Below are 224,328 nucleotides of genomic sequence, written 5' to 3' on the forward strand. Positions count from 1 at the left end.
TTTGGTATTCATAGAACTATGTGGAGGAAATCATTATGAATATATTTTAAGAAAGAGGCATGTAGAAATGAAATAAGAAAATAGAAAATATTAATACTCTTTTGTAGAAATTCCTAAAAGAAAACTGGAAAGGAAGCAAATTCTTTTGTGATGAAAATGTTGAAAAATCAGGAGTATTTAAGACCTTAATTTCTTACATTTTTAGAGCAATCTGCTTCTTATCTCCAAATGATTATTTCATGCTGTTGGTTCCATGAATTGTGCTTTTAGCAGAATATATAATTTCCCCCCACCATTTTAGTGTTTATACATTAATCACTTATAAGAAAAGAAGAAATTAGTGAATAAAAGTCTGAGAAACTGGGTTTATTACCATTTTCCAATAGCACTAATGTATAGTCCCTTTAACCTTCCATACGGTGCTTTGTGTGATGAGAATATAAAACATTTATATATGTTCTTAGTGCCTTATTTTTTTCACTTGACTTTATTTCTTATCTAAAGAGCCATATATTTTTTGTGAGTGTTCTTTTGTCCTTCTATTTAAAGTGCTGATGAGACAGTGTATCTCTAGGAATATATATATAGGCTGCATTTGCTACTTTCATTCACTGTATTATCTCTAGAACAGCAGGTTAGCCAATATATTTTTCTTAAATTCATTGTTCATTTTTAAGCTAAAGTATTTTAAAAAGGATCTTAAACACCATAACTTGAAGCCATTATAATTGAAATGTATTTTTAAACCACCAAAAAGAATGCTGATTATTAAAGTTTAAAACAGGAGTTGGAATGGTTATCAGTCTTTATCTATAGCTCCAATTAGGGCAAAATTACTTTACAAAAAACATTAAAAATAAAAGTAATTATATGGTACTTCAGGAATTCGACCAGTTCACTACCACTTGTCTTTGGTAATATTTCGTCTGTAATCTACTTCCACACAGATGCTGAAGAATGATGGTGTTTGCTATTTACACAGAGTTATAAACTCACAGTGGGCTTTATCGACATCAAGACATTTTGTACAATATATTATCTTGCTCTTCTTGGTCTTTGCCTTTTGTGTTATACAAAAAGCTGGTTTTGTTGTATTCTTTATGTACTATAGTAAGTAATTCAACTTTTCCTGATGAATGTATAGTGAATAATTAGATAAATCATGTGCTTAGAAAAGACAAAGACACAGGTTGTATACGCAAATATGTGTAAATATTTGACAAAGAAAAAAAGAGGAAAAGAATCTTCCTGCCAACAGATATGTCCTGCTGGACAGGACATGGAAATTAACAGATTTTTTTTTTTAAGGAATGAGTTTTAAAAATCTATTACCTCAAGAATTTTCAGTGGATATATATCAGTGTAATGAACCTTCTTCATAAATACAATCTCACTTGCTGCTGGCGGTAAAAGCAACCCAAGTGTCAGATCACACAAATTTTAGGGGCTACCCTAAAATTTAGGGGCTAGTCTTTCAAAAGATTGATACTTTGTGAAATTTTGGAGTCCAATTTTGGACTTTCAGTAACACCCCTATGGCTTTTTGTTGTGGTTGGGCTTCTATTTTTTGTTTGTTTGTTTGTTTTTGGTTGATTGTTTTAGAATGGAAGGGTAATCTTAATTGTGAGATCAGATCTCATGGAGGGGTGTAACGACATTCACTCTACTTGGATGCAAACTATAATGGGAATCAACTACTTTGATTGTCACTGTATGAACTGTTGTATGGATTCCTGTGGAGTGCTGTTTACTCGCATGATGTGTGCAAGACATCGTGCAGCGTCATCTAGCAATGCCTAATAAAAGTTTTTAAAAGAGAAGACTCTTGAGGTTTTTTTCCAATAGATTTGGAATTTAAAGAAATTAAAAGATAAAATTTGGCAGTGCCAAAATTACATGTACATAAGTAAATTTGGAAAGTTATTGAAGTCATTTCTGCGCTAGATTCTAAGAATGGAGAAGCAGGAATGCATAGAAATTCATGAGTGTGTATTTTGGAAGGTGGATTGTGTTGTGTTGCTGTGGCATGTTTTGAGGAAAGCGCAGAGAACAGTGACGATCATTCTGCATGGGGTGTGATAAAGAAGCAAATACTGTGAAATTAAGAATTTGGCTTAGGGTGGTGACTGCTCTTTAGACAAAAGAGGCTGGACAGGAGTGGGGAAAGTAGAAACCAGTAAACAATTAGAGCTAAATATATATGCCTTCTCTTTAACCTAGCAATTCTTTCCCTAGATCTATAATTAGGGAAACAAGGGCATTTGTTGACCAAAGGACATGTATAAGGATTCCCATCAAGAGTAATGTGGATAAGTATACTGGGGTAGATTTATACCATGGAATACTACAGAGCAACAACAATGAAAAAATAATAATTTCTTAAAAATCTACAGAGCAGTGCACAAAAATATGGTTGAATCTCACAGACCTGTTGAGCAAATGAAGCCAGACACAAAAGGGGATATATTTATATGATGATAAAACTAATCGATGGTGACAGAGTCACAACACTAGTTACCTTAGGGGTGCGGGTTATTGACTAGGAAGGGATGATAAAAATATTGTATCACTTCATATGGGTGTTAGACAAGGTACTATTAGGAACTTAATATAAAATAACTAGATTATTAGAAATGAAACTTACAATAGGCCAGGTTTTAATCCTCAGATCGCAATTGAGGTAGGTTTGCAAAGAGGTTAAGACCATAGCTGGGTGGCTAGGCTGCTGTATTCAAACCCCAACTCTGCCTCTTGCAGGGTGTGTAACCTTGGCCAAGTCACTTAACTTCTCTGTGGCTCAGTTTTCTCTTCTGTAATGGGGAGGGCAGCACATGCCTCCAAGTGAGCTGTGAGGGTTCACTGAGTTTTAAAAACACCATGTAAAGCACTTAAAATAGTGCCTTGATCTTAACAAGCTTTCAATAAACGTTAGCTCTTATTATTATGGACACATTGGCCCATACAATATGATTCATTGATATCACTCACAAGTACTGGAATATGCTAGCTTGGTATCATTCCTAGACATCGTGTTTTGCCAAAAGGCAAATTATTTTAATGGATAACGCTTGACATGAACCTGTTATGTGTTCATACAGGATCTCTGTCCATCCAGTATGTTCAAATGTATTGTTATGATAATCCTTACAGCCACCCTGTGGTGTTATATTATCCCCATTTTATAAGTTTTACAAAAGAAACAAAACTAAAAATACCAAAAGTTCAGTGATCTGTTTGAAGTCATGCAGCAAAGCCTTCATTCAAACTGCAAGTAGGTAGTTCCTTCCCCTGGGAAAATTCTGATATCTTTTGGGAAGAAAGAAGGAAAGGAAGAAAGGAAAGAAGGGAGGGAGAGAGAAGAAAAGGAAAGAGAAAAGAAAAGAGGGCAGGAAGGAAGGGAAGGGAAGGGGGAAGGGAAGGGGGAAGGGAAGGGAAGGGAAGGGGGAAGGGAAGGGAAGGGGGAAGGGAAGGGGGAAGGGAAGGGGAGGGAAGGGGAGGGAAGGGGAGGGAAGGGAGAGGGAAATACCATTTCACAGTTTCAACATCCTTCTCCCCAATCCGCAACAAAAACAAACTGGGGTTGCCTTTGTCCAAAGCAGAAAGGGCGTCTCCGGACAGGAGCTTACACTCAGAGACCCGCTCCGCGCATCCTCTCCCAGCGCAGGCCGGGACCAGGTACACCCGGTCCAGTGGGAGGCGCCCCAAGGACCACTACAGTCCTGGGATCCAGGGGTTGCAAAAGCCTTCCTTCGGGGGAGGCGGAGCCAGTGCCCACGAGCATCTTGGTCCCCAGCAACCCCCGCACGAGGCCGCCGGCTGCCCTGAGCAAGGCAGTCGGACTGGCTGCGGGCGGTGACCGCCTTGCCTCCGGGCGTCTGGCGGGGACAGGGGTGGGGCGCTTGCGGCCCGGGCGCTGCTCGCCGCCTCCCTCCCCCCGCCCACCTCCGCTGTTGCCCGCTCCTCTGGACAGGGGTTCTGGGAGAAGCGAGTCTCCTCCGCGAGCACAAGGGGAGGGACAGCGAGGCTGCGACGTCTGTGCGCCAGCAACACATCCCATTCCTGCATGTTTAAAGGAAGAAAGTTGTTTTGTTTGTTTTTTAATTGAGGTGAATTTTTAAATTAAATTAAACTAATTTTATGGGGAGGCTAGAAGACAGTTGCCTGCAGTGTTCTGATCGCAGCTTCCATTTGCCAGATCACTTCTCATAAACCTGGCTGATAAAGTTTCTACATCTCATTTAAAAACGTTACCCAAAAGAAAAGGAACAGAAGGAGAACGGGATGAAAGGGAGAAGGGAAAGGAAAGAGGAAAGAAAGGGACATTTAAGAAGCTAGAGGGCTTCCCTGGTGGCGCAGTGGTTGAGAGTCCGCCTGCCAATGCAGGGGACGCGGGTTCGTGCCCCAGTCCGGGAGGATCCCACATGCCGCGGAGCGGCTGGGCCCGTGAGCCATGGCCGCTGAGCCTGCGCGTCCGGAGCCTGTGCTCCGCAACGGGAGAAGCCACAACAGTGAGAGGCCCGCGTAACGCAAAAAAAAAAAAAAAAAAAAGGAAGCTAGAATAGTTAAAAGGAGCCAAAGAAGTGAAGTCAAGACAGTTGCAAACCCCATCTGATTTCAATCCCAAAGCCAATTTTCTTTCCTCTACATTAGCGTGTCCTGGTTCCCCCCAAACATTAGAATTACCACTGTTACATTATTTGTTAGCATTGACTGAGTCTAAATAACTTGCCCCGTCATACAGCCTGTCAGGGACAGAGCTGAGATTTGAGCCACAGCAGTGGATTGCTTCTCCATCTCCTCTTATTAGCCAGGGAATCCGAGGCAAGTTACCCAAGCAGTCTTTTAACATCTGCAATTTTTTACAAAGGAACATTGGAAAATAGGGAATAATCACCATAGAGAGCTGAGGCTCCCATCAAATGAGACAGCATGTCTGTGAGCATACAGAATACCGCCAATTATTTTCTCTTTGATTTAATCATTTGTTGAAAATCTGTTTGATACTTTTTATTCAGTTAATTATTTTTTTGGTAAACATGTATTGAGCTCCTCCTATGTTATAAGAAATATAGCGTATATGCATTTAGGAGAAGGCCAGGCCCCAACACTGGTCTAGTGGAGACAGTGCTAAGCAAAGGTTCAAGGTGTACAGCATAATGTTTTGATTTACATATCAGTACATCAGGAAATGATTATCACAATAAGTTTAGTGAACACCCATCACCTCATATAGATACAAAATTTTTAAAAATAGAAAAAACTATTTTTCTTTGTGATGAGAACTTTAAGATTTAGATTTTAACAACTTTCATATATAACATGCAGCAGTGTTCATTATATTTATCATATTGTACATGACATCCCTAGTGCTTATTTATCTTATAACTGGAAGTCTGTACCTTTTTACTGACTTCATCCAATCCCCCCTCCCCCCCCACCCCCCCACCCCCTGCCTCTGTCGATCACAAATCTGATCTCTTTTTCTATGAGGTTGTTTGTTTTTGAAGTATAATTGGCCTAGAACACTGTTAGTTCCTGTTACTCAACATAGTAATTCCATACTTCTATACATTTCAAAGTGATCACCATAGTAAGTCTAGTTACCATATGTTAACAAACATATTCCATAGTTATTGACTATATACGCCATACTGCATTTCGTACCTGTGACTCATTTAGTTTGCAACTAGAAGTTCTCAAAGCGGTATAAACTTCCAGGTGACTTGCGTTTGTTTTGTTTTTTTTTTTTTTTTTACACAGGCCTCTCACTCCGCTCTCCCGTTACGGAGCACAGGCTCCGGACACGCAGGCTCCGGACGCGCAGGCTCAGCGGCCATGGCTCACGGGCCCAGCCGCTCCGCGGCATGTGGGATCTTCCCGGACCGGGGCACGAACCCGCGTCCCCTGCATCGGCAGGCGGACTCTCAACCACTGCGTCACCAGGGAAGCCCCTGACTTGCGTTCTTAACCAAGAAACTTAGATCACATGAATAAGGTGGTCTGGGGTAGTGAAAACAGCATGACTTGAGTCCAAAGGCCTGGCTTCTACTGCCTGCTCATGGGTGCCTGGCCTTGGAGGAGACGTTCCATCTTTCTGTAGCCAAGTTCCCTTCCTTGAATGTGGGGGGACCAGATCACTAACACACATATTATATGAACAGTAATATGTAATGAACTTAAACTACAACAGTTAAAAACCTCTTTCACAATTGTATAAAGTTAAATTTTGCTTTAACAACTGCACAATGCGAATAAACATACTGTGGATACTGTTCAAGCAGGAGGTTCAAAGTAGTGTTCAATGAATGGAATCTCCCTTCCTTCGAGTAAATCACACTTGACCCAGAGAATGTCCTTAACAATCGCTGGGTTGTAATAGTGACCCCAAATTAATACGCTTCCTACCCTGGTCATTAATTCAACCTTGAATTAACATATTGGCTTGCCAAGTTAGACATCATTGCATACTGTAAGATACTTTAACACTTGTTTCTCTTAGCCGATCTACTATTTAAATTGGGTACAGGAAGTGCCTGCATGAGGACAGCCCGAGAAATCATCCAGGCATTCCGTGAGGGAGGTTGGATGATTCCCCTCCACACACACACACCCCTGCAACCAGCAGCACAGAGGCCCTTTCAACATCCAGAAATAGATCTCCTATTGAGCCTCTGTTTATCTCCTCTGACCATAAAAAGCAGCTGGCCTTGCAGGGAAGACTGGCAGCTGCAATTAACTCCAGGAGGCCATAAGCCCAGTCCCAAGCAGCATGAATAAAGGCTGCTCAAAGAACTTTTGGAGTCAAGTTGCTAGCTCATTGCTAGAACCATTTGGTCCTCTGAGGAGGAAATCTGTGAGCTAAACACCACACACATCACTGCAGCATTTCCTGTAACCACCAGAGGCACTCAGAATCATTCCATTATTCTTGGAGTTGCTTCAGAATGACGAGCAAATATCTACAATATGACTGAATGCTGATGGTGTTTTGTTCAATGAAAAGCATTTAAAAGAGGATTGCATGATCCCACAGTTTTTATCTTCCATGACTTTGTATTCGAACTTTGCTCAGTTTTAGACTAAGAGTAATTGTGAAGAGAAAGCTGAATCATTGTTTGAAGCCTGGAGGCAGTAAGAGGTTTGTATTGGAACACTTTCACATCATTGCTAAACAATTACCAGGTCATTAGGAAACAGTGTCAAACATCTCTCATATCTTTGCTAAGAGCCCTTAAGAACACTATTCTTGTTGCTTATTTTCTATACAAATGAATTAATAAGGGCCTGGAAAATTGCAATAATCTAATTCATTAGGCATGGGACCAGGAGCAGAACCGGGAAGTATCAAGTACAATACAATAACCATCTGAAACTTATTTCAACTATGTTAACTTGGTATTATTACTATTAAATAAGCCAAAAAAAGGCTCCAAGTCTTTATCCCCAAAATGTCTTTGGGGCTGAACAAATGTGTTTAAAACTACAGGTAGCCATTTTTTATTATAAAAGTCTAGCTCTTTGCTTTTATTTCATCTAAAATTTGTTTTATAAAATAAAAATAAATGTTTCTGGGGAGCATTTGTTCTGCTATGGTGCTATAAACCCCCTATAGCTGACCCTTTCTTGTGAGTACAACAAAAACAAAAAACGTGTACCAGAAAAGGTTAAAATAAACAAGAACAGGCAGGTTGTGGTGGAAAATCAAATGTGGAGAAGCCACCCCCATGGTGGGATGGTCTCTGTTGTTTACCTCTAATGTTTTGCTCCAAAGGCATGATTGTAGAGGACACAGCTGCTAAAATTCCAGTAGAACCCTCTGTTACCTTTACCTGCCTTCAGAACCACAGAAAGAAGACAGGGCCGGAGGGGAGTTGTGGAGGGGAGAGAGTGGAGAAGGAGAAATGAATGAAAAGAGGAAAGCTCAGCAGAGAAATAGAAACTATATTAAAAAGAATCAAATGAGGGCTTCCCTGGTGGCGCAGTGGTTGAGAGTCTGCCTGCCGATGCAGGGGCACGAACGTCTGGGAACATCCCACATGCCACAGAGCGGCTGGGCCCGTGAGCCATGGCCTCTGAGCCTGCACATCCGGAGCCGGTGCTCCGCAACGGGAGAGGCCACAACCGTGAGAGGCCCGCGTACCACAAAAAAAAAAAAAAAAAAAAAAAAAAGGAATCAAATGAAATTTTTTAAACTTGAAAAATGCAATATCTGGAAAAATTCCCTGGATGAGTTCAAAAGTATAATGGAGATAGCAGAGTAAAGAGTCAGTAAACTTGAAGCTAGATCAGTAAAAATTATTCTATCTGAAGAACAGAAAGGAAAAGATTGAAGAAAAATGAATAAAATCTTAAGAATCTGGGGGACAATATCAGAAGTTCTCATGCATGTGCACTTGGACTCCTAGACAGAGAGAAGAAAGAGATTGGAGGATAGATTACAATTGGACACAAGAAAACTTTTTGGAAAATGTTCATTAACTTGATTGTGGTAATGACTTATACCCATGTGGGAGCTCATTCAATTGTACACTTTAAATTTAAATATAGAAGCTTAATGTCAATTGTACATCAAAGAAATGGTTTTTAAAAATTTTAATTACAGGGCTTCCCTGGTGGCGCAGTGGTTGGGAGTCCGCCTGCCGATGCAGGGGACGCGGGTTCGTGCCCCGGTCCGGGAAGATCCCACATGCCGCAGAGCGGCTGGGCCCGTGAGCCATGGCCGCTGAGCCTGCATGTCCAGAGCCTGTGCTCCGCAACGGGAGACGCCACAACAGTGGGAGGCCTGCATACCGCAAAAAAAAAAAAAAAAAAAAAAAAAAAAAAAAAAAATTTTAATTACATACACACACCAAAAAAAAAAAAGGAAGAAAAGAAAATGAAATATTCTTACACTCAAATAAGGTTTTTGGTTTTCTTTTCATAGTCTTTTTTGTATTTTCTAAATTCTCATTATATACACGTCTTTCTTTTGTGTGCAAGTTCTATGTTTTAAAATAGGGAAAAATTAAAATTATTTGTTTCTAAATAAGTAGCTTAGGTAAAATATAGTATTACTCATCTGGTTGTGTATTTGGGTACTTTCTATTAAAGATTTAAAGAAAATTTAAGTTTTATATATGTCTTATCTTTTGCATATGTTGTGTGTTTAGAGTGTTTCTTCTTTCATTTTATTTGAATGAGAATGCCTCCTATTAAGTTTTGATTTGTGGTTATTTGAAAGAGAAGGAAAACACAGAAATGTATAAATCAAAAATAGCTGTCTTACCATACTTAAATGTTTTAAACCTAAGCCAAAAATAGTATAACCCAATTTATAACACAGAATGTGTAGAGGTTAAAATTACCTTCTGAGTTCATTATTAATTTTTTTACTTACTGATGTGAAAATCAGCATAGTCACCATGTTTTGCTATTATATTATGACAATGGCTTCCATAACCATTTTAAACCCTGCATAAGAATTTTGTGTGCTCTTAAACATATTACTTCTAGTATATGACTATAAGAACTCATATTTTGTGAATGTGGGCAGGAGAAATAGATAGTTTACTGAGTAAATGTATATTTCTTTGTCTTTGATAGTTTGCTGACATATAAACCTTAAAGAGAAGAAGCCCAAGGCAATTTTGTAAACCATTGTATTGCAAGTATTTTCTCCTTTTTATAAGGCCATTTGGGTTTTATCACATAACTGTCTTTTTTTTTAATTAGAAGTTACAGTCTAAGCCAAATGATCTTAATTTGAAGTTAAACTAAGGAGAAAGCAAATTAAGTGTTTTGTAGACAAAAATTTAACTAATAACCTATTCGGTGTTGCTGGTGGTGATTACATTTCATCAGGTCATTCTCATCATATAGCCTTAGCAATAAGCCTAGAGTCTCAGGCTGTGCCCTCCAAAAAAGCAGAGCCCAAGATTAGATCTTGCTTGAAGGTAATAGCTTAATTTGGGATGTGAACCCAAGAAACATTGAACCCAAGTGAACAGCTGGGAGAATGAAACAGGAAAGGACTGTAGGCTTATCTAAGGATGCATTATCAAGGCACAGTTGTCTCTGTGGGCACTGTACCTCAATCAATCCTCGAGGTCCCTCAGAAGAGCCATGTAATCTGTTTCTCAGAATTGCCCACCCCAAAGACAGAAGAGGTCAAGTTTATCCACCTGCTCTGATGCCCATTAGTTGAGGTTGCTCCGTGGAACAATAACTCCCTCATGCTTCCATGTACATGAATCTCAAGGGCTCAGAAGTCTGCACAGGACATCCAGTGAAGTAGAGGCAGAGAGCTCCCAAGATGGAAATCTGAGGAAGGTGCTGCCAGGTTACCTTTGCCAGCAACTGATTGCCTCTGTGCGGCCAAAGTAAAAGCCTGGGCTGAGGAGACGTGAGAGTATAAGCGGTAGCAATGCAGCGTTGTAGGGATAAATACACCAACAAAGAAGATAAATAAGACAATTTGTTAGGCTAATCACATTAGCCTCTGATACACACACACACACACATGTGCATGCACGCATGTCTTGACACTGGCTTCCATCAGATTTCAAGAATCAATTATGTTCATCTCTTCCAGACTCTATGTTCAGTAATGTCAAGTTAGTAGTTTCAAATCAGCAAAGATGTGAGTGTTTACACTACAGAAATTGGCAGTCTCTACACACCAGAGCATTTTTGTTTGTTTGTTTGGTGGGAGTGGGGCAGAGAGCTGGTTTGCCAGCACATGACTACTACATGTATGTGTCCATATATATGTGTGGGTGCCTCTACAGAGACACACATGGCAAAGGTTTAACTTATTTGTAAATTGTATTTTGGTGAAATAATAAAAATAAATTAAATTTAAAAATAGTACTGTCTTGATTCCAAAATAGAAACTATCATAGGAGCCTTTCTATGAAGGACTAAACTTGAAAGCATGAGCAAAATGTTAATGCCACCACCTACCAACCCACAGGTTAAATGCAGAAGAAAGAAAAGACCTCTAGCTGAGATAGTAGCCATATGACAATCTGTTATGACCTGACCAGCATATGCATTAAATTTATCAGACATTCAAGAACAGGGCCACGTAAAACGAGTAGCCCTCCAATCCTTTCAAAGTCCCTTAAAAAACAAGTGTGTTTTAAAATTCAAACACAGCCATTTGGGGCCTAAATTCAAACTATTGATCTCATCATATTGCTTATAACTTCTTGTGGTTTGAAAGATCTTACTTATAACTTAGGATCCACAAGCTTCAACCAATTTAGAGGACAATCTGGTGACCAAAGGTAACAAAGCTTGTCACAGAAAAGTATTTGTTCAGAGGACCAGAACATACAAAAGGGGAAAACTTCTGCGAAAGCCAAGCCTTCAGTTCTGTGATTATCTTTGCTGTCAGGAACCAGGGCTATTCTATTTACGTTTATCCCAGGTGATTTATTACTAGAGTAAATATTCTAATGTAGGACTACTCCTGCACTTTTAAAAAAAAAATTTATTTATTTATTTATGTATTTATGGCTGCACTGGGTCTTCGTTGCTGCGTGCGGGCTTTCTCTAGTTGCGGTGAGCGGGGGCTACCCTTCATTGCAGTGTGCAGGCTTCTCATTGTGGTGGCTTCTCTAGAGCATGGGCTCTAGGGCACACGGGCTTCAGTAGTTGTGGTGCACGGGCTCAGTAGTTGTGGCTTGTGGACTCTAGAATGCAGGCTCAGTAGTTGTGGCACATGGGCTTAGTTGCTCTGCGGCATGGGGGATCTTAGTGGACGAGGGCTCGAACCCGTGTCCCCTGCATTGGCAGGTGGATTCTTAACCAGGCAAGTCCCTCTTATTGCATTTGAAATTTCATAATTTAAATTTCTTTCATGATGCTTCCACTTTAGTATAAACTTAAAATAGAAGCTTCTTGTGGGGAACACTCTGGTGAGTGTTCAGCATTTCAGCTGCTGGTGAAATGATGTCAGCAGCATAAATATTTGTTGAACCAAGACATGGTTATTAAAGCCATAATCATCATAGTGATTACCCTGGAGTCTCTCTTTGGGTCTCTATCTCTTTTTTAATAGATAACTCTCTTGGTACTGGTACAAAGGTGTATAACTCTTGCATTTCTAAAATGACCCAGAGTCACGTAGACAACAATGGCTTTAGGTTAGGATTTATTCTTACCTTGTTACGTGTCATTTTATTAAATTATGAAATGCACTTAGTATACAATGGTGAATTTACTTAAGTTGCTCGTTCCCTTGCTTCTTTATTTTTTCTGATAAATATACATAAGAATATTGTAATAAACATCCAACACTTGTATCAACATTGTTATACCTTGTGTGATGATTGCTTTTAACACTTTAACCTAATACCACAATGTTATAGCAGTGATGTAATGAATATGCTAAACCTTATGTATTTAATGCACATGAAGAGAAAGATGTGTTGTGAAATGCTTGAGAAGCTGTTTAACTTCATGAAATCAGAAGCTTTAGTGTCAGACAGACGTGTCTCACCGAAAACTGCCTTACCGTGTAATTTTGGGCAAATTAATTAATCACACTAAGCCTCAGTTTCTTCATCTATAAACAAGGAATGCAATATAACCTAACTCACAGGGTTCTTGAAAATTATAACTAAGATGACCTATATCAAAACCTCTGCACAGTGCATGGAACAATGTTAAATTCAAAAGATCAAATCGAAACAAAACATTGTTACTATCAGAAATAACCTCACTTAGAAAACGGAGATAATAATAGCTCATTTCAAGGGATATCGTGAGGAATAAATCAGTTTATATATGTAAATTGCCTAGCAAAATGCTTAAAACAAAATAGATAATCAAGAAATGATAGCTATTATCATCATTGGATTTGTTGCCACTGAAATAAGGTCTTTTACATGCTTATGTTTTAAAGTGCTTATGATTTGGAGACCTCTGGTGTTCCTACTGGGCACTGCAATTTTGAATCAGTTGGTAGTGTTAAGCTAACTTAATCAGTATTTCCTCAAACTATCATTTACATGCTATTTTGTCAATCCAAAAGAGCTGTTACTTACTTAATATTTTTATTTAACTTGACTTATTTATTAAGGGAAAATCAATATATTTCCAAAACCAGTTTTCTATCATTATGATAAATGTTAAACCAGTATGTTTTTAACATTTGTCAAACACATAACTGTTAATATAGAAAACTGTACTTTGGGTACCAACCAGAATTATACCTCATACAACACCTGAGAAACCTTATTTTATATCAATAGATTTCATTATATGAAGGGTTAGGAGAGTTTTCAAAAGAGGAAGCAATTTTTAAAAATTGAATCAAAGAATTATGAGACATTAGTTCGATGGACAAGAGGACAAAGGATTTTCCCAACAGAGATTAAAGTACATGTAAATGCAGAGAGCTGTGGAAGCACTTGCCTCATGGTGGAAACTGCAAGCGGTTACAAATAGCCAGACCCCGGAGTACAAGTCAGTAATTGGCTGGTACAGGGAGAGGGGTGGACGTGACCACGTCAAGGAAGGCTTCCTGGGTCATGGGGAAGACTGTGGACTCCTTTCCTGTAGAGTCATCATTTTCCCAAGAATTGAGTTCCATGAGATTTTAGTAAATATTTCTCCTCACCACCCCTCAAAAGTATTTATGTGTGTGTATGTGGTGTCGAGCTTGCGAAAAGCTGAGTTAAATCAAATTACACAGTATTTTGTTATTGCAGAGGTTGTCACAGCACTGTAAAACTCTAAGAGGACATTATAATATGCAGATTTCCTAACATGTTTGATCTTGGAGTAGTTTATTTTTTTAAATGTTGTCTTACTGTGAGACAACGCAAGTAAGAAATGCCCTTGGGTTGTGGAGAGTTCTTTTTTTTATAAAGACAGTAATAACATGATTAGATTTGTGTTTTAGAAGAATCATTAGTAACAGTATGGTGGCTGACTTGAAAGAAAAAAAAAAAAACTAGAGGCTGCCAAATGAGTTAGATTATGGCTGAATCACCCATAGTGCATGTAGAAAATGTAACATAATCACTGCATATGTCATGAATTTTAAACTATAATAGTTAAAAATAATTTTAGGGCAGTACAAATTTGAAAGCAGTAATTTATGCCTTAAAAAAAGGAGACATTAAATAAAGTAATGGAGCTTATTGGAAGGAATGACAAAACCTAAGAGACATAAAGAACTGACAGAAGGAGAGACTTCTTAGAAAAATAGAGAAATATCCCATGCCAAGAAATTAGTACAATGGCAGGCAGATCTGAGTAACAAAATAATCATGATGATAGAATAAAAGGTATGATAAATGCTCAACAGTAACAAATTATAGAAAAATTACTTCCTTTTTATTTCAATAATTATATTGTGTACTTCAAAAGTTTCTTGCTGCTTTTATTGAAAATGACAGATGTAGGTGGAACACTTTAGCTTATGAGATAGAAATCAATTGTGACTCTTATCATTATGAGTTATCAAAACCAGACTGTGAACATATGTATGTTAGTACAAGGTAGTGCTTTGGCAAAAGTGAGTTGGAGATAAAGAGAGGTGGAATTAAAAAAAAAATCTCATAAGTAGAAAACAAAACTTCTTGAATATTTAAGAGCAGTAAAAAGGGAGGAAAATCTTTTTTCCAGAGGATATTGATTTATTCAAGCAGTTTGATGGATCCTGTTTGCTCTCAAATTGATTTTATTAACTAGCATTTAAAGCAGCTGCTCTACTCATTTGACAGTTATGGGGAATAATTACACATTTTCCTTACTGAACTGGTTTGAAATGTCACATTGCTTGAGAGTTCCTTCAGCTTGTCAGATTGTGTTAATTTTCTTCATTTTTCTAGTGAATGTTTTAAACTGTTGACCCAGCTCCTAAATAGAGCAGCCCTTTTCTTCCTCATCTGAAAAAGACAGGTGATTGGGTAACAGATATCGTTGGATATGCAGAAAGTGAAGCATCCTGGTATAGAGGTAAGTCAATGTTTTTAAGAGAAAGTGAACATAATTTTTTTCTTTTTTCAAATTCTTCCATTGATATTATGCAACATTTATTTCAGGAGAATTTAATCGAATAAATTTTTTTAACTTATATTTTCACTGAATATTCCCTAATCTTATTACAGAATGAATTGTGGTTGTAATTTTTTTAACTGTTCCCAGGAATGGAGGGAAAGAAAATTAGAAACTGGAGGCAGTCTGGCAACTGTGTTAAGAACACAGGTTGAGGAATTTAATCTGGGTTCATAGTCCAGCTCCACAGTTGTTAGCTGTCTGATCTAAGCCAGTTAAACAACCCAAGACTCAGCTTCTTTGTCTGTAAGGTGGATGAAAATACCTCTCTCCAAAGAGACTTTATGTGTGTGCAAGAGATTATTTTATCATTGTGGCACAGTCTAAAATTAAATTGTTAATTTTAACTTAAATCAATATTATTACTTTGGGTTTAATTTTTCAAAATGAAAATTAGAACATGACCTCTAATAGTATGAACCATTTGGCATTTCAGATTCTCCTTGGGTTCCACTGATTTATCCAACCTTATCTACAACTTATTCCCAGAATTAACCCACCATTTCAGTGTGGCTGGTCTTATTGACCAGCCTTCCTAACTTCTATTTTCTAGAGATTCCACCCGGATGGTCACTTAGAGGTGGCACTCTATCTTCACTTTTCCCAGTCAACACTTATCAAGCACAGGTTCCTAATTCTCTTTTAAGGTATCCATATATATGATCATAAATTAGTATATTAACCATTTGTCAGAACACGTTTGCTTTTTAACAACTGCTTTCAAGTTATCTAGAAAACTGCCTAGTGGGAGAATGTCAATCATCAAGAGTCAGGAGTAAATTTTGGCAAAAGGCTGTATTGACAGCTCCAAGTGGTTGCCTGTCCACTCTGCCCATACATAAGATCATCCTAGATCAACAGGATAATACTTACATGTGAAGTCTATTGCTTCTTCAAAGATTAGAAAGTAAGGAAAACTAGGAATGAGAAAACCTTGCATTAGTAAATTTACATTTGGCAAATGAAAACCTCAAATCTCTAATTCTCATAATATGATAGACCAGAGATCCTGATACCACCCCACTAGATAAAAACGTAAATATTCTTAAATTATTGAAAACTTTAAATACACTTTTTAAATGAAGAGAAGAGGTTAAAAAATAGTAAGGGAGATATGAGGACAAGGGTGAATTATGAGCAGATATCTGGGGAAGTAAGATACCTTGGAGGCATATGCAGATTCTTATTTCCATTCAGAAAGAAATAAGAAATCAGGTCTTGTAACTACAAAAAAATGGGGAGCCAAATGCAAGAATAGTCTTCATAAAGTTTAGACTCAACGAAAGATACAAGGAACCTAGGAGTGAATGTAACAAAAGAAGTTCAAGGTGTTCATTGTATTAAGAATACGATAAAACTTAATTGAAAGATATTAAAGGAGACATAAATGAATGGAATTAGTTACTCTGATCATGGATGGGAGATTCAAATTTTTAAAAATTTATCTATAGGTTCTATGATATTTTGATCAAAATTCTAGTAGCAGTTTTTGTAGAATTTGTCTTGCTAATTCTGAAATGTCTGTGAAAGAATAAAGAGCTATGTGTAGCCAAGACACATTTGAAGAAGTACAAGCTAGAAGACGTTCCTGAGCAGATTTACAATTTAGTATCAAATATTATTAATTAAGATTCCGTAGTATTGGCCTAGGGATAGATAAATTGATCAGTGGAATGGAATAGATATTCCAGAAATTAAACCACATATTATGGGAATGTCATATATGACAGAGTTGGCATTGCAAATTTGTTGGAAAAAAAAAAGATGTATTAATAATTGACCTGGAATGGTATGGAGGAAAATGCACTTGGATTCTTTCTTCACACTATAAGCAAAGTTTAATTCACTTAAATTGAAAGAATATTTTATTTAAATGTGAAAGACAAAATATTAAGACCTTTAGAAAAAAATATAGGCAGAATATATTTATGATTCCAGGGCAATAAATGTTCTCTCTTACTAAACAGAAAAGCACAAAAAGTAAGTGAAAATAGAACAGTTCACCATATTAAAATTAGAATGCCAATCAATTAAAAAATATAGAAAACAAGTGAGAAGAGAAGCTACAAAGTGGGAGAAAATGTTTGCAACATGTGTAACTGACAAAACACTAGTATGTAGAATGTGTACAGAGCTCCCAAATGTTAACCTTATAATGCAAAACAACCCAATAGAGAAGTGGGCAAAAGAAAAGAACATGTATATTACAAAAGAGGAAACAGAATGGTAAATAATCATATGAAAATACACTTAATCTTGTCATTCTAGGAAATGCATATGAAGACTGCAATGAAATACAATTTTACACACACTAGATTGGCAACACTTAAGAAACATTCTATTTAAGTTAAAAAGTTCATAAAGAAAAACATATATTGATGAAGTTTGTGAAGATAATTATAAAGATTAATATTGATCACATTAGCCCATTTCATTGTATAACCTAAAAATTTACAAAGGATTTTTACATGTTGGCAAGGGTATGGAGCAAGAAGAATTCTTATATACTAAGAGTATGAGAAGAAATGGAAACAATTTTAAAAATAATTTATAATTATATCATAAAATTAAATATTTGATACCATTCAAGCCAGCAATTCAAATCAAATTTAAATTGTTTTATTCCATTTTATAGTTTGCAAAATGAAAAGTTAATACTATTCACTCATTCACAACCCTAGCAGAGCTGATTTTCTGACTGAGTCTTAACTGAGACAAGCCTACCTACCAGCCCAGGTCCTTGAATTTGACATAAGCTGGTGTAACACAGGTTACGTTGACATGTTCTTATTGACCTACTGCAGTTTTAATGATCAATTTGTATTGTCTATCACATTTGTTTAAGACCCAGTTTAGATTAGTGTCAAAGTCACTTTGAAGTTTTAGAAAGTAGCTATTGTGGTCACTAGACAACCCTTTGCCATTTGCAGCATTGTCTGCGGTCTATCCTGTGGCCGTGGGTGATAGACGTGGGCTGTCATTAAGATATCACCCAGATTTCTGTTAACAAAATGAACGAGCCTCCTGGCTCCTGTAAAACTATCCCTAAGAACCTTATCAATAATCTCTGTGACATTCTACTTAACCTTTCTCTAATTTTTCAATGTCACTTGTAAACAGCAAAGCCAGAAGTGTACATTGTGTTTGAAAAAGCAGAGCCGATACCTGCTTTTCCGCTTTTGTTTTACGAGAATGGTGTGGTCATATCCATTTATCTAGAGGTCAAACCCTGGCTAAGTAAGGCGGCCACTGGAAACACAGCCACTAATCACAAGAGCTATCTAATCAGCAACAAGCCATCTTGGAGCCTTTTGTAAAGAAATTGCACCTTTGAACCAACCTGAGGGCCCATATAAGTAATGTCTTCCCCATCCTCTGTTACCCGTCTCCCAGGAAAAGAGATTGGGCTAAGAACACTGTCACTGTAAGGTCAAGTGTGTAGTTGGGCAGGACTTATATGAACCCGTTCAACCTCAAAAAAGAGAACGAACTTCTATCACTTTCCTCATACAGAGTTACAGAGAAAAACCACAGGGATCATTCTGCCTTCTGCTTCTCTTCCCCTCTCTCTTTAGGAATGAGGTAAAGCCCCTCTTAGTCCTTTTTCGGACAAGGCGTCTGCAGATGAGGAGTGATGATGATAAGGGAGGAAGACGACAGGAAAGTTCCAGAGCAGCTGTGTGTGGAAATGTTGGCTAAGAATCCCTCCCTGGCTAGGCGCGGAGGGCTCCGTATACTGTGGGTCTTCCTATATTACACAGGGTAGGCATTTCTATTCATATGATTCTATTCATAATGACCTTCAAGAAAGAGTTAAAGTCATGGTTCTCACCAGGGGGCAACTTGGCCCTCCAGGGGACATTTGGCAACATCTGGAGACATTTTTGATGCCACAACTGAGGAGTTGCTACTGGCATGTAGTGAACAAAGGCCAGGGATGCTCCTATCCATCCTATAGCACAAGAAAACATTAGCAAGTGAAAAATAGCAACAGTGCTGAGGTTAAGAAACTGTATTAAGACCTTAAAAAATTACTACATTTTAAATGTATTTTAGAGATTGCTCTTTTAAAATGGTTCTATATTTTAAAGCTTTAAAATCTAAAAGAGTAGGCTTTAATATTTGTGCATACTAAACCTCAGGGTACAATTAAATAATATGTCTCTTTATAATGAAAAAAAGCACCTTTATCCTCTAAATCCTCTGAACATTTGTGGATAATTTATGATCCAGAGACTATGTCTAGAAATTTTGGAGGAACTTAGAAAAAACAAAATCTGTACACTAGGTTGTTTTTGGAAAAGATTTTATACAATATAACCAATTTATTGAGGAGTCTTTGAGGGATAAACATGAAATATTTGAATTTTTCCAATAACTGTTTCCTCAACTGGCTGGAAAATGGTTTTCTTACAGGCAGCATTAATTTTGGTGTTTTTGGTTAGTAGAACAGTCTTATGTTGGTATATGATCTAGTCTTCTCCTCAGTCTAGAAGTAAACCTCTTCTCCCCTCTCTTAACACTGCTTGGAAAATCTCTCTCTCTCTCTCTCGATGTGTTTGCGTGTGTGTGTGTTGGAGACATACAGAGAAAAACCTAGTCTGATGTTTTTACCCCTCTCTCTCCTAGGTACCAACTCCTTTTGTCAGAGGGTGCAGTAGGGATAAAACCAAATGACTCCATAATTAACTCCATCTTCCTGGATGTGGTTGAGAGACGTCAGGCTCCCCTGGGCCCTGGTGGACCCCAGCTGACGGCCTTATGCTGCACTCCTCTGATGCTCACCTCTTGGCTTTCTACTTCAGTGGTCCTGGCAGGACTGTAGTTCACTAATCTCCTCCCAGCCTCCAAGGCCAACTCTCTGGCTGGTGGGCTTGAAGAGGAGCTATGCTCCAGTCCCCCTGAGGACTGAGAATTTTGTGAAGATGGAGAGAAGACAGTCCTGGTTCCTTCCCAGAGAACTTCCTCACCAAGCTCTCCCCATTTCCTTTTGCCCTGCTCAGTGCCATGATGTGGGCGCTGCCAGCAAGCCCCTGGCTTCACAGATGTCCCACACAGACACTAACTGCCTCTCTCCCTTTGGGCAGCCCCTCCTGTCTTCATGAGTGATTCTGCCGTACCCATTCCTTCCCTCACAGAGCCTCCCTTTCTCCAGCCTCCTGGGAATGTGGGCTCACTAGCTGGTTCTCTCTCCCCTAACTTCCATACCCCATAGGGGGCTCAAGGGAACTCCTAGGTATTTTCCTATACTGCTTGGGAGGGTGGGAAATTCAACGTCACACTCATTCTGCCCTAACAGTTCTCAAAACTATCTGGCCATCAGAGCTCCCCACGGAATTGTCCAAGCCAAGTCTTCTTTGACAAAGGGCAGGGTTAGATACATAGACAGACCCATGCCTAAGCTCTCCTTCAAACTTCTCTTCCTTCCCCAACTCCTCCGGAAGTAGGGGCAGAAAATCCTCTCTTCGTCTGTTCACATTTCTTTTTTTTTTTTTGCGGTACACGGGCCTCTCACTGCTGTGGCCTCTCCCGTTGCGGAGCACAGGCTCCGGACGCGCAGGCTCAGCGGCCATGGCTCACGGGACCAGTCGCTCCGCGGCATGTGGGATCCTCCCGGACCGGGGCACGAAGCCGCATCCCCTAGCATCGGCAGGCAGACTCTCAACCGCTGCGCCACCAGGGAAGCCCCCACATTTCTTTTTCATTATATTCTGTTTACCTCTGGGGTGACGTTTTAATTTAAAAGCTCAAATTTTAATATCTTTTATCTTTAGATACTGTGGACAGTTTCTAGAACAGTCATTCTCAATCTTGGAAGCACAATCAATATTACCTAGAGCGCTTTCAAAAAGCTCTCAAAATGTCTGGAGAGTGGGATCCAGGTGTCAGAAATGTTTGAAAGCCCCTCGGTGTTGTGCAGGTGCACCAGTGGGCTGGGAAACACTGCTCTAGTCCCTGGGATAGGAGGGAAAGAATGAACACTAATTAACACCCCATAGAGCATGCTGTCACAAAATGTAGAAACTCAGGCACAAAAAGGGGAAGAAACTTGCCTCGGTTTACACACAGCTAGTACTTTTCAGAGTGGGAATCAAATGAAGCCCCAAAGGCCACGTTCGCCTTCAGTGTGTAAGTAAGGATCATGGTCAGAGCGGCATGCTTTAAGTCCTTTCCTATTCCTTCCTCAAATTTCTGTTTTCTGCCCATCTCCCAAGGGCACCTTACAACTAACCAGGACTCGTTTAGGCAAGACTGCTGAGTACACCTTCCCTTTGGACACTCAAGATTTCCCCTGCATCCCCACCTCTGTAGAAAGATCAATTCTGGAGGCATGAACCAGGTTTTCATTGACTTAACCAAACACCCTCCCGTTGTTTTCCATGTGGAGTATCTACAGGAACAAAGAACAAGAGGGTGAAGATGGTTGTTTTCCTAAGTTTTAAAGATGTGAAGGAAATTCATCATCCCAAGTGGCAAGGAAAAACAAGCACATGGCACAGTCTTCCTTGCCTAAACCATTATGTGGGGAATAACACAGCAAACCTGGCTAATTCCTTCATCCTGCAAGACTCAGGTGAGGCAAGTATCCTCAAAGAAACCTTCCTTTATCTCCTCCCCCGTCTGAGTTAGGAGACCTCCCTCATTTCTCACATGCATACTCGACTTAACTCTGGTACAGACTTATTATATTGCACTGCTTTAGAAAGCATCTCTTTACCCCTCCTTCTCACGAGACCATAAACTCCCCGGGTAAAAAGGATCATGGCTCTACCTGTATCCTCAGCATCTAGCACAGTCCTTGACACACAGAAGATACTCAGTAGCTGTTTCTGAATCAATATCAATATTTCATTATTATGAACAATGATAGAAGAGTTTAAGAGGGCAGACCTTAAAATTTAATAAATCAGAAAAATGAGTCAGAGTTTAGGAGAAGTTTAGATGACTCAAGCTAGAACACCGTTAACTATTTTTAGCTCCTTTTAACAGCTAGGAGTCAGCTGTAACCTGGTGCTTAATCTCCAGCGCAGAGAGGACCAGAACAACGGAATAGACTCTAAAAAGTGATTTAATCACCGATTCTGATTCATCACTTGGTGCATCCATGGTCACGATCACCAAAAACCATTTAAAAGCCCTATGCCTGGTGATCTATAGAGGAATTTTTAAAATATAACTTTATTTATTTTTGGCTGCATTGGGTCTTTGTTGCTGCGCTCGGGCTTCCTCTAGCTGTGGAGAGCAGGGGCTACTCTTCGTTGTGGGGCACGGGTTCTAGGGCACACGGGCTTCAGTAGTTGCAGCAAGCGGGCTCAGTAGCTGTGGCTCGTGGGGTCTAGAGCACAGGCTCAGTAGTTGTGGCTCACGGGCTTAGCTGCTACGAGGCATGTGGGATCTTCCCGGACTAGGGCTCGAACCCATGTCCCCTGCATTGGCAGGCAGATTCTTAACCACTGCGCCACCAGGGAAGCCCTATAGAGGAATTTTAATGGCACTGATTACAAATCAGGGACATCTTCAACATAACAAAAAACACTAATGTGTTTATACACGTGCCAGGCAATCATGAGCATTCCTTCTTTCAAGCAAAAATGTAAGATTCTATTAATGTTTATTAGACTATATTCTGAGAGTAACTAGAGAACCTACTAGTTAGTTAATTGTTTATTCAATAAATCTTTTTTTAGCTATGAATTTGTATAAGGCTCTTTGGCAGGAAATATGAGAGGCTCAATATAAGACCCACACCAGACCCTGACAGACTTTACCATCTAAGAGAGAAAAAAGACTGAGTAATACAGCAAATCATTCAAGACCAAATGTAAGTAAATGCTACGTTGTATTTTGCAGATGAGGATGGTATAGATGGGAAGAAAAGGGGAAGACCTGTGACAGCTAAGGACCTGAGGAGGTGAGACAGGAGGTGACATTTCTTAGTCCCTGCCATGCTTCCTAGTCACATTGCCAGGCCAGGTCAGTAACAGAACTGTACGTTTCTAGTCTTTTCTCTGAAAATATGACTGCTTCATCAACTTACAGATGCAGCCCATGGGTTTCAGATTAGAAAATATATCCACAGTTGATGCTTTTTATTTGCAGAGTCCATATCTGTGAATTGGCCTCCCCGCAAACATTTATTTGTGACACCAGAATCAATAAAGTGCTTTCTTGGTCCCTCCCGGACATGGGTAGAGGCCTGACAATTTTGGGTAAACAGGCGCACACCTCCCAGCAAAGGTCTAAAAAGGCTAAGCTCCACCTTCTTGTTTCAGCACTCAGATTATAAACAAGTGCCCTTCTCACAGACTACAAACAGACTATTTCTGTGTGTTATGGAGGGTGATTTTGCTATTTAAAATGACCCCCAAGCCTAGTGCTGAAGTGCTGTCAGGTATCCTAAGTGCCAGAAGGCAGTCTGTGCCTTAGGGAGAAATGCATACACTGAATAAGCTTAAGAAGTTTCATTCAGGTTTCGTCAGTTAAATAAGCTTAATAGCGCTGTTGGCTGGGGAGCTCAATGTTAATGAGTTACCAGCATGTATTAAATGATGTATCTTTAAACAGAAACACACATAAAACAGATACTGATCAGTTGACAAAAATTTGGGGCCCAGAATGTCAGAGGAACCTAGCACTGTATTTCTACCAGGAGCAATGATTCCTTATTGTAAATCCACCCTCCTTCCTCTCCCCAGGGCATTGGCCCACTGTGCTGCAGCCCATGGATCTTGCCATTGGCCTAGCAATATCATTCACAATAAACTGTCCCATAAAAACAAAAACAAAAACAAAACACACACACACACACAAAAGTTCATCTCCAGTATTCTGACACCAAGTGTCAACTGTGGAACTTTCTTCACCTAGGATATTAATTCATAATTTTTCTTTTTGTTGATGATTGATACCCTTCCCTTGATTTAAACGTACGCATTATTTTTATCCCACATGCCCAGTAGTCATAGATTCCAAAGCCACTGGATCACTTGAGTACATAAGGGCCACTGTTTAATGAAATATGTATATTCAGGTCTGTAAACTTAAACACGTGACTTGGAGTGCTACTTGCAGACGATTCTGACAGTTAAGTATTTACATGGACCATGGTGATATCCAAAAGAAAAATGCTTTTAAATGTGTGGATTATTTCATTGAACTATATAAAATGGGTATCAATAAATGCATTCACTAAAAAAACCCCAAACACACAAAAAGTGAAGGCAGAGCCGACCTCAAGCCTTCATAGGGCGGAGCACGCGCCCCGAGCCCGGAGCGGGCGCCGTCCGCCCGATGCGCGGAGCGGCCGGCAGGTGGCGCCCGGGGGCGGGCTCCCTCCCCGCGAGGCCTGGGCCAGGTGGACTGGAAGGGGCGGAGGTAACCAGAAGCGGGCAGCTGAGGCCGCTCCGCGGTTCCCACCCCTTCAGCGCTGCGCTCGCTACAAGCGTGCGGGGAGAGGACGCGAGCGGCTGTGCCAGCTGCGTTCCGAGCTCGGGCACCGCTGCTGCTTCTCCTCCAAGCGCCGGGCGTCCCCGCCGCGCTCAGTCCGAAGTCGGCCACCATGGAGGCGCAGGCACGAGGTGAGTGGTCGTCGACCGCCTTGAGGGTCAGTCCCTGGGGAGCGTAAAGGCCCTTTCCCTGCGTCACCTAACTTTGCTCCCGGACCGAGCGGATGGGTGACCGCTCCACACGTCCGCAACTCCGCTCCTACCCGCGCCTGCGGGGCAATTCCTGCTCCCCAAACTCAGGATTTGCTGTGGGGCTGGGGACCAGTGAAGGACGCATTAAGTGCAGAGGAGCCTCCGTAGGAAGTGCGCCGGCGGAATGCCCTACTTCTTTCCCAGCCCGTCGCCCACACGCTTCCCGAACCTCGTGGGCGCCCAAAGGACCTGTTGGGCAGGGACCGGAGTCCGCGTTTCGTTCCCTTTTCCCCGCGGGGAGTAGGGGGGAGCGCGACACCTCCTGCCCTGAGCGGTGGGCTAGCGTCCCGCAGCTCCCAAGTCCCTGGCTGAGCGCGGCGCTCGCCGCGGCGGTGGTTCCGCGGGGATCCGGCTCTCCCGGCTACGCGAGGGGTTTGCAGGGCCGGGACCTGCCTTCCGAGGCCGGGAGAGCGTTACCGCCCGCTGATCTTCAGCAGCTCGACACGGGTGTCCCTGTTTCCCACGGTCGGGAGCGACTTCTGCCTCCCCAGGCGCGCAGGGCCGCCGGCCACGGTCTGGCCGCCACGCTCCCAGCTCCTGGGGTCGCCCGCTCGAGGAGCCCGAGACCGCTTTACCAAGGGCAGCCTGGTGTCTTGGGGTCACACACGGACGAGGGTTAGGGAATCCCGAAGGAATCGTACAAGAGTGGAAGTAAATGGTCGGTGGAAAGAAACAGAGGTGGGCGGAGGTGGAACAGGAGACTGGTAGGAAAGGAACTGACTCTGGAGTCTATCTTGGGAGCAATGCCAAGAAGGAATCGGGGATAGAGTTCAGCCTTTAAAACAATCACCACCACCTTTCTAACACACTGCGGGAAATTCTGTGAAGGCTTTTTAAAATAAATTTAAAAACCCGTTTAAAAAAAGAAAAAGCAAGAGGTTCATGACCCTATGTGCTCGCCCTTTAGAGGCCTAAGCGTCTTGCATGTGAGCGACTTGGCAGATACTTGGGCCTGGAGCCACCCAACAGGTTTGCTGCCAGGATTACGATGGTCTGAACAGTACAAACCATCCTCGTTCTTACCATCAGCCAAGATCCTGTGCATAAAGCTGCCAATTCCAGTATTTTTTCCCCCACTCTCTAAATAGGAAAGGGGAATTCAACCAAGGGTTGTTGGTCAAATTCAAAAGTAGAGGTCAGGTTGGAAGCCTTCACTCCTAAGCTGAAGCAGGTGGAAACAAGTCTGGAGCTTTCCAACCTGCTTTGCAGATTAGAATTATTTGCAGTCTTAAATACAGGCCCTGGCAGATCCCAGACCAATTAAATTGGAATCTCTGGGGCCTGGGCATGGGTATATTTGAAATCTTCCCAGGTGAATCTGTTACTCAGTGAGGCTGGAGAGAAACTACAGCAGATGGGAAACATTCATCAGGTTTCTGAAACTACAGATTGGACCCACTAGTGTTATTCGTTTGCTTTACTTGAGGAATATACGTAACAAATATTCCAGTGCTTTCCTTGGCCAAGCACTGTGCTAGGAGGAACAAACACGGCCTTGACCTCTGCTTCATGAAATTTACAGTAGAGGAAGAGATGGACATTAATTTGATAGTTATTTGATAAGTAAAATGTAAAATTGCAAGCATCTTAATGATAAGAAGAGGGCCACAGTGTAGCAAAAGCCTGAAAAATCTCCCAGCCTAGTAGGTGATAATCAAACCAGCAGAGTTTGTTTACTGTGTCCCTGTTTGTGCTCTTTGTGCTTTACATGTGTTGACTCATTTCTTCTTCACAGCAGTCTCATGAGCTAGGTAGTGTTGTCCTTCCAGTTCTCCAGAAAGAAAACAGATCAAAGATGTAAATTTCTTTTAACATCAAGTTCAGGATCTTCTTGCCCCTTCGAACGTTTCTCTGGCTAAATGAATTGCCTCTTAGATTCTAAGAGAGTCCTGTGATTTCCTAAATGCAAGTTTCTATCCTCAACACCATTTATTTTAGAATTATCTAGTGGGGATGGCTTCTCTTTCTGCCTCTTGATCTAGAGAAAAGCAAAATTGAGTGAGGTTAAGTGGTCAGCTGCTGATAAGATATCCCCATGTACTTTGCAGGGGACCACCTCCCCCCCCCCACAAATGCTATGGACATGATTTGCACACATCGCTCCATAAATGCAGCAGCGGGTCCTAGAAGCGTTTCCCTAAGTGAAATGCTGCAGACATGTTCTTTGACTTTGGTAGAAGGTAAAACACAGAAGTGGGGTTAGGAGCAGAACCATTCCACAAAGAGGGCCTGGAGAACAGTATGCAGTGAGAGGCCCACAGGAGGCCAACGTTGCCAGTTGTTTTCCTGGTAGTAGAGAATTTGCTTTTATAAAAATGATATATTAGAGAATTTATTTAGCAATGTAGCATTTTCCTGAAACATATGGCAGTCCTTTAAAGTAAAAAGTTCCTGATCTTTTTGAACTACCTTTCAATATTTCGTTACTCTAGGAAATAACTTTGTCTTTCCCATTGTCTTTAATGTTAAAAGGCAAAATTTCACTTAACACTTGAATGTATTCAGGTTAATAATTGTATGCGTGTCCTATAATTGCTGTAACAAATTACTGCAAATTTAGTGGCTTAAAACAACAGAAATGTTTTCTCTCACAGTTTGGAGGCTAGAAGTCTAAAGTCACTATCACTGGACCAAAATTAAGATGTCACCAAGGCTTCCATCCCTCTGGATGCTCTAAGGAATAATTTTTCCTCACCTCTTCCAGCTACTGGTGGCTGTTGGTATTCTTTGGCTGCATCTTTCCAGTCTCTGCCTTTGTGGTCGTATTGCCTTCTCTTCTGTCTGTCAGATCTCCCGCTGTCTCTCTTTTAGGAATGCTTGTGATTTCATGTAGAGCTCCCCTGGATAATCCAAGATAATCTCCCCATCCCAAGATCCTTAACTTCATCACATCTGCAAAGACCCTTTTCCCATATAAGGTAACATTTAGAGGTTCCAGGGATTGGGACCTGATATCTTTGGGTGCCATTATTCAGCCAAATTACAGTAACTATTTTTTATATTCAGACATTCTGTTCTGCTCAGGAGGATTCTCATAAGTCCATGAATGACACAAAGTAATAAACATCAGATTAATCCTGTTTGCAGATTCCATTAAAGTGAAAATGTCATATTTACCTTACTTTCTACTTTACTCAAAGGACATTTATTTGCACTCATCTTGTTCCGGGAAGAACTCAGGGCAGCTTATACAGATATATGAAACACAGCAAGGTAATGTAAATTAGAAATAGATGAAAGAAAACAAACCAGGATAAGAACAGAAAATGAAGCAAGGAATGAGCTCTAGAAAAATGAATACAGTTATAATCTTTTTATTAATATTCCATGAAAACAAATTCTTGCTTTGTAAACAAGGCATGTTATTTTTTATTTATTTTTTTTTTACAAAGCAGTAAAATAATCCCTTCTTTCAAAAATAGCAACAGGTCAAGTCTCTTATATTGTAGGGATCAGATTACCCAAGGAAAAAAATCTGTTTTCCACATTTCAGGCCATATAATCATAAACCTCAAACTGTGGAAGCTAGGTATTACACATTTTGATTAATGACTTTTGAAGATATTATGAAGAGCATTCTTAGTGTCTTCAAAGCTACCTTCTATTCTTTTATTTTCCCTCTAAATAAAAGTTTTAAAGTAATTAATGATGTTTATATAAGATAAAGTCAATCATTTGCAACAAATCATGTACTATTGTTGCAATTAAAATTCTTATAAAATGCAGTCATAACAAATCATAGATATTATAGTATATTGGAACCACAAATCATAGATACTATAGTATATTGGAACCTATTTTGAATTGCATTCCCTAATATACACCTTGTTTTCTTGATACTCTTGGTAGGCAGAATCTGAGAAGTTGCTTCAAAAAACTTATAAGCAAAACAGTCCATTTTTCTGGCCAGTCATAAGATTTCGTACTTAGGGAGCTAAGTAAATAATAAATAAGTATTGATACTTTGACAAATAATGATTTGTCAAATAAATATTTCAACAAATATTTATTGATTACTATAGTAATAGCAAATGTTCAATAAGCACTTACTATTGAGAGGTAGCAGGGGATAGTGGTTAAGATTCCAGAATCAAGTCAAACTGCTTGTATTTTGATCCTACCATGGTCACTTATTAACATGACCCTGAAAAATGTATTTGATCTCTCTGGGCCTTAGTTTCCCCACACATAAAGTGAGGAAAATAATAACAACTATCTCATAGGATTGTAATGAGGATTTAACGAGTTAATATATGCAAAGTGCTTAAAACGGTACCTGACACTTCGTAAGTACTCTATAAACATTTACTGATGTTTTTAGTAGCGTGTGCCAAGAACTTTACATGCATTATCTTATTGAATCTTTTAATGGCACCATGGGATAGATACTATTACTTTTAACTCATTTTATAGACAGGGAAAACTGAAGGTCAGAAAAATTCAGTGAGGAAGGCAGAATTCAATTGCAAGTCCATCTGAGTCCAGAGTGTAAGCTCCACCACTATACTACACCATTTCTCAGTATGTGATGGGCAGTATATGCCAATGGGAAGCAAAGATGTGTTTGATTGACATGGGTCATCTTTCCAGGGAGGGCAACTAAGAAGAGTCATTCCTATGGATAATGGCACACAGAACTAACTAGATGATATATTTCCATCTATTGGGACTTTTTGAGTATTAAAGTACTAATTAGAACTATTTCACAATGAGGGTGATAAAAACAATAATACTGTATTTTTTTAAGTGCCAGATGCCATGCTATTATGCACTTAAAAAAATCATGTTATTACTAAATACAACAAAGTCAAGAGGAAGGTAATGCTATTTTCGTTTTACAGATGAAGAAACTAAATGACAGAGTAGTTGCACAACTTCCTTTAATTCATAGATCTTGGATGTGTTGGAGCCCAGATTTGGAATCAGAGAGTTTGACTCCACACTTTGGGATTTTATTAATATTCTGTAACATCTCCTTAAGTTGGTGTGTATAAGTGGTCAGTGTGCAAAGTTAAAAATAATAGATTTTTCTTGACATTCTGTATGGTCAAGGGGGTTTTTAAAGGGCAGAATTTAACCATACTGTCCATTGCATATATGGGCAGCGTCTAGGTCTGGGAATATGACCCAGAATAGCTGAGGTCTGCAAGAATAAGCCCCATATTATGGCAAGTTGGGATAGGGGTGCTTATGTAGTAACAGCTTGCTGTTTTAATTCTGTTTTCAAGATGGGAAATTCTGTAAAATCACAGGCCATGTGATTCTTAGAACCAGTATGGAATTTTATCAGCAGCTGCAAGGAAAAGCCAGTTCAAAGGTGGAATGGTTCAAATATGTTATTCTACTTCGTGTTCATCTATATCTCATAATCTCAGGACTTTAAAATAAATAAAAGGCATAGGATCTACCTGTTTGTCTCCAGAGAGTAGGGTCTGTACACTCTAGATGCCCGCTAAAAGGACTCATCTCAAGGAATACCCAAAAAAGAAAGATTTTTATAGTCTCATGAGTATTATAATTACTTGTTTACCCCGATATGTTTTAAATTTATTTATTTATTTATTTATTTATTTATAGCTGTGTTGGGTCTTCGTTTCTGTGTGAGGGCTTTCTCTAGTTGTGGCAAGCGGGGGCCATTCTTCATTGCGGCGCGTGGGCCTCTCACTATCGCGGCCTCTCTTGTTGCGGAGCACAGGCTCCAGATGCGCAGGCTCAGTAGTTGTGCCTCACGGGCCCAGTTGCTCGGCGGCATGTGGGATCTTCCCAGACCAGGGCTCGAACCCGTGTCCCCTGCATTGGCAGGCAGATTCTCAACCACTGCACCACCAGGGAAGCCCCCCCGATATGTTTTAATTTAACCATCTCCCAGCACGTTAGCACAATACCTACTTTAAGAAGGTACCTAGTGGAAAAAATTGAATCGTCAGAGGGTTTGTCCTTAAGCTACTGTAGCAATCGCTGTGTTAAATTTTTGTGGTCTAAAATGGCAATTGAAACAAACTTATGGTTACCAAGGGGGAAAGAGGGGGAAGGGATAAACTGGGAGATTGGGATTGACATATACACACTGCTATATATATAAGATAGATAACTAAGAAGGACCTATTGTATAGCACAGGAAACTCTTCTTAATACTCTGTAATGACCTATATAGGAAAATAATCTAAAAAAGAGTGGATATATGTATATGTGTAACTGATTCACTTTGCTGTACAGCAGAAACTGACACAACATTGTAAATCAACTATACTCCAATAAAAATTAATTTTTAAAAATGACAATTGAAGAAAAGAGGGTGGAAGTCCCAGTCATCAGCCTGGCTTGCTCTCCATGTATGTGGACGTTCACCATTACTGCAGTTTTGGAAGGTCCCCAGCAACACTTTGAAGCCACCTTTTAAACTTATGGAGTTAGGATGCAGTTAAGAACACGTAAAGGATGACCCCAGTCTGTGGATTTTCCAGCCTGTCATTCTACTTTTCAATGAATATTTTAGAAATGAAGTGTAATTTATTTAAAATCTATGCATTAACTTAAGAATCATTATTAATGCACCAGGGAAGGCAGCAGGACATTTTAATGAATTTGAGTTGGCTCAATGAAAGCTTTGGGTCCTCAAAGAAAGATGAATTTTAAATAGTTTCTCACAGTGTGAGTCGTTTATAAGTGTTACATTTTGATGCAGAGGGTGTGAAATTCCCAGAATAAAACCACAAATTTCCAAGAGTACCCCTTCATCACCACCATATTGCTTCTTTCTCAAAAGACAAAAATCTGACACTTGACTATTTGTGCTATAGCCAAATGATGTACCACACGCTGAAAACGTGTGTATATGTTACACCTCATCTCCAGACTTATCCATGGTTATTTGCACCTTACCCAAATTACATTTTCCCTGCTGTGTATCTAAAACATAGAATCCTCCAAGCCCTTGGAAATTGCAAAATGCAATTTTCTTATAATTAGACACCTCTTTTGTCAATCAGTAACAAGAGCACCTTGTCAAGAATCCTGGAAGCAGAACTGATTCATTCAGAAGAAAAAGATAACTAGGGATTGGGGACGGTGAGAAGGGATCTCTTCAGATTTCTCAGTTTCAGAGTCTCTGGCTGTTGGATATTTGTTTGTTTATTTTTCACTGATTTTCCCCCCTGCACATGAATAAGCTGAGAGTAGCAATAATGAGAGCAGAAAATTGTTTATAAGTATTTCCAACATTCCGGATTTCAAAATGGATTCATTTCTACATGAAGACATTAAGGAAAGATGGTTCCCTTACTTAAGAGTTAGGACAGGCCAGGAGGAAATTGAAGTCCTTGGCCTCGTTATTCCTCTTTTGATACCCCAGGTCTCCATCTGGAAATTTCAAGATATTCATCCTGCAAAGTTTATTTCAGGCGATTGGAAGGTTCTTATAAGCACTCACCTATTTCTATTTTCCTCATTCCATGAAGGACATTACTGATAAGGAAAATATCTATTTATTGTGGGCCTACTGTGTGCCAGGCATGGTTGCAGTCATTTATGAGATGTTCCATCAGGTTCCCATAGTCCACTCTCAATGCCACTGACCCTGAAAGAAGGAGGATTAGGACTTGGCATTTTTTCACTGTGACAGAGAATGTGTACAGATAAGAGAGGTAAGATGCATAGATACAATGTATAGAGACAAGAACACACATGCAGAAATTTTTTGAAATATGATCTTGCTCTTTTGATAAAATTTGCATGTGAAGACGTCAGGGGAGTGTATCCACCAGCCAGAAGGCAGGTGGTTACTTCCTGGCAGTGCTCAACGCATATGCTTTACAGATTCTCTGGCATGCAGGAGAAGGGCTGAGACCCAGGCCCCTCCTTTCGAGCAAGGGTTTTGGCCTCCACAAAGGAGAAAGGCCCTTGTACTTACAAATAAAAAATCCAATACACTTGAAAAGCAAATCTCGTATTGGAAAAAAAAGGGAGGTCGGTTGAGTAACAGTAAACAACAGCGGTAAAACACACATCTGAAAAGAGATTCAGATATACATTTGAAAAGAATTGGAATCACAATATTGCTCACACCACATTGACTTAAGTTCTTTGATTATGTATGTTATGGGGTTGCTGACTTCCCTCATTAAGAGAACTGGACAAATAATAGTGGTATTAGCACTAACATGTTATAATCTACTATCCCAAATCTTACAATTAGACACAAATATAACTTTTTATGACCTTTGCTACTGTAGAGAAAAAAACCCATTTATATTTAGTGTCATCCCACATGTTGTGTACTTACAGTTAAATATGCTTGTTTGCAATGACCCAGGAATTCACAACATGTAAAAGTATGAAAACTACCTCCTGTGGAGATCTGACCTCAGGAAAAAAAGAACTTGATGCCAGTGTTTTGCTTGGCCCTCTCTTCCCTGATGACACCCTGTGCCTGCCTCTGCAGAGTTGCCTTCCTCAGATTTTTGTCTGTTCTTCTTAGTCCTTCCTCAAGGCTGAGGGAAAACAGATATTTTGGATTAATGTAATGGGACCTGTTATATATGGTGGAGTTATAATGGTCCCATGTAATTGCTTTGAATTTGGGTTCTCTGAGGAAAGAGAAAATTAGCTCTTTCTCTTAAAAAAAAATAATAATAATCCAGTGGTCAGTCCTCCGACGGTCCCCATCTTAGTTGACCTACCAGCATCTCTTGGCACAGTTGCTCATTCCCTCCTCCCTGGAGCACTTTGTTCTCTTGGTTTCCAGGATGCCGAGCACTTTCCCCCCTCCTCCTTCTTCGCAAGCCCCTCCTCAGTTTCCTTTGCCTTCTATCTGCACTCGCTCTCTTGGTGAGCTCCTCGTGACTGTGCTTTTAAATTCCACCCATACACCAACAAACCAGAACTCCCAAATTTATTTTCCCAGCCTGGACCTGGCCCCTCACCTTCAGTCTACTCACTTACTATGTCTGCATGAATGTCTAATAAAATCTTGAACTTAACATGTCTAACATTGAATTTCTGATCCTCTTCCTCTGAAATAACGCTAGTCTCCCAGTATCTCCCAAAGTTATTGCCATCTCAGCTAATGGCAACTCCATTTCAAATATGGAAGCCCAAAACCTATCCCAGGAAAGGTTTTTGTTTTGGGGTTCCCTCCCACCCCATCATATCCATATCCCATTTCCAGTTTGTCATGCCAGCTCTACTTTCACAATATATTGAGAGTGGAACAGCTTCCCACCCTCTCTGCTGACCGTGCCTTGGTCCAGGCTACCATTATTTCTCACCTGAGTTTCTGCAGGAGTTTCCTAGCTGGTCTCCCTGCTTGGGCCCTGGCCTGTCTTCAGTCTATTCCCAACATAGTAACGTGAGTGATCATCTCAAAACAGGTAGTATCATGCCATTCCTCCCTTCAGAACTCTGCAGGAACTCCTCCTTTCACTAAGAATAAAGAGGAGGGTCCTTACTGTGACCACAAGGGTGCTACGTGATTCCCCCTTCCTCCTCGTTACTTCCCCGACCTTATCTCCTAATGCTCTCCTTTGGAGTTCCCTTTGCTGCTTCTTCAGAGCCTTTCAGCTGAGCCTTCTGAGCCTTCTGCCTCAGAAACTCTCCCTCAGCTGCCTTCCTGGCTTGAGTCCTCATCCTTGTTTCCAGCCAGTGTTACCCTTAGTCCTGGCAACTGGGCCCCTGTCCTCAGCAGACAGTCCTCTGTGGGTCTCTCAAGTTTCTGTGCAACTGGTCTTGTGAGCAAAGGCATTCACAGCTAATTTTCCCTTGACTCTTTTCAAGGAGGTTTTGCATAGCAGGCAGCCTTGGAAGACAGAGACTGTCTCCCTTAGGGGCAGATAGATTTACCGTCCAAGATAATAAAGATCAGGACTCCCCCTGGACCCCATGTCGTGCAGATTTGCTAGCAGCCCCTGTATAAAATCAGAGCATCCTAATCTCCGTGCTACTCTCGGAAACACATCCCACTGTGTAATCAGGCCCCACCTGGCCCTCAGCACGTCACCCTTGTGGAATTAGGGCTTAGGGAACTGGTGCAATGATGTTACTATGGCTACTGCTATTGTTTTGAGTAATACATTTTCTTTTTCTGTGACCCAGGAGTCTTGTATCTTCTGCCAACATCTGTGAAACTGGCAGCCTAATTTGTTTGCTTGCAAGTGGGGCGAAATCCAACACTTCACAATTCTTGATACCTTTCCTGAGCCGTTAACTTTAGAGGACCCCATTTTAGCCTTCTGTGTGAGCCTTGTCTGGGATGAGTAGTCTATAGACCCACCCTAGAACCTATGCCTCCTCTTCTAGACCGAGCTCTGGGTACCCGGGACTCCAGCATTCTCTGCCCAAACAGCCCTCAGTGTGTTACCAGGCTTGCCTGTGCCTTCCAAGAGTAGACCATGCTGCCAGTGTGAACATTCTTCATCCTGAGAGATGACGGGCTGGCTGCTCTTGGAGTTGGCAGTGGGAGTCGCTTGGACATACAGGCTAGGGTACTGGTTGTCAAAGTGTGATCCCTTGACCAGCATCATGGGCTTAACGTGGGAACTTGTTAGAAGTGCAAATGCTTAAGCCCCACTCTCGACCTACTGAATCAGAGACTTTGGAGGTGAGCCATCTGTGTTTTAAAATGCCCTCCCAATGATTCTGATGCACATTCTGTTTCAGAGTTCCAATATAAACTCACTGGGCTAGGTTTCCCCCTGCACGTGCACAGGAGCCCCTGTTTGTGCTTGCGATGGACAGACCTCTAGGTGACCCCCAGTGATGAATGATTTCCAGTTTTCATACCCCTGTATGGTCCTTCCACCGAGATTTCAGGCAGGACCTGTGACTCGCTTCTAACAGCATGTGACAGACATGATGGGGTGTTATCCTTTGATTATGTTACTTTAATAATAGTCTGTCTTAGCAGACTGGAGTTGAGACTCTCCTGGTGGGTTGATGAAGGAAGCAGCTGTGTTAGACAAGCTCACATGACCAGGAACTTTGGGCAGCTTCTAGAAACTGTGGGTGTTTTCTAGGACCTGAGGAAGGCAGCAAAAACCTAAGGCCTTCTGCTCTGTAGATGCCAGGATATTATTCTGCCAACAACCTGAGTGAGACTTGAAGTGGATTCTCCCCCAGTCAAACTTCTAGATGAGAGCGCTGGGCTTCCCTGGTGGCACAGTGGTTAAGAATCCACCCGCCAGAGCAGGGGACACGGGTTCGAGCCCTGGTCCGGGAAGATCCCACATGCTGCGGAGCAACTAAGCCCGTGCACCACAACTACTGAGCCTGCACTCTAGAGCCCACGAGCCACAACTACTGAGCCCGCGAGCCACAACTACTGAGCCCGCAAGCCACAACTACTGAAGCCCGTGCACCTAGAGCCTGTGCTCCACAACAGGAGAGGCCACCGCAATGAGAAGCCCGTGCACCACAACGAAGAGTAGCCCCCGCTCGCCACAACTAGAGAAAGCCCGCGCGCAGCAGCCAAGACCCAATGCAGCCAAAAATACAGAAATTAATTAATTAATTAAAAAAAAAAAAGAAAAAAGAGTGCACTGTGGCTGACACCTGGGTTACAGCTTACTGCCCTGTGAGACCCTGAAAGAGGACCCAGCCAAGCTGTGCCCAGGTTTCTGACCCACAGAAGCTCAGAGATAATAGAAGCATGCATTTGAAGCAGCTAACTTCATGGTAACATGCCATGTGGCAGTTGGTAGCTAAAATGGTGCAGGGTGTCTGTGGGAAGAGAGGACAGGCTGTGTGCCTCCTTTGCACTCTTGCCGTAGGCCCTGCAAAGGTTAGTGATGATCATTTCGTCATGGCCTCTTTACATGACACTTCACCCTGCACCCTCACCACTCATGTGCACAGAGACACTTACTATTGATATTTCCCTAACCTGCTTTCCATTTCTCTTTTTAACCGCTATTCCCCTCCCACATACTGTATATTTTACCTAATGTATTTTTTTTTCCTTGGCTTTTCCTACCTCTCCTAAAAGTAAGTTCACTGAGGCCAAAATATTTTACTGAGTTTGTCAGTGCTCAATCTCCAGTACCTACAGCTGACGAATAATAGGGGTTCAATCAATATTTATTAAATGAATGAAGCAAGCTACAATCTTTCTGAGAGTCTACTGGTTCCTTGTTAATGCTCCACTGAAGTCAGCTGGCTCTTTCTACTGACTCAGTTCAGTATTGGATAATTGCATGAATGGTAAAAAATAAATGTGAAGAAAATAGTTTGAAGCATAGTAGTTAAATAAGTGAAAAAATGTGTTCCACTCCCTGCGACTTCCCCATAAAAAGAACAAACTGACCCAGGGTTTGCCATTCTTGCAAGACCAGAGTCCATCTACCAGTATCACCATGAAATGTAACCCTTACTTTCTATCAGCAGGCCTCTTCTTTTTCTGTGGCGGACTGGTGACTGTGTGGTCGGTTTGTAGATGTGATCATGTGCTCACAGAAGGAATCCAGGAGGCAGAGAGAGTCCAGCTTCCCCACTGGTCTGTGCCCCATTTTCCTCTCTCCCTTCCCTTAATTACCAGGCTGTGCCAGCTCAGTCATTTGCCCCAAAGGACTCTCCACTTTGAGTCAGGCACATGGTCCAAAGGATATCTATAGAGAGCCCTGGCTGCTTTCCCCAATATAAATCTACATTTTTCCCTGGGTAGATGCTTTCTGTTGTTTCTGTCCTCTGTCTCTTGATCAAACCCTTTTGGGAGGCAATCTGATGTAGAGAGAGGGCAGTGGCCTGGGAGCCCGGAGGCCTGTGTCTGGTCTCGGCTTTGTCATCATTATGACTCACCTCTCAGGTCTGTTTGCTCACCTCTTACCTGAGGGGTTGGATCAGATGTCCTATGAGGTACTGACTAGCTCGTTCTTGAAAGGCTCATTCAAGTTCTTTTATCCGTGTTTCTAAAAATAAAAAAGATTTGTATGTATCTATGTATATATGTGCACATACAGATGTGTGCATATGTTTATATATATAAAGCTGCTGTTCCTATGTATATAAAACAACCATAATGGAACTATGCTTGCTTCCATTTCTATATGGAAAGTTTGCAGTCAAGTTAGGTATTTTCATTTCCTAACGTAATTCCTAAGATTTTAGTCTGGATGCTGGTACATCTCATTTAAAGATTGACTGTACACCCACATAAGCTGTTTCTCCAGGCTGAGAGGTGAGTGCGGTCATGTGGGGAGAGGTCAGGAGGAAGAAATAGAAGAAAGATAAAGGTTCTGTCAGATAAAGGGACTCTAGCCTAGTGGTGGAGAGTACAGATGTCACAGAGATTTGGATTCGTGTCCCAGTTCAGTCATTTTTTGGTTGTGTGACCTTTAACTTAACCAAGTCTCAGTTTGGTCATCTGCAAAATGGTGAGAGTTGTGGCCACCCAGTGGGTATGGTGACGACTGAGGGAGATGATTCCCGCGAAGCGCTTGGGATGGTGCTTGGGTACTATTATGGTAATTAAAAGGAAAGGTGAGATTTATTTATTAAACAAATGTCATTTCTTTGTGAGCTTACCACCCTATTTTTATTGAAGCAGTTAGGTGTCAAGTTACTATGTTTAATGCATTCTTTTATCAGAAAATTCTTTGGATGTGGTACACCACCTACCACATGATTAAATATAGCTCTCTGGAGCTAAGGAAAGATGAGTAGGTTGAAGATAGAAATAAGTATATAAGTTGATGGAATTTGGACATCTGGCCAACATGCAAAGTTCTTTTCTGAAGTACAAATTTTACCTACTAAAACACACTGCAGTTTTGCTAACAAGAGGATATTTTGTTTAATTTTTATTTTTATAAATTTATTTATTTATTTGTTTGTTTGTTTGTTTTTGGCCGCGTTGGGTCTTCGTTGCTGGTGCGGGCTATCTCTAGTTGCGGTGAGCAGGGGCTACTCTTCGTTGTGGTGCACGGGCTTCTCGTGGTGGCTTCTCTTGTTGTGTAGCATGGGCTCTAGGTGCGCGGACTTCAGTAGTTGTGGCACACGGGCTCAGTAGTTGTGGCTCGCAGGCTCAGTAGTTGTGGCGCACGGGCTTAGTTGCTCCGCAGCATGTGGGATCTTCCCGGACCAGGGCTCGAACCCGTGTCCCCTGTATTGGCAGGCGGATTCTTAACCACCGCGCCCCCAGGGAAGTCCCAAGAGGATATTTAGAATGATTGCTCTTTGGGTCCTTCTTTATTTACTTGGTAAAAGCTTAGAGATATGCAGGCATAACAAAGCAATGTTCATCGTTTGGACATGTTTTGAGGACAAACAGGTTAAATTTTTTGCTTTCATTTCCATTGCTTCTCTCATAATAATTTAATAAATCATCGGGGTGGTGGGGAGTGCTGGCAGTGCTTATCTTTTCAGTTAGCTGATCTTATTTCTGATCTTTCGTGGCTTGGATGTTGATTATTACAGTGCAGCCTTGCTGAAGGAATGCAGAGCCCGTGGAGCAAGGTGTGTATTCTGGATGGCAGGCCTTTGAAGATCCCGGTTTCTGTTGCTTAGCAGCATGCTTGAGATTTCTGAGTATTCTGTAAAGCTCCTAATGACAATGCAGATTTCTGCTCTTGCTATTTCAGATGTTTCAAAAAATAAATAATGCACAAATGAAAACTATTTATGTATAAATATAAATATATAAAACCCCATCACAATCTATTCCCTTTACTCTACCTTCTTTTTCTTCATAGCACTATGGTATGTTATATAGTATATATATGCATATATACTATATGCATATATAGTTATATGCATAACTATTTGTCTTCATTTTCTCCCAACTATCATTTAAACTTCTTGAGGGCAGGGGCTTTGTCTCCTTTATTACCATATCCCCAGCGTCAGAAGGACGTCTGGTCCATGGAAAGCACTCTGTAAATATTTGTGGAGGAAACGATGAATGAATGAATGAATAGTACTGAGTGGATAATGCCTTATATAACCCCGGCAGGGTGTAATAGGGGATGAACATTTCAACTTTTATAAGAAATGAATAGTTTCTAAAATTTTTTATTATAACTTCTCATAAAAGCTCTCCAAATTAAAGAAGTGCTAGAGTGATAGTAAGAATTCTCAGTATTCTTTCATTGTCATGGAATGTTTCCAAGATTGAAATGCTGAAGAAGATATTAAGCTTAGGTGTTGGGGAATGTCGACATAAAAATAGAAGCTGGGGTAGAGCTAAGTTGCCCCTCTTAAGAAAACGAGAGTGAGAGGGCTGTGGAGAGGGTAAGGGAGAAATATGGGGAGCAGGGAGGGAAGGACCCGCAAAGAGTGAGCCTTAGCAGGAGAGAAAGAAATACAGCAGGAGAGAAGAAGAGATGCCTGGAGGCTGAGGAGAGAAACTTAGGACAAGAGATGCTTCTAATGGTGCTTTCCCAGGAAATGCTATCATCACCTCTTAGTTTCCCCTGTGATATCTTTATTCAATATAGAATTTCACATTTTTTTCATAGAGTTCTGTTCGTGAGAAAGCTCAAAAGAGAAGAGGTCATTGGACACCTGATGTGTATTTTCCAAACAAAGAAATAGATATTCAGTTTCTCCCAATCTCCATTAAGCAAATATTGAGCAAATACTTAATAGTCTTCAGTATGAGACGTGCAAATGAACCGTGTGCTTTGGGTGCCCAGGTTTTTCTGACTGTCCTGGGGCGGAGGGTCCAACAGGGCAGAGGAGGGATGAGAAGGAGAGACTGCAGCCCAGTCCCGTGGGGATGCTTTACCTGAGCAGCTGATTTTCAGTGCGGTCGAAAACCTCGGATCAGCAAACCTGTTCAAACTATTTTAACTGGACAAATGAAAGTCTCATTTATAGAAATAAAAGCTACAATAATTTGGTAGCATTTTCTTCTGTAATGTGCATGTGACCTGCTCTGCTTTCTATTTTGTAGAGATTTATGAGAAAATATGTCCATATTCTTATGTCCACTATTCTGCATGTTGCAAGAAGTTACCGAACTTGAAAAACACTTATTTCCTTCCCTGAATGTGCCACCTCCCCCAAGTCTTTGCTGATAACCTGTGAGGGTTTGAAATATTGATGAGTATGAGTCAGTCCATTTTTCTCCCATTTTCACTGACCTTTCACTGGAGAGTATTTTTAGCTTTGCTGAGAATTTAGAGAAGAGGAAATCTCTTACAGAAATATCAGATTATGTGGGTATTCTTTCTGTTTCATAGAACTCAAGATGAATTCTGTAAAATGAATACTTGAATCATGATTAGCCTTTTATTTATTTATTTTTTATTTATTTATTTTTTTAAATTGTTAATTATTTTATTTATTTATGGCTGCTTTGGGTCTTCATTGCTGCACAGGCTTCTCAGTGCAGTGGCTTTTCTTGTTGCAGAGCATGGGCTCTAGGCGCGTGGGCTTCAGTAGTTGTGACACGCAGGCTCAGTAGTTGTGGCGCATGGGCTTAGTTGCTCCACAGCATGTGGGATCTTCCCGGACCAGGGCTCGAACCCGTGTCCCCTGCATTGGCAGGCAGATTCTAAACCACTGTGCCACCAGGGAAGCCCATGATTAGCCTTTTATACTAATAAAGTAGTACAGTATAAGGTCATTTTAAAATAAGCTCCCAAGAAATAACTGTGTAATATAAAAGCATATCCTTCTTCTAAAATCTAATCTTAATACAAATAGATGTAATAATTTTGATAATCAAGTGTTTGTTTAGGTCCTGTGTAAATACTACCATTGTGCTATTAAAATATCTCTGGCGTCCTAGCAGATACAGTAAAGGCTGCTGCTAACACATTAGCTTTTTGAGCTATGAGATGTATTCATCAACACACTGGTGAAGTGCTCTCTTGACCGCACTGGATGGCTTGCTCATCATTGGACATTTTCCTGTCCCTCCGTTTTCCAAGCCCACTTTCTACTTTCCCATGTTAGACCCTTCGCTCAGGTGGTTTTGTCCACCTGGAATGCTGGTTCCTCTCATTTCAACTTGTCAGATCCCATCCAGCTACTAATGAACTTCTGATCTTCTCCCTGGAGGTAATCCCCCTCTTCTGTCAACTTCCATGACTTTTGGAATCTGTTTTATGTCCTTAAGCAACAGCATCATAATTTAGAGTTGGGAGGGACTAATAAATGATCTCATACAGTCTCCTCATTTTGTGGATGAAAACACTCCAAGAGATCTGGAGTGGGGATGGGGGTGTTGACCCAGGCTAGTTTCTTATAAGTGGAGACACTAGAACAGAACACGGGTTTCCTTCCTGCCTCACAGCCCTGTGATCCTGTCCTGTGCAGCCTTCCACCTTCTGCAGCACATTGTGGTGATTTGTTCCTATGTCTTGTTGAAAAGACTGTGTGAAGGTTTATTTCTTCATTCAAACATTAACATTTTATTCATTACAGTCAGATTCAGAAAACTTACACTCTTAAGTTCAGCTTGCAAATCGTATTCTATTTATAAAATTAGCAAATGCTAATAATTACTCTTAAAGGAACTTTGAATAGTATGACAGTCAAATAGTATGATATACAAATTTAGCTCATATAGTCAATTTCATATTTGAGTACTTCAATTTTCTGGTTGACATTCTTCCCAATTACTTAAATCTTGTAAATCTAAAAATTAAATATGTAAATGTAGTAAATCTAAAATTCTCTTAAATGTTCTAATATTACTTACAAATTTAGTAAGATTTCCACTTAAAAATCACATTTAAATCAATTTCCTAATTAAACACTTAAAATTGTAATTATAAACCTGATCGTCTCTCAATAGACGAAATTCTCTCAAACATAATATAAAATACCAAATACTCAGATGTCTTCCCACAAGTACCCCAGTTCTGTGGCTTTGGTTTTATTCATTTTTTCATTCATTCATTTCTTTGTGCAATAATTATCTAAAATATTTACACCTGAAACTAATATAATGTTATAAACTTATCTTACCTCAATAAAAAAAAAGAAATCTAAAAAATAAGTGAATAAATAAAAATATCTATGTGCCAAGACATTGTTCTAGACTCCAGAAAAACACAAGCAAACAAAATGAAAATTTCTGCCCTCAGGAAGTTCATATTCTAGGGAAGAGGCAAATAGTAAACAACATAAATTAATTGAAGATGTAGTATACTAGTTATTGGTCAGTGCTAAAGAAAACAGTAAAGTGATGAAGGTGGTGGGTGGAGTGATGGTTGTAGATGATTCTGCCTCTCTCTGGGATTGATACTCTGCACAGAGCCTTTAACTGAGCTTACTTTCCAGAAGAGAGACGTGGCTTTCTGAGTACGCTTGAAGTTACACAAGGAGAAGAGATTTGGGTTGGGACGCTGCCTGCATTCCCACTGGTGACCCTGGTGAATATTCTGAACTTAGAATTGCTGTGTCCACAACTCCGCGACTTCTAAAGGGCAACCTGTAGCCCCACGTCACTTGATTGGATTTCGTTATTTCTTTGCCTCTTACAAAATATAAACATTCTTTTCACCCAACCGTAAAGACCTTTGACGTCCCTCTGAAACCCTTCATTTTCTTCAGACCGCTCAATCTTAACAGACGTACCTGACTGCATTCCAGGCATCCTTCATGGTTCTCTCCTGCAATTTGGACACAACTTCCCCAGTCTCTTGCCTGACCAACTTTAACTCTCCAGGCAACAGTGAACTTCAAGAGGAAAAACTCTGTGCCTTAGATCTCTTCCGTTTCTCGTTTATCACTGTGCTCTGTAGAACACAGAGGATTGCCCAAGCAGACCCTTAGAACACAGTGGATTACCCAAGTAGACCCTGTTGCTTAAGGCAGTAAGTATAGTGCTGCTGCTCAAAGAAAGACAGTGTAGTCCCACTCAGCCTCCAGGTTGAAGGCAATTGCTCAGCGGCTGGACTCCCTGTAGTGTGAATAAGAATTATAATAATCCCCACATGCCTCAAAGACCTTTGTTAACTAAGAACCACTATAGGAATGCTAATTTTCCATGGTATTCGTGGTTGAATGTTTATTTTGTAAATCCCTCAAAGCACTTCACAAGCAGATCGTCTTTTCCCCTTTCTATTTAGACTTTAGGATAATGCGAGTTGTGCTATTGTTTGGTTTTTAGAATGCTGATAATTTTATTGTATCTGGTATATATTTAAGGCACAAGTTTTTTCCCACAGGATAGCTTCAGTGTAGCAGAATGATCTTTCATTTCTTTCTTTTCAGTGGTACTAACTTCTTTTCTCTAGTCCTTCAATTTACTTACTCTGAATGCCAGCGATCTTTTTTTGGACAGAAATGCTGAGAAGGCAGCTCTTATTTGAAGTGAGTCTTTTCTGCTCTCGTGCATCATAGCATTGTTTGAGCATTCTAAGAAAAATCTGGAAATGGTTTTTTAAGAGGGCTGTGTTGCTCTGGGGAGCAGCTTCTTAGAGGCAATCTGGTTAAGGGAGAGTGTTTGAAAGCCATTTCAACAAGGAAAGTCACTTTCTACCTGGTGTCTGAATGCACCTGAATCCACCACCAGGCAGAACTCTGAAACCATCCTGATACTACCTTTTCATTACCTCTAATCCATAGCTCTGGTTATTACTGTTCTTCTGTTGACGCTCTATCATGTGAATAATTATTCTATTCGGAGTCTTGGTGAATCATCAGATGTCTCAGTTTCTTCTCTGTCTTTTCATAACTGCTGCACAAGCCCTATTTTATTTTTGTGTAATTATTATTTCATCATATATGATGTCGTAAGCCAATTCAACTCTGTTATGGAGTGAAGGTGGAAGGGAGGGAAGGAAGGGAAAGAAAAGCAGCCTTGTATTATTAAGATTTCAAAGATAGACATTTGAAAGTGAGTCTTTTCCCAGAGTTACCTACCATCTGCTATGGTTAATTGGGCAGTTAGTGCCAAGCATGGTTTATAACTTTTCTAAATTGAGCAATATTTCACTTCAACTTGGAAGGTCGTGACATTACTGACAAATTGGAATTTTCAAATTAAATGTGATACATAATTTTTAAATAAATAAAGTCAGCATACGTATGTGTTATGTATTCAGCTTTTCTTTATCAGAGAATATAAAGGAGAGTGTGAATTACCCTATTCTGTAGAATTCAACTTATAATTGAAAACATGAGTGGGACTGTTTAACACCTATATAAAACACTGTTTCCTGGTTTTTCTAATGATACATTCACGTATCAAAAATGTTTTCTATTTACTTGCTCAAAGTTCTTTTAAAGAAAGAAACAGAATCCCACCAGTTTCCAGCTCTGGTGGCCCACAGAATGGCAGCCAAATGACTTGCTATTACCATAGCCCTTTATACTTGCTGAATGCTATTCAGTACATCTAATTGTGACTATTCACAGTACTTTCTGGTAGTGCGAAGGAGGCTGACTGGCGTTGCTCTTGTGCAGGTTACAAAGCTAGAACCAGAAGAGGGGAAACAATGATGGCTTAAAGTAATCTTAGAAGTTGGGTTCAAGCCCACTGTTTGTTTTTCTCTTTAAGATTTAGAAGGGGTAAAGAATCTGATGGCAGTGAACCAAGCAGTGAATATGATGTCAGATTAATTGACTGATTTATATACTGTAGTGATTAATTTGTAGCAATGAGGTAACAAACCTGGTAATACGTGATCTAAATGATTAGCACAAGTAGCAATGCCAAGACCAAAATTCAGGAAGACTAAGAGGTTGTAATAAAAGACCTTCAGGAGGATTTAGGAATAAACAAGAGAACTACATAACAGACCTATCTGAGAGACTCAAGAAACATATCGGCCACAGTACAAAAAGAGCTAACCATTGGGGACTTCAGCGATAGTGTCGAGGCAGACCAGCTGTTTTACCTGATTATGTACACGCTATTTTCTAGAGAAAAAAAAGAGAGAGGAAACCAAACTGAGATTTAACCAGCATCATGGGATTTAAATATCAGACTAAGAATAGTTATGGGATTTGGGTGTTTTCCACTAGCACTGAGGACAGCACTAGATAGAGGCATATGCTAACATTTGTTTACTGACAAGCATTTCCTGAGCATCTTCTGGGCGCTGAGTAATGTGTAGATTCTGGGATACAGTGATGAACTAAGGGGGATGCTAAAATGTGTCAGCACAGATAACTGTGAGCCTCCAGGCTTGATGTGTTTCCGCTGATGTGGTATGAGCCATAGATCTCTGGACAATTTCTCTCTTCTCTCAGTTCGTCAAAGGAGGGCTGGAGTGAGTTGTTACTAGGTGGTGCACTGATTTCAGGGTCTGAGGAGTCTCTAGGACATTACAGAGATTCTGGGGCAGTTGGCTTTCATTCGGAAAGTTGAGTTTGGACTGCTGCTTTCCTGGTGGCTCTTGCCTAGATCACCCCTTCGGGGCAGTTCTTATGGGCAAGGCTAACTCTAGGACAGTTCTGACTTGAGGGAAGCACTGCTCCGCTCCTCTGCAGCTGTACTTCCTAGAAACCAGTTAAGCATAAAATGACCAGGAGGCCCTAGGAAGGCAGATAGGCATAGGTGCTGAGTCAATGCTGGGAGGACTTTATTAAGCCAATAGTTGTAAATGTGTGTTACTTGGCTGGACCTCGTACAAAGCAGTTTAAACAGCATCTAAGGCAGATGTGCAAAGCACACAGAGGCACAGGGGAAGTATGTAAACCGTGAACAAACGCACAGCGCTGTGTCATTTTTTTTTCTAGTTTTTTTTTTAACATCTTTATTGGAGTATAATTGCTTTACAATGGTGTGTTAGTTTCTGCCTTATAGCAAAGTGAATCAGCTATACATATACATACATCCCCATATCCCCTCCCTCTTGCGTCTCCCTCCCACCCTCCCTATCCCACCCCTCCAGGTGGTCACAAAGCACCGAGCTGATCTCCCTGTGCTATGTGGCTGCTTCCCATTAGCCATCTAAGCACAAGTTATTTTTCAGGATTCATGAGCTGAAGTCGTGAGCAAAGTGTAGGAGTTATGCTTTTAGATCCGTGAGGTGGAGAGCAGTGGCTGCCTCTGTACAGGCAGTCAGGAGAGGACTGCCTGCCGAGCGGGTGGTTCTGAGAGGTGGTTGAAGGTAGAAAGGGAGGGAACCTGCCATTTGGATGGATGATGGCATTCCAGGCTCTGGGTGCGGCTTCTTAAAGGAGCCTTTGCTTTTGGAGTACATGGAAAGAAGAAGACATTAAATTAATTTGGCTGAGAACAGCTGAGGGAGTCAGGATGTTATGAGCACTGGCTTGGCTGTCAGACATCATCACCCCTACCATTTCCTCACCTCTGGACCCTGGACCACTGCTCAGAGCATTGCCATATAAGATCCCATTTCATGTTCACCAAAACATAGCTAAGCAGTAGGTGACACATCTTCATTTTGCAGATTAGTAAATGGAGGCCTGGAGAGTTTAAGTAATTTGCACACCAGGTACTCAAAAAATTACTGTGTGTGTCTGTGTGTGTCTGTGTGTGTGTGTGTGTGTGTGTTTATATACCACATTGGAATACACACACACACACAGTGGGGATTAAGAATGCAAGGCATGGGGCTTCCCTGGTGGCGCAGTGGTTGAGAGTCCGCCTGCCAATGCAGGGGACACGGGTTCGTGCCCCGGTCCGGGAAGATCCCACGTGCCGCAGAGCGGCTGGCCCCGTGAGCCATGGCCGCTGAGCCTGCGAGTCCGGAGCCTGTGCTCCGCAACGGGAGGGGCCACAACAGTGAGAGGCCCGAATACCCCCACACACACACACACACACACACGGTGGGGATTAAGAATGCAAGGCATGTTATTTTGAGTACTTCATGCCAATCACTGTGTTCTAAACTATGAGGACAGCCAAAGACAACTTCCCCTTCTTTGAGGAATTTCCAATAGAACCAGTCCTTATACAATAAACAAAAATCAAAAGAAAATGGGAATGAAAAATGGGAATGAAAGCAGCATTGAAGGTGCATATACAACACTGAAGCATCCAGAAGGTTCAAGGTGGCCAGCCTGGGTCAGAACTATATGGGAGAACTTCGTAGAGGAGTGAGCTTGGAGCTAGGTTTTGTAGTTAGGAATGATAGGATATAAGTATTTGAAAGAAGCATAGATGAAGAGTGCCTACTGAAGGGCCTTGAACAGAAGCATGGGTTGATGTTGTTGGTATTTCTTTGTCTGACTCCACTGGGAGATAATAAGGGAAGGACGTTTAATGAAAACAATGAACAAAGCATCACTGGATTGTATGAGAATGAAATTGGAAAATATTTATAAAACCTGTGAAACTTGTGAAGGTGACTATAGACAATGAGCCAGGGATCAAGTTTTAGCATTTGTTTTTCCTGCAGAGCCCAATCCCTGGCAACTTGGTTGACACTCAAATGTTGATTAAATGTAAATAAATAATGATAGTGATTGGGAGTGTGCAATATGAGCTAAATAAGGAGTCTTGACATAGAAGAGACATACTGAAAGGGAAACTTTGTCTTACACCAAATGTACTCAATTATTATCTCAGTAAAATCTGGGAGTCCTTTGGGGAGGAAGGGAGCATGTCATTTATAGTCCAACGGTGGAGGACAGAATGCACCCATCCATTTTAAACAGGAAGGAATTTGTTACAGAGCCCTGTTAAAAGGCTGCAGAATCATAGTGGCCAAAGGAGTAGACTCCAGACTCAGCTTTCAGGAACAACTCTTAAGGCTAATCCTAGAACTGGGGCCCCATATTGCTGCTGCCACAGCTGCTGTTAAGAAGCATTTGGAATCAGGAAACCACTGCCATCGGGACCTGCTGCCACCAAGCTGCCGTTCCTGCCACTGGCTCCAGAACTGAGCTACACCTGCTCCTGTCTGCACCAGCAAAATGGATGGCTCACGTCATGAAGCTTGTGGGGGGCAAACACTGGGACCTCAGCCACAGAAAGCCGATGCCTCCAAGACTGTGCTCGGCTGCAGGAACAGCAGAAATGGCTGAAGTGAGTCTTCTACCTCTCTGCTCTCACAGATCTCCTGGGAAAACCTCTGGCTGACCAACCAAAGTCACATGAGGCCCTCCGGCATCATCCAAGGAGGCCAGCTTCTGGGACTTTGCCGTAGAGGCGGGCATATCCACAGAGAGAAGAATGCAAGCTCTCACCTTACAGGGACAAAGGAGGAAGTGATGTAGGATTAATGTATCTGGAAGGAAGCAATAGTTGGCTTTGTATAAGATAGCCAACATTTGATTTTGTCTGATTACTAGTATCAGGCACTTTGTTTTCAGGAGATTTTAGTACAACTATTTGTGAAGGAAAGGCAACAACTTACAGAATTGAGAAGAGTAGTAGAAATTTCAATTTAACAAGAGAAAAAGGAATGAACAGAAAGTCTACCAAGCCAGCAAAATAACAAAGAAAAAAAGAGGAGAAAACAAACTAAATCATAACTATAAAATTAAAAAAATCAAGTATACCGTTGTTACATTACAGTGTAAAAGATCTAAATAAAGAGACTGTTGCGATAAAAATAAAAACATGGAGGGCTTCCCTAGTGGCTCAGTGGTTGAGAGTCCGCCTGCTGATGCAGGGGACACGGGTTTGTGCCCCGGTCTGGGAAGATCCCACATGCCATGGAGCAGCTAGGTCCCTGAGCCATGGCCGCTGAGCCTGCGCGTCCGGAGCCTGTGCTCCGCAACGGGAGAGGCCACAACAGTGAGGGGCCGCGTACCACAAAAAAAAAAAAAAAAAAAAAAGCTATCACAATTGCATGGAGAACTGTTTAATAATTCAGTTTTATAGTGATGTATTTTAACAAGGAGATAGTAGATAATAGGTAAAGACAAAAGGGCCTTGGGTGATCCAATTAAATTGACTTGATAGGATATATTATGGAACTTTCTATAGAACTTCATGTTCTCTCCCTAACTCTCTTGGTGCCATGAAACATGGGGAAAGTTAGTGAAGTACTTGGCCCAAAAAAGAGCTTAAAAATTTCAGAACAGCTTTTACAGACCACATCCTTTTTTTATGTTGAAAATGAGGAATTCATTGCGTGCTCTGACAGTAACGTTACCTTTTTAGCTTATGTGGAATGGGATTTATTTATTTTTTTTACTTTTGTGAAGTTTAGTTAATTAACAGTGTTGTGTTAGTTTAAGGTGTACAGCAAAGTGATTCAGTTACATATTCTTTTTCAGATTCTTTTCCATTATAGATTACTATAAAATATTGAATATAGTTCCCTGTGCTTGTTGTTTATCTATTTTATATTATATATCATTGTGTGTATATGTTAATCCCAAACTCCTAATTTATCCCCCCATCCTCCTTCATAACCATAAGTTTATTTTCTGTCTGTGAGTCTATTTCTGTTTTGTAAATAAGTTCATTTATGTCATTTTTTTAGATTCCACATATAAGTGATATCATATGATATTTGTCTGACTTACTTCACTTACTATGATAATTTCTAGGTCCATCCATGTTCCTGCAAATGGCATTATTTCATTCTTTTTGATGGCTGAGTAATATTACACTGTATATATACACACCACATCTTCTTTATCCATTCATCTGTCGATGGACATTTAGGTTGCTTCCATGTCTTGGCTATTGTAAATAATGCTGTGAACATTGGGGTGCATATATCTTTTCGAATTAGAGTTTTCTGTGGGTACACACCCAGGAACTGGGATTGCAGGATTATATGGTAACTCTATTTTTAGTTTTTTAAGGAACCTCCGTACTGTTCTCCATAGTGGCTGCACCAATTTACATTGCCACAACAGTGTAGGAGGGTTCCTTTTTCTCCACACCCTCTCCAGAATTTATTATTTGTAGACTTCTTAATGACGGCCATTCTGACAGGTGTGAGGTGATAACCTTATTTTAGTTTTGACTTGCATTTCTCTAATAATTAGTGGTATTGAGCATCTTTTCATGTGCCTGTTGGTCATCTGTATGTCTTCTTTGGAGAAATGGCTATTTAGGTCTTTCTTCCACACATTTTTTGATCGGTTTGTTTTTTTGATATTGAGCTGCATGAGCTGTTTGTATATTTTGGAGATTAATCCTTTGTCAGTTGCTTCATTTGCAAATATTTTCTCCTGTCTGTCATGTTAGTAAATAAAATAGGATAAATTTGCCTCAAGAGAAAAATTTTTCCAAAGAGATCATAAAGCACAACCCAACTACACTCGCATAAAACTATCTAAAAATTATGTGAGTTGGAGGAGGTCAAAGATAAAAGTATGCGAAGTGGTATACCAGATGGAGGTAAATGGTGAAAACAAACAAAAACAAAATAAAAATAGCTGAAAATAATAATAATACAAGGCAAGATTATAGTCAAGGTAAAAACCAGTCATGAGATAAAGAGGAGCATTTCATAAAGAAAACCATCACAAGTGGATGCCTAACCAAATCACCCCAAGATCAAATACTAAACATGAACAGTAGAGGTAATACCAGCATTTGCAGGGGTGGATCCAGGCCATTTCCTGGGGCTACTGGTTGTGACATCATGGAGCGTATAGTCCCCCATTGTCCCCTTCCAGGAAATCTGTTGACACCCTATACCCAAGGCTCTTGCTGGAATATTTCAGTTGCCTTATATTTTCTGGCTGCTGTAGTGAAAGTGTGAGAGGAAATCACTTCACAATGCCTTGGTTTCCAGGCTCTTGCTGTGAGGACCTGTGACATCTGAGATGGCCTAGAAATTACTGACAAACATCCATTGGCCTTCCTTGAGCAGAATATTTTGGACTTTCTTCCTTATGATTTTCCCATATTATTTCCTTTCTTTTTGAATGAATTGCTGTGTTTAATTCCAGTTTCTCCTCTATTACATTGAGAGCTATGTCCTCTAGTTTTGTCCTATTATTGATTACTAGAGACTGGTCAGAATGGCCATCATCACAAAGTCTACAAACAATAAATGCCGGAGAGGGTGTGGAGAAAAGGGAACCCTTTTGCACTGTTGGTGGGAATGTAAATTGATACAACCACTATGGAGAACAATATGGAGCTTCCTCAAAAAAAATAAATAATAGAACTACCATATGACCCAGCAATTCCACTACTGGGCATATACCCAGAGAAAACCATAATTCAAAAAGACACATGCACCCCAATGTTCATTGTAGCACTATTTACAATAGCCAGGACATGGAAGCAACCTAAATGTCCGTAACAGGGGAATGGATAAAGAAGATGTGGTACATATATACAATGGAATATTAGCCATAAAAAAGAACAAAATTGGGTCATTTGTAGAGATGTGAATGAACCTAGAGACTGTCAAACAGAGTGAAGTAAGTGAGAAAGAGAAAAACATATCACATATTAATGCATATATGTGGAATCTAAAAAAATGGTAGAGATGATCGTATTTGCAAAGTGAAATAGAGACAGATGTAGAGAAAACGTATGGATACCAAGGGGGGAGGGGTGGGATGAATTGGGAGATTGAGGTTGACATATATACACTACTGATACTATGTATAAAACAGATAACTAATGGGAACCTACTGTATAGCACAGGGAACTCTACTCAGTGCTCTGCGGTGACCTAAATGGGAAGGAAGTCCAAAAAAGAGGAGATATATGTATATGTATAGCTGATTCACTTTGCTGTATGGCAGAAACGAATACAACATTGTAAATCAACTATATTTAAGTAAAATAGGTTTTTAAAAAAGAACAAATTATAAAAACAAAGAAGAAAAATATAGAAATATATAGAAAACAAAGGACTTTCAACAGAAATCATCAAACAGATAAAAGGAATAAAACTAATACGTCTATCATATTACTAGGCTACTTTGTTTTATTTCATTTAAAAAATGCTAGTCACAGCCCATTAAGTCGACTTAGTGATCCACTAAATGGGGTAGTGACCTACAGTTTGAAAAAAATACTGCATTAGAAGATTCCTATCAAGCTGCGTGCATGGCATTCCATGGTCAGAAGATTTCCACTGGGCTATCAAGGCAGTGACTCAGTGAGGTCAAATCCAGACCTAGGCTTGCTTTGCTTTATTGAGTATATGCCAGTAAAGCTAGCTTATGTGGAAGACATTCAGGGAGCAGGTTCCTTAAGATAGTTTTCAGTCTTAGGCAAAGCATTGTGATACTTTTAGAGAATTAGCTTAAAATGGAAGCAAATACTTTTTTTCCTGCTGTGGTAGATGCCTTAGGTAATGATTTTTCTCCAGCGGTTGGGTCTGTCATAAGAAGGCGGGTTGTCTTGGTGTAAATAGAAGGCATCTCAGTTGATTTCACCTCTGCCCTAAACATTCTTAGATTATCTTTTCCACTTAGGCTTTAAAATTATATGCTCAAATGGAAAGAAAAGAATTTCCAAACCATTCATAACAACAATTAAGTATATTCTTTTATAGTAATTATCCTAGTTGGGCAAACCGCTAAATTAATTCTTCTCAGGACCAGTAGAGGTCACTTGTGCACCTCGTTCCAAATACAGAATTTGTGTGGGTCATAATCACAGATGTGGCTGATGCAGGCACTGAAGGTGGAAGTGTTTAAAAACCTGACTCATACTTTGACTGCAAAGGAAAATGACATGTGTTATATCTAACTGGATTTGGGAGCAGCAAATTTCAAAAAGAAGGAGGACAATGGACTCTGCCTACGGCATCCTTTATAGTATACCTAATTTAAGATGTGTATAACAAACATTTTTAGATATTCATTAGGGAAAAAAAGGCTTTATATCCTGCCATCAACTTTATTTTTTTCATCTAACATGTTTTTCCTAGTGATTAACATTAATGCCTTTGATTTTTCAGGTGTTGTCAAAAGATAGTTCATCACATGGGGAAAGAACAGAGATGGGGATTGGCAACCTCTCTCTTCTTGGTACTTTTCCATAAGACTTCTTTCACCAACCTCATTGTTCTTCCCTTTTTACTCCTAAGTAGATACAAATCTAATATTGTAGGGACTTGATTTTGTTTCCTTATAACATGAGTATTTGAAATAAATTGAGCCATTTTTGTTTTCACATTATTTAATAAGCATCACAGAAAGAAGAATGTAGAGTAAGAGCCATAGCAGTAATACTTTTAGTTGACGAAACACATAACAAAAAGGGTATGCTGAGACATTGAAAGTCAAATCATAGGTCCTCCTAAAATTTCCCTTTCCATTTGCCTTCCCATCCTAGAATTCTCTACCAACATTGAAGTATTGGAGGTTAGGATGGAGAGAAAGTATAGATAGAGCTTTCTGCTCCTAAGTCCACGTCTTTCTATAGATGAAGACAGCCTCAAGTACCAGGGTAGAAATAGGTTCTCTGAACTATATTGGTCATAATTTGAACTATTTCTATCAGCTGTGATTTTGTGGCTGGCAAGAATTAATATGTCTTTCTTGGTTTGTAGGACTGTCAAAAAATAAGGTACCAAATTTATGACCAGCCCCAAGTGAAATAAACTGTTGTCCCTGGTGCCTCATTTTCAGAATAAGTCCTAGGTCTTACTCTCTGAAAACAGTACTGAAGTAGGTGGCATATGGGAGTCACTGCAAAACCCAGACTGATGACAGGAAATCGATGAGGCTGAACGCCATCAACATTACATCAGCATGCTTCAGAGTTTTTATGATGTGCTCAATATATTCTCTTTTGCTATACTAAGGAAACAACATGGAGCCATCCATTACTGTTGTCTCCACTCTACTGATTGATTACAGTGGTTTGTGTTGTATCATAGAATGTTATATGGAACCTTAACATGATTTTAAATTCACTTGTCTTCCAAACTATAACTAACATTTTCTCTAAAATTTAATCATTCCTTGGTTCCCTTGGGATTTTGTTTTGTTCTTGGTGTCTGTGTTTGGCTATTTTGTTCCAATTATATTTTCTCCATTCTTTTATTCTCAATAATATTCCTAGCCTTATTTCCTAGTGGATGCTTTTTCAGGAGAACAAACTGTCCTTTGACACTTGGATCTCACCCATCGTCCATTTGCTTGATGTGTTTCCATGAGCACAGGCATTCCTAAATGAAGAAGAGAGAGACTGAATGTCCTCTTCCAGGTTCCATCAAAATATGGACTTAATTATTTTTCTTTAACTTCAGAAGGAAATGGTGAAGGGATAATGATGCGTTCAAAACTGGGTGAATAATATTCTTTCTTCTAACTGAAACAGTGTAGAGGAACCTACCCGCTATCAAATATCACTGGTGCAGCATTGTAGATGCCCAAGAACAGCAGTATTTCCCATTTGGCTGGCTATTCTTACATGTAGTTTGTCAAAATAGAGAAACAGGGTGCAGCTATCCTAAGTATAAAGCCAAACATTCTCTGAGTGTGTCTGTCTCCCTAACATCTGAGGAGAGAGAGAGCTCAGAGCAAAGGAAGAAATGAACAACTGTGGGACATCAAAGTCCTCACAGGCCTTCTGATACTTGACTTTTCTCTCTCCTTCTTCTGCTCACTGGACACCTACATACCTTGTCATTATGAACTATTACTATTTTTTAAAAGGTAAGTTCAAGAAAAATAAAAAAGAACCAATATTCACATGGTATAATAACATACGGAACTTGCTATTCAAGGCACAAACTAGAATCATAAAAGATTTGAACCAAATTATGAATGAAGGACCTGAAATAACTACTACACAGCCACCAAGCTCTCCTGATCATGTTGTTGGAGAAACCTGTCCTCTCATCATTATTCCCTCAGGGCCTCTGTTGCAGGAGAATAGTGGGGGTAGGGGGGTTGAGGATGACTTTGACTCCAGGTGGAAATTGGTGTTCTCCTGATGAGCCGGGCTAGCACTCAGGACACCAGACATTTAGCTCCAGGCATGTGACTATCACCCGACCATGTTGACACCTGCCCTTAATGCCAAGGGTCTCAGAACCAGCATCATGAAGTTCGTTTGGGTTAATCCATAGCAATACACATTTTGAGAAAAAAGGAAAATCCTTATTTTCCTTATCTGCAAGTGCCTCAGCAAGATCCCAAAATGTACATGCTAGTAACTTGAAACGTAATCTACTAAGGGGAGGAGAAATAGACATGCAGATGTGACTTATGCAGACTTTGTCCCCATAATGGAAAAACACCTGCTATGACATCACCTGGCCACCAGGGGATGCGCTACTAGCACCTCATGGGAAAGAAGAAGGGGTTGGGTTGGGTTGGTTTTGTTTTGTTAGTACAGCAGCACCTCATAAGGGAGTCTTCCTGCTGTCTGCCCATCTTCAGTTCTAAGGAAGTAAGCATTGAGTTTTCTCCCCTTGGTTAACTTACCAGCTAGGTGTAAGTCCACTTTTCTGAGAGTTAATAAGAACTCGGAGAGAAAAGAGAATATTAGCCGTGGTTCCAAACACCAGCCAAGGGCTTTGCCACAGTGGTCTGCTTTGGTGGTGGGCCTGAGTCTGCACTGACCCCTGTGGGGCTCTCCTCCCCCGTGCTCTACACTGGACCCGCACACATACCTTACTGGTAAAGTCAGGCCCACTGGCCACTCCAGTGAGAGCTGGTTCTGTCACAAGTGTCCCGCCTGATGTCTTGAAAGATTTTATTAGCATTCATGTCTTCCCTGGCAAGCATTTAATTATAAGGACACTGACGGAGCAGTTCAGCTCTGCCGGCTGATTGTTTATAATAATCCTTGTTAACATCTGTTCATTATCCTTATGTGTTAAACCTTGTACCCAAGAGTTTACATAATTTAATCTCATTTAATCTTCCAGACAACTTTTTGAGGTAGTTACTATGATTTTCTGTATTTTACAGATGAGGAAAGTGAAGCTTAGAGAAGCTAAGTGAGATAGCCAGGATTGCTCAGCTCATAATTGTGTTGCCAAGACTAGATTCAGGCCCATCTTATTCCAAAAGAGACATTCTTAAGTCATATTGCGATTCTCAGTGTAGAGGGTGGAGACTGGGGCTACGACCTTTCCCCAGTGGGGTAGGGCCTGTCAAGGACGTAGAGAGTTTGTTTTCAAGCTGCTTGTGTTTATGTTCTCCCTCCCATGTCCCTCCTCCCTCCTCTCTGCTCCCCTCCTTTTTCCTGTTCTGATGCACTTTCCTGGGCAGACAGAATAGGGGAGTGCCTGTCCTCACCATTGCCACTCACTGCCACACTGAGTACTGTTCCTGAGGGCTGTGCTACAGCCCTTAGGGGCACCATGATGGAAAATAGCTGAGAACCAGTGGGCTGAAGGAAGGCTAACAAATCCGCAAGCAATTTTTCTGTGACTTTCTATGTGAGGCGTTCTCTCTGTGATGGCATAGGTTCAGGGGGTGCACACGGCAGCAGAGTGCTGAGGCAGGCTGGAAAACAGCCTCTATGGATGTGAGAATTGTATGTATATAAAAAACAGGAAATGTATATAAAGTGCATATACACATGGAAAACATACATATGCAAAACACACATACATGAAAAATACATACATATATGAGAAAATATATATGCACATATATTTTTTATATGAATCTATATACCTAGGTATAGATATTGATGTGTATGTGTTGGACTCTAGGTTTGTCTTTCCTCCTCTCCCAATTCCAGCATCAACCTTAGTCAAGGTGCAAAGCTGTGATGTGTTCATTGTAGAGCTGTTCTCCTTTGAGACTTGCAAGACTGAGCTGGGGAGTTGGTGGGGTTGAAGGCCATGCCCAGGCCTTCAAGGATCTCACAACCCAAAGGGCTTTTTTTCTTGAGGATAATACTGACAGTTCTGTGTATAGATCCATTCTTTTAGATCGTCATGATTTAGACAGCCAGAGAATTCTGCGGAAAAGTCTTCTGAAAAGTAAAAGAATTTAAAAATTAAAAATGAATACAGGAACTTTCCTGGCGGTCCAGTGGTTAAGACATCACCTTCCAACGCAGAGGGTGTGGGTTTGACCCCTGGTCGGGGAGCTAATATCCCACATGCCTGCGGCCAAGGAACCAAAACATAAAACAGAAGCAATGTTGTAACAAATTCAATAAAGGCTTTAAAGATGGTCCACGTGAAAAAAAAAAATCTAAAAAAACCACCCCCAAAACCCAGAAAACGAATACAAGGCTCCATGCCTTTTAGTTCCTAAGAGCTGACTAGGACCACCTTTGGAATTCAAGCTTATTTGCTCAATTAATGATTAATATTGAGTGCGACTTTTTTGTTTCCCTTGGCAACGTCTGGTTTGCAATCAATTAGAAGTGGCATTTCACAACAGGGAAAAATCTGGAAGAAACAGGGATAGATCTGGAAGCTCAGCATTTCTGGGTTTTCTATTTAAGGATGAAAGGGCCATTCATAATTCAGCAGCCCCTGAGGTCGTCCATGAGCACATGATGGCATCAGGAAAGTCGTGTTTTCTTCCTTAAGCACATCCTGTCACTCCTCTGCTCAAAAACCCGTGCTTCTCTTTTCCTCTCCTGCCTCCAGTCTCCTTTCCATCTTTTTTCCAATTCAGGATCCTCTGTGATCTAGACCAAACATCCTTTTTGGTACATTCCTTAACCCCTTCCCCTAAAAGCCTAACTTCAGATAGTTAAGTAACTCTTCATTCTTGTACTATATCTGAACTTTTTTGGTTCTTATACTTTGCCAGTGCTCTTCCTGCAAGATCTCCCTCCCCGTCTCTACCTGTCAAAATTCTCCTATTTTGTAAGACCAAAATCAAACAACATTATCTCTGTGAAGACCTTCAGAATTAGTTTTGGATTAAGCATTTCTTATTTATGCTAATAATACATTGTTTAGACCTTGGCTAAAGTGTTTAATACATTCTTAATTTATAGTTAGCTGAGTACACTAAGGCTCTCTTCTCTGTTCTTTGAGGGTAAGAAGCATGTCATGCACTTTTTGTATCACCCTTTAATGAGAGGAAGATTTTATATAAAATGAGTAGTTTAAAATGCTTTAACATTAAGTAAACTTTAGATCTCTGGAAAAGGAACTGATGTGACATTCCCTGATAATACTGGGCAAATCAGCATTGTCATCTCGAGTTGCTCTAATCATCACTTGCATATTTTGATTCTTTGATGTTCCAAGCAGAGATTTTAACCTTAGGGCTTTTGAACTAGCCGTTATCTCTCCCTGGAGCTCTCTTTCCTTTTGGGAGTTTTAAACTTCAGCCCATTCTTGGGGCCAGCACACCTGACCCATCTTAGCGAGGCTTCCTTTGACTTCTCAAATCATTGTTGGTCATGTGTTGAGACAGAAACCCTGCTTCCAGTTGCTCTGTCATGGTGCCCTGTTGTACCACAGCACTGCCACAGCCACGAGAGTTGTTGCTTATCTGCTCATCAAGCGTCTCTTAAGCTTCATGAGAGCAGAGGCTTTATCTAAGAACTAGACCAGGGCCGGTTTCACAGTGGCACCACTTACATCATATTATATTATTTAAAATTAGTGGTTCTCAACACTGGCTGCACACCAGTGTCACCTGTGGGGCTTAAAAAAAACACAGATGTGCCAAGTTGACTTCAAAGATTCCAATTCAGTTGACCTGGAGTGATGCCCTTAAATTTAGCTCTAAATGTATGAATCATCAAAGGCTCAGGAAAACAAGGAAAGATAAGCTTTCCACAGCTTCCAAAGTTGTGGTTGTTTATAAGACTTTCCATATTTCATTTTAAGACCTCATCTCATATCCTTAATCCTTGTGACTGTCACAGAGAGATAATAATAAGATCAAACATGAACTTACATTAGCCAAAGAAACATCTGGGGCAGTTCCAAAGTTTTAATTACCGTTTCAGTAATGTAAGAGCTTAATTATAGTTTGAATGTTGGAACGAGTTTGGGTATGTCGCCCTACAAATAAAGGAAATCTAAATAATTATCATCCCGCCTTCTGTCTCATTGCAAGACCAACAATCACCAAATTATTTTTAAGAAATATACTACATGTTAAATGGTTATTTTTCTATTAGCTTATATAAAATACATGACACTGAGTAATGTATTTGAAATAAATGTTTATTTTATCCATAATATGTACTTTGGTATTTATCAGATTCCATCAAAATTGTATAACAAGTTTCAGTGGAAATAGAACTTTTTCTTTTTCCTCATATTTGTGTATTTGATATCAGACTTTATTCTTAGACTCTCCACCTCCCTCATCACCATGGTATCTAAACAGATTTATGACTATGACATGCTGTGCCCCTTATTTTACACATGGGGCACAGAGGTGAGAGTGAGGAAGATTCCTGCTCGGAGCCACTTACCCAGTGAGTGGCAGACCAAGCATCAGGATTCCTCTCCCTTAGTAGCAAAAGTGTAGTCATATTCCTAAATCATTAGGCAGGGAAATAAAAGCAACAACCTTAAAACTGTTCCTCAGAGATATCTGGACAAGTCTGTGCTTTTAATCAGAACACTCATGTGGTGAATCTCCCACTAAGGAGCTCCAGAAAGGATTTTCCCAACCTTTTCTAGATCTTGAGGAACTACATTTAATTTATAATCTGAAAATATTCCAAACAGACTCATAATCTTGCTTGCTGACATTTTATTTCATCTTTCTTATTGCTTGCTGAAAAGAAGAGCTGCTGTCCTTTTCCTTTTAACACGCCTCCCTATATGAACAGTCTCTAGAGATGTCACTTTTCTAGACTAAAATCTCTGTTTATATGTTATCACTTCGACCTTCTAAATCCTTGAACCATTTTACTTTTTCTTCTTGGCAGGTCTGTTCTCTTCATAATCTTTAATTAAATAGTTCTAAACGGCACATATCTGCCCCTTGATCCAGTTCAGTATCGAGTGGTATGAATCAAGCTCACATGCTCAGAAATGCAGGAAATGTAACTTTTCTTATTTTTCTGCATTCTCATTTTCATGTCTCTTTTGAGTTCCTTTTCTACCGTGGAGTATTTTAGCAAAATGTTTGTCCCCCAAATCAGGAGGCATTTCCCTCTTTCGTCCTGCCAGACCCTAAAGTAAAGACTTTTTTGAGGGTCAAGTGTACGATCCAGGACTGTAAGAGGCAGAATAGTTGGACGAATTTTTTTAAGCAAAAGCTATTTTCTACCCAAAGTAAAATGTAATGTTCTAATCAGGTGTGCAAGCTAGTTATTTCTAAAATAATATATAATTTAATGCTTTCTTAAAGTTAGACCACACTTCAGAAACAAGATTGCTTTTCCAGTGATTACTCTCAACTAAGCTGTACCCCAAAAGATTATTAAAAACTTGCCAAGTTACTTTTCCTTTCATCTTAGTGCTAAGGATTCAGATGGGTGGCAGGAACTAAGTAAATGAAAAGTATACGTAATTGGTGACGTGGAAGAACCCAAAGGGAATTGAATGAAGCCCACTAAACCTCAGAGGTGAGGGGTTGCACCACCCAATTTTCAAAGAGGCATTTGGGTGTCCTTTACCTGAGACGGTAGAGTCACTAGTGTCTCCAGAAAAAAAAAGAAAATAAGAGAGAGAGGTAGGGGATGTCACAACCAAGTGTGGTTAGTATCAGTCACTGCTGGTGTCCACATGGGTGAGGCTGGCCAGCGCCTCTGCAGCTCTGGGTCAGCGTGAGGCTGGCAGAGGGATCCGGTAGCCCAGGGCCCTCTGAGTGAGCCTGTTGCTCCAGTTAAATAAGTAAGGGTCAGGATCCGGGAAGGTCAGCACTGTCAAAGCACTGCCAGGAAGTAGGACTGTGGCCAGGGCTTCAAGCTGAGACCCTGGCTCTCAGCCCCATCTTCATCTGATCTTGAACTCTGCTTTGCTCCCTGAATGGAGGAGCTCAAGGTCTGTCCACCTTTAGGGACAGAATATCTGTGGTTAGTTTCCAGTGGATCCTGATTACAGCAGAGGCAACCGCAAAGGCTCTCAGGCACTGGGAGGCTCTTACAGTACTTTAAACCCTTTAAGGCAATTTGAGTCTTCTGTGTCTATTGTCTTTGAAGGCATCCTGTGTAGTATTTGAAACCTGTAGTGGCCAGGTTAAGTGATTTTTCAGTTGTTCACTGGAGATGGAAAAAAATCACAGAAGTCTTCTTTATTTTACGTTTCTACTCACTTGCAGTGGCTCCCCCAATTCTACCCCTCTACACATGTTTGGATGCATGGAGTAAGGGAAATCTGTTTGCAAACACATGAGCAGCTTCCAGTGCTGGGAGGCCTAGGGACACACTGAGATGATAAGTTGCCTGAATATAGAAAAAGCAGGGAAACGTGGCTCGACCATTTTCTCTCTGTGAACATCCATTTTCTCATCTATAAATTAGGGGTAGGGATGCCTAACCGTATGAATTAATGAGCATCGAACCCTTGACCTAGGGCCGGACACATGAAGAACACAAGTGTCAGCTCCTTCCCAGCAGCTGTAATTGTGGATGTGGGGCTGCCTCTGTGCCCCAGGAGAGCTTCCTCAGTGGTTCTCAACTGGGTGTGGTTTTGCCCTGCAAACACGGGGCAGTGTCTGGAGACAGTTTGATAGTCCCGGCTGGGGGAAGGGTACTACTGGTATCTATCTGGCAGAAGCCCTATAAATTACTGAACATCCTACAATGCACAGGACAGTCTCCACACCAAAGAATTCTCTGGCTCCAAATGTCAAATAGTGCTGGGGTTGAGAAACCCATCTGACTGAAAAGTCATAGCAAAAAAGGGCAAGGTTGGCTCATTTTCCTTCATCCTTAGGAAAAAGAACATACATTATGATAACATAACAATACTGACCTCTTCTGGCACTTAAAGAAACAGCCTATAAAATCTAGACAATGCTATGAAGCTAAATCTGATTGTGGTGAAAGAAAACAGAAGTAAAGGTATTTTGTTTGTTTGTTTTAATTTAAATAAGCAATCCTATCTATTCAGCTGGTTTCTGGATTGTGGATTGATGGATCTAAGACTGGATTTTATTGATTTTAATTTTTACCAATCATACAGCCTAAAAAATGTTTTGCTAGATTTGTATGATTTACTAAACAATTACTGATGTTTGCATGACACACAAAACCAAGAAAAGGTCAAGTGTTAAATTCTGTGTTTAGACACTTACTTCGATTCAAATGAAACTCTAAAGGAAAAAGATATCAAGTTTAGCTTGCCTTAATATACAAGAAAATGTGCTAGAATTGAGCACTTGTATCACAAAATATCAGATGTTGATGAAAATTTTTAAATGACTTACTGCACAAGAATGCTTTAGAATCATAGGGCAGTTTGTAAAGCTCGACTTGCCTTGTGTTTCCACGTTGTTGCATCATTAGATGAAGTCTCCTTAGTGGGTAATTACCACCTGCCTGCCTGGGTTGGGTTGCCTGGGATAACGTAGGTGAGCCTGCAGTCACTGCCATGTTTTATAGTCTGTGTTGAACTTCTGCAGTGGCATCTTTCTAAAAGAACATACATTTTAAAGCCATGATTATTATTTAAACCCTTCTTTCAGTCATCTTACTTGAAGACTGGTTTTTAAGTTTTGTTTGCCACGGACTGGGAAGGATTTTAAAAGAGGACCAGGATGCTTCCTGCTTCTATGTTTAGCATGCCATAAGTTCCATTAATAAATTCTTTGATCTTTTTAAAAAAAAAATAGTTCTAGATTTAGTCATTTGTTAAAAATGTGTTGAAAATTGACTACATGTGTACAAAATTGTACTAGCCACAGATTTAAATACGTATTTTCTTTGAAAAATGTGCATTGAAAATATCAGAAATGTTTTCACAAAATAGAGACAGATGATATACACAGTTTCTCAATAATTCAGTGTGACCTAATTTTTAAATGTTCCTCAGTAGTCATTTATCCCCAGAGTGAGCAAAGGCTTGTGTGTCTGTGAGTGTGGGACAGTCGACCGGCTTCTGAAAACTTCCGATTGCGGTGGGCACGTGAGCACTGTCTTCTGAGAGACAGGGAGGGTGGGAACTTCGGAACTGTATGCTCTCCCAGTACCTCCCCGGCTGTGTCCAAAGGCACTGTCTCCTCAGCCACCTTCGAAAAGCCAGACCCCCTTTGCCTGGGTCCATTTCGCTCAGTTTGTGTAAGTTAGGATTTCTTCATGCGTGTTCCTTCGCCCACTCTATATTTGAAATAAAAACCACCATTCATGATTTAGAAGTGTGCATTGTCTCCCACTGATACCAAAATTGTAAAGTGAATGAGTTATTTAATGGTTTATACATATACTGTATATATACTGTCCTTTGATGATAACATTGACACAATTGAAGACTCATCTATTCGTTCTACATATTCGTTCTTACATATGTAAAAAATCTATCTTCCCACATATGGCTTTTTAAAAATGGTCCTTGATTTTTATTTTTGATTGCAATTTGTAAGACTGTGACTGTCTTGCTCAGAAAGGTCTCCTTGATCCAGTGATCCTCCTTATTTTTTCTATCTTCTTGGTGATTTTTGGCTGGAGGTTCCAATAATTCTCCTGTTATATGCCACAACGGTGCTAAGTGCTGGAGATTCAGACATGATTATGACGGTGTCTCTATTCTTGAAGAGTTCACGGGTAAGGACTAATTAGCCCTAAATTCAATGTGATGAGTGCTGGAATGGAACCAGTGAGAGCAGATAAGACACATACATGAGGAAGCAGTTAATTCAGAGAAAAGCTTTCACAGTGTAGGCATCATTTTACCTGGGCTTAGAGGACGAAGCCGTGTTGGACACATGAAGTGGTAGGGAAGGGCATGACTTGCCAAAGAGTAGCGTGAGTAGAGGAATGGGAGCAGAGATTGCCCAGGGCTCTGAGAATGACTGGTGAGCTGGTACAGCTGGAGAGTAGGCTGCCTGATGGAGAAAGGCTGAAGGGCCCAGCATAGAGGGGCTCTACTCAGTCTCGATGCTCTGCTTCGAGGGTTATATTTTATTCTGAATCCAGTAAAGAGACATCAAAGGCTCTACTGTGATGTTACAGACCAGCATAGGAATGATGTAGGGCCCCTGAGGAACCCAACTAGAAAGATCTGTACTTTCTTCTTAATATATATTTATTTTAGAAAATTTGAAGAATACAGGAAAGTGGAAGTAAATGAAAAAAAATCACCTGTAAATCCACTTCCCAGTAATATTCATTTTTAAGATTTTTGTGGATTTCCTTCATATAGTCTTTTTCTATGCATAGAAAATATATGCACTTTAATATTCAATATAAAATTTGAAACTATGGTTTTATATGTTTTTAAATTAACATGATATTTTGAACTTTTAATGTTATTATTAATTGTTTTTCTGGAAAATGATTTTTTTATGATGCAAAATGTTCCTTTTTATGGATTTACCATAGAGTGTATAAATAATCCTCCATTTTTTGGCATTTAACATATTTCACCCTTTTTGTTGTTGTTAGTCTTTAAGATAGTTTGCTGAGCATACCAGTTAATATTGTTAAAAATACCACATCAGTGATATTGTATATTTTTCCACTAATTCCACTGACAAAAGATAATAAATAGTAAATAAATAAATGTTGGTTGACCTGAATGGAAATGAGGCATTTGCTTTGATGGTAGTGAGAATAATTTGAGTTAGACATTAGAAAGGAATTCCTTACTATAACAATTGTGAGACATATTTGTAACCGTGGGACTTCTGAACCCATTTTCTGGATATTTTAAAACTTAATAGCCAAGATTTAAGTATTATCTTTCTTACCTGAATTGACTAGGATAGGTAGTATCTTATATCTATATTTATACTTTTCTAATCCTTTTAAGTTTTACTTATACATAAATTTGAAATTTTAAATTACAAATTTTGAAAAATTTTAACAATTACATGCTATGTTGGTCCATTCGGGATGCCATAACAAAAATACCATAGACCGGGTGGCTTAAACAATAGAAATTTATTTATCACAGTTCTGGAGGCTAGGAAGTCCAAGATCAAGGTGCCAGCAGATTCTGTGTCTGGTGGGAGCCCACTTCCTGGTTCATAGATGGCTGCCTTTTGCTATGTCCTCACATGGTGGAAGTGGGGAGAGATCTCTCTGGGCACTAATCCCATTCATGAGGGCTCAACCCTCATGACCTAATCACTTCTCAAAGACCCCCCACCTCCTAATATCATAACATTGGGTATTATGATTTCAACATGTGAATTTGGGGGCCACAAACATTCAGTCCCTTGCACATGCTTACTGTAACCAGCCAGGTAATACAGAGGTATGTAAAAGAGTTAATCTTTTCCCTATCCAATCTCACCCTTTTGAAGTGAACAGCATTAATGATTTGGTGTGTATCTTTTCTCACCTTCCTCAGTGTTCTTACAAACACACAGACATTCATGTCCACATATAAAAGGTATTTTTGTTGGGCAGAGTACTGTGTGCTGGTTATTAATCCCATGGGAGCAGAACGCTGTGCACCAATGCTAGGAGAGGACTCTAAACACTCCTGTCCGTTGTATCTTGATATTGGAGTTGCCAAGGAAAATACAACAATGCGGTCAGGCTCTAGATGGAACAGTGCTTTACTTGTATAGAAAAGAGAGCAAGATCAGCTTCAGTATTGTGCCTAGGTCCTTCATGGCTAGCAGGTCCCCTCCCTCACCCAGCAGCTGACTGGGGCAACTGACCTTACTCACCCCTCTCCTTTCTACCACCATCAGCAATAGAGAGGAATGATCCCAACTGCACCCCTGTGGAGTCTGAAATACTGAAAGCTGGGGTGCACTTGAAGGCCATGGACACACATGCTTAAGCAGAGCAAAAGGCACCCACTGAGCCTGAGATAGGGAAAGAGATTCCCTCACGAGGTGATAAGCCCAGCACAGGCTATGTGGGCTCTTTATCTCTTAGTAAGGAAGTGTTCCCGGCCCAAGGCCCATTTCTCATTCAGTCAAATGGAGGTCCAAAGACTGCATGCTTGAGACTGCCTTTCCCAGCAATTTTTATTGCTGTCCCCAAATGGGTCATGGGTGAACATGATTTGGCAGCTTGCTTTACACATTTAACAACATACAGTGAACATTCCTCCTGGTCCATGAATGTCAATCCAGTTCATTATTTTTAATAACTGAAAAATAGTACATAGTATGGGTATCCTGTACTTCTTTCAGGTGTTCCCCTACTGATGGGTAGCCAGGTTTTTTTAGTTTTCTGCCGCTACCAACAATGCTGCAGTAAATACTTTATACCTATTTTCTTACATCTTCTCCTTTTTTTCTGTAAGATTGATTCCCAAGAGTGGGATGGCAGGGTCAGAGGCTCTCCCAATCAGCTGTCAGAGTCCGGAAGCCAGTGATGTGGTGGAGGACCCGTTTTTCTACAACCTTGCCAACACAGGCTGTCCTCCAACGTTCAAATTTTTGCTCATCTCTTAGACGAAAAATCATACCACTTTGCAATTTTAATTTGCATTTTCTTTCTACTAGTAAGGTTGTCTTTTCATATATTATTTAGCCATTGTATTTTCTTGTGTATGACTTGCCTTAAGCTTTCCTAGTTCTTGCATGCTTTATTTCTGCTAAACATTTCATGATGCAGAAACACATCTTTCCATCTCTTTTAGCATTTATTTTCCTACTGAGATTTCAGGAGAAAAAGATTTTCTCCTGGACATTGTCAATAGCAGCTATTTGAAATGCTAAAGATTTGATAAGCAAAACTGGGGAAATGTGAATGCTACTGAATTGATTGTTTACAGTAAAGGGAAGGCTGCCTATAACTCTGACCAATGCTTTTTAAATGATCAGGCCTTCAAGTCTGGCTGTGGTACCAATAGGCTGCATCCTGGCATTATTCTTTAACTCTCACCATAGCCATAATGTTGTATAAGGACTAAAGAACTTTTAAAAGCTTATTAAAAAAACAAAAAAAAAGGGCTTCCCTGGTGGCGCAGTCGTTGAGAGTCCGCCTGCCGATGCAAGGGACGCGGGTTCGTGCTCCGGTCTGGGAAGATCCCACATGCCGCGGAGCTGCTGGGCCCATGAGCCATGGCCGCTGAGCCTGCGCGTCCGGAGCCTGTGCTCCGCAGCGGGAGAGGCCACAGCAGTGAGAGGCCCGCGTACCGCCAAAAAAAAAAAAAAAAAAAAAAAAAACATTGGGCCTGTGGAGGTCTTTCTTACTATTTACCCCTTTCTGTAAATATGCGGGGGGCGGGGGGGGGTTATATTTTGTTCTGCTTGAGTCCCTAGAAGATGTCTTCTATTGTAAAGGGAATGGTTTTACTTTTTTTGCTTGAACTTGCCCTGAAGAATGACCCAGACCTTTACAAAGACCCACAAGCATTCAAGGAATGACCAAGGATGGGAGTGTAGCCTGTCCAGTGAAGCTGACCATATGCAAGCTTGTGTCTGTCTCGCTCCCTCAGGGGTTGGAGGAAACGAGAAACTGGTCCCGGGTCCCTTGACTGCAGCTCAGGTATCTCAAGATGACTCACCAAATAAATGAATGGAAAATCTAATTCTCGAGTCTATTTCTGATGGTGTAAGAAGAAAGGGGAGAAGTAGAGAGAAAAGGAGAAGGGATTCTTTCTTTTTTTAAAATGAGTGTGAATTTTTGTTGATGAGTTTAAATACAGGATAGTTTATTACCTTGGGCTTTTCTTGTAATATAAGTGAGACTGTCTTCCTTCTTGTTCAAGGCAAAAATCTAAGGCTGAGTGTTAAATTCCACGGATTTATCTTTTGTCAGGTTTGGTTTCCTTTTCCAAGTTTCATGAGAGGTAAAGTTGAATATGTATATATAGGGCTGGTGGTTGTGAAATGAGGATGGGGATACAGAAAAAAGGATTATTTAAAAGTTAAATGATCTACGTATTTTTGGTTTGTCTATACACATTCTTGCAATAGTTTTATTTTTCCACATCAATGTAGGAGTTTATTCAGAGAAGGAAGTTCCTAGAGTCTGTCCATCAGGAAGATTAGTTATGTTTTGTTTTTCCATAACTATTTGTTTGTTTTTTTATTCACAAATTTATGGCTGCTGCGTTTTTATCACTCTGCTTTTGGATTGTTTTGGTCTGAGTTGCAGATTTATCCACTGTGCATCTATTTTGTGTGCGTCAAACTGTGCCTTTCTAGAATAGCAAATGATGGTTTGGAATGGGAAGAATATTCCAAGTGTCTTAATCTTATACTTGAAACGTAGGCAATTGGAGAAGCCAAGAAGGTTCATGATAAACGTGTCACGTGTTTTATTTATTTATTCTCTTACATGTATTTTAAATGATGAAAAGTTGCCCATGTTATGGAAAATGGATGGAGTTACCTTTAAAAATGCTTAAGTTCCATTTATGTACATCTGTGTGTGTACATACACGCACTTTTTAACAAGAGTTAAACTCCCCACTAAAACTCATATATGGGAAATGTGTAGTGGGCATCCTCACTTACGGGGAAGCTCCACAAGATTTGGGAAGAGTCCCAGGACATTCATATTAAGATAGGAAATACAGGCTGTCTTCACATGGCTCAAATTTTTGTAAATCCAGGATGGAAGTCATGCAATTCTGAGACATCTAATCAGGATCTTTAATTTTAAGTTCTTTTCCATTTTGGGGAAGCTCTTTCAAATGCTTTCTGCTTTCAACTTCTCTTTGGAGACCTAGCTCTCAATCCTTAAGGGTGAGCACAAAGCATGCATATTTGGAATTATAATGTGTCCTCTTTATGAGATCCAGATTCTAGTGACTGGCTTCCTCTTTGGTTCTAATATTTAAACTCTAAAATTCTATCAGCATTAATCTCAGTTGAATCAAACTATACTCATCTGCCCAAACCATCCTTTTTCCTTCCTCTCCCCTAAAGTATTACTAAAATGTAGTATACTTTTTAGATGTTTGAAGATAGAAGATTATCTAGTCCAGTAAAAAGAGAAGTATAAACCAAGGAAAGCACTGCCGTCACCTTAAGAACTGGTACCCACAGAGGATCAAAGACCAAAAATAATATGAAAAGCCTCAACATCTGCAAATCTCTATATCTACCCCACGTTCGACAAAAAAATGTAGCAACTGTACTATTTCACAGGAAAAAGCACCCCATGATCACTTCCCCGAGACAGTTTCCACATCAGCAATCTTGCACTTAACTTTCCCAAATCCAGCCTCATCCTCTGCAGATGACAATACTTTTGTGAGCTTTCAAATAATGTTCAAATTCTGCCGTTAGTGTCGGAAATCACTCATTCCCGATTCACGGGCGGTGATGAACGGGTCTGGATTCCTGACATAACTAAGGAACTTGCAGCATCAGTCGAGCTTCTTACCCCAGCTTCTTGGAAACCCAAACAGCAGTCTGTCTCCATCTTTTAAAAGCTGATGGCATTCCTGCCCAAGACCCCAGTGTCATTCTGCTGCTCCTGTGCTTTGTGACCATGGCCATGGCCTGAGGTCACACCAGGAGGTAGTTTTGGAACTCATTCCAGAGCTGGAATCTCTGTCCGGATTCACGATGGAACCAACAGGTCAAGCAATCTTTTTACAACCCAAGGTCCAGCTGTCTACCTTATCGTGATTGAGGTGTCTGAGGAGTTAGGAATTCTTGGTTAGGTAGCACATCTGTTGCAGACAGAAGAGAAAACCCTTCAGGGCAGCTGCTTAAGCCAAGAAGGAAAGGAACTTTGCATGGGATCAATGAAGGCCGATCTTGTCTGGGTGGAGCTTTTCTCAAAGCAGTGGGTGGATCTTAAAGCCCTCAGATGTTTTCTGGTTCATTTGTCCTGAAACGATTCCTCCTCCTGTTGTACTGGAAGTAGCTGGCTGTTGCTCCCACCAGGGTCACCACCACCCCGCACACGATAGGAGACACAATTTTTGCTATCCTGTTGCCTTGTGGGTTGCCGTACAAGGGATAGCCATCTCCACCTGCAGACGGACTGCGCCTGGGCCTGGGCGGGTAGCAGCATCATCGAGGTCCCTGTCGCTCAGGAAACCGTCCATTTGCTCCCCCGCTCCCCTTGCTGCGTGGCTGGCACAGTCCGTTTGGTGCCGAGAACCAGGCTCGGCACATAGCAAGCACTCAATGAAATGCTTTCACAGTCCTCAGTGCAAGCTGCCGTCCTCAAAAGGGGTCCGTCTGGGTGGGCTGCTGCGAACCTGCCAGGGATGCTTTCCTGTCCCTCGCACCCACCTGGGCAGCCTACTGCGGCCCCGCTGCACGGCCTGAACGGCGGACCGGGCCCCGGGGCTAGCCCCCTGTCCCAGGACAGCCTTGATGTCCCAGCCGGGAGCATGGGACACGGCTCCAGGCTCTGTCCCCTCTCCCCGTCCTGCAGTCTCCCCGTCCAGGCCTGCCTCATGTCACATCTTTTAATTGAAAATTGACTTTGTGTTTTTTTCCCATGGCCTTGAGTGTGGTCACTTGAAATGCTTGTAACCAACAGAAGCCATTGGTGTGGATAAGGCCGTGTGACCTCAGGTGAGGAATAAAAACTCAGGTCTGAGTGGCTCAGTCTTTGGTTGTGATTCACGTTGGCCTCACACGAGTGAATTTCAGAAGCAGCCCCTGGAGGAACACATCTACCACATCAACCATAAGGAACTGAAGCTTCTCTGTTTCTGGCTTTCATTAAAGAAAACCCGGTGTTTTCTATACTTGTTCCCTTGACCCACTTTTAAACATTTAAAGAAATTTTTTTTCTACAGTATTCACAGTTAACTGAAGTTTTCTTTTACTGATGTTTTCTAAACAACCTAAATTAACACAGAGGTTCGACAGTGTAACACAACTATGTCCTGGGTGACATGAAGGGACACCTTTCTACCACAGATAGTCCCAGGTATATGTCAGTTTTCAACTTGTCGGGATGTTGGGTAAGATCCTGCTGTAGGTGTTTTCTATTACCAAATGGAGTTCATGTTCTAGGGACACCCATCATGTCTTGAGGATCCTAGTTCCTCTTAAACTTTCTCCCTTTAATTACTTGTATCTTTTTCAAGGAAGTAGAAACTTAGAATTGTTTTATTGGGGAATATAAAGGTATAAACTCAGGCAGAACATTGATAGAATGAAAGCTAGCCTCTGGCTTAATGTAGTTCTTGAAGGGACTAGATGCAGTAACAAAAATGTAGTGATGGTGCCAGGACAGCTGATATATTGATGTGTGCTCATTGTTACTTCTCTGCTGCGTTATTTACTACTTATGTCTATGGCCACTGCGTTGGTTGTAAGTCTTGATCATTTTGTCTTCAACACTGCAAAAAGACAGATGCTCCCCTGACTGAATATCAGATTTAATTTGTAGGCATTTGAATAGTACATATGTAAGGTCATGAGAGCTAATTAAATTAGTCCACAAATATTGATATTTATGGAGAACCTTGTATTAAGAGTGTATAAAGGACCTCATAATCTGAAGGAGGAGAAAGATAATTGTGCAGTTAAAATATAGCATAAATGATAAATATCTTGAAGTCATCAAACTCTCTTTATTCTTCCCAATGCTTACCAAATAATCTTTTGCTGTTCATTTGGTTTCTCTAGTAGATTTTGTTCTGAGAAAGTAAAGAGCACAGAATTTCCCGAAAGAAATTTGGTCTTCTTGGCAAATCAATCTCCCAGAGATTTGTTAGTGGAAACTATCATCTAAGAGGCTGATTACCACAATGTGAAGTAGTGAAATAAAATATCTGGACTTAACAGACCACAGAATATGACATCTGTCAAAGATGCAGCCAACCTGGGGGATCCCAGCCTGAATGGCCAGCTGGTCTTTCACAATAATTGAAGCCGTGTCTTAATGCAAGGACATTTTCTATAGTTATCCCAGTAAAATGATGCCACAAAGCAGGCCGCTCCCATGGGCCTGGGCAGCGCCACTGTAGCCATAGGGGAGCAGGGCGTCTCCATCCCTCAAATTTCCACAGCTCTCAGTGCCTTCAGCAGCACCCTAAAGGCGTGGGTTGGGCATGAGCCCAGGGAAGCCTTGGGTAAATGGAGCCAGTTCAGACTGTCTGGGATCCTTTTTTTTTTTTTTTTTTCCTTTTTCTTTGCGGTACGCGGGCCTCTCACTGTTGTGGCCTCTCTCGTTGCGGAGCACAGGCTCCGGACGCGCAGGCTCAGCGGCCGTGGCTCACGGGCCTAGCCGCTCCGTGGCATGCGGGATCCTCCCCGACCGGGGCACGAACCCGTGTCCCCTGCATCGGCAGGCGGACTCTCAACCACTGCGCCACCAGGGATGCCCTGTCTGGGATTCTTATCCCTGACGGTAGGTAAGAGTCCTGATCAGACCTTAGTCACAGAAATGATCATTTAGGTCTATGTGCATCCCTGACTGATTTGAGCTCCTTGAAGATGGCCTGCCCTTCAGGGCTGTGCAGTACTTACTTAACTCTTGAGTGCCATGTACTTTTGGCTAACTTTAGTATCCTGTTGAATTTTGGTAACCTCATCAATACACAATGCACCTAAAATTTTTATATCAAAGGTATGTTTCCTCTTACAGTCAGAAGACAGTTACCTTGTACATATGGGTAAATGAGAAATGGAAGGAAATATTTCCATATATTTGTTTATCTCTATCTCTAATAGCATGTCACTTCCATCTTTAGCCAACATTAGGTTTTGGTCAGTCACAAATTTTTCTTTAGAGAGTAGAGTCTATTTTAACCAGCATCTGACTATGTGGATTATTACCTAAACAGCATATTAAAAAAAAGGGGGAAAGATGGAGTATAAGCATTTAATTTAGTCGTCTACAACCTCAGAAGCATCTTTAGATAAAATACTTAGTAAAAAGCATAAAGTCCTTATTCAACTGATTAGTACACTCTCAGGCTGAGCATTACAGAGATGATCTTTTTTAGCTACATTATTAAATGACACCGAAGCTTTAGAAAATAATGCTATTAAGTAGTGGTGACTCATGTGTTCTTCATATTTTAAGAAGGATAATAAAATTTTACAGGACAGTGCCTGAAATATTTTCTTCATAAACTTGTTTAACTATAATTATTGTAATATATAGTATTATGTGTATTAATGCAATTTATAAAATGCAAGTTGTAATGTAGCTTTTACTCCATATAATATTTAGTAGTAATATATAGAATAATGTATATCATAATATATAGAGTAATGTACATCGTAATACATAGAGAAAGCAAAAAAGCCATTTTAGATCAATTTAAGGCACACGACATGTTAACTTGTTATTCTAGTGTTGTTGGCAACTTGGTAGGATTCTTAGAAGAGAAACTGAGGAGGAAGGGGAGAGAGCCTTTCGAGAGAGATGGAGTGGTACAAAAACATAAGAATGAATAGAACATGAGTGAGGAACACTTCATATGACAGCCTGGTGGGTTTTGAGGCCTTGGCGGGAGAATCCTAGGCAGGCTAGTTGGAATTACCACTTGTAGCTAGCCATGGAAGGTTTTGAATGCTAGTGTAAGAAATTTCAAATTTATGCTAGAAACAATTCCACTCCATCCATGTAATGTTTTTGCAACTGGGTTTTAACATGATGAAGGTTATGTGTTCAAAATATTAATTTGAGTGTTGTGTAGATTGGGTGGTGGAGAAAGAGACTACAAGCAAGGAGGTAAAATTTAGCTAAGATTTAAATAATTTTGAGTGTGTAGTGACAAAAGCCCTAAATCACAGCAAGCAGTATGCACAGCAAGCAGTATTGTATCATAGCAATGAAAATTCAAAAGGATAGACAGATATGATAGATGATGAAAAGATATGGAAAGAGCATCAGGAAGACTTGGTAAGACATAGAAAACAAGCCTATGGTTACCAAAGGGGAAAGGGATTGGGGGAGGGATAAATTAGGAGTTTGAGATTAGCAGATACAAACTACTATATATAAAATAGATAAACCACAAGATCCTACTGTATTACACAGGGAACTATATTCAATATTCTATAATAAACCATAATGGAAAAGAATATGAAAAAATATATAGACATATATATGTATAATTGAATCACTTTACACAACATTGTAAATCAACAATACTTCAGTGTTTTTAAAAAAAAGAAGAGTTGGGGCTTCCCCAGTGGCTCAGTGGTTGAGAGTCCGCCTGCCGATGCAGGGGATACGGGTTCGTGCCCCGGTCCGGGGAGGATCCCACATGCCGCGGAACGGCTGGGCCCATGAGCCATGGCCGCTGAGCCTGTTCATCCGGAGCCTGTGCTCCGCAACAGGAGAGGCCACAACAGTGAGAGGCCCGCGTACCACAAAAAAAAAAAAAAAAAAAAAAAGAAGAAGAGTTGATAGCTTGATTTTCTATTCTAGGGGATTAACTCAACAAATATTAGTTGAGCAACTCCTATATGAGAGGGTTTGGGAGATGAAAGCCCACCATGGACTCTTCCCGGTGCTCAACAGTGGGAGACCCTGCATATATTAAAGCTACAGACTGCCATATGTGGCAGCTGGGGTTTATGTGTCAACCCCTATCTCAAAGGCTGGAGATAGGTTATCCCACTGGCGTGTCCTACATTAGGGTTCCAGCCTTGCTTTTAGGATGAGGGAGTGTAAAGCTCTCATTATATTGTTCTTAGCATTTGAGCCCTCTGCCAAAACTACAGGGCAACAAGGAAAAGCATTCAAAGCCCTGTCTGCTCTACATGTGATTCAACAATAGGCTAGATACGAGTTTCTGGTAAATGAATGAAAAGCAGTTCAAGAAGGGAGGTGCATAAGAAATAATATTTTGGGTTTTTGTGTGGAAGATTTAGTAAATGTGCAGAAGGAATTCTAATAAATAAATTTGTTTTATAGCTTTAATTTCTACCTTCCTCAAATTAACATGTATTAGCTTTTTGTGTGTGCACTCAGAGATAATCATAAATCCAACAATAATGGATTTTTCCCTTAGGGAATAAATGGAGATATTTTGAAGTTTTATGTTAAAAGAATGCCTGAAGCTATTTTTACCAAATATCATGAAGAAAATAAAATTAAGTAATAAATATTACAGTTGTAAATTTATTATTTAAAACATGGTGAATTTTCATTTAAGCTATTTTATTGAATTCTTTTTTTTATTAAGTCCTAGGATAATTTTGTATTCTTTTTGAAAATATGCACTTCCTTCGCTGGATTTATTTCTTAATTCCTGAATATGGTGCACGCACACAAACATGCAAGATTCTTTTGTTATTTAAAAGAAATTCTGGAACTTTTATATATTTGCCAACAATTCAGGGTATGGTCACTCATCTGAAATCACAGTTCATAATCATTTTACCTCATAGCTATCTGTACTGTTTCAGTCATGTGCATGAAGCCACAGCCTAACCCAGGGGAGTGCTTGACAGGATGCATTCAAGTATGTTGATGCCAATAGGTGATTTCATTTCAAGGTTGGAGGGGAGGCACTTTAATCCAAAGTTCACTCTTGATTTGTACTCAGCAGCATTTTGTTTACTATTCTTCAGGTGGTTGTAAGCCAGGTAAAGGCATAGGCTTAGGACTCAGACTAACCTAAGTTAGAACATAGCAACTTGTAACTGAGCCAGACTCTGAACCCAGGTCCCATGAGTGAAGGTCCCCATTAGCAAAGGCTGAGACTCGCCCACAGTGACTTCTCAGTTGGATCTGGTTCAGTTTGTTGTGTCATGCAGTCCCATATGTGGGACTTAAATGAGTCATCACTGGGTCATTGTAGGTATAGTGAAAGCAGGTGGATGGTAGCATTTGATGAGTATTTAAAGACCTACTTGCTTCCCGAGGATGTCACCTGGCCAATGCAGAAGCACAATTCCTGCAGTAGAGTCATTCCTGTGAATATTTGTTACTTTTATTAAGACAGGTCTATATATTTTGTTGCATGTACTAATGAAAGTAAAATGGGCATCTTGAAGTGCAAAATACTCCACAGCAGGTTTGCAAGATTTATTCACACTACATCTTGGTGCACATACTTGTGCTCCATACCTGATCTATACCTATACCTCTACTACCCTTGAGCTTTGGATAGTGGGGAAGAAAAAATTGCTTTAGTCCATTCCAATGCAATCATTTTTAGAGCCCCTTTAAATAATACTCAATTCCTTAGTAAAATTACCCTCTAGCTCAGAATTCTCCTTTTTCAGCTCCCCTTTTCCTTGTCCCAGCTAAGGGGATGTCTGGTATATGGAAGCAGGAAGGGCCCATGTAGTGCCCTGGCTTCTTCTCTGGCTTTTTGGGCCACTGGGACCATGAAGTCTTCCAATGCTGACGTTTTCTGCAGATATTACTTGTGGTCTTGTCTTCCTTACCTGAGTCTGGGCCCAGCAACCTTTCCAAGCTGATTCAGCTTCACTTTGGCTTTTGATGGCTGATTTCTCCACCCCCTCCACCCAGACCTCTGGCCAGGGCCAGTAACCTCCGCTCCTGCTGCAAGGGCACCAACCCTTTGCCAAGGCAGCAAGTTTCTCCCTAAGTGCTAAGGGGAGTTCTGGATCCCATGCGTGGTTAACTGACTGCAGAAGAGTGAAATGGGGAACTAAACACCAAGGGCCAAGATGCCCAACCACCCAGCACCTGTTGATAGGGATGTGGCTGTGCTCCAGGTTGGTGCAGGACAGCCTGAAAGATATTCTTCTCTGGAGCGACCACTGCCCTCCAAATCAGAGTGGGGCAGGCTTCCTATATCAGTCAGGGACCAGGAAAGAAGTAAATGGATGACATGCTCAAAGGGGTGCCTGATTCAAGAGTTTAATGAAGGGACTATTAGAAAGATAGGAAGAATTAAGGGAAACCAACAGGGGATGTTGAAGCTCCTCAGAGCAATAGCAGCAGGAAGTCAATACAATCCCTAGGCTGGAGGACAGGGCGGGGTTCTAGGAACTTGACAAGAGCTGAGCTGTAGAAGAAAACTACTGAACAGAAGCTGTGGTCTTCGGTGGTGGAAAAATAAAACTGCACAGTGCAGCCTGACAGGGAGAGAGGCAGTCCCTGCCCCTTTCTGTCCCGCAGGGTCCCGCTGGGGCTCTGATGGCCAATGCAGAAAGGAAGCAGAGGGTGAGCGAACCATGTTGATGTAATCCTTAGGCCAGTCTCCCAGGCACAGAGCAGAGTGGAAGAGGACAGACGGTGGGTCTGGAGAAGCAAACAGAACCTCCAGCAGGTTCCTCTATAAATCTTTCTGGGCCAAAACCCAAAGGGAAAGATTGGACATACACACCTCACAGCTCCTCTCCTTCTTTCTCCCTTCCCTCTTCCCGCCTGCTCCCGGGCACAGAGCAGGAGGCACATACATCCTTGGTAAATCCTCATGCACTGTGTACCTAACGGGAACTTCCTGGCCTGGATGTCCTGGCCTTGGCTTCTGATGTACAAAGAGGGAAATAAAGATGTGGAGAACATCCCCTCCTAAGAATATTGCCCATTTTACAAAACTGTTGTCTTCCTGGCAAATCCAATTTCAAATGCCAAAAATCTAAATATTAATCTTTGTGTTTCTTTTGCTCCTTTCTCTGCCTCAGGCAGATGGATGCCTTAGACCAGCTAGGAAAATACTATATCTTGGGGAGGCTAAAACACAAAAGAGAACATAGCACGTTAATACTTTTAAAAACTGTCACCCCCAGATTTCACTAATATGTTGCTGAGGTCTGTATGGAAATTTAAACATTTTCACATATCTTATCTGATTTAACATCACTTAATCTTAACAACAATCCTGTAAGGTATCCATTTTACAGATGAGATAATTGAGGTCAAGTGTCCTCTGCTGGTTAGTGGCAAGCCCACAGGTAGGCAGAATTCCAAGTGTCCCAACTCCTGTCGTAGTGCTCTTCTATGCCAGATAAAGGCGGCGTAGTCTGCACATTTGGAAAAGAGAAAAAATTCATAATGTATTGGTATCTGCTAAAAATTGTGCTTCTTGAACAGTTTGCCCACTAATTATTGCTTTTATTAAAAATATGTTTTAATCTTCTCTAATATCTTCTTCCATAGTAACTAGGTTATTTTATACTCATTTTACTGCCCTTCTCACGTTATCATCTGTCACTTGGTATCTCTTCCTATTTGCTTTTTTTTCTTTCTGATTTTTCTTTTACTGTTTCATCACTTTTTAAAATCGAACTCCTTTTTTCCCCTACTCCTTGACTCTGGAATTATCCTTTGACCTCATGAGTGATTGCTACTTCCCTAACCCAGTGAGTCAAAAAAATGATGGGGAACTGGCATTTATTTCAAAGATAAGAGTAAAAAGAAGGTAGCTGGTCTAATTAGACCTGACCTAACTAGCAGCTTCTGGGCTCCAGGCAGATTTCCTGAATGGCTGCTTTCTGGGAGAGAAACTTTGAGATTCATGATGTCTCTGAGGAGTGACATGTGTGACAGATCAGAGCTGAAGGCCAGTGCAGGAAATATCTCACTTTATAAGATTTATATACCTTCCCCCTGAAAAGTAGAAGCTACCTGCTGGATAAGGGGAGGTCTGTCCTTCCCTAAATTTGCTAGAAGTTTCCCAATTCACATATTAGCAATTAAAATGGATTTCGAATCTTCCTAGAATATAGGAAGATACTAAAGATGTTTGATGTCTTGAAAAGTCTAAGTGCCTGGAACTATTGTCTGTTCCCTGGTACATGCCCTCTCATACTGTCAAGAAAGGAGAAGATGGAGAATTTAGGTTCTGGCTAAGTTTGAGCAGTGTCTGCTAAGTTCCTGGGCCAGGCTGAGTTGGGGAGAAGACCAGAGTGTCTTACAGGTTCCTCCTATGGCTCTTCCCTAGCCCCCAGTACAGGCGGGCATCCTACCTTCTGGGCCCATCTCTTAAAACTGTGCTTGGGCTTCCCTGGTGGCGCAGTGGTTGAGAGTCCGCCTGCCGATGCAGGGGACACGGGTTCGTGCCCCGGTCTGGGAAGATCCCACATGCCACGGAGCAGCTGGGCCCGTGAGCCATGGCCGCTGAGCCTGCGCGTCCGAAGCCTGTGCTCCGCAACGGGAGAGGCCACAACAGTGAGAGGCCCGCGCACCGAAAAAAAAAAAAAAAAACAAACTGTGCTTGGACTTACTGCTGATTCCTGATTTAGACAGTTATCCTAGAACACTGGCTAAAAATATATTGTCCACATGTAAACATAAATATTTACCAGCAAAAATAAATGACAGTGTTTTAAACCTTTTAAATGACCTACTTAACATTCTTGTACCGAGAATCTAGAGATATTCTCCTAGGTTGCTGATGTTTGCATAAAACTGGCACCACCTTTCTGGGGGATAACTAGGCAGAAGGTTTAAAAATGTCCATGGCCTTTGCCTCTGTAACCCAGCGTGTAGGAAATCATCAAGATTTTGCCTGATGACTTGGCAACGAGATGTTCACTGCGGCTCCCCAATAAACAGGATAAATTATCAGTCATACATGAGACAAAATACTGTATGACCATAAAAATAAATAAAGGTAGATATGTGTTTTTAGACATGAAGGATATCATGTTATCCTATTGAAAAAGTAAATTCACAACAGTAAATACATATAAATATATACAAGAAAATGTAAACAAATGCATAGAAGAAATACCAGAAAGGATGGACAAAATGATCATTATTTCTGGGTAGTGTGATTAATAGTAATTTTAATGACTAATGGGTCATTTTATTTTATTATCTTTTACAATGAACAGGTATTACTCATGAAAAAGAAATACTTAGCATTGAAACTGGTCTCCCCCACTCCTCAGGGAAAACCATGGTCCTGAATTTTTTACCATAGCCTTGCTTGTCTTTTTACTTTTATTCCTAAACAGTATTTTATTTAGTTTTTGTGTTTGGGGACTTCATATAAGTGCAATTATACTTTATTATTCTTCTGCAACTTGTGTTTTTCACTCAGCATCTTGTTTCTGAGTTTCATCCATGTGGCGTGCAGGGCTGTAGTTGACTCATTTCACTAGGGTTGAGTTGTCTTGGTGTAAATGACCACGGTGTGCTTATATGTTCTCCTGTTGATAGGCTTTTGCTGATTTACAGTTTTTTGCTACCATGAAAGTTCTTATTAATGACCTCAGGTACTGATGTATGAGTGTCTTGGGTATATCCATAGGTGTGGAATGCTGGATTGTAGGGTGTGTGAATGTTCAACTTTACTAGATAATGATAAATTTTTTTCAAGTTATTTGTATCTATTTATATTTTTGCAAGCAGTGTATCAGAGTTTCCATCCTCTACATAGACATCAACTTTTATTAATATCATCAAACTTTTAACTTTTTGCTAATCCAGTGGGTATGAAATGTTTTAATTTGTATTTCCCAGAATATCAATGAGGTTGAGCATGTTATTCTGGATTTATTAACCACTTGTGATTTTTCCCTGTAATGAATCTGTTTGGGTTTTTTGGCCCATGTTTCTATTGGATTATTTCCATTGTTTATGTGGGTTGGTAGGAATTCCGTTTATTCTGGGAACTAATCTTGCTAGTTCTACATCTGGGAGATATCTTCTTCCATTAGTGGCTTGTCTTTTTATTTTCCTTACAGTTAGTGTTTTTGATGAAGAAACATTCTTATTTTTTGATTAAGAGTTGATTTACAATATTATATTAGTTTCAGATGTACAATATAGTGATTCAGTATTTTGATAGATTATACTGCATTGAAAGTTATTCTAAAGATATTGCCTATATTCCCTGTGCTGTACAATATATCCTTGTATCTCATTTATTTTATATAGTAGTTTGTCTCTTTTAATCCTCTACCCCTATCTTTTCCCTCCTCCATCCTTCTTCCCACTGGTAATGACTAGTTTGTTCTCTATATCTGTGAGCTGTTTCTGTTTTATTTGTTTTATTTTTTTATGTTCCACATATAAGTTATAACAAACAGTATTTGTCTTTCTCTGTCTGACTTATTTCACTAGGCATAATACCCTCTAGGTCCCTCCACATTTTTACAAGTAGCAGAATTTCATTCTTTTATATGATTAATGTTCCATTGCGTGCGTGTGTGTGTGTGTATATGTGTGTGTGTGTGTGTGTGTGTATATATATATATATATATATATATATATATATGCCGTGTCTTCTTCATTCATCTGTTGATGGACACTTAGGTTGCTTCCAGATCTTTGTTACTATAAATTATTCTTCTATGAATATTGGGGTGTATATATCTTTCAAGTCAATGTTTTTGTTTTCTTTGGGTAAACACCCAGAAGTGAAATTGATGGATCATATAGTAGTTCTATTTTTGGTTTTTTGAGGAACCTCCATACTATTTGCATAACGGCTGCACCAATTTGCATTACCACCAAGAGTGCACAAGTGTTCCCTTTTCTCCTCACCAGCATTTGTTATTTGTGGTCTTTTTGACAATAGCCATTCCGACAGGGGTGAAGTGATAACTCATTCTTAATCTTATCCACCCTTTCTTTCATGATTTGCCCTTTTTTCGTGTCTCAAGAAATCCCTTCCTACCCAGAGGTTCATAAATATAAAGTCCCATATTGTCTTCTAAAATATTTATAATTTAATCTCTATTAATGGTGTGAAGGTGTCCAATTTTATTTTTACTATATGGAAAACTATTTGTTCCAGGACAATTTATTAAAAGACCTCCCTTTTTCCAGAGATGTATAAATGCCAGCTCTGTCATAATTCATGTCATAAATAAAGCTTCTGTATATCTGTGCGCCTGTTTACAGAGGACATATGCGTTTGCGTTGTCCAGGCACTTCCCACCTCCCTCTGACATAGTCAGTGTGGCCACAATACTTCCTCACGGCTGCAGCTGCTCCAGGTTCCGTATCTGCATATTTCCACATCGGAGTGGAAAAAAGTTTTAATACTCTCATCTCGACGTTCTTTTGGACCACCTGGGAGGTTGTGAATTCTCAGGGGAAGCCCTTTTGCCCTGTCCATTTCATGCTGAGTGTCAAGGCAGGCAGTTTACCTTGCAGATGCCTGTGGGGAGTGAAGGTATTTACTTCCAGGTCGCCTTACTCTCAGGGTGTAGCCCTGTGGACAGGAGGATTTATGGAGGGGTCTCACCATAACCTTCTCTCCCTCCGTGGCCCTGGGCTTTGTCCTCTGCCCCCTGCATCCCATGGGACAGTAAAAACCGAGGCTGGGATTCACCTGAATGGTAAATGTAGAATTAATGAAGACTTGTTTTGTTTACATCACAACTTCCCACTTTCACTTAGTTTTTGGGATTCTTAGTATTCTTTACTTTCTTGGCAGCTCATGACACATTTAGAAGGATTTCTTTCTTCTGGAATTTTTAGTTATTTTTCAGTGGGAGGGTCAGTCAGGGTATCTAGTTCTTCAGACCATGGAAGTAGAATTTGGCTAACTTCATTTTTTAAATTGCGTTATGTTTTGCCAATCTTGCCTAAAGGTTTGTTGGAGACTGAACCACTGCAAGGAAGAGATGAAGACACAGTAGCCAGTGCTGACTTCCCTAGCATGCTCTCTGAGGAGGAAAAAGAAGAATTAAAGGCAGAACTAGTTCAGGTATGTTTAGTAATCTTCTTTTTGTTGCTATGTCTATCTCCAAATCCTGAGAATTATTGTTAGTTGATATAAGTTGCATATTAAAATTATGTTGTCTTTCATTTAATAAGATTTAATATGTGATATGTTATAAGATGATTCATTTTTCTCAAGTATTTTTGTAATGCTAATTGTCCATTATCCATTGGTGGCCATAGGAAAACAAACGGTTATGCTGCTTAAGCAACAATAATTAGTTGTAAATATGCACCTCTTACTCTTTTTAGTATCACAGTGCTATGGAGACAATAAATCACTTACAAACCTTATGGAATTCCTTCAAGACCTTGGTACAGGTGCAAGCTGCCTTTGAAGAGCAGTTGTTGTTTTAGGTCAGCAGCTTAGCTCAACAAATACTGTGAAAGGATTTATGTTTATAATGAAAAATTCATTCATAGAAGCAACTGAATTTATTAAGTTGATGTGCTCTTTTTCAGAAGAATAAAGCTCCGGCGGTAGAGAGGGAAGCTATGATGACTTTAGGCTTCATTAGCGCTTGTGTAGTTGCCGTGGGCATCTGGACCTAGAGATGAGGAGGGTGCCTGGCTTGTCATGAAGACAACTCTTTGTTTAAGCCATTTGTTTGTAGCGCCCACTACAAACACTTTGCTACCTCTTAAATACTTTGCTAGGGAGCGTTTACATTGTAGGAGGAAAGGGCAGGAGAAGGGAGCTTCTCAAGTAGAAGAAGCAGTAGGGCAAGAGGGAAAGAGGCCAGCATTCCTCCCCATTTGAATCCCTGGCTCAGAGGGTAGGAAGCTCCTGGTCCAGCTGGAATCAAGGCTTGTCTTCTTCCTCTGGCCTCTTCTACAGGCTGGAGACACAGCTTTAAATTAAGCTTCACCCCGCTGTGTCCACCCCAGACTCTTCAAGCTCTAAGGTTCTGATAGTGTGTGTTTATGACAGCTCATAATAATACTAAAGACATTTCAGGTACTTTCATAAGACACACCCTAGAATAACCTCATGATAAAATGAAAGAGCAACTTGTTCTTCTAGTACAGCAGACAGTGCCTCAGATCAAATAGCCTGGTTCTTTAGCTGGACCTGTCTGTGGCCACTGATCCAGAGCCACCTCATTTATTTCAGATTGGCCACACCTGCCAGAGTGCACAGACCAAAGTCAACCTAAACAGAGAATATCTGAGCTCCACGTTTTCTTAAGGCCTGGAATCCTGGATTATGACTTGTTCTTGTCAATTGTGTTGACAAAAGTTATATTCTGCAGACTGTCATCAGCTAACTGATTCTAAGATGAAATTTAACTCCTTCACTGTTATCATCCAAGTTTAAGTTCATACACAACCTCTGTAACAGACCAACTTTTATAAAATGACTTGATTTTTCTCAGTTCTGGGATTACTGGGATATATATGCACACACACACACACACACACATACATACATCTATGTTTTTTGTGTGCCTGCATGCTGTATTTTCTAAACTTCGAACAATGAGCAAGTATTATGTTTATAATCAAGAAACAGTAAGCCTTGGTTCTCAATGGATGCCCCCATGAATATAAAAAACCAGTGTTTTCACACATTCTTGTCTCATTTGGCCACATTAATGACCCTCCAGTGTGTCTCATTCCTAAGACTTTTTAAGCCTGACTTCTGAAAATAACACCAGACTCCTTGTTACTTTTTCACGTTACCAGGATTGATGTTTTCATCCTTTAGGATGCATTAGCCTCCATGCTTCCTGTCTCTTATTTCTGGATTCCTCAGGGATGGAGAAGCACCATGTCTTGCCAAAGGTAGCAGTGTAACCTCCAGGGGCACTGGGCACAGCTGTTTGCCTCAGGCCCAGCAAAAAGCAAAAGAGGGGATCTTTGCTGTTTCTCCTCTGCACATTTCCACTTCTTCTCCCTGCATCTAGGCCACCTCTGCTTTCTGCTCATTCTTCTCTTAAATCCACTTTCTCTGCCCTTTCACAGCGTACGTGTGCGCACACACACACACACACACACCACAAATTAGGTTCTTTCAGATCACACACGCATTCAGATTACCTTAAATGCTAGGTTTAATTGCATCAAGGACATCTCAGCAGTCCCACGGCTGGCCCTATGAAGAACTAAGACATCGTGCAGACAGCTCAGCTTCTCTGCCTCAATTCTCCACAGATATTCCTCTGGGGCCCCTGGTCAGAAGCAACCCCTCTCTGTTTGAGGGAAGATCCTACTGGGTCTGTTAGCCACTTGGGTAACAGGACACCTCACAGGTCAGCCTATTAGACTGCTTTTGAATCAGGCAGTCAGTTGTGGCCGTGATCCAAAGCAAGAGCTTTGTGTAGGAGGACTTCTTACGTCTGATTGCTTTGCCTAGAGGGGTCTTGGGGTGTGCCAGGCACCCACTCTCCTCTTCTGTACACTCCTCTCCCTCGTTTCCTCAGATTCTCCTACTGTTTGCTGGCTGTGCTGGATCCCCACCCCACTGCTTTACCCTGCAGTGTTTTGTGGTCTATATTCCCGTGAGGGCACCCTTAGACTTCAGGCGAGCCTGTAACCCCATTCAGCCACACAGCCAGCACATTGTTGTGCTTCCCAAGTGCTGGCAGAAGGAAGACCTGTCCTTGTGGGGAGAGACATAAAATAAGCCAGTATTGTCCAAGGGGCTACATCTTAGCCGAGATCTGCATCTTAAAAGAGGAATCTGTCGTTAACACAGTTCAGTCTCGAGTTTGTTATTATGTTTATGCAATATGTGTGTTTTTAAAAGTTCCTTCAACGCGGGGCCAATATCACTTCTGATCTGGTGCAGTAGTTTGTGCACAGAAGGTGCGCAATTAAGATTTATAATTAACTTGAATCATATCACCAAAAAACACTTAATATTTGTGAATACTGGAAGAAGAATTTTTTTTTTTACAAATCTTGTCAATATATAAAGAAATATTATTTTGTTTCAGATATTTGTTCTCATTAGTCTCATTACCAGCTGCTCCTAACATCTTTTCTGAGGTTTTTATGCATCTATTCTGTGGGTTATTTTTTCCTTTCTCCCTTTTTAGATAAACTTGCTCAATATTTCTGTGCTACTAATATCCCACTCTCACTTTCATTTCGCTAAGCTGCATTTGATGCTCACTATTCTATAATGCGGCTTGCCTTTTGAAAAGGATGAGGTGTTAGCGTTAGAACTGTAAATTTATGATTATATAACAATCAAGTACTGCCAATGTCCCCTAGGTAAAATGACTCAAGAAAAATGGGCATTAATAGGAGTAGGAAAAATACCAGTCAGCATTATCAAGTAGACAATGGCTGTTGCTCAGTGTGTTGTTCCCCAAGAAAAGCACACAGTGCCCTCAAGCCACCTGTCTCTTAGCCTTTCCAAAGAAGTGCCCTAAGCTCTTCCTTCTTCTCTCAGTTTTTTTCCTTCAAGACTTTCACTTTTTCTGGACTGAGCTAGTGAACAACTAAAGTCTTCACAACCAATACTGTCTTATTGTAACACCCCTCTGTGTTAATCAGGGTTCTGCAGAGAAGCAGAACCAATAGGATATATATATATGTATATAGAAAGAGATTTATTATAAGGAATTAGCTGTTGTGATTCTGGAGGCTGGCAAGTCTCAAGATCTACAGTCAGCAAGCTGGAGACTCAGGGGAGCTGATTGTGTAGCTCCAGTCTGAAGGCCTAGGAAGAGCCAATGTTACAATTTGAATCTGAAGGCAGGAAAAAACAAAAAAACAAACAACAACAACAACAACAAGACGAAACAGTGGCCCAGCTCAAAAGCAGACAGGCAGATAGAGTTTCCTTTTACTCAAGGGAGGGTCAGCCTTTTTGTTCTATATAGGTCTTCAACTGATTAGATGAGGCCCGCCCACCCACTTTGGGAGAGCAATCTGCTTTACTCAGTCTACCAATTCAAACGTTAATCTCATGCAGACTAACCCTCACAGACACACCCAGAATAATGTTTGACCAAATGTCTGGGCACCCCATGGCCTGTCACACCCTCCCAGATATTATTTGTGTTTTAATTTTAATTCTTCCATATTCTTAGCCAAGGCAGGAGTAACCAGGAGAAGTGGCAGGACTTGAAGCCGTGTGTACAAGAGACCAAATGCTCTTACTCCTAAACATCATACTGATACTTAATAGTTTATAAAAGTATTTCTTTTTCTGGATTTACATTAGATATTTTATGTAATGTAGCAGATTAAAAAGAAAAGTAAATTTTCAATCTTCTAATATAAATTTCATATTGAAGCTAACTCATTATTTAATTTATAATTTTTTTCATTTTTTATTGCAATAAATTGGCATAACATAAAATTAACTATTTTAAATCGAACCATTCAATGGCATTTAGAAACTTACAGTATTGTTAACTACCACCTCTGTCCAGCCCCAAAACATTTTAATTGTCCCAAAAGGGAACCCCATACCCACTAAGCAGTTGCTTCCCATTTCTCTTTCTTCTCTGCAGCCATCAGCCTGCATTCTGTCTCTATGGATTAAGCTAGGTATTTCATGTAAATGGAATCATACAATATGTGACCTTTTGTGGCTGGCTTTTTTTCACTTAGCCTAGTGTTTTTCAGGTTCACCTGTGTTGTAGCTTATATCAGTACTTCATTCATTTTTACCACTGAATAATATTCCATTTTATGTATATACTGCAATTTATTAATCCATTCGTCCTTTGATGAATATTTGGGTTGTTTTCACCTTTTGGCTATTGTGAGTAGTGCTGTTTTGAGCATGCATATACATGTATTTATTTGAGTGCCTGTTCTCAATTCTTTGGAGAACATGCCTAGGAGCAGGAGTGCTGTGTCATATGGTAATTCCATGTTTAACTTTTTGAGAAACTGAGAGACTGTTTTCCACAGTGGCTTAACCATTTTTCATTCCCACCAGCAATGAACAAGGGTTTTAATTTCTCCACATCCTCACCAACACTTACATTCCTATTCATTCATATCTGAGTAATCAAGTTGAAATATCTAATATTGTGCATAAATATTTATCCTATAAGAAGATCTTCTGGGATGCTCTGGTGGCGCGGTGGTTGGGAGTCCGCCTGCCCGATGCAGGGGACGCGGGTTCGTGCCGCCGTCTGGGAAGATCCCACGTGCCGCGGAGCGGCTGGGCCCGTGAGCCATGGGAGGCCACAACAGTGAGAGGCCTGCGTAGCGCAAAAAAAAAAAAAAAAAAAAAAAAAAAAAAGAAGATCTTCTAGGGGGTCAAGAAACCAAAGAACCAGACTGTCAGTTTCTAGTGAAGATATGATTAATTTAAAATTAAAGGGGAAAGAATATCTTAAATACTTTAATTGATGATTTACCTGCACTCCAGCTCATTCCAAAACGAATTTGATATGGCTGCAGAGGTACTTACAATGTAGAATTTGCATACTACCTGCATCAGAATATCTGGGGGTGCTTGTTAAAAAATATATGTAGGCTGGCCTCACCAAATTTGAGACATCAGAATCTCAGGGCATTAAAAGGGGCCTGCTTCTGGAATCTGCATTTTAAATATTATCTCTGAGTGACTTTTATATAAACTGAAATTGAGAGCCACTGGTGTAACTAGGCCAAAAATTCTCATTAGTCAAATAAGTGAATGAATCTCACTAGGATTGTCATTTAAAGCATTTATGATTAAAGGCCTTTCTGCTGTGTCAGGACTCTATGCTCTGCAGAGAGAGATGAGAGTGGCCATTTTCAGTCTTGCATGTTAATGTAATTTAAGATTATCTGGTTTTTCACCTTCTGGGTTTTGCTTAATAGATATTTTGGCATATATTTAGATCACTGATAAATAAATGAAAGCTTTAAGAAGTGTGAGCCTTACATTTTATTGAAATGGTGAGACTTTCATTATAGAACCTGACAGTAGACCCAACAGAGTAACTGAGTTCATGTTTCCATCATTAGAAGTTTTTTCTCTACAAATGCCTTTTAACGTATGCTTAGATTTTTAAATTATTAGGTGTGGAATTTTATCTTTCTTTAGGATGGTGTTTGGTAAATTGGTCACTTCAATGTTTCTGTCACTTTTGGGGATCGTGGATTTCATTAGAAAATTGTGAATACTTTACCCACTCCTCCCACCCCCAAATAACTAATGAATATCTTACTGTCCCCCATAGTTTTGAATAAATTTCTGGGGTTCCATAGATATAAGATTGAGAATACCAAGATGTTTAAACCTCTTTCTTCTTCTCTACATCTTTTATTTCTTTCTGCAAGTTAAAAAACTTCCCATTAATTTTGTTACAAGTTGGAAACTACAGTAATACCTGATATATGTACAAAACCAGATTCCTAGTCATTTCAGTCACTCAAACTGAAAGAAAGCCGAAAAGGTCTTTCTAATACAGAATAAAAGGCTGAAATGAAGCCCACGTATTTTCTATGGTAAGAGAGCTAGAGATACAACCTTGAGAAATCTTAGGCAGCAAACTAAATGCAGAAGAACACATTGACAAAGATGAAAAAGTGGAATATAACATGAGAGCTAAAGGATAGAAGGGTTTGATTTTAAAATGACAGTGTGTTCTCATTTAATGGAGAGACTAAAAGCATGATCCCCTTTGGTGGTCCCTGGGTACACTCCTTTTGCAGTAATGAGTATATGTCTACATACTGAAGACTCCTGCTCATCAAGAAAAGACAGGGTGCTATTGATTATAACATGTTTATGGAAGGTGAAATTCATTTTAGAAAGATTTCCATGAACATACAAGAAATGTTCCATAACCATAAAAAAATGGATAATGTTAGATTACTAGGACATTTTGCTGATATTAAAAGCTCCAAGATACTGTTCTTTTCTACTAGATTACTTAAGATGCTTGATTCAGTATTTCTGCCTGTTTTGCTTAAGTGATTTTTTGTGAATACGAAGGTTGAGGTTTACAATGCTATTTTTGTCTGTTCACCATTGGGGTAAAATCTTCCTTGCTCTAATAAAAAGGACTAATTTTTGCAAAGGTAACTGTTATTATTGAGATGTGTTTTTTAGCAGCTACGTCTCTGGTGACCCAAGAAGCACATTTGCAAGATGACTGACAGGGTTAGTGATGTTCCTTGTGGTCAGAAGTAGAGTGACACTTAGAATGTAAATGAGACACCAATCTCCATTAAAAAAAAAAAATCTCGTAAAGTGTCAGGCACTTTTTCTTTTTTACCTCTGTGCGTGTGGGATACTAAGGGAGTACTATTGATTCTCTTCTGGCTTCACAAAGAAAGTCACAAATATTTATACTTTTCAGAAAACAAAGATGTAAATTTAAGCAATATTACCAGGGCAATATGTTACAAAGTGTGACAATGGAATAAAGTATAATAACTGGAATCAAAGACTTTGAGGAGGTTCAAAATTATTTTCACAAAATATAGCAATGCTCTCTAAAATCTGGGTATTTTACAGAACTCCTTTGTTAGAAATTAGATTTGCAAGAGCAAGTTTTTCATGACTTATTTATTTTATAACAGGAAGTTTATACCTTTTGATCCCCTTCACCCATTTCACCCACCCCCCTCCCTTGCCTCTGGCAACCACCAATCTTTCTCTTTATCGATGGGGTTGGTGGTTTTTTTAAGATTCCACATATAAATGAGATCATACAGTCATATGGTATTTGTCTTTCTCTGTCTGACTTCTTTTACTTAGCATATTGCCCTCAAGGTCCATCCATGTTTTAAATGACAAGATTTCCTTCATTTTAATGGCTGAGTAATATTTCTGTATGTGTGTGTGTGTGTGTGTGTGTGTGTATGTAAAATATCTTCTTTATCTGTTTATCTATCAATGGACACTTAGGTTATTTCCATATCTTAGCTATTGTTAGTAATGCTGCAATGAACATGGGGGGGTGGTGCATGTATCTTTTCTGAGCTAGTGTTTTTATTTTCTTTGGATAAATCCTCAGAAGTGGAATTGCTGGATCATATGAGAGTTCTATTTTTAATTTTTAAAAGAATCTCCATACTGTTTTCCATAGTGTACAAGTACAAGAGCAATTTTATGATGCTGAAGAGATTTGCTTTTCTGCTGACACAGGGGAAACAGGAGATACATCAGTACAAAGACTTCTACATGAATGTTTATAGTAGCTTTAGTTGCATTAGCCAAACCCAAATATCCTTCAGTAGTTGAATAGAAAACAAACTGTGGTATATCCATACAATGGAGTACTACTCTGCAGAAAAAAGGGAAAGCCATTGATGATGCAGCAACATGGATGAATCAAATGATTTCAAATTATTATATTGAGTGAACAAAGTCAGGCAAGAATGAGTTTATTCTGTGTAGTTCAATTTATATTAAATTCCAGAAAATACAAACTAAACTCCAGTGAAAGAAAGATCAGTGACTGCCTGGGTGAGGGAAGAGAAAAGGGAGGGAGGAATTACAAAGAAGAACTAGAAAACTTTTGGAGGTGATGATTTCTTCACTATGTTGATTAAGGCGATGACTTCACAGGAGTATACATATATCAAAACTTACAGATTGGACACTTTACGTGTGTACAGTTCATTGTATGTTAATTACATGTCAATTAAAATTGTTAAAAAGAAAAATCAACACAAATCCCTCCCTTGCATACATCCTCTCCTCCCTTGTTCATTCTCTCCTGAGGCACCACCTTGGCAAACCACAACGTACGCTAGGTGTGGTTGGCAAAAAATAAACAACACTGACTAATAACACTTTAAAAGAAGTTGTTAGGATCTATGTATAATTTTAGAAAAACGTTTGGATGATTAGAAACCAAAAAAATTAAGCAGTGGCTATTTCCTAGTAGATTACATGATTTTTATTTTCTTTACATGTTGCTGTATGAGTGAACTCTTTACAAGGAGTACTGATTTCTTTTAGAATCATTAAAGCTAAAAAAATCTAATTTTTATTTTTAAATATTAGGCGGTCTTCTCTACAGGATGTGTTTGCTAAGGCCATGCACTGGGCTATGTAAACAAGAGGGCGCAGAAGCTGCTTTGGAGCACTGAGGGCACCCGTGTGTGTTTCAGCTGGTCTGACCTCTTTCCCCACCATTTTCCCTCCTACCTGTAGCTAGAAGATGAAATTACAACATTACGACAAGTTTTATCAGCGAAAGAAAGGCGTCTGGTTGAGATAAAACAAAAACTCGGCATGAACTTGATGAATGAATTAAAACAGAACTTCAGCAGAAGCTGGCATGACGTGCAGACTACTACTGCGTAAGTATACATTTTTCTTAAAAAAAAAATCACTCAGCCCGCTGTCTTGCCTCTTCAGTTTTTTTTCCCATGAGGCTGATTTCACACTGGTGGCTAGGGAAAAATATTTTCTCCAGAAGTAAAATAAGGAAATATGAATAATCATTAATATGTTGCATGATGCAGACTCTATAAAGTAGCTTCATGAAATAAAACTTTGTTCACCAACACTCTGTTTTCACTTAGACTACTTTTATGGAGTTGTACAGTTTAAAGTTCTTTCTCTCTATTATATATATGTATTTTTTAACATTTATTAAATATACACTTTTTCCTTATGTTTTCTCATAAAATTCTAAATCCTCAGAATACTTGGCATTCACTGCATATTTTGGTTAACAGCTTTAAAAACTGTACAGACTTTTTGTCCATTTACATGAAAAGAAAAGCTTGTACCTCTCATGTATGGGGGTGTGCTTTTATCCCCACTACTCTAGGGAATGTTAGAACTGGGTTAAGGCCACATGAAATAATAGAACATTTTGGTTTCTGCCCCCGGTTTCTGGCACAGAGCTCCCAAAACCCTTATAATTTCCTATACCAGGAGCATCTTTTTTTCTAACATTTGCATTTTGACCCTGGTTCCTGACACAGAGTTCCTAGATCCCTTGGAATTTCCTGGGTGATAGCAGTATCCTTGGTTCTAATGAGGTGACTCTTGGACTCCTGGATGAGGGCTGGTCACCAGAAAGACCAAGCCATGATTAGAAGCTTGGAACTGTCAGTCCCACACCCCTGTTCTCTAGAGAGGGAAAAGGAGCTGGAAGTGATCTATCATGCCTACATGATGAAGCCTCCATAGCAATCTCAAAAATATGGGGTTTGGAGAGCTTTAGGGTTGCTGAACACATGGAGGTGCTGGGAGGGTGGTGTACCAGGAGAGGGAATGGAAGCTCAGTACCCATCCCCACATGCCTCTTCCATCTGGTTGTACATCTATATCTTTAATCATATCATTTTTAGAATAAATCAGTAACCTAGTAAGAAACCTGTTTTCCTGAGTTCTGTGAGCTACTCTAGCAAATTAATTGAACTCAAGGAGGAGGTCGTGGGGACCTCTGATTTATAGCCCAGTGGTCAGGAGCACTGGTGGTAATCTGGACTTGCGATTGGCATCTGGAGTGAGGTGAGTGGGAGGCAGTCCTGTGGGGCTGAGCCCTTAACCTGTGGGATCTGACTCGATCTCCGGGTAGATCATGTCAGAAGTGAGTTAAATTGTAGGACGTCCAGCTGGTGTCACAGAATTGCTTGGTGTGTGGAACCCCCCCCCCATAGCTGATGTCAGAAGTATTGTGAGTCTGATAGTAATGTGAGAGTAAAGGAGAAACACAGGAGAAGCAAGTTTTTCCTACCTAGACCAACAGAAATGTTTTCAGCTTTGCCATTATCTTCCTGTCTGATGTTAGGCAAGGTACAGAATAGGTTTGGGTATTCTACAATCATGCTTTCATGGGGTTACTTTTTAAATTATGTGAAATATTTAACTACTGTGGTACTTCTCTAATGATTTAAAATATTTTGCTTGCCAGGGGGTCTTGTGCCAAAGCGAAGAAGGTGCCCGCATCATAATGCGATCCTTCTTCCTTTTGAGTGTTGGGAGCTGGGGGCCGATGGAGAAACCACAGAGGCTTCTATCCCTTGACCCCAGATTCCACCATCAAGAAATTTTTGTCTTTGTGTTATGCATTTTCTTCCCTAGTATTCCTCCTTGGAAGGCAAAGATATTACATTGCTAGTATCTAAGTGGGAAACAATTTTATTCTTTGCTGGTACTTTTCTCCCAGGCATAGAGGGGCCTGGTAGTAAGAAAAGGTACCCATGATGGACAGCAATTATTTCAGTTTGGCTGGGGCCCGACTTTGCCTGCTGGTTCCTGAGAACTAAGATCTAAGACCTTAGTGAAGATACCCTTTGCATGAGGAGTTAGATCTAAGAGGAGCCTGACGTCTCCACACTGTGGTTCCCTTAGTGTCCATGTAAAGGGGAATATTCTCTCCAACTCTAAGAGCCTAGCAATTCTATCTGCATCTGTGCATGTGTACCCCATGGGCTCAATCAGAAAGGGTCAGGACACAGTCCAGAGTAGGGCAGGATGGAGCCAGGGAGCCCATCAGTGTCTCTCCAGAGGTTAACCAACCTTCCCCAACCTGATGATTATGGAAGAAGATAAGAAACTACACACTGATGTTTATCAATTTAAAATATATATATCGCCAACACCATATGAACAATCTCCTGAAAATTCAGGAGAGCTGGATTTTAGGCACTAAATTAAATGAGCTTATCTGTCAGTAGTTTTGCTTTTTGTCTTTGCACTTTGGTGGCCTATACCAATTAATGGCCCTGATAGGGTGAGGCCGAGCCATCTCTAATTCCCTGGGTCTGGTGGCCTCTGTATTTAATCCAGGTCTAGGGTTTCTTGTCACTTGATCTGAGCTTCCTTCTGGGGTGTCAGAACCAGGCAGGATCTTTCTGCTTGGCCTCCCTGACCACACTGCAAGGATAAGAGAACCCAGTGGAGGGAGGGCAATTCTGGCTCTTCTGTTGCTGAGAGGAGGGAGGGAGCAGCGAATATCTAAGCAGGGGGTGTGGCCAGTTTGTTCTGGGTCTGCCAGGGCAGGCGGCGGGGGGTGGGGTGTGGGGGTTTGGGGGGTGGGGTGTGGGGGGGTGGGGGGGTGAGGGGAATGGGTCATGGTTTCCTGAGACATGGAATTAGAGCAGGCAAGTTCAAGGAAGGCTTGTAGCCTCTTTGCACACTGGAGAATGTATAGTTTCTGGTTTTCCCATGTTTGAAAAAACCAATTGGTTTTATAGTCAGGCAGTACACTTAGTATCAAGCTTTTTGTTGAATGAGTAGAACAGAGTTATTCCCTGGGTTATCGAGTTTAAAGTCGTGGTCAGGAAAACAGAGTTTTGTTTTTGTTTATTTTACAAGTAACCGGTTAAAAGCTAAGTGTGACAGGGTTGTAACGCCAAATCCAGGGTATTGTAGGGGATGTAAAGCAGGGGATGGAACCTTGCCTGGGGTCTCAGGGAAGCTTTTTTGAGTAAGATGTTTAAGCAGAACTCTGGAGGATGATTTGGAGTTTAATCCGGCCACCGGGGGCAGGAGGAACGTCCTGGGGGACGCACAGGCACAGCCTGGTTGAGGCTGACAGAGAAGGCTGCTTCTCCTAAGGAAAATCCATCCAATTACTTAGTCTTGTTGAGATGGTGGGGAGAAGGGGCCGGGGCTTGTGGCATATGTTTATAACAGAGTTATTCTTTATCCACAGGCAATAGAAAGCTGTTAGGGGGGTCCTGACAGTTTGTTTACCCAACAAGTGTTAGTGAGTGTCTGCTATTAGGCGTTATTACCCAGGGGCTAATCTAAGCCCTCAGGATACAGGATTCAACAAGATGGACAAAGTTCCTAATCTCTATGAGTGTTGAAAGGGAAAAGGGCAGGAAACAAGCAGCAAACAAATGAGGATCTGTCCGGATGCTATGATGAAGACAGCATAGGTTGAGGTACTAGAGAGTGACTTACCGGAGAGGGTGGAAGCTGCTTTGATGGGTCCCTGACAGGGAAATCCTGTCCTGGGAGGTTTCTTTGAGCTGAGACCTGAATGACAGAAAGATACGATCTTGTGAGGATCTGGGGAAGAGCTTTCAGGCTGAGAAAACAATTACCACAAGGACACTGAGGCAAGACCTAGCTTTACAGGTTTCAGGGAGCAGAGGAAAGGGCTGTGTCTGTAGTGTAGTGAGAGGAGCTTGAGGTCAGAGCCTCTGGGGCCTCCCAGGCCAAGGGGAGGAGTGAGGATTTTATTCCAAGAGCTTTGGATGCCGTTGGAGAATTTGCAGCAGGAAGTGACTTGTTCTAATTCACCTTTTAAAAAGAACATTCTGGTTAGTATGTGTAATATAGATTGTGAAGAGGCAGGAATGGAAACCAGAAAATCATTTATAAGACTGTTGCAGTGGCCCAGGTCGTGATGGAGAGTCATGAGCAGAGAGGGTACAGGATCTGGAGGTCAACCCAATGGGACTTCCCAGTGGTTTGGATGTGGGGGGTTGAGGGAAATAGGGGGATCAAATGTGACCTTAGGTCTCTGACTTGGGCTACTGGGTGAATACTGAGACTGGTTACAGCAATGGGGATTTAGCGTCGTAGTTAAGCTGGTGGGCTGTGGACTCCAACCAATTACCTGGTTTGAAATCTAGGTCCCCTGCCTCCATGAAATGAGATCGTATTAGTACCTGTTGTAGGTAGTGAGGATTCAATGAGTGCAGAACAGTGTCTGACACTTTGTAGGCCTGTTTGCTGTTCTAAGAAACAGGTCCAGTGAGGACACCCAAGAATTCTGCTTTGGCTGTGCGCAGTCTGAGATGTCCAGTAGATAAACAAGTTTATATATTGAGAGGGCAACTCGGAGGAAAAGTCAAGGATGGAAATGGACATTTGCGTCATCTACATATTGATGCATTGAAAGCTGCAGACCTAGGTGAGATTTCCTCAGAGATTAGTTAATAAATACAGATGATCATGGACTCACTAACCTTTAGGAATGATGTGAACTTTCCTTTGTAAAGAAGAATAAATCTCTTTCTTAAGAGGGAGGCATGAGTCTATCAGCAACATAATTTCAGGAGAGCATCTTTCTCCCACCATTTTTTATTGGCTGCTGAGGGAAAGGGAAAAGGCTTAATCATATGTTGTGGGGAGGGGGGCGGACAGAAAAGCAGAATCTATTTTCCCCCTGAATATTTAAATGCCTGCTATTAGTGTCCATGATACCCATTCTAGAACCATATCTATACCTCATACAATGAAATTTTGATGTGGGGGGAATGATGAACTGGGGTAAGGTTAGATTGGATAGAATTAGATTTCAAAGCACTAAAAAGAATTTCAGCTGTCAGAGTATTGCAGGTATCCCAGAGGCAATACTTTGCATACTGATTAAGCAATCATGACCTATTTAATTTGATTTATAATGAAAAGAAAATCTGTGATATGTTAATGAAAGATCTTGGCATATTTTAGTCTGTGGTAGGATTCAAAGTGGAATAGGACCAGATGAGTAGGAATAACTATACCGCAGACTAAAATTATCTCCTTTATAGAAAGATAACCATACAGTAGTAGGTCAAGAGGCCATCTGTGTCCCTGGGTTTGTCGTTGCTGTTGTTTTTGTCATAGTTTTTTATTTGCCTTGATTTTGGAGAATCTAAGGACACTCACAAAAAATTCCCCCCACCCTCATCCTGAAGCTTTTTAATGTTTTTAGGCTTCAAGGAAGCATGGGGGAGGTGGGCGGCTTTGGGGTGAAGAGGTGGGGAGACCACCGGAGGAGAAATTGAATCTCTTCTGGAAATAGAAGGAAAAGGAATTTGTAAGGTTGATGTCGTGGTGGGCTCTTAAAACTGATATGCTTCATTTTAGTGAGCGTTCAGCCTTTGCTAACCGGTGAAATTGCCCACCAGTAAACACTGAGTTGTATCATAGAACAAATGGTAAGTCTACAAAGGGGAGAAGGTTGTGGAATGGAATTTAAACCATTCCATCTTTTCGGAAAGCTTAATAACTTCATCCTATATACAGAGGAGTAAAACTCTAACATTCAGCATTAAAAAAAATGCACAGTGCTTGAAAATTGAAGCTCAGTTTATGATTTATTTACTGTTTGCTTTTGTGCTTCTAAGACTTCCAGCTTATTATGGTCAGTAAAGATTATTATCTCTTTTTATGAGGAGCCTGTTGTGGCACCATTGGGTTCAGAAGTGCCAGTGAAGATTAAAGACCTAATTTAAAAAGACCACGTAGCGCATCTCTCACATGGTCGTTCATTCTTCTTACCTTTCGGCTTTCATCTTATCACACAAGGTAGGAAGTAGGATCTACTTTTCTAGATTCAAGTGGTAAATCTATGTTTTGATAGTGTGTTTAGGAAAGCTTTGGAAGAAAATAAGCCTAAATAGTTTTTGTGTCTTTGGTGAAATTCTGCATATGCAACTGTTCAAGTAATACTCTCTTTTAAATTCCATAATAGAAAACAGATTTGGGCTATAAGATATCTTCTTGTAAAAAGACTATTGAATTTAAATTTTTCTCTTTGATCCGTATGTAGAAAAATGCTTTAAGTCAGAACATGTTAGAAGATGACATGTTTTCTCCTTTTGATTATTAACACTGACTTTCAAATCTGTAAGACATGAAGAGGAATCTGCATGAAAAGTCAACAGAATGCCTTTTATTTGACTTGCAGAGAACCTCACCCCACACTACTGAAGAGCCCCTTGTTGGTATGCTGGCCAAACAGCTCACCTGTTCTAGCAGTTAAATGCTACCCATTCCTTAAAGATGTGCGTGTGCACGCACACACACACACACACACACACACGAGTGCAATGGAATATTATTCAGCCATGAGAAAGAAGGAAGTCCTGCTGTTTGCGACAACATGGATGGACCTTGAGGGCATTATGCTAAGTGAAGTAAGTCACAGAAGGACAGATACTGCATGGTATTACTTATATGTGGAATCTAAAATAAAGTCAAACTCTTGGAAACAAAGTTCAAGGGTGGTTGCTAGAGGTGGGCGTATGGGTGAAATAGGGAGAGGTTGGTAAGAATACATACTTTCAGTTATAAGATGAATAAGGTCTGAGGATCTAATGTATTATCATGACTATAGTTGGTAACACTGTATTGTATAATTGAAATTTGCTAAGAGAGTAGAACTTAAATGTTCTCATCTATACACACACACACACACACACACGTTTGTGAGGTGATAGATATGTTAATTTACTAGATGGAAAAGAGTCCTTTCACAGTGTATATGTATATCAAATCCAATATCTCACAATTTTGTTTTGTCAGTTATACCTCAGTAAAGCTAGAAGCGGGGAAGCTATCTGTTCCAGCCAAACTGAATCTCTGAAAAGTAAAGCCTATTTTTCTGTTGACTTTCATCGGAAAAGAGGAAGATTACTTGTACTCAAAACAAGCAAACAAAATGCATCTTCAGTAGGTTAACGCATACAAAGTGCTTAATAAATATGAGCTGCCATTTGCTTATCACAGTTAAACTTTTGCCAAAGAAAGGTTCAACACTGGACCACATTCGAGCCTTGTTGGGAAGTGCAGGTTCCTCCAAAGCTACTGTTTGCTGGATTGCTTTAGAGCACGCAAGGAAGACTTGCCCTCACTCACCTTAAGGTCGCTGTGGCTCTTCTCCAGAGTTAGAAACTTCACACTGCCAAGTCCTGACTCTGCACATGTAGCTGAAGCTGGGGCATCCCAGCCTCCAGAATCCAGAGGAAACTCACGTGACTCTTGCTCTAGTTGATTCAGGCACTGGGGATACAGTGAGGATGAACAAGATGTGGTTCTGCCCTCAGGAAGTTCAGGCGAGTCCCAGAGAGAGGTTTAAAAACCATAATTGCAGCACATTGGGAGGATGTTTGCAAAGAGCTTAGCAGAAGGGCTTATGGGAAACCTGAGGAGAGGCACCCAACACAGACCTCTTGAAGCAAATACTCCCAATTTTCTTGCCTCCCAGTGCACAGTTGACAGCAACCTGAGGATATCTTTTTTCTTTTTAAGAAATTAATTAATTTATTTATTTATTTATTTATGGCTGCGTTGGGTCTCTGTCGTTGCGCGCAGGCTTTCTATAGTTGCGGTCAGCGGGGGCTTCTCATTGCGGTGGCTTCTCTTGCTGCGCAGCACGGGCTCTAGGAGCACGGGCTTCAGTAGTTGTGGCACACAGGCTCAGTAGTTGTGACTTGCAGGCTCTAGGGCGCAGGCCCAGTAGTTGTGGCACATATGCTTAGTTGCTCCGCGGCATGTGAGATCTTCCCAGATCAGGACAGGGCTCAAGCCCATGTCCCCTGCATAGTCAGGCAGATTCTTAACTGCTGTGCCACCAGGGAAGTCCCTGAGGATATCTTAACACTTGATTTTTATTTAAGGAAAATGTGTTAGTTGTCTGCTCTATCAGTTATGGAACTCAGCAATGGTATAATTTATATTTAGCTTAAAATAAGAGATGCTAGTAATGTAAAATGCCAAATACCACTTCCATTTAAATTATAAGGTTGTCAAGTCAATCAGGATGTTAGTATTTAAATTGTTTTTCATTATTTGAATACTATTGAACATAATTTTATGTGATAGAGTTGAAAAAACAGTTTTCAGTATTAGTAGTACAAACCATGTACAGAATTTCATGGCACAATAAAGGGAGTAAAATGCAAATACACCGACTTCCTTGGGGGTTATCTGTGGCCTGACAGAAGAACGTTGTTTCAAGACACAGGCTCCTAGCCTCTGGATGAGGATGTATATTACTTATTCAGTTTTAAGATCAAGCCCAATTAGGATGCACCATAAGGTACAGGGTCTGTGCCGTGCACAACTCCACAGGGACCCTTCACTTAGGCTGTAATGTGTGTGGTGCTTCTTGGAGCTTTTAAATGCTCTGAGCCTGCTGACCTATTTCTCATGGATTCCCTAGTTATTTTGTTCGTGGAGCTCACTTCCCCATGTATAACCCTCTCTCATTGCCTAACCCCTAGAAATCTCTTGTCCTCAATTATTGGTCTCTAAGTAATGTATATAAGGACTACTAATTGTTTTCAAGAAATGTAGTGGTTAGCCTAGGGGAAGAGGCCTAAAAGTGTGGGTAGAAAATGTGCATCTTAAAATTTCTCGAAATATAGTATTATTATTTCTCTCCACAAACACTGGAGTTGATCTAATTCACCCTTGTCATCTCCTAGGCAACAAGACACTGATCGAAGGCGGGCACACTGCCTACTCTAACCCTACCTCTGTCATTAAAGAGTCACTCAGCTCTTCTGGGCCTCAGTTTCATCATCTGTAGTCTTAAGGGATCGGGCTCTAGTGCCTTTCAGATTTAACATTTTATAATTCCCAGAAATAAAGAGTTATCAGTCCCCAAAATCTTTAACACTCCATTGAGCTATCCATATGTTTGATTTTTTTTTTTTTTTTTTTTTGGCGGTACGCGGGCCTCTCACTGTTGTGGCCTCTCCCATTGTGGAGCACAGGCTCCAGATGTGCAGGCTCAGCGGCCATGGCTCACGGGCCCAGCCGCTCTGCGGCATGTGGGATCTTCCCAGACTGGGAAACGAACCCGCGTCCCCTGCATTGGCAGGCGGACTCTCAACCACTGCGCCACCAGGGCAGCCCTATATGTTTGAATTTTAACTTTGAAATTTCACATAGATATAGAGATGCATTTTTCATGGTGAGAACTTAAATGTCCCTAATACCTCACTAAAGTAGTCAGATGCCTGTAAACACCTGTCTCACATTTTGATACAGAAGCGTGTTTAAAACATAATGTGCTAACCCTTATTGCTTACTATATGTAGAGTCACCCCTAGGTATCTGCGGGGGTTTTGTCCCAGAACCCGTGCAGATACCAAAATCCATGGATGCTCAAGTCCCTTATATAAAATGGTGTAGTATTTGCATATGACCTATATGCATCCTCCCAGACACATGAAGTCATCTCTAGATACTTATAATACCTAATGCAGTGTAAATAGTTCTAAATACAGTGTAAATGCTATGGAAATAGTTACCCACTGATGGCAAATTCAAGTTTTGCTTTTTAGAACTTCCTGGAATTTTTTTCCTGAATATTTTCCATTTGTGGTTGATTGAATGCACAGATGCAGAGCCCACAGACGTGGCGGGCTAACTGTACTTCTCCCTGACCGGCTAGTTTTAAATGAAGCCATTAAATTTAGAATGTCTCACACACACACAAAGTGTTCAAAAGTCACTTCTTACCTCAAAATTCAAAGCATTCTCAAATGTATAAAAGTTAAACTACGTGGAAAGTTTACAAGTAAATTAAATATTTGCTTTAATTGCAAGAAATTCCTGAAAGAAATGCAGGACCAACCCAAGAAGGAGTTCTCTAACTGGTACCCAGTCCCAGCCTCATGCAAAGATCACAGTGTGACAGAGTAATTTTTTACTTTTCCCTGAGTCACCTTTCAGGCCTTACAGATGCAGTACTGAGTGGATACCCAATTGACTGTCTTCCCTTGGCTTTCCTTGATTCCCTCTTCTGTGCCCATTTTCCCCCAGCACCCAACTCTGTTCCTCTGACACTCACTTGGCCAAGACCCCAGGTGAGTGATGATGGTGAATTGAACTTAGGCAGAGACCAGTAGAGATGGTGAGACTGTAGACAGATTCTAGATCTATTTGGAGGGCTGAACTAGCAGGGTCTCTTGATGGGTTGGCTATGGAGTGTGAAAGGAATAGTAGGGAAAAGAAGATACAAAGTCTCCTCTTTGGGTTATTTAATGGATTACTCTATTTCCTCACCAATATGCCTGAGAAACTTTTGCATAGGGAAACGTTTTCCTTGCTAATTAGAATTGAGCCTAATTCTAAATTCCAGTCCATAGTGCAAGACCATGTTTCATCTGTGTATAATATAGTGCCTTCCTCACTTCCATCATGTATGGATTTCATGTTTTACAGGCCATTTTCCATAGATCTGATTTTTAGGGGTTTTTTGGGCCATGCTGTGCAGCTTGTGGGATCTTAGTTCCCCAACCGGGGATCGAACCCGTGCCCTCAGCAGTGAAAGCACAGAATCGTAGCCACTGGACCTCCAGGGAGTTCCCTCTATAGATCTGATTTCATGGCCGGGTTACTACTTTGTGAAAACTTTGTCAGCATCCTAAAAATATAACTGGAATAGCAATTCCACATTTTTCTTTGTTTATTTGTAAATAAATCCTTTTGTTTTTAAGGCTAAAACTACTACCTTTAAATCTTTGTTTTAAAGGCTATCTCTATGCCTAGTTAATCCAAGCATCAGGACACTGCTTTGGGAACCTGTTTAGTAGCATGTTTCTTCTGAAGAATTCTCAGCATATGCCATTTCAAGATCATACCTCCTGAATTCTTGTAATAATGATTGAGGTTTTTATTTCTGGTCCACATTTAGTGCTATATTAACTGCCTTATCACTAATAAGAAGTTAGAGATTAATATTTTATTTTATGTGTAATCTGCCTGCAATTCCATGATTTCACATGATCAAAAATATTCTCCCACCATAATTAAATCCTAACATCCTATAGTAAAATGTAAAAAGAAAGTTGTAATTTGAATAACTGATATTTTTGTAACTTGGCAGCGAACAAAATTAAGCAAACATTCTAAAAGCTGTTCCTTTCTTTCATCTTCCCACTTCTCATTTGCTGCTTGACCCAGAGCCGTCTGGGGTCCACCACCCCTAATCACATACCTCTCCCCAGAGACAAATTACCTCCCGTTCACCAAATTCTGCTTTGACCCTTATTCCTGTCGGTCTTTCCCTATTCCCTAGAAAATGTCTGTTTAGTAAATGAATATTTGGTTTGGTTTTATCATCTAGATAATACTTGATTTTTATACTTCCTGAAAAACAGGCACTGTGTAAATAAATAACATACGGTGCTGATAATATCAGACTCATTCCTTCCTGCTAACAAAAAAAGAATAATAGAATACCATGTTAATAAAGTGATTTCAGTCCCAAGGAAGACCAAGGAGCATGTTTTAAAGCATTTGTGTAGAGTCTGATAGTATATTTAGGGCCGGATGATTTGTGGGAGGTGGAAGGGTGGGAGGGATAACGGAAGTTCCTACACAATGAATTTCACAGGACATAGTCTTCTTAGATGTACCATATGCATGCGAGTGTTCTAGGCTAAGCAAGGAGCTTTGGGGGAACTTACCTGGGACCAACATATATTGGAAGAAGATGGTATGTGCATTATAAGAATTAGTTTATAGTGAGAAGCAGCCACATAGCAGCCGCATAGCACAGGGAGATCAGCTCGGTGCTTTGTGACCACCTAGAGGAGTGGGATAGGGAGGGTGGGAAGGAGACACAAGAGGGAGGAGATATGGGGATATATGTATATGTAGAGCTGATTCACTTTGTTATAAAGCAGAAACTAACACACCAGTGTAAAGCAATTATACTCCAATAAAGATGTTAAAAAAAGAAGAATTCGTTTATTTTTTTTAAATGAGTTGAACATTTTTTGGTTTGGCTTGTTTCAGTTTTATTGAGATATATTAAATTAAATATAATACATACAACACTGTATAAGTTTAAGCTGTATAGCATAATGACTTACATATCCTGTGAAATGGTGTACAAAACTTTTGGCTGATTTCTTTTTATTCCCTCAGGTTAGGTGCCTTTTGTTTTCTACTTTATTAATTAACGCTTAGAAATTTCCTAGCCCAGTGGATATACCACTGCCTTTCCTGTCACCATGCTCAAAACCTTAAACCAATTTTTTCGTCTTGTACCATTTGTCACTTATAAACTCCTGTCAAGTCCGTCCATTCTCTCTCTATAATCCATCACACTGCATTGTTCTTACTGCCATGACTCCCAGTTCAGAGCCACAGAGGAGCTTCCTCTTTGATCATTGATTCATTCCTCTAATATTTATTATGTTTTCCCTGTATCCCTCTGCCACATACTGGGGACACAAAGATGAATGGCTTCCTTGCCCTCAGGGAGTCAGCCTTGTGGGGACATAGGCTTGTGAACAGATCATTGCAGTACTATATTTCTAAAACTGTTTTGAAAAAAGTAACTATATTATCTTAAGATTGTGTACCCTTCTTATTCCCAGCTCTAAGTATTTGAAAATTAAGTAACTAGTTCTATTTTGCCATTTTATGGTTACTTTTACCCACATAAGCAGTAAAAGCTTAAATTTCCCTTTGAAATATACATTTTCTAATTCGTGTTACCGTTGATGGCTAGAGCTTTCATCGTCACTTCATAGAGTTAATACATCTCTTTGAGAATAACTCTCTACTCTCAGAGCAGTTCCACTATTTGTGATTAAAGATCTGCACATTCAGATCTGTACTTACATATGTATATTTTTCCTGAATTCAGATTTAATGGTCTGAGTTTCCCTCTGATGAGCGGCCACCAACCCATCCTCCCCAAACAATGAATAGAAACAATTACTTTTGTGGATCATCTTCCTAAATCTGGCTTGGAAAGGGAATTTTCAAAGTCAGGCGAGAGAAGTACGATGAAAGTTTTATGGGAAATCATGATATTATTATTATCTTTCTCTGTTTTATTTCTAGCTACAAGAAAACACATGAAACTCTGAGTCACGCAGGGCAGAAGGCAACTGCAGCTTTCAGCAACGTTGGGACAGCCATCAGCAAGAAGTTTGGAGACATGAGGTATTGTGGGAAAGAACCACGGGAATGGGGCTAAGCCTTTGGCTTTCCAAGAAAAGGGGAGCATTATATATATATACATCAACTGGTCTTCCTAACACATTCTTTTTTTTTTAAGTTGGATTAAAATTTTATGTGGCTGATAGTATTGGTGACTGAGATACATTTTTATATTGGGACATTTTCTGCCTGAAGGTCAGCTTAGTGGGCCTGGTCCCAGAGATGCCCTTTCCACTAGGACCCGACCTAGTAGAAATAGAAGATAGAGGGTGCCTTTAATCACCAGTAATAAGGAGAGATTTCAAAAGAATGCAGCACACACTGAATTTTAATCACTGTAATTTAAACAATAAATTAAAATATGCCTTCAGTGGAATATTCTCTAATAAACCATTCTTGGTTACATTTTTGTATATATCCAACTAGTACATGTATTTTTTCTATGCTAAATGCATAGATATTTATTCTTTTATTCTAAAAAGGTACCATATAGTATATGCTCCTGGTAGTATTCTTTCTTTACTTTAGCAATATATTGTTAATATGTTAATAAATGTTTATTGCATCTTCATTTTTTAAAAAAATATTTATTTTTGTCTGCATCGGGTCTTTGTTACTGCACACAGGCCTTCTCTAGTTGCGGAGAGCAGGGGCCACTTCTCATTGCGGTGTGCAGGATTCTCATTGCGGTAGCCTCTCCCGCTGCAGAGCACGGGCTCGAGGCTCAAAGGCTCAGTAGTTGTGGCTCATGGGCCCAGTTGCTCCATGGCACATGGGATCCTCCTGGAGCAGGGATCGAACCCATGTCCCCTGCATTGGCAGGTGGACTCCAAACCAGTGCACCACCAGGGAAGTCCTTACATCTTCATTTTTAATGGCTGTATTATCTTCCAGTGCATAGCTGTAGCAAAATTTTTAAACCAGTCCCTTTGCTCATTTTGGTTATTTTCAGTATTTGTTATATAAAATTAGGGTGAATATCAAGATTTTGAACTGAGAACCAAATGACCTCACTATAGGCACCAGAAAAACAATATAGTATTGACCATTTTTATTTTTCATATTATGTACTAGGAAGTTATCTTACATAGAGTTGTTACTCTCATTTTTTTTGCTTGTTTAAATACCTATCATAGTTTATTTTGAATTTGACTGATATGCTTAGGAGATTTTTCTGTATAAATCAATGTCATTTTTCTCTCTAGAAATCAAATTCACTTTTTAAAAACGTCTCAAGTACATTTTTTATTTCTTCTTTTTAAAAAATATGTGTATATTATTTTACTGGATTCTTAAACTATTGCTTTCTTTGTTACCCTGCAGCTTTGATACCTAGAGGCAAATATTTATATCTTTGTGTTTAAGTTATTTTTTGACGTCAAAAATTACTGGATTGTGCCCAATATTCATGCATCATCTTAACAACTTGGCATTCATGAGGCTAGAGTTAAGTAAGTACATGTGCATGAATCTGAGTACATTGCTTTATCTTCATTTTTGCTAATAAAGCAATAACAAAAAGCAGTTAAAATTCTTCAGATGCAGTGTGTGATGAACGGTAAATATTCTGGATTATGAATTAACCCTTACTTTATTATATAAAAATTGGCAGTCATTTCAATGGCATTAAAACATTTATCTACTAATTAAATAATTCCTTAAAACAGGAAAGACCTTATCACCAGTTATATCCAAGAAAATATATTTTGTCATGTTTATAAAGTTTGTTCTCCACATTCTTAGTTGAAACCTTTCACTTGAACACTGGGATTCAGTGGCATAATACTGCCGAGTAGAGTAGTGTTTCTCTAACGGTAGCAGACCTTATGGACACCTCTGAAGCTTGATAAATGCATATTCTCAGATTCCACCTCTCTCTCCAAGGTTGCACCTCAGTAGGTCTTGGGTGGCGTCTAGGAATCTGTGGCTGTTCTCAGTTATAAATGGGGATAAGAGTAACAACGTCTTCAGTTTATTATACAAGTAGCAAAAGAGAGCCTGCTATGTATTAAGCACTCAGTAAATGCCAGTTTTTACCTTTACTGAGTGACTGTCTCAGTTACAAGGTGACCCCACAGGACGGAAATTGCGAGAGTCCGTGAACAGGAGTGCAGTGTGTTTCATAAGTTGTAGAGAACGAAGGCTGTGTTTCACACGTGCAGCATGTTGACATACTCATGTTCCTACATGAGCTGGGCATAATATCAAGGTTGTGTTGACTGCCTTTCCTCCTGTTTCAGTGTGGCTTTGTTTTAGCATAATGGATAACTTGTTTCCCAGGAGTTCCAAACTTTTCATTAATTATTGCTCTGTGTAGAGGATAGAAAATTTCCATTACAAACTGTGGTGAAAATATTGGGAAATGTAGTCCACATTCAAATATGGGCCTGTAATATTTTGTAGACCTATATTTTTAGGCCTATATTTTTCTCAAACTATAATATCTAACATTTGAAATAAATGAGGATAACTGTGAAAGCAAAAAGTTTTACAAAGAATTGTTACTTTTATACTAGAACAAGTAATATATGTAAAAGTCATATTTGAAAAGTATTTAAGTTTAATATAATAACAATTCTCAAAAGAGAACAATTAGTAAGTTTTAAATTTTTCATTCAAATTAATTTGCCAATTTATAAAATGATAGTGGGGAAATTTTAAAATTTTATTACAGGCATTTTACTTTGAACCCCTTTTCAGTTTGAAAGTATCATATTATTTTATATTTTGTTAGTTATATCATAAAATTCTTTTGTGAATTCTGGGAACAAATTTCTGAACTTCTTCAAAAAGATTGCCAGAAAAATTCAGATACTTGAGAAGAAAAACAGTACGTCTCAGTAATGTGGGGTTTTTTTTTTTGTTTTTTTTTTGTTGTTGTTGTTTTTGTTGGCTGCACCGCGAGGCTTACAGGATCCTGGTTCCTCAAACAGGGATCGAACTCGGGCCCTTGGCAGTGAGAGCTCAGAGTCCTAACCACTGGACCTCCAGGGAATCCCCTCTCAGTTTTTCTTTAAAATAATTAAAAGTTAATGCTTACAGGTTTTGAAAACCTAGAATTTGGGCCTTTTAATAACTGGATGAAAAGCGCTATGTTAGGATTTAATTTAGATGTTTTATAAAAATAAATAATATTTCCTGAGCTAAGGTTCTCATTTTCTCCTGACTGCCACTAAGTGAAGGCCCCTTAGCCTGGTCACGGAATTGCTCTGCCTTCTTCTCCACCTGTGAGGTAACGTGGTTAATAGCTACCTAACTAGACTGTTTTCTCTGAAGTTAAAATAAGGTCACATTTATGAAAGTACTCTGAAGAAATGCAAGCTATTAGAATCACTTTTATATTAATAATGTTGCCATCTTCTTGGGACTTCTCGGTGAATTTGTTCAAACTGTGTGTGATCTAGTGGAGAGGAAATCTTTGGAGGAGCCTTGTGACTTTATTAGAGAATCCAGCCACCTCTATATATCCATGAGAAAAATAGTGAGAAGCACACGTACAGTAGGTTGGTAAAGTAATTGTGAAGACATTAAAAAGTCAGTGTACTCAAAAAGAGTAACAAATGGGGTCCCCTCATCTTTTCCTTGGGGCTCTTGAAAGAGGGGACAGCGGGCAGTGAGGCCGTTTCCTTGCATCCTGATGTGCTAACCCTGCTCCTGCTCTTCTCTCCTGTGCTGCTCTGGCTGCAGGTCTCACTCCATCGGGTAAGCGCTGCCCCCAGGGCCCTGCCAGCTCCCTAGCTGCCCCCTTCCTCCCCGGAGCCCCACTGTGGGTGCGCTTCAGCCAAAGACCAGGTCTCTGTTGCTGAGAGTGTTCACAGCCAGGGAGAGTTACAGGGTATAGGGCACCTAATGCATTTGAATCTATTTCAACCCCTGTGTATCTCACTTCTGAATCATTTACACGACTTTCACTTGCTGAGCCATCCCTCAGGAATCTCTTTCTGCATCATGCCTTCTTACACTGGCAGAGGTCCTTAGAATTCAGAGAAGAAGAGGAAAGTGGCAATTGCGAGTTGCGTATGTTTACGAAACTTTCAGAAAGTGAAGTCGAGAAACAGGAGTTTTTTCCTCGAGATTGTCGTGTTTTTCTGAATTCCTAGTAACTTACTTAGGCAGATGATTCACCTTCAACTTTCTGTACCTTCTGAAGTTGAAGAGGAGAAAGGCCACCAGAAGAGCTCAAATGTTAGCAAGTGTGCAACTGTCAGTCCCAGGTCCTTGAATTAAGCCTCCTTTTAGGTAGAATCTTATTACATGCCTTAAATTTTTTTTTTCTTAAGAAAACTACCTGTATTTAAAGAGATGAATAATTTATAATGCTGATGAAGTTCTTTTAGTAATTCTTTTTTTAATGTAACGTATGAGGAAATATTTGCCTATGATTTTCAAAATGGAGTGTCTAGGGTAAGACCGTAAGTATCCCCTGCACTTCTTTGTCCTTTTCTTTCTGAGTTCTAGTAAAGTGCCGCCCCTACTGATGACCTCAGTGGATATTGTTGGGGAAGGTGATGAGTCTGATCCCCTACCTGTTAGCTTCCTGGGAGAAGAGCAGGCCGGGACTGTGGTGGAAATTGGATGAGGGCATGCTAGCCTAGGAAAAGGGACCCCATTTTCCTTCCTCCCTTCCTGCAGCCTGATTTCCGAGTGGAACTCACATAGAAATAACAGGCAGTCGATCAGAGGGAAGATGAGTTAGCCGCTGTAGGATCAACAGGGTGAGAAGGCTGATGATCTTAAGAGTTCTCAGAAAAGTTGATCTTTGTACCAGATGTCCTGGGATGGATGCAGAAGCCCTGCCACCATGTTGGACTGTGTGAATTGCGTTCACCTGGCATGTGTTTCCTTGATTGACTCATGTTAACTGCATACAGTCCTCTGGAGTGCTTCTCTACAATGGAATGATTAGCTTTTAGCTGCCTGGCTCTATGTGCTGGGCACTGCCCCTTGCCCCTTACTGTCTTCCTGAACAGGAGAAGGGAGCTGGACCAGGAGGGCATGTCCACCAGCTGTTGGATTGACCTGGGGCAAACCAGACAGTCTCCTCCTCTCCTCCCTGGCCTACAGGGAACCTACAGGAAGTAAAATAATATGCAGCCATGGACCACCTGGTCTCCTTATTCCTTTGGAAGTGACTGTGGCCCATCCTACCCAACAAAAGCAAATCTCATCTTGATGGGGTGTGCAGGGAACACTTCAAATAGTTGAAATTGCTGTTTTGAAACCGTGAATAGGGAGTTTCTCATGTACTTATATTGTGCTATCTTCTTTGTTCTTTCTTTTTTTTTTCCCTTTAATCTGCTTTTGCCCTGAAGCTACTCCATTCGCCACTCCATAAGTATGCCTGCTATGAGGTAATCTGTGTAAATTATTTTACATAATATCAATGTAGAATGTGTATGAAGTGTTAACTTTATTGATACCTTGTGGGTTTTTTCCTTCTTTATATAAAGGGAAATGTCATGACCTATCTTATGCTCTTTTCTGAGGGCCCTCAGGAAAAAAGGCTGACAATCCTGTAGAAGTATTGTAGGTGTAATGGGCTTGGGCTATTGACCAGACACACTGGTTTAAATCCAGCCACTCTTGATTTGTGTGACCTGAGACAAGTTATTTACCTATCTCTGTCTCTATTCTCTTATCCGTATACTGGAATAAATAAGACCTACCTCACATAGCTGTTGTGAGATGTGTAACCTGTGTAAAGCACGCAGTACAGGGCGTGGAACATTCCAAGCACACTTGCAAAGGTAGAAATCCTTTTATTCCCACAGAATTAAATGCAAGGCTGGGAGAAAGTTTAAATGAAAAGGTAGGAGTCAAAGAGGGCTACAGTTCTAGAAAGGATATCATTAGGATTTGTTAAGGGATATATTAAGGCAAAGAGTCTGTTGAACAATAAAAATGTCATTAAAATTACTGGTGAGATGAAAACTCCTGAGAAAGATGTTCCTCTCGCTTCCAGTTGGCGTGACTTAGTGATACAATCAGATAAAATCAAAATAATAGTAATAGAGTATAGAGGAATGAATGTTAGATTGGAATCAGGAGATGTTGGTTGTAGTCCAGTTCTGCTAGGGGTGAACTTGGCAGCCTTGGGAAGGTCACCTCAGTGACAGCAGTTTCATCATGTTTAAAAATAAGAGGCTAGAACCAGACTTACTGCTCTTCCCTTGGTGCTTCCAGGAGCCCTAGTGCTTCCTTGGGCTGCCCTGGTTGGGGCTCCGTGGGAGGGGATCTAGTCTCTGGGACCCTCCCTCACTTCAGTCAGAACTGTGCCTCCTCTTCCTGCTTTATATTATATACTGTGGTGTGAATACATTCTAGAGGGAGTTCAGTTACTCTAAATAGTTTGAGCCCACTGAAGCCAAATTCTTTCCAGGGTCATTTGCAGTGCTACAAGTTTGTAGTTGTATATGACATGATTAAATCTGAATAAATAGTTTCTCCATATTCCCCAGCATGCACTCTAGTGTAATTTGATTAGAAGAATGTCTGTTTTATTATATCTGATGATGTCTCTTCTACACTGGGGTTATGTGGTTACTTTGGAAGTTTAACCACAGCATTTGATTTCCCTAATTTGGTGGTAAGTAGAGAGCATAGATTCAAGATGACTTAGTTCATATTTGACTTGCTTCCCCTAGAATAAAAACACCAGAATTGAGCAGTGCAGCCTGCAGCTCTGAGCTTCTTTACTTGTTAAATTTTAAGTCTGGGTGTCCAAAAAAGCCTTGAAAAAAAATTAATACGGTTTTCCTCTGTGAACCAGGAATCCATCTAGTGACTTACGGGTCAGATGTATTCCTTGTGAGCTTGCCTGAAATTAACTTTAAAAAAAAAAAAAGGTTTTGCTCAACTAACATAAACCATGAACCATTAGGCTGAACTGTCTGCCCACTGTGGTCCTGTGCACCTGATGGATGACAGGTAGTTAGTCATGTGACCAGCTTGGCCAAATGAAACGTGCAGTGGAAGTAAAGTGCTAATAAGTGTACACTTCTGAATCACTCTTATGTAATTTCACTAATATTTCATCATGAGACAAGTACGGTGGAGGATTACTCACAGGAATTCAACTAATATTTGAGTCATATACAAGGTGTGATGCCATGCTTGGGCCCTCTGAACTCACCACTGTTACTTCATACAGCCTGGATGCAAATGCATTTGTGACCATCCAGAGCATCAGAGTCTTGAGGGACAATCCCTAATGAAGCCAAATTCATTCAAAAACATATCCTCTACATTAGTTTCCTCTTGATGGTATTAGAGCCATGCTACAGCCCACACCATACAATGAAGCCCTTTTTTAATAACCATCCGCCCTTATGAAGTTTCTTTAGGCCATTCCTCTTATTTTATTTCTTCTGCACTCAAGAGAGAATAGCAAGTGGCTTATCAAGTATAGTAACATTCGGCTGAATTTTTTGACTGAAAATGATGGCAGTTGTTGTTGCTGAAAACCAACATGAACACACGATTTAAGACACATTTTTAATTCAGTTCCTGTTTCCTTAGTTGGACTTGGTGATATCATTTTTAATGGTAGTGATGTCATTAAGTCATAATGTCATGTGACCAAATCCAGTATAGGAAACCAAAAAGCACCAAGTGAAAGATCTAAATCTTAAAGTTACAAGATGGTATGTAGATTATTTAACACAGTGAATGAGTCACAAATAAATTGTTGATAGACAGCAAAGGTTCTGTCTGGTAAGAACAAGTAAGTGTATCTTCTTTGGGAGGAAATATAACACGTGCTAATAGCACCATTTTGATCAAGCATTGAACAAGTAGTGAATATATTTCAACCTAAAATAATGGACGCACTGACTTTCAGAAACACTGCTTCCTGGATATTGAGAAAATGCTTAGTTTTAAAACTTCAAAGTTTGAAAACATGTGAACCTTTTTTTTCCTTTAGCTATTTCTGTCTTGTCTCACATTCACTAAAATAAATGACTTTTAAAATTCCAAGTGGGAAAACTCGAATGTGACGTTCTTCAGATAGACTTTCTATTGGTTATAAAATAACTGAGCTGGGAAAAGGAGTGTTATGATAGAAACAATTAATTAGTAAATGAAAAATTAAGCTATCACTCCTTTGACTCGTTGGAAATGATGTACGGTGCACCATGGAATTATGACAGTTGTATCCTTGCCAAATGCTATATTATTCATTCTATAGTTATCTATTTTACTTAGAAAAATTCCATGTCGGGTTATGGTTTCTGGGTCTAACCTAGCAGAAGTGAAATAAATTTTAAAACATGGTTGGTGTAGGTGGCAAACCAGCAACTAGCTCTGGTGCAGAGGTGATGTCTGCAAGTAAGAGCAGAAACCAGGTAGCACAGCACGATTGCTAAGACAGCTAGGTCTTCGGATCTGACCTCTTTTTTTTTTATTATTTTAGGAATTCTCCTACTTTCAAATCATTTGAGGAGAGGGTTGAGACAACTGTCACAAGCCTTAAGGTACAGATAAAGTGAATTTTGTGTCGCTGGGTTCATTGAATCAGGACAGCTTAGGCATTGCTGCCATTGGCTCCAAAGGTGGGGCTACCAGCATTTGATGCAGCCAAGAAGGCAGCAGTGCACAGAGTCACTTTTCTTCACATATAAACCTATAAAGAAAACCAATATTGAATAGTGTTACTGTAGCCATACCAAGTTGTTTCTATAAATAATTCAGAAGTGAACTGTTCGTTAAAGCGAATTGGAATTTGTGTTGATCTGTTCACTGGTTAGAACTCTTAATGCTGTCCCCCAAGAAGCAGATATGTGATAGATGACTGTAGATAGGACAAAGGATCTGTGAACTCTGAAATTAGAGTGTAAGTGAAAGTTCAATAACAGCTCAGAGCTCCTCTGGTTTGGACACAGACCAGTAGAAATGAACTTGGCTCCATGCTCTATCCTGCCATCCACCGCCCATCAACACCACTTGCCTGCTCCACTCACGGACTGAGCAAAGCACAGCATGGTTATCATGGAGGGAAAATAAAGCTGAATCACAAAATGCATTATTTTGTAATAGTGCATTTGTTCCCTGGGTATAAACAAAGTATACCTGTTCTATAGTCGGTGCTAAAAAAAAAAAATTCATTGAATTTATTGTTTGAGCATAGATAAGTTAATGTACAGAGGGTAAAAGAGCAAAAGTAACATCAGTCTAGTCCTAAAGGTATAGAATGTTTAAAACACGAAAAGTCATTGATACTACTAAGATTTTTTAAAGATACCACCTAAACTTAATTACATCTTGATATCATTATCACTATTTTACATACAATCCATTTCTGTATTTCCCTATTACTGGGAAAATTAAGAATATGTGTGATCTTTAATCAGATCAAAAGCACATATAGGCTCATGCTGATTACCCAGCTGCTTCTGAATCATGCAACCCTCACATGTGCTGCCAGATGAGAGTCTGTGAGGGTATAAGTTATTCCTTAGTCGAGGTCTTAGATGCTCTTATTGATTTTGACCTGGAGGGTCTTTCCCCTTAGAAGAGGCTTTCACATAGTCTTCTCTTTTCCAGACCTGTGATTAGGTGTTTAAGGCTCAAGAATGAAATTATTACTCAACATTTACCATGCTTTCATTGATTTCATTTACCAGCAGTCTCTAGTTGTGCAGTTTTACTGCTCTGCCTGTCAACATTGTCATTTATTGAGGGACCCGGAGGAGCCATTAAATTGCCGCTGTTTGTAGGAAAACCTTTTTATGGGTAGAGACCTGCAGTGTCACAGACATTTCTCATGCCAGAATATCTAGTTTCAAAACAAAAGATTCCAAAAACCCCAGGAGTTAATTTCTCAACATTTGGTTCTCAGCCTTAGTCAATCCAAGAAGGATGGATTCTGTTGTCAAGTTCTGACATAGGAGAAGTTGTACTTTTTAGGTTTTCTTTAGAAGAAGGAGGTATGAAGAAGCAAAAGAAGAATAAAGAACAACCTGTTTTCATTTGCTTTGGGGAAACTCTGGTTAGCTCACAGTTCATATATGAGTTAAGTGTCTGATCCACACTGTCAGCCTCTCACTCTTCTCACCGCATCTGGATGGAAGGTACAAGGCCTGCCGCCTTCCTCAGACATGCACAAAACTAACTCAGCCAACTGGATACTAGCCTGTGTCAAGACCTCCTGAAAGCAGATTCTATGTCTGCCTGATTGTCCATGGGTTTAACAAGACTCACAGCCCACCCACCGCCTAGTTTCTCTTTCTCTGCCCACACAGGCAACGGAGAATAGCTAATAATCATGCTATGTGTCAAATCTCCCACTTCCTCAATAATTACAAAGTTCTCATTCCTTTTTTTCCCTCCAGACTAAACAATAGATGTTTAACCCTTCTGTGTATAGTTTATGTTCTGCATAGTTTTCTTTTGTGTTCTGAATCTTCTCCAAAACTTCTGTAACTTTTCAATCCTGAGGTTATTTCCTGCTGAGGGAATGACTCATGAATCAGTACAGATGAGTGAAATTCCTTGCAGGTCTATATGCTGTATTTCCACTCACACATCCTGCTTTAAGCTTGATTTTTAAAACACCACTTAAAAGGAATCGTGTTCATATTTGTGTTCTATTAGAAGTAATGTTCTGCTGTGAAGCGAGGTCCGTTCCTGCCATCTTCGCACACAATCTGTCACACCATCTGGCATTTGCACCCAATGGATTGTTCTTATTTTATACCCAATTGTGTAGATAGTTTGATTTTCCATGAAAAACTTGCCAGTTCATCAAAATCATATAAAATGTAGTCCTTTCTGCCTACATCCTTGTAATACATCAATGTATTACTTGACATCTTGGCTGGTCTCACCTGTACACTCAGTAAGCACAATTTCTATTTCATCTAAAACAAGCAAACAGAAAACAGACCCAGAATCAGCTCCTATGAAACCATATTTGGAATGTTCTACTATGTTCCAGTGAATCATAAGCAACTACATCCCCTCCGACCGTTCTGCACCCATGTCAAGCAGAACATATTTTTAGTGCCCCTACTTTTTGGTGAGCACATTGTACAGCCTGAATTAAAACCATTTAAGAAAGTAAGATATGGGCTTCCCTGGTGGCGCAGTGGTTGAGAGTCCGCCTGCTGATGCAGGGGACACGGGTTCGTGCCCCGGTCCGGGAAGATCCCATATGCCATGGAGCGGCTGGGCCCGTGAGCCGTGGCCGCTGAGCCTGCGCGTCTGGAGCCTGTGCTCCGCAACGGGAGAAGCCACAACAGTGGGAGGCCCGTGTACCACAAAAAAAAAAAAGTAAGATATACTTACTCTTTCTTTGTGTCCTTTCAACCAGATACTTTTTTTTTTTTCCTTTTTTGTGGTATGTGGGCCTCTCACTGTTGTGGCCTCTCCCGTTGCGGAGCACAGGCTCCGGATGCACAGGCTCAGCGGCCATGGCTCACGGGCCCAGCCGCTCCGCGGCATGTGGGATCTTCCTGGACCGGGGCACGAACCCGTGTCCCCTGCATCGGCAGGTGGACTCTCAACCACTGCGCCACCAGGGAAGCCCTCAACCGGATACTTTTATTATGAAAGATCAGGAAGCCCAGGTCAGTAATTCAAATAATTTTTTTTTGCAAAGAGCAGTTATAGTGTTGGGGACACAGTGACAACTTCTTGGATGAAAAACCATTTTGAAGGGAAGTGTCCGGGAGAAGCTTATTGTTCACATCTCTGCTTAAGCACGTCCTTGGCTAAAGTATTGTAGTGTGTGGTTATTAAACCTGCATGGTTAGGAAACCCCTTTAGTCCACTCCTTTCTTGGCCAAACTGCTTTATTTCCAAGTGGTTTCCTCCTTCTTTATTTTTCTATTTTGATTTGAGAAATCAAGAACTAGAAGAGAAGAACAAAACAAAGCCCAGAAGAAAACATCAGTAATTGGTATTCACCTGATTTCAACACTGTGTGTGACTTCTATTGCTAAAGAGAATGCGACCAAAGGGGAGGATGGGAACTATTAATAGAGTTAATTACATTGAATTAATCTTGCCTCTCTCAGAAAAGAAATAACCATAGTGAACAATCAGAGAGTTGAAACCAACCCCCTGCTTCTTTCCAGTGCTAAGATAACAGAGTGGAGGAGGGATCAGTGCTCTGTCCCTGAGGTCTGCAAACTAAGGTTTATGGGCCAGATTCAGCTGGTTGCCTATTTTTGAGCGTCTGTATGTTAAGAATGGTTTTCACTTTTTTTTTTTTTTTTTTTTTTTTTTGTGGTACGCGGGCCTCTCACTGTTGTGGCCTCTCCCGTTGCGGAGCACAGGCTCCGGACGCGCAGGCTCAGCGGCCATGGCTCACGGGCCTAGCTGCTCCATGGCATGTGGGATCTTCCCGGACCGGGGCACGAACCCGTGTCCCCTGCATCGGCAGGCGGACTCTCAACCACTGCGCCACCGGGGAAGCCCTCACTTTTTTTTTAATGCTTAAAAAAAATCAAAGGAAGAACAATATTTTGTGATTTGAAAATTAAATTACACGAAATTCACATTTCAGTGTCCATTCATACAGCCTTTATGGAACACAGCCGTGCTCATTCACTTGTGTATTATCTTGGCTGCTTTCTACAATGGCTGATTTGAGTGTTTGTGACAGAGACGATGTGGTTCCCAAGCCTAAAATATTTATAATCTGTCACTTTCCAGAATGAGTTTTCCAATCCCAAGCAGAGTGGAAAAATTCAACTTAGTAACTGAACTCACAGAGGCAGAGAGGGATTTTAATAACAATGGGAGAAAAGTTTGTGTGTGATTTGCGATGACTGAACTGCTTTTAAATCCTGGTTAAGGTTTTAAAAGGGCAGGCCAGGCAATTGGCAGGTACATTTCCCTGTGTGGTTTATGTCCTTGTGAGTGATCATAAGTGACAGTGAGGTGTGGACAACATTTTGGGAAGAGCAACATCTTCTATACCTTTCTTTTCCTCAAAGTATTTTTCCATATTGTTAATGGTTAAAGGAAGGCCAATGTGGCCATTAACAAGACTTGCATTAAGCATTGTGGACCATTAAATATTCTTTTGAGAGACCTTATAATAAGGAATTTTTCAAAATACTTAACCATGTTTCTTAATTATAAATTGATTTCTTCCTGACTATATTCTTATTAGCCAATAACAAGTACACAAAAAGAGAGCTTCGTAAAGCATCATAACTTTGCATTTTAAGGTATATCCCTCCTATAAAGACAACTGCCTGGAAAGATGTGAGAGGAGCAGTGCTTAAGCCATGATTCATCTCCAACTCTCAAAGTATTAGAAACCAGAAATCATGTTCCACTGAGCCACTCTGCTTTTCAAGAGACATTGTTCAGAAATCCAGATTGCCTTGCTAAATCCCAAATGGAAAACTCAAGCTGGTGTCAACTAAAAGGCGTTCACACGTTTGTGAAATTGGGGGAATTTATCTAATATCCCATTCCATTTGATTAAATCGGTTCTCTGGGTGAGCGAGTAGATGGTGCAAATCCACAGATCTGCATATGCCCCTGAAGGGACTGAGAATTTTAGATGTAGAAGAGACAGAGAGTCGCTAAATCTGTACAAATTAAAGTTTCGAGTCCAGTCGCGGAACCCAAATATGAATGATATCGTAGCCCCGTGCTAAAGGAAACTAACTTCTCTACAGCCTTTGCATCCCCGTTCAAGAAAACAAGTAAATTCGTGAACTTGAAAGCAATCGATCTTATTTTTAAAATTACAGAAATAACGAAATAACTGCATGTGTGCGTCTCAACCCGTTTCAGACGAAAGTAGGCGGGACGAACCACGGCGGAGGCAGTTTCGAGGAGGTGCTGAGCTCCACGGCCCAAGCCAGCGCGCAGAGCTCGGCCGGCAGCCCCCGGCGGGCAGAGGGGGAGGAGCTGCAGTGCTAGGGCCCCGCCCGCGCCCGCAGCCGCCTCCAGGGACCCTGCCCTGCCCGCGCGCATCCGGATATGAAGACCAGAATCCCACTGGAAGACCCAGGCCTTGACCTTGTTCTTCAAATGGCTTCTCCTGAAAGTTTAATTAAATGATTTCCACTTGAATTTGTGTTGATGATGGACCACGTGACCATCACACTTTAGTATTCATAGATTGTCATCTTTTAAAATGTCGGCTTCAGGTACACAGTTGGTCACGACCCTTGTTTTTTGTGTAATTCAACGTATTTTCCAAACATGTAGCTATTAATTGTTTGCTTTGATTTTTGCTTGGACTCCTGTACGAAGTGCATGTCTTCGAAGGCTCATTGCCCCCTTTCAGTTCTGTCCACAGGATGGAGCTCTTTCTGACTGTCTCTAGCAGTGAATGGGATGACATTGAGAATTTCATCAAACTGCTTCCGATCTCCCTCGCCTACTTTAATTCCTTGTGTTTATTTAAGCAATTAAAATAATTGATTTTAATGACGACTTTGAATTCTTAATTTCTTTACGTTTCAGTTCTGCTGATGACCTTGAAAGGTGGTAGGTATAATTCTGCAGATGCTATTTTAAATCAACTTCTGCTAATTTGGAAAATATGAGAGGATATGTAAGTAATTATAACCTCAACTACCTTAGGATGCTGAAACAATCTACGATTCTAAAATTCTCTCTAATCTACCTAGAGTAGTAGTTAACTTCGTAACTACTGAGTTAAGTAAAGTAGGCAAGAGATAGCTGAAAAGGGAATTGCTAGAAAATGGGAGAAGCAGAGTTCCGCAACTGTTTCCAGTTTGCAAATTGCTCACAAGAATGAAAAAAGCATCAATCAGTACAATCAGATTTCTGCAGTACTGTTTACCTTCCACATCATATGCTTCTTTTTTCTTCTAAATGGGAACATACATTTGTTATTAGGTAGAAGGTAGCATTTGTTGTTAGTAGCATCCTATAGCTACATTTTTTAAATGTACACTGTAGAATGTAGAATAGACCTACCAACTAAAAACTCACAATTTAAATAAGCAATATATATAACTATATATTATATATAAATAATATATAATCCATATAATATACATAATATAGATAGCAATATATATAACTATATATTATATATAAAATATTCATATAATATACATAATATACATAATATATAATCCATATACATAATATAGATACATAATATACATAATATATATAATATAGATATGTATAATATATACATAATGTATAATCCATATAATATACAATATATATAACTATATATTATATATAAATATATAATGCATATAATATACATAATATAGATAGTAACTTCATTGTTCATTTTTTAACTTATTATTAAATAGAAGTGGATATATGTAAATAGTGAAATAAGACCAACCTAAAAATTTCTATTGAAGTTAATGGAGCAGGACAATCCATACACCTAACTGAAAATCGAATTGTTTCAGGGCCATATAATCTCTGAGCCCTGAAATCTCAGGAGCAATAGGTGTGGGGCTATAAACTTGAACCAGAGTGGACAAAGGAGTCCTGCCAGTAGGAGCGTTGGCATTCTCCCTAATTTATCCTTCCAGCCTGCTGGTTGAAGCCAAACCTTGTCCAGCTGGCTTGTGACTGTGTTGCTCACCCACTGCTGCAGCGTGTCCTTGGTCTCTCTGTGACCAATCTGCAGTTGCCTGGTCACCTTTTGTAAACTCACTGCCACCTTCTTTTTGATTGCATTCAGCACGCTGTATTGTATTAGAAAATGCAGTTATGTTGCTATAAACATATTTTCATTCACCAACCCATTTCTGCACACACAAGTCTCAACCCTACAATCTGAAAACACAGTATTAAAATTAGGTAGAAAAATAATCACGAAAATTAGTGTTAATGCCTCAAAGCTCAAAATAAAATAAATTTTATCTTTATTTTATTTTATTTATTTATTTTAATTTTTTTTGGCTGTGCCAGGTCTTAGTTGCCACATGCAGAATCTAGTTCCCTGACCAGGGATTGAACCCGGGTCCCCTGCATTGGGAGCACGGAGTCTTAACCACTAAACCACCAGGAAAGTCCCTAGCTGTTTATTTTAAACCATTCTTCAAAAATTCTAATTTCGTCAGTTTTGTAAAACCTATATTCACATCACCTCTATTAATTGAAAAATTTGTTTTTAATTAAAATTATGCCCTCTGATCTGGGAGCGATATAATGGCCATGACATATCTTTTTTCCTTTTGTCATGAGATGTGTGAGTAGAATAATTAAATAAGTTGTTGTTGGTAGGTCTCATCTTCTCACTGTTTAATCACTCAGGAGCTGCTCGTGTCTCCCTGACTTTGCACAGGCAAGTGTGTCCCAACTTGACTGGCCGCTGAGTTGCCCTATTTTGTCCAGCTGGGCTTAGTTTACATGTAGTAGTTTAAAGTGTTCCACAAGTACTGAACGGTATTTGCACACAATGGACATAGCCTTTTGCTAACAAATCAAAACGACTTCAGGTCAGGCCAGCCAGGTATACGAAATGCCACATGTATGATACCAAAAGTGCATCTGAATAATTGAAAATTCCAATGTGAATTGTGATTACAAAATAAACTTTTTTTTAAGTAAGCCATTCTGTAATTTAACCATTCATTACTTTTTAAATCCTGTTGCTTTGATGGAAAATATTCAGAAATTTACACTGCAAATTTATCTTAAACTCGTATCTCGTAGACTATGACTATCGGTAGGTCATGTCAGCAAAGCAATCTGTATCTTTCCCTAAATTACACATTTTCTTATAAATCTGCTCTTGAACCATAGACAACAGAACAAACTGCCCTGATAAGCCATGACACTCACAGTGGTCAACGTGAAGAGAACTCTGGGAATCTAAGTGGCTCTTCTGCCACAGTGCATTGTTCCAAAATTACCCATCAGCTTGAAAGTTGTTGAACTTCACTGTAAAATGGTGCATAAGGTTGTGAACTTTAACCCCAAGCCTCTTCTCTCACTTTTTATTAAATTGGAGTGTGGATGGGTACAATAAAGGAAGGCGGTGATAAGGTTAGAAAGTGATTTAAATATATGTAAAGCAATTTCTTCAAACCTGGCGTTGAAATATAATTTCAAACTATATTTGGCAAAATCTTAGTTATTTTTGATAATCTTAATTTAAAAATGGTAAAATTCTTTATTCTACATTTCTACTTTGTTTCTACCATAAAGAGTATATATATCAAGGCAAACCACAAATAACATAATCCTAAGTCTCCCATAGAAGTCATCCCCAATCTCACTTTTGTCTATAAAGACTGGCAAGTTACTTAAATAAAAATTCTGGGTACAGAGGATTCTCTTCCCAAGGCACTTCGTTAGTCATTTATCCCAGAGCATATGTTACAAGACTTTAAGATGAACAGGTTGGCCATTCTGTTAGAATTAGTATTTGTTAAATATAAGGGCATTGAGAATTACAGAAGAGCTAGGGAAATGGTAGCCCACAGACAATGGGAAAACAAGGAATTGTTTTGGAGATAGAACCACCCCCGCCTCCACCCGACCGGGATCAGCCCCAGGGACCAGGCAGGGAGAACTAGCCTGAGGTGCCCCCTGCAGACCAACCCTTCCAAATGCTCCTCTTTTTGAGTGCGGGGTAGTCTCTTCCTCATTACCAAGAGGTAACAAAGAGTTATGTTTTTGTTGAGTTCATGTTGGAGGAGGTCATCAGGAGGATGTGACCACCAGCTGACCAGAGAGCTGGGCCCAGGCAATTGGAGCCTACTCACCCCCATCCCTGTGCGTGTAATGTGTGTTCCACCTACCATTCCCACACTAGGAGCTGTTTCAAGGATGCTGCCTTGAGACGGTAATGGTTGAGACCATCTGGACGGTACACATGACTGACTGAAGCCAGTTAAACCTTCTATATAAACTCAAGATTCTGACAGGCGAGTGCAGAGATCTTGTCTTGAGGCCGCCCCAGACAAGCTGCATACGTAAGTTGCCTTGCTTATGAACTGGCCACCTACTAAGCTGGAGTGGCTGCCTCTTCTGCAGTCTCTCCTTGCCCTCCGTGTAGGGGAGCCAGTCTGCGAACCAACAGTTCAACCCAAGAATAATTATTTACTCGACAACATAGTTCTAGGGTTTGTTATTCAGAAGACCAGTTCCAGACAAGTAGCACAGGTATCTAAGAAGAAAAAAACATTAGATTGATAATGCTTAACTATTTGTAGACATTGGCTGGTGAATGCAATAGCTATCTTCTTTTACTGATCTTCATTTTGTTCTTATTAAAGGATATTTTATTTACAACACCATTACATTTTGTTTTTAAATTAATTAGCCCAATAAGGAAGGTTTAGGACTAAGTGTGAACCCTCATTTGGTAGGTAAATGGAAAACTGAGATAATGATTGTGACCAGTATTAAGTCTGACCCAGTAAAGACTTCGAGAGTCTCTGTGTGGATTTATGAAAATTACAGCAGGCAAACAACCCGAATCAAACTCCAGGGCCACAGAAAATCTTCTGGTTATAAATATTTGAACTTTATCAAGGGTTATTTTGTGTGCATGTTTTCATGCCAGGAGAAAAAACTCCAAAACACTGATAGATATAGTTGTTTTCTTCTTAACCGTATCTCCAATTAATAACCAGACTTTGCTGACTTTCAACTATTTACTGCTTTTTACATACTGTTGCTGTGATGCAGCAGCATTTCAGTGCAGAGCAGCACTGCTCTTTTCAATGCAGATCAGCTCTATGTACACATTCGTGTTGCTGCTAAAGAGATCATGCACCTTGCTTCCGGCAGATTGGGTATCCATGGATACTGCAAAGAGTTTCCAAAGAAATGGTGCCTAGGATTCTCACCATGCCAGCCTTTTTAGGCCTTCTTCAAATGGAAACTGACATCTGAATTAAAGGGACAGGCATCATGCTCCCACCAAACTACTGAGCAGGTTTGCATGGATAGCCTTCCTTTCCTCACCGTTCAGTGGCTGTGCAACATGTAAAGGCAAGCGGGCAGATTACTTACCCTATGAAAGGGAAATGAGGGGAAGAAGTCGGGTCTGATGTGTTCTCTCCATAAGGTCCCGTGACCCAGTAATAACTCATATATTTCTCATCTGGTGATAAATATTCTTATCATCAAGGTCTGAAGAATATAAATCAACCAGGGAAAAACAGGAAGAGAAATGCCATTTGAGGCCGCATGCCCAGATTTATATCCCCAAATGAGAGAAAGGACTGAGGGTGACGCGGGCAGAACCAGTTACCAGGTTTACAAGTCTATGATCAGGGACCTAAAGCAGATCATAGTGAATTAAAAATCTGGCTGCAGAATCTGAATAAAGCAACCTTTCATCTGATGGGAGAATGCATTATGATACTTTTGTCTTTCCTCGATCCTTATCACTAAGCCAGCTGAAGAATCTTCTTAAAAGCAATCATAATTAAATTTTCTATTGTTCAACGAATCTGGCCTTCAGGGAGGTAGGTTATTAACTCAGAATAAGATGACTTAAAATCAGTAATAAATATTCCAAAGTTTAAGGCTTTAAAAATTTATTTATTCAGTTCATAAAAAGCGCCCCCCCTCCAAGTCTTCATCCATGGCATTTTCAGGACCACACCCTGTTCTGTAGCTTCTTTTACTGTCCAAATTGTATCACGTTTCTTGCTGGAGTCCAGGCAATTGAAAATAAACAGACACATCTGGGGAATCAACAGACCAACAGGGGCAAAACACAATACCATGAAACATAAGAATAAAATGTTTGTTACAGGAGTGCATCTCACGAGTGTGGCTCACTGGCGGCGGCAGCTATGTTAGCGTTTCTTTCTGCCTCAAGTTCAGAAACAAGCTGGGCTATCTCAGGGTGACTGAACTTTCCTGCAATGCAAGAAGATAGGGAAAAAGATAATGACAAGTGAATACATCAGTTTCTCCAGTTGGATCCTAGGGCTTGTCAGGAGCTCGATTTTGTGATCTGACCCATACTTCACTCCAACGCAGAGTAAGATTCCAGGTCCTGGAGAGAGGCCAAAGGCAACTACTCGGAGCTTACGCTACATCACCCCAGGTGCTATCAAGCGTAAGGGTGAGAATCAGGCAAAGAACTACAGCTCAGGCAGAGCTGGGGAAAACCTCACCAGGCAGCCTCCGAATACCCCTACCAGGAACTCCAGGGCAACTCAGGGAGGATGGCGGCCAGAGAACTGAGAACAATCACTGTCCATTCTGAATCTGCAATTAGTTGTGGGGAACAATGCACCTGCATATGAAAAGCCTGATAGGAAGGCCAGGGGGTCTGGGCTGTCCCAGGATGCAAACAAGAGTGCAAACATCTACAATGAAACCAGCTAGTCTGTGCTGTCTTCCTGGCTCCTTGGCACCCTCTGGGCTTCTACCCTGGGCAGCAACCACGTTCTGAGCTATCTTAGGTGGGTGGTGGCTAGCACGCGGTGGGGGTGGGGGGGTGTTAAACCCACCGTCCCTTCTTCCCTGTCTTCTCTTGCCACTGCCTTTTGTTGCTTGCTCTTCATGCCACAGTTAACTCTAGTCCATTGATTCGCTATGCTCAATCTCTTCTCTGAATGTCCCCTTCACTTTCTTGCCCTGACACCTACTCGTCCTGAGGATACAGCTTTCTCTGCAGCCCCTCCAGCCGTGGCTGTCTTCTGTCTCATGCAGCTCCTCCCACCAGGCCAGGGCTTGTCCTCCACGCTCCTCGCTGCTTCCAGGCCACCCTCTGCCCCACTGTGTAAAAGTCATGCTGTCAGACTTACCATCATTCCACCAAAGCTGCTTTTACCAAGGACACCGATCAGCTCCATGTTGCTAAATCTGACGGCTACTCCTGCCTCTTGAAACACTTTCTTCCCTTGGCTTCTGGGACCCCTGATTTTCTTCCTCCAAACCTATTCTTCCCCCATCTTTCCTGTCTAGTGGAAAGTCCAAAATCCTCAGACTCCTCTTATAAACACCCCATACACAAATCCTATCGACTCTATACTCAATATATATCCAGAATCTGACTTCTTACTTTTTTCTACCATTACTACCCTGGTCCAAACCAGGGCAAGAAATGGTAAGAAATCATTTCTTACATCATTTATACTGTTTAAGTTTACTAATTTTTTTCCTAGAGATAGTGCACCAGAGTGCAAAGTGCAGTGAATCTTAATCTCAGCTCAGCTGTGGGCACATCACCCTCTTTCCAGGCTCAAGTTTCTTCCTCAATAAAACATGGAGTTTAAACCAGATGACCTTCCAGCTCCCATAGTTTTTGATTGTACTAGTATTCTCATGTTTCATTTTCTATTTTTCATTGTGAATGTACCAAAATAGAAGATAATAGTATTAAAATGCAAAGAACAACATAAACATGACATATTTTTATTACCTTATTGGGGAAATATGCTATCTAGTAACCCAATCATTGGTCAAATGTTTTTTGGTAAAGAGTCAGATAGTAAATATTTTAGGTTTTGTGAACTATTTGGTCTTTGCTGCCAACTACTCAGCTCTGCTGCTGTATCATGAAAGCAGTATAGACAACAGAGAAAGAAAGAGCATGGCTGTTTCAGTAAAGCTTTATTGATAGAAACAAGCAGCAGCCAGTTTGGCCCACGGGCTAGAGTTGGCTGACCCCTGGTTTACAACATTATTCCATTGAACCAAAGTCAAACATTTTGAGCATCACCTATATCAAGGACAGATAAGACAAAGCTGGTTGGTCTCAGCCCTCAAACAGCTTACGATAGGGTGGGGTGGGCAAGTGGGGTTTTGGAAAGAAACCCAACGAGGAACATCATTACGGAGAATGCAAGTCAGACTGTGACAATGCTAAGGCAAGCTGCAGACCAAGGGCAGATTGAGCAAAAAGAAGGGAACGCTCAGCTGTGACAGGGAAGATCAGGAGAGGAAACCAGACAGCTGAGTGGCCTTAGCCTGCAGAGCTGTTCAGATGACTTAAAAATTGTCAAGATTTTATTTTTAAGGAAGAGGAAAGCCACAAACATTTAAAAAACAAAGAGGTGATGATACCTATATCTACAAAGGAGGAAAGCACTGAGACAGGCAGGATGAACTCATGAGCCTAGCAGATTAAATTAGGTGGTTATAACAACAGTCCAATACAGAAATAATGAGGGCCTTGTCTAGGGCAGAGGTAGTGGGGCTGGAAAAGAGAGAAGGAAAATCAAATCAACTTCATTACAAAGCAAATCATATTTTGGAGCGTATTTTGGAGCTGGGACTTTCCTCTACTTGATGAGGTCACAAAAGGGTCCAGAGAGGTCCCCCCAAAATCATCGCTAACAGTATTCTCAGGGGAGATGGAGGCTGAGCTGAGCCTGAAGAACTCCCAGGGAAGAGATGGAGTTCTACTCCAGGCAGCAACATGAACACCAGCGGTCAGTGCACCTGGTGCCTCACTCTAGAAGCTGAATCAAAATTAAGCTAGCGGGCTTCCCTGGTGGCGCAGTGGTTGAGAGTCTGCCTGCCGATGCAGGAGACGCGGGTTCGTGCCCCGGTCCGGGAAGATCCCACATGCCGCGGAGCGGCTGGGTCCGTGAGCCATGGCTGCTGAGCCTGCGCATCCGGAGCCTGTGCTCCGCAACGGGAGAGGCCACAACAGTGAGAGGCCCGCGTACCGCAAAAAAAAAAAAAAAAAAAAAAGAAGATAGCTAAGGCTTATTGCCAGCCATTATTCTAAGCACTTCACATATATCCTCAAATAACCCTATAAAGTAGATTTTGTAATTATCCTCAAGTTAAAAATAAGGAAACGAAGGCCCAGAGCTAGGTTAAGTATTAATTTACTGGAAGTTACATAAATTGTATGTGGCAGAAGCAGGATTCAAACCCATGCAGTTTGACTCTAGGCCTGTGCTCTGAAGAGCTAACATGACGACGGTGACTTCAGCTGTTTGGAGTTTTCTCTTTTTAAGTCTCTATTTCTACCTCCACCTTAACATGACCTGACATCTATAAAGCACTTACATATTATAATGCATTTGACATATATTATCTCTCTTGAATCTCAAAACCAGCCTATGTCTTAAGCAGGGTATTATGATTTCCATTTCTCAGAGAGGTCAGGAGACTGCCTGGAAGCACACAGCTAGTATGTGTGATGTGAACCTGGCGCTCAGCCTCCAGGGCAGCAATGCTCTTGTGCACTAGGTCACCTCATACCATAAATCCCACCATTTGCTTCTTAGATGCTCCATACGAAAGTGTCAGAGGAGGGTAACAACAGTGGATATATAATATAATGTTATGACTAACATTATATACACTAAGAGTAAATTAACCCAAACTAAAGTGATGCTTATTGAAAACAGCATTGCGTACCTGCTGTGGAATCGTAGAAGTCCTGCAGTCTCCCAGGTTTGTTCTCAAGGTCTTCATATTCAGAAGCCTGAAGAATCATTTCACATTGGTCCAGCTGCTTCACAAATTTAGCTTCTGCACTAGATTGGGTCTCATATTCCTAAGTAAAGGGACAATTAAAGCCACATGATTAGGGCTGCATGATAGGTTATTCCAGGAAAATTCTCATTCTGGTACCTGAAATCAGAGTCACAGCTAAAAGCACATTCTGCACTGGCCACATTTCTCCACTGCATACAAACCCATCACAGAGACTAGTCACCTGCAATTCCACAGCTTAACAGCGGCGCTGTATGTGGGAAGGCGGTGCTCACAGCTCCATCTATTCCACCCGATGCCTGAGAGGCCTCATGTGTTCACATGGACACTTCCAAGCATTTTCCTTCCTGTTTAGTAACTTATCTTCAAGATCATTATTCTTTAATCCACCTGAGTAGAGCAGGTCTTTTCAACTTCAAGCTAATATTTCATCTTACGCTTCTCAAATTATTTCCCTCTCCATTTAATGTCGCGTTTCCTTTTGAAGTGAATTTCTAGCTTTCTCATTTAATTTCGGTTACCACTCTACAATGGAAATCTCTGTCCTTGCTTTCCAAACAGGGAGGAGTTAATCAAGTCCCTACGGGTTATGACTCTTGAGGATACAGCCAGGGTCTGAGAACTCTTCATGCCACGGGTATGTGCATGTGTTGGTGGCAGGGAGGCGGTGAAGGTAGGGGACGGGAAGTGGCTTTTTTACCTTTCCTCTTCCCTTTGTTCCCTCCCTCCTCAGTGCAGACCAGAAATGAGAGGCAGTCTGCTTCTTAGTGCATGACACATGTCACAAAACCACCAGTCCCAATTAATACTATATAGAACCATTCTTCTATTAAGACCAAAGTATTCCCAACTGATTTCCCTGCCAAGTTCTCATTTGTAATTCCACCCTCTGTTCAGATAATGAACCTGTCATGCTTTCTCAGCAGGGTGATGTGATGTGAATCACTGAAGATTTCTTGGTTTTTATTAGATGCAGCTCTGATTGGGGTTTTCAGAACAACAGAAGGATGAGGATTTCAAGCAGGAAAGAGATACAAGTTCCAGGTTCTCAACATGGAGGACCGAAGGAAAGAGAAAGAGAGGAAAGGAGAGGAAGATCAATGGTTACCTCCCTCTCCCTTGGGGAAAGATTGGCCCTACATGAAGTACTGACTTATATAAAGTTTGTTTTTTATGTGTTCCCCTTTCCCACCTCCTAGTGACTCTCCCTCTGGGACCCAGGACCCTCATGTTGCTGTATATGAAACTACCCACCAAAATACTGCACTTGTACTTCAAAGGATAGAACAGAGAGAGGCTTTTTTAAGGCGTACTTGTTAACCCAACAGTATCTTCAGCTGTATGTTGGGAAACAATCCAAGGGCAGGTGAGTGTGCCAGGCATTCAGCATATGGCAGGGAGCACCTCTTGCTTTGCCTTGGGATTCAAAGGGTTATTGCTTTAAAGCAAAATGCAGGTGGTAGGGCGGATATCTTTCTGTGATACTTCGAGGAATAAAATGAAAATGTTTTCTCCCTTGACTTACTAAAATTTGACTTCACACTTCTATGGTAAAAGATAAATTATAATCAAGGATATTTAATTGCTTTAACTAGATGTGACCCTCTGGGCTGATAGCTATTTACAGTTGTGAATAGCAGTGATTAACATTTCAGAAATCAATCAACTGCCATTTTCTATATAACCAGTACTAAGTTCCCTGGGTACAGAATGACCCTATTTTCCTAAATCAAAATCAGAACATATGGACTGGAGACAGAAAAATAGAGTGTACTGTGTGTCAGGCAATGTTCTAACTGCTTTACATATATTCATTTGATTGCCATGCAACCCTATAAAATAGGTATACTACTATTAGTACCATTTTATAGATGAGGAAATTGAGACACAGAGGGGTTCAGTAAGTTGCCCAAGATCACACAGCTAGTACACAGAGGAGCCAGTAATTTGAACCTTGGAAATCTGGTATTGAAGCCAATATACATGAATCTAAAACATGCATAAGTTAATATGAGAGTCTGTTCTCTGTTGAATAGTGTTCCCACAAAATCATGTCTACCTGTAACGTACGAATGTAACCTTATTTGGAAATAGGGTCTTTGCAGATGTAATCAAATTAAGATAAAGTCATAATGGATGAGGATGGACGTTAATCCAATGACCGACATCCTTACGAGAGGGAAATCTGGGCACAGATACAGACACAGGAAGAACATCACTTGACTAAGGAGGCAGGGACTCGAACAACGTATTCAGAAGGCAAGGATGTCAAAGCCGGAAGATGCACTCAGCAGAAGCTAGGGAGAGGCAAGGAAGGATCCTCCTCCAGAGCCTTCAGGGAGCATGGCCCTGCCAACACCTTGATTTGGACTTCTGGCCTCCGAAACTGTGAGACAATACATTGTTGTTTTAAGCCATCCGAGTTCATGGTAATTTGTTACAGCAGCCCCTGGAAACCAAGGGTCTCTTACAATTAATAGTAAGTAACTGACACAGTATCATGAATACAAAAGAACTATAAATGCTTGTTCAATTAATTAACATACAGCATAATGACATAAAGAAAATGCTGAGTTAGGAGGCAGGCTTGTGGCCTTGCTTTGTCACCAGCTAGCTAAGAGACCTTGGGCAAGGCAAAGCTTTAGTCTCCAGTCTTCTTATCCATAAAATAAGGGAGTTGGAAACAGGCTTTCTTTCAGCTTATACCCGTACAAAACTCTAACAGATACAGTAAAGAGCCAAAGAGAGAGAATATAGAGATAATTTAAAAAATAATGAAGAATATAATAAAGTAGCCACTGCACAGTATCAGGGAAAGAGGAAGAAAGAGAGAGAGAATTAGTTTTCTAAGGCTGCTGTAAAAAGTACCACAAACCGGGTGGCTTAAGCAACAGAAATTTATTATCTCCCAGTTCTGGAGGCTGGGAATTGGAAATCAAGGTATTTGCAGGGTTGGTTCCTTCTGAGGGCTGTGAGGGAAGGAACTGCTTCAGGCCTCTGTCCTTGGCTTACAGATGGCCTTCATCATGCTCACATGGTATTCTTCCAATATGTGTGTCTCTACATCCAGACTCCCCTTTTTATAAGGACACCAGTCATATTGGAAAAGCACCCCACCCAAATGACCTCACTTTAACTTGATTACCTCTGTAAGAATCCTAGTTCTAAATAAGGTCTTATTTGGAGGTACATATGAGTTTTAGGGGGTGAAAGAAAAGGTGGAAGGTCAGGTTCAGAAGACAGGAGGAGGGAGCAGGGCTTTGAAGGAAATGTGAAAAGTGAGAGTGAGAGGCGGGGCTACCCAAACATAAGGGGTGGGGCTAGAGGCTCAAGCAAGGGAGGGTCAGTGGGGCTGGAGGGAAGTGAGAAACTGCAGTAGGCAGGGGTCTGTTTGTCGTTTTCCCTTCACAGCTGGAAAACAGCACCAGGAGGGGGAGCAGTGGCAGCACGAGAGTCTGCCGGGCTCTTTCCGCCCCCTCCCTCCGGCCCACCGCCTTGGCAGTCCTCGCTCTCCGCAGCACCAGGGAGGGGCTGAGCACCCACAGAGCCCACGTTCTGCGCTGGGCTCCATGGCAGCCCCTGGCCTTGACCTCACTCAGCCCTAACACCCCTTAATGGTTTCAGAGATGGGCCACTGACTCAGGGAGGGGAAGGAGCCCAAGGTCACTGAGCCAGGAAGTGGTGAGTGAGGTGGGAACCCAGTTCTGAACTACCCCAAAGCCTACGTTCCTTTCAAGGACCAGAGACGGGGGTTGGGGGGGGGGTGAGGTTGACAGGGTGGAGGCTGAGAGCCATGCATCAGGAAATCCAGGGGCTGTGAGTCAGTATCCGCACCAGGCTTTACGGTGACAAGGGAAATTGGAAGAAAAATTACTATTAGTCCTGAGAAGTTCCTGCAGCAGCTAGGAGGTGAGAAACTGACACGACTGAAAAAGCAACAAGTTGGAGACAGCTTATTGAGATAGTCTAAGTCAAATAAAACACTGATGAGCCACATAAATTCAGTTACAATAAAAAGCAACCCATCAGATATACTTACTTCCCAAAGTTCATAGAGCTCTTTTCTGAGATCCTCTGGGAGGAGCTGGGTTAGCTGCTTCATAGCTTCCTGAAATATCAAATCGTTACTTTAATCATATTCACATTTATTTAACAACTCATCTACAAATGCCAAATAATGGACTCAAACTCTTACAAATAACTCCCAAAGGGGCAGCAGAATATTGGACAATATTTAGGCTTACAAGGAGGGCAGTTGTGTACATTAAATAAATGTATTTGTTCATATGTATTTATTCACGAGCACTTATTTTGTGGCCTACAGCACACCAGACACAAATAAGGACAATGAGGAGGGTGTGAAATGATTACAGAAATATCAGAAGCGAGGCCAAGGAGTTTACATCTTTTTTTTTTTTAACATCTTTATTGGAGTACAATTGCTTTACAATGTTGTATTAGTTTCTGCTGTATAACAAAGTGAATCAGCTATACATATACATATATCCCCATATCCCCTCCCTCTTGCATCTCCCTCCCACCCTCCCTATCCCACCCCTCTAGGTAGTCACAAAGCACCGAGCTGATCTCCCTGTGCTTTGCGGCTGCTTCCCACTAGCTATCTATTTTACATTTGCTAGTGTATATATGTCCATGCCACTCTCTCACTTTGTCCCAGCTTACCCTTACCCTTCCCCCTCCCCGTGTCCTCAAGTCCATTTTCTACACCTGCATCTTTATTCCTGTCCTGCTCCTAAGTTCGTCAGAACCATTTTTTGTTTTTTAGATTCCATGTCTACGTGTTAGTATATGGTATTTGTTTTTCTCTTTCTGACTTACTTTACTCTGTATAACAGACTCTAGGTCCATCCACCTCACTACAAATAACTCAAATTCGTTTCATTTTATGGCTGAGTAATATTCCATTGTATATATGCGCCACATAGTCCTTAACCATTCATCTGTCGATGGACACTTAGGTTGCTTCCATGTCCTGGCTATTGTAAATAGAGCTGCAATGAACACTGTGGTACATGACTCTTTTTGAATTATGGTTTTCTCAGGATATATGCCCAGTAGTGGGATTGCTAGGTCATATGGTAGTTCTATTTTTAGTTTTTTAAGGAACCTCCATAGTGTTCTCCATAGTGGCTGTATCAATTTACATTCCCACCAACAGTGCAGGAGGGTTCCCTTTTCTCCACACCCTCTCCAGCATTTATTGTTTCTAGATTTCTTGATGATGGCCATTCTGACTGGTGTGAGATGATATCTCATTGTAGTTTTGATTTGCATTTTTCTAATGATTAGTGATGTTGAGCATCCTTTCATGTGTTTGTTGGCAATCTGTATATCTTCTTTGAAGAAATGTCTATTTAGGTCTTCTGCCCATTTTTGGATTGGGTTGTTTTTTTTTGATATAGAGCTGCATGAGCTGCTTGTATATTTTGGAGATTAATCCTTTGTCAGTTGCTTCATTTGCAAATATTTTCTCCCATTCTGAGGGTTGTCTTTTCGTCTTGTTTATGGTTTCCTTTGCTGTGCAAAAGCTTTTAAGTTTCATTAGGTCCCATTTGCTTATTTTTGTTTTTATTTCCATTACTCTAGGAGGTGGGTCAAAAAGGATCTTGCTGTGATTTATTTCATAAAGTGTTCTGCCTATGTTTTCCTCTAAGAGTTTTATGGATTTTACATCTTGTGGATGAATCGCAAGATGCCCACATGAATTTCAACCATAAGTATACTAGAGTTCAAAACAAACCTGAGTGTGGGGAGAATAGGAAAGTATCAGTGAATTACAAATCTCAAAGAAATTTTTTGTATACCATTATGTTCATTTTTTATTGTTAAAATGTTTTTATTGCAGAATGTAAAGCACTACACAAATGGGCAGATATTGTTATTAACATAAAGGAAATTACAAGCAGCATTTCGTAGGCTCACAGACTCACAGACTGAAAAGAGACATTAAAGGGTAATGAGCCAAACCATCCAGCAGTATCACTGGCCACTTCTTATCCTCCCTCCACAAACATGTCCAGTGGTGGGAACCTAGCACCTCAAGAGGTTACCCAAATGGGCTTTAGGCAGCATTGGTAGAAAGTACTTTCTTACATCAAGCTGAAAATTGTCCCTGTAGTCCTTCCACTATGCCTAGCCCCAGCTCTTCTGCCTTCCTCCCTCATAAAAACACAATGCCAAACAGGTGGGCAGTGGCCCAGCTGGGCCAGAATCTCTGCAACCAGGGATTGGTCCAAGGGATGGCCATGTAACTCAAACCAGCCACTCAGGGACCATCTGCATGAGATGTCCAGCAGAGGCTGGGAGACAGAAGCCCCGAGTAGAGCCTGGAGGGCCAAAACCCACAGAAAAGCAGAGATGAGAGAGTGAGAGCATGGAGGGTGTTCAGTATGTATTTCTAGTCTCCAAGTCCCAGGAGCCCCTCTCGTTCCCATCTCTTGCTTCATTTCTATGTTGCTCCAAAATTCTAAAATATCACATTTTGGGGGCATGAGGTCTGCAATCTACTCTTAAATGACTTCCAATTCCTTCACTATCCTCATCCTATGCCTCTTAATCTGGTCCAGTTCTTCTAACTAGAGCTTAGGCTCTTTGAAAAGAATATGGTTGTAAGAACCACTTTTGGCAAAGTGGGTATATAAAAGTGGCATAGGTCTCACATAAAATCAAATGGTGAGATGGGAAAAAGCAATAAAAATAAAAATTAAAAAAATATGAATATCTGTATATATAATTATTTATTACCGGGAGAAAAAAATGTTATAGAATACAACCACTTCCAGAGCAAACCATATTGGCCAGTGTCAACGGTCTGCTCTTGTAACTAACATCACCATCTTGAATCGTTTGTACCATTACAGCAGCCTTAGTGGTATGAAATTTAGGGTATTTTGCACCTGCATTCTCCCTTGTTTCTTTTTCATAAATCTCAGCAAAATACTTGAGAAAATACTTTGCACTTTCAAAAATTAATAGTGTCTTCAGAAATAGATCGCTTTTCTCTACACCATTCTAGAAACATAAGTTTGCCCATTGCTTTTGTTTGAAAAGAATGAACTGAATAACATATAGGTACAGAGACATATCAAAATCTAAACTTTTAGAATATAAACGTAAAAGTCCTGCTGTGACAAGGGATTACTTTATTTCCTTCAGAGCGATGCACCCAGCACTGAATACAGTGATTGATATGTGGTCTGACCTCGAAACACAATGGAACCAAAGCTTCCATCATGCCAAATGCTCTATTTCTGTAAATGCAGCCCAAGGCTGAGTTGGCTTTATGGAAATCACATATGATTACTGACTTATTAATAAGCTTCCTGGTGACTAAAATCACCATGTCTTTAAAAAACTAAACATAGCAAACAAATATGTTTTTGCTCTCTTCCTGAAATTAAGCAATGATTTTCTGGACCTAAACTCATTGATATCATTTGTTATTATACAATCAGAATTGCATTTTGAGACCTCTTAGTTGTTATTCCTTGTTTGGCCTCATATGCCACAGAATCATGCCTACCTTGTCAAATGAGCCACTGAAATCGACTTCATTAAAGTCCAAGACAAATGGCTGAAGATGTCAGACTTTCCCTGCCTGATGGTGAGCCCTGCCACTCCCACTTCTAAACTGAGTTTTGTCTTGTTCACACAGATTTAGAGTGATAATTTCCCTAGCTTCTTCCTGTTAGCAAGGCATGTCAAGAATCTGCCTACAGTTCTGAGCTGAGTGAAGCTTTCAGCAAATGTCTGTCAGTTCTGTGACAAGCACCCAGAAAGCAGTATTCATCACTCACACATCACTGGTGAGGCTGAAGAGTGCAACAGTTAATGACAAACTGTAGATTCAGATGGGGTTTGAAACCCTGCTTGCCATTTACTAGCTGTGGAACCCTGTGCAAGTTGCTTCTTTGTCCTTCAGGTTTCTCATCTGTAAAATGGGGTTAATAGTGATACCTACCTGAAAGGATTGCTGTGAGGAGTAAATAGTTAATATATATATAAAGTGCTCATTATCTGGCACAGGAAAAGCACTCGGTAAAATGTTCACTGTAGTTTTCACTTTCTCCATCTTGCCATGTTTACTCCCATGATAAAGTTTGGTTCTTCCCCTTTTAACCTCTAGTTCTTCAGAAACTTTAACTCTCAGGTACATATATATCATAACTCTGCCTTCTGTTTTAATAAGTTTTCCCTTTGCAAAGGAATATAACCTGCTCTTGCTATATTCCAGAGTCAAGCTTCAGCCCACTACTTCTTAATGATCCCTACCAGGCATCATTTACCAGCTAGGGTTATAATATAAAGTTTATTTTATCCTGCTTAGGAGGGGAGTCAGACTACAAGTATTACTTTTGGCCCCCCTGAATTTTCTCTTCTACACCTCATTCTCCCTTTCATCTTAATACCTACTCTCCTCCAAGACAATCAGCCTTCCAATTTTATCAAGTATTTTTCCTCCCATTCCTACTTTGGTTTAAAGCCTTTCTGATGCCGTTGGCTAGCCTCTGGGCAAATGATACTTCCTGGTTTTCAGTATGCGCATTCCACCTCAAGGAGCCAAGAAACCCTCATTTAATTATCTTAAGTTATGGCTCAGACATCCAAATCTTATTCATAAACGCCATCTGCATAAAGAACTGTTCACCTCCCAGATCTTTTTCTCTGTCCCAAATCCTAACTAGCAGAGGAAGAGGCAATGCAGTATGAGCACTCCCCAAGCCTTTGGTTTCCTGTCCAAGAACTTGGGGTTCTTTAAGATGTTTCCCATGTCCCTTCTGATGATGATATTTATTCTCCTGTAAATCAGATGGAGTGGGCAGCAGCCAGGAGGTTTAATGAGGCTGGGCAGGGTTTTCATCATTGCCTGCGTACGGCGTCCAGGAAGCAGCAGCACTCTGAGCGTCAGGTCCCCTCTATGCCCCCCTCTGGGGGGTGTCACTAGCCAGGACTCAGCTTCTGTCAGGACAGAGGTAGGTTTTCTCTGTCTCCAGTGGTTGGAGATCCTTCCTACTGAATGTTTTTTCTTCAGAAGGTTCTGACTCGCTGCTCTGTGGAGTGAACCTCACATTCCCTGTGTGCCTTACGGGAACACTCTCTTCTTCCTTTGCGTCACTCTAAGGTCTCTGATCACCCTCTGGTACTTCAGTATGTGATTTCTCCTCCACAAGGTATACATTGACCCTTGGATAAAACTATCGTACATCCTGAAACGTGCTATATAACTGAGGAGTCTTTTCCTCCTCCTTTTTCTTTATGTCATATGTCAATACCCAACATCCTCTGGTTTGGGGCTAACTCCTCTCCGCAACTCAGTATCTTGAGCTAATTGGTTTCTTTTTGTGTTAATCCTGCCAATCAACCTAGGAATTCTTTATTCAGGACAGTCTAGACTCCAACAGAGAAACATTTCCTTAGCTCCTCCCTTTTTACACTGTCATGATGCTTATGTGTTCTGGACCTGTATTTACACTAAGAACACATTCCTTACACTATTCCCCTTACTACCATAATTTAGGGTGTGTTGGAACTCCTAAACTGAGATTCCTTGTAGATCTTCTTGCCTCCAGAGGGGCAAAAATGCTGTTGGCTATTGAGCTCTAGCCTCCGCCAGCTCCGAGAACAGCTATTTAAGCCCACCTTCCCTGTTAAACCACCTTGATGAAGGATCTGTTGACTTAGACATTTAGGATCAACCTCTCTGGCCTACAATAAAAGCAGCTTGCAATAATCCCTGAATTGGGAACCAGCCATTCAGCATTTAAAAAAAAAAACCTTCCTGGATTTTCCAGTCTCAGTTTCAAATATGTCTTCCTCTTTGTGCCTGGACTCTGGTTTAGAGTCCAAATCAGCAGACAATGTTTTATTGATGTTATCCATTTTTTACTAATACAAAATCTTTTTCTTTACTTTTAACCACTAAATCAAAGGACTAATTTAAAACTTACTAAATACTAATTATAATAATGATTATTCTTGGGCTTTATAGAACTTCTCTCCAAAGAGCTTAAACTAGCATGGAGAATTCCTTCAAGTTCCAGCTATTTCCATTGTTCTAATGAAAGACGTACTATCTGTACTCTGTGTTCAGGTCCCCTCTATGCCCCTCCATGAGAACTGAAACCAACAAAATGTCCTGTCTCTGTGTTAAACAAGGCTTAGAATAAGTAAAACCAATTCACTGCTTATTCCAAGGAATCCTTACTTCTGGAATATAAGATTGTAAACCACCCAAAATAGAGTAAGCAAACAGCTTGCCCTTCAAGACGCTTGTTAAGACCTTGGCTCACCAGCCCTACCACCCCAAAGTTATTATGTCCTAAACTCTATGCAATCCCATCTTGTAAGATAGTAGCTCCTCTTGTAAGATGCATCCAAACATCCTCCAGCCCAGGCCCTAAAACTCTATAAATACCCTCCCTTGACCCTCCTTTCTGAGACACTACTAAAACTCTGTCAAGGAGGTACTCTCCCTTACTGCAATAGGTCTAATAAACTTAGCTTTGTTTCCGCAGTGGGTTTTTCTGGTGGTCTTTTGTGGAGTCAACAGTCAACACTGACCTCTTCTCGCCTATGTTTTTCTTCTTTGGGGATGTTATCTGCTGGTGCTATGTCCCCAACGATGCATTCTGCCATATCATGAACGAGGGCTAGGCGTATACATCTGACCAGGCAAGAAATGGTGAATAATTACACAGAATTATATTCACTACAGATTCCTTCTCTATACTACTTTGAAGTTACATAATATAGTTTTCTTTCTCCAGCCTCACAGAATATTTTATTTTAATGCAGTATTTTCTAAAGTAATTATATTCTGCCAGCCTGCAACAGTTCTGAATCAAAACTGCTAGTTAATATTCAGCACAATACATGAGAATACAGGGGAAATTGTCAGCATGAATTAAAAAAAATAGCTGGTTTCTCAAATGTCACTTTAAAAGGTTGATAACTTTAGATTAAAAAACCAGGAGGTGATCTAGTTAGAGCATTTACTTACTGATACAAAATTCAAAAACTATCATTTCCCCAATGTACTAGTCAGATGTCAAAATGAGGCCCTTTCTAGAGAAATGGGTAGAGTTGGACAGATCTGAGTTTGCATCCAGCAATCAACATCTATTAGCTGTGTGACCTTTGCCAAGTTACTTAATTTCTTTAAATGCTGAGTTTTGCAGCCTTCATTTTTATCATCCGTAAAAAGGGGTAATAATACTTCATAACTTTGGTATGAAAATTAAATTTGATCATTTATGTTTCTGAAACATGTTGATTATTCAACAAATGATTATAATTATTAGTGATAATGATTAGTGATTAGGATAACCATCATCAAAATAATAAAGGCAGCTCATGAGATAAATGCCCCAGAGGGCCATTCTGTTTTATGTTCCCACCATCACCAAGGCAGAAGGCCACACAGCCTCCTCACAGGTGCCCCTGCCTGCAGTTGCTCTCTCATCTAGTTCAAATCTCAGACTGTTCTTACGTGCCTCTCCATTTGACACCGTGCTCATCTTGTACTATCTGCCAAAAATCTCCTAAATTCTACACCATCTACAGAGTAACAGGGCTCCTGAGACTCCCTAATGGACCTTTGTTTCAATCAATTTGATTTACTTCTCAATTCCAAAATATACCTTTACTTTCCTACCATCAGAGATTTGGTTTCTCTGCCCTGCTCTTTATGTGCTGTCTTGTACTTCTCCACCTAATCAACACCTTAGAGGTCAACTCCGATTCTGCTTCCTCCATTAAGACCACCCAAGAACAGGTGATCTCTCCGGTTAAATTTTCTAACTTAATTTATTTTGTGCTCTGTATGGAAGCCACTCTGGGCCTGTGTAATTCATCTGGGTTTTATTTACTATCTTATACTGTATTGCTAGGAAAGTTTGTCCTGTGCTCAAAAAGCATTTTATTTTATTTTTATTTATTTATTTTGGCTGAGCCAGGTCTTAGTTGCGGCATTCATGACGGATCTAGTTCCCCACCCAGGGATCAAACTCAGGGCCCTTGCATTGGGCGTGGAGTCTTACCCACTGGACCACCAGGGAAGTCCCTCAAAAAAGCATTTTAAACACTTGTTGGTTGACTGAAGGGAGAGAGGATATCTTTCTCAGCTCTTTCCTGCACATACAATTTCAAAAAGTCACTTCACAAATACGTGCTACTATTCAGAAAAGGGGTGAAATAAAGGTACACAGTGTATGGATACAATTTTAGACAAAAGACACTTTACCTTCAAGGCCCTGGAAATCCTCACATCACACTTAAGTTGCCTTGAGACCAAGGCAGGCTCTTTCACTTGCCAGGAGAAAACCCAGAGTACAGTTTACAACAACCGAAGCAATCAGCATATAGTGCCCCTTCCCACATCCTGAATCTGTATGGTTTGCCTCAAGTAATTTTTCTTGACATATACACTAAGCTACAAGAATTTGACACAGGCCTCAGTCATGAAGAGTCATGCATACCCACAGACCCTAACCGGCACCAAAGTTCACAGCTTACCGGTCTTTGTTAAGATGTTCATCTTTGGTCACCAGAGCCATAATTGCCATCCTATACATGTGATCTGATACGCTCTCTGGCTTCTGGACATTTCTGTATACCCAGCCAGTACGTGGGACTCTCTGATAAAAATGAACAGAAAACAATTGATAAAAATAAGTCTTTTAACTATCTACAGTGCTATTCAAGAGAAGTCCAGGGAATAGGGCACAGAAGCTGGGTCATGGTTTCAGTACATATTAAAAAACGCTTAACTAACCTAAATGATCAACTTCTGGAATCAAATAAACCAGTGAGGGCAGAGAATGAGAAAGAGAGAGGGAGGGAGGAATAATTCACAAGTATACAATACATAAGTCCAAAAGTCAAGTTACTCCGTGTTACCGATGTACTGATGTACAGATCATATACAAGTCCTTAAAACATAAGAACAAAACTGTAAAGTATCTTATCTTCCCTAACTATAAAAGTTGGTAAGTTTTACTTCAAACAACTCATTAGACACAAGTAGAAAACACTGTGGTGAAAGCGTCGTGAACAAGCGACAGACTTCCAAATTCTGAAGCAGAAAGGATAAGGCATCTCTAACTAATTCATGCTACCCACCAGTCATGACTCTTCCTTTTACTCATATCATGATGTGATCCTGTGAGACTCCGGAGTTTACATTTCTAAAGAATTTTATGAACTGTAGAAACAATGGCATGAAACAGATAATCTGCTTTGAACTTGGAGAAATTCTGCAAAATCATTAACTGGGTGTGGCCAGGGGTGGACCGGCAGGAGGACGACCCCTGGGATGTAACTCCAGTGTGTGCTACATAAAATCCTCCGTTAAAAAAAAAAAGAAAAAGTCTTGTTATTTCTATAAGTAATTGTGAGACAGATTTTAAGCACTCCACTTAAACCCTGCAGGACCAATGGGTTCTGATCTTCCCACTTGGCCGGTTGTGGGGTCGTGAGCCCCAAAAGTACTCGGGGCAGACGCGGGCAGAGGGACTAGCACATCACCGCGCCGGATCCCCTCCAGAAACCTCTCGAAAGGCCGCCTGGGCCGGCCCCATCGGAGCGCCAGGCCGACACAGAGAACAGCGCGGCTCGGACTCCTCCCGGCCTGGGGTCAGCTCTAGCAACCCGGCCACACAGTCTCCGCCACTTGCTTCCTCCGCCCACGGTCCGGACGCACGACCGCATCCATCCGGAGGGGTTTCCTCTGTCGACCCCACGAGGCCGGGAGAACGGAGGAAGGGGGCTGGCCTCGGGCCAGGTTGGGGGCAGGAGCCTCGTCGCCCCGCGGCCAGCCCCGGCCTCTCTCCGCGCAGCCGCGACCCGGGCCCCAGGCGGCCCTCCCAGCGCCCGCTCACCTTGAGCTGCCCCACCAGCCGCAGGAACTGCATCAGGTCCCGGGCCCCGCGGCCCGAGATGGGCGCAGCCATGCGGCCACCGATCCCGACGGGTCTGAGCCAGCAGCGCGTCCGCCGCTCGAAGCTCCTCCCCCCGAAGCCCCTCCCACTGGAGCTCCTCCCATTCTTCCTCCCTACCCCTCCTTCCCTCTCCTCCTCTCCTTCCTCCTTCTCCGTTTCCTCACCCTGGTTTTCTCCGACCGTTCTGTCCAGTCTTCCACCTTCCTGGCCGTAGTGGCTGCCGTTGGGCATTGCACCATCCAAGGCAGCGGCACTGTACTTGGAGCATCTAGGTATGCATTACTTGCTTGCTAAACTCCGCTCAACTGAACTCCATCAAACTTTTAAAGGGATTGCAGTTCCTTGGGGAGGGGCAGAGGGGTTGGGGTGCCGAGGAGGTGGAGGGAGGTTATGCCATAATGCGCCAAAACCTTGCCTTTTAGCAGTTCAACCTCTGACTAGAGGGAGAGATAAGGAGCTCTACTTCAAGGCGAGCAATCTATAAACATTTTAACAGAGGCACAAGGAAGATGCTTTGGAAGGGAGACATTAGTTAGGAGTGACGAAAGTACTGGAAGGATTGGAGGCTAACCATAGCTAGAGGACTTTAGAGGTTAGTATAAATGGCTAGGGAGTGAATACAATTCCATGTTGAAATCACAACCCCCTGACACCTCAAGTGCTGAAGAATCCCCAAAAGTTGGTCAGGGCCTGTCTCAACTATCTGTCCTAATTCTATCAAAAACCGATGGTACCAGTTTTTAAAGGCACTTAGTGACATGCATACTGAAGGACTCAATGAGAGAGGGTAACATGGAAAATAGACTGTATAGGGAGGAAGGAAGTTGGGAGACCAGTTAGGAGTCTATTGAAGTAATTCTTTGGGGAGATGATTTTGGTTTAATCCAGGATTCTAGTAGTGAAGGTGGTGAGATGTTAAATTTGGGGTACAATTTAAAGGTAGGACTAACAGGATTTGTGACAGATTGGACATGGGGCACGAGAGAAAGAGAGGAGTCAAGGATGACTCCACGAATTTTGGCCTGACCAGCTGAAAGAATGGAGTTGCTGTGTATTGAGCCAGAGAAAACTGCAAGAAGAGTAGGTTGTGGGGAAGGGTAGGAATCCGAAGTTTAGTTTAGGATATGTTGAGATACCTATTCGAGATCCTAGTAGAGAGATAAATCGGGAGGTCAGGGGAAAGGTGACAACTTTGTGTCATCAGCACATAAGATGGTTTGTAAAACCAAGCAACGGGATGAGACCACCTGGTGGAAAAGTGTGGATGAAGAAGATAAGATGTCTGAAGGCTCAGCTCTCAGGCAAACCAACGTTTAGAGTTTGGGAGACCAGAAAGGAGTGGCCAGTGAAGTACGTAGAGCATTAAGAGGTGGTTGTGTCCTGGAGGCCAAATGAAGAAAATACTTCTAGAAGGAAGGAAAGTGATCAATTAAGTCAACATTATATCAGATAAAGACAGATTTGACTACTGGATTTAGCAAATTCATTGTCTCTACTGACCTTGACAAGAGCAGCTTTGGTCTGCTGGGGCAAGCAGAACCCTACCTGGAGATGGTTCCAGAGAGAACAGGAGTGAGAAATGCAACTCATTTAAAATGAGTGGGGCTGCTGGAGGAAAGATTTCTTTTTAAGACAGGAGATGTTACAGTATTTTTGTTTACTGATGGAAGTGATCTAGTAGAGAGAGAAAATTAATGATGTATTGTAGGAGACAAGGGAAAGAAATACTGGAATGATGGCCTTGAGTAGATAGAAGAGGATATAGTCTAGGGTACAAGATGAAAGATTGGTCTTAGGAATATGGAACATTCATCCATAAAACATGAGGAAGGGAGAATATATGGTGACAAATTAATGGCAGTTGTGGTCGTGGGAGATTGTGGAGCTCTCTTCTGATTGCCTCTATTTTCTCACTGACATAGGAAGTGAAGTCTAGACTGGGTTAAGTTGTAGTCATATGCATCCTCTGTATCTGAGGGGTTTAACACGTCAAAGGTTTACTTCTCTCTGATGCTAAATGTCTGTTGCTGGGAAATTGGCAAGCCTGTTTGCACTCTACCAGACCAATGGCTTATTTCAAAGCCTTGTTGGCCAACCACTAACATCAGGGGACTTGGAACCCATTTGTTTCCCTAGAAGGGGGTGCCAGTTTAAAGCAATGGGCAAGGAAAACAATTTGTATCACTTACTGAGTCAACTAGAAGAAAAGGTGAAATCAGAAGGCTCTCATTAGAGGCCTTCATCCCTTGGGTTTAATATACACTTCTGGGGAATATGGAAATCTCCTGAAATTGTGTTGCATTTGAGGGCTTTTCTATTTATCAGATCCCTAAATAGGTCTGTGACCAGAATGGAGGCAAAATCTGCTGCTGTTGAGAAAGCTGCTTCAATATGCAGCTGTGGGGTAGTCCACAAAGCTCTGGGCTTGGTGTCCTAATAAAAAAAGCTATCACTGCTTAAGCCTCCACTAAGTGAGATATACTGTCACACATCTCTCCTCATTTTAATTCACCCAACATTTCTCCAAGATAATAATCGCACATTTCCAAGAGAAAACTGAGTGGCACAGAAGCTGAAGAATTGGCTGACTTTTCTTTCTTTTTTTTTTAACTTTTAATTTTATATTGGAGTATAGTTGATTAACAATGTTGTGATAGTTTCAGGTGTACAGCAAAGTGATTCAGTTACACATATTCATGTATCTATTCTAAGTTTTCATAGACAGTGAACAGGGCTGCCAGAAGGGAAGCTCTGGCCTGTCTTCCTCCAAATCTTCCTTTCCATGACACCCTGCTGCTTCCCAGCTAACTGGCTGTGAGTACCACATCTTATCACTGTGGAAATTAAGTGAGACCCTGTGTATAAAATAGATTTCGTACACTGTCATTTAGGTAAAGCATTGGGCAAAAGAACAGATAGCAATGGATTGATCTGAGAAAATTTGCCCAGAAAACATTTATAAAAATGCTTTTAGGGGGGCTTCCCTGGTGGCGCAGTGGTTGAGAGTCCACCTGCCGATGCAGGGGACGCGGGTTCGTGCCCCGGTCTGGGAGGATCCCACATGCCGCGGAGCGGCTGGGCCCGTGAGCCATGGCCGCTGAGCCTGCGCGTCCGGAGCCTGTGCTCCGCAACGGGAGAGGCCACGGCAGTGAGAGGCCCGCGTACCACAAAAAAAAAAAAAATTGCTTTTAGGAACTGATGAAAGAACAGAGATCATGTCTGACCAAAACCTACTTTCTAATCTTTTTTTCCTTTAGACACCCAAGGAAGAAGTGATGCTTCGGCCTGCTATATCTTCATTGATAAAAAGGTTAACAGTTGGTTTATATCAGCGACTCTCACTCTCAGGGTGACTTTGCCCCAAAGGCACATGTGGCAATGTTTGGAGACATGTCTGGTTGTCACGAAGCAGGGGAGTGTGCATCTAAAAGGCAGATGTCAGGGCTGCTAATAAAATTCCCACAAAGCACACGACAACCTGCCACAACAAATAATTATCCAGCACAAATGTCGCTAATGTTGCAGTTAAGAAGCTGCAGTCTATAGGTCCAAAATGAAAATGCTTAAAATTAAACTCCTCATATTGTTGATGAATTATAATTGGTGAAAATGGATGTTAAATTTATATTAAAATGAGTGAGGAAATAAAATAGCACACAATTTTCACATGTAACCCCTTTTTAAAGTAGTGTAGAAAGGCTCTGGAGGTTGGCCACAGAGACTCTGGAAAGATGAGGGGAATTCGAGGAAGGCTTTGATCAGTTATGTTACTAGGTTAAGCAGAGCAATTCAGCTCCCCGAAGAAAAATGTAGGATAGTAAGTCTAGGAGTGGGGGAATATTACAAAAGGAATATTTGCTCAAGGGAAAGAGATTGGGCTTTGTTCTCTTTTGCCACTTTTCTTGCCGGTGGTGCAGTATTGCAGTGCAGCAAAAAAGTCAGAGTGGGCACCAGCCCCCATAAAACCAGCCATTAACGACAGAGGTAAGGGAGGGCTTTCTGCTCAAATGAGCAGCTGTAGAGTGCACCCTGTCTGTGGTGGCTGAGGGTGGTGGCAGAGACATTGCCAAGAAAGATGTACCTTCTTAACAGTTAACCTTAAGCTGAGCAAGAACAGTTTGGCTTCAAGCTAATTGCCATTAATGGGTGTGTTAGAGTCACCCCTGGACACATCTAGATTACAGAGTGGAGGGGTTCTACATGTATAAAGACAACATTACTGTTTTGTTTTGTTTTTTGTTTTAAATTATTATCTGAGTTAATAATCCCTTACACCAGTTTTCTGGCAAGCCCCCAAATCTTCTCCACTGATGCCCACCTTCAGTGACTAAAGTGTTTCATAATTGTACAAGAATCTTCAGCTGCTCTATCACTCCATCCTTATCAGATGGAACAGACTGGAACTATTATCCCCCTAGAGTGACTGAAGTTACAGTTTGCCCCTGTCCATCAGCATGCGTCATCAGGAATAGGGCAGGCTTCCAGGTGAATTTCACAGAGGTCCTTGATGCCAGCCACTGTTTTGGGAGCTGTTACACGGTGACCTATCAGGTGTCTTAGACCAGGTAGCAGAATCCTTCTCCGCACACAGAAAAAGAAAGGATACTATCATACGTACTCAGCAGTAGCATTTTCCTGTTAAATAAAGAAAAATAGTTACTCCTATAAAACAGCAGCCAAGTTAAGTAATATATAGAATAAGTTATATTAAAAGAAAGCCAGAAAAACAATTCTGATAATATGCAGCTTTCAACAGTTTGGAAATTTTTTTTTAACTTCTAACTAAAAGAAATGCTATTGTTCTAGCACATTCCTAACTGTTAAAGAGTAAACCTATATGTTTTGTAGCAACACCTCAGTTATCCCAGAGGCCAAAATTCTAGTAATCTTATACATCTGGAGTGGCATGGAACCCAGAGGATTAAAGGGGTGGGGGGGCGCGGGGAATTTTTAAAGTGTGTCTAACAGGAAAAAGAAGAAAAACAAACAGAGCATCCAGCTTTAAGCCATTGAACCAAAACCTGATTGGATTGGGTCCAAGATGGCACTTAATGGTCTCTTGGTTTAATGTTCAGAAAGAACAGAGATACTTCAGTGCCTTTTAAGAGTCATAAAGGGCAAACCACAGCATCATTCAGGCCAGGAAGTATAGAGGAAGTTTGATGGAAGAGGGAAGAAAACAAGCGAGGGAACAGCACACAACAAAGGCAGCAAGTGATGAATATTACAAGTGGTGGCAATGAACATTGACTCTAGGAAAACAATTAGCTACAAGAACAGATACTAAAACTGAAGGGTTTGGCCTCACTAAAAGCACAGGACAGTCAGGTGGTCTTGCATGGCGTTGTGAGAGGGTATCAGGAAGTGAGTACAAGGAGTATTTAGATGGCAGTGGTAATACCTTTCTTTAAGGAACACCTCATTTGTGCCAGACACTTCACTAGGAGTTCTGCCATATTATTCAAATTTGTACCATCCTTCAGAGTATCGTTACCTGCTTTCTGCAGGTGAGGAAACAGGCTCAGAAAGGTTAAATAATTTGCCCAAGATTGTACACCTATTAAGTTGCTGTGTCAGGACTGAAACTTTATAGCACCACGGCTCATGAATTTTCTGGTATCCATACCGCCTCCTAGGACTTTCTAGAATGGCAGTGTGGGAATCCTGGCAGTCATCAAGTTCTCCTGTGTGGGGAGATCATTTCACACACAGAGAGAGAGGCTGTGTCAGAATATGCCATCATTATGTAAATACGGAAGTGGCTATATTGCCAAGGAATCATATTTCAGAGCTTGGAAGGGGATATGGAACAGAAAGGTTCTTCTAGGTAAAGTGCATCTCAAGCTTTCTCTAGGGACAAATCAGGTTCTGCATGTGTCTTTGGTTCAACTTAATTAAATGGTAATTTTTGAGCTTACAGATTAGGTCAAGTTTCTTTTCTGGTGGTTGCCCCTGTCATTTCAGAGTGGGACTTGACCTCAGAAGGTGCGAAAATCAAATGGCAAACCATGAAGCCACAGAATTCTTTAACTTTTTGGAAGTACATTTCTGAGCTCAGGGAATATTTCTCAGGCAGTTTTGTCATGTTGGTGATACTAGACAGAAAGGTTCCTGAGGGTAGACACTCTGTCTGATCCATCTTTTATCCTCGGAGCCTAGAACCTAGCATGACATTCCCCTAGATGTGGTGACAAGAAGATGGTGATGGTGGTGGTGGAGGTGTAAAAAGGAGATGCCCTTCAGGGATGGAATCACCTTGCCCGAAGGCCTGAAAATCGTTGTGAGATTTGTAGAATAGCCCAAGTCAGGAGCTCAAAAACGTTAATTTAATGAACAAAATCAGTCTATCTGGGAGATGTCTTCCACCTTCTACCAGAAGAGATACCATTGGTCCAAAAGCCATGGCATTTCTTTAAAGCGAGGGCATTCAGGATTGGGACACATGTGTTCCCCTCTTCTTCCATGCCCGCGTGAGGCTGGGTGGCAGAGTGTTGGGGGAGGAGGCATCTCAAACTGCCGGGATGGTCCTTCCTGTCTCTGAGGCCAGGGCCCGTCTAGGGCCAGAGACAGCAGCCGCAACATCTGTCCTGCTCTAACTTTCTGTTTCTGCCTGTTCTCTCTTCATCTGAGCTTTTAAACTGCCTTTAAAACCGGAGCAGCAATGGGCTTGTATATGCCTTCAGCTGTTTCTAATTCTCTCCCAGGCCCCCTCTCTCCAAATAAATGACACATTGTAGAAGGTGTTTTACAGCCTGACTTGTTAATAGAACCAGCCTGCTCTGTAACAAATCCTAACACAGCAGTCAAGGGTACAAGACAAAATCACAGAATATGTGAGTTAGATAAACAGAGTCATCTGTAAAAGAAGGAGCTGAACCTTCTAATTTTTAAAGTGCCTTCTAATTCTAAAATTCTAAACTTTAAAAAAAGAGTTCCTTACAGTTGAAGGGTATGCTGCTTTATACTTGGGCTACTGGATTTTTCTTTTATTGGTGGAGTTAGTTTGTCTTCATAGATCCTACTATGAACAAGTGAATAAATAATATAAAGTTAATGGAATCTGCTTATTTTCTCTTTCCCAGGGACTCGGGACTGGATGTCTGTGGAACACTGTAAAACTCCTCACTTAACATCGTTGTGTTGAAAAGATTATAATTTTGAGTAAGTAACTGCAGGACGCACTATCATGACAGATAAAACATTCTTCCTTAAACGTTCATAATTTTATGAACTTAATTTTGATAAATGTATAAAAAAATAAGTATTTTCTTCCTTCTTTGCAGATGGGGAAATGGTGATCAAGGCCACAGCTTAACTTGCAAATGTCAAGAATCTCATCACCCTTTGTTACTTTGTGATTGGTTAATATGTTGGATTGCTGACTTGTTGCTAATGAGCTAATTTATAAGCCCAGGGAGGCTCTAACTATTAATGTAGAAGTAACAAGCAAACAACAAAGTGCTGTTGAGCAGGTCTGTGAGCACAGCGCTGTGCACAGCCCCACTCAGGATGGTCCCCACCTTCTCAAACGAGACAAGAGGAATAAACTGGAGGCTCCTTTGGCAATTATTTAATATTTCCCCACCGCTTACGAAGTCGCTGCATGTAATATTAAGAGACCACCACTAAGTGGCACTATCTCACCAGTGTTCTCTTTTATCAGCATGCTGAAACCACTGTCACCTTTGGATGGTGGAATACATTTATTGTCCTGTGTTTGCTGATTTGGTTTTAGCAAAATCTTTCTGCTCTCATCATGCTTCTCTGGCTTTTTCTGTATCCTTTCTTCTGTTTTCCTTTAGTTCTTGGGAATCTGGGCCAATGATAGGCATAGAAATGGTGGCCACCATGGTGATAATAATCATATTAGACAACTTAAAGGAGAGAAACACTGATTGTGACCCTTTATTGAAGTCTTATTATGTGTTAAGGGCTTTCCAGGTATTACTACCAAGATTCATGAGGACTCTGCAAGGTTGCCTTCATTTTATGAGCAAAGAAACCAAGGTTCAGAGAATTGAAGCAACTTTCCCAAGGATACCCAACAAGTAGGTGATAAAAGCACATGAGTCCAAGTGCATGTAATGTTAAGGCGTTAATGATCTTTGGATCATTCATGGAACTTAAACATTGGGTACAGTGAGAAAAACAGGAAGAGGCTAGGCTTCACACAGTTCATAATCTAAAGGAAGAAATAGGGTAAATGAACCGAGTTATTTATAACATAATTTTTTAAAACAATGACTTATTTATAAGTTCATAAGATTTATAAAGGGTCTAAGATTACTGGGGACACTTACTAGGAACAGAGTCAAGAAGACATCCTTGGGCTTCCCTGGTGGCGCAGTGGTTGAGAGCCTGCCTGCCGATGCAGGAGACACGGGTTCGTGCCCCGGTCCGGGAAGATCCCACATGCCGCGGAGCGGCTGGGCCCGTGAGCCATGGCCGCTGAGCCTGCGCATCCGGAGCCTGTGCTCCGCAACGGGAGAGGCCACAACAGTGAGAGGCCCGCGTACCACCAAAAAAAAAAAAAAAAAAAAAAAAGAAGACATCCTGAAATCGACTCTTCTCTTGGAGTTGAAATTTTTTGTAAGGGACATAGTTCTGAAGACGAGAGTAGGGAGGGCAGAATAAAAAGCAGATATTCTTGGATTTATCCCTCAAACTTATGAATCCTTCTGTTCATAATTTTGTTTCATGACACTTTCATTTGCTCTGTGTCCTTTGAGGCGATGTCTCAGCTAGAGCTCTAGTCATAGGGGAGGGACCCCTAAGTAAAATATTTTAAGGGCTAAAAGGCTCAACTCTCCCAGATTATTTATCCCACAGAACTGTGTGAACAGAAAAAGCCAGGAATCTCATAGTGCTAAAACAAACTAATGTTTATTTGCTATGGGCTGGACATCCCACTTGGTGCCTTGCATGCATCACTGTACTCTAACTTTTATTTATTTTTTATTGAAGTGTAGTTGATTTACAATACAATGTTGTGTTAGTTTCAGGTGTACAGCAAAGTGATTCAGTTATATATATATATATATATATATTCTTTTTCATATTCTTTTCCATTATGGTTTATTACAGGATATTGAATGTAGTTCCCTGTGCTATACAGTAGGACCTTGTTGTTTATCTATTTTATATATATAGTGTGTGTATCTGCTAATCCCAAACTCCTAACTTATCCCTCCCCCACCCCCCTTCCCCTTTGGTAACCATAAGTTTGTTTTCTATGTCTGAGTCTGTTTCTGTTTTGTAAATAAGTTCCTTTGTGTCATATTTTATATTTCACATATAAATGATAACATATAGTATTTGTCTTTCTCTTTCTGACTTACTTCATTTAGTATGGTAATCTCTAGGTCCATCCATGTTGCTGCAAATGGCATTATTTCGTTCTTTTTTATGGCTGAGTAGTATCCCATTTTATATATCTATCTCGCATCTTCTTTATCCATTCCTCTGTCCATGGACATTTAGGTTGCTTCCATGTCTTGCCTGTTGTAAGTAGTGCTGCTATGAACATTATGGTGCATGTATCTTTTCAGGGATTGAACCTGGGCCCTCTGCAGTGAAAGTGCCTGGTCCTAACCACTGGACTGCGAGGGAATTCCCTACCTTTTCGAATTAAAATTTTCTCCAGATATATGCCCAGGAGTGGGATTGCAGGATCACATGGTAGCTCTATGTTTAGTTTTTTAAGGAACCTCCAGACTGTTCTCCATAGTGGCAGCACCAATTTACATTCCCTCAGGATGTCAGGCTTAGGCAGGTTTAGTAACTCACCAGAGGGCACACAGCTAGGAAGTATTGAAGTTAGGATTCCATCCAAATTGGCAGGTCAAAGAGCCCAGATTTTAACCTTTAAACATATGACTTCCACTTCACATGCTACATGGCAGCAAGCAAATGCTCTGGCCATTATAATACTAACTTAACTTTGATTTATAAGTTTCAAAGAACTTTCAACTATATTATTGACCTTGATGCTAACAACAATTCAATGAGAAAGGCAGCATAGATTTTCTTACCACTCCTTCCCCACCCCACCCCCCCGTCCCTGCGAGCAACACACATGCCTCCACCAGGAGAGTTTTATTTGGGTTAATTCACAGAGCTGCTAAGTGTCAGACACTGAACTTGAACCCCAAGTTCTCATCCTTCTCTCCTTGCCTTTCTTCTGCAGTAGCAACACCCCTTTATAGTAAATCATATATTATAAGGTAAATTTCCCTCCATTGGCACTCAGAATACACTAGCTCCAAAAATCTCTGTTAAGCGTCAAGCATGCTATTTAGGAAAAGCTGTATTAACATCAAATAATACATGCACGTATATATTTTAAATCACTTAAAACTCCTGGGAAAGGAAGAAGAACCTAAAATGCTTTTTTCAAAAATTTTACATGAATGATTTTAGCGGCATAGGCAGTGACTAATATAATTCAATTTAGAATCAACATCTGTGGTTTTTTATGTGTTGTGAAGAGAGAGATTTGTACTTTATTAGCACAAATAGAACATGATAAAGTTATAAAGATAAAATGCATATGACCTAAGATATCACAATTAGTTTCAATACAGTCCCAGTCTTTCCAGTTACCCTCTAAACTGCAAAATTCTGGGAACCCAAGACAGGGGAATGTGGCCCAAAGGGGAGGGCCTGAAGGTAGTAGTCAACAGGTGCGGGGTCAAAAGGGGAGGTATATGTCATCACTGGTCTACTCCGGACCTCACCTTCTGCACCTGTAACAAGAGGAGCCTAGAAGACCTGTGAGATACCTAAAATGCTAAGAAAGAATTCTTAATCGGAATAAAGTCTGGAGACTTGTTTTATTCAGTAGAAAATCCAAGATTTTAAAGAATGGTGCAGACTGAGAAATAGATTAAGAATTACTGTCTTTTAAAAGTGAATTCATAGATGGTGAATAATAACTTTAGAGCCCAGAGACACTCTGGCTAAAACAGTCATGAGGTACAATCTCAGGTGCTTTACCATTGTTGGTCCAAAAGGTAATTGAATGCTGTGCAAGGAGAAAATGCTAGCGATCCCTGATTCACTCTTCTGGCGGACGGTTCTTCCGACTCTGGCCCACAGAAAGGTCACCTTGGTTTGCTCTTGAGAGGTGGCGCTCTTCACCAAAAGATCATCACAGCAAATCTTATGGTTGGGCACGAGGCTTCCACTTTATTAAGTCTTTTTAATGGACCACAGTTGTTCAGTGTAAATCAATGTGGGATGCATGGATATCAAAGAGATTATCAAGGTACCACATTTCCTGAGATGATAAACTTCGTTGAGAATTAAAAGAAGAAGGAGGAGAAGAAAAAGAAGAGGAAGGAGGAGGAAAAGGAAGAAGAGGAGAAGGGAAGGGAAAATCTTAAAAGACTTCCAATGTTTCAGGAGCGTTGAAATTCTCTTGTGGGCCATTCTTAAGTTAATTTGGAAATTTGGGTTCCAAATTAGTGTGACAAAGAGATGGGTTTAGAAGCCTTTGGTTCTGTAGGAAGAAGGAACTGGGTTTTTAGGACCTATCAACCACAGCTCTAGACTAATACGTATCAGCATTCAAATGGTGCTCTAGTGAAGAAGACTATGTCCACGGAGAGTTTCAAAGGTACAAGTATTATTCTTAGTAAACAAAAAAAAACAACTTTATTATCATGAATAGAAATTAAAAACCTAGGATTTAGTAAACTGTGGCTCAAATTGAACAAAGCTCCCAGAAAGCAGAGCACAGGATTTGGTTCCTGGCTTAAACTGATGATATTACAGGATGCATCTTTTTATACCCTTCAAAAAATGAATCTGTTCATGGTCATGAAGTAGAAAGTGTTGGAGCTTTTCCTTGGCCAGGGGCTAATGGGCTGCCACTGTTTTTGCCTCATAAACCGGGTCAAACCCCCAGCTTACATAACAGTATCCACAGTTTATGTTTGAACTCCTCCAAATATGGAGAGCTCACTGTCTCTCATAGCCCACCTCGGACAGTGCTTCTTATTAGATCATTCCACTTATATTAAGGTGAAATTTGCTTCCCTGAAGTTTTGTTTTCATTCATCAACAAAATAATACTTCGAAAAGCATTTTTGAGCATCTGCTACATGTCAGGCCCTGTTGGGCTTTAGGAGTAAAAAGATAAGAGAATTACATATACTTCAACTGATTTGGCAAAATTTATAGTCCAGTTTGATCCATCTCAATTTTTTCCATCCTAACCCTCCTAAGAAATAGGTCAAACTCTCAGGATAACAATGGCATTCTACTGCAGACACATTAGCATCTCAGCAGAGATGTAAACTGAAGACGTCCCTAACTGTCTCTACTCACCACCACCACTCCCACTGAAGAATCACTGCTGTGATGGTTCTGTATTCCTATAGAAGTCCAATCCTATGTCAACAGGGTGGTAGGTCAAATATCTGAAGACAACTGTCATACATCCTTCTCTCTACCCCAATCAATTCTTCTTTCAGCTAAACATGCTACAGAATTCAATATATGATTATTATCTTTCTGAAGCAAAGATTGTATCCAAAAAAAAAAAAGCTGCTGATCATATCTGTAAATGTATCCATAACTGTGGTAAGTGGAACTGAACCCATCAGGCCAAACCAATAGCTGAGGAGGAGCAGAGATGTTGAGCAGGGAGAACCCTGAGCTATATGCAGTGCCCTGTGGATGTGGCTTTTCTACTAGAACGTAGTCTACAATGACCAACTCAGAAGTGTGGAGGACATGGAGTTGAAAATGGGGAGATGGGTGTACTCACTGCCCCGTCTTCTTGTCTTCCTTTGTTCTAAGGCACAACAGATTTTTCCTTGATGGGGGTTAGAAAGGAGGTAGAAGAAAGATTGGCGAAACCTAAAATTTAAAGAGAGAGGAAGAAGAAGAAGAAAAAACAGGCTAAGATAAAAATTGTTACAGCTAGTATAGCCGGGATGTTTATAATGTAAAGAGACAACAGCTTCCTTAAAGGGTTAGGACTCGCTGCGTGATTAACATCATTTGATTTTTTTTTTTTTTTTTTTTTTTGTGGTACACGGGCCTCTCACTGTTGTGGCCTTTCCCGTTGTGGAGCACAGGCTCCGGACGCGCAGGCTCAGTGGCCATGGTTCATGGGCCCAGCTGCTCCGCGGCATGTGGGATCCTCCCGGACCGGGGCACGAACCCGTGTCCCCTGCATCGGCAGGTGGACTCTCAACCACTGCGCCACCAGGGAAGCCCCCATCATTTGATCTTTTGCTGTTGAAAAGACCCTGTGTATTTTCAAAGGCAGTGGACTTCTTAAACAAAACCAGGGGGTCTGGGTTAGCAGAAAGCTGTTAGAAAACAACTCATCTTTATTTAGTAATCTTTTTGTCCTACCTGCTTCATAATCTTCAGTTTCTTTCTCTCTGTTATTTGGGGCTGCACCTAAATCTGAAAACTGGGGCTCTGGGACATGTGATTTGTCAAAAACAAACATAAAAATCCTTATGACCTAAATTGGTCAGATCAGATTTTTCCCATGAATATCATCATAGGGGAGCTTCTTTTTCTGTTTTCTTCCGAGTTTATTTTTTAATCCTTCACTCTCCATCTCCAAACATCCGTGTGCAATTTCAGTGGGAGAGATTAGCACATCATTACAGCATAGCAGTTTCAGGATTTACTTTCTATCTCCTTTATCTGCGTTCTTTTTGCAAGTTTCCAGTGACCTTGGTACCCCTACTGAATTAGATTGGTCATCAGGAAGTCAGCATTCTCCACTGGCCAACTTGGGGCAGCATATTGGTAGGAGGAATTGGGGCATCTCCGCGTCCATGCAGTCATCCCAGGGTGGCTGGGCAATGAGGTGGGGAGGCCCTCTGGTCATTTGGGAGGACCCAGCAGTCGTCATAACTAGTTCAGTCTCTGTGGCCCATTCAGCTCATGGCATCGCTGCCAAGCCAGCCAACAAAGGAGCATTGTAATCCTGACAGTTTCCCAGCATTGACTGGACAAGCACAGACCACCAACCAGCTCCGTTTGCTTCTGCTGTTCACAAGTGAGACCATGAATAGAAAAAAGTCAGTGGCAAAAGTCCCACATCCTGCTGAAGTTAGTGTGTGGACGCTTTTCTAGCAAGCGAGTCTCCCTTCAAGCTGGTAATCCTCATACCTCTTCCCTTGTGCTTTTTTGTGTGCGTGTTTTTAAATACAGTTAGCTTGAATGGTAAGGCATAATCCTCATCGACGTCACCAAAAAATTATGTTTGAGTTTTGAAAAATAATCACATGGCATGCAATGCTTTGGAGAATGGGAAGTATAATAAAAATGAAAGTTCAGGGCTTCCCTGGTGGCGCAGTGGTTAAGAGTCCGCCTGCCGATGCAGGGGACGCGGGTTCGTGCCCCGGTCCGGGAAGATCCCACATGCCGCGGAGCGGCTGGGCCCGTGGGCCATGGCCGCTGAGCCTGCGCGTCCAGATCCTGTGCTCCGCAACGGGAGAGGCCACAGCAGTGAGAGGCCCGTGTACCACAAAAAAAAAAAAAAAGAAAAGAAAATTCATAATAAGCTTCAAAGATAAGAAGCAATAATTCCAGCTAGTGCTAGAGGCCACTATGATTCTTAAGAAGTTGAATTTGAGGGGAATAGACTAGAGTTTTCAGGAATAAAATGGAATCATTTAAACTCATTTAAGTTTTTAGACATGCACCCCAAAGTCTGCCCTTTCTGTAGACCAGGCCAAGGACATTTACACCTCTGATTTTAAGAACAGCAATAAATAAAATAAAATGTTTAAGAACAAAGTAAATTCAGAGATTTTTTTATGACTTTATCATTGATTGGAAGTCAGGAAATATTTTTGACAATCAGATAAAATGATCTTTTAATACATTTTAATGGTAAAAGTGGCATAATTCCATTCATTTAAATTGTTTTCCTTATAAATACAGATTACAATAATGAGATGCCATGCTTACTTATCAGTCGTCAGATATTCAAACAAATTGTAGTGCTCCATGCTGATGGGAGAGGTGGAATAAGAATCTGGTGTTTAGACTGGATCCCTGGTTTTAGAAAGCAATTCAGCAGAACCTTAATAATAGTCTGCCCTTTGACCCAGTTATCCTACTTCCTCAGATATATTTTATGTGTTTATATATTCTATAGATTCGCACATAATATTATATTAAAGGCAAAATAAGGAAATAAATACAATATTATTCATCAAAATGAAAATAAAAGCAAAAACAAACAACAAGAAAAACAAAGCCCTAAAACAACATGGGAACAATGAGTTAATTAAGTAAATTATTAACCCTAAGTAAATCTACACAATGGGGTACAATATAGCTATTAAAATAATGTATCCAAAGACTCTTAGTAATATGGGAGAATGCTTATTTAAATGTTAGATGAAAAGAGAAGCTGTAATTAAGTAACTGGTAATTTTAGAATGTGAAAGTGCAATAAAATACTAATGGTCATTGTCTTGGTTGGTGGGATTATGATTGACTTTTCATTGTACATTTCCACATTTTTAAAATTATTCCCCAAAAGCATGTCCTTTTTTTGTAATCATAAAAGAAAACATTATTTTTTAAAAAATCCTTTTTCAGTGTGGGGGAGGGATAAATTAGGAATTTGGGAGTAACATATACACACTACTATATACAAAATAGGTAAACAACAAGGACCTACTGTATGGCACAGGGAACTGTCCTCAATATTTTGTAATAACCTGTATGGGAGAGGAATCTGAAAAAGAATATATATATATCTGAATCACTTTGCTGTACACCTGAAACTAATATAACATTGTACATCAACTATACTTCAACAAAAAAAGAAAAATCCCTTTTCTTGTGTTGTAGAAAGGCTAATAAAGAATCTAAATTTCTACTTCCCTTACATTTAGGGGTTATTTTATTTGAACACAATACAAATGAACAACACCTTAACCTGTTACCAGGAGGCCCTGCTGAGATAGTTTTTGATGCTGATGAAACAGACTTTCAGTTCCTTTATTTTCTTCTTTATCCACCCCGAAAAGTAGACAACAGGTTAAGCAACATAACCCAGTACTGCCTCTGAGCTGTTTGAGACAGGTAGAACGTTGAGTCCTGAGCTGTGGTGGCGAGGCCCCAGGCTGGAGCCCATGCTCTGGGAAACCAGTGACTTTCCTGACAGCCAAGCCATTGGGGCACCTCCAGGCAAGTCTAACCAAATGTCACAGGTGTGAAAACTGGTCATGATCAGAGCTCTTTTGCTCCTTTAGCCCAAGATCTTTTCCATTTTGTTCCATAGATAAAATACAAGTCTTTTTCTACTAAACTTCAAGAGGACAGGTCCCCGGTCTCATGCAATCACTCCTTCAGGTAGCAATTTTTGAACCCAGTAGTGTTCTATGAAACTGTTCGCCTAGTGGTTAAGAGCATAAGCTTTGAGTTAGACCCAGGTTGGTAGCACTAGCCTTAGACCCAGGCAGGAGGTGGAAAGGTACATGGGGATCTGCACCAGGTTCCACATTTTGGAAATCCCTGTTCTTGCCTCTGGGCATCACCTTGAGGAGTGTGCAGTTCAAGGGGCACACTCCCCTGGAGCTTGTGTTCTATGCACCCATGCTGCCTATTAAGCCATCATCCGGGTGCCAGGGACCTTGGAATTTCCTGCTTCACAGCTGCAGCCTATTTCCAATCTGCTCTGGCCTCTTTCTTTCCAGGTCTGTTTTTCTGAAAGAGCACTGCGCCACTGGGGATCACTTGTAGGCTGAAGAGGGGGCCAAGGGACAGGCATTTTTGGGGGTGTGGAGGGAGCTTGCCTGTGCAGACTGGCACAGAGGAATCATGAAGACTAAGAATGTTTAGCACAGTGTCTAGCATGCAGTGGATCCCCTGCAAATGTTATTTCTGATGTAGTTCTTTAGTACCTTATTACATATTTTCTACTTTGAGAGAGGGATAATATAACCACTAGAACGCAAGCTTCTACAGGGGGACACCAGTTTAATTTTTGGTGTCCGAAATGGGATATTTTTTTCAGTAACTTGGCTATTGTCCTGGCCCAATTCCAATACTCTCTATTCAAGCTAATTACATTCCTCCCCCACTGGATAAATTATTCTTCACTTCCCCCATAAAAATCATCATGTTATACTTGTGAAACAAAATAGCTTCTGTGTTCTACTGAACATGCAGAAAATGGATGTATTTCAATACACAGTGTATTTCTCTGTGTGACTAATTTGAGGGCTGCATTGGAACTTATTACAGTGAGATGTGAGCTTAAGTCCCTGATGCTTCTGAATAATGATAGATCCCCTGTTAAATGGAGCAATATCACAAGAAACATTCTCCTGGTGACTTAAGATGAGACAAAATTTTAAAGTATTATTTGGGTTGAGATTCAGCAGATGTGAGCTGTTGCGCTTACCTCTAAGTCATTGCATTCCCAAGCAAGGCCTTTACCTCATCACTTTAACTCTGTTTTCAATGCCAGAAGCCTGAGCCTTCATGAAACGGCTTACCAACGGTTCTACATTCATCCCCAATATCGAAAAGATGTGATTTTAAGATAAAACTGGAGAGAAAAATATTGAAGGTTGTTAAGAAGTCACTATCCTTTTTCTCTCCCTTTCTCTAAGTTTAGCATCACTTAGGTCTAAAATCCCTTTTGGTGATTGATTTAGGGAAGTGAGTTTCATTTCTTGAGATCATAGAACATGGCGTGGGTGGCAGCGACCAGATAAAAGTGGCAAATTTTCATGAGGAAATAGCAACTTTGGGCCCACAGCGTGGCTGGGAGCATAACTGGCTCTCTTTGGGGAATATTCCAAGAAATGTCATCCCTAGATCTAAACTCTACTTGGTTTTTAACGACTTTGAGCAAGAGACAACTCTCACCAAGAGGGTTACCTTTTCCTGCATTGTTCCTGTTTGGAAGGGACCTTGTTATTATGAATTGTTTGTGCAGCTGCTACATGCCAGGCACGGTGCTGCCTTGCCCCTCTGTGCTCGCGTCAGTGGAGAAGGCGGTCAGCAACCTCTCCTGTACTTGAGGATTTACTGAATTAATGTTCCCGTGCAGGCTGAGGTAACTCAGGTCTGTGACTTTTCCCTTCTAACTTTACTTTCTAAAATTTCAGTCTGAAATATTTTTATCATTCTAGATCTTTGCTGCTAAAGCCAAGGAGATAATTAATTACTTGGGTTTTTCAGGACCAAATAACTATTTGGGAAAGGGAGTACCTGAATGATGCCATGAAAAATAGCTATTTTGTCTGATTGGTTCTGAAAAATTATTTCAGTTATTGTCTTTGGTTTGTATCAATTGAAGTTTAATTTTTTACATGTATTTTTTTATTCATCCTTTACAATGTTTATTTATGTTTTAATTGACGTATTGTTGACCTACTATAGTTTTAATTTTTTTAAAAAGTTATTACTCATAGATACAAAGAACAGATTGGTGGTTGTCAAGAGGTTGGGGGCTGGAGGATGAGAGAAATGGATGAAGGGGGTCAAAAGGTAAAAAGAAACAAATTTTAAATATAGATGAGAAAAAAAAAGTTACTGCCTTAGTCTCTTTGCAAGAATTGGTGGTAGGGTTTACATTAAATTATCATCCCAATCATTGCTGTCATTTTGCATACTAGGTGTAGCCTTTCTCCAAACTGGACTCAAATTGGTGACTCCAGAATAGAATTCTGTACTATAATAAGGGTCTAATTGGTATGCTGTGTAGTGATATTCTGCATCGTTTTGGAATGCTGTACCTTATTTCTCAAAGTGTGTCTCTCCATGGATGATAAACTGAGGACATGGAAGGAAAATCTCTATTTTCAGTTTCTCCAGCAGATTGATAAGCTTGGCACATGGTCAATTTCATGCTTTAATAAATAAAGAATTAAGAGTATTGACTAAACTGATTGATTAGTAATTTAGTTAAATAACCAGTGAGTTGCGATCTAGTTAAAAGAACACCTTTTAATTTTGTAGTGACCACCTGAGCAAAACTTGTAGGTTTGACAGATACTAGAAAAATGAAATCAGAGGCAATATGAACACCAGTTTGTAACTCTAGATAAGACATGTTGAAGTCAGATCTAGGTTTGCAGCATGAATTGGCCATTTACTAGCCATGTGTCTTGGGACGAATTTCTTAACATTTTTAACTTCTCAGTGCCTAAATTTCCTCATCAGCAAAATGAGAACAATAGCCTTTGCAATGCTGTTGTGAGCATTATTGCTGTAGTGTGTATAAAGCACTTAGCATAATGCTTGGAACAAAATCAGTACTCAAGAAATAGAAACTATTATTTTTTATTAAGAAACCATTATCATTTTCTGGCCTACAGATGTATGAGTATCTTATATGTACACTCCCTTTAAAAAATCTCTCCAAATTAAAAAAGACATAAACCTGTAGAGAAACTTGCGTATTGAATTACTAGCCTTTGTTGAAGCCTTCAAGATGGTGCAGCAGGAATTTGAAATTTCTTTTAAGTTTGGTGAGCTTTGCTATACTGTGATGCATTAAAAAAAAAGGGAGGAATAATTGTCTACTCAGAGCAAGCATCTCTTTCTGGTCCCCATAGTTCTCTTGGCACATTATTTTGGCTCAAGACTGTTTTGTTTTTTTGTTTTTTTGGGTTTTTTTTTGCAGTACGCGGGCCTCTCACTGTTGTGGCCTCTCCCATTGCGGAGCACAGGCTCCGGACGCACAGACCCAGCGGCCATGGCTCACGGGCCCAGCCGCTCCGCTGCATGTGGGATCCTCCCGGACCGGGGCATGAACCCGTGTCTCCTGCATCGGCAGGCGGACTCTCAACCACTGCGCCACCAGGGAAGCCCAAAACTGGTATTTTTGATGGTTCCATTCTTTCAGTCAGTGTGATCTCTTATCAAGTCCTTCTTTTCTGCTCCCATATCCACCACCATAAGCAGCACTTAGATCACCTGTGCTTTGACTATTGCAGGTGCTGCTGGAAGCCCTTCTCTTCCCAACTTCTGTCCATGATGGGTAGCATGACCTGGTCGCCAGGGATGAAATTGTAGCAGGAGGGCATGTGTTAAGCCTGTTTCAAGAGATACCCTGGGCCCTCTTGCACGTGCAGATGCTTGCTCTCTCCTCTCTGAGCTACCCCTCTTAGACTCCTCTCACCGCACTCACCACGACAAGGGTAGGCTGAGGAGGCTTAAGAATTCTGAGACTTCTTGGCACCTTTTGGTCTACGTTCTAGTCCTGCCTCCAATTAGACAGAGCTCTCCACACAATCCGTCCATCTGGCTTCAAGCAAAAGATGTCATTCCTCAGGAGTCAAGACTCCGTAGTATTAAAGACATGCTTTTTCTGGGCCTGGTCCTCTGTACACAGTTTCCCTCAGGAACTGCTCAGCATTGTGGTCAAAAATAATATTTGAGGAATTTCCTTGGCGGTCGAGTGGTTAAGACTCTGCGCTTCCAATGCAGGGGCCGCAGGTTCGGTTCCTGGTTGGGGAATTAAGATCCCACATGCCTCAGGGCGTGGCCAAAAAGTTAAAAAAAAAAAGTATTTGAAGATTCTGGCTCCTGGTTCAAAGTCATCTCTTTTAAGTTCAGGTATTCCTCCCTCCCCCAAAGTCTGCAAATAGACTTTCTGCCTTCATTTAGTTCTTTCATCAACTTTCCAGCCCAGTTTATTATTATCATTTTTTAAATATGACTTTCAGCTTATAAATTGCTTGCTGAAAAATGATCAATACCTGCCACTGATTAAAGGATAAAGACCCCCACTTCCACATGGCATTCAAGGCATTTCCAAATCTGGCCCCAAATTAACAGTAAGACTAGTATCAAAAATTGTCTGCACTTCTCCCGACTGTCCTTGTGAATAGCTGGCATGACGCCAAACGTCCTAACACCAACACCACCACTGCTTCCACTACGACCACCTCCTCCACTACCTCACTCTCCACTACCTCCACCTCCACCTCCACCTCCACCTCCACCTCCACCACCTCATCACCACCTCCACCTCCACCTCCACCACCTCCACCACCTCCACTTCCACCTCCACCTCCACCTCCACCTCCACCTCCACCACCTCCATCACCTCCACCTCCACCACCTCCACCACCTCCACCACCTCCACCTCTACCTCCACCTCCACCTCCACCTCCACCACATCCAGCACCACCTCATCACCACCTCCACCTCCACCTTCACCTCCACCACTTCCACCACCACCACCACCAGCTTCACCACCATCACCACTACCCAGAGAGTGGAGCATTGCAAATGAAGGGCATGAACTCTCATGCTAGGCTGACTGGATTCAAATTCCCTCTTGTTTACCATTTCACTTTGTAAACATTAGATAAGTTACTTTGTACTTTACTACTCTTATCTGCCAAATGGGGAAAATAATAGTGCACGTCTCATAGGATTGTTCGGAGGATCAAATTAATTAATGAATGTAAAGTACTTTAGATAACATCGTTGTATATAAGAGCTCAGCAATCATTAGATATTAGTATATTATTCAACTTAAAAGCTCATACCCTCATTGTAGGATAATTCTCCCCTACTTTGTCTATGTTCTTTATTAGGCACTCATTAGATGCTGTCTTTTGGTAGTAGTCAATTTAATTGCTTTTAGTAAATAGTGAACACACTCGGAATAGAATACCTCCAGTGTATGTGAGGGGTATAAAGATGAACAATGATACAACCATCTGTATCTCCATGACCAAGCTTTGCATATAGAATAGTACTAATTTCCAGGGAGGCCCTTGAGTATTCCTTCCAAATCTCATCCACTTCCATCCTCTTCATTATCAGTAACCTCCATTCAGACATTTTTCTTTAAATCAATAGTAATTATCAGCGTTGGTGATTCAATATATTTTCAAATTTCTTTTTCTCAGGAAAGCTTTATTGAATTATAGATTTTGTATATTAGGAAAGGTAGCATTCCAACTTCATTTTTTTATAATGTAAATATCCAGTTGTCCCAGCATCATTTTTTGAAAAGCCTATTCTTTCCCCCATTGAATTGACTTGGTACCTTATTGAAGATCTTGAGTGAAGATCTTGAGTGAAGATCTTGAGTGAAGATCTTGAATTGACTCTGAGTGTGTTTATTTCTGGATTCTTTATTCTATTTTATTGACTGATATTATTATGATTCTATATCTATTCTTATGCCATTACCACACTGTCAGGTTTAATGTAACTTTCTATTAAGCTTTGAAAGCATGAAGGCTTCCATATTTCTTTTATTTTTATATATTCCAGCTTTTTTAAAAAAATAAAGTTATTTATTTTTGGCTGTGTTGGGTCTTCGTTGCTGCCTGTGGGCTTTCTCTAGTTGCGGTGAGCGGGGGCTACTCTTTGTTGCCGTGCGTGGGCTTCTCGTTGCGGTGGCTTCTCTTTTTGCAGAGCATGGGCTCTAGGCACATAGGCTTCAGAGTTGTGGCATGCGGGCTCAGTAGTTGTGACTCACGGGCTTAGTTGCTCCGCAGCATGTGGGATCTTCCCGGACCAGGGACCGAACCCATATCCCCTGCACTGGCAGGAGGATTCTTAACCACTGTACCACCAGGGAACCCCCCCATATTTGTTCTTTATTCAATATTTATTTAGTCCACTTTGGGCTCACTGAATTTCCTTATGGATTTTTTTTTGTTTTGGGTTTTTTTTTGCCCCATTCAGCTTACAGGATCTTCCAGGGAGCGAATTTGTGCCTCCTGCTGTGGAAGCGCACTAACCATTGAACCGCCAGGAATTCCCCCTTAAGGATTTTTGAATCAGCTTGTCAACCTGCAAAGAAGCCAGCCGGGGTTTTGATTTACATGTTCTTTCATTTCTTTGATCAGTGTTTTGTAGTTCTCAGAGTATTCAATTTGGACTTTTTTTGTTAAATTTATTCCCGATAGTATTATTCTTTTAATGCTATTGTAAATGGAGTGGTTTTCTTAATCTCGTTTTCAAATTGTCCATTGCAAGTGTATAGAAATACAATTGATTTTTGTATATTGATTTGTATCATGCAAACTTGCTCTCATTGTTTATTAGTTCTAATGGTTTTTAAGTGGATTCCTTAAGATTTTCTGTATCATGCTGTTGATCATGTCAGCAGCAGTAAAAATAGTTTTCTTTATTTACAATCCGGATGCCTTTTAGTTCACTTTCTTGTCTGATTGTCCTGGCTCGCCCCTCTACTACAATGTTGAATGGAAGTGGTGAGAGCAGATATCCTTGTCTTGTTTTTCATTTTAGAGGGAAACCATTCAGCCTTTCACCATTTTGAGTCACCTAACTCCTGAAAGGTATCTGTTATGTTTACTTGCTCTTGCATCCCTTCTAGTTTAGTCTTTAAATCATATCATTTTTCTTTTACTTCTAATTCTTTCATAAGTTCTGTCACCTTTCTTTTCAAATTTTCCTTTTCTCCGATCATTTCGTTGAGTTTTTCCCAATTCTAATTTGTTATTCCTTATATCTTCTATCATTTTCTTCATTTAGGTGTTTTCTAAATATTAAGTTATACATCTTTTTGTGGTCATATCTTTTTGACACATATTTATTGTTTGTAGAGATGTTTTGCTCCCCTGTCTTTCTCTCTCTCTCTCATTTCACCACTTTGTATGGGATTCTCTAATGTTTTCCTGTTGCTAATTTTTTAAGGGAAATGAGTTTTCTATTATTTTAGAGTTCTGGTAGTAGTTTTGGATATCTTTTCTAGTTTGATGACTCTTGCGCTCACTCCTTCTGTTGTTGTCATGGCACTTATCTGGACCTTCCCTTTCCTTTGCTCCTGTTGCTCCTGACTGCCCAAATTAAATTCTATCCCAGCAATTTCTTCTCATTGCAGGGCTTTGTCTTGGGAGGGAGCTTTGATGAAACCCTCCAGCCTAACCACTCTCTCAGATGGCTGTGGGGCCCCAGTTTGTGCTTGCTGGGTCTTTTCTATTCTCAGAGCTGCCAGATGCCTGCTGGCTTCCCTCTGCTTCCTCCTGTGCTAAGTATGACCACACACAGATCTTGTAGCTGTGGGTGCTCTGGCTCCTCATATTTTGAGGTTTGTGGAGGATACTTTGTCACTTAGTTTGCTTCACATGTTGCCCATGGGTTTTTGGGTTCTGGCATCATAGTTGCTCTGTTCTTTATAAGGGGATTCAAGGATATTTAAATACCATGCCTTCACCACTGCCATCTTCCCAGAATCCTTGTAAGCCATTTACAATCCTTTCTGATGTGATGTAGGCTATAAAACAAGTGATTAAATAAAATTTAAAGCTCTCCTTCACATACTTTATAAGCCTTTATGTTGCATGTAAATAATTCATATATACAGATATATTCTAGTCAAAAGAGAAAGATAGCTGTTTTTGCAGCTCCTGAGAAGCTACCTGCATATTAATTAGCTCTTTAAAGTCGGGGTTTTGGAGTTTGCTCCTCCCTCTTTCTCGGGAGGTCCACACCTCAAACATTTCAGAAAGATGAGAATCTGATATGATCCCAAGGCAGAGAGACAGCTTTCATTTCTTGTCTGTTTCCTTCACCCGTGTGCTTTCCTCACCTGTGTGTCCCTTGTGTCCATCCTCAATGGAAGTGGGGAATGGTGGTTTGGGATCATGCTGTAAATATCCTCAGGGACCACTTGACAGTCTTTCCCAAGAGATCTACTAATCTTAATATCACAAATAAGACTTATCTGTGAATTGTCTATAAGCATCAGTGTTTCTTTCAATAGGTGTATCCCAACTGAGTGGTATACTTTGGTAATTCTACATGTGCATGTTGGGCAAGAATTAACCTTTGGGCTCCTACAGGCTATTATGCTTGCTCTGAGAAATGATTTTTGCAAATTGTTGCAACAGTCATATTGCAGTCACTCTGAGTCCAAGACTGGCAAATATTTTTCTATTGTTCTTCACATAAAAAGTTGTTCTCAATAATTTTATTTGTGTAATGTATTTTCCTACTTTTAAATTAGCCTGCAATTTTCCTCATTGATTTTGATCGGTTTCCATCTGACCACATTTCCAATTTTCCGTGATCACTCAGAATTTAGAACGTATTTCCCAAGGCAGAGTAGAAAAGTTTTGGCCCTTAGGTATTGATAACTAGGCTTGTATTCAATCATTCATCCTACTAATGAAGTTATGAAATGATACTGAATCAGAAGTGTTCAATTTTCTAAATGTAATCATGTATATTTGCAATCTAACACCACACTGCTCTGTGAAACCCTTTAATAAAACAGTTGTGGGGCTTCCCTGGTGGCGCAGTGGTTGAGAGTCCGCCTGCCGATGCAGGGGACACGGGTTCGTGCCCCGGTCCGGGGGGATCCCGCGTGCCGTGGAGCGGCTGGGCCCGTGAGCCATGGCTGCTGAGCCTGTGCGTCTGGAGCCTGTGCTCCGCAATGGGAGAGGCCGCAACAGTGAGAGGCCCGCGTACCGCAAAAAAAAAAAAAAAAAAAAAACAAAACAGTTGTGATGTAATTGTTAAGTCTACTTTTGGAATCTGTATAGATAGCACCATGATAAACATGTAATTGTTATTGCTCAATACTGTTGAAGGAAGAGGGGAAAGAAGGAAGGAGGGAAGGAAGGGAGGGAGAAAAGAAGGAGGGAAGGAAGGAAAGGGCCATTTACTCATATGTAGATGAGTACTAAGTGAAGCTATCTTGAAGTCCTTGCAAAAGTACTTTAAAAAATAATTAAGACCTTATTTTTTATTCCTTTGCAGGAAAACACTAAGTGAAGATACACAATATTTCACTTACACAAACTACTTACGAATATTTTATGTTATACAAACAAATGATATATCAGAAAATACCCCTCTGCTCTGGGGAGTAGGGGGGAACAGAGAAAACTGGATTTTTTTCAAAAGAAAAGCTCAAGGGTTAAAATTGTGCTTTTATGGATTATTGCGTTTAGATTAAAAGTAAACACTGATGGAAATTTTTTTATGAGTGCTTCTTTACACTCACATCATTTACTATTTCCATTTAAGTGGATTATGCAGGTGTTCTTAAAGCTAACACATCATCAATTTTTTAAAAATTTCTTGGGATTCTTTTATTTTATAGATTATTTAGGATTAAAAAAATTTTTGTTTTATAGCTCATCTATGAAGCTGAATTAAGCTGTAATTGCTGTGTCACATGGAAGTCTATCCCTGTCAGTAAAATTTAAATAAAAAGATAAGATTTTTATTTGCAATGACTTTTGTTTATTAAGATTGTAGAAATAGAGTCAAACCTCATGATACAGTGGTGTATTATTATGTGGATGTGGCCAAAGAAGAATTTTATTTGATAAATTGATTTCACAATTTAGAAAGTTTGTTTGTTCCTCTCCCCAACATGAGCATCTTGGTAGGGTTCCACCATAAATATATGTGAGTCTGTATTTAGATTTTTCAAAATGAAGGGTTTAAATGTAACCTTGCAGATCTTTGACTTGTTATTATATCATTTACTGCCCAATTCTCTTGCCACTTGACTCAATCACTGAGCTTTCAGTACTATTTAGCAAACTAAACATTCAGCTCTATGGGCTTCTTTGCCAATTGCGGTGACTCTACAGTATTTAGAGAATCTTTGGTACTGTAGGTGACTCATCTCTGGGTTTCCAGTGCAACTTGTACACGTCTCCATCATAGCTCCTCTCAGACTGTGCTGGAACTGTGGCTACCGGTTTGTCTCTTGCCCCTTTGGAGCCAGTGATTAGTTTCTCCATTTCTATATCCCTTATACCTTAGACTATTCCTGGCATAGAGGAGGCACTCAATAAGTATTTATCAAATGAAATATAATTTATACTTTATGGGACATGCTAGAACTTTTCTCCTGTTCTCAGTGACCTCAGTTCTCATTATTTTATAAAGTATGAAGAGTATTGCCTCTCTCCTGAGCAGTTGAAGACACTAAATTATAATTACAGATGGAAGAAAACATTTCATGGCTATTAGTGGACACATTATTTGATGGTCTTTGTACCAGTTACTCTTTGCAAACTGGCATGCAGCATTTTTCATCAGTGTGCATCTTATGTACTGACAAGTCACTGTGATGACATTAGGAAGGTGATAGGGCTAGAAGAATGACTCAGCGATGAAACACAGACATTGCTATAGTGGGTATTTATTGAGTAACTAGAGAAAGTCACAAATGGGTGAAATGGTTGCTTTTTACAGGCAGAGGTTACAATGATTTAATAATATGTTAGACTTGGATTATTGTATATTTTGTGGTCATAAAAACAGGATGACCAAATTCATATCTGGGTACTTTTTGTTAGGTTATATCTAATAGTATAGCTGGAGATTTTTTTCTTTTATGCTTATATTACTGTCATTTTCATTTTGAAACTTGGCTTTAGACACTTGAAGAGTGAGACATAATTGAAGTGACCACCTTAACAAGCACAGCTGCCCATGACTGTGATGGATTTGTTGTGTCATATGAACGTGTGCTCCCCAAACACTGAACAATAATCTAGATAGTTTTCTCTGTTCATGAGTATAGAGAAACACAGATTGGACTTTTAATTTTTCTATTAATTAAATGCAGTTATACTTTACCAGTTCTATGTATTTTTTTCCTCTTCCTAGGAGTAACAGGAGAAGTAATATATGCATTTTGACCCAGAAATTCCACCTTAGGGGATCTCTTCTGCCGATATAAAGGTACCTATGCATAAAGGCTTATGATTAAGGAAGTCCTCTGGAGCATTGCTTGTAGTGGAGGCAAACTGCAAATATCCTGACTGTCCATCTATAGGGTAAAGTTTGAGTAAAATATGGTGCATCCATGCTATAGATCTATACATTTATAGACAAAATTTAAAATAAAAATAAAGTCATATTGTATACTGTATCCTTCTCTTTCTTTTTTATTTAAGATATATCTTTGGAATCCCTTCAGATTAATGCATATAGCTGTTTATTTTTCTTTAATATGGATGTACCATATTCTATTCATTCATGAGGGTGATATTAGTGGGAGAGGATGGAGATTATTTTTTTTCCTTATACATATCTTTGACTTATTATAATGAATGTATTGTTATTAAAAGTATCTAACAAAATTAAAACTATCATAGCAAATGTTCATTCAAAGAGGCTGGGTTAAAGACAAGATGTTTGGAACTAACTCTCTGAATATGATAAGTATTCAAGATAATTAAACAGTTTGAGGACATATTTCAGATGTGAACACAAATTAAGGAGTATGCTTTCTGTTTTTAGTTTTCAGAAGCTAAATTCAAAGTTGTTTCTAAAAGAACAGTTTCATAGGCTTTTAGGTAAATACAGTTGCATTGGAATAACCATGTTTCCAGGATTAAGGAAAATAACAATTTGGCTATTTAAGTTCTGACATTTGAAAAAAAGTCAGTCTCAAAATTTTATGGTCACATTTACTGTGTATTTGCATATAAGGATGGATGTAGAGAGTGATCTTGGTATATGTGAATTGAGCATCAGAAAAAGGAGAATGAATCTAAACATGGACTATCGACCAGTAACAGCCACTGCTGAACAGCTAAAATTCGTTCTAACTTATTCTCTTCCATTCTTTATTCATTTTGTTAATACATCTTTTCACAGTCATTTTTTTATTACTTTGGCTGCATAGTCTTGTGATTTTTCACTATTCAGATGTCATTTTGAAAATCATATTTACATATTTTCCCTTGTCAGTCTGCCCTTGGGAGACAAGCATTTTAAGTGTTACAAGGAGGAGCTGTTACTATTACAGGGGATAAAAGGACTTGGTGGGAACAGTAGCCCCATACATGAGAAAAAAATGTTACACGGTTCCAGAAGCACTGTAACAAGAGTGGAGGGTACGTAAATGATCTCAGGTCACCAGATTAGTGCAGATAATAGAAGGAAGCATGTGAACCTAAGTTCACTCTATGGATGTAAACTGGGAAATACAGAGGAATCTGCAGCATGGTGTGCTAGGAGCAGAACAGGGCACAAATGTATCCTGTGACCTGGTTATCTACAGAACATTGGGACTGGGTCCAGCTACTTTGATCCTCTAGAGAAGCAAGGCCGCTTCCTCGTGTAAAGCTAATTTGGTAGAGTTCACGGGGAGTACAGAGTTGGGTCCTGAAGCAGGCTGCCCGAGTGACCTCACTGCAGGGCACACAAGGGCTCGGGTGCCTGCCGTTCTCCTAATCAGACATCCTTGATATTGCTTGTCTGGTGTTGTTTCTTCCTGAGATGCAATTTTCTCACTCCCAGAACAATTCTAAGGCTGATAATCCAAATAACACTAATAATACACTGTGTTCTGATAATTTAGGGGGTTCTCTTGCTGTCTCTGATCTCAGGATATAAGCAGGAATCCTCGTTCAAACAACAGTCCTCTGTCCCTCCCCACAGATGGTACCATGGTTGGAAATCTTTACAGCATTCCAGAGGAACCATTGTGTCTTGGATGTATCATTAAACCAAGGCCCAGGAGCTATTGGAACATATTACCTTAAAGGCCTGCCTTACGCTGCCTTGGCACTTGCCAAAATGGTCTTCACGCTGAGAGTCCCAGAGTGTGCCTTACTAAGTAATAACTTACGTTACCAACAGCCGTTATGACCTCAGTGAGAGATTCATGCACCCAAGAGCAGCTACATGTTACTGTCAGTTAATTAGTGTGGGTATTCATTAAAAGTGGGAGTGAGAGCCCGGAAACGATGCATTACTCATTGAGAATGGAGTCCTGGCACAGCATAAAAGCCCTCCAAGTAACCACTGAAAGCAAGAACTAGGAATCAGAATAGAGATCAACGAACTGGTTACTTGGTTATAGTTCTTTACAACATGAATGCATACTCACAAAAAAACACACACACTCCTACACTGAGCCCTCACTTGCACATTCACATGTGCGTTTCCATTAGCTCTGATAGTTCATGCTGTGGGTTGAATTGTGTCCCCACCACAAAAAGATATGTTGAAGTCTTAACTCTCAATGTTTGTGAATGGGCACTTATTTGGAAATACTGTAGGGTCTTTGCAGATGTAGAGTTAAGATGAGGTCATACTCTAATTGAGTGGGCCCTAATCCAATATGACTAGTGTCCTTATAAAAAGAGAAAACAGAGACCTAGGGAGGAAAATATCATGAAGACACAGAGACATACAGACACAGAGGCAGAGAACGGAGTTAGGCTGCCACAAGCCAAGGAATGCCTGGGGCTACAAGAGGCAAGGAAGGATCCTGCCCTAGAGGATTTGGAGGAATCATGGCCCTGCCAACACCTTAATTTCAGACTTCTAGTGTCCAGAATTGTGAGACAAATTTGTTGTTTTAAATCGCCAGTTTGTGGTATTTTGTTATGAAAACCCTAGGAAACTAGTATAGTTTATTTCTAGGAAATGGACACGCTCACACTTATGGCACTTCATGTTATGCATCTTCTGATACATTTTCATACTTGTGTTATGTCTCACTTAAAACAATTCAAACTTAAACATAATAAACTCAGCCATTCCTACTCCAATCAATTCATGTCAGGCCATCCTGTTTGGAATAAAATGAAAGATGAGTCAGAATTGTAAGGTGGGCAACTGCTACTTTGTGCTCTGCTTTGGAAGTAAGGAAAACATACCCCTTTATCATTCTTCAACTCAGGAAACAGTTGTGATATAATTATAATAAAAATCTTTCTTTAGGATATATTTGTTCCATGACTAATCTAGTTTTGGAATCCCAATAAACTTGCCCATAAAGGAAGAAGTCATTTGAGGAGCTTTTAATGGGGTAATTTTTAACCAATTTGAAATTCTGACGGAAAAATGTGAATGTTCACAGTAAATTTAAAATATACAATCTTCCTGTCTTTCCTGTTTTTTGTTTTTGTTTTTACTAAGTCTTAAATAAAAAAAGCTTTCCAAATGGACATTTATTTTGCTTCTTTAAAATAATCTGTACAATTTGCCTTCATACCTACTTACACTTGCAATGGTCACGTTAGCTTATATTTGTGTGTTAGATTCTATGGCAAGTATAAATAATACAAGTTGGTTCTTTTTTTTTTTTTTTTTTTTTTTTTGCGGTACGCGGGCCTCTCACTGTTGTGGCCTCTCCCGTTGCGGAGCACAGGGTCCGGACGTGCAGGCTCAGCGGCCATGGCTAACGGGCCCAGCCGCTCCGCGGCATGTGGGATCTTCCCAGACCGGGGCACGAACCCACGTCCCCTGCATCGGCAGGCGGACTCCCAACCACTGCGCCACCAGGGAAACCCTACAAGGTGGTTCTTGACATCAGAGTGTTCATAGGCTATAACCAGTGTTCCCCAATTTACACCTCCTGCTCATACTTCTTCTTTTAGCTCCTTACTCCTTTATTTTACTTTTTGACCGCACCTCACAGCATGCTGGATCTTTCTTTTTTTTTTTTTTTAATAAATGTATTTTCTTTCTTTCTTTCTTTCTTTCTTTCTTTCTTTCTTTCTTTCTTTCTGGCTGCGTTGGGTCTTCATTGCCGCGTGGGCTTTCTCTAGTTGCAGTGAACGGAGGCTACTCTGCATTGTGGTGTGAGGGCTTCTCATTGCGGTGGCTTCTCTTGTTGCAGAGCACGGGCTCTAGGCACGCAGGCTTCAGTAGTTGTGGCTTGCAGGCTCTAGAGCGCAGGCTCAGTAGTTATGACACACAGGCTTAGTTTCTCCGCGGCATGTGGGATCTTCCTGGACCAGGGCTTGAACACATTCCCCTGCATTGGCAGGCGGATTGCCAACCACTGTGCCACCAGGGAAGTCCGGTATGTGGGAATCTTAGTTCTCCAACCTGGGATCTTAATCCCAGACCTGGGATTGAACCCACGTCCCCTGTAGTGGAAGCATCTAGTCTTAACTTCTGGACTGCCAGGGGAGTCCCTGAGCTCCCTACTCCTAATTCCAACTGTCTACTTCCACATCTCCACTTAGATATCTTAAAGGCATTCAGACTCAACATACAGAAAACCAAACTTCTGTGTTTTTTTGCCACTTTAATTCTCTTTCATACTCTCTTTCTCCATAAGCAGTGCCACCATACATACAAGTACGCACGTAAGTCAAAAACCTGAGCTTCAGGCCTAATGTCACCATCTTTCCCCACCCTCCATCACTCTACCTTTACTGAATTGAACACCACCATTTATTTAACCTCCTTATTGTCTCTGGAATTGTCCCAATTTCTCATTCTCCTCCACCACTTGTTTAGACCATGCTCCCATGATCTTTCCTCTAGATTACTGCAGCAACATCCCAATGGCAGGAAGGATAACAGCCACACTGCCCACACCTCAGCCTCTCCTTTACACTGCAGGCAAAGGGATATTTTTAGAAGGCACATCTTAAGATGGCGTCTTCCTGCTTAAATGCACAGTGGTTTCCCAAAGCTTTCATAGTAAAGCTGGGGATCCTTAACTTGGTCTAGAAGCTCTGCATACCTCTCTCAGTCTGAGTTCACACTGCTCTCCTCTGTCCTTGCACGCTGAACAGGGTCCCTTCTTATGCTGTAACAAATGCTCCGTGTTCCTCCCAACTCCAGGTCTCTACACCTGTTGTTTCTTCTGTCTCCTCCCCCAATTCTTCCTGTTAATTATCACTCATCATTCAGGATTCTGCTCAAACAACACTCTTTCAGGCAAGTCTCTCCTGATATCATAGAACAGATCAGGGCTCCTGAGAGTATGTTTATTGATTCTCTCATTCATTCAACAGTTATCGAGCATCAGAGCATGCCAGGCACTCTTCTTGGTACGTGAGCTATATCACTGGACATGAAGACAAGACCTCTGCTCACATGAGCTTATGATATAATTGGAGGAAGAAATAATGCACAAATAAATGAACAAGGAGCCACCGGGAGGTGATAAGCTCAATGATAGAAATAGTGGGTGAAGCATTAGACCTCTCTGAGAAGGTGACATCTAAACTTAGATCTGAGTGTCAAGAAGGAGCCTATGGTATGAAATTCCAAGGGAAGAACATTTCCAGTAGAGGTTCTACTGGTGGAAGGAAGGCTCTAGAGAGTAGAAAGATGGTAGAATGCAAAAGTGAAGGGGATTAGGCTCTGTAGAAGAGATCTCCAGGGGCAGGATTCTGCAGGTCAGGGTAAGGTGTTTGAATTATATTCAAAGTACAATGAGAAGGTACTAAAGTGCTTTAAGCAGAGAAAGGATTTGCCCTTATTACATATCCAAAAGATCACTCTGGCTGCTGTGTGTGAAGGATTTTAGGTGTCCAAGTGTCTAAGTACAGCTATCAGACAGGGGCTACTGCAGTAGGCCAGGTGGCTTGGACTGGGAGAGCAGCCATGGGGTTGGAGGAAGACAGACAACTAGAGGATGTCAGCTGGAAGTAGAAATAAGAAAAATTGCTGTCAGATTGGATATAGGAGATAAAGGGAAAAGAAGACTCAGGGATGATTTCTTTATTGAGCAACTAGGTGAATGGTGGTAGCGATCATAGAGATAGGGGATGCTGAGTAAGAGCAGGTTTGGAGATGAGGAAAGCAAGAGCTCTGTTTTAGGCATGTCAAATTTGAGATATAGGTTAGATGGCCAACTGGATGTATCAGGTAGGCTGTGACTTCTAAGAATCTGGAATCCCAGTGACAGGTGATGTCTGGAGTCACAAATTGGAAAACCATCAGCCTATAGATACTATTAAAGCCATAAGCCTAGAAAGAACAGTGAAGAGGGACCAAGATTGAGCCTTGGGACATTCAGGGTGGAGTTGAGGACAAGGGACTAGGAAAGAATGCTAAAAGGAGCAGCCAGTGAAAGAGGACAAACAAAGGGTGTACTGTCAAGACGGCCAAGAGTAAAAATGATCCCATTAATTTAATTCTGCATAGGGTGTTCTGTTACTGTTACACGTTCAGCAAAAAAAAAAAAAATTCTAAACAACCCTTCTTTAATATATTTGACAAAAATATGAATCCTGTTTCAGCTATCAAAATTAAGTTTATTTCTCCTACCAAGAGGAGAAATCTCTCCCTTTGAGTATCAAATCTCATTCTTATTATTAAAGGCACATAGTATTAGATTTTCCCCTGGCTCCCAGCCTGAGTTCTGGTTAATTCTTTCCTCTTTTCTTTTTAGATTTCAAACACTGATCAGGTAAAAGGTGACTTTAAAACATCTGAAAATAACTAATTTATGTCTGAGGATCATGGTCAAATATATTCACAACAACATGTGGACACATCAAACGTGGAAAGTAGAAGCTGGGATACCCAGTATGTAGTTGATAATTTTCTACCTTTCCACTGAATATGTATGTGTCTATAGTTTAAAAAGCCCAGGAATCTTCAAAAGAAATGAAATTTGGGAGAGCAGGGAGCAAGGGGAGATAATTAAAAGATAAATAATTTGTGTTATCAAGGCATTTTCAACCCTGAGGTATGTGTTTTGCACGAACTGGTGTGTGTGTGTCAAGCTGCAGCATGCTCATCTGGGGTAGCAGAGGCTTGCCTCAAAACATTCATCAAAACACAGGCTGCATTCCATTTCCACAGCCCGATATCAAGATTGCCCAGAATTACATCTTTAGGCCATTAGACATCTAATGCAAAGCCATCAAGGCTTTCAGCTTTCCCCGGGGACCCCTTGAGAGGCATTTCTGCCGAGAGCCGGCAACTCAGACCCGATGTCTGTCAGGAATGAACCGTGGTACAAGCTTCAGGGAGGGCTTCCGTTGTCAAAACAATAATAGCTGTAATTTTCTCTCCCTCTATTTACAGGAAACAAACTCTTCCTTCCTGTCCTCTATTTTCTGTAGCAGAAAATAGACAAGCCTAGCAGATGTCCAGGGCTGGCGGAGGAGTACGTTGGGCTGCAGCTTCCTTGGAGAGAAAACAAGCGCTCAATGGAGACTCGTGGGTGGGGCGTGAGGGGTGAGGGGTGAAGGGAAGGCGGGGGCAGGAAGGTGGTGCAGTATTGCATCCTGATTCCTAATGCGGGCAGCACCCCTTGGCTTCTTCCTCTCCCTCCATCTGCCTTTGTCTCTTTCCAGTTCTTTCCTACCACTGCGAGACCTATGAACTAAATATGGCCACGGAAATCTCCAACAGTCTCAGTATTTTTATTTTTATTTTATTTTATTTTTTTCAGTCACAGTATTTTTAAACTCATGTGGCCTCCTGTTTGCAGTCTCATGTGACCCACACGAACTAGATCCCGAGAGTTTCTCATGGGAATCCAGGATGCTTTGCTGGCTGGGGTTGCTTGTGTTTTGAGCCCCTGTTAATGTAGCCCTTGGGGTTTCATTTCACATCTTCAAGACTTGGGAAGCAGCAGACCCTGTGGATGCACCAAGAATGTGCCAGGGAGACTGTCTTCACGGTGCCTCACAAGGACGGCCACCCCTGGGCCTGTGAAGAATTGCTGGCTGCGTGGATCGGCCAGCTCAGGCCAAGGGCTGAACTGCAGGGCATCTTAATGCAAACTTGGGCACTAGCAAGAAAGATTTAGCTCTCCCAAGTTTCTAAGGGCCCTTTCATGTGGGAGTCCTTGTTGTCGCCGTGTTTTGTTTGGCTGTCCTTGTGTATTACCCAGCTTTATTCAAGATATTCTGTAAACATGTGCCCCCATCCCTTCCCTTCAGCATTGCTCTTCCCAGTAACTGGTTATTTCTCTTTCCGATGCTCTTGCTGAGGTTCTTTTCTCCACTGAAAAAAATGTTTCAACATGTCCTGGAATAGAAAATATTTTCTTTTATTTGAGAAATATCTTTATTTTCAAGTAATTTCTTCACAAGAATTAAAGCTCATTTGAGGTTAAAATGAAAATAGGGGGACCACTCACATATTTACTGAGAAAAATTACCTTTAAAAAACAAGAATAGAGGGGGCTTCCCTGGTGGCGCAGTGGTTGAGAATCCGCCTGCCAATGCAGGGGACATGGGTTCGAGCCCCAGTCCGGGAAGATCCTACATGCGGCGGAGCAACTAAGCCCGTGCACCACAACTACTGAGCCTGTGCTCTAGAGCCCACGAGGCACAACTACTGAGCTCACGTGCCACAACTACTGAAGCCCGTGCACCTAGAGCCTGTGCTCCGCAACAGGAGAGGCCACTGCAGTGAGAAGCCCGTGCACCGCAAAGAAGAGTAGCCCCTGCTCGCCGCAACTAGAGAAAGCCCACGCACAGCAACGAAGACCCAACACAGCCAAAAATAAAAAAATAAAATGAATAAATTTATTTTAAAAAAAACAATAATAGAAAAATGAAATTGTCACTGGGTGTAGTTTCTTGCAGGAATACTGAGTGTAGTTAGTTATCTAAGTTATGCATGATGTAACTCTAGGTGTCACCATTCACACTATCGATTTAATTTAATATCATGATTTCCTAGCAAGTGTCAGTGAAGTTTGTGGAAGGAGGGGTGCTTTTTGTTCATTTGTTTGTTTTGTACAAAGGGACCATAATGGACCAGCAGTATCCTCTTTTTTTAATATCGCACTTTACCTATTATAATCATTACTATTTACCAAGGACTAGCAGACATTAGTTTAAGTATATATTATGCTGGTAATCTAGCTCTGGGGAAAAAAAGCCCTGAACTGCAGTGTTTGTCGATTTCCATAGTGTAAATATTTCCTCCACAGCATAGTTCAAGCTGCCAAAGTTCTTGAAAGTGAATATGGAACAGAGAAATGATCACAATTGGCTTTCCTGAGCCAGTACAAGTCAGCTCCAGGATACCGATGGTACTAAGTATTAACTGGTACTAACTGCTTTGAGTATTAACAAGTGTTAGTTACTCTATCGAGAGTGATACTATTATCACACACTCTCATACCGATAAGGAAACTGAGGCATGGGGAAGTTATGTTCCTTTGCCAAAAGTGACAAAACCGGTAAGCAGTGGAGCCAGGCTTTGAGCCCAGGCAGCCTAACACCAGAGTCCCCACACTTAACCCCTGTACCATTCTGCAGGCAGTTGTGTGGGTGTTCAGTAAATGATTTCTGAATGATGAAATATTGATTTCAAGAAGTTTATACTCCTTTAGGTATTGTATCAGTCAGAGTTCCACCAGAGAAAGAACCAGTACTATATATGTATATACATATGTTAAGAGATTTATTGCAGTGAATTGGCTTACGTGATTGTGAGGGCTGGATAGGCAAGTCAGGAATCTGCAGGGCAGGTCATCAGGAAGGGCAGGCTAGAAACTCTGGGGCAGGAGCTGACACTGTAGTCCACAGGTAGACTGTCTTCCTCAGGGAAACATCAGTTCTTCTTTTAAGGCCTTGCAAATGGTTGGATCAGAACCACTCAGATTATCTAGGATAATCTTCCTTACATAAAGCAAACTGATTATAGACTTTAATCACACCAAAAAAAAATCTTCACAGCAATGTCTATGTGTTTGATTGAGTAACTGGGGACTACGGCCTAGCTAAATTGACACATAAGGTATTATGACTTGAATTGTGTTCCCTCCATAAGTAAGGTTGAAGTTCTAACCCATGGTATCGGTAAAAGTGACCTTACTTGGAAACAGCATCTTTGCAGATGTGATCAAGTTAAGATGAGGTCATACTGGAGTAGGGTGACCTTTAATTGGATATGACTGGTATCCTTATAAGAAGGGGATGGAAGTTGGACACAGACACACAGGAAGAATGCCATATGGCAATGGAGTCAGAGATTGGAGTGATGTATTTACAAGCCAAGGAACGTCAAGGATTACTGGAAACCAGAAGTTAGGAAGAAGCAAAGAAGTATCCTTCACTGGCACCTTCAGCAAGAGCATGGCCCTGCCAACACCTTGATTTTGAACTTCTAACCTCCAGAACTGTGAGACAATGAAGTTCTGTTGTTTTAAACCAGTTTGTGGTATTTTTAATGGCAGCCCAAGGAAACTAAGCAGAGAATCTTAAACATAACACTAAATCATAATAAATTTAAAAATGTCTACTTCACCAACATTTAAAACTTCACTTCCATTAAAAAAGTAGTACGTTTACCATGATTTTCTTGTGGTTTCCTCCACAGGCATCCTTGTGGATCCTTTCAAGTTTGGTGTGTGTCTATAAACTAATTTGAATAGCTTTTATTTAATTAAATATAGGCAGGAATTTATACACATTCCTATCAAAGCAATCACTTAAAATATTTTACTAAAGCCAGTGTGATTGATATTGTAAAAGCATCTTTTGTAGTGCATTGAAGTAAATATTTATGGATGAATGGGGAATACATTCATTTATTGCTTTCAGGGACAGTTATTCATTCTTTGGATTTCTATTAGTGTTAACAATTCTTTTTAAGACTAAATAGGATTTTGGGGAATAGTTACAATCAGTGTCAGATGTGATGGAAAACTAAAATAGGTTTGATTACTTTTTGCCTGTAGCCTATAAACTGTCTTCCCAAACAGAAGAACCAAGAATATTTTCAGCAATCTCAGAGTAGCATTAGAATAAATTTTAGAAATGTCTCACAAGGTGACAGCTTTGAAAGTCAACAGCTCTTTTGATATGTAAATTTAGCATAGCAGTTTGTGCTTTTTTTTTTTTCAGTTCATCCTGTAATTTTATAATCACATCTGTAATGTCATTGCAGCAGGCCAAATGAATTATCAGACTATTTGATGTAATCCAGTTAAAGACTTTTTACCTAGAGAGTTCTATATGGTTGTGCAAGACTGAATTAGACTAATTCCAAATCTCCAGATTCATTCACACACAGACGTTAATTGTAACATTGGAATTCTTTCCGTGTATATAGCAACTGAATTTCCATCCTATATATTTGAGGCCTTCCACTATATATAATCAGCTTTACTGAGTACTTGCTGCTATCATCCCTATTTATTACATATGACAAATAAGCACAGCTAGGTGAAATAACTTTCCCTGATCACACAGCTAGTAAGTGGCAGATCTAGGATTTGATCCTAGGCAGTCTGACTACAGAGCCTGTTCTTTTAACCTTCTTGGTATGTGAATAGCATGAAAATCACATTCAGCAAAATTTAAAACACTGCATGTGTTCGTTTAAAAATAGTTTTCAGGGGCTTCCCTGGTGGCACAGTGGTTGAGAGTCTGCCTGCTGATGCAGGGGACACGGGTTCGTGCCCCGGTCCGGGAAGATCCCACATGCCGCGGAGCGGCTGGGCCCTTGAGCTATGGCCGCTGAGCCTGCGTGTCCGGAGCCTGTGCTCCGCAGCGGGAGAGGCCACAACAGTAAGAGGCCCGCGAACCGCAAAATAAATAAATAAATAAAATAGTTTTCAGCCGTTAGCCTTAAACCTGTAATGGTTATGGAGACATTAGTTGGTGAGTAAAGTGTATATATCAGTTGGAAAAGGTGAAAACAGCTTCACATACTCCTCAATATTTCATCTTAACTGAGTGCCTAGTAGGTGCTGCCTGCAACTACAGTAATACATTGGATCAAGCCCAAGTGCAGCAGCAAATTGCTAGGTCATATTCTGAAGAGGTGCTACCACCTACGGAGGCTCCTGGATGGGATAATTTCAGGGCACAAAATACCCTCTATAGGCGGCAATGCAGGGCCCTGTAGGCTTAGTCTGTGTGGATGGCACCTGGGTACCCTTTCTCCAGCTAAGTCTTCTTGGACTCATGACTCATTCACTGTGTCCAGAAGGCAGTTAGTTAAGCTGCAGGACTACTGAAGAAATGGTTACTTTATATATTGAGATACGTTGTGGTCACAGACATGATCTGGTAATCATTTCTGTTTGTATGTTTCTTTGATTCAGGAGATCGGGTTATCAAACATTTTATTTCAGAAAAGGAGGGGTAAAAGAAAGCCATGGCAAAAATCTACAATCTGTCTTATTTTTAGGATATTAGACATTTAGCTGACTCTCCGTATTTGATTCCTCATTATCTTATTTGCTTCAGAAACATACCACAGCACAGGGATGATACTAGAAACACTTGGACATATTTCAAATTGAATTATCATCATTCCTTTTATTTGAATACACCATGAGAAAATTGAGCTCCAAAATGCTCCTCCTGAGTATGTCTTGACAAAGGGCATTCTTGTTTCCCTGCAGCCAAGAGGCCTGTGAGAAAGGGCAAGAAGTGTCTGCTCTATTTTCAGGAGGACTCCACTGCAAGAGTGGGTTTTCTCATGGCTGTCAGTTGACAAGGGAATTCCATGGGTCAAGCCTATAGTTAAATCAATTGCATGCCTATATGGGAAAAACTCCGGCTTATCAAAATTTCCAGTGTAAATGCAGGAGTCTGGACTCTCTCACATACTTCAGGTATTCAAATTATTTGAAAATGTATTTTAAGATTATGTCCACTAAATCTTTTGAGCCCTGCTAAGAATAAATCAACTGCATGCCTTTCTAAGACACTAAAAAATTAGTTACCACCCAGCCTGCATCTCTACCTGTTGTGGTCCATGCCTTTTAGATCCACAGTCCTTCTTCCAAATGTGACTTTCAGCTCCCATACTTAGAATGAAGGCAATTCCTGGACTGCTGCTGGGTGACATGATCCTATGGTGTTGAAATGTCCTGTTTTGTGACCAAATTTCCATTTTGTCTTAGAGTGATCAACTTGCAATTTTAAAGTTATTTAAAAGTTATTTAAAAGAAGATAACTGCTTGGGCTGAATTAACTGGCTTATTTAATCCAATCACGCTTTTGAATAATCTAGTGTCGATTTAATCCAGTTAACCCCTCAAAAACTGTCTACTGAATAATCACGTATCTTAGTCTGAGAAACTCTCACTTTTTTCCCTACAGGAGCCCATTGCTCTAGATAAATCCATTAATCGATGGGCATCAAACATGATAGTGATCATCTGGTCTCTGTGCATTACCCAAATTTAAACTGCTATCTGTCCCCCATTTCCCTGTGCAGTGAGTGAATTAAGGAACCAAAGGCTCCAACTCTCCATCACTGAGGTGTGCTTAACTTTGTTAAGAATTTTTATTGTAGGATGTGTGTAGGTTAGGATTAAGTTCTGCTGCTAATACCAGAGAGCCATCTAGAATGGACTGAACAGTTTAAGGGTCCATTAATTTACATTTTAAAAGTCCAGCGGTATTTGGTACAAGGCTGGTGGGGTTACCCTATAAAATATATGAGGGCACCAGGCTCCTTTTCTTCTGCTGCTTTGCCCTCCATTCTCAGGGTCATAAGAGGGCTGATAAAGTTACAGCCATTCACTTCACATTAGAGGAAACAATAAGCAGAGAAGGGGTGCACCTCCCTTCTAAAGAGCCTCCTGTAAGTACTCTAGAGATTTCTACCTCCATCTCATTACCCTGAATATGGCCACATGGTCATGCCAAGGAGGCTGGGAAATGCAGTTTTTCAGCTGAACACACTCAGGGTTCTGTTATAAATGAAAAGGGGGGAAACAGATATTAGAGGCAATGAACAGTTCCTGCCATAGTTAATATTAAAACTGATGTTATAGAAGAAAAATTCTCACTCATTCAAGATTCAATAAGCAAATATTTATTGATTAATACACTGACCTAGGCACTGAGGATTCAAAGATCAAAATGACACACTTCCTGCCTTCAGGATACCACAGTTTAATGGAGAAGATATTCCTGTTCGTGTTCACAGGTGATCACATAACAGAAGTAGCTATAGCTTTCTATGAGAACAACTAGGCTAAGCTCCCTACTCAGGCAAGGGAGAGGGAAAGGAAGAAGGCTTTATGGAAGCCATAAAAGAAAACATTCGGAAAGGAAGACGTAATCTTCAGTGACAACATGTTGGGCCGAGGTCAAATAAGATAAGGACAGAAAATATGTTCATCAGGCTTATTAACAAAGGAGGTCTTTAGTGAGCTGAGGGAACACTATTTCAGAGGAGTGGAGGGAAGAAAATCCAGTGAGGTAGGGAGTAAATTGTTAATGATGAAATAGACAGAGAAAATATGCAAAACTATTTAAGAAACTTAGCTATAAAGGGGAAAAGAGGGGAAAATGGTAGCAAAGAGTTCTAGGGTACAGAGAAGTTTTTTAAGGATAGGAAAACATAAGGGTATTTTAATACTAGCAAGAAAGTACAAAGATAGATAGATAGATAGATAGATAGATAGATAGATAGATAGATAGATTGATAGATAGATAGAGAGAGAGAATGGGATCTTATTATCTCAAATGGTGGAAAGTAAAATCTAATGCCAAGGCAGGTGATATATAAGAAGATGGTCATATAACTGAGGAACATGTCTGGAGAGGACCTCTACATTTTCTGTGAAGTAGAATTCACAGTGTTGAGATATGGATTGAGAGTCAAGGAGAAGAATGGTACCTTTTAAAATAGCTATTACTGACAATGAGAACAACAGGGATGGGTGAGGGGAGAGAAGGAGGAAGAGTGGGACACACTGTGAAAGTCCCTTCCCCCACCTTTCCAGCCATCCAGATCCCCACCACAGAGGCAATTACTCTTATTCCTTTCTCACTTATTTTTCCAGAGTATTCTACAGCAATACTAGCAAATATCTATATTTAGCCCTCCCCCCTTTTTACACAATCATACATACTGTACACAATATTCACCCTGCTTTGGATAACTTAAATATACATAGGTGTCCTACTATTCCCAAATCTCTGATCCATCATTAATTCCTTTTCATTTGCTCACAAACAAGATGACCACGTTTCAGAGATGTTAATTGTCTTGCTCAAGATCCACAGCTGATAAGTAGCAAAACAGGAAAATGGATTCCAGAATCCAATATGGATCTGGTATTTTTTTTTTTTTTTGCGGTACGTGGGCCTCTCACTGTTGTGGCCTCTCCCATTGCGGAGCACAGGCTCCGGATGCGCAGGCTCAGAGGCCATGGCTCACGGGCCTAGCCACTCAGCGGCATATGGGATCTTCCCGGACCGGGGCACGAACCCGTGTCGCATGCATCGGCAGGCAGACTCTCAACCACTGCGCCACTAGGGAAGCCCTGGATCTGGTATTAAACTTGCAACTGTTCAACCAACAAGAAATTAAATAAAAAAAAAAAAAGTTTGGAAATTTAACATCAAAATGAATGACATGAATGCTCCAACTATACTATAATCATCATGAAATGTCCTAGTGTTGTGTTCTATTTCACTTTTAAAATTGTATGAAAGGGCTTCCCTGGTGGCGCAGTGGTTGAGAATCTGCCTGCTCATGCAGGGGACACGGGTTCGAGCCCTGGTCTGGGAAGATCCCACATGCCGCGGAGCAACTGGGCCCGTGAGCCACATCTACTGAGCTTGTGCATCTGGAGCCTGTGCTCCGCAACAAGAGAGGCTGCGATAGTGAGAGCCCCGTGCACCGCGATGAAGAGTGGCTTCCACTTGCCACAACTAGAGAAAGCCCTCGCACAGAAAAACAAAAGACCCAACACAGTAAAAATAAATTAATTAAAAAAAATTGTATGAAAGACCAATTGACAGCACAACCAGAAGATTCCAGTTGTGCATGGCTTTCAAAGCCACTTTGCTCTGTTCTTTGGAAAGGTAGCTTTCGTGTGCTCTTTCAGAATTTCTCCCTCCAGTTTAATCTGAGGCACAATGGCCCTGCCTGTCCATTTTTAGGTTACTTTCCCCCTCTAATTTATGTTTCATCCTTACTTAATTACCTACTCCAACTGACCAATTACTTTCCTCATTCAACCATAAGCTCTATCTCCTGAATCTCTACACTTGGAACTGCCCCTAATGGTGTCTCATTTAAATAACTTCTTTATCTTTCAAAACTCATATCTGAAACTCAGATTAATTCATTGGTTCACTCATAAGTACCTACTAAGTGCCTGTTGTGACCCATCAAGTGTCAGCCCAGAAGATATGAGGGAACATAAGATAGGTGAGGGGTCTACCCTCAGGAACTTAGAGTCTAGTGTGGAACATAGACAATAAATAAATATATTAACTAGACATTGTTTTGGGTTCTATAAAATAAGTTAACTAGGTTCTGGAATGGACCATTACAGGAGCAACCCATTTTAGATTGTTAGAGAGAGATGGGATTTAAGTTGAAGACTCAGGGTAAGAAGGAGCCAACCCTATGAAGAACAAGGGAAAGAAAAGTAAGTATTACAGCCCTGAAGGAGGAAAGAGGCCTGGCCCTTCTGGGAACTGACAAAAGGCCATTGCTGGTGATGGGTGATGAGCAAGGGGACAGGTAAGAAGCACAAAAGGAAGAGGCTGGAGAGGTGAGGCAGGAACTTAATTCTAAGGATAATGGAGAATAATTTTAAAAGATTATGCAGGACAAAAGGGAGATGTTTTAAAACATCTGATTTTGTGTTTAAACAATAACTTTGGCTACTTTGTAAAGAATGGATCAGAGGAGACAAGTATGAAAAAAATGGAGGATCTGATGGAGGTTAGGGTAGTCTGTATACTAGACTATGGTGGTGTCAACTAGGAAGGTGGCCATGGAAGTGAGGTGGAATCAACAGGACTTGCTGGTGAATTTGGCAGGTGTCATTCTTGGTAACGGGGTTTCCATTCTTGGTAACTGGGTGGATGGGGGGCTGTAATTCACCTACACAGATCCTTTGTAAGGATAACAAAGATGCCTTTTAAAGCAGACACAACCCCTTTGGTGCTCAGCTTGCTGGACAGATGTCACCTTTGACAAAGAAAGATGGCTCTTTACATCCAGGCAGAAGCAACTGAATGCATACAGTGTTTCAAGAAGAAGGTAGTGTTCAACTGTGTTAAACACTGTTGAAAAGGTGAGTTAGATGAGGCCAAAACAGCATCCATTGGTTTTGACACCAAGGAGGTGATCAGTGACTTTTGCCAGCGTGGATTCAGAAGACTGGCTTAGGACAAAAGGCAGATAGAAGGAAGTGGAGGGCTTCCCTGGTGGCGCAGTGGTTGAGAGTCTGCCTGCCGATGCAGGGAACACAGGTTCGTGCCCCAGTCCAGGAAGATCCCACATGCCGCGGAGCGGCTGGGCCCGTGAGCCATGGCCACTGAGCCTGCATGTCTGGAGCCTGTGCTCCACAACGGGAGAGGCCACAATAGTGAGAGGCCTGCGTACCGAAAAAAAAAAAAAAAAAGAAGGAAGTGGAAAGTAAATAGATGAGGAAAGGAGCTACCATGGATGGAACACTCTAGAAATTTTTCTCTGCAGATAAGAGAAATGGGCAGTGGCTGAAAGCGTATGTAGAGCAACTTAAGGTGCTTCTTCTAAAGACTGGAGTTACCTTAGTAGTCTCAGTGCAATGGGGCTTATCCCACACTCCTTCCTCTGGGAAGCCTCACAGGACTGTCTGTGCCCAGGTTACACCCGTGTTCTGTGTGCTCCCAATGCAAATTGAGCATGCGTCCCCCTAGGATGTGCCACACTGGGCCGCAGTTGTTCTGAACATACCAGCATTTTCAGGCTTCTGACAGTCACGTGGGAGAAGTCCTTCCCTGGGCATGGACAACAGGTTAGGTCCCCACTTGCTTGTCCTGAGCTCACCACATTCATAGATCATCTGTGATCATTTTTAGGGAACTCTCTATATTTAGTTCAAAAGATAAGAAGGTAAACAGCCTTTTGTTTAGAAGTAGACTACCCCCTCCCTCCCCAAACACACTCAATCTGATACTGAACTTACTGTGAAAAAGAAAAACATCCTCTTGGAAATTGCTCTTCAAAACAGAAAACACTGCTCTGGCTGGAAGGTGACATTGTTGGCGCACACACTGCATTACATTCTATTGGAGATTTTCAATGTGCACAGGATGTGGTTGCGAGGAGCGAGCCCATCCCTGTAAAGACCTGAACAAGTGTGTGTGTTTTTAACTCCAAGGACATCCAGAGTTTTCATTTCCTTGCTGGGTTTGTTCGCTCTGAGAGTGGGTCCATGTCCCTACTTTCTGTATGCTTGGTGCATCCCCCTTTCTCTTTCTCTCAGCAGCAGCAGAAGCAGCATCTTGGCAGGACTCTGTGAGGTTCACCCTGTCAGGAAACGAAGCACCCACACAGTCCTTGGCTTGTTTCTAAGGCAACGGGTCATAAGGACATAGGTGGCGTCTGGCTTCTTGCCAGCTGAGCGCACTCACTGTCAGAGTGTGCTGGGGGCCCAGGAGGGATTTCAGAAGGAAGGGCTGCCCGTCAGTTCTGAGGAAATGGTACCAAACAAATAAACTGCTCCCGGGCCCCTGGTTCAGCCCATTGTGCTGAGTTAACCATTCCAACAGCTAATTCTTCTGTCCTCTTGCCATTGATTGGCAAGATTAACGCCAGAAGCAGCTGAGAGCAGATGTGGCCACAGAGGCAGCTCTGTGCTGGCAAGAGGGCGTCAGGGAGCTCCAAGTACCTCTCCATCCTCATGGCTTGAGTTACATGACTTCCTCCTCTGGGGCTACAGACAGGTCAGGAGGGATAAAATTATCAGCCCAGGAAAGAGAAGATTTTTATAGCTTCTGCTACTTTTACAAAAATAGATAAAAGGAAGGACTGTTTTTTCCACCCTTTGCAGCCTGTAAACTTCCTTAGCACTGTGCGTAACTTGCTCCTTCTTCCAGAAACAGGGAGGCCAGTGGGACACTCTGTGTTCAGGCTTTTGGGTGCCTTGTGCATGATGCTTACAAGGCAGAGCTCTCTCCAGTTTAGAGTGTTATTGCACTGCAGCACCCTCTTCCTCTCTCCTTTCCTTCCTTCCCTCCTTTCTGCCTTCTCTCCTTTCCCTTTTCTTTCTTTCAGCTTTATGACTTATAATTTTCATACCATAATTCACCTGTTTTAAGTATAAGTTACAGAGTTGTGCAACCATCACTATAATTCAATTTTAGAACATTTTTATCACCAGCCCCCAACACCTCTTTCTTTTATCAACCAATCCCCATTCCCAACTCCAGGAAACTATTAATCTACTTTCTGTCTCATGGATTTGCCTTTACTGAACATTTCATGTAAATGGAATCATACATACATTTTTTTGCTTGTTCGTGTCTGACTTCTTTCACCTAAGCTGCCCTTTTGAAGTTTTTTCTATGTTGTAGCCTATGTGAGTACTCTGTTTCGTTTTGTTTTTTTTAATTACTAAATAGTATTCCACTGCATGGACATACCACATTTTGTTTAACCATTCATCAGTTAATTGACTTTTGATTGATTTTACTTTTTGACTAATATGAATAGTGCTATTACGCACATTTGTGTACAAGTATTTATGGGGAAATATGTTTTCATTTTTCCTGAGTCAATATCTAGGAGTGGAGTTGCTGGGTCATATGGTAAATTTGTGTTTAACATTTTAGAAACTGCCAAGCAGTTTTCCAAAATGTCTGCACAAATATATGTTTCCATCAGCAGTGGATGAGAATTATAGTTTCTCCTCATGCTGACCAGCACTTGTTATTGTCTGTCTTTTGTATTATAGCCATCCTGGTAGGTGTGAAATGATACTGCAGCCTTTCTTATAAAAGCTGGATTTAGGAAACTGAATTTTTCTGGTTGTCAAGGTATTATCTACGTTCTCCTAGCTTGGCGGGACACATTCTGAGATAAGGATGCCAAACAAAATGAGGAGAAAATGATGACTAATAACACTGGCTAGAGTTTTAAAAGAAAAATGTTCTAAAAAGAAGTATTCCTTTTATGGATCCTTTTATGAATCAATAGTAATGAAAAATTCATTATGTACTTTAATTCTCCTAAATAAAAAGAAGAATCATTTTGTCATATCTACCTTCTTGCTTGGCAAATATGCCAAGATTTAAGCAACGTCTGAAATGTAGAACTTTAACTTGTGGGATCTGATTCTATTTTGGGGTAGATGGTGTCAGAATTGAGTTGAATTATAGGACACCCAGCTGATGTTCAAAGCGTTGCCTCATGGTATGAGGAACACTGCCCCCGTTGACACACACACTGGTTCCTGAACCCTTTTTAGGGCCACTTGGGTTTGCAGCATCTTCTGGTTATAATGCATTTTGAAGTAGGAGGTCTAGATTTTGTCTTATATCAGACTTCACATAAACACATTAAGCCAAAAAGAGCATTTCTAGGGGAACTTCACACTTTGGAAGTATTGCTTGACTAGTTCATATGGCGGCATGTGCGTTTTTACTTTACTAGTATTAAATAAAATATAATAGCTGGTTCTACTTTGGGATTTAAGAAGATGTTTCTGCATATAGACCATATTATAAACCCCTGTTACTTGGGCTTCGTTAGTTCATTTGGCTCTGCATAGAGCTACTAAGCCCGATATTCCAATGTTAGCTGATCTCAGTACTTCCATGGCTACAGACTACACAAATGCGCACCCTTGGTTAGAAGTAGGTGTGGCGGGATGCATGCCAGGGTCAGCACTGGAAGAGGAGCTTGGGAAACAGATGTGACTGTTCCTTTGATGCTTTAAAATGTCCTTTATTTTACTCTAAGTAGGTTATTCATCAAAGAATAGTGTCAAAACACTACTGAGTACTTCATGGGCACTTAATGGATATTTTCAAGGCTGCATCAATTAAGCAGGCAACTAATCATTTTGCTCATCTTTCCTAGGGTATAGAAAGAGGAGATAGAAAGAGACAAGATATGTGGACAAATTGCCAGCAATGTATAATAAATTGCCCAAGACTGATACAAACAGTGTTAGGTTTCTTGAGAAAGGAAACATAATTTTTTTCTCTGAGAAGTTGGGGAAGTATTCATAGTAAAAGGAATACTTGGTAAAGTTTCAATAGAGAGGTGAGAGGTGTCTTGGATAGGGCACATGGTACAGAGGCAGAAAAAAAAACATTAGGTATTTTTAGGGAATTTTTGATGGATTATTTTGACAAAAGCAAAGAGTTTGAATAGAGAGGAGGCAAATAATGTTGGTAAATAAAGGTCTTGAATGTCCCACCAAGGAATTGCACATTTTGCTATAGAGAATAAGGAGTCATCTAATATCACTGGGAAGATGAGCATATGACAATATGGTAGCAGCGTGTGCCCTGGACTGGGGGGCAGGAGATCTGGAGAGTGAGAGACTGCAGGTTCTGGCTAAGGTCCAAGAGGGGAAGAGAGATCATTGCCTAAGCTAGGACCATGTCTGTGAAAACATCAAGGAAAAGGCCACCACAGTGAAAGATGGTGCAAAGGCAGAAGGGAAAGGATTTCATACCTGGCAGGATGTGCCAGGCAGGGTAGAGGGCAGTCAAGAGGATCTCAGATCTGCAAACCTAGATGAGATGGTAATTCGTTTAACCTAATAAGTAAGTTGAGCAGAGAAACCAGTGACAGGAGAGAAAATACCAAGTTCAGTTTTTGATGTGTCTTATTTTAAGGGACTAGAAGAGGAAATTTCAGCAGGCATTTGGAAATGCATTTGCCTGGTACAAATTAAGCATCTTTTTTTTTTTTTTTTTTTAATTAAATTTCCTTCACTCAGAGCCCTTCCTTTCCCGCCCAGGAGAAGTGAGCATGAGTCACACCGTGAAAAGCTCCTGCCTGGAGGAAACTCTGCAGATTCCACTTCTGCGGGGCCAGCTGCTTCCTTGCAGTAGGACAAATGAGGTCGTTTGAAACTTCCCAAGAAAATGCATTCGTCTCTGCCAGGTAGGAGGAAGACGGCCAGTCCCGAGGCCGGTGAAGTGTCTCCTGGCGCGGACGCTTTATCGTTTTCTCGCTCTCGTCGACATCCCTGCCGCTTTCCGGTCCCATGGGACAGCTCCAAGCCCCCTCGGGGCAAAAAATATCAAAGCTCCCCTGCAAGGACAGCCAGCTTCATTCATGCCACCAACAGACACTCTTGTAGCAGGTGTTGTTAAAATTTCGGGGAGCTCCAACCACCACGCCGGGCCTCCTGGCTGCGCACGGTGGGCGACTGGGATGCGCGGTGCGCCAGGGTTGGGGGGGGGGCGGAGCCGCCCCGCCGAGCGGCCGGCCTCTCCCACAGAACAATGCATCTGTCACCCAGTGAATGATAGGGCAGCAAGGGCTGAAAGGGAGGCGCATGTCTGGCTAGTCTTCCCACCAGGCTGGCCTGTGTGCCTCGCACTGCTCTTGGGCAAAGAGCCAGCACCCGGGTCTTGGAAGGTTCTAGACAAGGATGTACCCAGTCAAGGAGGACCAACAGAAGAAAGGATCAGCCAGGGCTGCCTTCTGCCCTGACTCGAGCGAGGTCACTGCCTTCACCCCTCCAGGTCTTAGGTCTCCAGCTGCCCACAGCACCCCTTTCAGGAGAGGACGGAGAGCTGGAGGATTGATAAGCCTTCCGACCGCTACGGGGGAAACCCGCCCGCGGTCACGCTGCCTGATGAGCGCTCAGGAATCCTGCTGTGGGCTATTCCTGGCTCCAGCCCTAACCCACTCTCTAATCCGAGGCAGTCCTATCGCTCGATTTCCCCTTTTCATCAATACTCAGATGCTTTCTAGGACATAAGCCAGAAATGAGGCAGCAAAATATCAGTGACTCCCAGCACCTGGCGCAAGGCGAGTGTTCTGAGTGATGGATTTTAAAGACCAAAATTCTGGTCATGACTTTCAGATGTGGCTATAAGCACACATACTGTATACACATTCACATATATTCTAATGTGATTATTTCACAAATAACATATATTTACTAATAACCTATAGCCAGTCCTTCAGGATCTGGTCGAATGAATAAAAAAGACACAAATAATTAATCAGAGCAATTCATTTAGTGATAGTCTTAAGATTATTTGTGCTTTTAAACAAGGTCCCTCTAATCTTATTTCTGCTCTTATTTTGTTTAAGCATCCTCAGGTGCACTTCAATTCTCTCGAACCAAAGTCGACCTCACAAATCCTTTGTTACTGGGGTCGTGATTAGGTTACACAGAAGAAGCTAACCTTTATCAAGGCCACAAAATTGAGTTAGGAACAGAACTGGAATGGTCCACAGGGATCTGGATTTCCAATTCCGTATTTATTCGTGACCTGATTCCACAACTAGATTATAATTTTCTAGAAGGCAAGACTATGGCTTTTGTCTCTACTTCTTCTCAAAACTGAGACCTATGCCTGGCATACAACAGGTGCTGAATAACTATTTTTGTTGGGATTTCTCTAAAATTCCAGAAAGAAAAGGAGATGAACAAAAAGAAATAAGGACCTAGTTAACGTTACAAGGGGGAAAGAAACTCCATTACTCTATAAAATACAAATGCGGCTCAAAAAGAGGCAGGAAACACCTACATGCGGATAATAAGGTAGGAACTTTGGTTATACTGGCACCTGGTATAATTCTGAGAGACTTTCCATGGCCAGAAAAAAAAGTTGTGAGTGAGTACATATGAGCTGAGTTTTAAGAGAAAGGTAGTAGATGATGATTTTGGAAAAAATATCTCGAAAAGAGAAAGAACTCCTGGCTTGATTTTGCAGTACCATTATTATAAGTAGGTCACAGATAAAAACGTCCTGTGTCCAGAGTATTCAGAAATCAAATGGTTGCCAGAACAGTCAAAGGACTGCAACATTGTAAGTCAGATGAGTGAGACTCTTGACGTTTTTAGTCAGGAAAAGATAACTGTGAAGGAAACATGTATTAGAAGAAGCCAAAGGCATTTGGCCAAAGAAATTTTTGGAGTGGAGAGAGCAAACGTATCAAATTCCTGTGGACATGAAGGAAGCAAATATCTTGGTATGAGGTGAATAGTCACCAAAAAATACATCCCATCTGGTGAGGATGGGTAAAATCAGTATGGAGAACCAGAGAATGAAAAAGGGCATAAAAGGACAAGCACATTAAAGTTCCCTCCAAATGACCACTGTAGATACAAGAGGGGAAGACCCAAAGGTAAAAGATAGTGAAGTGGGAGGGCGGGTAGAAGCTGGAGGACAGAAATTCAAAGAAGCAAGGTGCCACCACTGCATTCCCATCAGATGTTTCTTCTGAACAGGGACTCCCCGTGTACAACCTCATAATCCAGAGAGACTGAATTTAGGGATATATGACTACCCCTTTTCTTTTTCTTTTATTTTCACTAGAGAAGAGATGGAATTGAGTGGGGATCCTGGGCGGGGCTGAAGGAGGAAATTCTCTTCTGTTATGAGCATGAATTAAGATGATGTTGCTGCAAGCCCCTATCCACTTGCCTGCTCGACCTGGGCAAATGTGAAGGCTGCAGCCTTTCAAGGAGTCCGGATTTCTTAATTTCAGCAGTCGGGGCTAAGGCAGCAATATCAGTGGTCGTGGGCTGCTGAGGGGACCTGTGCAAAACCACAGAATATGTAGAATTGGGTTTTGTGCCCCTTTCATTTCTTTTTCTGAATGTCTCTCCATTTCTTTTGCTCCTTCCCTTGTCTCCCAGATACTCAGCAGCCCCTGCTGCTCTCAGAAATTAATGTATTTAGCTCACCTCACGAAGCCCCACTGAGTCCATCTGTACAAATGAGCTCACTTGAGCCACACCTTAAAAAGGAATTTAAAATATATACCGTTAGCACTCCTATGTTACAAGAAGGTTAAGTTATTTGCTGCAAGGCCATTCAGGAGGAGATCGTCAGAGCTGAGACTTGAACTCAAGTTCTCAGAAGTCTATTTCCCTTAGGTGCAGTTTGCATGGGGAATTCTCATTCCTCCTTTACACTGCTCCACACGGCCAAGGCAGATAATAAAGACAGATCAGTGTCATTGTGACATCTACTCTCCCCCTTTGCTCGTGTTTGCAAGATGCTCTCCATCCCTCCAGGGCTCAGTACAGACACTCGTTGGCTTCAAGCCTCAAGATGAGTGTGTGAGAAACTGTGAATTACAAATTGAACACGGAGGATATGTTGAAGTGGAAATGAGGAAGAAAGTCTGGCAGAGAGGGAAAGATAATGAAAAGCAGTGGTGCTGATTCCCTGGGGAGAAGGATTCTGCTTGAGGGTGAGTTTAAAGGCCTATCAAGCCTTGGAAAGGGGAGGATGGTGAGGCGAAATGCAGGCTTCCTCAGCCCAGGACCTGGGGGAAAGAAGAGAGGAAGGCAGAGCTGATGTGATGTATACCTGGATGATGGTCTCTGGGCTTGAGAGGAAGAAAGATTCCTTGTTCAGATCAGCAGCCTTGGTACCTAACACATCATCTGAAGTAGCAGATGCTCAATAAATATTTGTGGACACAAAGCTTAACACATTTCCCAAGCAAAAACTAAAGCCAGGAAATGAAATGGGATAAAGCAAAAAGGAATCTGTAATATGAGTTAGGGATGAATAATTAAAGACAAAAATATAATTAGGCTAGTGGTGAAAGTTATTTGTATTAAGAGACCAACCACTGGTGGTGTTGCGTCTGAGGCTGTGAAAGCCAATGGGAACAGAGAGACCGTTGAGAAGCACCTGCTAATTTTATGACGGAAGAAAGTGAAAGAGAGAGAGGTTAATATCCTTCCAAAGCATAACTAGCTGGTTTAGTAGCAAAGAAAGGGCTTTACATCTGGGACTCCTTATTTAAAATTTGAACATGAACTGAAAGGCCAACATTCTACACTAGTCCCAAAGTAGAGAGAGCTGTGGCTTTGTTTGTAGCAGACCACTTTGGAGCTCCAGGTGTCACCTACTTTGTGTTGGGAAGATAATAATAACTACCTCTATTTCATCACAAAGTTGTTGTGAAAGACCTGTGAGATAGTATGTCAAAGGATTTTATAAAATAAAACATTTGCAAAGATAAATTATTTTCAATGTCTTTTAGTATTTGGGCAAAAAAGCCTCATTTATATAGTGTAAGTTGCCTTAATTGTCATATAAAATCTGTGTCAGCACATGGAGACATTTTAAAAGATGTATGATATTAAATCTCATGTGATAAAGAAAAGACATGTGGTCTACGTACATTCATGCTTTTAAAAAAAACCTCATGGAAGAAATATCCTGCCTGCCAACCACATGGCAAGTTTTGTTTAGATTGTATTTTACATTTTTTTCCTTTATTTTTCTATTTAAATTATTTCACATCTATCTAAATGTTTATAGTTATGCATACAAATTTATCTTTAGCTTCCCATAACTATGTTGTAGCATCTTAAGAATCTTCTTGCCTTCTAGAATGATAGGGTAAATAAATTTTAAAGGATCCTAGTGATTTTTCATCCAAGAGAAATAAACCACTGAGGATAATGATTTCAGAGCTTCCCTTTACAGTGACTTTTATTTTTTGTTGTTGCTACCATTTGAATGAGAGGGAAAGGGAACAGTGAAAAAGATGTTTCAAATTTCCCACTCAAAATCATGATGGGAGAGTTGGCTCTTTTCAAAGAAAAAGAAGTGGGAAAGGGGCAAGTTAGTAAAATAACATCAGTGGGTAATAAATAGATGGCAATTGTATCCTAAAAATGGAAAATAACTCTTGCAGCTACTTTGAAGGAAACTTCTGCAAATAAGCTTGATTCAAAAGAGAACATTGCAAATACATGTTGAGGAGTCTTAAGAAAATGCAAATATAAGAAGAATGGATGTATAGTTGGGAATAACTATTTAAGAGCTAAGAAAGGAAAAAAGGTGTTGGTTGTTGGTTTGTTTTATTTTCCAAAGGGAAGGAGTGCCTAATGGTTACAAATAGAAGAATAAAGCACAGAGCTCCTAAGAATAGAAGGATGATGTTGAGTTTGGAGGAGCAAAATATGAGGAATACAGAAACGTCTGAATGGAATGGATGAGGGTATAGGTTATATAAAAATGTAATGAAAGGGTGCTAGTACTAGAGTGCCATTCTTAGAACAAAATAAACAGTGGAATCAGAACAATATTATTAAGAGAAAAGAGAAGACAGTTAACACATAAGAGAAGTCATATAAATTAGAGAATGGAGAAATGACAAGAAATTATATAAGGAAAACCACCCATCATGATTATTGTTTGGTTTGTTTGATTTGGTGGTATGTTGGCAGGTTTGACATTTCATACATTAAAAAAAAAGTAGGTAGCGAATTACAATGGAGATGAGAGGAAAGGACAATAATAAAACCAAATACAATTTAAAGATTTAACAGAATTTTTAAAATAGATTTAAATAATATCCAAGAAGTTTCTACAAGACCTAAGAGGAGACTCTCCTTGTAACTCTATATATTTCTGTGAAAAAAGGGGAGGGAAGGGCCACTTTCTATTAAGTGCAGGCATTTTCCTAGTTTAAACCTATAAGGAAATTCAGATGACCACAAACTATGTTTTTTAAATGGCCAGGAGAGAAAGGGAGGATTACCAAAGCAACTTTTGAGGCATGGTTTTAGTATCTAATATTTACCACATGTTAAGTGCATCTCTGCTCCAAGGAGTTTTAAAAATATTCAACTATTTTATATCACATAAAATTGTTGTTTTATGATCTGTGCTTCTATTTAAATAATTGTGTTTCTGTCAATATTGATATTTAAGCTATCAAATATTAACTTTTTATATCATGGGGAAAATGTCACAGGAAACCCAGAAAGTAGTTTTATGAAACTTTTTACAAGTTTGTTAAACTATCAAAGGAAATAATAATAAATTAAAAAACTTTTTGTGCCTGATTTTCATTTGTGCCTAAAATCCTAGGTCAAAATGTCAATAGATGCATTCCTGTCAGATTATTTATTTCACAGATCAATGATTAAATTTATTTGTCTTGTTTTCCTAGAGTAACACAAAATTTTTTGAAAATCCCATGAATATTAAGCTTACAGGTGTCCCATTCCTGGTGCTCTGAAAATGTGGCCAATCTCTCCATGTGACAGGATCACACCACAGCTCGTATCCACTCTGTGCAATAATCTGCAAATGATAAAGACTTTACAAGGCCAACCCCCACGTGTACTTGCAGAAAGGCCCCTGTCAGACGCAGCAGGTGTCTGTGATATCTGAGAGTGGATCACCAGAGCTGACATGTTCAGCAGCTCAGGAAGCCAATTTAAAGATGCAGAAGCAGGGAGCTCTGTGTGCGGCTCTGATGGGGCAGTGGTCCTTGAGGCTTCCACAAGCAAGTGGCACTGAATGAAAGAGAACACTATTTACCCCTGAAACTGCTCAATGGCTGTAAAAAGAAATGCCAGGCTTCGACTGTGATCCCAAATGACAGCATTTCCTGGGCAAAAAGCAAGTCATTTCAAAAATCCCCGTGAAAGAACTTTGAGACCACTGGGAAACATTTCAACTTGGAATAAAATGAAAGTGAATTTGGCAAGTAAGCATGGGGGGTGGAGAGTTAACTTCTCTTCCTGCGCTAGGGTTCTTTAAGCTTCATACGCATGTGATAGCCTCACGAACATTGAACAAATGGGGAAGCCCTCTCTTAGCTGGAATAAATAGCACTTGTCTTTACAAAATGAAGTTTTAAAGCCTGAGACCTTATTTGGACAAAATCATTAAATAAAATCTTAGATAAACCTAGCCCTGAGCCATTTATGTGGATAAATAGTATTTTCTCACTTTAAACCCTTTTGAACTTTAGAGTTGGATATGGAGGACATTTAAGGAGCAAACTTCAGAAAGGCTAAATAACATAATCAACAGACAACTTGAATCAATGCTGTGATTCCCAGGAAACTTGGGATTTCATAGAAGTATTATTCTTAATATTGTTATATAAGAAAGAGAGATAATATATGACTATATATTTGATTAAAATGAAATAAATACAATAAATTCACCTTTGTCTTCATATATATATTTAACATTTTCAGTCTAAGGAGTTGCTTTTTTTTAAATAAAAAGTATGAGCTATTCGAGAAAACTAGCTCCATTAATTGGAAGATTTTAAAAATTTTAATCAAGTACAAAACTAAAGGTAGGGGAGGGGCTATATGGTCTGTTTTTTCTTTTCTGTTGCAATTATTTGGTTATTTTATGATGCTTGTACCTAAATTAATTCAAATCCCTTATTCACTAGTTTTGTTTCTAACAATTTGAGGCCTATGTAAAAATTACAATAACATTTAAAATTTGATTGTCTGTCAACATTAAGGACATTTAAATAGGAAGCTTTAGGAAATGACACATGAGAAGGAAAAGAAAAACCAACAGGTCTGAAGCAGCAGCAGCAACCTTGGTAGAACCTTGACATAAGAATTACTTTATAGTTAAACCTTGTGACTATTCTCAAACCGTGTATGAATGGATACATATATGGCTGCAGATCAGCTTAGAATCAAGAGATGAAATCAGTCTCCATTCTATGTGGTCTACATTTCAATCTCCTCTCCTTCTGCCCCTTGTCAGTGTATCAGATTGCTTCCAGTTTAGCTGGACACCATCCCAAAGCTAAGTCACTTCTCAAGTTGAGGATACTATGAATAATAACAATAGCTAATATTTATTGGGCACGTATTGCATTCTGAGATGTGTTAACCATATACATGCATTCACTCATTTAATCCTCACAATTCTACAAGGTACATACCCTTACTGCATTTCAAGGGTTCTAATATGCACTCTCCCCACCGTCCCCAACATTCTAACATTTCTGAAGTTAGAATGCATCTTACAGACAATGACGAGTCATTAATTGTGCTTTCTCAGTTGTATATTGGTTATTAATAACAAAAATGGATGGTGCATCCTATAATTGATACTGTCTTAGAATTGAAGACACACAGTACTTTCCTCACTTCACAGAGCTTCTAATTAAGGTTAGAGAAATTGTAAAACGTATCCAGGGCCACATGACCAGAGGAGTCCGGGCAGCCTATGCAGTGCACACACTGAAAGCCATTCTTGCCTCCTAGGCCCTCTGTCCCCATCAGTAGCTGTGGCCCCTTTGCGGGGATTTCTCACAAAAGCACAGCTCTCCCTGAGGAACAGGAAGTTCATACATTCTGTATTTAAACTTACCTCTGACTTATATGAAAACACCAACTCTAAAAATCCAGGATTAGGAAAGACCAGTTAAAACTATTTTGGTTTTAAAAAAAGAAAAGAAAAGAAAGAGCAAAAAATCCTGTAGTCAAACAATCACTCCTGACTTTATATTATTTCATTCTATCAATAATTCAAACTTTCAATTGGATGGACTCAACTTTTAGACTAGCAAAGTTTTGCTAGTCAGGAAAAAGACATTCATTTTTTTAATCAAACTCCAAATGCTAATCTGTGTTTGAGATTTCACCCAAGAGCCAAAAGCAGAGGAGAGTATGGGTTGTTTTTTGCATTTTTACATGTCTTCCTCCTTTTTAACTATACATTTAAGTTGATCATAAAGAAATTTCTGTGGTTTTGAGTTAAATTTAGAATAAAAAACTTTGAGAACATGGTCACTGCACTGTGGGAAGAGTGGGTCTCCTGGCATTATCTCTGGTGGCCCTTTGTATATTTATATTATTGTTAAATCACTTTGTTATGTGTCTCATATATTTTGTAAAGCGACATCACTAACAAATAAATGCCAACATGTTTACATTTAATATTCATGAAATTTAAAGCAAAGAAATCATCGTGTATACTATTTTTTTTTACTGGTTCTTGTTAAAACCGTTTTAGCGTTTTATCTGTATATTTGTATTCTATCACAAGCTTGCTACAAATTGCATAAATAAACCTTGTTACAGTTTTAGACAATATTTTTATTTCTGAGAAATGTGTATATGCCTTGGTAAAAAGAATTTAGGGTGGAAATACTACACACTCCAGCACCTTTATGTTACAAAGCATTAGATTCCTTTATTGACAATAAACTTACTCTCTTGTTTTGGGGTTCACAGTTACACAGGCAATAATCATTTATTAATCCCTGCCAGGCATCAGAAGCTGAGCTGGGCATAGATGTCCACAAGTGACTAGCACAGAGATCATGCCTTCCCTGGGCTCACAATACAGGAAACATGTAAACAGACAAATACAACACAGAGCTGTATGACACTGTAAATAGACATATGGAAAAAGTTCCACGGGAGAAGTGGATTTCATTCACACTCAGTTGCATATAGATGTGGATATGTGCTTTATTTTCAAACTGCCTATCCTTCAGCAGTTTCATGTTATTTCCTCTTACAAGAATCTATAAACTACCAATTTGCTTTCTACTTCCTTGTAACATTATTACCTTCAGTTTATTAATATTTTTTCTAATTGTTTTGCCCTCACTACTTACCACCCAGCCAGAGTTGCAAGAGAAGGATATTTAAAGCTTCTTCTTTTTAAACATAACATGTTCAAATCCCAATAAAAACCACAGTAAAATCATCAAGATGAAAGAAAAAAAAATGGCCATTTCTATATTCATGCTTTACACTTTACAGGACTAAACACCACTGCCCATTTCCAGCTCCTCCAAAGGAAGCAGGGAAGTTTGACAACCTTCTCACACTTATATAGGACAAGTAATATGTTCACTTGGTTTGAAAATTGATAAGCTACAAATTTTTTCAAAATATTAAGAAGGTACAAAAGTACATGCCCAGCTTCCAGTTGCTATCCCAGGTTTCCTTTACCTTCCCTCCTTTCTCCTCTTTCTCTTTTCCTTCTTCCCTTCCTACTGCCTCTCTTATTTTAAACACATTTAGCAAAATAAAACTATCCTCATTGTTCTGCCCCTTGGCTTTTTTTTTTCCATTTAACAATATATCTTGGAGATCTTTCCACATCAATATACAATGCACTTTGCCTTTTTTTAAACAGCAGTATGCTATTCCTTTGAACAGATGTGTCAGAATATATTTAATAGTCCTAACTTAGGAATGACCTTGAACATATGTCATTTCCCTAATGAGCAAGTATACTTTAGGGACAAACTTCTAAAGGTGGAAATGTTGATTCGAAAGATATATCCAACTGAAGGAGCTATAATAGATATTGCCAGACAACCAAAGATTGTTTACTTGGTTTGACCATTGAAGAGCGGCTTGGGAACCCAGCTAAAATATCTAACAACAACAACACAAGAATAGTTCTTATAGTAATGGGAGTATCTGGTTTTCAGTTTTGTCATTTTCAAGTTATTCATGTTTTGGTCTCTTTGCAGACATGATCAAAGGTCATCTGCTGAGTGCCAAAGCAGACTGAAATCCAGAGAGTATAGAAAGGTCTCGCAATAATGGTTTAGTTTTAAAGATATATTATTTGTAGATAGAAATTCTGATTGTATTCCACTTCTGTCTGCTCTCATCTTCTCGATCATTTTGGCCACTGACGTTCAAAGCAAATCTGTCTTTAATATAGTTACTAAACTCTGTAGGATTTGGGTAATCTTTTTGCATGCTTTTATAAGCTGGAATTAGAGACAGCAACACAATTCAGCCTCTTGCTGTGGAAACCACAACCTTCTAAAGGGCATCCTGCCTGGACATCATTTCATAGAGAACAAGCTCTGTCCCTTGGGCGCCTTGAAGACTGCCCGCATGACTTGTTGCATCATGTGACCTTTGGCAGGAAACTTAAATTTAAACCAGGGGCAAAGTGGGCATTTTGCCTTTTAACAATTGAAACCCCTCCAACTTCTGTGACAGCGCTCTTCCCATTATACTCCCTCCCCTGGTTTATCAGCTAAGCATTCCTAGATTGGAAACCCACGTGAAAAAAGTAAACTTGTCTCACAAGACCATTCAACATGGGACAAGTGACCCAAAGAGTAACAGTTCTCACCTTAAGTGAGTTGATGGATGAATACTGGTCTCTCTTCGTCTTTAAAATGCTACCTCATAAGCAAGGATGGTGGGAATCGGCCTGTTCTGTTGTCATGACCAATCAGGCAAGAGAATGAAGATGGCTTTGGGTGTTATGTGTTGTGTGGTGAAAATGTTGCCCAGTATTTTCATGAGTTGTCTTGAGGAAGCGGGGGAATAAGTGAGGTTATGAAGTGAATGGATTATCGTTTTATCTCTAACATGGCAGTGAACTCAATGACCCATTGAGGAGTGAAATTAACATGTGAATTTTCACCTTCCTTCTCCCAATACATTGCTTTGTTTCTTGACCAGCCAGAAAAGACCTTTTTCAGGGAGACAGCGAATCTGGAAGTAATAAGACAGCAGAATCTCTAGAAAAGCCAAGTTGTTTTACATAATAGGATGACGCTACACAATGGCACATTGCTTAGCCAATGTTTTATGAACCAGATCTTGCAGCGACTTTGGCTTTGAGACCATGAGAGTGAGGATAAACCCAGGCCTTAAGTCCCATGTGTGACAAAGGAGCCAAGGCTCCTTTGAATAGTCAAAGGCTGGAGGGCTATAATAAGGTTAAAGACCACCATCTCCAATCAGTGCTGACCTATGCAGAGAAAGAGGAAAGGTGAGTAATGAATATGATCATGGGGACCATTGTAAATTACAGATAAGCAGAAAGTCACTTGGACAAACAATGGAAATGAAAATAGCGGGAAAACACAAAAAGAAGGCACAATGGATCTAAAACACTTTAACGGAAGAAAGAATAGAAGGAAGTGGCTATGATTTGATCAGGCAGTGAGACTAATGATTGGTGGTTCTTGAAAGTAACTAAAAGCATCAAAGAGGTCGGTGATGAGCCCAAGGTAGGGGAGGTTTTTTTTTCTTTTTTTTTTTAAGTTTTTAAAACAAAACAGTGAGCACAGTACTTTGGCATGTAATTTTTAAAGAGTAAAGGAATAAATGGAATTATACTGGGCCTAACTGTAGCCCAGATCTCAGTAGCTCATGGGCAGGTGTCTGTTCACTGTACTGAAAAGTCAACAGCCTCCTGGAAGCTCTTGCTGTCAGTAGAGCTTCACAGCTGGCCAGGTTAAATGACAACAACATCAGCAAACTAAAGAGGCTGCAGGCCCAGAGGAACACAGGTGCACAATAGTTACCCTGGAGCAGAAATATCTGGCCACCCCACACAACGTGGTATCCCAACTCTCTCCCTTCTTTTTGGACAAGGCAGGGGGGGACTGAGTTTTAACTTTTGTTCTTTTTCACCCAGCGGATACATGGGTCCACGCTATCCAGGCTAACTTCTCATGTAAGAAGGGCTGACTCTGACTCAGAAAACTACATGTGGTTTCACTTCCAATGACATCTGGAAAGCAAGGGGTCAAATATCGTCTGGTAGAGAGATGTCCTGGTGAACACAGGGAAGGAGCCAGCTCTGTTCTTTTTGGGAGATTAGTAAGGAGTGAAATAGTGCTTGATGTGGATGGAATTTTAGTGAGGAATTAGAATAATGTTTCTTTTCCTTTACTTTCCTTCTTAAATTACTTCTAAGAGGAGAGGTAAGGACAGCGGGGGTCAGCGGGGGAAAGGAAAGGAGGGAAGAAGGAGCTACTGGAATGATCACAAGAATTCAAATAAAATTACAACCTTCCAAAAGGAACTGAAAGTTTTTTCAACCTCATTTAACTACCAACCTCGTGTCTTGGCACTGAGTGGGTTTGAATTAATATTTCATACTTCGAGAATTTAGAAATAATGTCTATACACTCACAGCATTTTGTTTCTCAAGGCATAATAAGTTTCATTTAATTTTACACCAGCCTGTCACATTTACACAAATAAAAATCGAATTGGCAATAAAGAAAACACATTCTTTTTATAATAGAAGCACTTCATGACCAATTCCTACCCTCCCCAGAATTGGCACTGGGAAATGTGATAGCACAATAGAAAGACAAAGCCAAACACACATACTCTCCCCCTCCCTAAACATATAACAAGTTCCCTCAAGTCTAATCCCCCCAGCAAGGGATCCCGCATTTTTCATTAATATAATACAAAAACATATGGTTAAGAAAAGAAAGAGAACATAAAGAAATGAACAGAAGAGCTACAGAATTCAAAGAAAACACATTCCCTAGTTCATACCCACATCTAACTGCCTAAGAAATTTCAATGAAAATCAGATGTGATTTTCAGCGTGTATTCTGCTTAAATAAAATATGAGTGAAATACAAGGAATTCTCTATGTGGCGGTAACAAAATTGTCTTTCACTGTATTGAGTTATAATTGTATAGGGTTATTGTGAGGATTAGATAGCATTTGTAAGCTGTTAAAGAACTATATAAATTTATATTCCCAAATGTTAAAAATTAATTCTTACTGTTTCAGAGATGTAGATATGGTTGTAGAAGACAAGAAAAGATAGATTTTTGGTCTAAATGTGTACCAACCTCAAGACATAAATTGAAAATATTTTTAAGAGATAAAAAAATCCCATCAGCATTTTTTCTCTTTTCTTAAAAAAAAAATTTGTTCTTTTTTTCCCCAAAAGAAAATTCTAGAAAAAAGTAATTCCATCCTCATTTTGTGAACGTCACAATGCAATACAAGTGGAAAAAATACAGTAGGAAGAAAGGCCTTCCCCGTAAGATCCCAAGTTTCTTAGAAAGCCCTGAAATCAAGATGAAAGAATGAAAGGAGGGAGGGAAGAAAGGAAGGAAATGGAGGGAAGAGGAGGGAAGAAACAAAGGAGAGAAAGCCAAGGTCAGACCCAACAAGGAAATGAATCTCCGCTTATTACAAGTCATTTGCTCTTCTCCTGCTGAGTCCTTTGTAGCAGCATCACTATTTGGTTGTTAGCTCGTTCTTTTTGTTTGTTTGTTTGTCTGTTTTTAACATCTTTATTGGAGTATAATTGTTTTACAATGGTGTGTTAGTTTCTGCTTTATAACAAAGTGAATCAGTTATACATATACATATGTTCCCATATCTCTTCCCTCTTGTGTCCCCCTCTCTCCCACCCTCCCTATCCCACCCCTCTAGGTGGTCACAAACCACCGAGCTGATCTCCCTGTGCTATGCGGTTGCTTCCCACTAGCTATCTATTTTACGTTTGGTAGTGTATATATGTCCATCAACAGATGAATGGATAAAGATGTGGCACATATATACAATGGAATATTGCTCAGCCATAAAAAGAAACGAAATTGAGTTATTTGTAGTGAGGTGGATGGACCTAGAGTCCGTCAGACAGAGTGAAGTAAGTCAGAAAGAGAAAAACAAATACCATATGCTAACACATATGTATGGAATCTAAGGAAAAAAAAAAAAGGTCATGAAGAACCTAGGGGTAAGACAGGAATAAAGACACAAACCTACTAGAGAATAGACTTGAGGATATGGGGAGGGGGAAGGGTAAACTGTGACAAAGTGAGAGAGGTTAGCTCATTTTTTAATCTGAGTCTTTGACTTCCTTTCATCCTTCTGAATCTGATCCAGTTCATCTTTAGGAGGTGCTTAAAAGACTGAGGACCGCAAAGTCTCACTCTAAAAAAGATTAAGATAAATAACAGGTTGGGGAAGGGTTTTTCTGTCTTTTGACTTTAGGCCTTTGAGAATGTTTTCACATTTATTTCTATTTAAAGCAAAATATAATTCCTTTACTGGAGTTAAAAGCCAGAATCATAATATCAGCAGGAAAGAATATCTATTCCACATTCATCTACATGTGATGGCAAGACAAGTGAGAATAATAGAACCAACAAAACGCCAACCCTCTTCTTCCAGAGTGATTGTTCCTTCAATCAACACATCTATTGAGCACCTATTATGTGTCGTGCATTCATTCTTTCAGGCCCTGGAGATACCACAGTGGACAAAACAGATAAAAATCCTTGCCCTTAAGAAACTGAGAGTCTTGGGGGTGGGAGGTCAGGTAGCAAATTAGAGATGCCCTAAAACATCCTTTATTTATCAGAGATTATTTGCTTTAAACACTCTCATACATACATGCCCAGATTAGGTCAAGAGTAAGATACAAAATTTTTTGAGGTCCTAGCATCATGAAATGTTTTACAAATCCTCAAACATTTGAGAAAACTAGAATATATACAAAACATGTTTTAGCAGTTTTAAAACAAATATAAGATGACTTTCTTAGTTTGTAGTCTGAAGAGCAAAAATACTTTATAGTGGCTTTTTTTCAAAATTTTTTATATTCAGTGATCAAAGGCTCATGTGTAACATAAGTAAGAAAGAAAAATATTTTTTCAAACGATTTCACAAGAGAGTGGAGAAATGGAGGGAAAAGTTCTTAAAAATATTTCTCCCCGACTTTTCTAGTTTCTTTTTTATGTTCTCATAAAGCCTAACCTGGTGTCTTGCATTTCATGGCTTTTCAGTGAATATATGTTGCACAATTATTTTGTGAGTAGTATAGGGCAAATTCTTAATTTAGAGAGCACTTCAAATTCATTCTAGAAAAAAATATTGTGCTGGATCTAAGCTGAAAAATCAACATTGTATTGTATGGTTCATAATTAATTCTAAACTTTTAATCCTCAAGAACCCCAATTTTTCTTTAAGAAGTGAGCTATGCTTATAGCCTATTGTTCAAAATTTATTGGAAATAATGACATTGTTTTATTTTATAACCCATTAAAAATAGATAGTTATTATAACCTTGCTTCTTTATTTTATAACTCCAGAAATTCTACATTATTAAATTACTTACAATATAACTTGGCCTTACCTAGCATAGTTTCAGAAATAAATGGTTTGGTGCAGGACAGAGAGATGATGCTCTGGAAGGCATGATGAAAGTCCGGGCAGAGCCGAACCAAAGGGTAAACATAGTCTTGAAGAAGCTCTGATCAGAGGCCTGGGTTTATTTTGTGGTCCAGGAGGAGGAGGGTGAGGGGTCAGCCAAGACTGATGGCTAGGAGCCAAGTGGGGGCGTTGCCAGGGACACGGCTGGAAGATGGAGCAGAAAAACTGTAACCTGTAAGACTAACCCAGGAACTGAAGGCAGGAACATGGAAAGCCAAAGAAGTCAGATGGCTCTTCCTTAGTCTAGCGCTGCCTGAAGGACATTGCCCTGTCATTCTAGGCATCATCTTTAAGACACTGTCCAACACCAGAGACTGGGACACGTGCATTTTAGTTTGGGGAGGAAGTAGACATCTTCCCAAAGAACTGTCAGTGGATTCAATGAGATCAGTGATTATGCTGGTATTATTTACCTGTTGTTATGTGACAAAATAATCTAGGTTCAGCCAACACTTGTAGCCAGTTCTAAATAGCTAGACTTTTCCCAAGGATTACCTTCCTTTTGGGGGGTGCCTTTCAGGTAACGCCCTGCTCCCCTACTGGTCAGCACTCGGGCTCCAGGGAACTAATTTCAGAAGTGACATCACATTGCCTTTGCACTATCCTATGTGTCAGAGTGAGTCACTGTGTTCAGTCACACTCAAGGAGAGGGGTTGTGCTAAAGCATCAATGTTAGGAGGCAAGAATCCCTGGGACCCTTCTTCGGGGCTGCCTACCACAGCACTCCACAAAGAAATCTGTATCACTGGATATTTTAGAACAGAATAGACAACACTTGGTCAGGCAAGGAACAGATATTCACCCGCTTGAAGGTAGAAACTGATGTTATCTCAAAAGTTCCTTTCACCACTATGATTATACTCTCTGTAATGAAATGGGTTCTTTCTATTTTCTTGGTCAATTCTGTCTGATACACTATGGTAGTGCAATCATTATCTCCTCTATTGTCACATGGCCAAAGTCTCTAAGCAATATAGCACAGTGGTTAAGAGACAGACGGCTAATCTTTGAATCCCAGATCTTGCGTTACTAGCTGCTTAAGGTTATGCCTCAGTTTTCTCATCTGAAAAATGGGGATAATAATTTTACCTAGCTCACAGGCTGCTGTAAGAATTAAATGAGTTAAGGGCTTAGTATGACTCATGCACCTGCTACATGATCAATAAATGTGAGCTAACAAAAGAAATCTGACCTGTCCTCTAACTATTGACAACTTTGGGAGGAAAAGGAAGTTAACCTTTCTTCCATATGATTTCCTATATATCAGCCACATAGACTCTTTCTCTTTCCTCACTTCCTAAAGTGAGTCTTCATCAGATTAGTCATACCTCAAACATGATCACTCAGACACCTAGGCACAGTGACAAGATAATGTGGGTGACAATAGAGCCAGCCAAGGAGATAAGGACTTCAATCTTCTATTGTCTTATTCTGAGGCTAGATCAAGCCCTTCACCTGTTTACAATAACGTTTATATTTCAGAAATTATTTCTCAGGCATTAATCTTTTCAGTTTCCACAAAACAGCTGGAATTAAACTTTTTTAAAAATTCCTTTGATGTCTTCTTAGTTGATTCTTTATAGACTTTGATATTTTTATTTTAAAAAATCATGCTTATTCTAGAAAAAAATAGAGAATGGAGATAAGTAGAAAAAGAGGGAGCTAAAAAAGTAAAAAAAGAAGAAATATACTGATAATTCCAATATTACTGATATCTTCTCAGCTGATATTTAGAGCTTTTGATTTTTAATTTAAAAAAATTATGCTTCTCTAGAAAAATTACAGTAAGTAAATAAGTAAACAAATTTTTAAAAAGAGAATTCACTGATAATCCCATATCCATAGAGAACCATGACTAACATATTTGTGTCTATCCTGGACATTTTTCTATACATGTGTAAAAAATATAATAATAATAATATATACACTATTTTTTAATGCTGTCTTTTTTTTTTTTAAACTCAATAGCACATTGTGAACAAGTTGATTTACTCTAAAAAGAAGTAGACCAATAGGGGCAAAAAGTCTGTTTACAATATGAAAATGAAGAAAGTGAATCAATTTAGAGAGAACAGGGAGACAAGGAAAATAATAAGACTGGGAAAAGGAGTTCTTTTGTTTACCCAGGAAGGGCTGAATTTAACTCTTCTTCCCCCTGAAACATGCAGATACTTGAAAAAGCTCACTCTTTAACTTGGGTCCAGGAGACCCAGCCAGCCTGGAAAGCAGTGACAGACTTTCTTCATGCTTACATTTTATGCATTTGGTTACTACTCTGTGTGTACAGAAGGGGATCTTTGAGAATACATTCTGCTGAACACCTAATATCTATACTTTCCGAATTCATACTGATAAGGACCCATAGATGCCTCATTTGGGGACTGAATTGAAAGCACCAATACCCACTAAAAAAATATCTTTTCCTTGTAAAAAATTACTTCTTGTATTGAAATCCATGTAATCAGCTAACATGAAAATTTGTCTAACCTGAATGAAGATACTAGTCTAATTCTGACCCACTTTTAAACTTGAGCATAATAATATATTTTCTAATATTTTCAATGAAAGAGTAATTCAACATTCACATTTGGCATTAAAAAATCTCAATAATCAGATGCTTCTCCAACAAAGAAAGCAATCTAGTCTTAACTATCAGAAAAAATAATTCCTATTTCCATTTATCTCCAACTCCCTTTGCAGTTCATTCCAGGCCAATGATCCATTGTTTAATTTAGCAAGAAGTCATTCAAAATGAGATCTTTCAGTTGTCTCTGATCTTTAAGACTTCCTCTCCCTTTCACTTTCTTTGGGTCTAAAAGAAATAAGTGCCCTCCTCTTTCTATGCATTTATCTACTTTTAGAATCCATGCTCTTCTCCAGCTGTTGAATTTATTGGCATGGAATTGTTTACAATATTGCCTCGTTATTGCTTTAATGTCTGTAGAGTATGTAATAATGTTGCTTTTTAATTCGCAAAAATTATAATTTGTGGGGATTTTTTTTTCTATTTTTCTTGGTCAGTTGAGTTAATTTATCAATTTTATTAATCATTACAAAGAAAAAGCTTTCAGTTTCTTCGATTTTCTCTACTGTCTATCATTTCATTGACTTCCACTCTTGTGTTTATTTTATCCTTCCTAATGATTGCTTGTGTTTAATTTGTCCTTCTTTTTATGGTTTCTTAAAGTAGAAACTTATGTCATTGACTTTTGACCTTTTTTTTTCTAATATGAGCATTTAGAGTTACAAATTGCCCTTCAAGCCCTGCTACACCTATGTTTCGCACATTTTGATATACTACTATACTTTAATTTTTTTCAGGATCATTCAGTTCCAAATATATGTCAATTTTCTTTGAAATTTCCTCTTTGATCTATAGATGGTTTAGAACTTCGTTGTTTAATTTCCAAATATTTGATGATTTCCAGGTGTATTTTTTTTACTGACTTATAAAGTAGTATTGTTGTGTTCAGAGAACGTTTTGAACTATCCCAATTCTTTGATATTTATTGAGACACATTTTATGGCCCAGCATCTGATCTATCTCTGTGAATGTCTTAAGTGCACTTGAAAAAAGTACTTATTCTACTGTCAATGGATGTACAAATGTCAAATGTTTGTTGTTAGCATTATTGAAAATTTTTATATCCTTAGTGATTTATGCCAATTTTTCCATCATTTACTGAGAGAGAAGTATTGAAATCTTCAACTACAATCATGGATTTATCTATTTCTCCCTTTGATTCTGTAAGTCTTTGTTTCATGTATTCTCTTTATAGATTCATACCGATTTGTGGGTTGTCTCCTCCTGATGAATTGACCTTTTTATCATTATGAAATGTTCCTCTTTTCTTTGTCAGTACTTTTTTTCTGAAGTCTACTTTGTCTGCTTTTAATATAGGCAAATTTTTACGATTAGTGTTTGACTGATACATATTTTACCACCCTTTAATTTTAGCCTATTTTTAGCTTTTTTTACACTTAATGTACTCCTCTTTTAAGCAGCTAATAATTTGGCCATGGATTTAATCAGGCCTGGTGAATTTATTTTTGTTGGCATGTTTATGTTTGGTTGTAAATCTACAATCTTACTGTTTGCTTTTTACTTGTTCACATAACCTGTAGGCTTTTCCCCTGCTTTTCTGACTTTCTTTTGGGTTGAGTAATTTTTAGCATTTCATTTCATTTCCTCTACTGGTTTATCTTCATATTTTTTAATTTTATTTTTTAATAGTTACTTTAGGATTTATTACATGAATTTTAATATATTAGACTCTCCCACCAAAAATATTATAATAATTTATGTATATTGTAAGGATCTTAGCAACAGTATAATTTCATTTTCTTCCTTCTCATCTTTTGTGCTGCCACACATGTCATAAACCCCATGGTAGTTTGTTTCTCCTTTGAAGAGTCAACTAGTTTTTAAAAAAAATTATGATGTGAAAAAGTATTTTATATTTACCTATATATTAAATTTATCTGGAGCTCTTCATTTCTTTGTGTAGAATCACATTTTAATACAGCATTATCCTTCAACCTGAAGACCTTCTTTATATACTTCTTGTAGCCCAGGTCTTCTGGCAATAAATTCTCTCAGATTTGCTTGGTCTAATAATCTCTTCACTTCAACTTCATTTGAAAAATACTTTATTTGTTTATAGAATTCTAGGTTCACACTCTTCTTTTCTTTTAGTAATTTAAAAATATGATCCATTGTTTTTTCTCCATTATATCTGATTAGAAGGCAGCAATCATTCTTATTACATTCCCCTGAAGGTGATGTGTCTTTTCCTCTGTCTGCTTTTAAGATTGTGTGCCTTAGGAAAAAATGGGTTCACCTCATTTTTATTTCCTTTCTCAGGGCTTGCTGCCCTGTGCTACCTTTTGTCAAACATTTGAAATAGTTATTTCATTTAATTTTTTCCAGTTGTATAGTTGTTTATGCCTTAGAGTAAGTTTAGTATTAGTCCCAACATCACGGCCAGAAGCAGAAGTCTGATAGGGTAGCTTTTAAATGCAAATAAGAAATGAGCATCCAAGAAGTAGTGAGTTCCCCAGTTTGAATTTTTCTTTTACTTAACACTCAGTAGCTGTTGGTGATTTTGAAGTGGGGTTGTGACTTAGTGATATGATTTAGAAAGTTTTGGCTAACAGTTGTAGCAAGAATATATTGAAATGAGAAAAAAAAAAAGAGAGACTAGGTGAACTTTTAAGATGCTGTTTCAATTGTGAAGGAGAGACATAATAAATTCCTATGCCAAAAGGGAGGCATAGAGAAGGGAGAATAAATTCCCCTAGAAATAGAGATAGATTCCACAGATATAGATAAGACAGAAATAACCCTAGCTGGAGAAGCTGAAGGGTATGGATTCTAACCAAAAGCAGGTAAATGCATAGAAAGGAGGACATTTATTTCTTTTAGAACAGAAGAAAGTGAAAGGGAGAGGAAGACTAAAAGCTCAGGGACAACTGAAAGATCTCATTTTGAATGACTTCTCACTAAATTAAACAATGGATCATTGGCCTAGAATAAAGTAGTAAGTAGAATAGGGACAAAAGGAAAATAGGACTTATTTTTCCAATAGTTAAGACAAGATGTCCTTCTTTAATGGGAAAGCAACTGATTGAGATTTAAAAAAAAAAAGCAAAAGAAGCACCTATACATAATCCTTATAGTATTAAAAAGACAGAAGATCTCATAATAACTGGATCAGGAAAACCTTATTCATAGTTAGATCTTTACCAGTGATATGTAGCAACATCTTTCATAACTTCTGGCATCTAAATAACACAATATCATGGCATTGCAGCCTGCTTATTTTCCTGGTGAAAAATTGTTGTTTGGCTTTTATAGTCCTATTCTGTTTCTGAAATGGGTTCTAAACGATTTTTACAAACAAGTCAGTTTGTTAAAGAAGTCAGTGTCTGGATGATAGAGAAAAACGAAAAGACTGTTCCACAAATCCAGCTAAGAGGTATATTTCCACTAACTTGTTCCAGTATTCCTAAATTCCTAGTGGTAGTGTATTTTAATTAATGAAACTGAAAGCTGGGGAACACATTACCCATCTCATTCAAGCCCTTTACAGATGAGAAAGTCATGGCTCCTCTCGCCTCACAGATGTTGAGTGATTGGCACAATGTCACATAACTTATTAGTGACAGAGCCATGCTATAAAAATCACATCATATATATCTATTAAGCATCTTGTGCCCAGTATTATGCTAAGTGCTTTAGTGTCACAAGATACTCTGATGAGAAAACAGTGTCATAGAGGTTAAGTAAATCGCCAAGATAACCAACTAGTAAATGGCAGGGCCAGAACTGGATTCAAAGGCTGCCTGACTCCAATGCTCTTATCCAGTACTTCAAAGTCTTTTTTTGCCCCATTTGTACTGTGCTTTTTGTCATTTCCATTGGTAAAAATGAAAGCCTGAACCTATAGTCTTATCAAAACTTGACTGATTGGGCTTCCCTGGTGACGCAGTGGTTGACAGTCCCCCTGCCCATGCTGCCAATGCATGGGACACGGGTTCATGCCCTGGTCCGGGAAGATCCCATGTGCCACGGAGCGGCTGGGCCCGTGAGCCATGGCCGCTGAGCCTGCGCGTCCGGAGCCTGTGCTCCGCAACGGGAGAGGCCACAACAGTGAGAGGCCTACGTACCGCAAAAAAAAAAAAAAAAAAAAAAAAAAAAAAAAACTTGACTGATCGATTTGTAGAAAAACAAATGGGTAAGACCAGTAAAATAGCCCACACTCTTGCACATCAGCTTCTGACTCCAGGAAATCTAATGCCAGTGGAAAAAAATGTAGGTTTTCCTCCTTGGTGGCCCTGCAACCCTATACTTCCTTTTTCTCAGGCCATTCTGCTTTAAAAAAAAAATTACACATCTGGGGTACTCACAGGCTCAATGCACCAGATCTAAATCTTTTCCCACTCATAAATGGGTTCCCATAAGACCAGTGTTTTTCCAACTGAGGACTGTGACCCATTAGTGCACCATGAAATCAATTCAGTGCGTCATAACTAATGTATTTTTTTAATTAAGTAAGATAGAGTACATTCTCTCCTCTACCATTTGACCCCCACTAATATATTAGGCTTGAAGGGGATTTTCTTTGATTTATATTGGGTGGCCTTGGGTAGAGGTAGTTTCTTTTAATTTTGATTTTGCTTGAGTTTTCATTGCAAATTTACTGAAATCAGCATAAATCCTGACCCAAAAAACCCCTTGCAGAGGGTCCTTAAAAGAAGAGACACTGTTTCCCTATGAGCTATTTATATAATAATTAACTTAGGGGTGCTCTAGTGGTCTTTCGAACTTTCTCTTTACCGGGGGCCTGGAATCTATGGGCTTCTCAGGTTAATTGCAACCAGTCTAATTCCTGCCTCCTCTGTGCAAGTCAGGGTCCAAGACTTTGGAGGCTTGAGGGCTCTGTGAAGTTTCAGCTGCCAAATAACATGGGGCTGAGAGGATGAGAATCAGCTGGAGTTCAAGTGTTTGTCGCACTCCCTCCCCAAGTGAAAAGCCACACTGAAATATTTGTCCTCTGTGCTTTGTTCCTAAAGCAAACAACATTTAGCTAAGTATGGTGTAAAAGGTTACCATTTGCCACAACTGATAAATAAACTGGTAACCACAATGATGAGGGAGAAGTGGGGGTATTTTGAGGTCTTGAGGGGAATTGAAAGCTCTCTTTCAGTGGAGACAGGCTACAAAAGACTAAAATCATCAAAACAAGGAAATCAATCTTTTTTTTAGAACAGAAGCTTTGTTGCCTGCAATGTTTTTACTTTTAGATGACTGCTTATTAGCAGGTAGAAGAATTTGTAGAATTATTTTTCTGACAAAGAGATTAAGGGTGAAGGTAAAGTTCAAATTTCAGTTTTTCTTTTTTTATTTAAAAATTTTTACTTAAAAAATAATATTTTGGGTCCCTACTAAAAACAGAAAAATTAGATGATTACATTTTTCTGATCAAAGCAAATTTAATAGAAACAAAATTCAAAAGCAAGATACTAAATAAGTGATGCCATGGGTTTAGATAAATCTAAAGTTTAACTGTGTATAATAGTTCAAGTTAATTCAGAAGAACCCGTTTTTTCTATACTTATATTGCAAAGCTTTTCTACTTATATAGGCTTTTGGTTTTACAGGGATTTGATGAAATTTACTTTGTTTAGAACTAGCAAGTGTGGCCAAGATGTCTGAGTAAGAAGGCACTGAACTCACCTCCTCTCACAGGCCATCAAAATTACAGCTATTTACAGAGAAACTATCCATGAGCATGACCTGAAGACTAGCAGCAAAGATTTTCCACAACTAAAGATATAAAGAAGGAACCACAATGAGATGGGTAGAAGGGGTAGAGACCTGGTATAGTCAAGACCTACACTCCTACCTACACCCACAAACAGGATAAATGTGATTGAATAGGTTATCCCCAAGGAGTAAAGGGTCAGCACCAGACCTATATATTCTGTTACATTGATCTATCCATTGATTTCAGCACCATATTAAATTCTTACAAAAAGTTTCAATATCTAATAAAACAAATTCCTTCTTAGCTACTCTTTCTATGTTTTTTAATCCCAAAATATTCTTGGCTAAGTTTCTCTCTTTAGTCTTCTAAAAATGTTTAGAGTAGTTTTTAATGTCCCAAAATGACACAATTGTTTTGGGCAGGGGTGGAATTTTTATTGGAACCTGTATAAACATGTAAATTAATTTAGAGCAATTAACATATTTGTCAGATTCCATCTTCCATGAAATATGATACATCTCTTTATATAGCAAAATTTCTTTTCCATCTCAGTAAATGTTTATGGTTTTCTTAACAGAAGTCTCACATTTCTTGATAAGGTACTACTAGATTATTTTACTGTTAGATTATTAGGTCCTTATCATGCTTTATATGTTTATTATGTTTTATAAGGGCTTATAATTGATATATAGCTTTATATATATAGTTTTTAAATTGATTATCTTGGGTTTTCTCAAAAGCAAATCTTATAATCTACAAATTATGTTTTATTCATTCAATGGAAAATATTTATTAAGCATTTACTCTTTGTTAGCCAAATGTTCTAAGCACTGGGCACAATACTGGGATGGGGGCGGGTGGCGGGGGTGAGTATGGTATATTTCTAGCCAAAAGAAGAACAACAATCCAGATTTTAACAAAGATAACATAAATTAGGATAGGTAGTGCTTTGGACAAAGGAAAAACAATTGAGCAAAGAAGAGGCATATAAAATAACCAGGGTAGATATTGAAATTTTAGATAGAGTAAAAGCCTCACCAAAAAATATCTTCTGAGTAAAGGAGTTGGAACAGTTCAGAAAGAGAGTAGTAGTAAATGAGATTTTAAAAATACATAATGAAGGTCTAGATCATGGAGGTCTTTGTGTGTCATAGCAAAGACTTTGGAGTTTTTATTTGGAATGAGTTGGGAAAATATTAGAAGATTTAGAGCCAAAAAGTGATATGAACTGCTTTAGACTGCTGTGGTTCTGGCTGTTGTGTTAAGAACAGATTGAAGAGGATGAAAGCAAGGAGACCATTTGGGGAGTAGAATAGAAGCTGTCATTCTCCTGGCCATACAGCCTTTGTTCACCCCAAAAGGCACCTGTAGACAATGCTCATATATACTGACTGCTTCCTGTTTCTCTGTCTGAAAACAGCAGCGGGAGCAGAAGTGCCAGGGAGTTACACCTAGAATGACTCTCAACAAATGGGGGAGGGAGTTTGTGCATAAAGATTCCAGTTTCTCTCGGTGGGATAATTCCGAGATGTGTTCTACACAGTCTCTAGGAGGGTCCCCAGCAGAACCGAGCTCTGATGTTCCAAGTAGTATCTTGCTCATTAGTGCAGCTTCATCAACTTTCCCAGTTTCATTCTCCATCTAACTCACCATGCTTCCTGGATCACCCTCTTAGGGACAGTTTCTGGAGGCACCCAAACTAAGATAGGAGTTGTGTAATCCAGGCAAGACAGAATAATAACTTGGACCAAAGTGTATCCTTAAAGTGGGGATAATTGATTTAGTGCTGAATATGTTTTCAAGAGGAACTGAAAGGATTTGTTGATGCATTGAATGTAAAATATAAGAGAAACAGAAAAATCAGGATGACTCCAAAATTTTTGGTCTGAGCAACTAGAAGGATAAAATGTCCATTAATTGAAATGAGAAAGAGTACAACCCATCTGGAAGAGACTTAGGGTACAGTGTGAGGTAGGAGTCTTTTTTTTTTTAATTTAATATGACTATCCAGTTGATCTAGCACCATTAACTGAAAAGACTCTCCTTTATACACTGCACTGCACTGTAACTTTATCAAAAATCAAGTGACCATATATGTGTGGGTGTTTTTCTGTATTTTCTATTCTGTTCCATTAGCCTATTTGTTTATTCTTACACAAATACTCCACCTTATTTTCTGTAAATTATAATAAGTCATAATAATTGGCAGTGTACTCCTCTAGCTCTGTTCTTCTTGAAGGTTACTTTTTTAACATTAAAATAAGTCATAACTTCATAATAAATCAAAATATTTGGCAGTGTAGTTCCTCCAGCTCTGTTCTTCTTGAAGGTTACTATTAAAATAAGTCTTATAACTTCATAATAAATCTTAATATCCAGTGTTCAATTCCTTTCAACTCTGTTCTTCCTGAAGAGTTACAAGACTCATAACCTTACAATAAATTTTAATAATCTGTGGTGTATTTCCTCCAATTCTGTACTTCTTGAGGTTACTATTAGTCCCACTTAATTTTGTAAACATTTAGAAGCAGCTTATCACTTTAAACACACACAGCAAATATTTTTATTGGAATTATGTTGAATCTTTAAATCAATTTGGAGAGAATTAACATCTTTACAATACTGAGCTTTCAAATCAAGAGAATGTTTTTAGTGGGGAAAATAACAGCATATTTCTATACTCATTAGAATAATAAAATAAACAGAGAAAAATCATGATGCAAGATGGGGAGAATTGCTGGAGCAATATTCTGGAGTGGGCAAGAGTAGGTGGGCTCTGATGCCCAAGTGGCAGGATTGACATAGGTAGGAACATGGCCAGTTCATGAATAATAATGGAAAACAAGAAAGAGTAGATAGTCATATACACAACTATGTATATATAGTTGAGCAAATTTGTTGTGGTGGGACCTTGTGAACTTTCTCTCTTGATTGCTTCAGCTCTGTGAAATAGTAGCCTGATAGGATGGTTATAGAGTGAATACTGTTATGTTGTCTGGCTTTTTAACGAGAAAGCCTCTGGTGGGACATCATTAAGTATAAAGGTGGCTGCTGGCTTAAGAGAATTATTTTGTCATCTTTTAAAATTATGTTTTCTAAAAGTCATCAGGAAAATGTGTCCTCTTTGCCTATATCTTTCGAGATTGATGTCCCTTTTAAAAATATTTTTACTTTCTCTTATTATGAAAAACTCCTTCCACAGATGGAGTTTTTTTACATTCCTTTGGGCTTCCTTGAGATCTGTATGTCTCATCTTGATTGAAATGTGTCAATCAAGACAGCATACTCCAGTGTGAATTCACCAAGTTTTATGTATGATGGAGGTGATGTTGTATTTATGTATCTCATTTATGCTAGAAAATGTCGTTTAGCCTTTTTTGGTCATGGTAGGATGTTGGAATAGTCTGCGATGATTACACCAGTTGCTAGCTTAGACTTTCTTTGGTAGCTCAAAGATAATATTCATAAGTAACTTTTGGATTTTTTCCTCTAAAATTCATTACCTTACAATTGTTCAGACTGAAATTTACCTGCCACATTTCTATTACTTACATATTTCTACAAGATTTTGCTTGTGATTTTTCTGCCCAAACACAGACATTCATTTCCAAGAAGAATTTAATTTACTAACATGTTTCACTGGACTCTTCATTCTGTAACATTTAATTAATAAAGGTCAGAAAAGAGTCTGAGTACTGATTCCTAATGAATATACATTTTATACATTTTATCCAGAAAATACAACCATTTATGCCTACACCTTTTTTTTTGCCTGTAATCCAATTCCTATTTCGAAAGAAAAGTTTCCCCCAACTCCAGTGTGAGACATAAATAAGGGTCAAAATTTGAAGAGTTAAGTCCAGGCTGCCAAAGTGTTTATAAGTGATTATAGCAAGTACTAACAGGATGCCCTAAATGAAGCACTGCTGGAGTGGTAGGCTCACATGCACCTAAGAGGCAAGAAAACTCTTGTGTCAATCATTTGACGAAGGTGCTATGATGAAGGGGGGAGCTGCAAGTGTGGCTGGGGGTAGAAGGAGGGATGCGATTTGATATCAAAAAAACTGGAAATGGGAACGAGTGACCAATTTAAACTGAGAAACAAATGGGAAAAGAATGGGAAGCTGAGATGATTACAGGAACCAAAGAACAGGTTAGGGAGCACTGAGAACTAAATTGATTTGTCTAATGAGAAACAGAGCCAGTTAGATACAAGACCCATGAAAAATACTGGGGCCGAGTTTGTCAGAAGAATCAGAGAGATTGGGATCTTCCTCATGAATTGTGTCTGATGCTTGGTCCACAGGGCATGGGCCCTTTGGAGCATATGCCCGACCTGCAATGCTAGCCTGTCTTCTCAAGGTTTACACGGTCAGTGGAATGATCCAGGGTTTTAGTAAGTACAGTCATGAATGTAAGTACAGATGCTTTCCTGCTTCTAACAGGTCAACTAAATGTTGCTGTGTTACCAATGACTAAAGTTTTTCTTCCATAAGATAAGCAACTCTTTTTCTCTTTAGGATTGTCCTGTCTCCAATTACAAGCGATCCAACTGAAACGCATGCTATCAGTTTCCATTTTTCCCTGTATTATTCTCTGAAATATGAGGAAAAATATCTAGTGGAGAGTGAGAAAATTAAAGCTCTCCCCTATACACCATTCTTAGAATGTATTATTTTTATAAACAATGAAAGCAGTTTTCCCACCCTAACTATAAGTATTTCAATAAGCAAACTTTTTTTCCCTTTCATTTTTCAAAGTCTTTAGTGTGCAGGCTGTGTTGTGTCATAGACCAAAGGCATTCCGGAGCCAGACACCAGTTTGGCACTCATAGTCTTCAGCTGTCAACTTGTCCACAAGGAGATCCAGGCACTCCTTGCTCCCATTCCAGTCTGGGTGTTATATCAGTTGTCTCCCCTTATTGGAGAACAAGCTTGGATGAAGAATCAATCCTAAATATCAGTCCTAAACCCAGTCATGGGAGACATGAGATGAGTGGCTAGGGTTGACTCTCACTATAGCTTTCTCTCATGCAGCTCAAGACCTGAAGAATCTAGACTGTAAATCCCACTTCAACACATGTGCATGTTATATGTAAGTTTACACACACATAAATTCCCAGGTACATGTGATGTTTCACATTCCTTTACTTGATAAAATACTTACAAAATAATTGTAAAAACTTGTTTAAAAAAAAGGAAAAATAATCAGACATCAGTCTTGCTAAAGCTGCTGGAATTTCAAAGAAATCAATCACTCTTTTATCACTATTCTCAAAAACAATTGATATTAAACAAAACACCTTACACGATAGTTTTATGATTTCAACCACACCAATGGGAAGGTCTCATGGAGAAGAAATGTAATCTGGTGTTGACAGTAAAATTAACAGGTCATGTGTTTGCCAGATAAACCTTCATACATTTGGGGGACAATAAAAGAAGAGGAACTTTGTATGATGCAGCCCACTACTGTATGAATTCAAATACAGTTCAGGTTATGTCATATTTCTAAAACAGAATATCCTTGTTCAGTAGAAATTTGAAATAACACAATTTCCCTGGGAAGTGGCTGTATTTCTGGCCCCATCAATGTTGTGCTGAAGATCTTTCACTGCATGAGAAGCGGCAATGACAGAGGCTGAACAGATGATTGTCCATGAAATTTGTCCCAATAGACTCTTCAAATTTCCACCTGTTCTCAGTCACCTCTCTATCATATAACAGACTCTGGAATTCTCACCATTAGAATATATATATATATATATTTGCAGTAAGGCATTATCTCCAGACTCTTGAAAATCACAGAATCATGGTGTCAAAAGGTATTGTCAAGAACTGTGAAGGGTCTCCTGTGGGGACCTAAATGGGAAGGAAATCCAAAAAAGAGGGGATATATGTATAGATATAGCTGATTCACTTTGTTGTGCAGCAGAAACTAACACAACACTGTATTGCAACTATACCCTAATTAAAAAAAAAAAAAAACTGTGATTTTATCCTACTTGCATGCTAGCAGGTTAACCAGTCACAGTTTCTTAGGTGCTGGTGGAGAGGCTTGGGTCATAGATAAGAACAGTTTACTATTCACAGGCATAGCAGTAGCCAAAGTATCAGCATTTTCTCTGGTTCCCTGAGCCCCACTTCCCACAAGGTAATGCAAAGAAAGTCAGATGATACTTGCACATGCAGTGGATGCATTGGGGAAAGGAACCCTGAACTTAGGGAACCCTAATATTTTATAATGGGAAATAACCTTGCCTGAGCTTTGTTTGCTTTGTGCTGATCAGTAAACGAGCCTACCCCTTTGCTCTGGAGGGAGATACTATATCTAACTTCCAAACTGATTTCTGTAAAAACAAACTTGAAAAGATAGTTCTGAATAAAAGTATCTGTATTAACTATATCTTGTGCTTTATGTAATTTGATGCTTCAGCATCTTCAAGATGTTTATCAGCTACTTTAAGTAAACAATTGGGACCTAAGTTAACCACCTGGCATCCTCACACTCTTCACTCAGCAAGGATTTGCAGAGGCATCACTTTTAACCAACCCCAGAGCATCCTTCCTTTATTCACCTCCTCCTTCCTGTGGAAACCACAATAAAGTTGTTTGCCTATGTTCCACCCTCTCCTCCTCTCTACCTCATGGCTGACCCTGGTGTTTCCTCATGTGGTACTGCATGGCCCACTGAATTTTCCTCTGGGGAACTGTGAGTATCATAAACTTCCATGACTTCAAGGCCCCTTTCTCTTTGATCTGTGTATGACCTCACCATACCTCAATTAAGATTAAATTATGATTAAAATACAATCAGTAACTCTGCTCACAAAATGCACAAACACATGAGAGATTCATGAAGAATTGTCTCCCAACAGATACTATCTTAAAAGCCATTGATTCAAATACCACTGAAGCCCAAAATCCTTTCCAAAAAGAAAATTTCTTCCTCACACAAAACATCTCAATCTAACTTTTAAACATTTTTCTTTAAAAATTCTCATCTAATCTGTGATTTTTTAATCTACTGGGCCTTCTTTAATACCTTGGATCTAAAGAGAACATATATATCTGAAAGCCTTTGTAATATACATGCCTCTTTTCTATTCTTTCCTCACTCCTGGAAACTTTCTTTTTTATATAATCTAATTATCTCCAGTTTCTTCACCCATCCTGGTGACATTCTGCTAAATGCAGTCTGATTTATCTTCTTTTAAAATATACTGTTCTGAAAATCTTTTAGGTGCAGTCTGGATAAACAGCCCAGAGTAGAGTAGAACTTGTAACTCCTTTGTTTATATACTACATGGACATGTTAACTTATTTAAAAGCCACATCCCACCTCTGATGATTAAGAATCAACTATCAACTAAGGTTTCCAAGTTATCAACCCTACCACACCAATAACTCATCCATCCTGTGTTTTGGCTTTTGCTGTTAAATACAGGCATTTATATTTATCTCTGTAAAATTCAATCTTAGATTCATTTCTTTGTTCAAGTCTCTGAAAAACGTCTTATATTCTGCAAACAAAATGAGCTATTCTTCCCAGTCTCAAAGCATCTGAAAATTTAATATGAAAATTTTACATAACTTAATCCAACTCCTTGATTAAAATGCAGAGCAGGACAGAACTTGAGGATAGGGTCCCAGACAGTCTACTGAATCCTCCCATCAAGTTTATTTTGAGGAAATGTTCATTGAGCATAGTTGTTCATCACAAGAATCCATTTAGGGGCTTCCCTGGTGGCGCAGTGGTTGAGAGTCCGCCTGCCGATGCAGGGGACACGGGTTCGTGCCCCAGTCCGGGAAGATCCCACATGCCGCCAAGCGGCTGGGCCCGTGAGCCATGGCCACTGAGCCTGCGCGTCTGGAGCCTGTGCTCCACAATGGGAGGGGCCACAGCAGTGAGAGGCCCGCGTACCGCAAAAAAAAAAAAAAAAAAAAAAAAAAAAAAATCCCATATGGAGATCTTTGGATTACTGCATTTCCATATTCTGTTCTTTCATCAACTTTGCTAACTAAAGAAAAGAGGTTAGCATG

General features: G+C 40.2%; 2 protein-coding genes and 1 long non-coding RNA gene across 4 annotated transcripts; 2 read left to right on the forward strand and 1 right to left on the reverse strand.

Moving 5' to 3' along the window:
• Window positions 1–24,505: 24,505 nt before the first annotated feature.
• TPD52L1 (TPD52 like 1) lies at window positions 24,506–119,811 on the forward strand. Of its 2 annotated transcripts, XM_081250873.1 has the most exons (7): window positions 24,506–24,629; window positions 82,815–82,930; window positions 92,015–92,163; window positions 105,359–105,460; window positions 110,770–110,808; window positions 113,871–113,931; window positions 119,213–119,811. In XM_081250873.1, the coding sequence occupies exons 1-7, from the start codon at window positions 24,611–24,613 to the stop codon at window positions 119,339–119,341; spliced, it is 615 nt and encodes a 204-aa protein (XP_081106999.1). In that variant the 5' UTR covers window positions 24,506–24,610; the 3' UTR covers window positions 119,342–119,811. The 2 variants fall into 2 exon arrangements, with proteins under 2 accessions (XP_081106999.1, XP_081106998.1); XM_081250872.1 differs by lacking the exons at window positions 110,770–110,808; window positions 113,871–113,931 and having other exon boundaries at window positions 119,213–119,367.
• A 5,143-nt stretch (window positions 119,812–124,954) lies between these two features.
• HDDC2 (HD domain containing 2) lies at window positions 124,955–142,821 on the reverse strand. Its single transcript, XM_081251204.1, has 6 exons — window positions 142,696–142,821; window positions 141,332–141,453; window positions 139,379–139,481; window positions 132,837–132,905; window positions 128,720–128,858; window positions 124,955–125,251 (listed from the first exon to the last, which is right to left on the reverse strand). The coding sequence occupies exons 1-6, from the start codon at window positions 142,765–142,767 to the stop codon at window positions 125,154–125,156; spliced, it is 603 nt and encodes a 200-aa protein (XP_081107330.1). The 5' UTR covers window positions 142,768–142,821; the 3' UTR covers window positions 124,955–125,153.
• A 127-nt stretch (window positions 142,822–142,948) lies between these two features.
• On the forward strand, window positions 142,949–177,538 carry LOC308626322. Its single transcript, XR_014017226.1, has 3 exons — window positions 142,949–143,027; window positions 149,838–149,916; window positions 177,460–177,538. It is a non-coding gene; the product is annotated as an uncharacterized lncRNA (long non-coding RNA).
• The last annotated feature ends 46,790 nt before the right edge of the window (window positions 177,539–224,328 follow it).

Source organism: Mesoplodon bidens (assembly GCF_964165515.1).
Source record: "Mesoplodon bidens genome assembly, chromosome: 12".
NCBI lineage: Eukaryota > Metazoa > Chordata > Mammalia > Artiodactyla > Ziphiidae > Mesoplodon > Mesoplodon bidens.

Bases quoted from the DNA above. Each gene is read 5' to 3' on its own strand.
- HDDC2 (XM_081251204.1), bottom strand. From the start codon at position 142,767: ATGGCTGCGCCCATCTCGGGCCGCGGGGCCCGGGACCTGATGCAGTTC. The intron at 128,859-132,836 runs GTAAGTATATCT...CCCTTTACTTAG, and splicing joins AGCTCTATGAACTTTGGGAA to GAATATGAGACCCAATCTAG. The intron at 125,252-128,719 runs GTACGCAATGCT...CTTGCATTGCAG, and splicing joins CTTCTACGATTCCACAGCAG to GAAAGTTCAGTCACCCTGAG.
- TPD52L1 (XM_081250873.1), top strand. The intron at 82,931-92,014 runs GTATGTTTAGTA...TCCTACCTGTAG, and splicing joins TAAAGGCAGAACTAGTTCAG to CTAGAAGATGAAATTACAAC. The intron at 92,164-105,358 runs GTAAGTATACAT...TTTTATTTCTAG, and splicing joins GACGTGCAGACTACTACTGC to CTACAAGAAAACACATGAAA.